Source organism: Nomascus leucogenys, chromosome 22a, assembly GCF_006542625.1.
Source record: "Nomascus leucogenys isolate Asia chromosome 22a, Asia_NLE_v1, whole genome shotgun sequence".
Taxonomy (NCBI): Eukaryota; Metazoa; Chordata; class Mammalia; order Primates; family Hylobatidae; genus Nomascus; species Nomascus leucogenys.
The window spans coordinates 90,513,705-90,752,768 of record NC_044402.1 but is presented as its reverse complement, the minus strand read 5'-3'; the positions used below and the strand labels follow the sequence as shown (position 1 = coordinate 90,752,768).

The window sequence follows — 239,064 nt, the reverse complement described above, 5'->3', positions numbered from 1 at the left end:
GCCGGTGGTTAGTCCATGAAGGTTCCACCCTCATGGATGGAATTAGCACCTTATAAAAGGGCTCAGGGGGCAAGTTCACTCCTTCCATCCCTTTCTGCCCTTCCCTCCCTTCTGCCATGTGAGGATGCAGCACTTGCCCCCTCCAGAAAATACAGCAACAAAACGCCATCTTGGAAGCAGAGAGCAGTCCTCACCAGACACCAAATGCTTGTACCTTAATCCTGGATTTCCCAGCCTCCAAAACTGTGAGAAATACATCTCTATTATTTACAAATTACCTGGTCTCAGGTGTTATAGGCAGCACAAACAAAGATAAGTCGCTATCTTTCCCTTTAAAATCAACAATATTTAGGAGGAGATACTTTTGATGTTCTGCAAATATGTTATTTCTCCTTAAATTTTTATTTATTATTTTTTGCATTCATCGATTGTTCTTGCCTGCAGCCGTCATTACTGTGGTATTCTAATTGAGATTTTCTATTTTCTTCATTCCTTTTATATTTGTTAATTGAAATTCTCTTATACAGAAAATTTTTTCCCTTTTCTCTCTTTATTTACTCATTCAATACTTGATATTTGTATGAAGTCATGAATACTTATTTTATTCCTTGACTTAAAATCTAATACTTTTATTTTCTTGCTTAAATTATTCCAGCTTTTGCCATGGTGACTCAGGTTGGTTCCTCTCCTTTTTGTTCTCTCAGGATGGAATTTGAGTCTAATTTATTAATTTCAGCAGAATTTTAAACATACAAAAAGGATAATTTTGCCATGGATTTCATCAAAATATCTTTGCAAATTAGTCTTCATATGACTTGCATTGTAAAACTGTTTTTAAATTTTTGGCAAAATACACATAACATAAAATTTATCATGTTAGCAATTTTTTTTTTCTCTTGAGACGGAGTCTCGTTCTGTCGCCCAGAGTGGAGTGCAGTGGCCCGATCTCGGCTCGCTGCAAGCTCCGCCTTCCAGGTTCACGCCATTCTCCTGCCTCTGCCTCCCCAGTAGCTGGGACTACAGGTGCCCGCCACCACGCCCAGCTAATTTTTTTATATTTTTAGTAGAGACGGGGTTTCACCACGTTAGCCAGAATGGTCTCGATCTCCTGACCTCTTGATCTGCCCGCCTCGGCCTCCCAAAGTGCTGGGATTACAGGCGTGAGCTGCCCGGCCAGGCCCATGTTAGCAATTTTTAAGGTATAGCTCAATAGCACTAAGTATATTCACAGTGTTGCACAAAAATCACCACTTTCCATCTCTAGAACCTCTTCATCTTCCCAGACTGAATCTCTGTGTTCATTAAACAGCAATTTCCTATTGCCTTGGCAACCACCATTCTACTTTGTCTCAAGATTACCTTAGGTACCTCATGTAAGTGGAATCACACAATATTTGTCCTTTTGTGTCTGGCTTATTTCACTCAACATGTCTTCAAGGCTCATCCATGCTGTAGCATGTGTCAGAGTTACTTTCTTTTTTAAGGCTGATAATATTCATTATATGTATACACCACATTTTGGTTTATGTCTGTGTCTTTTTTACATGCCTATTTATATATATATATATATATATATATATATATATTTTTTTTTTTTTTTTTTTTTTGAGACAGAGTCTCGCTGTCGCCCAGGCTGGAGTGCAGTGGCGTGATCTCGGCTCACTGCAGGCTCCGCCCCCCGGGGTTCACGCCATTCTCCTGCCTCAGCCTCCCGAGTAGCTGGGACTACAGGCGCCCGCCACCTCGCCGGGCTAATTTTTTGTATTTTTAGTAGAGACGGGGTTTCACTGTGTTAGCCAGGATGGTCTCGATCTCCTGACCTCGTGATCCGCCCGCCTCAGCCTCCCAAAGTGCTGGGATTACAGGCGTGAGCCACCGCCCCCGGCTATTTATTTATATTTTTAAGGAGCGTTGACATCACAAGATGCCCTGCAACAACACTGGAATCAATCGTGTCTCCAGAGAACCTTGGTTCTTTTTATTAGGAATGAACTAAATGTGCTCATTATAACTGAGGTATCACTGCTTCTAGATCCATTCAGCGGACAGAGGAGAAAATGTATGTATATACTAACTCATTTATACATACATATCAATATTTATTTCTGTACCTCCCTAACTATATATAATTAAAAATAAAGCAAAACATGAGTTCGTGCTAATACCTCCAACTCCAGTCCAGAATCATAGAGTTTATTCTTACATTCCCTCTTTGATTATTTGTAACTATTCGCTATCAGTGAGAAACCTGGCTTGCATTGTGTGCAGAATAAGTATTTGTTCAAACCTAGTATACACATCAAGTAGTTTCAGAGTTGTTCGCCAGTACCTCGGTGTGAAACAAATTTGCCAACTAGAGTACTGTGTTTTGGAATAAATTTTTTTTAGCTCTATAATATCCAATCAAAACACTGTTTTCCAAAGTTACTTAGATCAGCTCCTTTCTTAACCTTTCAATGTAGTCATTCATGTGTAATGTAATTGGATTCATCTGTAATGCAATTAGATTCATTTGCCAAAGTTCTGCATTTCATCTCCTACTTTTCATTTGCATACAATACAATTCAGTGATGCTGGCTGGTGTATTGTTCCATGGATTGTGAAAATGCACTGTCTTATATCCATCAGCACAGTAACATAAAAAGTGGTTCCATCGCCTCAAAAATTCCCTTGTGCTGTGCTCCTTTATAGTTAACCTGCCCCACCCTGCAACCATGTATTGGTACCCTGTTCCTATAGTTGGCCTTTTCCAGAATGTCATATACAGTTGATCCTCGAACAACGTGGCAATTAGGGGTGCCAGCTTCCTCCTCCCATGCAGCTGAAAAATCTGTGTATAACTTTTAGCTGCCCCAAAATGTAACTATTTGAGTACTTATTATATGCAAGGTGCTATGCTAGATGCCATAGAAACTATAGACATGTCTTATCCCTTCAAGAGTTCTCATATGATCAGGAAAACAAAACATAAACAGTTTAAAAGTGAAATACAGTTGACTTTTGAGCAACTCCGGGGTAAGGACACCAACCCCCACACAGTTACAAATCCACATGCAACTTTTGACCTCTGGAAAACTTAAATGCTAATAGCTACTGTTGATGGGAAGCCTTACTGATAACACTAACAATTGATTAACACGAATTTTGTATGTTATATGTATTATATATTGTATTCTTGTAATACAGTAAGCTAAGAAAAATGTTAAAATCATAAGTAACTGAAAATATATTTATTATTCATTAAGTGGAAGTGGATCATCGTAATGGTCTTTATCCTCATCATCTTCACGTTGTGTAGGCTAAGGAAGAGGAGGAAGAGGAGGGGTTGGTATGTTTTCTCAGGAGTGGCAGAGGGGGAGGAAAATCTGCATATAAGTGGACCCACACAGTTCAAACCTGTGTTGTTCAAGAGTCCACTATAAATAGAGTCATAGAAAATATAGCCTCTCAGGTCTGGCTTCTTTCACTTAGCAATATCTGTTTAAGGTTTATTAATATTGTATGAAACAGTAGTTTATTCCTTTTTATTGCTTGAGCAGTATTCCATTGTATATACAGAACAATTTTTTTTTATCCATTCACTGGTTGAAGGATATATGGGTTGTTTCCAGTTATTGGTTGTTGTTAAAATCTTTCTGTAAACATCTGCATACAGGTTTTGTGTGAACAAATGTTTCCAATTCACTTGAGCAAATACCTAAGAGTGGGACTGCTAGGGGCACATGATAAGTATATGTTTTAAGTTTGTAACAAACAGCCAGTTTTCAAGGTAGCTGTAATATTTTTCATTCCCACAAGCAATACATGGCAGTATCAGTTCCTCTGCATCTTTGCCAATACTTGTTGTTTGCAGTGTTTTGAGTTTAGTCTTTCTAATAGGTGTACAGTGGTATGTCACTGTGCTTTTAATTTGCCTTTCTGTAATGACTAAAGATGCTGAGCATCTTTACACGCACCATTTGACATGTATCTCTTCTTTAGTAAAGTGTCTGTTCAGATCATTTGCCCATTTTTTATGGTGGTGTTTATATTCTTATTGTTGAGTTTTGAAGGCTGTTTACATATTCTGGATACAAGTCCTCTACCAGGTATGTGATTTGAAGATGTTACTCCAAGTTCATTGCACATCTTTTCATTCTCTTTGGCAGAGCAAAGTTGTTTAATTATTATAAAGTCCAAATTAACAATTTTATTTTATGGGTTATAGTTTTGGTGTCATATATAAAAGGTCTTTGTCACATCAATAAAATTCGAGGCTGGTTCTTTGAAAAGATCAATAAAATTGTTAAGTGGCTAACCAGACTGGATAGGAGATAAAGAGAGAATATACAAATTACTAATACAAAAAAAAGGGAGAGAGGATATCATTACAGATCCTACTAAAAGGATAATAAGAAAATATGAACAATTTTAAGCTAATACATTTGTCAATTTAGATGTAACACACAAATTCTTTCAAAGACACAGACTGTCAAAACTACCTCAACAAGAAATAGATAACATAATAGAAATATGCACATATCTATTAAAGAAATTTAATATGCAGTTTAAAACTCTTCCACAAAGAAAACTCTAAGCCCAGATGACTTTATTAAATCCTATCAAACATTTAACTAATAAATAATACCACTTCTGCATAAATGCTTCCAGAAAATTATAGAAAAGGAAACTCTTCCCAACTTAATTTATGACGTTTATGAATTTAATGAATTTATGAATTCATTACCCTGATCCCAAAACCAGTCAAAGATAGTATAAGAAAACCCGTCAGGGCCAATAGTTCTCACATGGATGTAAAAATTCTTAATCAAATTATAGCAAAGTTGAATCCAGCAATATATTTAAAAGCATAACACATCATGATTCACTGGGTTTATCTCATGAATGGAAGCTTAAAAAATCAATGTAATTTTCCATATTAACAAAACAAAAAGATAATATCATATTATCATCTCGATACTATAGAACAAACATTTGATAAAAAGCCAGTGTCTCTTCAAAATTGAACTAGAGATTCTATTTAATGTGATGAGGCAAAAATAAATAGCATCTAGATGAGAAGGAGAAACTAAAACTTTATTCATAGATAATGTGTTTATGTGGCAAATCCTCAACAATCCACAAACAAGTTTGTAGAACAAATAGACCTAATAAGTGAGAGTATCAAGTTTGCAAGATACAGAATGCAGTTTAAAAATCAAGTGTACTTTTCTGTATAGACAAAAAACAACACGAATTTAAATTTGTAAAATATATTTTACATGGTATCAAAAATACCTGTACACTAAAAACTATAGTTGAAAGAAATTAAAGAAAACCTAAATAAATGGAAATGATTCATCATATTACCAGATTAGAAGCCTAAATGTTATTTAAAATGCCATTTCTTTTTTTTGTTTGTTTTTTGAGATAGAGTCTTGCTCTGTCAACCAGGCTGGAGTGCAGTGGCACAATCTCAGCTCACTGTAACCTCCGCCTCCCGGGTTCAAATGATTCTTCTGCCTCAGCCTCCTGAGTAGTTGGGACTACAGGCGCACGCCACCATGCCTGGCTAATTTTTGTATTTTTAGTAGAGACGGGGTTTCACCATATTGGCCAGGCTAGTCTCGAACTCCTGACCTCGTGATCCGCCCACCTCGGCCTCCCAAAGTACTGGGATTACAGGCTTGCCATTTCTTTTCCAATTTATAGATTGAACACAATCCCAATCAAAATCCCATCAAGCTTATTTGTAGAGATTGACAAGCTGATGCTAAAATGTACATAGAAATTCAAAGGGTCAGCTAGGTCGGGTGGCTTACACTTGTAATCCCAGCACTATAGGAGGCTGAGGCAGGAGGACTGCTGAAGTCCAGGAGTTTGAGACCAGCCTGGGCAACATAGGGAGACCCTGTCTCCACAAAAAAATTTAAAAATTAGCTGGGCATGGTAGCATGCACCTGTAGTTCCAGCTACTCTGGAAACTGAGGTAGGGAGATTGCTTGAACCTGGGAGGTTGAGGCTGCAGTGAGCTGTGATCGCTGTACTGCACTCCAGCTTGGGTGACAGAGTGAGATCCCGACAAAAAAAAGAAAAAAGGAATTCAAATGTTCTAGAACATTCAAAGAAACTTTGAAAAAGGTCAAAGTTGGAGGACATACACTGTCCAAATTCAAAACTTATTATAACCTACGGTAATCAAGATACTGTAATATTAGTATAAAGACAATCAAAGAGATCAATGGAATAGAACAGAGAGTCCAGATATCAGACTTATATATACATATATATGGTCAATTGGTTTTCAACAGAGCTACCAATGCAATTCAATAGAGAAAGATAATGTTTTCAACATAAGTGCTGGGGCAAATGGATATTCTTATTTAAAAAGTAAAGCTCAATTTTACGTCATGCCCTATATGAAAATTAACTGAGAGCTGGAGCAGTGACATGTGCCTGTAATCTCAGCTACTTGGGAGGCTGAGCTGGGAGGACTGCTTCAGCCCAGTAATTTGAGACCAGCCTGGGCAACATAGCAAGACCCCTGTCTAAAAAAAATGTGCAAAAAAAATTATAGACCTAAATATAATTGCTGAAACCATCAAATTCCCCGAAGAAAACACAGGGGAAAACTTGTTACCTTTGTCAAGCTTTCTTAAATAGGATATAAAAACACAAACTATGAAAAGAAAATAATCAATACATTGGACTTCATCCGCATTAAGAATGTTTGCTTTTCAAAATACAGTGTTATAAAAATGAAAAGGCAAGGCACAAAAAGGGAGAAATTAGTTTTAAACATATATCCAACAAATGACTTTTATGTAGAATATGTAAGAACTCTCACAACTCAACAGTAATAAGACAAACAACAAATTTTATTCTTTTGTTTAAAAATGAACAAAATTTTTTCAAATTCACATGAAGACGTATATGATTGTACATAGCAACTTTATTTGTAATAGCCAAAAACTGGAAACAAGCCAAATGTCCATCAACATGTGAATGGATAAGCAAATTGTATATTCATACAGTAGAATACTACTTAGCAATAAAAAGACACTTTACCAAAGAAAACATATTGATGGCAAATAAGCACATGAAAAGTTGTTCATTATCAGTGGTCATTAAAGCAGTATTTTAAATTGGGCACAATTTTGCCCCTACACCCCAGATACATTTGGCAGTGTCTGGAGACGTTTTTGATTGTCACAACTGGGGAGTGGGTACTTTTAAATGGCAAAAACTGCAATTACTTTTGCATCAGCCTAACAGCATGTAGTGAGTAGAAGCCAGAGATGCTGCTAAACTTCCTACAATGCACAGGACAGCCCCTCCCTATAAAGAATTGTTTGGTCCAAAATGTCAATAGTGATAAAGTTAAACCTACATTAGGGAAACATGTCAAAACCACAGTGAGATACCGGTACGTATGAAGAAGAATAGGTGAATAAAGAAATAGGTAAATAAAAAGCAGCATACCAAGTGATGAAGAGAATGTGGAACAAATGGAACCTCAGACAAAGCTGGTGATTCTACCACTTTGGAAAATAATTTGGCAGTTTCTTGAAAAGTTAATCATAAATCTACCCCACTATTCCACTCCCAGGTATATCCCCAAGATAAATGAAGACATATGTTCACATGAAGACATGTATGAATGTACATAGCACTTTATTGGTAATAGCCAAAAACTAGAAACAAGCCAAATGTCCACCGACATGTGAATGGATAAGCAAATTGTATATTTGTACAGAATAATACTCAGAAATAAAAAGAACAAACTACTGATGAGTGCATTAACAAATATACAAACACACGGAGATGAATATAAAAATAGTTATCATCAGTGAAAAAAGCCAGACACCACTACACCCCCAAAAAGAGTCCGGTATAATTCCATTTATAAAACTCTAGAAAATTCAAACTAAAATATAGGAACAGAAAACAGATCAGCAGTTCCCCAGGAATGGAGGTCGGGGTAGAGCAGGGAGGGGTAAGAGAGAAAAATTACGAAGGGGCATGAGGAAATTTTGGAGCATCATAGATATGTTCCTTACCTTGATTGTGGTGATCGTTTCAGGGGTAAAACTTACCAAATTGTATACTTTATGTGCAGTTTATGGTATGTCAGTTGTAATTCAGTACAGCTGGTGGGGGGCTTGACTCGTGTTTTGTTTGAGTAAAATCTTTCCATTTTCCCGTTGTCACTACTGACTGGATCATATCTTTTTTATAAGCCAAGCACAACTCCACCCATGCCAGGGGAGGAGGCTGACACCTACCTGTAGTCCCAGTGACTCGGGAGGCTGAGGTGGGAGGATTGCTTGAGCCCAGGAGTTTGAAGCTGCAGTGAGCCATGATCATGCCATTGCACTTCAGCCTGGGTGACAGCAAGATGCTGACTCTAAAAAAAAAAATCTCTGCCCAGTAGGAGTGCCACATGTTGAATGCTACCAAAGGACCCAAGATGTCATACAGCAAATTAGGAAATTTTCCTTCCTTGCTAGATAAAGTTACTGTTTATTTTTCATAACAAGCTCTCATTACTAAGGATAATCGGTGCATGTTAAGGAGCCAGAAAACTACCTACTTAAACTCATCCTCCACATTCTTCCAGAAATTCTAGCCAATGCAAAGAAAATAAAATACGGATTATACATGTTGGAAAGGAAGAAACAAAATTATTTGTGCTATTTGATTGTATACCTAGAACATTCAGGAGAACCAAACTGAAAAATTATTAAAATTAATAGATTTCTATAACACAACAAGGCACAAGATTAATATATGGAATTCAGTATTTCCTAAATATTATTCTAAAACAAACACTGTGGGTGTGGGATGGAGGGAAATGACACCATTTGGAATAACAAGAAAATCTTCACTATCTGGTCACTTTCTCTAGACATTTGCTAGTTTTTCTGTATGCCTCTCAAAGTGTTATATTGGCAATAAACTAAAATGTATTTATTATTATTTCTTTCTGGAGAACCTATTGCTGTGACATCCAGAGTGTCAGCATTTCCTATTGATTCAGCATAACACACTGGTTTCTTTTCCATTCAGGAAATCACATAAAACAATGTTCTATATGCCGTAAGCTATGGCTTGATTCATCTTACCATTTGGTTGTCTGGGAATTTACTGAGTTAATTCAAACTTAAATGATCCTTCTTAAAACTAGACATTTTGCTATGTGATAATAGACTTATGTAATTCAGGAGGAGCTGTGTAGGTAAAACAATATCTTAATAATTGCAGATTTAAGTTAACAATAAGGAAATAGATATTTGTATACTCACTGACTTGTACAAATAGCAAATAGAATTTGGGTGATTTTACTGCATGATATTTTAAAATATATCTCAACATAAAAGCCTTAAACAATTAAAAATGCTTTGATTACTTAAAACCAAACAGCATTTATTATTAAAAATATAACAGCTGTTCATGGTGAGACCATTAGTCTGAGGGCACTGAGTCCCCTCACTGTGCACAGATTACTCAACTTTTCTAGGTCTGAGAGGCTGTAATATAAAATGAATGAGCTGGAAATTGGTATCTGAAAGGTCTCTTCAGCTAAAAATTTTACTATTCTCCATAATCTGTATAAATCAAGTGTTTTCATCTTCTTGGTTTTAAAATATTTTGCAGTAAATAAAGTTTCCCTTCAAAGCAAAAAGCCCTGAGTGGTAAACATAAGTTTTGTGTTGTTGCTATTGTTGAAAATTTGACTGTAATAGCAACATTTTTCTGTATTAAAAATATTGATATAGCACATAGAGAATGTAAAAGGAACTATATTCCATCCTCACTCAGCTTGATTGAAAGTTGACACTCTACTAAGTTTAATGTTGCTGAAATCAAATAGAAATAAAGTTTCCATCCTTAAATACCAAGACATTTTTTTCAAAATTTATTTTTATTTTTATTTTTTTGAGACAGGGTCTTGCTCTGTCATCCAGCCTAGAGTGCAATGGCATGATCACGGCCACTGCTAACTACAGCCTCGACCTCCCAGGCTCAAGTGGTTTCTTTACCTCAGCCTCCTGAGTGCTGCGACCACAGGTGCATGCCACCACGCCTGGCTAATTTTTTTATTTTTTTGTAGAGATGGGGACTCCCTATGTTGCCCAGACTGGTCTTGAACTCCTGGGCTCAAGCAATCTTCCCACCTCGGCTTCCCAAAATGCTGGGATTACAGGGATAAGCCACTGTACCCGGCCCCAAGGCATCATTTTTTATCATTGATAATAAATAAGTAATGAAATATCAATAATTGAGCAATTATTCAGTTAATTATTAGGCACCCGAAGTTCTGGTACAGTCCTTATTGAAATGGAGTGATACAGAGCACAGAAAGAATAGGCCATGATATTAAGGAAATTGCAGTTTCATCAGAGAAATAAATAGATAAATAAATATGTTTAAAGCATATTCCAGGCTGCGTGGTGGCTCACGCCTGTAATTCCAGCACTTTGGGAGGCTGAGGCAGGCGGATCACAAGGTCAGGAGTTCGAGACCAGCCTGGCCAATATGGTGAAACCCCGTCTCTACTAAAAATACAAAAAAATTAGCCAGGCATGGTGGTGCATGCCTGTAATCCCAGCTACTCAGGAGGCTGAGGCAGGAGAATTGCTCGAACCAGGGAAGCAGAGGTTGCAGTGAGCCGAGATCGCGCCACTGCACTCCAGCCTGGGCAACAAGGTGAGACTCTGTCTCAAAAAATAAATAAATAAAAATAAAAATAAAAATAAAATAAAGCATATTCCAGGAATGTTTATTTGGGGGAAAGTACATATCAGTATTCAAGTAACTCCCCTTAAAATATTCTTGCATAATACCACATGTAATACTAGATATAGGAAACTCTCTCCAGTGTCTTAACATTCATGTCAAATAATTCGGGTCATATTCATTCATTCATTCGTTTATTAATTCAACTAATATTTACCAAGTATCTACTTTGTGATTTACACTGTTCTAAGTGCTGGGAACACAGCCATATATAAAATAGACAAGGTCTCTACTCTCATCAAGTTTATATTCCAGAGAATATATATAACTTGTAGCCCAAATGTTACTTTTTTCTAAATGAAATGTTGTATCAACTTTTATATCACTGTTTTCCCTAGTTATAAAAGTAATTCTTGCTTATTGCAAACAAACAACAACCATAATAGAGAAAATGAAGATACTTTTGTAGGCCCTCCCTTTAGCATAATTACTATGAATAGTTTGTTGTGTATACTTAGATTTTTAAAAATATTTTTTAAATTTACAAACTGGATCACTCTTCTATAAATTGCTTGTTTCACTTAGCAACACAGTACACCATGCATATCTTTTCATCCCAATGCATCTAGATCTAACTCCTCTTTCTTATTGGCTGTATAATATAGCATTATATTTAGACATTTTATTTCAACCATTCTTCTATCGATGATCATCAAGGTTATTTCCTGTTTCTTCATTATGATTAGTGCTCAGTATTTTGCTTAAAAAATCTTTGCCTAGCCCAAGACATTTGCAAATTCATATTGAGGGACTTAGAGACAGAGAAAGAGAACTCCTGCTTGCAGCTGCCTCACTGGCCTAGCGAGACAGAAATTGGAGTTTCGGTACTTTGAGCAGCCAACATCGAAGGGCTTCAGATCTCAAAGAAAAGAGGAGCATAGAGCACTGAGCTTGGTCCTCGGCCTGCAATTTCACTGCCTACCTGTTATTCTTTTAAATCGTTTTTTGTGGGGGATGGGGTCGAGCAGGAAGAAGGCCTTGAATGCCAAGCTAAAGCCTAGGAGCTAGCAGAAAAGTCACCAGAGTTATTAGGGAAATAAGGGCCTAAGAATCAGTTATAGAATGTTGGCATTGGAAGGGCCTCTTGTGACTATCTTACTAATGAAGAGACTGCAACACAGGGAGTTGTGCCCTACCTACAGTCATATATATACATATATACACATATATACACATATATATACACACACATATATACACATATATATGTATATATGTATATATATGTATATACACATATATCATCCACAGCAGCAGAACACCTAATGTAGGCTTCCTTAAATGACTGCCGATGCTCAAAGCCCTGCTGGCAGTGGGTGTGTGTGTCTTAGTATGTTTCTGCTGCTATAACAAAATACCTAACACCAGGTAATTTGCAAAAAAGAAAATTTATTTCTCACAGTTTTGGAGGCTGAGAATTTCAAGATCAAGGCACCAGTAGATTTGGTGTCTGCTGAGGGTGGTGCTCTGCTTCCAAGATGGTGCTTTGTTGCTACATCCTCACATGGAAGAAGATAGAAGGGCAAAAAGGCAAAAAGGGGCTACCTTGTTTCATTGAGCCCTTGACTTTTTTTTTTTTTTTTTGAGATGGAGTCTCGCTCTGTCGCCTAGGCTGGAGTGCAGTGGTGAGATCGTGGCTCACTGCAACCTCTGCCTCCCGGGTTCAAGCAATTCTCCTACCTCAGCCTCCCGAGTAGCTGGGATTACAGGAGCGTGCCACCACACCTGGCTAATTTTTGTATTTTTAGTAGATACGGGGTCTTACTAGGTTGGCCAAGCTAGTCTTGAACTGACCTCAAATGATCCACCCACTTTGGCCTCCCAAAGTGCTGGGATTACAGGCGTGAGCCACCGCACCTGGCTCCTTGACTCCTTTTCTGAGGGCACTAATCCCACTCATGAGGGCAGAGCTATCATAACTCCTTAAAACCTCTTAAAAACCCTGCCTCTTAATATTGTCACTTTGAGGTTTAAGTTCCAACATATGAATTTTGGAGGGACGCATACATTCAGACTGTAGCAATGTACTAGCGTGGGTCAGAGGCAAGGAGTGGTCTTGCCAAAGTGGTGATGTGGAAGTTGAAATGAAGAAAAAATGTTGGAAGTCAGGAAATGGGGAGAGAGCAGGGAGAAAGCCCCTACATGAGAACAGAACTTCAGAATTTTCCCTCAGGGAAGAATATAAAGGGGAGACCTATGATCAGAAAACCATAATACTTGAGTCTAACTGGGGGCCAGGGTGAGGGGGAGAGGGAAGATGATTACTTTGGGACCTGTTGTGTTCCATGGACTGGCAAGACATGGAGGTAGAAATGGCCAGTGGGCAGTTGGAAATGTGGGTTTGGAGTTGAAAAGAGACATTAGGGCTTCTTCCTATTCCAATTTATGCCTTCCTTCCTTTCTTCCTTTTATAAATTTGGGGATCAAATATATAGTCATAGTTGAAGCTACAGAAATAGATGGTATCTTTAGGTGAAAACGCATGAAGAATATATATATTTTTAAGTATACATATTAGGCCTGGCATGGTGACTCACGCCTGTAATCCCAGCACTTCGGGTGGCTGAGGCAGGTGGATCACCTGAAGTCAGGGGTTCAACACCAGCCTAGCCAACATGGCAAAACCCTATCTCTACTACAAATTATAAAAATTAGCCAGGTGTGTTAATGTGTACCTGTAATCCCAGCTACTCAGGAGGCTGAGGCATGAGAATCGCTTGAACCCGGGAGGCAGAGGCTGCAGTGAGCCGAGGTCACGCCACTGTACTCCAGCCTGGGCAACAGAGCGAGACACTGTCTCAAAAAATAAAAATAAAATAAAATAAAAGTATACATATTTGAATTTTACAGCTGGGAGTGGAGGCTCATGCCTGTAATCCCAGCACTTTGCGAGGCCGAGGCAGGCAGATTGCTTGAGCCAAGGAGTTCAAGACTAGCCTGGCCAACATGGCGAAATCTCATCTCTATAAAAAATATTTAAAAATTAGTGAGGCGTGGTGGCATGCACCTGTAGTCCCAGGTACTTGGGATGCTGAGGTGGGAGGATTGCTTGAGGCTGCAATGATTAGGTCACTGTTCTCCAGCCTGGGCGACAGAACAAGACACTGTCTCAAAAATAATTTTATACTTAAGAAATTTAACATAGGGTATCTGATTCATCATGAAAACTAGATGTCATGGCTGGAATCCCAGAAAAAAAGGTCATCTAGATTTTACTTAAATGTGTCTAATATCTGTAGGATTAACAGTAGTTAGAATGTGACTCACTGTGTGGCTGGACAGCTCAAATCCTTCAAAAGCTTCTTGAAGTTCAAACTTCTATTGAGTTCACACTTCTCTATAATGTTTCTCACTGACTGTAAAATACAACTATTTAAACTTTTTTCTACTTTGCATCATAAAATCATACAATTCAAGTAACACAGTGGACTTCACTAATTACATACAATTGGCCAACTAATTTCATCAGCACATAATTAGTTCTAAAGAAAGCAATAGAGTATTAAAACAACCTGATCTACCTTTTTTACATACTAGATTTTGAAAGACTGATACCATCTAGTGTTGGCAAGGATGTAAGTAATGAGCATTCTCAACCTCTGTTGATGAGAGGTTGTTTTGTTTTGCTGCTATGTTGTCCAGGCTGGTAACTCCTGGGTTCAAGAGATCCTCCTGCCTCAGCTTCCTAAAGTGCTGAGATTACAAGCATGAGTCACCACATCCAACTGATGAAGCGTTAATTGGTGTACCTTTTCTAGAGGGCCCTTTGTCAATAGGTACCCACATTTAAAATGTACATATTTGATCTAGCAATTTTACCTCTAAACATTTATCTTGGCCAGGCACAATGGCTCACGCCTGTAATCCCAGCACTTTGGGAAGCCAAGGCAGGCAGATCGTGGTCAAGAGTTTGAGACCAGACTGGCCAACACAGTGAAACTGTCTACTAAAAATACAAAAATTAGCTGGGCATGGTGGCAGTCACCTGTAATCGCAGCTACTTGGGAGGCTGAGGCAGGAGAATCACCTGAACCATGGAGGTGGAGGTTGCACTGAGCCAAGACTGTGCCACTGCACCCCAGCCTGGGCAACAGAGCAAGACTCCGTCTCAAAAAACAAAAACAAAAATAAAAACATGTATCTTAATGAAAGAGAGAATTGTTCAAGTATGTACATTATCAAGCATATTCATTGGCTCTTTATTTCTTGTAAACTTTTGAATTGATTTAATTATTCTTCTACACACAAGTCCTTTGTCAGATATGTATTACAAATATCTTCTGCCACTCTGTGGTTTGAATCTTTATGCTTTTACTCATAGAAGAAAAACAATTCTAGGAAAATTGACTAAAATGTTCTCAGTAGTTATGTTTGAACGTTGGATTTTTCTCCTCCTTTTTACTTCTCCATATTTTTCCAGTTTTTTAAGGATTATTTAATGACAATTTAAAACACAATAAAAGGAATGAGTTGGTTAAGGAAGATGGTTTATTTAAAATGGTGCAAGCTGGGCGCCGTGGCTCATGCCTGTAATCCCAGCACTTTGGGAGGCCAAAGTGGGTGGGTCACTTGAGATCAGGAGTTCGAGACCAGCCTGGCCAACATGGTGAAACCCCGTCTCTACTAAAAATACAAAAATTAACCAGATGTGGTGGTGCGCACCTGTAATTCCAGCTACACGGGAGGCTGAAGCAGGAGAGTCTCTTGAACCTGGGAGGCGGCAGTTGCAGTCAGCCAACAGAGATCACACCACTGCACTCTAGCGTGGGCAACAGAGCGAGATTTTATCTAAAAAAAAAAAAAAAAGGGTCGGGCATGGTGGCTCACACCTGTGTAGTCCTAGCATTTTGGGAGGCCGAGGCAGGCAGATCACGAGGTCAAGAGATCAAGACCATCCTGGCCAATACGGTGAAACCCCATCTCCACTAAAAATACACAAAAAATTAGCCGGGCGTGGTGGCACGTGCCTGTAGTCCCAGCTACTCGGGAGGCTGAGGCAGAGAATCACTTGAACCTGGGAGGCAGAGGTTGCAGTGAGTTGAGATCGCGCCACTGCATTCCAGCCTGGGTGACAGAGTGAGACTTTGTCTCAAAAAAAAAAAAAAGAATAAAAAAAAGTCAGGTGCAGTCTCACGCCTGTAATCCTTGCACTTTGGGAGGCCTATGTGGGTGGACTGCCTGAACTCAGGAGTTCGAGACCAGCCTGGTCAACATGGTGAGACCCAATCTCTACTAAAAATACAAAAAATTAGCCGGGCGTGGTAGCACTTGGCTATAGTCCCAGCTACTCGGGAGGCTGAGGCAGAGGAGAATCACTTGAACCCAGGAGGCAGAGATTGCAGTGAGCGGGGATCCTGCCACTGCATTCCAGCCTGGGCAACAAAGCCAGACTGTTTCAAAAACAAAAACAAAAAAACATGATGCAGTTAAAAAGTGACCCATTGAATAAGTTAGCCAAGACAAGATGTTTGCCACAATTTGCCTTTAATGTTACATCTGCACCTGCACAAATCTGCTAGAGACACCTGGTGGAGAGTGTTGATAGGTTTACAGCAAGTGTTAGAATGTGCTGAATCTGTTTGCTTACTTACAAGGTGAGAAATGTACTAATGCACATCCTGTTTCCATTATTAACTCAGCTTTCAAATAACTGGAAAGAGCCTTCAGATGGGGCAAGCCTAGCTTGCCAGTGGGCTGTGTTTGGGCCTCACTAGCAAATATGACAAAAATTTAGATAGAACAAAAGACAGTAAATTTAGAAGTAGAACTGGGACTGATTCGGGGCTGGCTACATAATTTGTGAGACCTAGTGTAAAATGAAAATGTGGGGCTCCTTGTTCAAAAAGTAGGGAGAAAAGCATCCTTAAAGGCACATAAAGGAAAAAGAGTTTTACTCTCTTCCATGGTCTCTCTCAACTTGACATGGTTTTTGGGTTTTGGGGGTTTTGTTGTTTTGTGTTTGTTTGTTTGTTGCTATTTGATATCATTATAGATAAAGAAAAATAACAATTTTAATGATTAGTCTGAACTTTAATATTCATGTTTACCTCATGCAATGCCAATTTTTCTTTTTTTCTCTCTCTCTTCTTGCTCTGTCGCCCGGGCTGGAGTGCAGTGGTGCCATGTTGACTCACTGCAACCTCTGCCTCCCAGGCTCAAGTGATCCTCCCACTTCAAACTTCTGAATAGCTGGGACTACAGGCATGTACCATCACGCCCAGCTAATTTTGTATTTTTAGTAAAGATGGGTTTTGCCATGTTGACCAGGCTGGTCTCCAACTCCTGACCGCAAGTGATCCGCCTGCCTCGCCCTCCCAAAGTGCTGGGGTTACAAGTATGAGCCACTGTGCCCAGCCCAATGCTAGTTTTAAATGCAGACCAGAGAGTATTTAACTCATATGTAGTATCACCAAAATTACATAAATCATTTTTCACAGTTCACACATGAATATATATTTTGTTCTTACCATAAGAGTGAAAACATTGCAGGAAACTAACTCAACTCTTTTTATTTCACTTCTTGATACCCCGGCATTCTACCAGCCCTCTCTACCTTCAGCTTACTGGCAAGGAAGAACTGAAAAGAAAAGGAACTATGGATGGTCCTATCTTTCCCTTTCCTTTTGTGCCATCATTTCAGTCTATGTGATTGGCTAATATAGGAAAATAGCACAAATAAGAAAGGACATGGGAGGTTTCCTTAGTTTTTCGTGCTTCTTAGAATGCCATTGCCTTGTTTTTGCATTGGAAGCAGGTTCTGGTTCTGGGAACTGTGAGCGCCCCCACTTGCTCAGTCATCAGCAATGTAATGCACTTACCATGCACTTGCTTTGAGTCTCATTGAAACCCCATACACCACAGGTCCACGGGAATTCTGTGCTCACAGGTGCTGTGAACACTATGTGACCAGAACTGCAAGAAGACAAAGCACACACATGTTGTACATTTCTCCTCCTATGTGGTATGGCTATAAGGAGATGATCAAAGTATGATTTCAGGAATCACATGGTTTATTGCCATACAAAGAGATTCTTTTTTTTTAATTCTCAAAGAGGGGGAAAATAACAAGAACAAATCTCACAGAGATTATACTCCACAGATGAGGTACATTATCCACATAATTAGTTCTAATTTCATCTCAAGTCCAATGATTACAGTTTAGTTGCTTAGAATGGAAGTAGCCCTCTGTGGATGTGAGGGAGATCCGAGACAACTTGCAAGATCCCTGGACACTAGCAAGTGGTGCCAGTGCCGTGTGGGCTGGCGAGGCTTTGAAAGCTAGCTTAAAGGCTGACAGAGATTTGCCCTGTTGCAGCCTGAGCTCTCAATCTGTCTGCCAAAATCTTGGGTTTATATGTGTTTTGGAGTCTAGTCGTTGAGGCCAATAACTCACATATGTGGTCTGAAAAAGTGTGATGTAACATTGTAACAGGGAAGGGGACTATGCCCCATGTTCTTATCACAGCAAAACATCTGTCACTTAATGCAGAAGGTGTTTGGAATATTTTCAGAGCTACGTAACACCTTCATTCATGCATATGCTCCATTGCCCCTCCATTAACTTACAAAACTTACAAATTTGAAGGTAAAATTTTTAAGAACTTCAACATGGCAATAGCAGAACCAAGCATGGCACATTTTTGAGGGTGGAGTTTGTGAGCCGGCGCAAGTCATAAACCCGTGAAGCCAGCCCAGGACTGGTTTGCCTTTTGCAAATGGGTAAAGGGAGAAAGCTCTTAATCCTGCATGTTCAAGGCTCCTTTAAGATGAGGAACTTTGAAAATACAGGCTAGAAAAGAAAAATCGTATTTAGAATTACAGGCATTTTGTTAGAGCCAGAACTTGGGCTAGCCTTGAGTATCAGATAGAAATAATAAATACATAAAACCTTTTTTGGCCGGGTGCGTTGCCCCACGCCTGTAATCCAAACACTTTGGGAGGCCAAGGCGGGTGGATCACCTGAGGTCAGAAGTTCAAGACCAGCCTGACCAACATGGTGAAACCCTCTCTCTACTAAAAATACAAAAATTAGCCAAGTGTGGTGGCGCATGCCTGTAATCCCAGCTACTCTGGAGGCTGAATTAGGAGAATCACTTGAACCCAGGAGGCGAAGGTTGCAGTGAGCCGAGATCGTGCCATTGCACTTCAGCCTGGGCAACAAGAGCGAAACTCCATCTGAAAAAACAAACAAACAAACAAAAAACCTTTTTTAAAGGTGTCCATGATCAAAACAGCAGCTCCATCAGACCAGTTTCAAAGGTCTATTTGCATGCATACCCAGGCTTTGAGTTCCCTGGCATTTTAGGAGGACATTTGCAGTTACTTAAGTTTGCTTTAGAAACATGTTTTTCAACCTAACTGCCAACCCAGATACAATTAGAGCTGCTCAGCATGAATGGTAAAAGCTACAACTTACTGTTTATGCTCTCTTTTTGCATTTAGCACTTAAAGAAAAACATAAAAAACAAAACTTGGAAATAGAAAGAAAAATGTAGAAAATGTTTGTTTCTTTCTTTCCCATTTGGGCAAACAGCAAATATGTGCCTCTGTGTTTTATCTTTTCTGCCATGGGATGGGCAGTGCTGTTTTTGGTACAGTAGGGGTGTTTAAAGGCTGATGAAAATAACAACATACTCCGGGCTGTGAATATGAGGCCAGGAGTCATGGCCAGTTTCTGTGGCCTGGGCTGAGTGAACAGACTCCTTAAGTGGAATAGCTCAGCAGAGTGCACACAGTAGAGATGTGACATAAGCTCGTCTGCATTCTGAGCACTCAACACACAGAGGCGGAAGGTGTGTTTGGAGAGGAGGGGTCAGCAGGCGTCCAGGCGAGTTGCCAGGGTCAAGATTCTCAGCGATTTCTCATAGGTCTCAGGAGAGGAATAACTGTACTTGCATTTCTCTTTTATTTCCATTATGCTTTTGTTGCTAGGAAGTTCCTTTTCCTTATCATCTTGATGAATGCACATATTTAGGGCACTTTTAATTCTTTGGGGGATGAAGTGGATAAATGCATCATAAGTAAATAAGTAAGTGTGGGTAAGAGTTGAAATTATCGGGCTATGAATGTCATGAGGCCTCAGTGATAACAAGGGAGTAATCAGAGGGTAAAAGCTGGGACAGCTCAGTTGTGGTAAGTGATAGAGATTGCTAGTTGTCCTCAAATGCCTGTTTCCCGGGTGCTAAAACTCCTAGTTTTTGGCTGCGTACATGGCTTCTCAGAATGGAAGCTTCCCTTGTAGCCACGTGAACTCATGTGACAAGGTTCTGGCCAATGGAATGAAAAATCTTTCACCCTTTTCTTGTTCTTTGTCTTTCCCTCTATCTTGCTGCCCAAAATGGAGATCCTGTTGTCACAGTCTGGAGATGGGAGAGCAGTGAGATGGAAGGAGCGTGAGTTCCTGAGGACTTTAGGATAGAGCCACCTTTCAGCTCTGGACGCACTTACCACTCCATTTCCCTTAAGCAAGGGAGAAATCACTTCTGTCTTACTTAGGCCATTGTTATTTTGTCATTTCTGCCTCTCCTAGATAAGCCTATTGGTTACTGATACAGAGTATTACTGCGGACTTATTCTTGCTGGACTTCCTCCAGACACAGGGCTCTCTTAGGGACCTTACATTGAGGTTCAATAGTCTGTTTTTCATACTGCAATCATTTTAACGCAGCAGAAAACCCTTTACGAAAATACTCATGCGTTGGCACTTCACAATCTTATGCCAGGAGCCTGTTACAAAGGGGTCAGGGGCCACAGCAAAAGATTGGCAACTGATACCCAGTACAATGATCTTCAGACTCTACTGAGTGTAGGACCCAATTCTTAGGAACAGTTGGGCTGAGTCAGAGATGATGCTAAGTAGAAGCAGATGGCTGGTGGAGTAACAGGTGAAAGGAAGTGCAGAAAATGTATTAAAGGCTGGGCGCGGTGGCTCACGCCTGTAATCCCAACACTCTAGGAGGCCGAGGTGAGTGGATCACGAGGTCAGGAGATGGAGACCATCCTGGCTAACACAGGTGAAACCCTGTCTCTACTAAAAATACAAAAAATTAGCCGGGTGTGGTGGCAGCGCCTGTAGTCCCAGGTACTCGGGAGGCTGAGACAGGAGAATGGCGTGAACCCGGGAGGCGGAGCTTGCAGTGAGCCAAGATCGCGTCACAGCGCTCCAGCCTGGGTGACAGAGCGACACTCCATCTCAAAAAAACAAACAAACCAAACAAAACCCTACAAATATATGATTCCATTTATCTGAGGTACCTAGAATAGTCAAATTCATAGAGACAGAAAGTAGAATGGCGGTTGCCGGTGCCTGGCAGGGGGATGGGGGAAATGGGGAGTTATGTAATCAGCATGGAGTGAGGCAGATGAAGAAGTTCTGGAGATGAATGATGTCACTGGTTGTACAAGAATGTGAATGCACTTAATGCTACTAAACTGTACACTTAGAAAGGGTTAAAGTGGTACATTTTAGGTTATGTATATGTTACCACAATTTTTTTAAGTGAAAAAATTGGCTGGGAGTGGTAGTTTATGCCTGTAATCCCAGCATTTTGGGAGGCCAAGATGGGAGAATCACTTGAGCCCAAGAATTCCAGAACAACCTGGGCTACATAGTAAGACCCTGTCTCTACAAAATATGTTTTTAAGTAAAAAAAAATTATCAAAGATGCTTAGAGATGAGCAAATCTGAATGATTTGGGTTTTATACTTTTCTTTAGCTGTGTGGTTTATTGAAAGACCAAAAAAAATAGTAAAATGGACATGAGTCAGGCACTAACAGACAAAAATTGAGCGTTTAAATCAGTGCTGTATAGAAATATAATGCAAGCCACATATGCAATTCTAAATTTTCTTGTAGCTATGTTCACAAAAGCACAAAGAAACAAGTAGAACTAATTGTGGCAATATATTTGATTTAACCCTACATACCCAAAATACCATTTCACATTGGAACCAATATAAAGGATTATGATATTCTTATTTTTAAATAAAATTTAAACATTATTTTAAAATAAAATCCAATGTGCATGTTCACAGCACATCTCAATTCAGACTAGCCACATTTCAAGTGCACGATAGCCACCTGAGGCTAGCGGCTACAATTTGGGCAGTGTAAGTCTAGAATACTTATAGATTAGATAATGATTCTCAGGATAATCGGCATAATCAGATCATAATCATTAGAATTTAAAGAACCATAGAACTAAACTGCCACATGCATGGCCTACCTCATGGTATATTAGTGTGATAAATTGATTTTTAAAAATCTGTCCTGGTGGAAAAAGAAAAAGCTACAAATTTCCCAGTTTAATGACACTCCTGCCTATATCCTAAGGGAAATAATATATTAACTCTGTCTTTTCATTATTTTGCCTACCTTGATATGGCTATTTAACCACATGATGAGTTTGTCCCAACACCTGTCCTACTAATTTACATCATTATGGTCATAGTTTGAGCTTGTTTGAAAGATTGAGGGTGATAAGCCATCTTGACATAGAGCTTCCTGCTTTTAGAAATACTTGACCCAAGGTGAGTGAATTTAAACATTGCGTCTCAGGCAACCCATTCTCAAATCCAGCTGGAAGGGCTGAGCTTTTGTTATAGGGAGAAATGGCCAGTTTCCTTGTATTCTAGCTATTGTAAGCTCTCATTCTTTCTCTGTTCCGTGAGAGTGGAAGAAAAGTGACTTAACCATTGTTTTCCCCTCTTACCTTTTTATAGGGCTGATAGCCAGGACTTGAATGTTAGCTTTGGTAATATGCCAATGCTTGTTCTGTCACAAAAGTCCATGGCTTACTTTCAACATTAAAGTGGTTGTTCGACATTGAGAATTTAACTGACCAACCGTAGGACTAATTCTCAGCATTATAGCAAAGGTTTCTGAAGTGTTTTGGAAATAATGGGTAGAAGTAAAGATGTAGTTGATACTGCATATTACTTCTTGTTCAGCTTCTGAGCCTAATTCCTTCCGTCCCCACTTATTTAACACTGACAATGTGCCTAGGCAATGGAGATACATGATATAGGAGAATCCCTGCCTTTGTGAAGCCAACATTCTAGAGGGAGAGACTGACAAAACAAATTGTAACTTCTATAAGGAGGCCGTGGGTACTATGGAGGGCAAAACAGGGAAGGAGATGGGATGTGCGGATGGGGTGGGGAAAGGTGGGTTGCAATAAGTGAAGATCATACTGATACAGTGACATTTGAGCAAAGTTTTGATGGAGATGAGGGAGGGAAATGTGCTGATATCTGGAGAAAGTTTTCCAGTTAGAACAGCAAGTGCAAAGGTCCTGAGGCAGAGGAAGCATGCTTGGCAAGTTCAGGGCACAGCAAGAAAGGCAGTGTGGCTGGAACAATGTGAACAATCTTAGCCTATTGGGCTGCTATAACAAAATGTCATGAACTGAGTGGCTTTTAAACAACAGAAATTAATTTCTCACAGTTCTCAAGGGTGGGAAGTCCCAGATCTAAGCAGATTCAGTGTCTGGTAAGGGCCTGCTTTCTGGATTACAGACTATACCTTCTTGCTGGCCCTGACATGGTGAAAGGGTCAAGGGGTCTCTCCCAGGCCCCTTTTATAAGGGCACTAATCTCAATCATAAGGGTTCTACCTTCATGACTGGATCACCTCCCAAAGGCCCTGTCTCCTAATACCATCACCCTGGGGGTTAGGATTTCAACATATGAATTTGATAGGGGAGGGATACAAATATTTAGACCATAGCAGAGAGTAAGAGCAGATGAGAAGGAAGGGTGGAAGGTGGGCCTTATAGGCTATATGAGGACTTTGGCTTTTTCCCTAAGAGAGCTGAGGAAACATTTGGAAGCATTTTTTGCCTTTCCTTTTTAAATTTATTTCTTTTTTATTTTAATAGGTTTAGGGACATAAGTGCAGTTGTGTTATTTAGATACATTGTGCAATGAAGTCTGGGCTTTTAATGTACCCATTACCCAAATAGTGCACATTGTACTCCATAGGTAGCATCTCATCCCTTATCTCCTTCCACACTCCTGCCTTTTTAAGTCTCCAATGTTGATTATTCCACTGTGTGTCCATGTGTACCCATTATTTAGCTCACATCTACATGTGAGAACCTGCAGTTTTGACTTCCTGTTTCTAAGTCATTTCATTTAGGATAATGGCCTCCAGGTCTATCCATGTTGCTGTAAGAAACATGATTTTTTTATGGCTGAGTAGTATTCTATATGTATATACCGCATTTTTAAAAAATCTATTCATCCATTGATGGACACTTATGTTGATTCCTTAACCTTGATATTGTGAAGAATGCTGTGATAAACATGAGTGCAAATGTCTTTTTGAGGTGATTATTTTGTTTTTCCGTTGGGTAGCCCAATAGTGGGATTGCTGGATCAAATGGTAATTCTACTTTTAGTTTTTTGAGAAATCTCTATACTCTTTTCCATGGAGGTTGTAAAAATTAATATTCCCATCATCAGTGTATAGGCATCCCTTTTTCTCCACATCCTCGCCAACATTAGTTTTTGTTTTTTTACTTTTTAATGATGGCCATTCTGACTGGTGTAAGATGGTATTTTATTGTGCTTTGGAGAATTTTGAACAGAAGAGGGACATGATCTGATCTGTGTTTGAAAAAGATCACTCTGGCTTCTGTCTTGAGAATGAACACTATGCAGGCAAGTTAGAAGTTTATTGCAATAATCCAGGTGATGCATAAAGAGGTGTGGAGCAGGGTGGGGTATAGGAGAGTGATGTGGAATGGCTGAATTCTGGATATATTTTTGAAAGTGGAGACCAGAGAGTTTCCTGAGTGATTGCATATAGGTTGTGAGAGCAAGAAAGGAGGGGATGTTGATTTGGATTCCCAAAGACTGTTCTTCTTGATGTGCAGTTGAGGCTCTCTTTGTACTACTCCGTGTATAAGTGACCTGGCAGACTAATCTCTCTATCCAACCTCCTATAAAACACAGACTGATGCAAAAGGCACTTGACTTCCATGGCCAAGAGGCTCCTATGTAGAACACCCCTCCATCACTACCTCCAGCTCCTGTTCCCATCAAATGAGTTGTCTGTGTACCAAGAATTGTTGACCGGGTGCAGTGGCAGCACTTTGGGAGGCCAAGGCGGGTGAATCACGAGGTCAGGAGTTCGAGACCAACCTGGACAACATGGTGAAACACTGTCTCTACTAAAAATACAAAAAATTAGCTGGGCATAGTGGCAGGCATCTGTAATCCCAGTTACTAGGGAGGCTGAGGCAGGAGAATTGCTTGAACCCGGGAGGTGCAGGTTGCAGTGAGCCAAAATCACGCCACTGCACTCCAGCCCAGGCAACAGAGTGAGATTCTAGCTCAAAAAAAAAAAAAAGTGTTTACTTCTTTCCACAACTCTATATTCCAATTTTATTTCTAATAATTAAGTTAATATAATGTAAAGTAATGGAGTGTGGGTTTGAAAACAAAGAATTGGAGGCTTTAGTAAGTGTGGGTAAAGGTGAACCAAAAAATTAGTTGGTAAGAAAACTGTGGCCGGGCGCAGTGGCTCATGCCTGTAATCCCAGCACTTTGGGAGGCCAAGGTGGATGGATCACCTGAGGTCAGGAGTTCGAGACCAGCCTGGCCAACATGGCAAAACCCTGTCTCTACTAAAAATACAAAAATTAGCTTGGCATGATGGTAGGTGCCTGTAATCTCAGTTACTCAGGAGGCTGAAGCAGGAGAATCACTTGAACCTGGGAGGCGGAGGTTGCAGTGAGCCAAGATCACGCCATTGCACTCAAGCCTGGGTGACAGAGCAAGACTCTGTCTCAGAAACAAACACCACTGTAAAAATAGAGGGAATATTTTTAAGTTCTTCCTCTACAGAAATTAAAACTAGAAATCATACTCACCTGGTTGTGGCTTCCTCAAGAGAAACAATGCAGACCCATCAGAAGCACATGCTTAAAGAAAGGGCTTTGGCTTTTCGGCAAAGATTGATGGTGAATTATATACATTATAGATGTCCACAGAATATAATGATTCCCTCTTCCATCCAGCTTTTTCCCCCTCCAATTGAGAAATTTGAGCCCCAGGAGTTCGAGACCAGCCTGGGAAGCATGGCAAAACCCCATCTCTACTAAAACACAAAAATTAGTCAGGCATGGTGGCATGCACCTATAGTCCCAGCTACTTAGGAGGCTGAGGTGGGAGGATTGCTTGAGCCCAGGAGGTCAGGGCTGCAGTGAGCCATGATCATTCCACTGCACTCCACCCTGGGTGACAGAGTGAGACCCTATCTCAAAAAAAAAAAAAAAAAAAAAGGGAAAAGAAATCAGTATGTTAAAGAGATACCTCCACTCCCATGCTCATTTTGACATTATTGACAATAGCCAAGATATGAAATCAACCAAGATATGAATGAATGGATAAAGAAAATGTGGTATTAATATGTATACACAATGGATACTATTCTGCCATAAAAAAGGAAATCTTGTCATTTGGATGACCCTGAAGGAGATTGTTAAGTAAAATAAGCCAGGCACAGAAAGACAAATACCACACGACCTCACTTACACATGGAAACTGAAAAAGTCAAACTCACAGAAGCAGAGAGTAGAATGGTGGTTATCAGGGGCTGGAGTGTTTGGGAGATGTTGGTCAAAGGATAGAAAATTTAAGTTACACAGGAAGAATAAGTTCAAAAGATCTATCCTATAACGTGGTGACTATAGTTAATAACAACGTATTGTTTACCTGAAAATTGCTAACAGATTTTGTGTTCTCACTACACACACATACAAAAATGTAAGGTAATGTTAGTTTGATTTAGCCCTCCTGCAATGTATACATATTTCAAAGCATCATATCATATGACATAAACATAATTTGTCAAAAATTTTTAAGTGTAAGGACATTAGAAAATAAGATTGTTATTTTCATGCATTTGTAAATAGAGGATCTGTACAAACATCCTTTGGCCCCCAGGGGGCGTAGGGCAGAATGAAGTCAGAGCCGAGGATTTGATCCCTGCAGTTGGCACTCTCTGGTTACCAGGGCTGCTACAGAGAATACAGAAAAAGTACTTTATGTCCACTTCAGAGAACTTTCACTGTGGGATGCTGGTAGACAAGGATTGTATATATCTAAAGTCCACCTCTGGATTTTGGTAAAGTGTAGTAAATATGCAAAAATTGCAGAAACCTCTACTCGTACCCTTCTGCTTCTATGTGTCTTTCTTTCTGTTTATCTGTGTCTTTCACTGTGTGTGTGTGTGTTTGTGTGCGTGCGTGTGTGTGCGTGTGCGTGTGTGTGTTTGTGTGCGTGCGTGTATCCCTGTCTCTCCCTCCCTGTTTCTGCAAAGGGGGGGCCCACAGTGTTCCAGGCTTTACTTCCTATAAGAAACACAAGAATACTGTTGAAAGTACATAAACTTGGCTAACTTATGCAAATTCAATTCTAAATGTTCTGCCAACAGGCTAAAATTGCAGATTTTTCCCTCTGAGAGGAAACAAAACTCAAGCAAATCCCTCCTGTATTCTCCCTCATATTTCAGAGAAATTTCTATTGCTTAGATGTTTAGCAGTTTTACTAATTGAATAGGATTTTTTGCTTGTTCATCGATTTTTTTTTTTTTGAGACAGTCTCACTTTGTCACTAGGCTGGAGTGCAGAGGCACAATCTCGGCTCACTGCAACCTATGCCTCCTGGGTTCAAGTGATTCTCCTGCCTCAGCCTCCTGAGTAGCTGGGACTACAGGCACACACCACCAATCCTACCTAATTTTTGTATTTTTAGTAGAGATGGGGTTTCACCATGTTGACCAGGATGGTCTTGATTTCTTGACCTCGTGATCCGCCCGCCTTGGCCTCCTCAAGTCCTGGGATTACAGGCGTGAGCCACTGGTCCTGGTAAATATTTTATTGAAATGTTTCAAGCAGCACTAACAGCACAATATTTACCGTAAGAATTTCATACACCAATATAATTGCTGCATGAATGTCATTTATTGAAATTAACATTATTATGAATACATAATGGAAAAATACTCCTCAAAAGAGGAAGGTGAATGTTAACCAGCAACAGGACAAAGCCATCCTCAAAAGATAGAGATAATCAGAAACAGTTTCACAGTTCAGTTTATACAGGTACACCAGGGTTAGAGTTCCTCTATGTCTGTGTCTCTGCAGGTGCCAGGTTTTGGACCAGGAGGCTCAGGAATGTCTCCAGCCGCTTCCTGGATCTGTATGCAATGAGTCCTCCCTTGTTGGCCCACCGATCCACCCCAGCAGCACCCTCATTTTCCACGTGGTACAGCAACTGTGGCAAATCAAGCCCTGTTTCTCGATTTCTTTCTAAGCATTCTTTCAAGTCTACTATTCCCCCACCCATGGCCCGCAGTATGGCATGAGCAGCACAGGAGTCCCACTTGAATGTGGTATCTTCTGAAAAGATGTAAATGTCAACGAGGCCTTGGACAACACATAGGCTCTTATAACCAGCCCCAGCTGCCCCGAATATGCGATCTCCACACACACGTGACAGTGCAGCTTTGATAGTCTCCTTTTCACTTGTACTAATGACGGCTGAAAAACTGGGGGAGAATGCTGCCTCAGTGCAGGTGTTTCCAATGTGTATTTCACTGTCGTTTCTTCTAGAGATGGTGAGCTGAAGTGAATGCATGTTGGTCCCCATGTAAGAAAGGCCCCAATAGCACTGTCCTTTCCACCTGTAGAAGAAAAATGTCAATTGGTGATGATTATCACATTTGTTTTTCACTACTCATGTCACTTTCAAACTTAATGATACGAAGAAATACACAATTCATCATAACATAGTGAATCTTAACACCTTTAAGCCTAGGAATAGATATCAGGTAGCTAGTTTATTTCCGAAAGCTACTTATATGCATGCAGCTGCCTGAGTTGTTGCAATTAGAAATGCTTTCAATTTTATGGCATTATCACCCCAATCTAGGACAACACTAAAACATTTATGGGGTTTCCAGCTTCCAGAACCATTGCAAAATTTCATTACAACTTTTAGTATTTAAAGTTTAATAGGGAAAAAGGAATAGATAAGTGGTATCTCTTTTTGATCTGCAAATATTGTAAAATCCATATAACAAGGTTTTCTTTGTTTGGTAACTCCTTTCATTCTCTTATTCACTAGTTTCATGTTGGCTTCCAACACAAAGAAAGATGGACTCAATGTTACTAGTTTTGGCAACCACAATAATTATAGCACCTTCCCTTTATCAATGCTTAACTTACTGTCTATGTTGTTACATATTTACAGATAAGGAAATAGGCTTAGAGAAAGTAAGTAGCTTGCTGAGGCCCATTCAGCTAGAAAGTGGTAGAATCTGCATTCAAACCCACAAAGTCTCACTCTGAATCTGTGCCATAAACTATTTTGTTGACCACCTCCATTTCTAGGCCATGATTATGTCTGAATATTGTTCCAATTCTTTTTAATTTCTTATTAACCTTTTAAAGATAGCAGAAATCCATTTTTAGTTTGGAAGATGGTGGGGGTAAGGGGAAAATATTAAAACTTAAGAGGTATAAACTTATGACTATTAAAGAGCAAATGATTGTTACTTGAAGCAGCTCAAGGTTCAATAAAAATATGTAATCCTATATAAGTGAAAAAATATGACCTATTTCAATAAAAAGCTGGAACTGCTTGTTCCACCTGGACTTTGCCATGCCCTGGAGTCAACCCCAAAGCACAGGCTATGGATCAGAGGCAGCTGGGTCCTGGCCGCTTTCTACGCTCTGTTTAAGAGTGCATGGAAGAGTGGAAGGGAGGAGGCAGAAAGGTAGTGTGAGTTGGGTTCTGATCCTGGCCATGCCTACCAATCTTTTCATTGGATAATTTTCACATTTTGTTTTGAACTTCTAAAATTATACCAAAGTTCAACTGGCTATACAGCGATGGCAGCTGTCTTATTCCCAATGTATTTGAAGGCAGTGTTACCACCACTCTACTTATCTGGTTTTGAGTGGATTCTAGAAACAGGGAACAGGATTACTATATTCCAAATGTAAAACTATGATTTTTCCAGGATAGTATTAATTTTAAAATTTCTACCAGTAGGCACTTGGCCTCAAATAAAATTATGCAAATCCAAGATTGAAAATAGAACTTTAATTCAAATATGCAGACTTTCAATGGCAACACTCCCATGTGTTAAGTCATGGGAATGTCATATAGTGATAATCCTAACAATAAGCAAAGCTGAGGTCATAAGTTCTAACAACCATAATATACCAAAAATATTTGCCTTTTACCTGAGGGTGTTTGGGTCTCGTGACACAAAAGGTTGATTGATGACTCCCATCAGGGGAACCCCTGTCTGTATGTCATAGACACCAATTAAAATGGTGACACACTGAAGTCCACAGGGGAAGATTCCCTGGTTGGATTTAATGTCAGCAGAACCTTTTATATACTGATAAGTTGAATCTGAAAAAGGAAGCAAATGTGTTTGGATTCAGATAAAGATTATTTAGAAGACTCTGTTCCATATGACTTCTCTCTTCTACTGACTTGGTAACCAATAATTTTTTACCTTTGAATGTCACTGTATTGAATTGCTATTTGGCCTCTTGTACTTTACTTTTAAATTGCTTGTGTTTCATTTTCCTGACTATGTGAGAACTCTTGAAGGGAGAGGATGTGTCTATAGTTCCTGTGGCATAGCAACTTGTATATAACAGGCATTCAAATATTTGTTACTTATCAAAAGCATTTAAAAAGTAATAACCAGAATAATTGGTGGGATTATTTTAGAAATACTACTAATCAGAGGACTAGTACAATGTGAGATGGAAAAGCCTCCTTCCAATGGGCGAAAAAAAAAAAAGACCTACTATTTGATAGCACAATAGGGTAACTATAATCAATAAGAACTTAACTGTACATTTTAAAATAAAGAGTGTAACTAGATTGTTTATTACGCAAAGGATAAATGCTCAAAGAGATGGATACCCCATTCTCTATGATGTGCTTATCTCACATTGTGTGCCTGTGTCAAAACATCTCACGTACCCCATTAATATATACACCTATTATGTACCCACAAAAATTTTAAAAAGAAAAAGAAAAAAAGAAAAGCCCCCTTCCAGTAATCGGTCACAGGTAAAATTATCTTTTACCATTATTATTTGGTCCCTCAAGTTAGAAGGAAGAAAAAGACAATGATGGTGGCACCAAAAAAAGAGAAATTAACGGTGCTCCTATGCAACAGAGGCAGAGAAACTAGGTTTCCTCTTAAGAGATGTACATGCCAGCAGCTGACTGCCGATGTCTAGGGAGCCAACACATGGCTAAGGGTGTGCCTGGCAAAAGATTCAAAGAGCTCGAAAACATAATCAATTCAGGAGATCTCTGTCCCTCAGAAACTATAACTGATGCCAATTTACCCTTAAATGATCAAAGATTTGGGGAAAGGTTTTTGGTTTCCATATATCATCCACTGGCTGAATGTGATATAATTATCTGAAGATTAAACCCATTTCAATATCATCCTGTGAAGGCACTTATAGGATGGGAAGGGCCCAGAGAGGAGTTTGCCTGCTCCTTGAATGGTCCTATTGTGTTGGGTGGGGAAGAAAAAAAAGGAAGGGGGAGCTTATTAAAATTATTACCTAGAACTTTGTATTAATAGCATCATTGAAGATAAAGGCTGGCTGGGTGTGGTGGGTCATGCCTGTAATCCTACCACTTTAGGAGGCCGAGGAGGGCAGATCGCTTGAACCCAGGAGTTCGAGACCAGCCTGGGCAACATGGTAAAAACCCCTTCTCTAAAAACAATATAAAAAATTAGCCTAGTGAGGTGGCATGCACCTGTGCCACCTACTTGGGTCCCAGCTACTTGGGAGGCTGAGATAGGAGGATCACTTGAGCTCAGGAGGACAAGGCTGCAGTGAGTGAGTTCTGACTGTGCCACTGCACTCCAGCCTGTGTGCAACATGAGACTCTCAAAAAAAAAAAAAATCGTTACATTTTGAAAGCAATGGATTATACATTATGGTTCTATCACAATCATGACCAAAAAAATGTAGAGCTTATGCAGGGCTCACAAACTGCTCATGCATCACATTCAGCTTTTTGCTTGACCTATACTTTTTTCTTGTTTAACTGAATTAGTAGCTAACGGTTAGAAACTGGGATATATCGCTGAAAACCTTGGATTTTGGTTTCTCTTTAAAAATCTGAAGAGCTGGCCTGTACTCCCATATGGCAACAATCTGCTAAAGCTAAGTGCTCTTTAAATGGCATGTGTCCTCAATTGGTCATAACCGCTCTCACTTCATTCTCTCATTTACTTACCAGTCTGGTCCCTGAAGTCTTTTGAAGATAAGTTAATTCATCTTTGCATGTGTGCCTGTATGTATGTGTGTGTGTATACACATACCTGTTATAGATATGTGTATATATACACACAGCTATAATATATATGTATATATACAGAACACACGACACATACACCTCAACTCTCATTGTTTAAAAATTTAAAATTTAAAACACTTCTAGGAGAGTTAAACTACACTCAATAATTTTTATTTTTCCAACCCCCCGCCCCCCCACAACCCCACCACCCAAAAGAAGATTGCAAATAAGAACAAACATACTCTCCTATACTTACCTATGGGGTCCACCCAAATTCCCAAAATGTCCTGTGGAACATTGATCTCTGTGGAATCCAGAGTTGGGTCAGTAAAGGCAACATCCTGATGAACAACCCTGGCTAGTGCTTCAGATGCCACCTTGTTACCATTGAGGACTTTGCTAAGAAGCTCTGCTGTTTCTTCCTCTGTTGAACACAACCTCATGGTAATCTTTTCCCCTAGGGTAAAGCCACACGATAAGCCATTACATTTCAAGAGTTTCAGTGGAGAAAGAACAGAGAGAGATAGAGAGAGCTAAAAAGTGAGAGAGACAGAGAGAGCGAGAGAGTGAGACAGAGAGCAAGAGACACAGCGAGACAGAGAGCGAAAGAGCAAGAGAGACAGAGCGAGAGAGACAGAGCAAGAGAGCCAGAGACAGAGAGATCGAGACAGAGAGAGACAGAGAGAGCGAGACAGAGAGAGAGAGACAGAGAGCAAGAGAGACAGAGAGCCAGGGAGAGTGAAAGAGACAGAGCGAAAGAGTGAGACAGAGAGCAAGAGAGAGAGAGAGTGAGAGAGCGAGACAGAGAGTGAGCAAGAGAGAGAGACAGAGCGAGACAGAGAGCAAGAGAGTGAAAGAGAGAGAGCAAGAGACACAGAGAGAGCAAGAGAGACAGAGAGCGAGAGAGACAGCAAAAGAGCGAGAGCGAGAGAGACAGCGAGACAGAGAGCAAGAGAGAGAGACAGAGAGAGCGAGAGAGACAGGAAGAGGGCGAGAGAGACAGAGTGAGAAAGACAGAGTGAAAGAGAGACAGAGAGCAAAAGAGTGAGACAGACAGCGAGCGAGACAGAGCGAGACAGAGAGCGAAAGAGAGAGACAGAGAGTGAGAGAGAGAGCAAGAGAGACAGAGTGTGAAATAGTGAGAGACAGAGCGAGAGAGACAGACAGCGAAAGAGACAGAGACAGAGTGAAAGAGACAGAGTGAACAAGAGAGACAGAGCGAGAGAGAGAGCAAGAGAGTGAGAGACAGAGCGAGAGACACAGAGAGAGAGCAAGAGAGATGGAGAGCAAGAGAGACAGAGTAAGAGAGACAGAGAGAGCGAGAGAGACAGGGAGAGAGTGAGAGCGAGAGAGACAGAGTGAGTGAGACCGAGAAGCGAGCGAGAGAGAGCAAGACAGAACGAGAGAGCGAGACAGAGAGCAAAAGAGTGAGACAGAGAGCGAGCAAGAGACAGTGACAGAGACAGAGCAAGACAGCGAGACAGAGAGTGAAAGAGACAGAGAGCGAGAGAGACAGAGCGAGAGATACAGAGAGTGAGAGAGAGCGAGAGAGACAGACAGCGAGAGAGACAGCGAGAGAGTGAGACAGAGATTGAGACAGAGAAAACGAGAGAGCAAGCAAGAGAGACAGAGAGGGAGTGAGCCAGCGAGAGAGTGAATCAAAAGCTGTGCGCTTAGATTAAGTGAGGGCAATATATCCATCCCAGCAGTTCCTAAGCCTGGCTGACTGCCAGAATCACCTGGTGGGGCTTCATCAAGTCAGATGCTCAGTGGCTACCCATGCACTTAAGCTGAATAGTAAGGGATGGGTTTCAGGGATCAAAAGACCTCCCTAGAAAAATGCCCATGTGGGCACAATTTTATATCCCAGTTAAGGGACACGTAGGCCAGTTAATAATTCCTGAATTCCTGATCATTAATCTTTTTAAAATTTGTCTTTTAACTTTTTATATACTTAAGTCACCCTGTGTCTGAATATGTTATTGAAAAGAATGGAGGTTTTTCAGCACACTGAAGTGCTTCTACTTCCTTATGTGATACTGCTTTTAACTTAAAATTGTTTATGCTAAGTAACATAAAATGGTAGATACTATAAATGTAGTAAAACTTTATGCCTCTAAATGGTATACATATAAATAGCTCTCCTCTGTGAAGCCCATTGAGAACCAGAACATAAGCAAAGCTGCTTCTTCAAATGAAACGATAAGTTACCAAGGCCAGGTGCTTTACCATCGCTTTAAACATGCTTCTCAGACCCTTGATTAATCTGGTTTCAGCCCTTGACAGAAGTGAGGGAAGAGGCTGGTAAAAAATAGGCAAGTTAATAGCAACAAGAAGTGACAGCAGTGGAGGAAAAAAAATCTTAAAAACTAAGAAAACATGGCACTTTGGAACATTTTAGATACTCCTAGCTATCTAGTAGCTATCTAGGTAGCTACTTCTACCCTTCTTATTCCAAGGACCAGCAGTGTCTATATCAGCTGGGAGCTTATTAGAAAGTCAGAACCTTAGGCTGAGCATGGTGGCTCATGCCTGTAATCCTAGCACTTTGGGAGGCTGAGGTAAGCAGATCACTTGAGGTCAGGAATTCGAGACCACCCTGGTCAACACAGTGAAACCCCTGTCTGTAATAAAAGTATAAAAAAATTAGCTAGGCATGGTGGCACATGTCTGTAATCCCAGCTACTTGGGAGGCTGAGGCAGGAGAATTGCTTGAATTTGGGAGGCGGAGGCTGCAGTGAGCCAAGATTGTCCCACTGCACTCCAGCCTGGGCAACAGAGGGAGACTCCATCTACCAAAAAAAAAAAAAAAAAAAAAAAAATCAGAACCTCAGATGCCACCCCAGACCTACTGAAATTTTTTTCTTTTCTTTTTTTTTTTTTTTTTTTGAGATGGAATCTTGCTCTGTTGCCCAGGCTGGAGTGCAGTGGTGCCATCTCTGCTCACTGCACGCTCCACCTCCCGGGTTCACGCCATTCTCCTGCCTCAGCCTCCCGAGTAGCTGGGACTACAGGCGCCCGCCACCACGCCTGGCTAATTTTTTTGTATTTTTTAAGTAGAGACAGGGTTTCACCATGTTAGTCAGGATGGACTCAATTTCCTGACCTCGTGATCCACCCGCCATGGACTCCCAAAGTGCTGGTATTACAGGCGTGAGCCACCGCGCCCAGCCGACCTACTGAATTTTAACAAGATCCTGAGGCGATTATGTGACCAGTAAAGTGTGGGAAGCACAATATACATCTATTACAGTAATGACTAAATCAGCAAGAAACAGTCAAATTTAGTTAAATTAACTTAATTCAAAGTAAATTAGACTGTTAAAGTTGGGGAATAATAAAGCTAATAATGGCTACTTACTGCACACCTACTCTGGGCTCAGTAAAACTTATGGGATCATTCAAAGGAACAAATTATACCACTCTTTTGCTTGAAATTTGCCAGAGACCTCCCATCCCACTGAGAGGGAAATCTAAATCCCCTCCTATGATCTGGTCTTGCCTGCAATATCATCATCACCATCCCTCCTCTTCCTCTCTCCACATTTCTCTGCCCTTTTAACAAACAGGAAAATGGATATGGCTATGCCTTTTGCCTCTATAATTCTAGATAAATGATGTATTAAAATAACTGTGAAGTAGTCAAGCGTAGATTTTTAAATGTAAGATTGCTTATAAGTCAGGCATAAGTGTTATTTTTAACCTTCAGAGGTTTAAAAGATTTCTTTCTCTTCTTACTAACATAGAACTAACTGCATCTTAATACGTGGTGCATGAAGGAGACTAAAAAATTTTTAGTTAATCTAGAAATTCATTTTTTCTTTGTAATTGTGTTTCTAGATATTTATTTGTCACATGATCAGTGTTTAATGTTCACTATTTTATTCTTCTACTATTAAACAAATCCAAACAAACTAAAAAAAAAAAAAATGTTTCTCTGAAAGAAATCAGATTATCTGAGGTCAGGAGTTTGAGACCAGCCTGGCCAACATGATGAAATCCCATCTCTAACTAAAAATACAAAAATTACCGGGCATGGTGGCACACGCTTGTAATCCCAGCCACTCGGGAGGACAAGGCAGGAGAATTGCTTGAATCCAGGAGGTGGAGGTTGCAGTGAACTGAGATTGTGCCACTGCACTCCAGCCTGGGCAACACAGCAACTCTGTCTCAAAAACAAACAAACAAACAAACAAAAACAAACCAAAAAACTTAGTACTAAAAGGAAGCTTTTAGTTAGTCCAAGTACTTCACAGAGGTTCTGAGACTTAGAGAAATGATGAGGTGATTTGCTCAAGATCACACAGTATTTCAGAGCCATGGCCGCCTCTGTATTTTTAGCCAAGGTCCATGGACTTCCCCCAAGAGTGCACAGATGGGTTTAAACCTAGGATCTGAAACTGTCTGCACAATTTTGTAGATGGGCATCTTTAGGGCATTGATAACTTACATTAGATTCCCAAAGGGCTATACAATTTTCCCAAAGCTTGAGTTATAAGTTACTTAGAGGCCACAGATTTATATCTAAAATGATACATGGACTTGCTAAATTATTCTAAGATACCACATCTCTCTACTTAAGTTAAATGGCATGATATTCTGAGGTAGAAATTGAATGAACCTTAACATTCAAATATATTATGTTGTTTACAGTAAGTGGCTTCCAAACATTTAGTTCATGGTATAAATTGGAGACTAGAATACCATATGATAATTAAATTACAAAGATACATTAAGATTCTTATACTTACCCAAGTCATTAGTAAACTCATTGGATTCTTCTCCAAAAATATTTTTTTCCAAGCCTGGAAACTGAATGATTCAGAGTATGACGAAAAACAAAACAAAAACCCACACATATGCTCAATTCTGAACAGATTTCAATTTTATATTTCAAATTAAATAGCACAATCAGAACTGAAATTCCAAAATTTCCAATTCTAGAAACCAATCCAAGTACAAAAAAATGAAGTCAACTTGGCTCAGTGCTTAATTTTCTAATATTTTTCTGCTCTTTTGCCCCCCTAGAAAGTCAAAAGCAGGTAGATGCCTGGTTCCCTTATGTCCTGTTTAGTTTGCAAAAGTACTTCTAGAAACTTCATCATTCTACTTAAGGGCCATAGAATTCGAGTATTTGCAAAGGACATGTTTTAACTATTGCTCTTAAACAGCATCCCAGTAGCTTATACAAGGCAATTTTGTTGATCAAGTATCTAAAAGCACTACTTGAGACTGGACAGAAGGAGTTAGAGGATAAAATTCGATTTTGTTTTCATTTTCAGGCATTTGTTTCCCAACTCTCAGATCATCATTCAGGCTAGGAAGGGGATATGAAAAAAGAGAAAGATTTTCTTGACCAATAATTTAAGTATCAATATATAGAGTGAATAAATGGAGTCAAGTAAGAATCTTCTGTCATCTCTGTATGATCACGAAGCTTTCTGATACATTTTGCTTCTGATCCTCTCTGTAGTAAAGATAATTTTTCTCAAAATATGTGCTAAATTTTGATGTTCTCAGGGAACAAAAGCAAGGACATGCTTCAAATATTTGAACTCGGTCATCTTCAGATGACCAATAGCTTTAATAATGCCCACAACCACTTATTATTCATATTATTTTGTGGGACAGTACAAATCAACAAGGGCTGGCAACCAGCCCATTCATCAAGGGCTGAAACTCAGTCTCCCAATCCTGCTTAAAGACCGGTTCTGAGATTACAAGACAAAAGGCTCATGAAATAAAGATATTTTATACAGCTAAAATGGAATATCATTCATTTTAGCTCACGAATAAACAACTGCCTAAACTTTTTATAATGCTTTGAGGCATTATAAAATTAATGGCATAAAAATTAATGTTGATATTTTTAATCCAGTTGCTCAACCATCCCTTGCACCCAACTATATTGATAAGTAAAAAACAAAAATAAACTTGCTTCATTTAGTTTATCGGAGCCAGATTTTATATGACATGAAAAAGTATAGTTTGTAGAGATTTCATGATGGCATTTAGTCTCTTCGCCTGTGGTCAAGATTTCACTTAAACGATTCTAAATGATTCTCAATATTTTGAAAATTTCATAGAAATTATTCCAATATTTTATAATGCTTTCTGCCATAAAGTTCTATTCTCCCAAATGTAATGGTTAGATTCTCATACAAAAGGCAATATAATATTGCAAAGAACACAGACTCTGGAGCCAGTCTGCCTGTGTTCAAAAACTGCCCTACCATTTACTTGATGTGCAACCTTAAGCAAGTTACTTAACCTCTCTGTGCCTCCCTTTTTTCACCCATTACATTGTAATAGTAGTTCTTACTTCATCAAATTGTTATAAGAGCTAAATAAGTTAATATATTTAAAGACTTTAGAATAGTGGCTGGCACATAGCATTTATAAGTGCTGCTAGTATTATTATTTCTACTTATTAATACGGTTTCTCTAGTCAGCTCCAGAAAGTTAGAGTCGCAATCATTGTTATGTTAACATATAAACATCTTTATATGTTTATAACAAAGAACAATATTTTTCTACTAGAATAAAGGAGACTTTAATTCTCCAGCTACAATCTCATAACTGATGAAACCATTAGATAAATGATGAGATCCATAAGGTAGGACTTAATATATCAAGTTAAAAAAAAAAACAGGTTACAAAGCAGTATGCTGTCATTTCTGTTGCAATACATTGTATGTGTCATGTACACAAATACACATAGAAGGAAAATGTTATAATATTTAGCAAAGCATAGCTGTGGTTTTCTCCAGTGGTGGGACTAAGAGGGTTCTTATTTTTGCTTATTTTCCAGAAAACATGTATTATATATTAAGAAGAAATTCATTAGTAAATGGAAGGTTCTATACTGAAGTGTTTATTTCTAGGTATTAGAATTGTGAGTGATTTTTATTTTCTTATTTGATTTTCTGTATTTTAAAGATTTCCTGCAATGACCATTTTATCAATACTGTAATCATGACAAGGAGGAAAAAAATCCAAGATGTTTACTTGAAATCAAGGTGCTAGTATACTGATAGGGGTGAGGAACAAAAGGCATGCTATTCTATGACGGGGAAAGCCACAGATGCAACTATTTTGCAGTTACGTTGGCTGTGACCTTTCTTACCTTGTTCTCCATATTCTGTTTTATAACTTCCTGTACCAGTACATCAGCCAGCGTCTTGAAGTCAACTGCAAACTTCTTGTTCTTTTCTCCCTCTTTCTTTTCTTCGATCAGCAGCTGGAAGAGGGCTTCCTGCTGCCTGCACGCCCGGGCAATATTAGCAGCCTTCTCAGAGACACAGAGCAGCTCCCGGAGGATATCTGACATTGCTGAACCTTGCTTTTCAGTTGCAGCTGCTGGTGGAATTGGCACCCACCCTCTGGGCCGTCAGCTGGAAAAATACAAGAATGCGAAAGAGAAAGCAGTTCAGAGAGTGATGTCAGGGTGCCTCTGGCACTACTAACAACCCATCTGGCAGTCAACCTGGTCAGCCTGGTGAATATCATATTCACATCCTCAGTGTGGAAGACTCTAGATATAAGCTAAAGTTTGAAGCTTATTGTTTTAAATCTTGAAAAAGAATTTACACTCTCAAAAATATGCCAAGAATTAAATTCTTAGTGACAGAAAAATCTCCGAATGAAAATCTAAATTCCTAGAGAGGCAGGCAGATGGACACACAAGCACAATGCTAAAGGCAAGCCAAATTCTTGTAATGACCTTAGAATGATCACATAGGCTTAGCAGCAGTATTGAAGTAGTGCTTTCTTTCACGCTGTGGGAAGAAGGGAGAAGAAATGGATGAGGACTTATGCTGTCAGTTCTAGGGCAACTTTTTTTTTTCTTTTTTTTTTTTTGAAACGGAGTCTTACTGTGTCACCCAGGCTAGAGTGCAGCTGCGCGATCTCTGCTCACTGCAAGCTCCACCTCCTGGGTTCACACCATTCTCCTGCCTCAGCCTCCGGAGTAGGTGGGACTATAGGCGCCTGCCACCATGCCCCGCTAATTGTTTGTATTTTTAGTAGAGACGGGGTTTCACCGTGTTATCCAGGGCAACTTTGTAAAGTACTAAGTACCAGACCAGCTAGCACCTTTTTTGTTGTTTTTGTTTTTGAGACAGCATCTCACTCTGTCACCCAGGCTGAAGTGCAGTGGTGTGAACACAGCTCATTGCAGCCTTGACCTCCCGGGCTCAAGTCATTTTCCCACCTCAGCCTCCTGAGTAGCTGGGACTACAGGTGCATGCCACCACGCCAGGCTAATCTTTGTATTTTTTGTGGAGATGGAGTTTTACCATGTTGGCCAGGCTAATCTCAAAGTCTTGGGCTCAAGTGATCCTCCTACCTCGGCCTCCCAAAGTGCTGGGACTACAGGTGTGAGCCACTGCGCCTGGCCTCAGACCAGCAAGCACTTTGTGTCCTGCAAGACTCTGAGGTCATTCTTAGGCTAGTAGCACAAGCCAACTCATTGCCAACTTTCTCACACCCTGTTAAAAAGAAGTCCCACTATCTATGCTGCTCCTTTACCCAGTAAACGGTTGAATAATGAGATGACACATGCAACTTGTTGAGACTTGAAAAGTCCTGGCTTCTAAGAGTGTTATGCTGTCGTACCTTGATTATATCTGTTGGGGCTTTCTTGCAATTAGGAGAGAAACAGTTCTCATTTTTAATAGTAGCTACCTCTTACTGGAAAAGCTTGAAAAATTCCTGTCTCATGAGAATTACTGTGAGTATTATCAACCCTGTTTTACAGTTAAGCTGAAGCATAGCAAGGTTAAGTCACTTCTTCAGGGTTACAGAAGGCTAAACTGCAAGGCTTGGCATTGCTCCTACACACAAGCCCAGGCTCTTTATTATCGTAATAGTTTCCTTCATTAAAAGAAATTCCCTTAATAGGCCAGGTATGGTGGCTCATGCCTGTAATCCTAGCATTTTGGAAGGCCGAGGTGGGTGGATCACCTGAGGTCAGGAGTTCAAAACCAGCCTGGCCAACATGGTGAATCTCTACTAAAAAAAATACAAAAATTAGCTGGACGTGGTGGCCCACACCTGTAGTCTCAGCTACTTGGGAGGCTGAGGAAGAGAATCGCTTGAACTTGGGAGGCAGAGGTTGCAGTGAGCCGAGATTACGCCACTGCGCTCCAGCCTGGGTGACAGAGCAAGACTCTGTCTCAAAAAAAAAAAAAAAAAAATTCCCTTAATGGACTCTGGGAGGCTGAGAATTAGTACAACTCTGAAGACATGGATGCAATGGGAGTAAGATGTAATTTGTAATAGTTGGTCTTAAACAATTTTGCTAAAAAATATGTTCTCTCCTTAAGATTATAGGTCAACCACTATGAGAAAATATGTTTAGTCTCAGTAGTAATAAAAGAAAAGGGCATAAAAGCAATGAGACATCCTCCTTCACTATTGTATATGTTTTAAAGTTTACATTCCCTCTTAGAGATGTGGTGAAACAGGTGCTGATGCTCTGCTAATGGGCATGCAAACAAGTTAGGTTTCCAGAGGGCAATTTGACAAAAATGTGTCAAGATCCCTATAGATGTCACTGCCTTTAGTCAGTAACTCCAGTTTTTCCTCAATTTGTGTTAAGGCAATCAGAGCTGAGTTAAAATATTTCCGCACAAGCAGGATTAATATTACAACAAGTTGAAAATAATCTTAAATATTGGTAAAATACTATACAATCGGTAAAATCATGTTTTTGAAGAATATTAATATGGAAATATGTTAATGCACTAATGTTAAGTGGAAAAACTACCTATGACCATATATAATTTGAGAGTATGTTATCCATTTGTGTTTATACACATACACAGAGAGAAAGAGCTTGAAAGGAAGATTAGTAGGTGATGTTTTAATGGTAGTTATGACTGAGTAATGGAATTATGGATGATTTTTTTATTATGCTTTTCTATAACTTTCAAATACTCTACAGTAAATATACAGTGCTTTTATAATAATAAATTACATTTTTTAATGTCTTGGGGAATTAAGTATGAAGGTATAAGAGTGTCTCAGCTCCTCGAGGCAAATGTCTAAATAAAATGAGACTGTGGTAATAATGCAAAAAGCTTTCAGGTGATAGAAAGGATCTACTGAAAACTCAAACAAAAGCACTTGCCTACTTAAATGCCTTTTATTTCAGGAACGAATGCTATGTAGGAAGATTTACTTTAGTTGACTCAAATCTAAACATTAGGAAAAACAGCTGCGTTAATAAAGCTGAGGCACGTTGCCTTAGAAATAATTGATGACATATATGACATATGCCACAAATCATAACTTATGTATAATATACAATCACAGATATGCATACGTATCTCAGTATAATACATGGCCACAAAAGGATACTTTCAGTAACCTTAATTTTTATTTCTTAGTAAATGTTCTGTGGTTATAAGGCAGAAGAATCAATGAATCAACAGTATCAAAATAGCTTTTTATCTTAACAGCAGCATGAAGATCTCAAGGAGTCCAATTTGAAAGCTTTCAAGATAAACAATATCAGCAGTGTTTCTTTTATTCAAGTGTTAAAATCAATTTTTTTTCTTAAAAGAAACTGTACTAACTACGCTGTTAAATAACCAAGAAACACTCCTTATAACACCCTAAGAACACTGGGCGAGCTACTCACCCTGGCTACAAGCTCCAGAAATCACCACCACTCCCTTCTTTCATGCAGAAAGCTCATCAGTTTAACCCTGGTGAGTTTCAGCACAAGTGCTGCAGTAATCTGGAGTTTGCCCTCTTTGGGCCCAACCTTTATTTCCTCAATAATGACCACTCTCACCTGACCTGGGCTGTTGCTGCTTAGCGAGCACAGCAACTTGACCAATGGGAAAGAACTACTGGCTAGTCACTGCAGTCCCGTAATGAACAGGTCTACAATTTTAGGAATTCCTCATTACACAATAATCAGGTTTTTCAGTTCCAAGGTTATCCCAGAGTTCACTCTTCGTTTTGGCCCTAGGCAACACTGTCATATTTTGTCAAGTTCCAGGTTGAACTGCCCAGTTTCAGATTGAAACCACTTTCTCCAGCCATGCTAATGAGCCCAGCATTTGTTGAGCTACTTCCCTTTCTCCAAGGCCCTGGCTCTCCATGTATCCTCAACTTAGTTCACACAGGCAGGCCAAAAACCTGAAGGGAGAATTGCACAATTCATCCTAACCTTGAATGGGTCAACTTGAAATAATTTGTCTATGGAGAAACTGAAGACTACATCTAATGCAGAATTTATTCTTCCATTTTATCAATACATTTTATTAAAACTCATGGAAATTATCTTTCAGATGATTTTTTAATTTTTTAATTTATTTTTTCAACTTTTATTCTAAGTTCAGGGGTACATGTGCAGGTTTGTTATATAACTAAACCCATGCCATGGGGTTTGTTGTACAGATTATTTCATCACTAATGGGTACTAGGCTTGATACCTGAGTGAAGTAGATGATTTTTTTTAAAGTAAGTTTACATACTCATTATTCACCTAAGACCGTTTTATTTCAACATTATACTTTAAATAAAAATTATTATAGACTTATGATTAGTAAGTTATGGCATTTACCATAATTTAATAGCCTTGACTATAGAAGAAATTCCTTTTGGTTAGTATTTCTCAGTGGATGTTCTGAGAGTTACCTGTATCAGAATTACCCAAGATGGCCTTCTAAAAAACAGATTGCTGGACTCTACCCCAGCTTAGTGAATCAGAATCTCTGGAGACAAGGCCTAGGAATCTGTATTTTTGTCAGCATCCTGTATAACTCTAAACACTGAGATTTAATAGCTCCAGTTCTCCAGGTTGCTTATTTTTCTTTACCTCTATGCTGGCAATTTTAGTGGCAGCTGGCACCTGCTGGCAGGTATCTTGGTGAAACAATGTAGGTACAATGGTTTTGCTATCTGTTATTCTTGTGCAGAGATAGGTTAAAATTGAAATAGCTAACATTTACTAGGTGCTTACTATATGCCAGGCATCCTTCTAGGCACTTTACATGTATTAACTCATTTAATTCTTAGGAAGTAGGTACTATTATCTCCATTTTACAGATGAAGAAACTGAGGCACAAGGAGATTGTTTACTGAATCACAGAGCTAGGAAGTTGTGGGACAAGATTCAAACCTAGGCAAGCTGGCAGAAGCCCATACTGTTGACCAGTACTCTAGCCAGTGAAATCTTTTCATCAATTGTTAACTATTAAAATAAGAGAAAATCAGTAATTGTTGGATAATAATCATAAGTACGTTAGTATTATAAGGTACGTTATATAGCAAAAAAAAAAAATGCACACACACACCCCTAGTTGATATCTGTCACTAGGTTTGATCATTATACGTCACTATCTGACTTTCCTTTTACTCTCAGAAAAACCTTTTCTCCAGCTGATCTTCAGCCTCTGTTAAGGACCCTTCTGGGTAGTAAAAGCTCATCTATTACGTTCCACTGATGTCTCCCTTAACTGTCATGGCATTGATGGCAGGGGGCATGCCCAATACCTAATTCTTCTGGTGTTAGTTTGTTAAGACTGGGTAGCTTAACAATAAAATTGTACTGTTTCACAGTTCTGGGGACTGGAAGTCCAAGAGCAAGGTGTCAGCAGGACTGGTTTCTCCTGAGGCTTTGCTCCTTGGCTCGCAGACGGCCCCTCTCACTGTGGCCTCACCTGGCCTTTCCACCGTGGGCGTTAATCTCTGGCATGTCTCCCTTTTCTTACAAGGACGTCAGTCAGACTGGATTAGGATCCGCCTGTATGACCTCACATAAACTTTAAAGGTCTTATCTGCAAGTACAGTCCCATTCTGAGGTACTGGGTGTTGTGGCTTCAACATGTGAATTTTGAAGGAACATAATTTAGCCCCTAACACCTCTCCTGAAAGAGAGGCCTTGGTTACCTTAGCAACCCAATCCATTAGCTGACACAATCTATTCCTTTGTCTTTTATTTCCTGGCCAAAAGGGAAAACGGGATAGTGTTTTCTTCCCCATTTATGTGGTCAATAAGAAACATCTGTGAGGCAGTCGGTCCCACTAAGAGCTATTCGCTTTAACAGCCAAGTAATTAACATTGCAGTGAGCACTGAACCTCTCATAAGCCTTGTTTTGTAACAATCTATTTCAAGTCACATTTCAGCAAAATGGGCTTAAAGAAGTTTCATTCCTCCCATCTCAAACCAAATGTGCACATCTATATGTTTAACATAAAATTGTGTCACAATGTCAGATAGAATTAGGGTCTCTTTTGCTTTTGTAGGATTGTCCAGCCCAGTTGGAGAACTACTAAAGGAACTGAAGTACATCAGAAGGAAAAAAGGTTCTTAAGACTTTTCTTGGAAACCCAAACCTCTCCACAAAGATAAATCTCGAATTTCCAGCCATTATCAGAACATCAGAGGTTTAAAAATCCTATCTGAATAATTTAGACATATTTCAGATGGGATAAACTATATAGTGGAAAATACACAGGCTTTCAAATCAGAAAGTCCTGGGTTCAAAACCTAACTCTGCCACTCACTAGCTGTGTGGCATCAGGTATTTTCTTACCCTCTCTGAGACTCTCTCTTTACCTTTAATATAAAGATTAATAGTTACCTTGCAGTGATGTTGTGAAGATCAAATGAGATATTTCTGGAAAAATATCACAGAGCACATAGCTTTACACATGTCGGATAATAAATGATAGCTATGACTATGAAATACAACCTCACAGAAACCACAGTCACATGTCTTAACTTGAGAAAGTAAGAGGTTGGCAAGTTTATATGGGTCACTGAAACCTTTTCTTAAAACTTACTACTCCATTAAATCCAAAGCCTGGGAACTACTTGTAATTCTCTGAGTAACCCAAATAAAGTTCCTTTATGTTGGCCAGATCTGATTGCTTCAGTTTCTGGGCATCTGGGTGGAAACTCTGGCTCCTAGAGGCTGAGACTACTCTGGTTTCATGGTAGACAATCTATGACTGGCTTGGGAGAGCCATTTTTCTGTCAAGGGAGATATTTTGTGAGGATTCTAGGGTCCAGAGTGCTCCTTCTCATGTGAAGAGCCTGGTTGTAGCAGAAGCTGGCTGTGCCCTTTTGTTGTCCACAGTGACAGAAGGGTGACGACATAGATAAGGGCCTGCCACAAAACAGAACTGCTCTCTAATCAATTGGCAAGGGAGTCAAAGCACTTCTGTTGACATTTCCCTCTTCCGGCAGATAATTCAACACTTTACAGAGTCCACATTTTTGCCCATTGCACATTGACTCCACCCCACCCCCACAGTTCACATCCTGAATTCTGTCTCTCACTCATCTTCTGAGGAATGGCAATTGGAAGCTATTGTGTGCTGGGCCTGCCTGACAGCTATTGCTGCTAGTGGAAAAGGCCAAGCTTCCATGAAATATCTGGGTGTTTTACAAGAAGGTGTTTCTCATGACCTTTTCCAAGGGGGTACAGCTGTCCAGGAGTCTGTGTAGGTGGCCACATGATGGCAGTAGCCAAGGTTCTATTCAGATCACATTGCTGTTGTAGGGGAAACATAGACTTGTTCCCACCTCTCCTTTGCTCCATACTTAAGGGCTGCCTTGGGGAGTAGTTTTAAAGATTGGAGGCTGTTTGTGCAGAAGGGACAGGGGAATGGAAGTGGGCCCACACTAAATATGGAGGGGTCTCGCTGTGTTGTGCTACTTGCTAATGGTAGCCTCCCCTGAGATTCCTGTGAGGCCAGAGGGAAACTGTACTACAAGCCTTACTAGAGATTTGCAATACTGCCTTTTAGCTCATTGGAAACTAAATTGTTTTCCCAGTGTATAAGCCATGTTCAACTTTCAGATATTTGACTGTCAAACATTTCTCAGGATCCAATAAATATTACAGTTTGGGACTGCCTGTACTTTCTGGGTCTTATTTCATGTTGAGCTGGGTGATGTTGCTGTCATTACCTCATGGGCTCTGATTAAGTTTAGCCTTTTAGTAGCTGATTTTGCACTATCCATTTGCTCTTCTGCTCTGGGAAGATTGTAAATTTGCACATGCTGCTCCCTCTGGTTGACACGCCCTTCTTCCTGCTTTCTCTACCTAATGCTCACTCCCCTTCTCAGAATCAGTTCAAGGGCAAGAAGCTTGAATAGGCACTTCATAAAAGAGGATATCCAAATGGCCAATAAACATACAGAAACACAGTCTACCATATTAGTCATCAGGAAGATGCAACTTAAAATCTCAACAGGGTGCCACTATGTATCCGATGGAATAGCTAAAATAAAAAAGACTGAAAATTTCAAGTTTTGCTAAGGGTATGGAGTAACAGAAACTCTTATGAACTGCGGGCATGAATGAAATTGGTATAATCATTTTGGAAAACTTTGTAATTTGTTGACTATAAGTATAATCTATGATCCAGCAATTTAATTTCCCTTGTAGATATTTACCCAACAAAATTCATGCAGGTATGGAGTAAAAGACACGTACTTGTGAGCAGCATTTGTATTTGTAATAATCTATTTGTAATAACCTAACATTGGTAATAACCCAAACAACCATCAACAGTAAAATGGAATAAACTGCAGCATATTCATGTAATGAAATGCTATACAGCAGTGAAAATGAATGAACTGCCACAATAGGCAACAACATGGATGCATCTCACAAAAATATGCTTTCACGTGAAAGAAGTCAGGCACAAAAGATATATGCTGTGACATTTAATTAAAGTTCAAAAACAGGCAAAACGAACCTATAGTGTTGGAAGTCACAATGGTGGTGTCCTTGAAGAAGAAGGCGGGGTTACTGATGGCAGCTCTGGTAATGTTCTGGATATGAGTGATGATTACATGGGTGGGTTGACTTTGTGTCACTTCATTAGGCTATCTGCTGAGATTCCTAATGTTTATGTGTATATTTCTAATTCAACAAAAAGGTTTGTTTTTTAAAAATGTATGTGTAAAAGGAGAATCATTTCAACTGTTGGCTCCTTCAGGAGACATTTCTGACTCCTCCTCCATCTTAGGCACCTGGGCCATGGGGGAATGGAGATGGGCCAAATCTCTATCCCAGCTTTCCAACACTGTATACATTGGTTTACTTGTCTATGCTCTGACAAGAGATTTAAATGCATTTGGTGTCTTAGGACTCGTAGTGCATAACTCAGAGGTGTTCAATAAATGTTGGCTGATGAATTTTCCCTTAGCTTTGTGAATACAGAATTCATCTTTGTCACACTGTTTATTGTACTTGGATTTTATCAGCATTAGGCGCACAGGCCCATATTTGTATAAAAGTCTACATATATTCTGTATTCATTTACGAGAACAAACCAAGGCTGTATCTGAATAACTAGCAACTGAACCACATTTTTGGAGCACCAAATCAGAATCTAAAATTATCCCCTTTCAGCTAGAGGTGACCTATCTGTGACAAGATTAATTTAATTAAATCACTCAAAATACTAAGTTTAATTTGGTTTTGTGAGAAAAGATATTAAATATGGTATATGTGAATCTTTTATTTAACCCTAACATTTCTCTCTCTTTCCTCCCTAGCCTTCAAACTTCAGTTCCACCTCAAATGATGAGGACATACACATCACTCTAAGCTGGTCAGTCTACACTTGCTCTATTGTGAGGCTACCAATGGACCACATTAGCCTACATTTTTGCTCACTGAAGCTGCTCAAAGCAATAGCTACAATGATGTCCCTTGTTCTCAAATGCTGTTCTGATAGCTTGTATATGGAAGCCTGTGCTAAAGCTGTGTTTTCCAAATCAGTTAAGATCAAGAAGTAAGACACATTAAAAATAGAGACTTTTAGAAAGGGGAATGTCAGCCAATTTTTATCCAACAATTTAATGAAACAACAGGTGCAACAGTCAGCTCTACCCTCACTGGTTACTTAAGAACAGAACACAGAGCCTTGTTCCACTAAGAGCCAACTTATATTGCCTTTTTGTAAAGTAAATTAAATGCTCGGAAAAAAATAGTTGATCTACATAATAAGTATTCTGTAGTAACGTAACAATTGTATAAAGGATGAATTTCGGATACTTCTCAGAACTCATCTGAAAATTGTGAGAAAGTATTCCATTTAGAAATACCTTAAAATTTGTCCAGGCATGGTGGCTCATGCCTATAATCCCAGCACTTTGGGAGGCTGAGGCAGGTGGATCACCTGAAGTCAGGAGTTCAAGGCCAGCCTGGCCAACATGGCAAAATCCCGTTTCTACTAAAAATACAAAAATTAGCCAGGTGTGGTGGCACATGCCTGTAATCCCAACTACTCAGGAGGCTGAGGCAGGAGAATCACTTGAGCCTGGGAGGCAGAGGTTGCAGTGAACCAAGATCACACCACTGCACTCCAGCCTGGGTGACAAAGTGAACTCTGTCTCAAAAACAAACAAACCAACAAAAACTTTAAAGTTTGACAGTGACCTTATTTTTTAAACTCCCTTTTCCATAGTTGGAAGTATTTTCACTAAAGAGAAACTTTGTTCATTTAGATATTTTTCTATCTGCTGTGTTCCAACTACAGTATATGCTTAAGTTTTTGTATGCTGAGATGTTTTTAGAACCCTGTTGTCACAAATGAAACCTGAAATCAGATAGTATGTAAATACAAGCAGATTCAATGTAACTATCTTAACTATCAGAAAGAATAAATTTTTTTTTTTTTTTTTTTTTTTTTGAGACAGAGTCTCACTCTGTCACCCAGGCTGGAGTGCAGTGGCGCGATCTCGGCTCACTGCAAGCTCTGCCTCCCGGGTTCACGCCATTCTCCTGCCTCAGCCTCTTGAGTAGCTGGGACTACAGGTGCCTGCCACCACGCCCGGCTAATTTTTTGTATTTTTAGAAGAGACGGGGTTTCACCGTGTTATCCAGGATGGTCTCGATCTCCTGACCTCATGATCCGCCTGCCTCAGCCTCCCAAAGTGCTGGGATTACAGGTGTGAGCCACAGCACCCGGCCCAGAAAGAATAAATTTTTTAAAAATACAAATTTGATGCATAATTCAAGGCAGAAAAAAAAGGTCAGATGTATGGTTCGAAGCAAGAATATTTTCCAATAGAATATTATTTATAATTTTGATCACTGCTAATCAGAATCTAGAATCTTATTAATTTATTTTTATTTTTCAGACAGGGTTTCACTTCCATCACCCAGGCTAGAGTGCAATGGTACAATATCGGCTCACTGCAACCTCCGCCTCCCAGGCTCTAGTGATTCTCCTGCCTCAACCTCCCAAGTGGCTGGGACTACAGGTGCATGCCACCACACCTGGCTAATTTTTATATTTTTAGTTGAGCTAGGTTTCACCATGTTGGCAAGGCTGGTCTCGAACTCCTGATCTCAGGTGATCTGCCCACCTTGGCCTTCCAAAGTGCTGGGATTACAGGCGTGAGCCACCACACCTGGCTTTAATCTTCACTCTATTTCGAATGTAACATTTTTCATTAATTAAGGAAGATTCCAAAGTCAATTTATCTTTCCTTTAGAACTCATGCCATACTAATTGGAGACACCAACTCCTTTAACACTTACTGTTTATTGTCTGGATGGGCCTGGATGGGCCTGCAGGGTGTGCGGTAGAAAGAGCCTTGCTTAGGATACAGGAGAGCTGATTCTTAGGCTCTGTTTTGCCAATCAGGTATATAAACTCGGCCACAAGATGTAAGCTCTGAAGGACTTGTTTTCCCCATTTTGTAAACATAAAAAAGGAAAAGAAAAGCGGGGGCAGAGAGGTTGGATTGGATGATTTCTATGATCCGTTCCAGTTCAAAACTTCTCTGTTTTTTATATCTACTTTCCATATAAACGAGATTGGGAAATATTATTCAGCCTTAAAAAGGAAGGAAATTCTGATACATGCTACAACATGGATGAAACTTGAAGACCTTATGGTACATGAATAAGCCAGACGGAAAAGGACAAATACTCTATGATTCCACTTGTATGAGGTACTCAGAATGTCAAATTCGTGGAGACAGAAAGTAGGATGGTGGTTACTAGGGCTGGGAAGAGAGGGTAGAGTCATCGTTTAATGGGTATAGATTTTGTTTGGGATGATGAAAAAGTTCTGGACGTGAACAGTGCTGATGGTTGCATAACAATGTGAATGTACTTAATGCCACTGAGCTGTAATTTGAAAACAGTTAAAATGGTAAATTTGATATTAGATATCTTTTACCAAAATTTTTTTTAAAGTTAAAAAAACAAAAAATTACAGGTTCAAAGAAATGCACATTTCAAAAGCTTTTGATGTTTATCATCTACATAATAAGGGCATAATAAATATTTGTTGACTTACATTTTTAAAAAACAAGTGGGGGTAGTGGTAGGAAAATTAGGTTTAAAGAAGGGCACTAGGCTATTTAAGTTGATTTCATACAGCAACCACACCGGTGTTTTGTTTTGCTTTGTTTTGTTTTTGAGACGGAGTCTCGCTCTGTTGCCCAGGCTGGAGTGCAGTGGCACAATCTTGACTCACTGCAACCTCCGCCTCCCAGGTTCAAGCAATTCTCCTGCCTTAGCCCCCCTAGTAGCTGGGATTACAGGCACACGCTACCATGCCTAGCTAATTTTTGCATTTTTAGTAGAGACCAGGTTTCGCCATGTTGGCCAGGCTGGTCTCGAACTCCTGACCTCAGGTGATCCACCCGCCTCAGCCTCCCAAAGTGCTGGGATTACAGGCGTGAGCCACCGCACCTGGCCTCCATCCTCATTTTAAGAGTTGCTGATAATGAAAAATTATGGCATCAATTTAAGTTATGCTTTCCTTAAGCAATGTTAAAAGAACAATTTTCTTTGGTCACTTGAATTTAACTCCTTTGATATGAATTATTATTCTCATTTGCATTGAGCAAAGCCTACCATTGTCACTTTAGAGGAAAAGGGCAAGTTTAAATATCTATTGGTAAAGTTGGCAAATATTTAAATTAATTTAAACATGGATAATTTAGTATATTTTAAATACTTAGTTGGTTAAAAATAAAAACAAATGAGCAAATAACACACACTCTCCATCCCCCCAAAAAAAAGGAGAAAGAAAAGGAATGTAAAGAGGAAGAAAGAAAAGGAAAATAAATTCTGACATTTTCCATTGTGGTAGCTCAACTTGTCAAATTATTTTATAGGTATTTAATATTCTATTTTGTTAATTTTTTTTATATATAATTGACCAAGTTTTAGGGCCAAATAATTTTTTTTTTCTTTTTTAAATGGGGTTGGGAGTCATTTTTTAAAAAGTTACAAATAAGGATCCAGGTGCGGTGGCTCACACCTGTAATCCCAGCACTTTGGGAGGCCAAGGCGGGTGGATCACGAGGTCAGGAGATCGAGACCATCCTGGCTAACACTGTGAAATCCCAGCTCTACTAAAAATACAAAAAATTAGCCTGGCATGGTAGTGGGCGCCTGTAATCCCAGCTACTTGGGAGGCTGAGACAGGAGAATCGCTTGAACCTGGGAGGCAGAGGTTGCAGTGAGCCGAGATCACACCACTGCACTCTAGCCTGGGCGACAGAGTGAGGCTCTGTCAAAAAAAACAAAAAAGCAACTAATAAGGTATTCAAATTTGCATGCCTGTCTTGCCTATATTTATTTAATCAGGCACATGGAAGAGGTAACAAATAAATCTATAATATGAAAGAAATCAGGCTGGGTGCAGCAGCTCACACCTGTAGTCCCAGCACTTTGGGAGGCTGAGGCAGGAGGATGTCATGAGCCCAGGAGTTTGAGACCAACCTGGGCAACATAGTGGGACCCCATCTCTACAATTTTAAAAATTAGCTGGGATGGTGGCACGTGCCTGTAGTCCCAGATACTCGGGAGGCTGGGGTGGGAGGATTCCTTGAGCCTGAGAGGTGGAGGCTGCATGAGCCGTGATCACACCACCATACGCCAGCCTGGATGACACAGTGTGACCTTTTCTCAAGGAAAAAAAAAAAAAAGAAAGAGAAATTATTAGGTACAATATTTTGCTGTGGATTACTAGTTACAGTAATCTGCATCAGTCATCCATTAATAAAATGCTCTTATCACATTCAAGTACTTGAATTAACATTACATACCACATAAAAAAGACTAAACATGCAAAAATATGTTTGCTAAATTTGATCAGCAGAAGCTTGACCAGAAAAAAATATAAAAGTTTCAGATTTCCTAAATGAGTGGCATCATCATATTAATAAAATCATAGTTTCCATATATGAACATTTTATGTACAGGAGTCCTAATAAGTTATATCAACTATTCATTCCAACAACAGTCATTTCCCACCTGCATTTCCCAAGCTCACCTTTTTTGTTGTTGTTGACTATTTTAAAATTTTTCTCATTTTTGTCTATTTGAAATATCTCCTTTCTCTTGGAAATTCTGATCCAGGAAGTCTCAAGTTGCAATCTGGGAATCTTTTAAACCACTATTATACTCTACCCACTCCCTCACTTGCCTACTACCTTGAGGAATTTTACAATCAGACAAATTTGAGAAACAGTACGCAACATCAATCACAGGAGATGGGAAGCAGAACTTTTATTTTTTAAATTTTAACTTAATTTTTCTTTTTTGAGATTAAGTCTCGCTTTGTCGCCCAGGCTGGAGTGCAGTGGCGCGATCTGGGCTCACTGCAACCTCTGATTCCTGGGTTCCAGGGATCCTCCTGCCTCAGCCTCCTGAGTAGCTGGGACTACAGGTGCTTGCTACCACGCCTGGCTAATTTTTGTATTTTTACTAGAGACGGGGTTTCACCATGTTCGCCAGGCTGGTCTCGAACTCCTAACCTCAAGTGATCCGCCCGCCTTGGCCTCCCAAAGTGCAGGGATAACAGGCGTGAGCCACCACTCCAGCCAGAGCCTTTATTTCTAAGCTCTCAGCCAAACACATTAACATAGTTTTATTAACTTCATTACAAGATTCAAAGTATTTTAACAAGAACATTCATAAGGACTCACATCTGGAAAAAGTGCTTATATACACCATCCTCACCTTTAAAAAATGGAGATAACATTTGTTTTCATTGATCACTTTATATAACATAATTATCTTTTAAGCAATTTCTGTATAACATGAAATAGAATGAGACATTTTCTAATTGTTATTAGAGACAGAATTAAAAAGTAAAATAAATATATAATAACCTTTATAACTTTTGTCTCACAGGCCTTCTATGTCAAACAAGAAGTTATCTTTTCATTTTTTTCAGGACTATAACAAGTAAAGCTATAATTTAAATCTATAATAAGTTATATCATTTTAAAGGGCATTAGTCAAAGCTGCAATTTCCAAGCAAGTAGTGGTTTAGTCCAAAAGCTTGAAAAGTGGTAGCTTACTCTACACAAAAAGTATAGTGTAACTCTATGTATTTGACATAATTCTCTTCATGACTAAGCTAACTTCAAAAGTAGTATAAAAATCCACAAAAACTTAAAGTAGGCTCTACATAAGAATGGAAACAAATATCTGTATTGAAAAAATGAACTCTTCCATTGCCTTAATCTTTTCCCTTATGTTCTCTATTTTAAAAGGTAAAAATGAGATCACTTAGCTAATTCACCAATCAAGAGTAGTTGAGTGGATTACTTTCATCCTCATACTATTATCAAGTTGAGCAGGGCTGATCCTTATCAACTTTTCTGGCTTCAAAGCTAGGAATCAGAGTAAAAGGGCTAGAAAATCTTTTACTCAACAGATGGGATCCACTGAAGTGGTCTGTCCATACTTTTAACCCACTGTTCTTTTAAAGTGAACACCATCATACAGTGGGCAAATGTCTGCTTATTCAACACTTCAAAAATAGCTTTAAAACGAGAAATCTCCAAAAAACAAGCCGTGGTTTCTTGTAAGTGTTTTTCATAGATGTACTAAAGTAAGCGTTTCCTTTCACACTCTTTGCGCCTAACCGTCTACATGATAGGGCCAAACCCAGGTTAAATATTTTTTTCCAGCTACCACTCTGGACACACCAACTAATTATGCACACCTCACAAAACCACCTTTCAAAATGCAGAGAATTAACAGCAAGGAAGTAAAGATTTTTCTAAATATAGTCCCATCATGTTTATTTCACACTCATCAAGTAGGTCACTGGAGGTAGCTGGCAGCTAGGGACACTCAGAAGCATCTCTCAAAGCCACGGCTGAGACCAAGGGGTCACTGACAGCTGCGCCATCTACCTGTTGCAGCTGGGCCACTGCTCTGGACAACTGTCAGATCAGCTTCTTCGTCCTACAAATGCTAATGATTGGATTTTTTTAAATCGTTGTTTGCCACCCTTTCTTCCCGTCCCCATCCCCTTCGGGCCGCTCGGGCAGGGCCAAGGGCGCCGCGGGACTCGCGAGCTCCCCTCCGCGCTGGCTGCCGCGGCGATGCCGGGCATGCCTGGCCGGGCCGGGCCGGGGGCGGCCTCGCTGCCAGGGCAGGGACCTCGCAGGCCGGCGCGCAGAGGCGAGGAACCCTCCCGGCGCCATGGACTCACCTACCCGCGGAGAGGCGACGGCGCGCGCCGCTCACCAGCCCGGGCCCCAGAGCCAAGGAGGAGGGGCAGCGGCGCGGGGACCCGGTGGTGGGTGGCGTAAGGAGGAAAACGTGTTACCTAAGCCGGGGATGCGGACAGAGCAGGAGGCAGCAGCCTTTCCCTCGAGAAACGGAAGCGGCGGGGAGCAGGAGGAGGAGGAGGAGGCGCGGCCCGGGCGCGAGGTTAGGCGAGGGGCGCTAGGCGTGCGGCCGCAGGCGCGGCCATAGGACGAGGGCTGGAGAGGACGGCGGAGGTCACGCGAGCGAAGGCGAAGCCCGGGCGACGCGCGGCCCCGCTCGGCTCGGCACCGGATCCGAGCTCGGCCTCAGCCAGGCCGCCGCCCCCGGCTTTCCCGCGGAACCGCGGCGTGGAAACGTGCGCTGCCGCCTCGGGGCTCCCGGGACGCGCGGGCCCCCCACGCCTGCCCGAGCCGGGCGTCCGCGACGTCACAAGTGGAGCGCGATGATTCAGAGGGAGGGCCAGGAAACGAAGGGCTCTGGGGTCAGCTTGGCCACGGCTGCTGTTTCCGTGTCACCGCCCACGAATTCACTTTTAAATCCTCCTCCATTCATCTGTACTCTCATAGGGGACTGCGGGTTTGACAGATGGGTTGGCAGCTGTGAAGATGGACTTCCTGCCAGTGGTATCCGGGTCCCACTGTTCTAATGGAAATGTCAGGTGTACTGGATGTTCCTCAAGCCACAGCAGTGTCTCTGGGCCTTGCCTCTTAAGGAGTGGGCCTCGGGCCACCTGGACAGGAAGCGCATCAAGGGTGGGGAACTCATCTCTCTCCAGCCTTTGGTGCTGTGATACTTAGTGTACCTTAAGGATGGTTTGGGTTTTGAACCCTAGGTAGGAATGGGTGTTGGTGGACGGGGTGGGGGTGGGGGAATAGAAACCTTAAAAGGGCAACACAAAGCTTTTGAATAGAAGAGGCCAAGCAGCCTCGCCCAGAAGCTGATGTTTGTGAATGCACTGGGCCTTCTAAAGCGGCGCTTCGCACACCTTTTCACTTCTTGGCACAGGTAGGAAAGGATGATATTACAAGGCTCAAAATGGGGGTAAACAGAAGAGGCTGCTCCTGCAGAAGGCGAATGGGCCCTTGCAGCTGGAGGGCTGAGAAGGGTTGGGAAGCTCTGCTTAAAGCTTTGTCTGGCACGTTTTCTTAGCTACATTTTTCCACACCAGCTGAGACTGCCTCACTGAGTTGTCAACACTTGGTCTTCTTCGGCAGTGAGGAACCACCAAAACAGGAGGCTGGGGCAATACTCAACTTGGCAAACTCCAGGAAATGGTGCTTAAAACGTTCGGCTGCTTGAATGGAATTCATGGTACTGCTCCCAGCCTGCTCCTGGGGTCTACCAACTTGAGAAAATTTCTCCCCGCATCTCCCCACCCTTCCCTGGCTTTCACTCACTAGCAAGTGGGCTGCTTCTACTTTCTTTCTCACATTCATTTCTTAGGTCGATTCTCAGAGCGGTTAGGGTTACTGTTTAATTAGCCTCATAATCACATCCGTGATGGCAAAATCAAGAAACAATTTAAAGATGATTCTTAAAAGTAAGGAGATAAATACTAGAGACATAGAAGGTGAAAGAATTTGCCTCTAGGAAGCAGGAATTTAAATTTGGGGAAGACAGGGTGGAGCAAGGGATTTGAATCTAGTCCATTTTTGTTTTCCTTTTTTTTTCTTTTTTTGAGATAGAATCTCACTCTGTCGCCCAGGCTGGAGTGCAGTGGCATGATCTTGGCTCACTGCAACCTCTGTCTCCTTGGTTCAAGCGATTCTCCCACCTCAGCCTCCCTAGTAACTGGGATTACAGGTGCCTGCCACTATGCCCAGCTAATTTTGTATTTTTTTTAGAGATGAGGTTTCCCCATGTTGGCCAGGCTGGTCTCGAACTCCTGACCTCAGGGGATCCGCCCATCTCAGCCTCCCAAAGTGCTAGGATTCCAGGCGTGAGCCACTGCACCTGGCGGAATCTAGTCCATTTTCCACTTTGCTACCACACATCTGGAGGGTTTCTTGCTTGCTTAAAAGCTTTCATTGGCTCCCGATCTCTGATAATATCAAGAGCAAGTTCCTGAGCAACTCATTCAAGACGCATCACCCCTCGCATCTGTCAACTCTGCCCCTTGAATGTTACACCTCATTTTACTACACCCCATCTAGTTTCCTGAATATGCGGATTTCATACATTTGCACCTTTATACATTTTATAAATGTATAAAGCTATTAAAAAATAGCTTTTGACTGGGAGAGCATTCTCCTGCTGCTATAATAATAGCTAATGACACTGTGCTAAGTACTTTCTGTGATTTATAACTGTTAATTCTTACATCAACCGTATGGTAAATGTTACTGTTATCTCCATTTTATAAACAAGAAAACTAAGACTTAAAGAGTTTAAGTGATTTGCTGAAATATGTAGTATGTGGTGAGGCTAAATTTGAACCCAGCAATCTGACTCCAGGACTAACATAATATTACCTATTCATCCTTCTAAAGTGTTTCCCAGACACTAAATTTGAACAGGATTAAAAGATTTAAATGTTTTTAAGTCTTAAAAGGGCAAGGAGAAAATACAAATGAATTGCTTTTAATCTCAAACTAAGCATGAAACAAAGGCTGAAATTACAAAGGAAAAGTGACAGATCTGACTGTTGAACTTTTAACTTCTTTTATCCAAAAAAAAACCCATAGAATAAAATTTAAAAACAAGTAAAAATTATAAAAAAATTTTGCAATATACATGAAAGATAAGCATAACATTCTTATTAAAGAGAACTTAGAAAAAATAGCCTATTAAAAATGAGCAAAATGCAAATTCGTTGTCATGAGAGAAAAATGTAAATGGCCAAACATTTTTAAGAGAAGTGAAAACTTAAAACGATAATGCACCATCAAATTGAGAATAAAATAATACTCAGAGCTAGTAATTTGGGCCAGTGACCCTTGGAGTAGGATGTGTGGCAATTAAAGAAATGCATACATTAACTGAGAAGGGTGTAAATTGGCTCAACAATTCTGGAGAGCAATTCGACAGAATGTAGTGAAAGCCTCAAAAATGTTCACACACTTTGACTTAAAAATTACATTCCTGGAAATTTATAATACAAACATTTTCTATAAAAGGTCAGATGGCAAATATTTTGTGCTTTGAAGACCACATATGTCTCTGTTGCTTTTCTTCTGTGTGTTTAAAAAAAAAAACAAAACTGCCCCCCTCCCCCCACCCTTGTTAGGCCGTTCTTGTATTCCTATAAAGAAATACCTGAGGCTGGTTAATTTATATGAAAAGAGGTTTAACTGGCTCATGGTTCTGCAGGCTGTACAGGAAGCGTAATGGCATCTGCTTCTGGGGGGGCCTCAGGAAGCTTCCAATCATGCTGGAAGGTGATAGGGAGCAGGTGTCTCACATGGTGAGAGCAGGAGCAAGAAGGAGTTGGCGGGGGGAGGAGCCACATAAACAATGAGATCCCTGTGAGCTCAGAGTGAGAGCACACTTATCACCAAGGATATGGCCCAAGCCATTCATGAGGGATCCGCCCCTATGATCCAAACACCTCCCACCAGGCTCCACCTCCAACACTGGAGATTATATCTCAACATGAAATCTGAATGGGGCATCCAAACTATATCACCCCCAAAATGTAAAATCTCATCACAGTACATTTGGTAATGGCCAAAAGAGAAACCAAACTAAATGTCCGAGCATAAAAATTAGTTACAACTAGATACACGGAGGCAAGTTTTTAAAAAGTGTTAAAATTTTAAAATGTTGCAGAGTGCTATCTATTGCATAAAATAGTATTTATGATTTATAAGTGGAAAATACAGTTTACAAAATAATATGGTGTGATCCCGAAAACAACATAATCATGTGTGTATAAATGCATAGAAAAAAATCTGGAAAGATATAAACATATTTATAGTGGTCTAGGGCAGGGGATGGAATTGTAGATAATTGCTTTTGTTTTATGTATATGTTTCCCATAATGAAATGTATTGTTTATATAATTAGCAAAAATATAAGAAACTTTGCTTGGGAGACAATAAAGCACCTCATTTGTTAATTTGGGAAAATCTTTTATTACAATCTGTGTAAGGAGTTGGTTGCTCTCTCTTCTGTACTCCCTGATTACATAATGGTCTTCTGAGCACTTTTATTTAATAGCAGAATGGTTAATATCATTATTTAGTTAAGGTTTCCTCTATTATCAAACATCTGAGTTCCCAGTACAGTAGTCTCCCCTCATCTGTGGTTTTGCTTCCAAGGTTTCAGTTATGATCAACCAAGATCTGAAAATATTAAATGAAAAATTCCAGAAATAAAACAATTCATAAGTTTTACATTGTGCACCATCCTGCTCTATCCTGCCCAGGCCATGGGTCATCCCTCTTGTTCAACGTGTCCACACTGTGTATGCTCCCCTGTTAATCACTTTGTAGTTGGCTTGGTTGTCAGACCTACTGTCAAGGTATTGCAGTACTTGTGTCCAAGTAACACTTATTTAACTTAATAATGGCCCCTAAACACAAGAGCAGTAATGTTGGCAATTTGGGTATGCCAAAGAAAAGTCATAAAGTGCTTCTTTTAAGTGAAAACGTGAAAGTTTTTGAATTAGTAAGGAAAGAAAAAAATCCATATGCCGAGGTCGCTAAGATCTATGATAAGAATGAATCTTCTACCTGTGAAATTGTGAAGGAAAAAGAAATTCATGTTAGTTTTGCTGTTGTACCTCAAACTGCAAAAGTTATGGCCACAGCGTATAACTTTTATTAAAATATATTTGTGTAACTGTTCTATCTTATTTTACCTTTCTGTTTTATTTTTAGAGACAAGGCTTCATTCCGTCAACCAGGCTGGAGTGCAATGGTGCAATAATAGCTCACTGCAGCCTCAAACTCTTTGGCTCAAGTGATCTTCCTGCCTCAGCCTCCCAAGTAGCTGGGACTGCAGGTGCGCATCACTACGCCCAGCTAATTTTTTTATTTTTTGTACAGATGGAGTCTGACTCTGTTGCCCAGGAACTCCTGGCCTCAAGTAATCCTCCCGCCTCGGTTTTCCAAAGAGCTGGGATTACAGGCAAGAGCCACTGTGCCTGGCTATTCTATTTTATTAGTAGTAATTGTTGTTGATCTCTTATTGTGCCTTATTTATATTAATAACTTAATCATAGGTATGTATAGGAAAAAACATTGTATATAAAGGGTTCAGTACTATCTGCAGTTTCAGATATCCATGAGGGGTCTTGAAACGTATCCCGCACAGGTAAGGGGGGACTTGTATTTCTCTGTTATAAATATGCTGGTTATTCTCCACTTGTTATCTTTTAGTGCCATCTTCTGCTCTTCTCTGCTAGACTCTGTGCCTCAAAAGGTGGAATTTTTCATAAACTGTTCCAGCTGGGGTCTCATGCCAGTTGGTTTTGACCAATGGGTAACACCATCAGTAAGTTGGAGGATGGAAAAGGAAAAAAGGTTAGGATATGTCTCACCACCTCTTTTCCTGCTTCTGGCTGGATTCTGATGCTGGCTTTGTCCCTCGAAGGCTTCTCCTGCAAGGCAGCCCTGCTCCACTGTGCCAGCCTTCACTGGGCTCTGCTAACATGATTCCCTCCCCTTATTTCTTCAGGCCTAGCTGTGCTAACTCCTGGGTACCTCCATGTTTCTCCTTGTTTCCTTTCATCCAACCCTAACCCTAACTTCTATAAATAGTTCCTGCAATAAAATCTCTTCAGCTGAAACATCTGAGTGGAAATTGGTTCCTGTTATGACAGACTAAATATATTAAAGGACACAGTTGATCGTCATAGAACACAAATCTTTTATCCTTATTGCAACAGGGCCTGGATATTTGCAGATTTTATATCCAAGCTTTGGACTATTTGCAAGGTAATTATAGAGTGATTTACACATTTCCTGAAACAGGGATTTAAATTAATGCTGTGAGGCTAGTGTTTGGGAATATAACACTCTGACTATTCTCCACTTCTCTGGTAGTTTTTGAGAAGTAATGCTCCATTGCATTTTATTGAAGAAATTATATATACAGTACAGTGGTGTCCACATTTTGGTGTTTTCAGTGGAATCTTTAAGAAAAAGTTCTTACATGTAATCTAACATACAAATTAGATAAATGTCAAATTGCTCTGGTTGAGGCAGCATTGGGGAAACCTTCTTCCTATCTTTGAAGCCGACTTTGGGATGCCTCTGCAGAACCCCAGGGCTCCTTGGAACACGGTGTGAAAACACAGATTTGGAAAATCCTAGAGCCTGGAAGATATACCCTTCCTAAGTATCAAGTGTCTGTTGTATCTCTTTAGGTTGGATTCCTAGAATTTCAGTCGACAATATGATTTTACCTATTCAAGACACTCCTCACTGTGAATGATGTGACCCATCTCATTACTGCATCTGTCACCACATACACAATGCCAAAAAACCTCTCCTGACTTCTCATCATACTTTTAATTGCATTTTCATTACTGAGAAAATGTTTTCCCACGTCTCTTGGCCATTGATACTTTCCCTTCTCCTCCACCACTTTCTACATTTTTTTAGTCATATTTTCATGTTTGACCATTTCTCGATTCATCAATACATAATAATTCCTTGTATGATGTTCTGATCATTATGCTAACGGTTTAATGAACAATACATTATGTCTGTGCTTTCATGATGTCCACAGAGTAGCAATATTGTAGTCTTATTATCTTGTTTAATCCAATTAACAATTGAATTAATCATTTGTCACAACCTTTTATCACATTTGTGGCAAATACTTTTTCTTAGTTTGCCTTCTAGTTTTACGTGTTTTTATTTACAAAATTTAAAAAGTTTTTACTTAGTCAAATCTTTGGATTTTTTTCTTGTTTATATGCCTAAGATCCTTTTAAACCAAAGATCAGATTAATATTCATTTATATTTCCTCCAATTTTTTTTTACTATTTACTATTTAAGTTATATTGAGCAAACTTTTTTCTCACTATTCTGTGATGATTGATGTATCATAAATTAACTTCTTTTATGCACTAGGCTGTATTTCTGGATCCTCTATTTAGTTTCATTCATCCTTCTTTGGATTACTATGTCAATGGCATAGCATTTTAATAACAATAGGGTAATTTCCTGCTCAAATTCACTTTTTCAAAATATTTTTAATATTTATACCTTGAGATGAAGTTTATTTACTCTTTTCAAGTGACTTGTTTGTGTTTATAAAAGTAATGCATTGCACTATTCACAATAGCAAAGACATGGAACCAACCCAAGTGTTCATCAATGATAGACTGGATACAGAAAATGTGGTACATATGCACCATGGAATACTATGCAGCCATAAAAAAGAATGAGATCATGAAGCTGGAAGCCATCATCCTCAGAAAACTAACACAGGAACAGAAAACCAAACACCTTATGTTCTCACTCATAAGTGGGAGTTGAACAATGAGATCACATGGACACAGAGAGGGGAACGACATACACCAGGACCTGTGGGAGAGGGGTTGAGAGGAGGGAGAGCATCAGAACAAATAGTTAATGCATGTGGGGCTTAAAACCCAGGTGATGGGTTGATAGGTGCAGCAAACCACCATGGCACACATATACCTATTTAGCAAACCTGCGCGTTCTGCACATGTATCCTGGAACTTAAAGTAAAAATAAATAAATATATAAAAGAGTAATGCATTATGAAGAAAAATTTGTGGAAAGTGAAAAATGTGAAAAAGTATAAAGAAGGAAATAAAACCTACTCTATGTACTACAGTTGTTAACATTTCAGGGTATAACTTTCCAGTCATCTCTCTGTGTGTATGTATGTATTGTTTTTGCAAATATTACCAAACATATTGTTTTATAAACTGTTGTCTAATCACCACATATGAGCACTTCATTGTCATGAAGTATTCCTTTGAAATACGTTTTTTAATGACACATTAGCCAAGGCCTCTAGAATAAGGAAAGGTGAATGGTAGCAATGTCAGTAGGCAACTCTCAACCTTTCTAGACTCAGTCATATCCTTTCCTCAGTCATGTCAATCACATCAAACTAGAATTGAAGTTACCAATTGTCACACGGATCAGCACTGTGGGCTTGCCATTGCTCCACCTCATAACTTGAAATCAGCTACTGGAAACTTGAAATTGGTATTGACTGTAGTTCACTGGACTATAATAAGTTTTGCAGGCCGGGTGTGGTGGCTCACACCTGTAATTGCAACACTTTGGGAGGCCAAGGCAGGTGGATCCCTTGAGGTTAGGAGTTCGAGACCAGCCTGGCCAACATGGTGAAACCCAATTTCTACAAAAAATACAAAAATGAGCCAGGCGTGGTGTTGTGTGCCTGTAGTCCCAGCTACTTGGGAGGCTGAGGTGGGAGAATCTCTTGAACCCAGGAGGCAGAGGTTGCAGTGAGCCGAAATTGTGCCACTGCACTCCAGCCTGGGCGACAGAGTGAGGCCCTGTCTCAAAAAAAAAAAAAAATGGTTTTACAGCACTTTTCACCTATATCTCTTTTGTTAGGCATATGTAAAAATGACTTGACCATAGGCCATTAGGTAGTTTAAAAATGTGGTTGACTCACAACAAGGACCAGACTTGAACTGAGAAGGTTGTAAGAGATTCCTAACTCCATGTTGCACAATCTTATTTTTGTGTTCCTTTTAAATCATTAACTAATATAAATCATTAATACCTGCCTTAGAAAAGATTGTATAATGAAAGCGAAGCACATTTATGATTCAGGGAAGGAATCCTTAACATTTGTGATAGAACATTTAAAACTCTGAGTGTTTTTAAGGTACGGTGCAAGGTTACTAACCTGTATAAACTAGTGGGAGTAGAATGTGGTCCTGAGTGATACAAGTAGCTAAGATATCAAGAGCAAAGGATAAATTTCTAGTGTATGTCATAGCAGATATACTTACAGTCATGAAGGCATGGGAATATAGGCATCTCTCTAAAAGCTTTCATTGGGCCTTGAGTTTTTAATCTTTATTTTATCACATTCTATCCACACACACATATGCATACACACACGAAGTGCATATATGTTAAACTTCATAAAATAGAAATTATCTTTTTTTTTCACTTACCTTTCCACAGAAGTGTTGTTTACTAAATTCCCAGATGTTAAATATAGTAAATGCAAAAGCCTTGGAGTTTAGGGATCCTTAGGATTCGAATTCCCCCATCTCAAGGGAATTAAAGGCTGACATCGAAGAGTAAAAAATTCAGGGAAGGATCATTGGACTGCCTTTCCCTGTGCTCCCTCTGGACATTCCTTCGTAAACTGCCAAGGCCAACCTCTGCTGATTAGATGTCAGTTCTCTGCCGTTTGGTACAAAGGTTATCCTCTGGAGCAAGCATATTATCAATGACTCATTTCCTCCCATTCTTAAACTTCCCTAGATATTTTCTTGTTTACTTTAGTTTTCCACAGACCATTCTAAAATCAACTTATTCTTGGATCCTCCCTGATACATTTTAGTTTGTAAAATCATTTTATTGCATACTTTGCTATGTTGAATATTTACATCCTGATTGCTTACCCCATTTTGTGTATTTTGCTTTCGAACAAGTTTGTCTACCTTTATTTTTTGAATATTTTGGCAGTCTATCTTTTGATATTTTGTGGCAAGTATGAGTATGTATTTAATTTCATAGGGAATAGTGCATTTAAAAGTCATTTAATTTCTTAAGCATTAAAAATTGAGCTTTAAGAGCCTTCTTTAAAATGTCCAATACACAGAATCAAATTCTTTTCCTAAACCGCACCCATTCTGTCTCCTCCACACCTGATATTACCAAATCATTCTGGTAAAAACTTAAGCCAACAAGAGACTGGAAAGGCAAGAGGAGACAAGAAGTAGATTTCTCATATGCTGATTATACTGTCTTATAAATTTGTTAAGTAATTTCCTTCTGTGATATAAGGTGTGTCATTTAGTTAACACTGTAGAGACATTTTAAATATATTTGGGAAAATGGGATTGTACTGTTACTCCTAACACCTCACAACTTAAAAACAATTTTAACTTCCAAATCCCTTCATATGTATTGAGTATTTGATCCTAAATGCTTTTCACAAGTCTTGTAATAGGATGTGCCAACAGTGAAATGTTTGCTTATTGTGATTAATCTAGAGTTTCCACAAATGAACTGTTATAAATGGAAAGAAAACACTGGAAAATCAGAAAGAACACACACAGTTATTTTTGAACTTAGTTCACATAGTTTCTTTCTTCATAACATTCCCCCACCCCCTACTCCCTCATACACATTTTTTCCTTCTTTTACTCTTTCCACAAGGTTATGAAGAAAGGTTAAATACAGTTGTCCCTTGATATCCATGGGGTACTTGGTTCCGGGATCTCCAACACTCCTCCCACTATGGATGCCAAAATCCGAGCAACCTAAAGTCCAGCAGCTGGCTCAGCAGAACCTGTGTGTCCGAAAATTCAGCCCTCCTTATAGGCGGGTTTCACATCCCTCAAATATTGTATTTTTGATCTGTGTTTGGTTGCAAAAACTCCACTTGTAAGTGGACCCACACAGTTCAAATCCGTGTTGTTCAAGGGTCAACCATATATTACTTGACATATGTGGTTAAACTTTATCTTGGAAATAGTAACAAATGCAGGTATTAGTTACTTCTGTGAGGATAAAGGAGTTAAATGAAAGTTGGAGACCCACTGCTTGATACCAACATGAGGAAAAGGAAGCTAATTCCCTGTTACCACTTACTTCACTGCATCTCTGGTCTCCCATTCTCCATTCGTTTAGATAGTCTTATCTACGGATGAGTACAGAGGTTTTGACTCTGGAGTCTAGGAGACGGTGTACAGCAGCAGCTGTCTAATTTGTTTTCAAACCTGGGGGAAAAAAGCTTTGATATTACCATTTATCATAAATCTTTCATCAGCTGAAAATTATTTCCTACCTCATTGACTTTGAATTTTTTTTTTTGAGACAGAGTCTTGCTGTGTGCCCAGGCTGGAGTGCAGTGGTGCAATCTCAGCTCACTGCAGCCTCCGCCTCCTGGGTTCAAGTGATTCTGCTGCCTCAGCCTCCTGAGTAGCTGGGACTACAGGCGCCTGCCACCAGACTCAGCTAATTTTTTTTTTTGCATTTTTAGTAGAGATGGGGTTTCACCGTGTTAGCTAGAATGGCCTCGATCTCCTGACCTCATAATCCGCCTGCCTTGGCCTCCCAAAGTGCTGGGATTACAGGCATGAGCCACCGCGCCCGGCAACTTTGAATCTTAGTAACACATATCAAACATTGCTGTCTTGCCTTCCACTGTCTTTGTGCTCTGAGTTTTTTGCTCCTAAATGTAGGCAGAAATTATACAAATTTAAATTAATTTTACCACTAGTATTGTGGGATGAGTCATTTTTCCTTTTTAATTTAGGAGTTTGAGGCAAGAGTTTCAAATGAGGGTTTCTGAACCTAGTAGGTGAATATCAGAAAACAGAATATCAATATTTACTATTTTCTTTTTCCTTACCTCCTTCTTTATCTGCCAAAGGAAAAGAGAATACAGTATTTAGAATAGTAGAAAGCCTCAGCCGCTAAAATACCAGGACAATATAAATGAGACTGTAAAGGACTCAACGTTTTCCCATATAAGTGGAAAAACATACCATTTCAACACTCATTTGCTTTTATTTCCCCTTCCTGAAAGAAATATCAAATATTGAGGAATCTAGGGTCCATCAGAGGGAAGTATATACATACTGTAACATACTGTAAAAAAATTATATACTACTTACGTAATTATTATTGCTATGTATACATACATGCAAGCAATTATAGGGAAACCCAGTGGAGCCTAATGGCCATAATTTTTACAGAAGATCTTCTTGATTACACTTCCCTGGGACTTGCTAATATCGGAGAATTGGGTTGCTTTTTATCTTTTAAAAAGTTTATTTACTTATTTTAGATTCAGGGGTACACGTGCAGATTTGTCACATGGATATATTACAAAACAGTAAGGTTTGGGCTTCTAGCATACCCATTACCCAAATAGTGAACATTGTAACTTATAGGTAAATTTTTTTTAACCTTCACCCCCATCTCAACCTCCCCCTTTTTGGAGTCCCCAGTGTCTATTATTTTCATCTTTATGTGCATGTGTACCCTTGGTGTAGTTCCCATCTATAAGTGAGAACATACTGTTTCTGAATTATTTCACATAGAATAATGGCCTCCAGCTCCATCCATGTTGCTGCAAAGGACATGATTTCATTCTTTTTTGTGGCTGCATAGTATTCCATGGTGTATATATACCACATTAAAAAAAATCCATTCATCCATTGATGAACACTTAGGTTGATTCCATGACTTTGCAATTGTGAATGTGCCATCATAAACATACAAGTGCCGGTGGCTTTTTGGTATAATGATTTCTTTCCTTTTGGGTAGATGTCTAATAGTGGGATGGCTGGGTTGAATGGTAGGTTATTTGAGAAATCTCTATACTATTTTCTATAGACGTTGTGCTCATTTACACTCCCCACTAATGGTGTATAAGGGCTCCCTTTTCTCCACATCCATGCTACCATCTGTTGTTTTATAATTTTTTAATAATAGCTATTCTTACTGGCATTTTTCATATGTTTGTTGGCTTCTTGTTTGTCTTTTTTTGAGAAATGTCTGTTCACGTCCTTTACCAACTTTTTTTTGTTGTTGTTGTTGGCAAGAGATTGCCCTGCTATGTCGTCCACTGTAGAGTGCAGAGTGCAGTGGTACAATCATAGCTCGCTGTAGCCTCAAATTCCTGAATTGCCCACTTTTTTATGGAATTTTTTTTGTTTTCTTCTTGTTGATTTGTTTGAGTTCCTTGTAGATTCTGGATATTAGTACTTTGTCAGAGGTATAATTTGCAAATAGTTTCTACAAGAGACTGAAAGGGCAAGAGGAGATAAGAAATAGATCTCTCATGGGGTGATTATACTGTCTTTTAATTTGTTAAATAATGTCCTTCTGTAATATAAGGTACCTCATTACTTAGGTAATACTGTGGGTTGTCAGTTTATTCTGCTGATTATTTCTTTTGCTGTGCAGAAGCTTTTTAGTTTAAGTCCCATTTGTCTATTTTTGTTTTCATTGCATTTGCTTTTGGGGTCTTAGTCATAAATTCTTTGCCTAGGCCAATGTCCAGAAGAATATTTCTTAGGTTTTCTTCTAGGACTTTTATAGTTTCAGGTCTTACGTTTAGGTCTTTAATCGAGCTTGAGTTAATTTTTGTATATGGTGAGAGATAAGGGTCCAGTTTCATTCTTCTGCATATGACTAGATAATTTTCCTAGCACCATTTAATGAATAGGGTGCCCTTTCCCCATGGTTTATTTTTGTCAGCTTTGTCAAAGATGAGCTGGTTGTAGGTATATGGCTTTATTTTGGGGTTCTCTATTCTGTTCCATTAATCTAAATGTGTCTTTTTGTACCAGTACTAAGCTGTTTTAGTTATTATAGCCTTATAGTATAATTTGAAGTAATGTAATGCCATGCCTTTGGCTTTGTTTTTGTTGCTTAGGGTTGTTTTGGTTATTTGGGCTCTTTTTTGGTTCCATGTCAACTTTAGGATAGTTTTTTTCTAATTCTGTGAAGAATGGCATTGGTAATTTGATAGGTGTTGTGTTGAATCTGCAGATTGCTTTGGGCAGGTTATTTTAAGGACATTGATTCTTTCAATCCATGAGCATGGGATTTTTTTCATCTGTTTGTGTTATATATAACATTTTTCATCAGTGTTTTGTAGTTTTCCTTGTAGAGATCTTTCACCTGGTTAGTTAAATATATTCTGGTATTCTATTTTTTTCTGTGGCTAATTATAAATGGGATTGAGTTTTTGCTTTAGTTCTCAGCTTGAAAATATTTGGTGTATAAAAATGATACTGATTTTTGTACATTGATTTTGTATCCTAAAACTTTACTGAAGTTGTTGATCAAGTCTATGAGTCTTTTTGGAGGAGTCTTTAGGATTTTCTAGGTATAAGATTATGTCATCAATGAACAGAGATAATTTGTTGGGATGTCCTTTATTTATTTCTCTTGCCTGATAGCTCTAGCTAGTAATTCCAGTACTATGTTGAATAGCAGTGGTGAGAGCGGACTTCCCTGTCTTGTTCTAGCTCTTAGCGGGAATGCTTTCTACTTTTCCTCATTCAGTATGAGTATCAGTTGGTTGTAGGTTTGACATATATGGCTTTTGTTTTTTTGAGGTATCTAGTTTGTTCAGAGTTTTTATCATAAAGTGATGTTGGTTTATATCAAACGCTTTTTCTGCATCTATTGAGATGATCAAATGGTTTTTGTTTTTAATTCTGTTGATGTGGTTAATCACATTTATTGATTTGAGAATGTTGAATCATCCTTGCATCCCTGGAATAAAGTCCACTTGATCATGATGAATTATCTTTTTTATGTGCTGTTCGGTTGGGTTTGCTAGTATTTTTGTTGAGGAGTTTGGCATCTATGTTCAACAGCGATATTGGCCTGTAGAGATTTATTTTTTTGTTGTGTTCTTGCCTGATTTAGGTATCGGGGTGATACCAGTTTCATAGAACATCATAGAATTTGTAAACCAACCTATCAAACTTAGTAGGACAGATCAATTTACTCATTTGGGAATGTTTTAATGCTAAATTTAAATATTTATTGCTAAAGTGAGGTCAAGACTATACATAAAGTGAATATTTTTAAATAATAAAGATAATTTGACATTGCATACTAGAAATATGTAAATTATGTTAAGTCTACAAATGGACATTGTACTATTTCTGTGCACCAAAGCTTGTGTTCTTGGAAAATACAGTACAAAGTCTTTATAATGTCAGTGTTATGTTGTGAATGTGTTACGCATGTATTTTTATTTCAATCATTAGAGACATATTTTAGTATGCCATATCTCAAGGTTGAAAAATGTATTAAGACTTTTTTTTCCAAGAAATTTCATTTGAAGGTATTAGCTTATTGAAAACATGGAAGCCTTTCAATCTTGTTTGATGTGGTATATTCACCATCTAGTGGCAACTCACTAGAAATCAAGTGCATGCAGTAAAGACAAAACTTGTCCAAAAGGTATTTTGGGAATTAGCCATAAGGAAAAATGTGGCAGATATGTGTAATGCTCCCTGATTTCCTTAAAAACCACTTTTATTTTTGTTACAAAACAACAGTCTAGTCTCAAGTGACACAATAGAAAATATAAATAATTATAGAGAAGAAGTGAGTCATTCGTATTTTCACCATCACCCAAAGATAACCACTGTTAACATTTTGGGTGTGCATTTCTCTAAAATGTTTCTGCACATATATACACAAATTTTTTGGTCTAACAGAACTATCTTTATTTAAAATTTTTCCAATTTTATAAATGCTCCTATCCTTATCAGCTGCTATTTGAATCAATACTCTGAGCATGGATACTGGTTGATGATCTGAGAAATAAGCCATAATTGCCTGCCAGACCCACATAATCTTGGAACCCATGAACATTCCCAGTAGGCAAATGGATGCTTAAACCCCATGGCCTCTTGATCCAAGTTGGTCCGTTCACAGCTCAAAAAATTTACACTGGGCTAATCAGATTGCTTTGCTGAGTTCAGAAAATGAGAAACAGATTAATCAATTAGAAAGTGTGATAGAAACAAAATAGAAATGTAAAAAATAACTATTTAAAAGCAATATTATGAGATGATGTCGTGAAGTAGAGTTGGAATCAGACAAGCGAAGGCAACTAAAAATCTCTTGGAAGTCAAATTAGTATGAAGGTACAGAAAACATATAGGGAGATCAGTTTTCTCTGGTCCACTGGCCCTGCTTCAAAGTGATACTGATAGAAGTCAAATCCGATTATGTAATCTTTCTGCTTAAATACCCTTAGACAGGCTTCATAGTCCCCAGAGACCTGACCCTTCCCTACCTCTATTGTGCCACTGTCAAAATGCTGGAGTCACCTATTATGCTTCATCTGTGCAGAGTTTCTCTATCTAAAACAGTTACCTTTCCTGGGAAGCTTTCTCTGATTCCAACATTATAACAGGTGGACCTACTATGTGCTTCCATGGCTCCATGTAACCTTCAGAGCCTAACACTAACACAGCACCTGGATCATAGTAGCCCCTCCATGATTAGACAAAGCACCAAATAGAAGCAGACATTCCGCGAGTTTGCATGAGGTTCCATGCGGCCAACAAGAAAGGGAGATAGAGAAGAAAGGGCCCCAGATGTGGCTCCCCTTCAAAAGACTTTCAGTTCCCAGTTTAACCTATGTGATCCTTTCAATATTTCCACCATAATGCATGGGTCCAATCCTGTTCTTTGGGTTGCACAAAATAATTAGCACAAGCATACAAAAATGCAAGAGTAATATTCAAAATACTGAAGAGCTATGGTACATTAAAGTGCCCTGGGGGTAAGTCTGTGTGTGCCAGCCTGCAGCAGGTAGTTTCAGCCCTGGAAGGAACAGCCTGATGGGCACCATGCATCCCTTCTGGTATGCAAGCACTATCACAAGGAGCGCCATCTCCGAAAGGTTCTGGGCCCGCTATGAACACATCGGGTGGAGTCTAGTGTAGTCAGCTATGGCCAGTCACCTGGCAGGTGCCAGGTTGGTTTCTTCATCAGTACCCTCTTGGGGATCCTTTGGGCCAAAGGAAATAGGTTGCCTGGCAGTGAGCAGTGGCTATTTACCAATCATTTTGGAAGTATTTCAATGTCTTAACAATCACATAGCCATACTGATGTTTATCTGATGAATACTAGCCTTGCAACAGGGCTGATTTAACTTGCTTTGGATACCAAGCAAAAAGGAAGGGAAAGGATCCAGAGGATTTCATTATTTAACTGCTGGTACCTCCAAAACCTTGGGATCCATAAGGATACTCATTCATGCCCATAGTGCATAGGAGGAAATGGTAAATCCCTTAAGTGCTATTGGGTTACAGCTGTCACAGTATCCCATACCACCATTTTGTGACTGATAAATTGAAATGAACACTGCTGTCTGGAGTCAGTGAATCAAGTTCTATTTTCCCCAGTTCTTGTCTGTAGTAGTTGGGCAATGCCCTACTTCTGGCCGTTAGATGTATGACCCAGGTCTCTCTGTTTGGGAAGACACCAGGGACTTCTTGCAGGTGGTCTACATTCTGTGCATCCATGCATCCCGCAGTTGGCCTTGGCCAAAGGGGTAACTCTGAGACTTCCATGCTTATGTCCTTGGGGTGGGGACCAATGAGCTCACTGTGGGTCAGAGAACCTTGCTCTGGCTTGGCAAGGAACATTGGCGTCAAACACACTCTTCACTCAAAAGACCATTTTGTAAATTTTTAGAAAAATCACAAATGCAAAGGAAGGAAAACGAGTGGGTTTCAGCACATTTCCAAGAGGCGTGAAAGGGGTAGAGGGCTGAGTCTTGAGATTTCCTACTCACCCCATGAGTGAGGAGGCAGGGTAGAGTTGACTAGGTAACACAGCCGGTTAGAGTTAGGAAAAGGCAAGATCTCAGAAGTCCTTCCATGAATGGGCTATTGGGACAATTAAAATAAGCATCTGGCATTTCATTCTTAGCATTCGCAGACAACCTTGATTGGTGGTAGAGCTTCAGGGAGAGGGGGACGGGACAGGGCTGGGTGTGCTGAGGGGCCTCAGTCCAACAAGAATGACTTTTTGGCAGGTTCTCCAGAGCCTTCATTGATTGCCAATCATTGATTTCCAACAAAGGAAAGCAGGAGGGAGTCACTTTTCTATCCTTCAGCCCTTGTGCTGGCTCCTGGATAATCTTTCACATGTTATGGGTACTTACATCAAGGAGCACTTGCATTTTGACAAATAAATTTTACAACTTTATTTGTTCCACATTAATGCCAGGTTTATACTGGTTAGAAGATAACAAAGTTATTTGTACACAACATTTCCTTCATAATTAGTATATCAAATTTGTAAGCCCTCTTACCATGTCCCAGCATTAGGTTTTTGAAAGATTCAGACAAAATATAAGATACAGTTCCTATCCTCAAGGAATGTACAATTTGAGAGAGAAAATTAGCATTAAATTACTACAAAAAATCATGTAAGAAGTAAGTCATAAGCCAACTGCAGTATGTGTGCCTGTAGTACCGGCTACTGGGAAGGCTGAAGTGGAAGGATCACTTGAGCCCAGGAATTTGAGTCCAGCATGGGCAACATAGTGAGACTTCATCTCAAAAGAGGGCGGTGGGGGAGGGGAGAGAGAGAGAAAGAGAGAGAGAGAGAGAAGTAATGAACTATGATTTAGAAGTGTAATTGAAATTCAGGTAGGAGAGCTCAGTAGAGGTTACAGTAAAATACTACTGCAGAAAGATAAGACTTGAGCCTTTAGGATGAATACATTTTAGAGGAGGATAAAAGAAGAATGGCTTTCCTGGTATAAGGAATTGCATGGGCTGAGGAGCAGTGGAAGAAAATCAACATTATATACTCAAGAGACATCCAGGAGAGATGCATGTGACAGGAATAAGAGCAGGTAAATGGTAAATAAGGTTGGATAGCTAAGGTGAAGCCTCATTTCTGTTGCCTCAAAAGTCAGTCAGTTTGAAGGGAATGTTCTAGACCACTGTTGTTTAATACAGATACAATGTGAGCTGCATATGTAATTTAACTTTTTTTTTTGAGATGAAGTTTTGCTCTTGTTGCCCAGGCTGGAGTGCAATGGTGCAATCTCGGCCACTGCAACCTCCGCCTTCCAGGCTCAAGAGATTCTCCTGCCTCAGCCCTGGGAGGAACAGCCTGTAGCTGGGATTACAGGCATGTGCCACCACGCCCAGCTAATTTTTGTATTTTTAGTAGAGACATGGTTTCACCATGTTGGCCAGGTTGGTCTCGAACTCCTGACCTCAGGTGATCCACCTGCTTCGGCCTCACAAAGTGCTGGGATTACAGGCGTGAGCCACTGCTCCTGGCTGTAATTTAATATTTTCTAGTAGCCCCATTGAAAAGGTAAAAAGACACAGGTAAAGTTAATTTAAATAATATATTTTTTCTAACCCAATACATCCAAAATACTGTTACTTTAACATGTAATCGATATAAAAATGTTAACACTACTTTAGTTTTTAAATGTAAATTTTTGAAAATTCAGTTCCTCAGTTATACTAGCCACATTTTACGTGCACAATAGTCAACTGTGTCTAGTTTTGGACAAGATAGCTATAGGCAATTGTGAGATTATTTAGCAGCTTAATAATACATCAAAACTTGTATCTTAGGAAAATTTATTTTCAGTAAAATGCAGAATGAATTGAACGGTGTGACGGTTGAGGGACAAGAGAGAAGTTAGATCTGGAATGAGTTACAGGTGGGTACTAGAATGGTAGCAGTGGAGGTGTTGAGAGGATAGAACAAATCTGAGAAATCTTTCAAACAAATAACTAGTGTGGCTCGATGACTGATTGGCAATGAGGAAAGAAAAAATGAAATCAAGTATGATAACCAGCCTCCAAACAGCCTGAAAGGATCCTTGCATCCGAGTATTCTCTTGTAAAATCTTCTATACTGTACCGGGGTTGGTCCGTGTGACCAATAAAATAAACAGTAGTGACAGTTATAAGGTACTGTGGCTTCTGTCTTGGTGGCTCTTTCTCTGGGCTCTTTCTCTCCAGAGGAAGCGAGCTGCCATACTGTGAGCAGCCCCATGGAGAGGCCCATGTGAAAGGACCTGTAACCTGCCAACAACCACATGAGTTTGGAAGCTGAGCATTCAGATGACTGCAATCCCAGCCAATGCTTTGCAGCCTCATGAGAGACCCTGAGCCAGAACCACCTGGCTAAGTCTCTCCCTGATTCCTGAGCCTTGGAATCTCTGAGAAACAATAAATGTTGGTTGCTTTAAGCTGCTAAATTTTAGGGGTAATTTGTAACAGATAGATAATTGAACAATAATAAAAAAAGACAATATCAAACACGAAGAAAAATATAACCCTATTTGGCCGGGTGTGGTGGCTCACGCCTATAATCCCAGCACTTTGGGAGGCCCAGGCAGGTGGATCACTTGAGATCGGGAGGTCGAGACCAGCCTGACCAACATGGAGAAACCCCGTTTCTACTAAAAATACAAAATTAGCCAGTAGTGGAGGTTTCAGTGAGCCAAGATCGTGCTATTACACTGCAGCCTGGGCAACAAAAGCGAAACTTTGTCTAAAAAAAAAAACCAAAAAACAAAGCAACAACAAAAAAACCCAATTTAAAAATGGGCAAGAAAATTGAAAGAAGATAATAAGCATATGAAAAAGTGCTCAACATCATTAGACACCAGGAAAATGAAAATTAAAACCACAAGGAGATAACACCACACACACCAGCATGACTAAAATTTAAAAGACTGATAATACAAAATGTGGCTGAGAATATGGAGCAACCAGAATTCTTTATTCAAAAATTAAGATACAATTTACATACCACACAATTCACCCATATGAAGTATATGATTCAGCCAACCGTCATCACTATCCATTTTAGAATATTTTCATTTCAGTGTGGTCCAACCATCACCACTATTCATTTTAGAATATTTTCATTACCAGAAAACCCTGTGCCCTTTAGCTGTCACTCTCCAATTCTCCTACCTCCTCTCCAACCTTAGGCAACCTCTAGTCTACTTTCTATCTGTACACATTTGCTTATTCTAGACACTCATGTAAATGGCATCATATAATATGTGGTCTATTGTGACTGGCTTCTTTCATTTAGCACAGTTTTTTCCATGTTTGCTCATGTTGTACCATGTATCGATACTTCATTTCTGTTTCTTGCCAAATAATACTTCATTGTACAGATATATAACTTTTGTTTTTGCCTATTCATCAGTTGATGGACATTTGGGTTATTTCCACTTCTTGGCAATTATGCTGCCATAAACATTATGTACAAGTTTTTGTGAGGACTATGTTTTCATTTATTTTGGGTATATACCTAGGTATGGAATTGTTGGGTCATATGGTCACTCTGTTTAGCCATTTGAGGAACTGCCAGACATTTTTCCAAGATAGCTGCACCATTGTACATTCTCACCAGTGGTGTCTGAGGATTCCAAATTCTCCTCACTAACACTTGTTTTTTAAAAAATTATGGTGGGTGTGAAGTCATTGTGGTTTTGATGTGCATTTCCCGGATGGCTAATAATGTTGAGCATCTTTTCATATGATTATTGATCATTCATATATCTTTTTTGGAGAGGTGTATAGTATATTCAAATCTCTTGTCCATTTTAAAATTCGGTTATTTAAATTGTGATAGTTCTCTACATATTCTAGATAGCCTTTTATCAAATATATCATTTATAAACATTATTCCTCATTCTGTGGATTGTATGCCACCAGAATTCTTGTCCAAAATGATACAAACTCTTGAAAAGGGTCTGGCTGTTTCACAGAAAACCAAACATTGATGTACCCTATAAACAAGACATTCTACTTATAGATATTTACCCAAGAGAAAAGGAAACATATGTCTACAAAAGATTTACACAAGAATGTTTACAGCAGCTTTATTCATAATAGCCCCAACTGGCAACATCCCAGGAATCTATCAGGAGGAGCATAGATGAGTACACTATGGGGTATTCATATAATGAAATACTACTCAGTAATAAAATGGAGGAACTACTGATACACATGACATGGACATTTTGCTAAGTGAAAAATGCTGTACACAAAAAGCGCACACTGTATGATTCCATTTTATATGAATTTTTAGAAAATGCAAAACTGATGGTAGAGAAAATCAGACTGGGTGCAGTATTTAATCCCAGCACTTTGGGAGATCGAGGCGGGGAGATCTCTTGAGCCCAGGAGTTGGAGGCCAGCCTGAGTAACATGGTAAGACCCTATCTCGCAAAAAAAATACAAAAATTAGCTGGGTGTGGTGGCATGTGCCTGTAGTCCCATCTACTCAGGAGGCTGAGGTGGGAGGATTGTTGAGCCCAGGGAGGTTGAAGCTGCAGTCAGCTATGATTGTGGCACTGTATTCTAGCCTGGGTGATAGAGTGAGACCCTGTCTCAAAACAAACAACAGTGGTTCTCAAGACAGAACAGTGGATGCTGCTGGGGCAGGGGTTGGGGTGGGGAAGGCAGGGGTAGGCAGAGAATGTCTGGAAAATCGTGACAGGAAACTTTTTGGGGTGATGACAATGGTTTATATCTCAGGAATTTTGGTTACACAAGTGTATACATTTGTCAAACTCAGTGAATGTACACTTAAGATTTGTGCATTTCATTGTACGTAAATTTTGTCTCAAAAGGGAAAATATGTAAACAAATATTTAACTCTAGATAATAAGACACATGCCATATTTTGGGAGAAGTAAAACGATGCCTGTAATTAACTTTGAAATGCATTTAAAAATAAGGTATTTGGGATAAGGAATAAAGCAAGATAAAATGTAAATCCAAGTAGAATCTATGTGGTGAGCACATAGGTGTTTGCTTTAAATTTTTATAATTTTGCTATATGTTTGAAAATCTTCAAAATAGAATGTTAAGATAATTTTTTTAAAAGGACTAAGGTTTCTAGAGCTGGAAGCCAGAAGACGATAGCATCATTAGAAGAAATAGAGAATTTAGGAATAGGAAGGACAGCTTGGTGGAAGGTGTGGCATAACTGACAGGTCTTGATACCTACGAGGTCCTAAGTAATTTATGCACATATTGTGTCCAGAATTGGTGGGTTCTTGGTCTCACTGACTTCAAGAATGAAGCCATGGACCCTCGCGGTGAGTGTTACAGTTCTTAAAGGCGGCCTGTCCAGAGTTTGTTCCTTCTGATGTTCGGATGTGTTCGGACTTTCTTTCTTCTGGTGGGTTCGTGGTCTCGCTGGCTCAGGAGTGAAGCTGCAGACCTTCGCGGTGAGTGTTACAGCTCATAAAAGCAGTGTGGACCCAAAGAGTGAGCAGTAGCAAGATTTATTGCAAACAGTGAAAGAACAAAGCTTCCACAGTGTGGAAGGGGACCCCAGCGGGTTGCCACTGCTGGCTCGGGCAGCCTGCTTTTATTCTCGTATCTTGCCCCACCCACGTCCTGCTGATTGGTAGAGCCCAGTGGTCTGTTTTGACAGGGCGCTGATTGGTGTGTTTACAATCCCTGAGCTAGACACAAAGGTTCTCCACATCCCCATCAGATCAGTTACATAAAGAGTATGGACACAAAGGTTCTCCAAGGCCCCACCGGAGTAGCTAGATACAGAGTGTCGATTGGTGCATTCACAATCCTTGAGCTAGACATAAAGGTTCTCCAAGGCCCCACCAGAGCAGCTAGACACAGAGTGTTGATTGGTGCACTCACAGACCTCAAGCTAAACACAGGGTGCTGATTGGTGTATTTACAATCTCTGAGCTAGACATAAAGGTTCTCCACATCTCCACCAGACTCAGGAGCCCAGCTGTCTTCACCCAGTGGATCCCACACTGGGGCTGCAGGTGGAGCTGCCTGCCAGTCCCGGTGCCATGCGCCCGCACTTCTCAGCCCTTGGGTGGTCGATGGGACTGGGCACAGTGGGGCAGGGGGCGGCGCTCGTCGGGGAGGCTCAGGCTGCACAGGAGCCCATGGAGGCGGGGGAAGGCTCAGGCATGGTGGGCTGCAGGTCCCGAGCCCTGTCCCGCGAGCTAAGGCCTGGTGAGAAATTGAGCGCCTGGTGAGAAATTGCCGATGGGCTGGCACTGCTGGGAGACCCAGTACACCCTCCGCAGCTGCTGGCCCAGGTGCTAAGCCCTTCATTGGCCGGGGCTGGCAGGGCCGGCCGGCTGCTCCAAGTGCGGGGCCTGCCAAGCCCACGCCCACCTGGAACTCCAGCTGGCTAGCAAGCGCCTCTCCCTCCACACCTCCCTGCAAGCTGAGGGAGCCGGCTCTGGCCTTGGCCAGCCCAGAAAGGGGCTCCCACAGTGCAGCGGTGGGCTGAAGAGCTCCTCAAGTGCCGCCGAAGTGGGAGCCCAGGCAGAGGAGGCGCCAAGAGCGAGCGAGGGCTGTGAGGACTGCCAGCACGCTATCACCTCTCAATATTTCTGTCTATATTTCAATGGATCTTCACAAACACCTCTAGTCTTTAATCATCAACACATCCATTTTCAGATGAGAAAATGGAGGTTCTGAAAAGCTATATAATTTGCTCAAGGTCATTAAACTATTAGTGTGCTAGGAGTAGGACTGATTACATAATTTGCAGGCCTAGTATAAAATGAAAATTTGTGGTTCCTTGTTAAAAAATTATTAATAGCACAGCATTAAAACAAGCACAGGGCCCTTCTAACGATTAGGCCTTGTGAGACTCAGGTTTCAAACACATGAAGCTAGGGCGGCAAGGATTTGAATCTCAGTCTGTCTAACAGGAAAGCCCATGCTTTTTCCAGTAAACCATGCTAGGTCAGATGACTGGTTCATTTCTGTGCGCAGTGAATGAGGCATGATGGTGATGTCAGATGGTGATGTCCTGTAGCCAGTTAAAAACCAAATTGCAGGTAAGGAGTTCCTTCTGTGATGTCTGTTGTCTGTCCTCTTCTCAGTGGGCATTTGGTTATTACATTTGACCTAGGTTAGCAACGTAATTTTTGATCAAAGTCTCAACAGTGTATCTCTTTAAATATCAAGATACTAAGAATAACTCCTTTCATGAGTCCTTTCTGAAATTTGTCACCGGATTTCTTCTTTGTGATAAATGTGTCAATACTTAATAGTGGCGATGAAATGTCTTCTGCTAGACATCTGGGTGGATCTGGAAGCCGAGCAACGTTTTCCTCAATTTAACCGTGGATCCTAGTAGTTGAGTTAAATGTTGGTTTCATTTAAGAGTAAGCTACTTTCTGAATGTAATTATGCTTTCACTGATAACAGCAACTTTTACTTTAGTTGGGAAGACATATCTATTATCTCTTAATCAGACAACTCTTGTCTGTCTTTGAGGAAAAGTGGGGGATCTGTAACTTTTCCCAAGAAAACTGAAAATGTCTCAATCCTAATATTAAAAGAATTCGGCTGTATTGGGTTAGGAATGAATAAACTACACCGATGTCCTTTATCAAATGTAATTCCTCTAGTTGATTCTCAAAGAATACTAAGTTTACGTTTTAATAAAAAATTACTAAAATTCCAGAAAAGTCTCACATCAGTCCCTGCTGGTCAAATTGTCAGGCCAAGCCTAGACAACAGGTTGCGCTTTGGGCTAAGACAGCCTCTAGAGGGCAATCTCCTTTCCTGCGAATCCGCCCTAGTCCGCTCTATCCTCCCTCTCCCCGCTCCGCCTCAGCTCGCTCTCCGCCTTCTCCCTGGCCCCGTGCCAGATCCCAGGCCCACCCCACATCGGTCCCATCTCCCTTCCTCTCCCTCAACTATTTCCTCCAGGCGTTGTTCTTGCCCCGCCCCTCCCCTCCCCGCCGCGTAGCGGAAACGGTCGCTCTGGCTTCCTGGAGGACTTGTTATCTGTGCCCGGCGGCGCAGGACGGCGGTGGGCGGGGCTCACGCGAGGCGCTGGAACGGTGCAGACGATTCTCGCTCCGCTGCTGTAGCTTCGGAGTGTTTGGCGATGCGGCAGCGGGAGGTGTGGAGGCTCATGTCGAGGTGAGTGAGAGGGAGCGAGCGACCAAGGGCAGGCAGCGGCACTCGCCACAGTCGGAAAAGGGCCGAGGGTGGAGACTGCTGGCCTCGAAGTTTCGAGTCGCGCTCAGGCGCAGCTGTGAGACCCCAACCTTGGCCCTCCCCAGGCCCCAGACCCCGTCCCTGTCTTTCCTTTCTTCCTCTAGCGTCTTCTTTGCAGCAGCACTTTGGTTTTCTGCCACTCTGGCTCTTAATTCAGGCTTGTCCCCCCCACGACTTTAATTCTTTTGGCCTCAGTTTCTTTCCTTTCTTCAAAGTTGGGTGCAGTTTGGGGACACGGAGGGATTTGACTTAGAGGAATTCTGCGGCATGTTTTGTGCAGCCGGCACACACAGGTGCTTTGCCAGTTGCTGCACCTCTCTGCCCGTGGTGTGATTTTATTCAGCTTTCTTGCATGGCTGCAGCGTCAGTATAGGCATTTGGAACTTTCAGGCTAGTGTTGAGGGACAATTTAACGTGGCATGGGGGAGCATGTTTGCAAACATTGTTTAACTTTTCGAAAGTACCCCTCACTGCGCTTTGAGCTCAGCCTAGGAAATCTGGTAGCCATCATCTTTAGGAAATTAGGCTGCATGCGTCTTAAACAGCCCGCTGCCTGGCCCTGTACTGTCATACCAGGTAGCAGCTGCGCCCACTTGAAGGGAGAACCATCCTTATTTTCTTAAAATAAGGACAACTTAAATTACTGGATTCTTTAAGCCTTAGAGTTTGCCTTCTGGGTTTCCTGAAAAGGGATGGAGGTGTTTCTTTGACTTAAGAAGAATAGTTTCAGGGGAAAGTATCTAGATGTCTAACACTGTATCCACAGACCTAATTCTCAGTAAATTTTTGTTATACATTGAAGAGTTGCTTGCTTTTCTGTTTGTTTTTTTAATACCTTAAAATTAGTTGTCCTTGCACCAGCTCATGGAGCGATTGAGTAAATACTAAGAAAATCAGTACGCGTAATCGTTACTGCCGCTTTTTCAGTGTTGTCAGCAAATAGAGAAACAAACTGGAAAGACATGTTTGTTAAAGTTAACTGACTTAGGAAAGGATCTGTCATTTGCACAATTCAGCTTGGCTTGATCAATCATTTGCACAATTTTTCCACTCCACGTTCCAAGATGCAGACTCTGTAGGTGAGGCCCGGACCATTTTGGGGGCTTTGATCTGAGATGCCTTTTTCCAGACTCAACCCTGGAGTGGGTATTATCCTAGAAAGCAGAGGCCAAGGTGGTCCAGTCCACAATAGCCTAACCCACAAGTGTATAAGGGAATAGGGTGCCACGGAAAGTGTTTCTGAGAGGAAAAAAGGCCTTGGGCCATGGTTGACAGTGTTGGGCAGCCCCACTTGAACTCTGGCCTCCCTTGGCTTCTTCGGTACTGGCCTACTTTTCTAATGCCACTCTCCACCGCCTTTCCTCTTACCCCAGTGCCAGTTTAGCTCTTGGACTTTTTTTTTTTTTTTTTGGTTCCCTAATCATCTCTCTTAGGGTAACTCAAATTTTTGTCTAACCTGACTTGCCCTGAGCTCTAGTGCTGGTCACAACCCTCGGAATGTCTGAGTTGCACCTCATATATAGATTTGCACTTAAGGGCTAGGCGCGGGAGCTCACGCCTGTAATCCCAGCACTTTGGGAGGCCGAGGCAGGCATATATCATCTGAGGTCAGGAGTTCAAGACCAGGCTGGCCGACATAGTGAAATCTCGTCTCTACTAAAAATACAAAAAAAATTAACCGGGCGTGGTGGCAGGGGCTTGTAATCCCAGCTACTTGGGAGGCTGAGGCAGGAGAATTGTTGGAACCTGGGAGGCAGAGGTTGCAGTGAGCCAAGATCGCACCACTGCACTACAGCCTGGGCGACAGAGTGAGACTCCATCTCAAAAAAAAAAAAAAAAAAAAAAAAAAAAGAAAAATAAATTTGCACATTAAGTATAACCCTTACTCTTTATCTCTCTTGGCACTATCATTCTTCTAGATTCTCAAAGTTACCGAAGTTCTCCCGCACTCCCAAACCTTAACCTCTTCCTGTGGATTCAAGTTTCAACAGTAGTCTCAAAGTTATCATTTTTTCCTCTTCCCAGTGAGAATTGTTTCTGTACAAGATTGCCAGGTTAATCTTGCTAAGGTTTTACTTCAGTGCCTGCCGTTATTCTCAGAAGCTCACAGAGGTGCCCTTCTGCTTATGCAATTAAATACAATTTTACCAGCCTGGATTTCACAGATTTGGCCCCGGTATATTCATGGATGAACAATTACCTACTGTTCTGTTCTACTTCCTGGGAAGCACAGTTCTAGGCATTTCTATTATCCTGTAGCCACTCTGGACTACTCGATGTTTCTACTGTTCCTTATGTAGGCCCTTGGAGTCTGAAAGGAGAGCAGATAGGAAACAAATAGTTAGACAAAAGTAATTTTTGATTACCAATTCTGGTAAGTGTCTTAAGGGACAAGTACAGTTATGAGAGCCAGATTTAGATAGGGAGAGGGAGTCAGGAAGCCTCATCAGAGAGGTTGCTCTTCGCTGGGTGTGGTGGTTTATGCCTGTAATCCTAGCACTTTGAGAGGCCAAGGTCGGAGTTCAAGACAATCCTGGGCAACATAGCAAGACCCCGTTTCTACAAAAAATAAGGAATGAAAAAACTAGCTGGGTATGGTGGCATATGCCTATCCTTCCAGCTTGGGAGGCTGAGGTGGGAGGATCACTTGAGCCTCAGAGTTCAAGTTTACAGTGAACTATGATTGTGCCACTGCCCTCCAGCCTGGGCAACATGGAAAAACCTAGTCTCTAAAAAATAGAGATAACAGGAAGAGGTTACTTTTTAAGTTGTTAATAGGCCTCATTGCCTTTTCCATCTGCTCTATACTCTGCTGAAGTACATTGTTTTGGTTCTTACTCTTTGCCTCTCTTCTAGTTCTACTTAGTTGTTTCTTAGTTGATGAAAGGCTCAATCTTTGATGCTCTGTTAGGTTGTTTTCTGTGTTAGGAATCATGAGCCTGAATGCAGAGGCCTTCTGAGAAGGAAGCATTGAAAGATGCTGGCTAGATGGCAGCGTGGGGGACTGGTGAGCTGGAGAGAGTGCTGTAGAGAGGAGGCAGCTTCTCAGCCCCAGGCATTGTTGCCCTTATAGAATATAGACCCAGGGTTTCCATTACTACTGATTTTTCTGGAAAAGCTGGAAAAACTGCATTTTTACGTGAAATCTCTTGATTTTTAAATGTTAGTAGTTTTTTCTTTTTTTCTTTTTCTTCTTTTTAATCCCTACCATTCCATCCAGATAATGTTAGTAGTTTTAAAACACTGCTGGGCTGGGCATGGTGACTCAAGCCTGTAATGCCAGCACTTTGGGCGGCTGAGGCTGGAGGATCACAGCCCATGAATTTGAGACCAGCCTGGGCAACATAGACTGTGTCTCTACAAAAAATTTAAAAATTAGCCAGGTGTGGTGGTGTGTGCCTGTAGTCTTAGCTGTTCAGGAGGCTTGAGTCCAGGAGCTTGAGGTTGCAGTGAGCCCGTGTATCATACCACTGCACTCCAGCCTGGGTGACAGAGTGAGACCCTGTCTCTAAAAATGAATAAATAAATAGAATACAGAAATAAAACGCTGTTGACCATTACTACAGTTGCAGTTGGCATCCTTCTGGCAATGAGTTTTCAACTGCAGCCTTCTCATTTATTCCTTACAGAAAGCTGAGAGATTCCAGTGCGTCAGTGATTGTACATGCATGTGGCGTAAGACATACCTTTAGTTCTAACTTTGCTTTCAAGTTCGAGTCTCTTTCTTCTGTTGACTATTTCTGCTTATGTCAGTACAAACTCAAATTCAAAATTGAATTTATATTTCATCCTGCAAACCAGCTAGCTTCTTTCCCTGTCTTTTCTATATTCTCCTAGTTGTCCTGGCTTGAAATCTTAAAGCCATTTCTGACATTCTTTTCCATTGAGTTTTACTTTATAAAAACTCTTAATAATATCACTCCCTTCTGTTTCCACAGCTGCTGTTCTTCATCACCCCATGCCTAAATTATTGGCCTCCTGGACTTGGTTTTCTGCTCTGTTCACACCTTGCCCACTTCTGGGATCATAATTTTCACCAAGCACTACTTTGTGATGTCTTCTTCTTGCTTAATCAGTTTCATGTAGTTGTTTAATTTTGTGAGGCCGTGTTTGTTTTATTGGATAATTGCAAAAAGTTCCTGAGTGATAAAGTTCTCATCTAAGACAGTTGTTTATTTAAACTTCACACATCATAACCACCTAGAGGGTTTGTTAAACACAGATTTCTGGGCCCCACAGTTTCTCATTCAGTAGGTCTGGGGTGGGGCAGAGAATTTCAGTTTCTAGTAAGTTTCCAGGGGATGTTGATGGTACTTGTCCAAGAACCATACTTTGAGAATAACTGTTCTAAAAGGCCAAGTTGACATCAGCTGAAGGAAATAAGCCTGATAAAGTTAATTAAGAAATTAGAAGTAGCATGCCGGGCACAGTGGCTCATGCATGTAATTTCAGCACTTTGGGAGGCTGAGGCGGGCGGATCAAGAGGTCAGGAGATGATGACCATGCTGGCTAACATGGTGAAACCCCGTCTCTACTAAAGATACAAAAAATTAGCCGGGCGTGGTGGCAGGCACCTGTAGTCCCAGCTACTCGGGAGGCTGAGGCAGGAGAATGGCGTGAACCCGGGAGGCAGAGCCTGCAGTGAGCTGAGATTGCACCACTGCACTCCAGCCTGGGCGACAGAGAGAGACTCAGGCTCAAAAAAAAAAAAGTAGCAGAGATGTGCATGCCCTCTTCCTCTCCACCAGATGGCAGTTTTGGAGCCAATAGAAAGGAAAGATCATAAATTCAGAATTACTTGGGAACACTGAATTCTCAATTACATTTTGAGGTATAAAAGCTAATATCAAATTTTAAATGACAGCTGAATTTGAATTAGAACGAATGGGCTGGGTGCAGTGGCTCATGCCTGTCATCCCAGCACTTTGGGAGGCCGAGGCGGGCGGATCACCTGAGGTTGGGAGTTCAAGACTAGCCTGGCCAACATGGAGAAACCTCGTCTCAACTAAAAATACAAAAATAAGCCGGGCGAGGTGACGCATGCCTGCAGTCCCAGCTACTCGGGAGGCTGAGGCAGGAGAATTGCTGTAACTTGGGAGGCAGAGGTTGCAGTGTACCGAGATTGTGCCACTGCACTCCAGCTTGGGTGACACAGCAAGAGTCCGTCTCAAAGCCAACCAACCAAATGAAGCAATATGATTATATAGTATTTGGCAAGGAATTTGGTTGTGTATATATATGTGTGTATATATATATATTTTTTTTTTTTGTAGTAATTGGTCCACAGATTTTTGTGACCTATAAATATTGTGTACAGTGGCTTTGTTTGATAGGTTTACATTAACCTCAAACTTTCTTTGAGTTAAATAAAATTCTGTCTTATATATAAAACTGGGACTTGGAGTTAGTCCTGCGTTCTCTTTGTTTACTTGTTAAAACACTGTAATTAGTACTTAAACTGTTACATAAGAGTTGGAAATCTGGCAACACCCTCTTGAACCTTGAACCTACGTTTGGTTACTGGCCTCATTAAGGAATACAGAATTATTCTGGATTTTTATACTTAAAATTTCCAAAAAGATAATATTGAGTCAAGTTGAAAACATTTTGGAAATGGTGTTTTAGGGTAGTGTAGTTCACACTTTAAAAGTAATTATGAAAACCTTATTTAGAAAGTATCCCTAAATAAGATACAATCTGTCACTTCAGTTTCATAATTATAAAGTGTTAGTGTTGATTTTTAATGACTCCATAGTTTGATTTAAGTGGTCTTGGGTGTGACCTGGGCTTTGGGATTTTTAGCAGTCTCCAGGTGATTTTTTTTTTTTTTTTTTGAGACAGAGTCTCACTCTTGTCGCCCAGCCTGGAATGCAGTGGCACAATCTCGGCTCACTGCAACCTCTGTGTTAGAAATACCAAAATTGTTAGATAATTGGTGCTGTGAAGAAAAGTCAGCATGGAGACAAAAGATTTATCAGCAAGGCCATTTTTGCTTTCTGCAGAAAGGGTGCTCAATTGCAGATGGAATGATGGCGAGAGCACACTTGACAAAGGAAAAGCAGACATATTTATCCTTTATGCATTTGGGTCGTCCTTACTGCTGTGTCCTGCATCCATTGGCTGGAGTGGGACCTCACACTCTTAAACTGATACCCAATATGCTAATAGCCTAAATAGGTAAGTGCAGGGAAGAACAAAGAAGTTGCTTACGAAAGGTTTAAAGAACCAATAACATTTTTAAGTAAGGAAGGGCCATAGGCTGTGAGCTGGAACATGTCTGTGAGCATGTCCAATAGTTATGTAGGATAGGGCTTAACAAAGAGTTATTAGCACAAAGCAAGGAGACATGAAGAAAGTTAGTCTTTAAAAGACATTATTATTTCTAACACTTATGATTTATTCTTTAACAAGAAGAAAAACTTTGAAGAGGAAACTTTTTACTTTCTACACTCTGCCTCCCAGGTTCAAGCTATTCTCCTGCCTCAGCCTCCTGAGTAGCTGGGATTACAGGCACCCGCCACCGTGCCTGGCTAGTTTTTGTACTTTTAGTAGAGATGGGGTTTTGCCTTGTTGGCCAGGCTGGTCTGGAACTCCTGACCTCAGGTGATCTGCCTGCCTTGGCCTCCCAAAGTGCTGGGATTACAGGCATGAGCCACCATGCCCAGCCGAGTCTCCAGGTGATTCTAATGTACAGACCAGTCTTGGAATCACTGGGCTACATTTTACTTGTGAGACAAATTCAAAAAATGCTAGTTCAGGAATGTGAACCATGACTGACTTAAACAAATACGTCGTTTCTCTCTTTTGTATAGTATTACTCAATTTGAATGTAATATAAAAAAAGTAATATAAATTCTGAAAGGCAAGTTGGATTACAAATATTTTTATAAATTCAGTCATCCAAGTTGTGGTTACAAGTGGTAACTGGTGATATTGCCTTTTGTGAAACCTCAGGCTGTTGGTCTTCTTATAAGCTCAGAGTTTCCTTGAAAAATTAACAGATTGTCAGTTTATCAGTTCCATTAGATAGTATATGTATCTGCACATGTGCACAGCCCTTATCAGGCTGCTGCAGCTACTGATTCTAGCTTTGACCTCTTTCCATAGATCTTAAATTTAGCTTCTTAAACAAAAAGCATGCATCTTAGTATATTCTAACTATAGTATTTTTATGTGCACATCTGTCATTACATTGTGGGTTTCTCAAGGGCAAGAGCTATGTCTTTTAGGAAATTTTTTAAAAAGCCCAAAGCGTAATGATACAACTTGATGAATTTTCACAAACCAAACATACTTAAATCACCAGCACCTGGATCAAGAACCAAGCATTCCAGAGGCGCTCCTCGTGCCTCTCTCAATCACTGCCCTTCCCGGTGTTGCCTTTTACTTTCTTATTATAATTTACATAAGGCACTTGAGTACACTGTTGTGAAGTTTATAGCTTAGTGAACTTGTACATATACCTGCAGTCCTGTAATCAGCATCAGGATAGAGACAATTTCCAACATTCCATGTTTGTTCATGCCCCTTCCCAGGTGCCCCCACCCTCACCATTCTCATGTCCATTATTAGTGGTCACTTTGGTCAAGCTGTGTCTCAGGCTTTGTATTTCTAGCCCAACAAGCACTTTTAAAACAGCAAACATAGAAGTGTGTTGTGTTTATTGTTTTGTAGCCTGCTCTCCTTTTGTGATTTGTCACTACTTTTCCATGTTAGTATTTTTAGTGGTTGTGTAATGGCTGTATTAATAGACACAGTCTTTTTTTTTTTATATTTTTTTTTATTATACTTTAGGTTTTAGGGTACACGTGCACAATGTGCAGGTTTGTTACATATGTATCCATGTGCCATGTTGATTTCCTGCACCCATTAACTCGTCATTTAGCATTAGGTATATCTCCTAATGCTGTCCCTCCCCCCCTCCCCCCACCCCACAACAGTCCCCGGAATGTGATGTTCCCCTTCCTGTGTCCATGAGTTCTCATTGTTCAATTCCCACCTATGAGTGAGAACATGCGGTGTTTGGTTTTTTGTCCTTGCGATAGTTTACTGAGAATGTTTTCCAGTTTCATCCATGTCCCTACAAAGGACACGAACTCATCATTTTTTATGGCTGCATAGTATTCCATGGTGTATATGTGCCACATTTTCTTAATCCAGTCTATTGTTGTTGGACATTTGGGTTGGTTCCAACTCTTTGCTATTGTGAATAGTGCCGCAACAAACATACGTGTGCATGTAGACACAGTCTTTAAAATAATGCTCTATTCTTAGACATTTACTTTGTTTTCAGTTTTTCCATCATGTAAATAATGTGAACATATTTATCAATCAAACTTTGGTCATATTTCGGAGATTTCCCTAGTGCACATGCTTGCGGAATTAGTGGATTGAAGGGTGTGAATCATTTTAAAGGCTGTGGATTTGTATTTCCAAACTGTTTACCAGAAAGGCAGTACCAATTTGTACCTCTACAGTGTCTGAGAATGCTGTTTGTACTGCATCTTTAACAAACCTTTTTTCTTAAGATTAATGACTTTATTTTTTAGAGTAGTTTTAAGTTGATGGAAAAAATGACCTGCAAATTTGAGCAGAAAAGTTTGACAAATAATAAGGACATGTATCAACCATTACAGTATCATACAGATTAGTTTCACTGCCCTAAACATCTCCTGTGTTTCAACTGTTCATCCCTCCCTCCGTCCCCCAAACCCCTGGCAACCATTGATCTTTCTACTGATTTCATAATTTTGCCCTTTTCAGAATATCATACAGTTGAAATCAGAGTATGTAGCCTTTTCAGACTGGCTTCTTTTGCTTAGTAGTATGTATGCATTTAAGTTTCGTCCAATTTTTTTTGTGGCATAATAGCCCATTTCTTTTTTTCATGGCTGAATAATATTTTATATGGTTGTATTGAAATTGGTTTGTCTTCCAACCATTGAAGAACATCTTGGTTACTTCCACATTTTGGCAGTTATGAATAAAGTTACCATAAAATTCATGTGCAAAGTGGCTGTACCATTTAATGTTCCTACCAGCAGTGAATGAGAGCTAAACCTTTTAAAACTTTTTGTTCTAATAATACCTTTTAGAAGAGGCTGAAACAAAAGGTGATATACTATTTGTCAACTGAGACATGACTACCCACATTACTGTTCTCATTGTATTCCACATTTGTTTCAGGTTTAATGCATTCAAAAGGACTAATACCATACTGCACCATTTGGTAAGTTTTGCGTTTGTTTTGCTGGCATTATTTGTATGTGTAACTTAAAATGTCATTGTTAGAGAAGTAGAGAAATACTGGTATGGCAGATTTCCTTGACCTTGGTACGTCATGGTTCTCAACTGTAGCATCAAGACATGGCACACATACCTTGTAGGAGGTGGCATAAGATTGTGGTTAAAACCATGGTTCTTACAAGTCAGAATGCCTGGGTTTAAATAATAGGTTCACTACTTAATCTTGGGTGGATTACTTGGTCTCTTACAGCTTCCCTTTTGATATATATAAAGTGAGAAGAATAATAGTATCTACCTTAGAGTGCTTATAAATGATAAATAAGATAATTGTATTAATCAGGGTTCTCTAGAAGGACAGAACTTATAGGACGTATGTATATATGAAAGGGAGTTTATTACGGAGAATTGACTCACATGATCACAAGATAAAGTCCCATGATAGGCCGTCCGCAAATTGAGGAGCAAGGAAGCCAGTGATGGATCAGTCTGAGTCCCAAAACCCCACAAGTTGGGAAGCTGACAGTGCAGCCTCCAGTCTGTGGCCAAAGGCCCAAGAGCCTCTGGCAAACCACTGGTATAAGTCCAAGAGTCCAAAAGCTGAAGAACTTGGAGGCTGATGTTTGAAGGCAGGAAGCATCCAGTGCCGGAGAAAGATGAAGGCTGGAAAACTCAGCAAGTCAAGTCCTTCCAACTTCTGCCTGCTTTTATCCTAGCCACTCTGGAAGCTGATTAGGTGGTGCCCACTCAGACTGAGGTTGGATCTGCCTCTCCCAGTCCACTGACTCAAATGTTAATCTCCTTTGGCAATACCTGCACAGACATACCCAGGAAAAATACTTTTCATCCTTCAGTCAGGTTGACACTCAATATTAACCATCACAATAATGCATTAAAAAATCTAGCATAGTCTTTGGGAGGCCGAGGTGGGTGGATCATGAGGTCAGGAGATCGAGACCATCCTGGTTAACATGGTGAAACCCCGTCTCTGCTAAAAAAATACAAAAATTAGCCGGGCATGGTGGCGGGCACCTGTAGTCCCAGCTACTCAGGAGGCTGAGGCAGGAGAATGGCGTGAACCCGGGAGGCAGAGCTTGCAGTGAGCCAAGATGCACTACTGTACTCCACCCTGGGCGACAGAGTGAGACTCTGTCTTAAAAAAAAAAAAAAATCTAGCATAGTGCATGGCATATGACAGTCGTCTTATACATGTTAGCTATTACTGTAATGGTACCCTTGCAAAGTTACATATCCAAAGTTTATCAGATTGTAAGGAAGAAATAAATTTTATTCACTTTTATATCTCTTATAGAGGCTGGCAAGTAAATTGCACATCAAAATAAAAAGTCATCTGATATCACTGTATTCTAGGTGGTATTGTAAGTACTTGTCATGTATTAGCTCAGTTAATTCTCACGATAGTCCTCTGGGGTACATACTACAGATCTCTTATTTGCAATTCTAAAACCTCAAAACCAAAAGTTTTTTGTTAGTTTGTGGTAAATGCATTGGCAAAATCTGACCTGGATGTACTTGAAGCTCTTTTAGTTTTTATCCTAACTAGCGTGAACACTTACGGTTTGCTGCATAAATATAAAAACCCTTTATTACTATGTAATCAAGTATTACAAGGACCTAGACTCCTCTTGGGATGTTTTATAAAGTATTTAGTATGTACTATTTTCCAAAATCTAGAAAATTTTAGGAATTAAAGGATTGTAGCCTTATCTCTATATAACAGGGCAGAAATTGAGGGACAGAGAGTCTAAGTAATATGCCCAAATGTCACACAGCTAGTAATTACGAGGTGTGATTTAAATCCTGGCTATCTGTCTTCATAGATTTACTTTGTACGCTCTATAGCCTCTGACAGAGTGGGCACTATGTAACTATTGCAACTGTGCCTCTGTTAAGCCTAAGTGGAGATGGGGATACGAAGCCTGGCATACCCTTCCTAACTGTGTTAGTCCATTTTCTGTTGCTTATAACAGAATACCTAAAACTGAGGAATTTGTAAAGAAAAGGAATTTATTTCTTATAGTTACGGAGGTTGAGAAGTCCAAGGTCAAGGTGCTGCATCTGGTGTGGGCCATTTTGCGGGTAGGACCTCTCTGTAGAGTCCTAAGGTGGTACAGGACATCATGTGGCAAGGAGGCTAAGCGTGCTAGCTCAGGTCTGCCTCTTCCTCTTATAAACCTATAGTCTTACTCCCATAATAACCCATTGGTTCATTAACTCATTAATCCATTAACCCATTAATTTATGAATGGGTTAATCCATTCATGTGAGCAGTACTGTCATGCCCAATCACCTCTTAAAGGACTCATCTCTTAGTATTGCCACATTGTGGATTAAATTTCAACAGGAGTTTTGGAGGGGGCAAATATTCGAACCATAGCACTACCCTTACTTATTTTATTCAGCTGTTATACATGGAGGTTGAGGAGTTTCCTAGAAAAAAAACTAGGAGCAGTGTCAGTGACTCAGACATAAGTACATAGGTGGAATGGGAAGACATGACAGAATCCAGATCATATGGGGACTATGGTGACATGGGGCAGAAGACACCCGGAAGGAAGTTAAAGACTCTCAGGGCCTGGGGGTTGAATAATTCTGAATCTCAGTGTTTGCTTTTATGAGTGCCTTGGGTAGAGAAGATGTATCCCAAGCAATTCTTCTGTGGCCTTTCTGAGAGAGAGAGAGACAGAGAGAGAGAGAGAGAGATCCTTTTTATTTCATGGTGGAGTGATGGAAGTATGCCATTGATGGCAGTATTGCAGGCAGAGTTATGAGAAGTGGACAGGATTATTTAGTGTTAATAGTGTGACATTCATGGTGACCTTTTCAAGATAGAAGGTAGGGAATAGAACCCAGAAGGGAGGACAAAATTCTGCATTTCTGCATATAAGGTTTGTCAAGCTAATGAAAGCCAGTGGAACCTGTCAGTGAGGCCTCATTTGTATCTGTAGACTAATTTGGACATATTCTTACTACGAAAATATTCAGGGAAATATTTTTTTTCTTCTTTCTCCATAATCTATTTTAAACTCTTTTTTGTTTGTTATTGAGACAAGGTCTTGCTGTGTTGCTCAGGCTGGAGTGTAGTGACACTAGCTTACTGTAGCCTCGAACTCCTAGGCGCAGGTGCTCCTCCTGCCTTAGCCTCCTGAGTAGCTAGGACTACAGGTATGGACCACCAACCCCAGCTAATTTTTAAATTTTTTGTAGAGATTTCTGTGCGGTTTCTGTGTTGCCCAGGCTGGCCTCGAACTCCTGGGCACAAATGATCTTCCTGCCTTGGCCCCTCAATGTGCTAGAATGATAGGTGTGAGCCACCATGCTGGCCTATTTTAAATTCTTAAACAGCATTTTAATTTAATGTGCAAAAGCTCATTTAATTTTGACCTGGATATGGAGAAAACTTCTATTTTCATTTTCTTTTTTTCCTTTTAGAGAGTAGTTCTATTCAGTATTGAGGGTATAGTGTTTGGAGTGCATAAAATGATACTGTCCATATCATTTTCGTGACAGCACACATGTTCTTATTATGTACGTCCAGATGGTGTCCTAGAATTATTAATAGCCCTTTTAATCCTATATCTGAATCTCTTCCTCCACATCTAGATTCCTAGTTCCCAAGAATATAGTAGATGATGGTGTTTTAGTCCATTTGAGCTGCTGTAACGAAACTGTAAACTGGGTAGCTTATAAAAAACAAAATTTATTTCTCATGGTTCTGGAGGCTGGGGAGTTCAAGATCAAGGGGCCAGCGGATTTGGTGTCTGGTGATGGCCAGCCTCCTGGTTCATAGCCTTGTTGGCCATCTTCTCTCTGTGTCCTCTTGTGGTAGAAGGGGTGAAGAAGCTCTCCAGGGTTTCTTTTATAAGGGTGTTAATCTCATTCATGAGGGCTGACATGACCTAATCACCTCTCAAAGGTCCTACCTCTTATGCCATCACCTTGGAGGTTAGGATTTCAACATAAAAATTTTGGAGGGATGCAAGCATTCACTCTGTAGTACTATACAAGCTAATAATTAGCTTGTTAATATTTCATGGATGCTGGCAGCAGACGTGACACTCTTGGATAAGAAAAAATAGAATTTTTTATGAGTGGCACAGTGAGCAACACTGAGCAAGGTTTCTCTTGCACAAGCCTCAGGGGAGTGATACAGAGGACCCATATGAGTGCCTGCATATGCAGTATATTGCATGACAGTACAACTGTCATGCAATTTGGGAAACCTTCTGGTTTTAGCAAGCTGTAAATAAGTCTGCATCTGTCCCAGAGGAAGACATTACCTTCTTCTTCATGGTGGCTCACAGTGAAGACCTTCTTCTTCATGGGTGTCTACAGCAAAAGACCTTCTTCGTGGTGGCTACCTTGAAAATGACCCAGGCAAGGAGTGGTCAGGCCCTTGGGTTCATGGCATACCTATTCATAGCACACCCAGCAGTAAAGTACAGAGAAATTCCAGTGCTCCTGCCAGATTGCATCCCTCAGCAGCTAAATTCCATTTCTTGACCTAGGTAGTGGTTACAAGAGTTTTACATTATAGTAATTGACTAAGTTCTATATTATACTTTGGGTGGTTGTCTGTGTGTGTGTTTTGTTTTACCATAGAAACATAGAAAAAAAAATAAGACAGCTTTATCTGTAGTAGTGACATGGGAAGATGACCATGGCAAGTTGCTGAATGAACAATGGGAGGTGCAGAATAAGGTACGGCATTCCATTTTTGCTAATAGTTTATGGAAAAGTGCCTGAGAAAGATAGACACTAAATCAGTAGTGTTGCAAACCAGGGCAACTTTGGTTTTCACCATTTTACCTGTGATTGCCTCCTTGAATTAAAAACAAAAAATCTTACTGAGATTGTGGGTTCAGCTGGATGTGGGAAATCTCTTTATTCTGCTTATTAAGAAAATGTTATATTTTATTACCTGACTTTATAGAAATAAGTTTTTAAGATAATTTTTTTAATTATTTTACAGTTTTAGATCTACGGAAAAGTTAAAAAGATAGTACAGAGTCCTTATGTACCTCTCACCCAGTTTCAGTTTCCCCTAATGCGATCCTACATTGCTATTATGGATTGAATTGTGTTCCCCAAAATTCATATGTTGGAGTCCTAGTCCCTAGTACCTCAGAATGTGACCTTACGGGAAACAGGGTTGTTGTATATGTAATTAAGGTCATAATTGAGTAGGGTGGGCCTCGATCCAATATGACTGGTATGCTTATAAAAGGGAAATTTGCAGATAGTCACGTACACAGGATAATGTCACGTGAAGATTGGAGTTATGCTGCCACAAGCCAGAGAACTATCCGAAGCCAGGAAAGAAGCCTAGGATAGTTCCTTCCCTGGCACCTTCAGCAGGAGCATTGCTCTGCTGACCCCTTGATTTCGGACTTGCAGCCTTCAGAACTGTGAGACAATAAGTTTGTGTTGTTCAGACTCAAAGTCATCTTGGACTCATCTTGCTCATTCTCATTTCCAATCAACTTCCAAGTTCTGTCAAACATTTCCTTAAAAGGATTCCCCCCTCCTTTTCTTTCTATTCCTACTGTTAATCCTCTGTACCTAATCACTCTTTAATCTCTTAACTGGTTCCTGTACAACCTCAACCACTGCATTTTGCCTGACATACTACTGCTAGCATATTATTTTTAAAATATATTTAAAAATTACATTGAAAAAGTTTTAGAGACTTCGTTTTGCCAATGGAATAAAGATTACACAAGACCACACAGTTAGAGAGACTTAAGGCTAGAACCTGGGATTTTTTGTGCTTCAGTTCCAACACTTCTTTTACTAAAGCGTACTGTGTCTTATAAATTCGAGCACAGGGATACATTTGTCTTATTTTCTCTCTAAATGCTTTAGTTCTTTATACTTTGTTTTAATCTATAAGTTGCTTCAGTTTCTTTTGGAGGTAGAAGAGATCATAAAACTTGGAAATCAAAACAAATGTTGGTTTAAAATGGTGGTTTAAAAAAAAAAAAAAAGTTTGTGTTGTTTAAGCTGTTTAATTTGCGGTACTTTGTTATGGCAGCCCTAGCAAATTGCCTACTATTCTTACTATGGTACACTTATCAAAACTAAGAACATTGGTTTTGTGGTTTGAATATTTGCCTGCTCCAAAACTCATTTTGAAATTTAATCCCCAGTGTGGATGTATTGAAAGATAAGGCCTTTGGGAGGTGATTGGGTCATGAGGCCTCTGTCCTCATGAAGGATTAATCCCTTACTTGATTAATGGGATTATGGGAGCGAGACTGGTGGCTTTATAAGTGAAGTAAGAGAGATCTGAGTTAGCATGCTTAGCTTCCTTGACATATGATGCCCTGTACCTCCTTGGGTCTCTGCGGAGTCCCCACCAGTAAGAAGGCCCTCACTAGATGTGTCCTTTTGACTTTGGACATCAGCCTCCATAACTGTAAGGAAAGGAATAAATTCCTTTTCTTTACAAATTACATAGTTTCAGGTATTCTGGTGTGAGCAACAGAAACTTAACTAAGACAATTTGTGTATTACCGTTAACTCCAGACTTTATTTGGATTTCACCATTTTTTAAATTAATATTCTGTTCCAGGAATCAATGACACGCATTTACTTGTCATGCTTTTTAGTCTCCTCTAGTCTGTGATAGTTTCTCAACTTATCTTTCCATATTTTTCATGCCCTTGACGATTTTAAGGAGTAGTGGTCAGGTAACCTGTAGAATACCATCTCATCTGGGCTTGTCTGTTATTTTTTTTCATAATTAGACTAGAGTTAAGGTTTTTGGCAAGAATATGACAGAGGAAAAGTGCCCTTCTAATCTCATCATGCCAGGGAGTATTTGTGGGTTTTGACAAATGCATCAGGGAGTACATGGTATCTACATGACATCATTGGTAATGCGAACTTTTATCACTTTGTGTAAGTACCATTTATTGTTTTCCATTGTAAAGTTACTATTTTTCCCTTTCATGCTCTGCTTATTGAAAGCAAGTCAGTAAGTCCAGCTCAAACTCAAAAGGTGAGGGGACAAAGCTGTCTCTCTTGGACGGGAGATAACTACGCATGTCATTTAGAATTCTGGGAGGAAGATTATCTTTTCTCTTCCATTTATTTTTTCTGTGTGGACTCATAGATATTTATTCTTTGGGCTGTCATCTAATATCAAATTATTGATTGCTTCATTGTTTCAGTTCTGGCCATCAGGAATGCCTTCATTTTGGCTTCTGTATTTCTTTCATATGACCCCATCCTTTTAATTTTTTTTTTTTTTTGAACATTTCCTTTCTGGTACTAGAAGTTATGCTCTGGACTCATTTCGTGTTTTCCCTATGTTAGTGCTGGAATCAGCCATTTCTCTAAGGCGCTCTGGTTGCCTTTATTGGAGAATTGCATTTGGAAATGAGGATCTAGACCCTGGGAGTGCTCTTTGCTTCTGGGTGTCATGGTTTTCTCTCAGAGGATAGAGCTAGGGTAGTGTATGTATGTGTAATAGAATACATATACCCTATGTACTTACTCATGTATTCATGCATATCTATAATTGTTTCTGTACTTTTTCTGTATATGTATATTAAACTAAACATGAGTTCATGGTGATGTCTTTAATCGAGTACCATAGGTCAGGGTTCATTTTGTCTTTCCCTTCTTGTTCTATCTGTAACTCTACTCCTGACAGTGACAACCAGGCTCCATTACTTACTAATTTAAACCTAGTATACATGCAAAGCAGTTGCAGAATTGTTACCTGCTCCCTGCTACCATGAAAAGCCATGTTGATAGAGTACAGTTCCTTTATCATCCATACAGTTTTCAGTCATTTCACTGATTTCCAAAGTTAGTTAGCTTCCTCATCACCACAGTCACTTCACTGAGGTTATGTCATAATGTGTAATTCAGTTCGATTCTGAGAAAGAAAAAATCCTGTTCCCCCCAACGACTAGACTCCCCTCTCAGCCAAGGGGACCCCAGAGAAAGCTTAAAAAATGAGTTCTTGGCCAAGATGGAATGGGAGCTTGGACACACCTTGTAATACCTCCTCCCTTGTTAGCCACCATTAGGCTTTCTTCCCTAAGAGTTAAACAGAGACCAGCTGAAATTTTCCCCTGCTGATTTCAAGCAACCACTTGACTGTTCCTTCTTTTTGCAATTTTGACCCAACAACTGACCAGCATTCCTTCCTAATAAAAGACCACTGATGATGGAGTGGTTCTGGCCAGTCTATGGAGGGAGGCTGCACCCAGTGGGCCTCCATTTCCTCTGCTTCGTCTTTTGATGTGTAGGGCCTAATTGTGATACGTTTAATTGTTAAGTCTCCACCTCAGAGTTAACATGGTGTGCATGTGCATACATGTTAGCTTACTATACATGCATGTGCCTCCTGTTCGTGAATATTCATAGCTTCTTCTGTAACCTGTTGAATATGTTTATGTAGCCAGCCAGTTCAGCATAAATTCCTGTTTCCCTCACTGGAAGTGCTTGCTCTTGGCTTCTGCCAGAGGCTGTGCTTCCCAGCCTGTGGGATGGTCAGCCTGCAGGCTGCAGCCGTTTATGAGAAGTAAAGCTCTCTTTTCCAAATTTATAAATCTCCTGATTCTTCAGTTGACAGTTCATTTGTCGTAGTCTGCATTCCATATTGGAATTCCCTGATATCCTGGGTAATTTTTTTTCCTTTTTAAAAGATAGCTCATGCTTTGGTTTGAATGTATGTGTCCGTCCAAAATTCGTATGTTGGAGCCTAATACCAAATGTGATGGTATTAAGAGGTGGGGCTTTTTGGGAAGTGATGATAAGTCATGAGCACCCCACCCTTATGGGATTAGTGCTCTTATAAAAGAGGTTGAAGGGTGTCAACTAGTCCTTTTTGCCCTTTTCCTTCCTTGTGCCATGTGTGGACCACAGAACTCATGCAAAATTTGGTCTCACCAGGCACTGAATCTTGAACTTGAACTTGCCTTGATCTTGATCTTGAACTTCCTAGCCTCTATAACTGTTAGAAATAAATTTCTGTTCTTTATAAATTACCCAGTTTAAGGCATTTTGCTGTAGCAGCAGGAATGGACTAAGGCAGTAGTATTTGTGATGTACATTTCTGTGGGTTTTGACAAATTTATAAATCATGTACCCACCACCCCAATACCATGTAGAGAAGTTCCATTCCCCTAAAATTTTCCATGCTGCCCCTTTGTAGTCAGGCACTTCTCCTTCCCCTAACTCCCTCTCCCTCCTCTGGGGATTGAGATTGACTGCCTTTTTAAATTTTCTTTTGTCCCCACTTCCTTTTCTTCAGCTATTGTTGACAAACACTAAGGTCCTTAGGCTATGGTCTTGAAGTGCTTCTCTTTTGAGATGAAGACTTTTATTTAGTAGGCCTCTATTTCCTTCCCCCACTGGAATGAGACTTCATCAGAGCCCTAGGGCTACAAGCTTGAAGGTTTTTCTTACCCTCCCTGCAGAGAAAGCCTTTTGTTCTGTATGGGAGATAAAGGGAAAGGACTTAGTAGTGACCTCTGTTTCCTTCCAGAGCCAGCACCTCTGGCTCCAGTCATCCTAGGAAAGCCTGGTTGGGTTCCAGGAGGAAAGATCAGCAAGAGAGTGGGAAATGTTAACTAAGATTAACATTTTAAGTTAATCTTTCTTATGGCTTATGCCCCTGGTAAGCAGGGGCGGCTGCTTCACTTCCAGTTCCAACATTCATGTAGATTTCTCTTTTGACTGACTTACATCCGTTCAGACAGACAAGTGTCTGATCTTTGACAAACCTGACTAACAGAAGCAATGACAAAAGGATTCCTTATTCAATAAATGGTGCTGGGATAACTGGCTAGCCAGATGCAGAGAATGGAAACCAGACCCCTTCCTTACACCATATACAAAAATTATCTCAAGATGAATTAAAGGCTTAAATGTAAAACCCAAAGCTGTAAAAACCCTGGAGGACAACCTAGGCAGTATCATTCTGGACATAGGAACAGGCAAAGATTTCATGACGAAGACACCAAAAACAATTACAACAAAAGCAAAAATTGACAAATGAGATCGAATTAAAGTAAAGAGCTTCTGGACAGCAAAAGAAACTGTCAACAAACATACAACCTACAGAATGGGAGAAAATGTTTGCAAACTATGCATCTGACAACGGTCCAATATCCAGCATCTATAAGAAACTTAAATTTATAAGAAAAAACAACCCCATTAAAAAATGGGCAAAGTACATGAAAAAACACTTTTCAGAAGAAGATACACACGCGGCCAACCACATATGAAAAAAAGCTCAGTATCACTGATCATTAGAGAAACGCAAAACAAAACCATGATGAGATACCATCTTACACCAGTAAGAATGGCTATTATTAAAAAGTCAAAAAATAACATGCTGGTGAGGTTGTGGGGAAAAGGGAACGCGTATACACTGTTGATGGGAGTGTAAATTAGTTTCACCATTGTGGAAAGCAGTGTTGCGATTTCCTCAAAGAGCTAAAAACAGAACTGTCATTCGAACCAGCAGTTCCATTACTGGGTGTATATCTAAAGGAATATAAATTGTACTACCATAAAGACACATGCACACATAGGTTCACTGCAGGACTATTCACAATAGCAAAGACATGGAATCAACCTAAATGCCCATCAGTAGCAGATTGGATAAAGAAAATGTGGTACATATACACCATAGAATACTATACAGCCATAAAAAAGAAGACTGTGTCCTCTGCAGGAACATGGAGGGACCTGGAGGCCATCATCCTTAGCAAACTAATGCAGGAACAGAAAACCAAATACCTCATGTTCTCACTTATAAGTGGGAGCTAAATGATGTGAACACATGGACACAAAGAGGAAAACAACAGACACTGGGGCTTACTTGAGGGTCGAGGATAGGAGGAGGGAGAGGAGCAGAAAAAAATAACTGTTGGGTTCTAGGTTTATGTGAAAGTCTGTTCAACAAACCCCCATGACATGAATTTAACTATATAACAAACCTGTGCATGTACCCCGAACCTAAAATAAAAGTTAAAAAAAAAAACCTTAACACTCTTTCCTAGCATTTAGAAAAATAAAATAAAAAAGCCATGTGTATCTATCTGTGAAAAAAAATGTCAGACTGTTCCAGGTTCTGTAAGTTTATCCTTCCCCAGTATGTTTGTTTACTTATACTCAAGAATATATCAGATGTGTGTGTGTGTGTATCAGACTTTGATCACTGTCAATATGATTACAAAATTTGCTAAAGTTTTTATTTGAATTTCTCTCTCTTTTTTTTTTGAGACGGAGTCTCGCTGTCTCCCAGGCTGGAGTGCAGTGGCACAGTCTCGGCTCACTGCAAGCTCCACCTCCTGGGTTCACACCATTCTCCTGCCTCAGCCTCCCGAGTAGCTGGGACTACAGGCGCCCGCCACCACGCCCGGCTAATTTTTTTTGTATATTTAGTAGAGACGGGGTTTCACTGTGTTAGCCAGGATGGTCTCGATCTCCTGACCTCGTGATCCGCCCGCCTCGGCCTCCCAAAGTGCTCGATTATAGGCGTGAGCCACCGCACCCGGCCTGAATTTCTCTTTAGAGAAACTCAGTGAGAAATTCAAATGCAATTGAAAAGACACAACTTTTTCTGTTGTCTAAGAATTGTTCCTGTAACTTTAAGTGAATATAAATTATTTCTATTTTTATCTGATAATTTTAACAAAAATTAACTCCAGTATTAAATATGCAACTTGATTTCATAAAGGAGAACTTAAACATTATATAAACATGTTGCTCAATGCAGTCAAAATATGTACTTCTAGGTTTTATTAGATTTTTGCTAATAAGTGTGCTGTTTAGTTTTAATTGGCATTCTTCAGTTAAAATTTTCCAATTTCAATTTTCAGTTTTACACTGCACACGTTTCCCATGCGAGGTTTTAAATGTTTCCTTTACACAAAGGAATGTGTTAAGAATGGCGGTGCCATCTTCAACAAACCTGACAAAAACAAGCAATGGGGAAAGGATTTCCTATTTAATAAATGGTCCTGGGAAAACTGGCTAGCCATATGCAGAAAACTGAAACTGGACTCCTTCCTTACATCTTATATGAAAATTAACTCAAGATGAATTAAAGACTTAAATGTAAAACCCAAAACAGTAAAAACCCTAGAAGAAAACTTAGGCAGTACCATTCAGGACATAGGCGTGGGCAAAGACTTCATGACTAAAACACCAAAAACAATTGCAACAAAAGCCAAAATTGACAAATGGGATCTAATCAAACTAAAGAGCTTCTGCACCACAGAAGAAACTATCATCAGAGTGAACATGAACAGGCAACCTACAGAATGGGAGAAAAATTTTGCAATCTACCCATCTGACAAAGGTCTAATATCCAGAATCTCCGAAGAACTTAAACAAATTTACAAGACAAAAAAAACCCTATCAAAAAGTGGGTGAAGGATAATGAACAGACTTCTTAAAAGGTGACATGTATGCAACCAACTAACATGAAGAAAAGCTCATCATTACTGGTCATTAGAGAAATGGAAATCAAAACCTCAGTGAGATACCATCTCATGCCAGTTAGCATGGCAATTATTAAAAAGTCAGGCAACAACAGATGCTGGTGAGGCTGCGGAGAAATAAGAATGCTTTTACGCTGCTGGTGGGAGTGTAAATTCAACCATTGTGGAAGACAGTGTGGCTATTCCTCAAGGATCTAGAACCAGAAATACTGTTTGACCCCACAATCCCATTTCTGGGTGTATACCCAAAGTATTATAAATCATTCTACTAGAAAGACACATGTACACATATGTTTATTGCAACACTATTTACAATAGCAAAGACTTGGAGCCAACCCAGATGCCCATCAATAATAGACTGGATAAAGAAAATGTGGCACATACACACCATGGAATACTATGCAGCCATCAAAAAGAATGAGCTTATGTCCTTTGCAGGGACATGGATAAAGCTGGAAACTATCATTCTCAGCAAACTAACAACAGGAACAGAAAACCAAACACCGTATGTTCTCACTCATAAGTGGGAGTTGAACATTGAGAACACACAGACACAGGGAGGGGAACATCACACACCGGGGCCTGTTGGGGGGTGGGGGGCAAGGGGAGGGAGAACTTTAGAACAAATACCTAATGCATGCAGGGCTTAAAACCTAGATGACAGTTTGATGGGTACAGCAAACCGCCATGGCACATGTATACCTATGTAACAAACCTGCACATTCAGCACATGTATCCCAGAACTTAAAAAAAGAATAGTGATGCCACGAGTCCTGATGGTTGGGTATAGCAGAGTCCTGGGAAATCACTGTATAGTTAAAACTGTGTTCCTTACAGGTGTTTTATTAGTTAATACTGCAAAATACATGAGCAGTGAGACCTGGTGATTAAGTTATATTGTGCAAGGCTTTAAGTCAGTGTGCAGGAAACTTCTTCACAATTATTAAGTCTGTCATAATCTGGCTGCAAACTGCTTACTCTGCCTACCCTCTCACCACTCATTTCCTCAGCCAGCGTTTGTTCCACTAATGTTTTAACATCTTAACATTTCCAAATAGTCATTGCTTATGGCTTAGCATGTGCTGTTTCCTTTGCCTGGAATTTTCGCCTCCCCTTTTTCTTGGGATACATCAAGCCCCAACTCAAATATCATCTTTATTTTCAAGTTGGCCATAGCTACAATAGTCAGAATTATTTGCCCTCTCTTATTCATCTTTGCTTTCTCAGTATGTAACATAGAGTTTGATATACAGTAGTAAATTAAAAGATTTAAGGGTATTTCAAAGTCCAAGAAATTCTAGCCTGGGCTCTATATAGTAAGTCAGCTTATTCAGTTAGCTCAGAAATAAAAATTTAGGTGTGTATGATTTGCTTTGGAATTGTTCGTCTACATAATCTAAATAACTTTAGAAACTTGTAAGATGTACCTAGTTATTCATTCCTTTAGTTACCATTAATATGCAAGATTTGCATTTGATATGTATGTTTTGATGTTCACTTGTGATAAAAACTTAAGAGATTTTGTCATAAAGTTATTCTTTGTTTATACAGAGAATGTCCAAGCACACAGATGCAGCAGAAGATGTGCTATTGGAAAAAAAAGGTTGTGCGGGAGTCATAACGCTAAACAGACCAAAGTTCCTCAATGCACTGACTCTTAATATGATTCGGCAGATTTATCCACAGCTAAAGGTTTGTAATTTTGTTACTGCAATTATATGGATTCTTTTCAAAGTATATCATAATAGGACATTTCTGGTATTTTCTCCCATAGAATCACATAATTCTCTGGGATCTGCATCTAAGTAAGCCCCATTGATTCTTGAGGTTTCAGTGCTTCCCCTGTGCAGTTATTCTTGAGCATCCCTGGTGATAGGGAGCTCACTGCCTCCTGAGACAGACTCTTTGACTTTTATATAGCACTGATTTGTTTGCAAGTTTCTTTTTGTGTTCTGTCACTCTGTTTCTCTGACCTTTAAACCAGTGATACTGGTTCTGCCTCTGAGAGGATGAGTGTAGAAATCTAATCTGCTTCCACCTGACGGCTTTTTCATTTGAAGACAGCTGCTTTTTTTTTTTTTTTTTTTTTTTTTTGAGACAGAGGAGTATCACTGTCACCCAGGCTGGAGTGCAGTGGTGCCATCTTGGCTCACTGCAAGTTCCACCTCCTGGGTTCATGCCATTCTCCTGTGTCAGCCTCCCGAGTAGCTGGGACTACAGGTGCCCGCCACCACACCCGGCTAATTTTTTGTGTTTTTAGTAGAGACGGCGTTTCACCGTGTTAGCCAGGATGGTCTCGATCTCCTGACTTTGTGATCCGCCTACCTCGGCCTCCCAAAGTGCTGGGATTACAGGCATGAGCCACCGCACCCGGCCAGACAGCTGCTTTTAAACTGCCTGCTTTTTCTCAGAGAAGGCCATAAACTTTCCTAAGTGAACAGCATGCAATAGTGGAAAAACAGGACTTAAAGTCAGACTGTCTGGTTTGAAACATGGATTTCTATTTATTAACTGTGTAGGCTGGGAAAGTTAATCTCTCCATACCTCAATCTCCTCAGCTCTGAAATGGGGATGATGATATGTAAAGATTAAGTGAATAGTATATGTAAGTACCTAATATAGTCTGCCATGTAGATGTTGAACAAATACTAGCTTTCCCCTGGCTACCAGTTCCTTAATTCTTCGTTTGATGAGTCTGTCTTCCATTCTTGTGTTTCTGTTTGAGATACCATTATAATATGTCCCAAAATGTGATACATAGAAATAAGCCAAATGTTGCAAATTAGAGTTGGACCAGAGTGGAAGAAATTAGAAATGTTCATGTTAGAATAACATCTCTATTAATGTAATTAATGTAGTCCAGTATTGCACGGACCTTTTGGACAATCACTTCTGTCCAGCTACATCTTCCTTGTGCATTACATGTTTATTCTCTAGTACAGGTTGAACATCTTTAATTCAAAATGCTACAAAATTGAAAAACTCTTTAAGCATCAACATGACGCCACAAGTGGAAAATTCCACACCTGGCCTCATGATTGCTCGCAGTCAAAACGCAAGTGCACAACACACTTTATTCAGGGTCCCTATGAGAAAAATTAATTACTTTCAGGCTATGTGTATAAGGTGTATATGAAACATAAAGGAATTCCCAATCCCCAAGATGTCGCATACTGTATATGCAAATATTCTAAAATCTGAAAAAGTCTGAAACACTTCTGGTCCCAAGCATTTCAGATAAGGGATAGTCAACCTGTATAGATTGATAGAACCCCTGTTAAGTTTTGTCTGTAGGTAACTAATTTTTCATTTCGTCCATTGTTCTGGACTTTGACATTTTCATCGGCTCTTGATTCTTTCATCCTACTTATTTGTTAGCTGTCTTTACCAATCCCAAATGACTTGGATTTTTTATCAATATTATAAGTGGTTTCACTCTGTTACTTACATATTAAGAGTAAGACAGAGAGCCCTGTATCAGCACAGTAGAAAGGTTATTGCTATATTTATCAGCAGTCTTTGAGTTGATTTGTTCTCCAAATTTATACATTTATGTAACATTATTATGCCCATATTTGTTCATCTTGGTATCAAAGTTATGGCAAAGATTTCAGGTGCCATCTTGAAATTTGGATCACGAAGTGTACTCATCTAGCAACATTTTTGAAATAGCCTCTACTTTATCTGGGAAAAGCAAATGAAGTTCATTCGGTGAGGAATGGGATGAGATTCATTTTTCTGGATATCCCTTACAGAAGAATATGTACTGTCACACACATATATATGAATATATGATTGCATATATGTGCATATGCATATAACTTTAATGAGTTTGTGTTTCTAATATGCTTATACCATCTTCTGTTATATTTGAATAGAAGTGGGAACAAGATCCTGAAACTTTCCTGATCATTATAAAGGGAGCTGGAGAAAAGGCTTTCTGTGCTGGGGGTGATATCAGAGGTAAAGACTTTTCCCTTTCACCTGAATGCTCTTCCCCCCGACTAGAACTGATCAAGTGTTGTCAAATTTTTGTAGTAATTTGTAATTTGCTTTACTTTTTAGAACTTGTTATTATAAAGTTAATACATTCTTAGGAAAAAGAAAAATTTAAAGACTTACTTTCTGCAGTTAGTATTAGCAAATGAGGAGAATAGCCGATTTTTTTTTCTCACTACACAAATACCCATTTGAAATTTAAATATGTTGTCTCTCTCCCTGAATCATCACAAACAAAATGTCCAGTTAGGGTATATGGGTCCACTTTATATTTTAGAAGAGCTGATATTAAGCAGTTCTGTTGGTCTTATAACCTATCTGGCCATGTTGACTTGCCATTCTTCAAATATGACATGCTCTCACATATTTCCATAACTTTTCCTATGCTTCCCCCTATTCACGATTCCAAAGCAACCATCTTCTATGTACTTATTTACAGCATTTATCCTGTTACGTTGTAAATATATTTTACATGTGTTTAAACATGCTGAGATAAAAAGAGAAACTCTCTTTATTTTTCATAATTGTTCAGGTCAGTCTGTCTATACACATTTAAATGTTAAAGACAGAAGAAATGTCTGTTCTCAGCATCAGTGTCATGTATTTATTATAATTGCTATAATTGTCCATATTATATATACAATATATTGAAACTTTTTACGTTTTGTATTTTGTTTCTTATGGAATTGGTAGTGTTCAGGGATGGTTTTTTTCTTTGTGTTTTAATTTTATATGTCTATTTGTTTGTTGTATTAAGACAACAATCTTTGGGCTTGTTCGCCAGACTTACTTAAACTATTACCTTAGTAATAGGAAAAAAGCTGGATTCAGGACATAATTTCAAACACTTATTAATGAATTTAAAAATTGCAGTTTAATGAAAACTTTGCTTAAACTGATCTGTTAACTGAATTGTTTTTGAATCTGTTGTTTTGCCTACAACATGCATTTTTTTTATTATTTTATTTATTTATTTATTTTTTTTGAGATGGAGTTTCGCTCTTGTTGCCCAGGCTGGAGTGCAGTCACACCATCTCTGCTCGCTACAACCTCTACCTCCCGGATTCAAGCAGTTCTCCTGCCTCAGCTTCCTGAGTAGCTGGGATTACAGGTGCCTGCCAACATGCCCTGCCAATTTTTGTATTTTTAGTAGAGACGGGGTTTCAACATGTTGGCCAGGCTGGTCTTGAACTCCTGACCTCAGGCAATCCACCTGCCTCAGCCTCCCAACAACATGCATATTTTTAAAATACTGTTTTTCAGCCTTGAATTAGCCTTTCAAGGCCTGTGATCTTGTCAGTTTACAGATGGGCAGAGCTTTATGTATTGAGTTTATTAGCTTCTTCTGACTGAGCTATTTCTGCATATAGGCCTAATTTTATATTGATGTTTGGAAATAACAGTTACAAATTGTAGAATTATTGTAGTTTACACATATAAAGCAGTGGATTCAAGTCCAGGAAATGTAGTTTCTTGAAAGATTATAGTACAAGACAATAAGTGGACACTCAAAATTTTCAAAAAATGATTGTGAAGGACATTTAATTTTAATTTAGATGGAACTAATTGATTAGAATAAAAATTAGATCAGAAAAAGATTTGAAGGAAATTTGAGAAGGTTTTTGAGGTAAAAGAGCTTCATTCCAAAGGCAATAAAACTTACATTCCTTTCCTTTTAGAATTGGTAAGCAGTGATAAGAGCTGAATAAAAGATGATAGACAAAGACAGTCATTTTTTGTTTGTTTAGGTATATATCAGTGAAACCTCAGAATGATAAAAGTAGATGTCAGATCTTTCTCTTAAAAACCAGTAAAAGGGTTGGATGCGGTGGCTCACGCCTGTAATCTTAGCACTTTGGGAGGCCAAGTTGGGAGGATTGCCTGAGCTCAGGAGTTCGAGACCAGCCTGGGCATTGTGGTGAAACCCCATCTCTACTAAAATACAAAAAAGAAAAATTAGCCGGGTGTGGTGGCATGCGCCTGTAGTCCCAGCTACTCGGGAGGCTGAGGCAGGAGAATTGCTTGAACCTGGCAGGTGGAGGTTGCAGTGAGCCGAGATCATGCCACTGCACTCTAGCCTGGCAACAGTGCAAGACTCCGTTTCAAAAACAAAACAAACATCCCAAAAAACCAGGAAAAGAAGTCAACATATGGAACATTTTGAAGGAAGAGCTAGCAGAATTCTAGAGTTAGGAGGCCCAAGCCAGCAGATCACCTGAAGTTGGGAGTTCGAGACCAGCCTGGCCAATATAGTGAAACCCCGTCTCTACTAAAAATGCAAAAATTAGCCGGGCATGGTGGCATATGCCTTTAATCCCAACTACTTGGGAGGCTGAGGCAAGAGAATCACTTGAACCTGGGAGGTGGAGGTTGCAGTGAGCCAAGATTGTGCCACTGCACTCCAGCCTGGGCAACAAAGCGAGATTCTGTCTCAAAACAAAAAACAAACAAGAGAATTCTAGAGTTAGTGTAAAAATTGGTAGACAATATTTTGTATGTAATACTTTCACATAAAAGAGGAAACATATCTATGTAATGTTTAGTTTGTGTTTTGATAGATAAATCTCATAGGACTTAAAGACAGGAAAGGCATATGAGTTGCAGTACATAGAAGAGGAAACTTTGATAGCAGTCTTGAGATTGACTGGAGGAGGAATATGGTAGGAGATGTGAACTCTGGGTAATAGAAGATTGCAATAGAAGTGAAACCGTTTGATAGAATATTCACTATTCAGTAGATATTTACTGAGCATTTGTTTTTTAAGCCACGCAGTGGTATGTTATAGCAATGTCTTTGAGAAGTTACATTTCTATTGGTGTTAATAAATAAGAATGTCAGTATATCATTTACCTGTCTAGCCTCACCTTTTCCCTTTGACCTTTAGTCTTTTAAAACTGTTTGATTCTTGATTTTACTCTTCTTTCTTGACTTTGAGGCTTTGTAGGGTACTGCTTCCCTTATGCAGAATTTTTCTTCCTGTCATTTTCTAGGAAATTCCTATTTACCTTTTCAAACTTGGCTTAGGGTTGCCTCTTCTAGGAAGCCTTCTTTTAATTAATTACACATCTCCTGCTCCCATTCTCACAGCACCCCAATCCTTATAGGACAAAGAATATGTTTTAGTATCAGTCTGAACTCCAGGACAGCCATCTTGTGTTGCTGTCTTTATTATCTGCAACACCTAAAACATTACTTGGTATGTAGCAGGTGCTCAGTAAATGTTTTATGGGGGAAATGAATGTGGCAGAAATATTTAAGGACACGGGATACGTTGCAGCACTATACACACAAATGTATAACACATTTTGTAATAAGATATATTACCAAAGGAAATGTATGTCTAGCAAATGTTAATTTAAGTGCTAGAGAAAATAAAAGAAAATGTAGTTTGTTGCAATGTATTTTTTTTTTTTTTTTGAAGAGACAGGGTGTCACTCGTCTCTCCAGGCCAGAGTACAGTGATGTGATCATGGCTCACTGTAGCCTCAATGTCCTAGGCTCAAGTGATCCTCCCGGCTCAGCCTCTTGAGCAGCTGGAACCTACAGGCACGTGGTACTGCAGCCAGCTAATTAAACATTTTTTGTTGAGACAGCGTCTCACTAGGCTGGTCTCAAACTCCTGGCCTCAAGGAATCCTCCCACCTGGTTTCTCAAAGTGCTGCGATTACAGGTTTGAGCCACCATGCCCAGCCTATAATTTCTAATCTAACATTTTGTAAGAAGCATGGAAAACAAGAATAGGAATTTTTGTCTTGAAGCTTTGACATTGGATTATGGATCTGTGACTGTAATATAATGTCTGTGGCAGGGGCAACTTCAAAACTTTAACAAGTCATTTTAGAGTACTCCCTTCCCCCCAGTATTTAATTATCATAATACTTTTGATCTAGTTGACAATGTTGACTATTAAATCATTTTTTTTGATTTGTAATCTTTCCTTCCTAGTGATCTCGGAAGCTGAAAAGGCAAAACAGAAGATAGCTCCAGTTTTCTTCAGAGAAGAATATATGCTGAACAATGCTGTTGGTATGTGTATTCTGCTCAGAGCTTTGGAAATGGAATAAAGAAATGAGGTGGACAGTATGTACTTTGTTAAAAATGTAATCAATAGGCATCCTTACTTAAACTTTTCATACCATGTGCCAGACATAAATAAAGTTGATTAAACTATTTTAAGTGCTTATTTCAGAACAGTTACCCTTTAATATCGGTAGGCTATACTTAACTGCTATTTGTTACAAAACCAATATGAGGCCACGCGCGGTGGCTCACGCCTGTAATCCCAGCAATTTGGGAGGCTGAGGTGGGTGGATCACCTGAGGTCAGGAGTTTGAGACCAGCCTGGCCAACATGGTGAAACCCCGTCTCTACTAAAAATACAAAAATCAGCTGGGTGCGGTGGCACATGCCTGTAATCCCAGCTACTTGGGAGGCTGAGGCAGGAGAATCGGCTTGAAACTGGGAGGTGGAGGTTGTGGTGATTCGAGATCGCACCACTGCACTTCAGCCTGGGCAACAAAGCGAGACTCTATCTCAAAAACAAAAATCAATATGAAAATATGGATTTCTGATCATGTGGTAGCTTTCTTGGGGGAAGAACTTGGGTTCCAGTTTTCTCTATAAAATGAAGTATAGTGTCATTTCCTAATTCTTGAAGAACTTGGGAATAAAAATTTCTTTATATTCAAGGTTCTAGGTTTCATTGGAGGTGAAGCAGTACTTTTATCAAGCATGTGTTTCAAAAGTTAAGATACAGGAAATAACATAATAAGTACTTGTGTACCCTCCAGCCCAGAATTAACAGACGTCAATATTTTGTTTTTGCTTGATGATTTACAATTTATTCAAAAGAAATATAATACTGCAAGTTTGGAAGTTACATTTCAGTCCATTTTTTTTGCTTTCCTCAGTGCCATTACTTTCCCCAGAAGCAACCATTTATCCCTCCTCAAAAACAACCATTGTCATTAATTTTTAGTATATTCTCCTAGACCATATTTGATATTTTTACTAAATATTTATGAACTAAAAGATTTTAAGTTAGAAGTTGATTGAATACATGATATTAAAGTATTTTGACATAGTTGGAAAAATACAGTTTTTGTCACATGCCGTTTAGACAAACATATTTATATATTGGCATAAAAACATGAATTAATATCTAGTAGATTAAACACATGGGGATATATATGTTTTTCTAAAAACATGAATTGATGAAAGTAATTACTAAGTGATGAAAAAAGAAGCTGTATAATAATTTAACATTAAAGTATTTAAAATAGTAAAACATGTTTATTTTATTATTTATTTATTTATTTTCTGAGACAGAGTCTTGCCCTGTCACCCAGGCTGGAGTGCAGTGGTGTGATCTTGGCTTACTGCAGCCTCTGTCTCCCAGGTTCAAGTGATTTTCCTGCCTCAGCCACCTGAGTAGCTGGGATTACAGGCATGTACCACCACACCCGGCTAATTTTTGTATTTTAAGTAGAGACAGGTTTCACCATGTTGGCCAGGCTGCTCTTGAACTCCTGACCCTAGGTGATCCACCTGAGTTGGCCTCCCAAAGTGCTGGGATTACAGGCGTGAGCCACCGCACCTGGTGTGGTGTATAAGTTTAAAGACAAAATAGAAATGCAGAGCATTGTATCATATTTTATACAGCAAAGTAGACAAATAGAGGCTGCTGTTTTTAAGCTTTCCAATTCCTTTTGTTTTTTAGCTTCTATTTTACGTTTGAACTAAAAGATTTTTACTTTGTGTTTAGAAATTTACATAAATACTATCTTACTGTGTAACCATTCCGTAAATTGTTTTTAACAACGTGGAATATAACTGTTCTGTGGTATCCAATATTATGATTATATCCCACATTAATTATCTGTTCTACATTAATGGATATTTTAGCTTCCAGTAGTTACTAACATAGATAGTTGTACTCTTATATGTGCTCCCTTATTTCCCATGTGCAAAGGTTTCTCCAGAAATAATATGCAGAATGGATAGATCATAGTGTTTATGCATCATTACTTTGTTTCCAAATTCTTTAAGATGCTTTTTCTACATGTCTTTTGTCTTGGCTGCTGTTGGACTTTGGATCTTCCATATGAATTTTAGAATTGTTTTATCTGGTTTCACAAAAGTTTCTACTGAGATTATGATTAAACTTAGAATGAATTATGGGTTAATTTGGAGGGAATTGATATCTTTGATATTGAGTCTTCCCAACTGTAATGTGGCATAGCTCTCCCTTTTTTAAAAAAAAAAAAAAAAAAAAAAAAAAAAGATAGGGTCTTGGTCTGTAGCCCAGGCTGAAGTGCAGTGGCATGATCACAGCTCACTGCAGCCTCAACCTCCTATGCTTAAGTGATCAAGTGTTCCTCCCACCTCAGCTTTCTGAGCAGCTGGGAGCACAGGTGCCTGCCACCACACCTGGCTGTATTTTTTTTTAAGAGAGGGGGTGTTGCTGTATTGCTCAGGCTGGTCTCATACTGCTGACCTCAAGCAATCCTCCCACCTTGGCCTCCCAAAGAGCTTAGATTACAGGTGTCAGCCACCACACTGGGCCCTGGCTTTTGTTTAAAATCGAAGGTTAAGTTGTTAAATGATAATGAATAGATAGGGTTGTGTTGGATTGACATTTAAAAATATGTATTTTATAAGCCACACATTTAGTAATCTTTGGTGTTTCTTGCTAAAATTTCCTAGGGAAAATCTTGAGTATATATAATGTGGTTTTTTTAGAAAAAGGGAATGTATTTTAAACACTGTAACTAAAATTACAGCTCTGTTTCTTTCAGGTTCTTGCCAGAAACCTTATGTTGCACTTATTCATGGAATTACAATGGGTGGGGTAAGTAGACTTTTTACTCTGATCATTGATGTGAGTGAGTTGTGTTAAAAATAAGTTGATAATTATTAAACAGTGGTGAGCTGATGAATGTAATATAATAGACCTCATTGAAACATAATTGTGTGGATTTTGGATCCTGACAGATTTGAGATATGATATTTGCTTATAGCACTTTTAGACTATCTGAGCCCAAAAGAATATTTTATGTTCTTAATTATGTTATATGGCCAGGCATGGTGCCTCACGTCTGTAATCAGCACTTTGGGTGGCCAAAGTGGGCGGATCACTTGAGGTCAGGAGTTTGAGACCAGCCTGGCCTACATGGCGAAACCCTGTCTCTATTAAAAATACAAAACTTAGCTGAGCATGGTGTTGCACACCTGTGATCTCAGCTACTTGGGGTTGAGGCACGATAATCGCTTGAACCCAGGAGGTGGAGCCTGCAGTGAGCTGAGATTGCACCACTGCACTCCAGCCTAGGTGACAAAGTGAGACTGTCTCAAAAAAAAAAAAAAAACACACACACACACAAAAAGTATATATACACACACACACACCCACGTTATATGCTATTTTAACTTTTTGAATTAGCAAGTTTTTTAAGCAGTGGAAACTGATTGTGTTTTTATCTTTTAATATATAGAGCCTTTTTTCTACTTAAAAATAAACTGATTCTTTTCAGGAGCTTCAGAAGAGAAACTAGAATGTTGAGGTTTTTTTTTTTTTTTTTTTTTTAATTCAGTATTAGAGATTTGGTTGCCTAAATTGTACCTACTACTCAAAATTTCACCTTAGTGGAAGTGTTTGGATTCTTTATTCAGTTCTGTATAACTGCATTTCTGTCAGTTGACAAATATTCTGCCTCTGTGCTATTACAGAGAAGTCTAAAATGTAACTGGCATTGATTAACTTGACCTGGAGTTAGAGAAAACATGAAATAATTAGAAAACAATTGGCAAATTGTATGGTACTGACAAAGATAGCCTTTAAAGAAGTGAGGGGTCAGAATGGGTCTTCATGGCGGGAAAGGGCTGCATGGAGAAGATGGTGAATTGAACTGAGCCTAGAAAGGTAGTGGAGGAGAGAAAAAGTAATGTCTTTTCCTCACCGATTGCAGGGGTCATGGCCAATATCCGTATAACAAAAGACAGATTAACAATAGAGAAGCATAACAAATTTATTTAATCAAAGTTTTACATGACATGAGAGCCTTCAGAAAAGAAGACCGAAAGACCCACAGATCCAGGAAAAACTGTGTTTTTGTGTGTAAGTTCAGTGAACAATGGACAGTCATATAGAAGTATGATTGGACAAAAACGGTATTATTCAATAGTAATAAATGGGGGAACTTAGGTAGGCTTGTTTGTTGAGATTCTTCTTGGCCTCTCTGTGTAACATTCCTTTCCTCCAGGTATAGGATGGGGCCCTTGTCACATGAGGGTTTAATGACTTTCAAGGCCGGGTGTCGTGGCTCATGCCTGTAATCCTAGCACTTTGGGAGGCTGAGGTGAGTGAATCGCTTGAGGCCAGGAGTTTGAGACCAGCTTGGGCAACATGGTGAAACCCCATCTCTACTAAAACTACAAAAATCAGTTGGGTGTGATGGTGCGCACCAGTAACCCCAGCTACTGGGACGGCTGAGGCATGAGAACTGCTTGAACCCGGGAGGTTGTAGTGAGCTGAGATCATGCCACCGCACTCCAGCCTGGGTGACAGAGTGAGACTGTCTCAAGAAACAAAACAAAACGAAAAAAAACAAAAAACAAGGCATACTTTCAGAAGAGGTAGGTTAGAGAACTTCTTTACAGCCAGCTGTCCCACAGAAAGGTGGGGGAAAGTCACAGTGGTCTCCAAGTGGCCATAGTTTGGGGTAGCATGTCCTGAGCCATGACAATAGGTAGGACGTAGGTAGGTAGGGCCCAGGTAGGTAGAGCCTAGGTAAGTAGGTAGTATGAGGCCAAAAGGTGGAAGTTTTGAAATTCCACCTGTTCAGTGTTTTAAGGAACTTAACTATTTGGAATACAGGAAGTTCCCCCCTTTGTTCTAGTAGAACCACCCTAAATAAGGACTGGGAATTGCTTAGATCTTGCACATCATTTTGGGAAGGGATTCTACTAGCAAGAGTGATCTGTATCTCTCTGCTTGGCAGAAACTGAGCGTGGGTTGGTTGTGCTTTAAACTAGGGAAAATGAAAGCTCTCTGAAAAAAATACTGCAGAATAAGAGGAAGGGAAAGAATCTGAAGCATTGAAGGAAGAGCTGCCCTGTGAATGTCAGTACTGGGGCTTGTATAGGTTGGTATAGTGTTTGTATATATTCCTCATAGGTAACAACCAAGAATATTTATTTCCAAAGAAAAGACTGCAGTGAAACAGACCAAGATAATGTTGTCTTGAATAGATGAAGTAAAGACGCTGCTGATTCTTCATACTGGTCTCTGTTTTCAGTATTTAAAGAACATAAATAAGTTTCAAATAAAGATATACTTTATATCAGCCTTTCTTAACCAGAATTCCACCAGAGGATTAAGTCTTAGTACCCTAAAATGTTCTTGGGTTTGCCTAGAGAATCAGTCTTGAGGCTGGGGCCTAGCAGTCTGTTTGAACAAGCCAAGGTCTCCGAGTAATTCTGAGTCATGTTATTTTGAGAACTAGGGCTCTAAGCCATCCCTTGAATATAATAAATTAGCTCCTATTTCTGTCTTGTGCTTCTCGAATGGTACTAGTTATGTACCATCCTTGGGAGAATTGAGAATATAATCACATCATTTGCATGATCTGTGGTTCACAGGAACCCCTGAGAAAGTTTGTTTTATACTATATTTTATCAGCTCCCTTAAAAATATTGTGTCTTCTCTTCCATCAGGTATGCCCAACCACATGCATCCTTAAAGACTGAAGTTCTACCCTTTTTTTTAATAGCCATAAATTGTATGGATTGAGCATCTCTTGTCTGAAATGCTTAGGACCAGGAGTGTTTTGGATTTTGGAATATTTACAATATGTTATAAATAAAGTTTCAGTGCCTCAAAAGAAATAGCACTCAAATATAACATTTTCTTTTTTAATTCTCATCAAGACAATGTACTTCTATAGAAGGGTGTGCCCTTACAGATGGAGCAATGGTGAGCATACACCTGGACAAGGGAGGGGAAGGAGTTCTTATTCCTGATGCACATGGCCCCTGCTGCTGTGTCATTCCCCTATTGGCTAGGGTTAGACCGCACAGGCTAAACTAATTCTGATTGGCTAATTTAAAGAGAGTGATGGGGTGAGTGGTTTGGCAGAAAAAATGGTTATGGCAGAGCATTAAATTGGAATGAGTCAGGGTGGAGCAGGTAATCAAAAAAGGTTGCTTTATGAGGAAGTTAAGTTTAAAAGTAGAAGGCAAAGAATGGAACATGCTGACATTGATTCTTTGAAGAGAAATTTAGAACTCATATCTAACAACTTAAATCTTAAATCTAAAAATCTGAAATCTGGAATGTTCCAAAATCTGAAACATTTGGAGCACCAACATCATACTCAAAGGAAATGCTCTTTGGAGCATTTCAGATTTCAGAGTTTTGGATTCAAGGTGCTCAACTTACACTACAATTAGATGTGATTTCTTCTTCCATTGAGCCAGTGCTTTCAGTCTGTACTCTGAATTTGGTGTTTGTACTTTATTGTTACTTTATATCTCATCTTCCCAATTGTATTAGATGGTCTGGAAAGGGCAAGGATTATCCTACCTTTTTTTCTTTTTTGGCCTTCCCATAACAACTAGGAATATACAGTTATAGAGAAATTTTTAAACAATTATACCCTAAATAATAAACATATAGCCTTTGAAAGGGTAAACAACAGGCTGGAAGTGAACAGTCTCTTTTTTTTTTTAGTAGTGGGGTTTTGTATTTATCTTGGTTTGGAATGCCACACTTTTCATGTCTGATTTACAAACTTCTGTGATTTTAGTATGGGTTGTCCCCACCAAAACCCATGTTGAGGCTTGTTTCCCAATGTGGTGGTGTTGGGAGGTGGTGCCTTTAAGAGGTGATTATGTTGTTAAAATGGATTAGTATCTTTCTTGCAAGACTGGGTTAGTTCTTATGGGAATGGTTAGTTTCTGCGAGAGCAGATTGTTGTAAAGTGAGGTTGCTTCCTATGTTTTGGGCTTTTTACATGTGCCTGGTACCTCTTCTATTTCTCTGCCATGTTTTCATATAACATAAGGCCCTCACTAGAAGCTGCCAGATGCAGCCTCTCAATCTTGAACTTTCCAGTTTGTAGAACCATCACCTAAATAAACCTGTTTTTAAATTTTGTTTTATAAGTTACCTAGTCTGTGTATCCTGTTACAGTAGCACAAAATGGACTGAGACAGAAAATTGATACTGAGAAGTGTTGCTAATAACAAATACCTGAAATTGTGGAAGTGGCTTTGGAATTGGGTAATGGATAGATACTTGAAAGAGTTTGGAGGAGCAGGATAGAAAAAAACCTGTATTGCTGTGAACGGAGCGTTAAGGGTGATTCTGGTGAGGGCTCAGAAGAAGACAAGGCTGGGGAAAATGTGGAACTTCTTAGAGATTATTTAAGTGGTCATGGGCAGAATGCTAATAGAAATATGGACCGTAATGGCCATTTTGATGAGGACCCAGATGAAAATGAGGAACAATATATTGGAGTAAAGAGCATCCTTGTAATAAAGTGACAAAGAACCTGGCTGGATGTGTCCATGTCTGAGGGCTTTATGGAATTCAGGATTTTAGAGCCGTGAATTAGAATGCCTGGAAGAAGATCTATCTAATCTGCAAAGCATTCAGGCTGCTGCATGGCTACTTTTAATAGCTTACATAAAGCTGTGAGAGGGAAAAAATAACTGAAGATGAAATTTGTAATCAAAAGGGAAAGAAAGCAGAAAGATTTGGAAAACTCTTAGCCTGGCCATGTAAATAAAGAGTGAAAAAACTTTTTGGGAGAGGAAACCAAGGTGTGGCACAGCAATTTTTGCTAAGGAGAGTAATACTTAATAGAAGGGAATATCAAGACAATGGGAGAAAGACCCTCAAGGCATTTCCGAGATCTTTGAGCCTCCCTTTCTCATCACAGGCCCAGAGCTCTAGCACAAATGATTTTGGGTGATGGACTTGGGCCTCCCCCTATAAGCTTACCGCCCCGGGCTGCTTTGGGCCTCTGCTCCCAGAATTCCAGCACAGTGCTCCTCAGTTGTCCCTGCCATGGCTCAAGTGCCCCAGGTGCAGCTTGACCTGCAGCTCCAGAAGATATAAGCCATAAGTCTTGGTGGCATCCATGTGGTGCTAATTCTGCAGGCTGTCAGAAAGCAGAGCTAGGAAGGCATGTGAGCCTCTACCTAGATTTCAAAGGATATATTAGACAGTCTGGTGTCCAGGCAGAGACTTGTTGCAGGGGTGGAGCCACCACAGAGAGCCCATTCTGGAGAATGCCAAGTGGAATTGTGAGGTCAGAGGTAGAGCTGCCCTTGAGATTCTAGAACTGTTGGCACCAGTTTGCAACTTCAACTGGAGAGAGCTGAAGTGTGGGGCTTGTTAGCAGTGGTGGATCCGTACAGGTCTGAAGCAACTTGATTCTTGCCTCCTTGAAGGAAAGAATTTGTCCAAGGGGCATAAGGCAGAGTGAGAGACCAAGGCAAGTTTTTGAGCAGGGGTGAGAGTTTATTAAAAAGTTTTAGAGCAGGAACAATAGGAAGTAAAGTATTGTTGGAAGAGGGCCAAGCAAGCAACTTGAGAGATTCAAGTGTTCTGTTTGGCCCTTGTCTTGGGGTTTTATACATTGGCCTGGTTCCGGGGTTTGAGTTTCTTCTGCCTTGATTTTTCCTTGGGGTGGGCCGTCTGCATGTGCAGTGGACTGCCAGCACTCGAGGGGCCATATGCTCAGTGTGTTTACTCAAGTTGTATGCATGCTCATTTGAGGCATTTCCCCCTTGCTAAGTTGAACATTTTTAGAGGAAGGTTATATACCAGTTAAACTCTGCAATTTTGCATCTAAATGCTTGGGCCCACTCGCCCAGCTCCTGAGATCTTAATGGTAAGCTGCTGATCACCAGCTTCAGGTGTTTTCTGTCTACTGGGAGACTGCGTTTCCCTGCTGCCAGCTGCGACCAGTTATTTTAGGGAGACAGTTTAACAACCACCTGACCATCACTTGATGGTCACCTGACATTTTGGGTGTAGGGGAGCTCTCTGCCCTGCTCATGTCTGCCTAGCTACCTACTCTTAACTGGTTGAGCCCAGAAAGCTCAAGGAGTAGGGTTGATACCTTGAGGGCCCACCTCCCCAACCCCATCCCAGTGTGCACAGGATTCAGACATGGAATGGAGACTACTCTTTAGCTTTAAGAGTTAATGTCTTCTTTTCCAGGGTTTAGACTTAATTGAGGCCTGTTACTCCTTTCTTTTGGCCTATTTCTGCCTTTTAGAATGGGAATGTTAGAAATCCTTGTTCCCTGGTGCCACAAAGAAATAGCACTTGAACATAAATTTAATTTTCTCAGCAAGGCCATTTTTACTTTCTGCAGAAAGTGTACACTTGCAGCAGTTTTGCTACAAGAGTACAGCGAACAAAGGAGACAGGGTCATTTATAACCTAACGCCACTGCTGTGTCTGGTTTCCATTGGCTGGAACCAGGACTTCACATTCTGTATTTGTCCCAATTGGATAGCAACTTAGAACTTTCTAAAAGAGGCAAAGGCAGAGGAGAACAAAGGAAGGAGGCAGTAACTTGTGGAATGCTGAGAAAGGTAAAAACACCTCCAAATATGGAAGAGGAACAGGCTATGACCTAATGCTTGCTTGGACCAGTATAAACATGCCAGGGCAAATATTTAGGCTAAATGTGGGAGCTAAGAACACAAAGTACATTGATTTCTTTATTACGGCCAGCAGATATCTAAGAATGTTAGCACAGGTCTTTGAATAAATTTTGCTTCTAAGAGAATTTACTATTTATTCCTAATTAGACAGGGAGGAAAGTCTCTTTGAAGAGGAACCTCTACTTTACTTTTTACAGGAATGTATACCCTATACCTGTCCTACCACTGTATCTTGGAAGTAGATAACTTGTTTTGATTTCACAGGCTTCACAGATGGGACTCTGGACTTTGGAATTTTGAGTTGGTGCTGAAACAAGTTAATACTTTGAGGATATGGAGCTGGAGTGAATGTATTTGTATGTGAGAAGGATATGAGTTTGGGAGGTCAGGGATGGAATGCTACGGTTTGAATATTTGTCCCCACCGAAACTCATGTTGAAACTTAATACTGAATGTAACAGTATTAAGAAGTGAGGCCTTCAAGAAGTGATGGGGGTCATGAGGGTGGAGTAGTTTGATCCATTCGTGGATTAATAGGTTATCGCAGGAAGAATGGTTTAATTACCATGGGAATGGGTCTGTTTTAAAAGCCAGTTTGGCATGCTTTTGCCCCCTCACAGATGATGCCTTGCCCTGCTGCTGGGCTCTGCAGAGAGTCCCCACCAGCAAGAAGGCCCTCAACAGATATGGCCCTTCAATCTTGGATTTCCCAATCTCCAGAAGAGCTGTAAGACATAGATTCCTTTTCTTTATAAATTACCCAGTCTCAGATACTCAGTTACAGCAACAGAAAACTTAAGACACCAGCATTTCTTAATATAAGATGTTTTATGAACTCTAGCTTCTGAAAATGTAATCTTGTAGATCATCGGCACTCAACCTTGTTTGCACTTTAGAATCATTTGGGAGTCTTTTTAAAATTCCAGTGCCTAGGCTTTCCTTATCTCCCATAATCATTAAATTGGATAGTGGATAGTGGAGTGAGACCTAGGCTTTTTTTTTTTTTTTTTTTGAGATGGAGTCTCGCTCTGTCGCCCAGGCTGGAGTGCAGTGGTGCTATGAGACCTAGGCATTTTTAAAGCTCCCTGGTGTTACCAATGTGAAGGTAAGTTTAAAAACTGCTGCTCTACAGGTTCTTGTGTGTGGTTGTGTCTCCTGTGACTTTTTTCTAAATCTCCCAAAGACTGTTTTTCACATTTTAGTTTGTGTCAGAATAACCTGGAGAGCTTGTTAAAAAGCAGATTCTAGGCCGGGCACGGCGGCTCATGCCTGTAATCCTAGTACTTTGGGAGGCCTAGGTGGGTGGATCACTTGAGGCCAGGAGTTCAAGACCAGCCTGGCCAACGTGGTGAAATCCTGTATCTACTAAAAATACAAAATTAGCTGGGTGTGGTGGCGGGGGCCTGTAATCCAGAGGCTGAGGCAGGAAAATTGCTTGAACCTGGGAGGTGGAGGTTGTAGTGAGCCAAGATTGTGCCATTGCACTTCAGCCTGGGCGACAGAGTGAGACTCCATCTTAAAAAAAAAAAAAAGGCAGATTCTTTCCCTGCCCCATTTCTAGTTTAGTCTGGAACGCGGCCCAAGAATTTGCATTTCTAACAAGTTCTCAGATAATGATGATTCTAGGGGGAGGGGAGTTCACTTTAGGAACAATTTTCATAAGGTGTTCAGACTACAGTTTGTTATTCAAAAAGCCCTTATTTTCAGAATTTTTAGAATTTTAGTATTACACATAATTGCTTAGTTAGGCTTAGTATATATACATTTTTAATCTGTTAAAAGAAAAACTTCATACAAATTTAACACTTTATCTGAGCAAAGAACAATTCATGAATCCGGCAGCATGCAGAACCAGAAGAGGTTGAGAGAGCTCCACCTTGCAGCATGAGCAGTGAGCTTCCATAGGCTGAATGTGGAAGCAAATTAGAGAAATTACCTGATTGGCTACCGCAAGGCATTTGCCTTATTTGGGCATGGTGTGATGCAGTGTTCACTCTGTATGGGTATGGTCTGATCAGTTGGCTGCCTATGATTGGCTGAAACTTGGCTGTTTGTTTCAAAACTGTACTCTTAAATTAGGTTTCAGTTTATTTCCATACTAAGGTTGCAATTTATTATGAAGTAACTCAAAGTGCAGAGAGACAGTCTCAGTTCAATGCCTTCTGCTTATTTAACATACCCTAGTACAGAAGTGTGAGAATAACGTGGAGCTAACAGGGCTTAAAAGGCATAGGAATAGTACTTGCTTGATTCTGGTCAATACATTTTTTCTTAAAATAATGTAAGAAATAATTTTGTTAAGAATTTCTACAGTCCAAAAGATGGCGCCATAGAGCTTGGTTCCCACTGCTTTCCTTTTGTTTTTGTTATAGGTTTTATTTTTTCCAGTATAGAAAATGACAGTTTTATTTTCTCTTGTTACCCACCATGAAGAGTAGCACAATATCTGTAAGATTTTAGAAATTCAAACATTTACTCAGTATTTTGAAATATAGTAAAATAAAAATGAATGTTACTGAGTGGTTCTCCACATGGTAGATCAGAATTATGTAAAATTATTCCAGTGTTTCTGAAAGAGAAATAATTTTTTTATGAATAGATATTTAAATGACTAAATTTATTCTGTTTCTGGGGAAGACAAATTTTTTATCTCTTTTGCTGTTTATATAAAACATCTGGGGTTGCATTTTCTTAAGTTAATAGGAGGGGACTTCAAAAAGTTTGTGGAAAAATGGAATTAATTAAGATAGAAATAAAAATAACTTTTCTTCTCAACATAAGCTCCGTCAAATTTAAGGTACTTCTTTTGTCAGCAGTGATACCAGTCATTTAGTCCATCTCTGAATAATTGAGGGTCCTGGGAATTTAACTATGCAAATGCAGTGTTTTTTGTATTGGTAACTGAAGAAAAATGGGTGCGATCTACAGATTTTTAAAGATTGGTGTGTTAGTCTGTTTGGGTTGCTATAAAATAATACCTGAGGCTGGGTAATTTATTTGGCTCACAGTTCTGCAGGGTGTGCAAGAACCATGGCACTAGCATCTGCTTCTGGTGAGGGCTTCAGGTAACTTCCAATTATAGCAGAAGGGGAAGGAGAGCTGGCATATCACATAGCGAGAGAGGGAGTGAGAAAGAGAAGGTGCCACATTCTTTTAAACAGCCAGCTTTTGTATGAACTGATAGAGCGAGAACTTACTCGTTACTGTGGGGATGTACCAAGCCATTCATGAGGGATCTGTCCCCATGACCCAAACACCTTCCATTTGGCCCCACCTCTAATGTTGGAGAATAAACTTCAACATGAGATTTGGAGGGGACAGATATCCAATCTATATCAATTAGGAAACACAAAGGAGTAAGAAGTAGCCAAATCAGGTCTATAAGGTGGATGCCTAATAATTTCCCATTGAAACTCTCAAAATTGCCCTTGTTTGATGAGCAGAATAAGTAGGGGCATTTACGTAGTGTATGAGGAGTCTCTGATGAAACTTTGGGCCTTTTTCTGCTAAAGCTTTGGCTAACTTTTTATGATAGTTCTTTGGCGCCCCAGAAAGTCAACCAGCAACCTGCCTTGAGCGTCCCAAAAAATTGTTCCAACCTTTGCTCTTGACCAGTCTGCTTGTGCTTTGACTGGACCACTTCTCTCTCGGTAGCCATTGTGGTTGTGCTTTATCTTCAGGATCATACTGGTAAAACCATGTTTCATCTCCTATTACAGTTCTTCAAAGAAATGCTTTAGGATCATGATCTCACTTATTTAAAATTTCCATTGAAAGCTCTGTTCTTGTCTGCAGCAGATCTGGATGCAATGGTTTTGGCACTCATCGGATGGAAAGTTTGCTCAGCTTTAATTTTTCAGTCAGAATTGTGTAAACTGAACCAATTATAAAAGAATTGTGGCATTGGCTATTGTTCATGCCGTTAACTATCAGTCATTTTCAATTAGGGCATGAACAAGATGAATTTTTTCCTCACAAATTGATGTGGATGGTCTGCCACTGTGGGCATCTTGAATATTGTCCCATGCCTTCTTAAAAAGAGTTATCTACTTGTAAACTGTTGATATCTTTGAGGCATTTTCCTCACAAACTTTTCACAACTCACCAGTGATTTTACTTTTCTTCCACACAAGCTTTACTGTAAATTTAATATTTGTTCTTGCTTCAATTTTAGCATAATTCATGTTGCTCTGATAGGGGCCCTTTCAGACTGCTGTCTTTTCCCTCTTAGGACCTCAAGCTAGATCCTGTTCTGGTATGTTATGACAAGTTAGTAAGAGTTGATTTTCATACAAAAAAAATTGAAGTTCATGCATAGTTTTTTCATAATAATGCATATTCCGTGAACTTTTTGAAGATTCATTGAATATAACAGAATTGCAGATTTGTTTAAAATTAAGTAGATATAGAACAGAGGACAATCCTTAAATTTTTGTTTTATACATGTAGTACCACTCCTATTTCCCTCCCCAACTGAATTGGATTTAAAGAACATTTTAGGTTCTTCTCTCCTTCTCTCTCTCCCTCCTAGTCTTCCTTTTTTTCCACCATCTTGCATTTTCAAATAGAAATGAAGTTGGCTCCCCAACCTAACTCAAAATATGGCACAGTATGGTATTGTTTTTGTGTTTCTCAAAGTGTTCTTAAGATGCTGCTAGTGAGAGGGTTTTGTGATTATAGGAGACCACAATATGCCACCCTAAATATGCCACTTTGGCATAAGGATTATTTTGAGCAGATTATTTTGAGAACCAGCAGATACAGGATCATCTCTGAAAACAGCACAAGTTACCTTTTTGTAAGAGAAATGTATACCTAGAAAGGAAATCTCTATTTGTAAGAGTGTCTCCCTTTCTGGGGAAGAAAAGGATGACCAAATTGCAAGAGACTCCTATCAACAGAGATACCAACATAAATCTGCAAAACAATCATTTCTCTTATTTACCATGCTTTTTGTGGTAACCTTCCTTCACATCCTTTCGAGTCGAAGTTGCTATGTAAGCTGGAGTTTTAGGCCCCCTCTTGGAGAGTTCTTATTTCTCCCTGGATAATCTCCTGTGTATACATGAGGTATATATGCTAATAAACTGTTTTTCTCTTGTTGGTCTGTCTTGTTACAGCAGTCCCAGCTAAGAACTCAGAAAGGTAAAGGGGAAATTCCCCCGCCACACACAATCAATAATAGAAAATCAAGTTTTAAAGTGTATTTTAGGAAGGGCATGTTGTCATGACTACAGAAGTGGGAGTTGGAATGGAATAAAAATAATGAGCATATACGTTACCCAAATGACTTTATTGCAGTACAGACTACCCACATGAAAGTTGACTAGTGCTCAGTTAAATGGGAACTACTGAATCAGATTATGTTTAGCCACTGATTAATGTCATTGAAGACATATTCTTATTTTCATAAAAAGAATGAACAGTGCTCAGAGATTGAATTATGTTAATATATTGCAAAGACTTGTTAGACATAATGGGTACCTTTTTTCAGTTTTAAAAGGTGTTCTGTTTCTTGCTATTAGTGACAGTTGAATAGAAGACATTTTAAACCATTTTTTAATTAAATAATAAAGTGCCAGGTTTTTCATAACAACATTTATTTTACTTAGTATGGAACCTGAGAGGCCGGGTGCAGTGGCATATGCCTGTAATCCCAGAGCTTTGGGAGGCCAGCGTGGGAGAGTCACTTGAGACCAGAAGTTCAAGTCCAGTCTAGGCAATATAGTGAGACTGTGTGTCTCCAAAAAATTAACCAGGCATGGTGGTGCATGCCTGTAGTCCCAGCTACTTGGGAGGTTGAGGCAGGAGGATTGTTTGAGTCTAGGAATTCAAGGCCGCAGTGAGCCATGATTGTGCCACTGCATCTGAGACCCTGCCGCAGGAAAAGAAAAAAAAAAGAATCTGAGAGTTTATGAAAGAAGAGATGAAATAATTTTATTAAGATTTTAGATAAACTTCTGAGTTCGGCTTCGTTTGGTATACTTCTTCCCACCCAACCTATGTCATTTAAATCTTTTTTTTTTAAAAAAACTGGCAGATATGAAAAGAGCTTTCTTTAAGAATGAAATATCAGTAACACAGCAGGAGCTGAGAGAGGAAAAATACAGGGAAATTTCCCTTGGATTTCTAAGTGTATAGGGTGTATGTTTATATGCATTCATTTTTATCTATATTGATGATTCAACTTTCTCCAAGTATGGATGGATATCTTGTTTTGATAGCGGTAGATTTCCTCTCATCCCCAGATGAGATTCTTTTAGATTTCCTTTCTGTCTTATTAGGGGAGAGTTAGGATTGCTTTTATTTATTTTTATTTTTATTTATTTTTGAGATGGAGTCTCGCTCTGTCACCCAGGCTGGAGTGCAGTGGTGTGATCTTGGCTCACTGCAACCTCCACCTCCTGGGTTCAAGCAATTCTCCTGCCTCAGCCTCCCGAGTAGCTGGGACTACAGGCACGTGCCACCACACCTGGCTAATTTTTGTATTTTTAATAGGTTGAGGTTTCACCATGTTGGTCAGGCTGGTCTCGAACTCCTGACCTCAAGTGATCCCCCTGCCTCGGCCTCCCAAAGTGCTGGGATTACTGGCATGAGCCACTGTGCCTGGCAGTAGGATTGCTTTGAGTTGCATAGTTTCTTATAGTAAATTTTCAAGGTCATTTAGTTTCTTAACGAGGTTGTTTTTTTTTTTTTTAAACAGGTAAGCATTGGGTTATATTGATTTTTCAAGATGTAATGGATTATCATCTAAGTGATGTTCCTCTGCTGCTTGGCAATGTACCACAGATGGTCTGTTTAATTGTATTTTACTACTTGTCTGTCTTACTAGATAGAGCCCTTGTTTTTTTACCTTCCTATACCCCATTTCCATCTACCCTTTAGCCCAGGGATATCTAAGTTGGAGAGTACTTTCATTTTCTTACCGAGAACTTTGACTTCACTACTTTCCGTCTCCCTGCCCCCCCATTAAGGTATTGCATTCTGGGAAATTTTTGACTTGCAGGAGTATAGATATTCTTGGCAACTTTGACAAACTTACAGATTCTGAGATCTATAGGGAGGTTTTTTTTTTTTCCCGTGGCCATTTCCTTTGGCCATATTGGTCAGGTTTTGGGTTCCTTTCATTTGTAATATGAAATCACCCTAGGTTCAAGGTCAAGTAGCAGGCACCTTTTGCCCTGTGCCTTTCTCATCTGGCCTTCTGCCCCGACCATGTTGGTTTGGATGATTTTTGGTCTAGAGGTTTCTGTTTGTTATTGAGGCATGAAAGTATTTCAGAGAAGAAAAGCGGAGGAGAGCTCTTTGCCCGTAAAACAAGCTCATTCCCCTAAGGATATATGGATATGTGAGCTTCAAAACTAACTAGAGGCTCATTATGACTTTAGCCAACATTTGAGCTTGTTCTCAACTATTTTACCCAAGCAGCAAAACTTACTGGATGTCTAGATGTGCTAGATACTGGTTGAGCTCTGGTGATAAAACAGTGAACAAAACAGACATGTTTTCCTTTCTCCTAGAGCTTACTATCCAAATAGGCAAATATGGGGTAGTCTGGAAATACATTAAACAATACTAGCCTTAATTGTGTGTATGTGTGAATAGTGTGGTGATGGGGGTAGTGTAGGGGAAAGCCTTTTGGAGGAAGTTATATTTAAGCTGAGGCTTAAGGAAGGAGGAATTAACCAGGGAAGAAAAGCTGAGAGTAGTAAAAGAATGCGATATGGTTGGTGCAGTTGTGTAAGGGTTTGATGCAGTGTTGAACGACAGTGTGTGGGTGAGAAGATAATAGCATATGTGAAAATGAGATAAGAGAGAATTCATATTTGAGCAAAGTTCAGTGTGCCTACATTTTATACTGTGGAGGAGATAGGGGTTAAATTCTGAGGCCATAGAGATAAGCAAGGAGCCACATCGGCTCTCTTATAGGACATGTTAAGTAGTTGATCTTCAGATCAATATGGAGAGCTAAGTAAGTGCTTTTTAGCAGGGGCAATGACTAGAACAGATTTGCATTTTAGAAAGATAACTCTGGTGGGAAGAATTGACTTTAGGAGGGTGGGATTAGAAGTAAAGTGATTATTTAGGAAGCTATTGCAGGGAATCGGGTGAGAGATTATGGTGATTAAAGGTAAGGTAGAGGCCAGACACGGTGGCTCACACCTGTAATCCCAGCACTTTGGGAGGCAGAGGCAGTGGATCACCTCAGGTCGGGAGTCTCAGACCAGCCTGGCCAACGTGGCAAAACCCCGTCTCTACTGAAAATACAAAAATTAGCTGGGCCCAGTGGCAGGCACCTGTAATCCCAGCTACCCGGGAGGCTGATGCAGGAGAATCGCTTGAAATCCAGGAGGTAGAGGTTGCAGTGAGCTGAGATCACGCCACTGCACTGTAGCCTGGATGACAGAGCAAGACTCCCTCTCAAAAAAAAAAAAAAAAAAAAAAAAGTAGGGTAGAGATAATGATGAAAGGGTAGATACTTAGATTTAAGAGGGAGATAGGGAGATTTTGGAGAACACTTGATGGGTTTTGATGATGCATTGTATGTGATGGATAAAGCAAGCAAGAATGACTTTCAGGTTTCTAGGCTGGGCCATGGAATAAATGGTGGCACTATTTACTGAGATTTGAGAAGAGTGGCTATGGAGTGGGCTGGGGAGAGTGAAGGGAGATGAGTTTAATTTTGAGCTGGACCTCCTAGAATGGTAAATAATAATACGTAAATAAGTTAAATATTTTCTCTCAATTATTTGTTGTTGAATATCATTTTTGTGTAAAAATAACATGAATTATACATACCCAACAGCAGGGTAAAAAAACCCTGTTTGGTGCTAATCTCTATGTCTCTATGTGTTAGTCCATTAAAATACATTATAATAAATATATTAATACATATTAAGATGCAGTATGAGCCCATTAATATGAGAAACATAGTAAAAAGTCTTTGTTTTTACTTTGCAGCCTGCTGTTCTGTTAATCTAATGCATGTGGTCCCAGAGATACATTAAGAAACTTATTTAATAGTCATAATAGTAACTTTTATGCCATAGTGAAAGCATGTGTGATGACAAATCTGCTTAAATTTCTAACAAAAGAAATTGAAATGGTGCTATTTCAAAGCACCATTTATCCTGAGTGATATCAATAGGCTATCACATACTCTCCAATACTGTGATGCAGTGTTTATTCTGGGCAGGAGCTTCCTCATTCTCTCTGGTTAGATTTAAATCCATGACTTTTTGTGTAAACATCAGTCACATCACCCCATTGTGTATCTTTCTGAGTTTGTTGTCTTCTTTACTGTGGTTATCAACTGTTTACTTTGGAATATTTACTTTTTGAGCACCAAGTTGAATTGTTTACATGTGCCTGTGTTTATGCGTTGAGGGATTAATCTTGCCATTAATATAAATCATGGGTGGTTAACTATGCCTTAAATAACCTTAAATATCTTTTTTTTAAAAGGTGTAATAACTAAATTTATTTTTACTAGTACATTTTTTTAAAAAATTTTATTTTACTTTAAATTCTGGGATACATGTGCAGAACGTGCAGGTATACATGTGCCATGATGATATGCTGCACCTGTCAACCCGTCATCTAGGTTTTAAGCCCCGCACGTATTAGGTATTTGTCCTAATTCTCTGTCTCCCCTTGCTCCCCACCTCCCAGCAGGCCCCGGTGTGTGATGTTCCCCTCCATGAGTCCATGTGTTCTCATTGTTCAACTCCCACTTATGAGTGAGAACATACGTTTGGTTTTCGGTACCTTTGTTAGTTTGCTGAGAATGATGGCTTCCAGCTTCATCCATGTCCCTGCAAAGGACATGAACTCATTTTTTTATGGCTGCATAGTATTCCATGGTGTGTATGTGCCACATTTTCTTTATCCAGTCTATCACTGATGGGCATCTGGGTTGGTTCCAACTCTTTGCTATTGTGAATAGTGCTGCAGTAAATGTATGTGTGCATGTGTCTTTATAGTAGAATGATTTATAATCCTTTGGGTATATACCCAGTAATGGGATTGCTGGGTCAAATGGGGTTTCTGGTTCTAGATCCTTGAGGAATCACCAAACTGTCTTCCACAGTGGTTGAACTAATTTACACTCCCACCAGCAGTGTAAAGCGTTCCCATTTTTCCACAGCCTTGCCAGCGTCTGTTGTTTCCTGACTTCTTAATAATCACCATTCTAACTGTGTGAGATGGTATCTCATTGTAGTTTTGATTTGTATTTCTCTAATGACCAGTTATGATGAGCTTTTTTTCATATGTTTGCTGGCTGCACAAATGTCTTGTTTTGAGAAGAGTCTGTTCCTATCCTTCACCCACTTTTTGATTTTTTTTTCTTGTAAATTTGTTTCAGTTCCTTGTAGATTCTGGATATTAGACCTTTGTCAGATGGATAGCTTGCAAAAATTTTCTCTCATTCCATAGGTTGCCTGTTCATGTTGATGACAGTTTCTTTTGCTGTGCAGAAGCTCTTTAGTTTGATTAGATCCCATTTGTCAATTTTGGCTTTTGTTGCCATGGCTTTTGGTGTTTTAGTCATAAAGTCTTTGCCCATGCCTATGTCCTGAATGGTATTGCCTAGGTTTTCTTCTAGGGTTTTTATGGTTTTAGGTCTTACGTTTAAGTCTTTAATCCATCTTAAGTTAATTTTTGTATAAGGTGTAAGGAGGGCGGTCCAGTTTCTGTTTTCTGCACATGGCTAACCAGTTTTCCCAGCACCATTTATTAAATAGGGAATCCTTTCCCCATTGCTTGTTTTTGTCAGGTTTGTCGAAAATTAGATGGTTTTAGATGTATGGTGTTATTTCTGAGGGCTCTGTCCTGTTCCGTTGGTCTATATACCTCTTTTGGTACCAGTACCATGCTGTTTTGGTAACTTTAAATATCTTTATAATTATCAGTCTTTGAAAATTAATATTGGTCTACTCTGGGCACGCTGCCTATGGGTTAGCCCTGCTCCACAAGGAGCAGTTAAAAAAAATTGCTTTTTGTCTAGAATAGTAATATCTGGAAATATGGGAGCGAGTGCTGATTCCTAGTTGCAGATTAACATATTTATATGTTTGAATGGATTTAATTGTCTTTTTAAAGTAATTATAATGAGATGTTCTTTTACAGCCAAAAACAGAGCTGTGTCAGCTTTTTTCTCCTATTGGAACAGTCTGAAAACTCATCTAGCTAGGTTTCTTAATTAAAAAGTAAAGTCTTAGGTTGCCTAAATTTTGCCTTTAGGGATGCCAAAAACTTAAATAGGAAGTCATTTTTACAGCGACAGAGTAGGAGTTTGACTACATTCACATACTTTTTCCATTTTTGTTCAAATGTTAGTTATGCCTGTCCATATTAACATTCTTTATAGTAGATTATATTACTATGTGAAGATGATTGTTTAATAATAATGCAGTTAAAAAAACGGAATGTCAGAGTACTTGGGACACCATAAATATAAGGCACAGAAGGGTTAAGATAGCATACCACACTAACTAAAGGAAAGTGGTATGACTTTTTAAATATCCAATGACGTACATTTTATGGCAAAAACTTTTATTTGAGGTAGGACATACCATAATTGTAGAATGGTTAGATAGTACATTTAAATTTTAATGTCCTGTGAGTCTGTATCTATTGTGCCTTTAGTTGTGGTCTTTTCTCATTTGTCTGATTATTTCTGATTTATTTCTAATTATTTAAAATGCAGGTATTTTTGAGTCCTAGGATGATATTCTCTCTCCAAAGAGGATGGACCTTGTTTCTGGTAGGTGTTCAGGCTAAGGTGTTCAGACTAGCAGTCCCAGATCATCTCAATCTAGTCAGGACTTCAGAGAAGTTGAAGTTGGACTTAATTCGAGGTCATCCTAGAATGATGGCTTGAATCTAGGCTGTCCTAGTTCCTGAGGTCCCCTTAGGGGCCCAACTTGGCAAGCCCTAAATTTCCATTTTTGCTTCTTTAGAAGATAAGGCTTAGGTCAATCTGTTTCAAACTTTTTTCAGCTTTTTACCATTTTAAGATCACTGATTATTGACTGTACTCAACTGCAGAAAGATACTTTGTAAATACTTGTCTAAAAGCCTTAGTTTATAACTAAATATGAAGCTGAATTACTTAATGAGTTCCATAGTGAACAATATGGCACTAGTACTAAAACGGAGAAGCTATAGGAACAAACCTTTGCCTATCTGAAATAACTCTACTGGTATGATATTTTCAAACATTTAAAAATGACTAATCTTGGCAGGGTGCGGTGACTCACGCCTGTAATCCCAGCACTTTGGGAGGCTGAGGTGGACGGATAACCTAAGGTCAGGTGTTCGAGACCAGCCTGACCAACATGGTGAAACTCCGTCTCTACTAAAAATACAAAAATTAACAGGGCGTGGTGGCATGCGCCTGTAATCCCAGCTACTCAGGAGGTTGAGGCAGGAGAATTGCTTGAACCCAGGAGGCGGAGGTTGCAGTGAGCCGATATTGTGCCACTGCACTGCATCCTGGGCAACAAAGCAAGACTCCGTCTCAAAAAATAAATTAATTAAAAATAAAAATGACTCATTTTGTGGCCAGGTGCAGTGGCTCACAGCTGTAATCCCAGCATTCTGGGAGGCCGAGGCAGGCGCATCACCTGAGGCGTGGAGTTTGAGACCAGCCTGGCCAACATGGTGAAATCCCATCTCTACTAAAAATACCAAAATTAGCTAGGTGTGGCAGTGCACATCTGTAGTCCCAGCTACTACAGAGGCCAAGGCAGGAGAATCACTTGAGCCCAGGAGACTGAAGTTGCAGTGAGTAAAGATCATGCCACTGCACTCCAGCCTGGGTGACAGGGTGAGACTCTGGCTCTAAATAAATAAATAAAAAAAAATGACTAATCTTGTAAACAAGTGGAAAGCTCTAAAAGGGGAAATAGATAAAACCACAATCATAAGAAATATTTGAACTTATTTCTTTCAATAACAGACAAAACAGAGACATACTGAGTACATATATTTTCATGCACATTTTATGTGCACGTACATGATTTGAATGAAAATTGTTTAATAAGCTTGACCTAATGAACATGCACTCAGTAACTGCAGAATTCATGTTCATTTCATGTGTGTATGAAACACTTGCCAAAATAGGCCATGGAGTTCGTCTTAATATATTTTAAAGGGTTAATCTTACAGAATATATTGTCTGTCCCCAGTGGAATTAAGGTTGCAATCTGTAATAGATAACAGGGAAATCCCAAATGTTTGGAACATGAGCAGTAACCTCATATGACATCACAATGAAATGATCAAAATACACACACACACACACACACACACACAAAGAAATTTAAAATCAATAAACAGTAAATATCAAAGCTGAAAATTATTTTTATAGACTATTAAAACTGATAAATCCTTAGTGATAAGTTGATAAAGATAAAAGCAAAGTATGTTACAAATACAGAAATGAAAAATAGCACATCTCTATAAAACCCATAGCCATTGAAAAGATTACAAGAGGACATTATGTACAACTTTATGGTCATATATTTCAAAATTTTGATGAAATGGACAAATTATCCATAACTGTTAAAGTAAATCTTTAAAAACCTTTTCACAAAGAAAATTTCAGTCCCAGGGGTTAGGGAGGGATTACTTAAATAATACACTAAATGTACCATAAGCAAAATGAACAAATTGTAACGTGTTAAGAATGAGAACTTCTATTCATTCCAAGACATCCTTGAAAGAGTGAAAAGGCCAAGCCACAGACTGAAAACGTATTTGGTATATGTCTGATAAGGGAATCCTGTTTAGAATATATAGAGAATTTCTACCAATTCAAAAATCCAGTAAAAAAAAAAAAAAAAGAGCAAAAGATTAGAACAGACGTTTCACAGCAAAAGATTAGAACAGACATTTTGCAAAGAGGATACCCAGATCGCTAATAAACCTGGAAAAGCTCTCAGCTGCGTTAATCATCAAGGATATGCAAATTAAAACTTCAGTGAAATACTAACATATAGTCATTAGAATGGCTAAAATGTGAAAGACCTCTTGAAGTGTTCGCGAGGAGGTAGAACAGCGAACTCATACACAGCTAGTGGAGTAGAAATTGGTACTACCACTTAGGGAAATTGTTTTGATATATTTTAAAGTTGAATGAGTCAGTACTTTTTTTTTTTTTTTTTTTTTTTTTTGAGACAGTCTTGCTCTGTCCTCCAGGCTGGAGTGCAGTGGCACAATCTCAACTCACTGCAACCTCCACCTCCCAGGTTCAAGCAATCCTCCTGCCTCAGCCTCCCGAGTAGCTAGGATTACAGGCACATGATACCATGCCCGGCTAATTTTTGTAGTTTTAGTAGAGACGGGGTTTCACCATGTTGGCCAGGCTAATCTCGAACTCCTGATCTCAGGTGACCCGCCCACCTTGGCCTCCCAAAGTGCTGGGATTACAGGCATGACGTGAGCCACTGTACCTGGCTGATTAATACTCTTTGACCTGACACTTTTACTCCCTGATATATATCTGACCAAAATGTGTGCACTTGCACCAAAACATGCAGAAGAATGGCCACTGAATTGTTATTTGCAATAGCCAAAAACTGGAGACAACCCAAATAGCCATTTATATTAGAATGGATTAACGAATTGTTTATTCATACAGTGCTATACAATGAAAAAGAACAAATTACTGCTATTTGCAAGAACATAAAATCTCACAAACATAATGTTGACTGAAAGAAGTAAGACAGTAATATATATTCTGTGATTCTGTTTATATCTAGATAAACCAGAAAAAACTCTAATCCTTTGTTAGAGGTCAAAATAGTAGCTACTTGAGGGATGGAGGGTGTAGTGACTGACAGGGTACATAGCACAATAGCACAATTTCTGATAGTTTTTATCTGGGTTTTTGTTACATGGTTGTGTTCATTTGGGGATAATTCATTGAAACTATATGCTTGCAAACTTACTATTTGTTACTGTTTGTGTACCTTTAAGTGGAGATTATACATCAAGAAAGTTTTTTAAAAAAAAAAAGAAAGCCCGTGTGGCTTACTGGAGGGGAAGTGAGAAAGTGGGGAATGGTAGACTATAAAATCAGGAAGGTAGAAGGGGACCAGATCATATGGGACCATATCAGCCATGATAATATTTTAGTGTGATGGGAAGTCACTGGAGACTTTTGGGCGGGAGAATGACGTGATATGTTTTACATTTTAATAAGCGTGCTTTGACTGGTATAGAGATGACAGATTGTGGCAAGAATAGAAGCAAGATACACCAGCCTGGGCAAGAGAGGATAAAGGCTTCAAGTAGGGTTTAATAGTGTAGATGGTGAAAAGTGGCCCAGTCCAGGATATATTTTTAAGTTAGAGCTCTCAGGATAGTTCATAGATTACACTGTGGGGTAGAAAGGAAAGAAGGTAATGCTGAGATGTTTGGCCTGAGCAGCTGGGTGAATTGTGGTGCTGTTTACTGAGATGAAGACAGAGAGAGGAGCACACTTAAGGAGAAATCAAGATATTTACTTTTGATGTGTGAAGGTTGAGATACTTATTAGACATTCAAGATGAGACGTTAAATAGCTGAGTAGGGAAATCAGGGATGGGGAAATAATTTATTAGTGTTTTAGGTGGTGCTTAAAATCCTAGGGCTGGAAGAGATCTCCTAGGGAATGCACGTAGACAGGACAGAGTACAGTGGGGTAGAGTGAAGTGGAGAAGAAGGATGACATCTAATTATTGTGGCAGGTCAACACTTTGATATCAGGGAGAAATGAAAGAGCAACTAATGAGTTAGATTTTAAAGCAGGAGTGTATGGTGCCTCAAAGCCCAGTAAAGCATTTCATAAAGTAGGAATGAGCAACTGTCAAATATTACTGAGCTATTTAGCTAATGTTCAGCTTGGTGAAAAATGAGATTTGACTACTGGGTTTGGTAGGTTTGGGGGAGAGATTTGAGGAGAGTTGGAATTGGAATAAAGTATTATATTTGGAGAATGAATCTGTATAAAATTAGCTAATACAATAAAACTTGAAGACTTTGGAGCCTTTTTAGTCTAGCAAAGGAGTATCAGCTAAGATTAATGGTCAAATAAAATGTAAAATCAAATTTCAGAAGTTAAGGGGGCTGCTTACAAGTAACCTATAATAGATTCTTTGATGTAAGATAGAAAAATTAGTTATGAATCTGCCATTAGGGTTTTACACCCCATTCGAAATGGTTCAGCATATTCCTAGTATCTTCAAGTGAAGTGGCTTGACTATTCTGAACCTTCGTCTTTATTGAAAGGCTTTAAAATTGGCTCTTAATGATTCTTATGTCAGCGGTCTCTTATTCTGATAGTTTTTCATTAATAACTTTTTACTCAAATCTTGATGTCTTTTCTTTAATTCACTATTATCAGCCAATGCTGAAATAAAACATACTATGTAATATAAGATAACGAATGGAATCAATGAATCAGTTACCCCGCATGGATCTGTAGCTTCTATGTGAAGTAATATGGGGCTTTTAAGTTTCTTTTTCCATAGAGTTCAGGAGGTGGAGAGGGCCCTCTGTAGAGAATTTGGTCTGTTAGGTTGTTCCTTTGTAAAGGAATGAAGATTCCAGAAGATGTGATGGGAATGGCTAGTCAGGGACAGCAGTGTTAGGAGGTTGTGTTGGTAGGAAAAACACAGAACAGTATTGCAGTGAATGTATACTGGGGGCCCAAAGACTTATGTTGTGTGATGCTGATGGCAGGATCTAGGTCTAGTTCTAACTGAAAATGTGGTGAAGAGACATTTTAATTGGAAAAAAAAGAGACTCACTCAAAAAGATCCACAAAAGAGAATGGGGCAGTTATTAGACAAGTTCAGGGACCTTAAGCATTGCTTATGTTCCTGAAAATTGGACTGCAGGTGTGGGCTTAAGGCAAATTTAAGTTGTGTGTTTATTTTTCTATCTCTGCTTCTTTTTATGTGTTTGTTTTGTCTTCTGTCTTGTACAGACTGCAGCATTCTCAGGGTTTTTTTCTTTTCTTTTTTTTTTTTTTCTCTACCACATATAAAACCAGCTTTTACTTGCCTATCATGTCATCTTTAGCTCAAATGTCAGATGACCTTTAAGCTTCACTGCCTGTCATCGACTGACAACTGTGCACTGTGTTTTAGTTTAAGTATCTAAGAGTAAGAACCTTATCTAATTCACCCCTGCCTCTTTGCTCCCCAGGCCTCTGAATTCTGGTTAGTCTCCATTGGCTGCCCTTGGGTCCATTGCCCATCCCTAGTTCAGCCTTTCCTGGGGAAAGGAAAAAAAGAGTCTCTGGGCAGAGCAGATTCCCTTAGAGAAAAAACAGTGATTGAGCAGGCAGTGGCTCTAGTTTTTCTTCTTACCTTAGAAGTTTTATGATTAATTGAAATTGTAAAAGCTTAAAATTTTGGAGGAATGGCATGAAGCCCCCATGGCTAGTGGAACGAGTGCGGGAAGAGTGATGGGAGATAAGGTCAAAGAGGTCGGCTAAGCCACGTGATATAGAGTCTTGCAGGCCATACAGTGTGAATTTTATGTATGTATAGTTGTATATATTGTTATATATAAAATATATATCAGATAAATATACACATTTGTTCAAATATAAGAAATACATAGGGAAAAAAATCGTAGGTTACTTACCAAATTGATAATAGCTATGTGTCTCTGTGGAGGAAGAGAATGACCAGACTAGGATGGGGGTGTGGTCAGACTTTATGTGTAAATGTTTAATAAAGGAGAATATAGTCATGTGCTGTTTGTGGAATTCAAAGTTAGTTGAAAGAGGTGGGGACAACCTGTCCCCTGAAGCAAGTTCCTGTGGAGTATAAAGATAATTTACTTGCTTTGTAATGTTTGTAAGTGCGTGAATTTGTTTGTTTTTTAACAATATGTTTAATTCCCCCCCGCCTCTTTTTTTGCCTTTTTTCTCTAGGGAGTTGGTCTCTCAGTCCATGGGCAATTTCGAGTGGCTACAGAAAAGTGTCTTTTTGCTATGCCAGAAACTGCAATAGGTAAACAACCAGAATTTTTTTTATAATTACTTTTAGCATCATCTTCTTTTGATATATTTCAGAGTTTACTGTTGTTGAAGGAATTGATGGAATCTTGTGTGAGATACAATAATGAAAGGATTTTAAAAAAGAAATTAAATAGGAAGATACTTTGAAGTCTATATTAGCTAGTGATTGTATCTGAAAACACAAAACTGAGAACATTAAAGGAGACATTAACACACTGTAAATAAAACATTAACACTGTAGATAAAATATCATTAAGGGAATATATTTTTGCCTATAGATCTGTGCAGTTTTGAGTTGTGATCAAAACTATCATATGACACTTTTGAGTTAATTTTTGTATATGGTGAGGGGTGTGGATCACCTATATAAGTCAAAGTTTATTTTGTATATGGAAATACAATCATTCCAGTACCAACTGTTGAAAGGGTATTGTTTTGCTACTGAATTGCCTGTGTAGCTTTGTTATAGTTGGTGCCAACACCGTGTTGTCTTGGTTAGTGTTGCTTTATAGTAAGTCTTAAAATCAGGTAGTGATAATGTTCCACCTTTGTTCTTTGTATCTTACCGAGTTGCTTTGGCTATATAGGTTCTTTGTATTTCCATATGTATTTTAGAGTTACTTGTCAATTTCAACAAAAAAGCCTGCAGATGAATTTAGAGAATTGACATCTTAACACTATCGAGTCTTTTCAGACCTGTGAGCAAGATATAATTCTTCATTTATGTAAGTGGTCTTTAATTTTTCTCAGCATGGATTTTTAGTTTTCAGTTTATAGGTCTTATCTTTTGTCATATTTATCCATAAGTATTTCATATTAATGATATTTCTGAAAAAACTTTCAGTTCTAATTGTTAGTTACCAGTCTAAAGAAATACAGTTGATTTTTGTATTTACCTTTATCATGCAGACTTACTAAACTCACTTATTAGTTTTAGTTGCTTTAGAATTGAATAGAATTTGATTCTACTTTACTGGAATTCCTAAAGAGACAATTATGTCATTTACAAGTAAGAGCAGTTTTACTTTTTCCTTTTCTTTTTCTAATCTGGATAGCTTTTCTTTCTTTCTCTTGCCCTATTGCATAGAATAGAACTTTCAATACAATGTTGAATAGAAGTGAGAGTGGACATTTTTTCCTTGTTCCTGATTTTAGGGGAAAGCATTGTCTTCTACTAATTAAGTTTGATGTTAAGGTATATATTTTTCATTTAAGGAACAAGACAATGATGGCTGCTCTCATCGTTTCTATTCAATACTGTATTGAAAGTCCTTTCCAGAGCAATTAGGCAAGAGAAAGAAATAAAAGGCATCCAAACAGGAAAAGCAGAGGTGAAACTGTCACTGCTGATGACATGCTCTTATATATATATGGAAAACTCCAACAGCTCCAACAAAAAACTGTTTGAACTAATAAATAAATACAGTAAAGCTGTAGGATATAAAATCAACACATAAAAATCAGCATTTCTATACACTAACAACAAACTATTTGAAAAATAAGAAAACAATTTCATTTACAAAAGCATCAAAAAGAATAAAATACTGAGAAATAAATTTAACCAAGTAGGTAAAATCTGTATGGCAAAACCACATCTCTACAAAAATAACAAAAGGTAGCTGAACGTTGTGGCATGTGCCTGTGGTTCCAGCTGCTCAGGAGGTGGAGATAAAAGGATGGGTTGAGCCCTGGAAGTAGAGGCTGCAGTGAGCTGAGATCATGCCACTGCACTGCAGCCTGGGCGATACAGCCAGACCATGTCAGTCAGACACACACACACACACACACACACACACACACACACACACACACACACATCTGTATACTGAAAACTACAAAACTTTGATGAAAAAAATTGAAGAAGACACAAATAAATAAAAAGATATTCCATGTTCATGGATTGGAAGAATATTTTTAAAATGTTCATACTACCCAAGGTGATCTACAGATTCAGTGTAATCCCTATCAAAATCCCAATGTCAGTTTTCAAAAAAATAGAAAAAACAATTCTAAAATTCATATGGAACCAAAAAAGACTGCAAATAGCCAAGATAATCTTAAGCAAAAAGAGCAAAGCTAGAGGCTTTGTACTGACTTCAAACACTATTGCAAAGCTTTAGTAATCAAAACAGCATAGTACTGGAATAAAAATGGATACATAGACCACTGGAAAAGAATAGCAAGCCCAGAGACAAATCCATATATTTGCAGTTAAGTGATTTTCAAGAAAGATGCCAAGAATACATAATGGTGAAAGGACAGTCTCTTCAATAAATGATGTCAGAAAAACTGGATATCCATATGCAGAAAAATGAAATTAGACCCATACCTCATATTATATTTTAGAAAAAAACCTCAGATGGATTAAAGATGTAGCCATAGAACCTGAAGCTGCAAAACCACTAGAAGAAAACATATGGGAAAATGACATGACATTAATCTGGTCAATAATTGTTTGGCTTTGACCCTAAAAGCTCAGGCAACAAAAACAAAAATATACAATTGCTGTTGTATATACAAGTGTTGTTGAATCCATCCAACATCCAGGCTACGCTGATGCAAGGGGTGGCTCCCAAGGTCTGTGCATAGACAAATAGAATTATATCATGTAAAACGCTTCTAGAAGCACAGCAAAGAAAACAATTAGCAGAGTGAAGAGGCAACCTATTCTAATCTCTGCTCATTGCCTAGTTCCCAAGTCACTTCTACATTTCCAGGTATCTTTATAGCAATGCCCTACTTCTCTGGTACTGGTTTTCTGTATTAGTCCATTCTCACATTGCTATAAAGAACTACCTGAGACTGGGTAATTTATGAAGAAAAGAGGTTTAATTGGCTCACAGTTCCACAGGCTGTATGGGAAGCATGACTGGGGAGGTCTCCAGAAATTTACAGTCATGGCCAAAGATGAAGGGGAAGCAAGTGCATCTTCACGTGGCTGGCAGGAGAGCGAAGGGAGAAGTACTGCACACTTTAAAACAACCAGATACCATGAGAACTCACTCATTATTATGAGAACAGCAAGGGGGAGATCTGCCGCCATGACCCAATCACCTTCCACCAGGCCCCTCATCCAACATTGGGGATTACAATTCAACATGAGATTTGAGTGGGGACACAGAGCCAAACCATATCAGGGCCTTTCAAGGAATTTGTCAATTTGTTACATAAAGTTGTTCATAATTGCTTTTTTGTATGTATCACCTGAAGTTCACATGTTGGAAACTTAATTCCCAACTCAGCAGTGTTGAGAGTTGGTACCACTAAGAGGTGAGTGGTTCATGAGGGCTCTTCCAGTTTTTGCAGGTTAGTTCCCGATACAGGGATGACTTCAGCCCCCTTTCCTTCTGCTCTCTTGTCCTATCTCACCCTTGCCTTTTGCCATGGGATGATGCACCAAGAAGGCCCTCGTGTGATGTTGGCACCATGATATTGGACTTCCCAGCCTCCAGAACTGTGAGAAATAATTTTTTTTTCTAAATTACCCCGGTCTGTGGTATTCTGTCATAGCAACACAAAATGCACTAAGACAATAATATTCCCGTATTATCTTTTTAATATCTGTAGACTCCTTAGTGATTTCTGCCTCTCTTATTCTTGATATTGGTCATTGTGTCTTCTCTTTTTTTTCCCCCTGATCAATCTAGTTAGAGGTTAATTAATTTTATTGATCTTAAACAGATTTTTGTTTTCATTTATTTTTCATTTTGCTGATTTCTGCTCCAGTATTCATTCCTCCTTTCTTCTGCTTATTTTAGATTTTGTTTGCTCTTCTTTCATTTCCTCAGGTGAAAGCTGAGTTCATGTGTATGAGATGTGGGTATGGAATTCGATTCTACTCTGGTTTTTAATTTCAGTAATTTAAAGATGTTACTACACTGTCATCTCATTTGATTTCCTACAGAAAGTCTTCCTTCTTCCTTATTTTTGTTCCTGTGTCTTTTTATTTTCTCTGGCTGCTCTTAAGATTTTCTCTTGATCACATGTTTCGAGCCATTTGATTATGATGTGCTTTGGTGCTCTTCATATTTCTAATGCTTGTGGTTATTGAGCTACTTAGGTTTATAACTTCTGTCAAATTTGGAAAATTTTCTGTCATTATTTCTACAAATACTTTTTTTCCACCCATTCCCTTTTCAGGAATTCTGGTCATACTTCTATAAGGCTCACTTATGCTTCATTCATTAAAAACTTTTTTTTCTCTCTTTCATTTTAGATAGTTTCTGTTCCTGTGTCCTTAAGTTCATTAATTTTCTCTTCTAGAAGATCTAGTCTGCCCTTAATCTCATCCAGGTATTTTTCAGCTTATACATTCATTTCAGTTTTCATCTCTAGAAGTATGATTTGGTTCTTTTTCTAAAAAGAAAAATTTTCTGTGTCTCTAACTTCTTGAATATATAGGTTATGTTTGTGATAACTGTGTTAATGTTTTTGTCTGCTAGTTCTAACATTTATGTCAGTTCTTATTTTTTTAAATCACCTCTTTATGGTTAGTATTTTCCTGCATCTTTAGATAGCTGGTAATTTTTTATTGAATTGTAGATATTGTAAACTTTACTTTGGGTGCTGGATATTTTTGTATTCTTTTAAGTATTTTTGAGATTTCTTCTGAGATGAATTTAAATTCCTGGGAAACATCTTAATATTTTCAAGTGTTACAAGATTTATTATTAATTTTTTTTTTTTGCAGAATTGGAGCAATGCTCCAACTAGGGCTAATTATTTCCCACTACTGGGGCAAGATCTTGCTCTGTGTTCTGCACAGTGCCCCATGACATCAATCATGAGTTTTTCTAGTCCAGGTGGTGGGGATCATGCTGTTTTTAGTCCTGCGTGGGTTCCCAGTACTGTTCTCTATAATCATTTTCTGTGATTCTTTCCTTAGTCTCATGTAGTGATCTTGTTAGGCGTTGTGTCCTCACCCAAATCTCATCTTGAATTGTAATCCCCATAATCCCCCGTGTCCAGGGAGAGATCTGGTAGGAGGTGATTGGATCATGGACGCAGTGTCTCCCTTGCTGTTCTCATTGACAGTGAGTTCTTACGAGAGCTGATGGTTTTATAAGGGGCTCTTCCCCCTTTGCTCCTCACTCTTTTTTCTCCTGCTGCCATGTGAGAAGGTCCAAGCTTGCTTTGCCTTCTGCCAATTAAGTTTCCTGAGGCCTCCTTAGCCATTTGGAACTATGAGTCAATTAAACCTCTTTCCTTTATAAATTACTCAGTCTTGGACAGTGTGAGAAGTGACTAATCATGTAGTTTCTTGACACACACACACACACACACACAGACACACACACACACATACACACTCTCTCTCTCTTTCTCTCTCCATTCCTAAGCTAAGTACTTAAAAGAGACACCCTGCAGATCTCCAGAGCTTTCTCTCTGTAGCTCTCTCTGCTCTGGTACTCTGTTCTGGGAATTCTAGCTGTTTTGGTTTCCCTAGACTTTTAGCTTCATCTTCTCAAATGAGGGACTATGCTGGGCCTGGGAACTCACTCAAGGCATGAAGTTGGAGCTGTTCTAGGATTCACCTTGCTTGTTTTCTGATATTCAGAGACCACGTTTCTTTATTGCTTGATGTTCAGTGTGTTGAAAACACTATTGATCCATATATTGTGTCTGTTTTTATAGTTGTTTCAGGTAGGGGGATAAGTCTGGTTCCTGTTACTCTATCTTGTCCAAAGTGTAAGTCTCCCAGATGGCTACTTTAAATTGGATGATTAAAGATGCTCTCAGAGGAGTTGTCCTTTAAGCTGAGAGTTGAATAACAAGAGTCAGCTACATGAAGAACTGAGAGCAGAATATTGTGGCATTGAGAAAAGTTAGCTCAAGACCCTTAGGTAAGAATGAACTTGGCCTGTTAAAGGAACCAAATGGAGGCCATCTGTGTCTGAATCGAGGGCAGGAGTGAGCTAACATGCTCTCAAAAGGGTACATGGGGGCCTCTAGTGAAGAGTTAAGATTTAAGCCTAAATATGGGAAGTTGTGGAAGAGTATAAAGCAGGCAATGACATAATCTAGTTTATATTTATATTTTAGTACTATGATTCTGGCTACTTTGAGGATAATGGATTGTAGGGGTAGCAGAGTAGAAGCAGTGAGATTGGATAGTAGGTTATTACATTAGTCTAGAGCTACACTGTCCAATACTGTATAGCCACTAGCCACAAGTGGCTTTTAAAATTTTAATATAAATTAATTAAATTTAAAGAAGACAAATTCAGTTGCTCAGTCACACCAGCTACATTTCAGGTGTTTAATAGCTACATATGGCTAGTGGCTATCTTATTGGACAGCAGAAATTATAGATTTCATCATTGTAGAAAGTTCTGTTGGACAGCACAGTCTGGAGAGATTTTGGCTTTGGAGTAGTTTGGAGGTATAGAGTTGAATAGAGTGAATAGATTTGAAACATGTTTTGGGCTTAACTGACTTGCCGGTATGATGAATCAGGAATAACTCTAAGGTATTTAGCTTGTGCTACTTGATGGATGAGGCTGATTAGGGAAGGAGCAGTGTAGTTGGAGGTTTGTGAAACAGTAGTTCTACTTTTGCCATGTTAAATGTAAGATACTTATTATCCGTGTGGTTCTGTTTAGGTGGCAGATCTAAGAGTTCGGTATTCATGGGAGAAGGCATGAGTGATTTCGCAGTGTATTAGACTTTTAGGGCTACATAACAAAATACCACAAACTTGGTGGCTTAAACAGCAGAAATTTTTTTTCTCACAGTTCTGGAGACTGAAAGGCTGAGATCAAGGTGTCAGCAGATGGTTCTATTGAGCCCTCTCTCTGTGGCTTATAGACTGCTGCCTTCTTGCTCTGTCCTCATATGGCCTTTTCTCTGTTCACATGCATCCCTGGTGTTTCTTCCTCCTCTTATAAGGACATCAGTCCTGTTGGATTAGGACCCCACCCTTATGACCTCACTTAACCTTAATTACCTCTTCAAAGGCCCTGCTTCCAAATGCAGTTACATCGAGGGTTAGGGCTTCAACACAGGACTTTTTGGAAGGACGCAATGCAGTCCATAGCAGGGAGTAATCAGCATATAGATATTATCTAAAGTCATAGGAGTTAAGGAAAATGTGTATATAGGAAAGAAGAGGTAGCCTAATGTGGAGCTTAGGCACAGTGAGCAAGAGGTCAAGCGGAGGAGGTGGTGTCTGTGAGGGAGACTGGAAAGAAGCAGAATTGGGGGAAGGGGAAAAAAAGAGAGAATGTGGTACCCTGGAAGAGAAGAATGTGTTGTCAGGATGGAGGGTTTTTCCACTTGGGCAGCATGCTGCTGAGGCTCTGGGACAGGAAGGAGTGTAGAATGTTAGGGAACTGAAAGAAGACCAGAGTGGCTGGAGTATAGGGAGTGAGTAGTAAGGGATGTAGTGGAAAAAGTGGTAAGGGGCCTTGAAGACTTTTATAAAGGTGTTTGTTTTAATCCAGGAGAAACAGGCAGCCATGGGAGGGTTTTAAGCAGTGGAATGCAAGACCCTTGTAAGGATTTGTGTTTTAAAAAGATCACTTTGGCTATTGTGTGGAGAACAGTTTAGAGGGGAAATCAGTAAGATGTGGTCACTGATGGGGATTAAGGGGATGGTGCGAGAAGATGTCAAGGCTGGATACTTGCACCCTTTATTGAGGTAGGTGATGCTGGAGGAAGATTGTGGGAATGGTGCGGGGAGGTTATGAGTTTAACTTGAGACCTAGCTAGTTTGAGATACTAAGAGATATTTCTGTTTACAGGAGCATGATGCTTTTTCTTTTAAGTCTAGAACCTTTTTGTAAAGTAGAACTGGAGAGAATTTTAGCGCTTGCATTTTTATCCCAACATAATTAAAGGAAACTTTAGAACAGATACATAAACTATAAAACTAGAGGGTCACAGTTGTTTAAGATCTTAAACACCCAAAGGAGTATGCTAGTAATTACTTGTATATATGCTATTTTCTTTATTTTATTATTATTATTGTTATTATTATTTGAGATGGGGTCTTGCTCTGTTGCCCAGGCTGGAGTGCAGTGGCATTATCTCAGCTCACTGCAACTTCTGCCTCCCGGGTTCAAGCGATTCTCCTGCCTCAGCCTCACCAGTAGCTGGGATTACAGGCATGCGCCACCATGCCCGGCTAATTTTTGTAATTTTAGTAGAGATGGGGTTTCACTATGTTGGTCAGGCTGGTCTTGAACTCCTGACCTCAGGTGATCTGCCTGTCTTGGCCTCCCAAAGTGCTGAGATTACAGGCGTGAGCCACCGCGCCCAGCCTTATATGCTATTTTCAGTTGTTACCCGTAGAGAATTTTTGAATACTGATGATTAAGAGAAGGGTAAATGCAAATGATTTTATTAGGTATAAACCTGTTCATTTAGTAGGACTCGTGGTTATTGCATCAATATTTAAACATCTTGAATATTAGATAATTGACTAAGGTTGGGACATGATTTAAATGATAATAATTTTGCCATAATAGGCCATAGGTTATGTATTTTTTTTTTCCTGTGCTGATTTGGAAATAGATTTTTTTGAAATTTTTACCTATTTTGGAGATTCTTCAAAAGTAAATCAGTGGTAAGAAAATTTAGGTAACATTGAGTACTTCTAATATACAAAATATTGTGTCATCAAATACTTTACTGACTTCTATAGAAATGAGACATGAAGGTTTTGAAAAATACCCAAGTTAGCACAGTTTATAGCAAGTCTTTTGTGATATTGATTGCAGTGTGTAGTACTTAGTTTAACAATATTTGTAATGTATATTCAAGCTCCAGAGAGAAATGGTTTGTGTGATCTACAGCAAAGAGGTTATGTTTATCTTTTTCATTTGAATCACCATTATCTCTTTTTGTTACATTTAATTACAGGACTGTTCCCTGATGTGGGTGGAGGTTATTTCTTGCCACGACTCCAAGGAAAACTTGGTTACTTCCTAGCATTAACAGGATTCAGACTAAAAGGAAGAGATGTGTACAGAGCAGGAATTGCTACACACTTTGTAGATTCTGAAAAGGTACTTTTTCGGATGTTTGCGTTTTGTATTGTTGGAGTAACACCACAAAATAGTGCGTGGGAAGGTACAATGGGTGGTTGAGATCCACAGACTTCTGGTGAAATCGTGGTGTGAATCCTGGACCTATTAGTTTATAGCTGTGTTACCTTGGAGAAAGTGCATAAGCTCTCTAATTCTGTTTCCTCATATGCAAACTGAAGATAACGATACCTGGATTCAGGGTTGGCACCTTCAGTGAGTATTTTTAAGTGAACAATTAGAGTCTCTTAAAAAAAAAGTCAGGCCTACCTTAAGAAAGTCTAATATGTACAAATCTAAATTTATATATAAAAAGATAGCCTTTTATTTTATGAGGACATTTTGAAGGCTTCTTTTGGTTATGAGTTTCCCTAGTGCATTGAAAGTAATTGCATTTGACTTTTCTAAAACACATCTGTTACAAGGAACACATGTTACTTATCTTTGCTTTTTTTTTTTTTTTAAAACAATGTGGCCAATTTTCTCAGCACAGGATAATGTAGTGGAAAAGAATATATAGATAGTTTGAGTTTAAGTCTTAACTGGAACTTAGCCTCTTTTGCCCCCCATTTTCCCGTCTGCAGAATGGAGATGACACTATTACGTAGTAGTTGAAACTCCTTGTGTTACCTGTGACGGAAGACCCAATTCAAGGTAGTTTTGCCTCAGAATTCTCAGCAAGAGACTTAGGATGTATTTTGCTTCACCTGGCTTGGTTCACTCTGACTGGACTGGCTTATCTCATTCCTGAACCGTATGAGTAGGTAGAATATACCAACTGGCCTATCTTAGGTACTATGCACACTCTATCCTTGGATCTGTGGGGTAAAGTCAGCTTTCAAGGAAGCACATGGTCATCAGATGAATAGCTGATCTTAAGGGAAGGGTGTTTTAGGATACGGCAAGGAAAGCTATAAAAATTAAATTAGAAAATTTATGTTACATGCTTAGCCCAGTAACTGACAAATAGTAAACACTCAAAATTTAACTATTATTAATACTTTTAATGCAGTTTTATATTTTTAAAGGTGACCAGATTTTTCATTGAGAGTCTCTTTTGTAAAGGATGGCCCTTTTTATCCTCATATCTATAACATTCTTCTGTTTTGGGTAAGGATGCCAGAGATTATACTGACAGTCGGACTATCATGTGAGTCCCCCCAAGGACTTTTTACAAATGATGATGATTTATTCTCACACGTCCTCTTTGGCCATTGAAGTAAAACAGCTGGATAGCATAAAAATGTACTGTTTGGTCACTAATAGAATTCTCTTCACAAACTTTATAAATTGGCTGTGGAAATTTTTATGTTGATGAGCTTTGGTCTTGTTTCTCACACTGTTACAGATTCTGTAAAATATATGAAGCATACAAAATTGAAGGTTGTCTCTGTACACTGTTATGAAGGCCTTCTATCATGTTTGGCCAAAGATTCAGATCTTTGTGTTGTGGGCATCCTCAGTCACATTGAGTAGTCTCATGCTTCCCTTGAGCTATAACAGGAAGGAAACATGGGCATGCGATTTTCCTGTCTGGAAGGGACACTCTTGATTACAGTGGAATTTAGGATAAGAGAGAGCTGATGCATAACCCCTTTCTTTGTCAATGTGTTCAATACTAGTATCTGCAATGAGTAGACAGACATTCTCAGGGATGTAGAGGATATGAAAAAGAGGAATATACTTTGGGGATGCGATTAGAAGTGGGTACGAAAGGTAAATAACCACCTCTCTCATCTGGCAGAGGTAAAGTATGGTAAGTGTAAAAACAATACAAAGAAAATACTCAAAGAATTGAAGGAAGAGCTTACCTGTAAGAAAGGACTAGAAGCCTTTTCATAAAGTTTGCAATACAGCCGGCCTTAAGGTGAGTATTATCGGGAAAAGGTATTGTCAGGTAAATGAAACATTTAATGAAATCACAGGGGCAAGAAAGCATTAGCTATGTTTTGGGAACAGTAAAAAGTCCTATTTGGCTCAGTGTAGGGTAGATTAAGTGAGGGATTAGATGGATAAATAAATGAAGCTATATTATAGTGTTGTGCATTGACTGTGGTAGCCACTAATCATTTGTGGCAATTTTGGTTAAAATTAATTAAAAATAAAATTTATATGTAGGTCTTTGGTTCCAAGTACTCAATAGGCTGAGAGAAACAAAGATAAAAGTCTCTATTTCTCCTCCTGAATTTCTTCCATCTTTATCCATTCCTTTGAAGGCTACATTTGCTGTGTGGGAATACCTGTTCATTCAACTTAAGTCAAAATTTCTTTCAGTGATTCACCTGAAGAGAGCCTCATAATTTAAAGTCAAGAATTCTAAAAAAGAAGATGAGATTTTTATAAAGCTTTCTATGTTTCTGTTGGATCTCAGATCTTTCCTTTTTTTCCCCCTCCCCTTTAGTTGGCCATGTTAGAGGAAGATTTGTTAGCCTTGAAATGTCCTTCAAAAGAAAATATTGCATCTGTCTTAGAAAATTACCATACAGAGGTAATCTTGTTAATATTCTAACCTCAGGTTTTAATTCATGGGGAGGGGAAGTGATTAAAAAACTGGCAGTTGGTGAATATTATAGTTTGTAAATATAAATAAATGTACTAAAGATTTATTTACTTTAAAGCGTGGTGGAAGAATCAGTGCTTCACAGTTGTTAGTATAGCCAGCTAATAAGATGACTTCTTTCCTGTGCAGCTGCATAGCTGTCTTCCCACTGCTGGTTAACTTCAGTGCATAGCCTTGTGATCATTCTTTGCAAGGGTTTTGGCATTTCTGTAAACGGTGTTCAATGTTAACACTATTTGTGGAGATGCAAACTCTTGACATTTATTTATATTTAATAAAGTATATTGCAGCATGTATTTTTAATTCCTTACTTACGTTGTCTGACTTGAATTTTCTTGTAAGAGCCAAGAATCTTTAAAAACACTCCATAACTTCTAGTTAAACATGATTGAATACATGCTGCCTCCTAAAACACCATTCAAAATTGTAATAAGTGAATAAAAAAAGGCATAAACCCACAAAGACAAGTAGAACAGAAGAGGAGACAGTGGCAGACATGAGATTTTAGTATTTTGGAAGCTTGAAATCAGCAGGATGAGTGCTGCTAATTTAAAACAAAGAACTCTGAAAGCCAATAAGAGGTCAGCTGATTCTTGCTGTAGACTCTTCTAAAGGGACCAGGTCCCTCTGAAGACTAGGGTGTAGAATGGGGCAGAAAAACAAGAGGATTTATTATAATTTTTTTTTTTTTTTTGAAGCAGAGTCTAGCTCTGTCACCTAGGCTGGAGGGTGATGGCACAATCTTGGCTCATGGCAACCTCTGCCTTCCAGGTTCAAGCGATTCTCGTGCCTTAGCCTCCTGAGTAGCTGGGATTACAGGTGTGCGCCACCATGCCCAGCTAATTTTTGTATTTTAGTAGAGACAGGGTTTCACCACGTTGGCCAGGCTGGTTTTGAACTTGTGACCTCAAATGATCCACCCTCCTCGGTTTCCCAAAGTGCTGGGATTACAGCCATGAGCACTGCACCTGGCCCCTCCACAAGTCTTCTTGTATAACTGAGAGTAGCTGTCTTCCAGTAGCCGGCAGAAGAGTAGAGACTTACTCCTTAGAGAAACCAAATCAGGCAGGTCTAGCTGACAGTAGAGATTGGTGAAGTACTGTACTGAAAAGAGGTGAGATATACTAAGTTGGAAGACCTCTGTCCCTTTACCCTAGTTGGCTTGCAGAACCGCTGCATCCCACCCCACTCCTAAGCAATACATTGGAAGAAAAAAAAACCCATAGACATTGAAATTCATGGACCCCTTAATAACATATCTTGCCTGATCATCTTATAATGTAACATATAATTGAGAATCCCATAACTTGCAATTGACATTAGACACAAAGCTTCCTAATTTTAGTGCTTTGCATAGAAAAACAAATATTCCTAGGCCAAAACAAACAACAAAGGCACTGGAAGGAAACAGTTAATGCAAGAAGAAGGAAACTTAAAAAGACAAATACCAATCTATAACTGTTAACTTAAGAGGAAAATATTTTACCTGTTAACAACAGATGTTATAAAGGTAATTCAAAGAATAATATAGGCATGCCTCAGAGAATCTGAATTTGGTTCCACACCATGGCAGTAAAGCTAGTCACATGAATGTTTTGGTTTTCCAGTGCTCATAAAAACTTTTACACTATACTGTAGTCTATTAAGTGTGCAGGAGCATCATTTCTAAACACAAGTATGTATCTTATTAATTTATAATTATAAAATAATTTAGCTAAAAATACTAATGATCATCTGAGCTTTCAGTGAGTCATAATTGTTTTGCCGCTGGAGGGCCTTGCCTAGATGTTGATGGCTACTGGCTGACCTTGGTAGTGGTTATGCCTGTAAGATTTTAAAAATGATAACAAAAGTTGGGAATAAACCCAGAACAGATTAAAATCTTTTCTAACAGAAAAGGATAATAAAATAGAAAAGGGAGAGAATGGAAAACTAGAGGTATTATTCCAAGAGGTCCAAAATCTAATCATTAGGAATTCATAAAAAGAAGATAGAGGGAAGGAAATATTTGGAGAAATAGTACCAAAAAAATTACCCAGAACTGAAGAACATGAGTACAGATTGGCAGGGCCACCAAGTACTTGGTGGAGAGAATATGAATACAGAGCATGTGAGGATTTCTCTTGTTTTTATCAGAGCATTTGATAGTCTTCTGTTGTCGGATTGAGTAAATACGGGATGAATTATGCTTTGCAGTGGTTGAAGGGGCTTATCGAAGAGTTCTACTAAATGTATAGGAGTTAGTTTGTAGGGAAGTCATCTTAGACTTATTCAGTATTTTTCTCAAGTGATTTGGTGACCACTGATAGCATTTTGATCAAGTTGATTTAGAACTAAGAAAAACAAGTTAAATTAGGAAAAATAATATGGATGAAAAAACAACCCTTAGAGTTTAGAGTGATCTGCTCAATAGTAACAATGTGAAATTTAATAAAGATAAGTGCAAATCTTGTGTTTTAACCCAAAGTACTAAATTCATAAGTACAGAATAGGAGAAACACAGCCTACAATGGCACAGGTTTAAAAAAAAAAAAAAAGTCTTATTTAATTGGAGCTTAGTGTGAATCAGCTGCAATCATAGGCCTATCTCAACACTAACTCAGAGTTAGTCCAATTAAGAAAAGTATATCCAAAGCAATCAAGGACCTGCAGAACCCTCTTATACTTTGCTACCATCTAGCCACACCTGCAGCTAAGATACGTGTCCCATACTTGAAGAATGACCTTGATAAACTGGAACTTGTCCATAAGAAGGACCTGGATCATGAGGGGACACAAAACTGTGTCATGTGGGAGGTGGTTAAGGTAAAAGAGATTAACTAGAACTATAAACATGCTAGCATTGGTTTTTGTTCCAGAATTAAAACAACAGAAACCTAATTATTCAGTTGTTCCAGCATTTGTGAACTCCTCCTTGAGAGGTGCTGTTTTCTCTCCCTGAAGGTCACAGCTGCAGGCATACCAGGTATATGGTGGGAATTTCTGGCTAGGATGGAAATTTGGGCAGGTTGACCTTTCAGGTCCCTTACATATTCACAGATTTATTTTAATGATAATGTGTCAAATGTAATAGTGGTTACATATATTTATACATGTAAATAAAAATGCTAGAACATTTTTGCCGTTGATACTTTTAAGAGCTAGTCCAGAGTTCTACATGCTGTCTGAATTTTGATCATATGGTGGTAGTTATTTATGAGACAGTTAGATGTAATTTGACTGGAAGTGACAAGTGACAGTCTTTCACAAAGTGTATCATTAAATATGAATTTTTAAGGATTAAAAAATTGTGTTCAAGTTTATTAAAAGATTTTTCTTTTCAAACAGTCTAAGATTGATCGAGACAAGTCTTTTATACTTGAGGAACACATGGACAAAATAAACAGGTACCTAACGAGAGATCTCAGTTATATATTCCTTTAGAGAGACTATGTTAAAATGAATTTGCTAATGTTATAATTACCATTTTAATTACATTGTGTTTGATAGTGCACTGAATTCTGAGATCAGACAGTATAGAGCTTTCTTTCTTTTTTTTTTTTTTTTTTTTTTTTTTGAGACAGAGTCTTACTCTGTCCCCCAGGCTGGAGTGCAGTGGTGCAATCTCAGCTCACTGCAACCTTCGCCTCCCAGATTCAAGCAATTCTTATGCTTCAGCCTCCTGAGTAGCTGGGACTACAGGCACCTGCTACCATGCCCGTCGAACTTTTCTATTTTCAGTGGAGACAGGGTTTCGCCATGTTGGCCAGGCTGGTCTCCAACTCCTGACCTAAGGTGATTCGCCCTCCTCACCCTCGCAAAGTGCTGCGATTACAGGCGTGATGCCTGGCCAGCATAGGGTTTTTTTTCACTTACCTTTGAAAGTAGCTTCTTTCCCTCTCTTTCTGGGTGAAATAAATTCATTATATTTAAGTAATCTACCATGAGAATTCATCTTAGTACAAAATACCTTTTTTTTTTTTAAAGTGGGGAAGAGCAGCTAGAAAATAATAATTGAATTAACTTTTATTTTTGTAAATTCATCTTCTCTGAAGATCTTACCAAGCTGAACAGCAAAAAGATTTTGTGCAGTGATTTGAATTTATATTAGTGCAAAATATCTTTTTTTTTAAGTGGAGAAGAGAAGCTAGAAAATAGTAATTGAATTAACTTTTACCTTTTTAAATTCATCTTCTCTGAAGGTCTTATCAAGCCGATCAGCCAAAAAGGTTTTGTGCAATGATTTGAGAGATTGACAGACTGGCTTTGGGAAACAAGAGGAGGAAGAGTATTAGAAAATAAGACAACCATCTCTACAATTTAGAAGCATCAATTTTTCATTGTTGAATATTTCTTTACATGGAAATATAACAGATGCAAAAATGCAAAAGAAAAAATAAAATTTAGATTTTATTTTATGTTAGTGAAGATAGACTGCAAATGCTTACTCAGGGAAGCAATGCTCTCTTTCTTTTCACGTCCTGTTAAAGAGGTTAGACAGTTCTTCATTATTGAAATAGAGGTGGGGGAAAGCCTATGTTCAGATTCATCAGTATGTTAGAAACAGGAAATCACTTACACATTGGTGAAATCACATTTCCTTTCTTTATAGTTGTTTTTCAGCCAATACTGTGGAAGAAATTATTGAAAACTTACAGCAAGATGGTTCATCTTTTGCCCTAGAGCAATTGAAGGTAATATTGGAATCCTTTCTGCCCTGAGTGAACATAGTGAAGTCCGGTGACAGGGAAGCCTCTCTAAGGGGGTATTAGTGCTCCATTGGTGGTGACATAGCCCATGCATTGTGTTTTCTTTTTTCCCAAATTTAGGTGAGCTTCAGAAATCAGTTCCACTAACCTTGACCTAAATCCAAGTGCCATGTCTACCTGCTGGTCGTTGAGGGCAAAGCCCATCTAGTTTTATGTCCTTTGAATGTAACAGAGGACTTTAGTAAGCATACTTCATTTCCAAATAGTCCGCCTTGTCCTATGGGGGAAGGTTTTAGGGACATTTTAATTAGAAGGGCTGGGTCACTGGAGAATAGTCACCTTATGATACATTGCAATTGGGACATTGATCTATAAATTCTACTTAATATGATCTTTCTAAACAGGAGGTTTAATTAAAAAGTGATCTTTTTTAAACAGGCAAGAGACTCCATCTCTTGCCATAGCTGAGTTTTATGTAGTGTTTCTGTGTTAGGTACACTTTGATCTTTTTGACACATAACTGTTAACAGCAGAAGAGCCATTTTTGTATAAATGTGTACATACCAGGTATTGACATTCGTGGACCTCTAGTATGATTATGAGACTTGGAGTATTTCAGACTTCTAGACAAAGGAAAGAAAAGGTATGTTTCCTTATACTTAAAAGGTGTTTTAGCTTGTCTTCATCTGATAGCATTTTTCTTTTCTATTTATAGATGTAATCATAGCATTTCAGTTGTCAGGAAACATATTGAGAAAAAATTTTGATAGTCTTACCTGTAAATGTGAAAACATTTCCTCCGTTGTCACTGTATTTTTTTTGTTTGTTTTCGTTTTCTTGAGACAGAATCCTGCCCTGTTGCCCAGGCTGGAGGACAGTGGTGCAATCACAACTCACTGCAGCCTCAGCCTCCCAGGCTCAAGCAATCCTCACACTTCAGCCTCCTGAGAAGCTAGGACTACGCATGTGTGCCACCACGGGTGGCTAATTTTTTGTATTTTTTTGTAGAGACAAGGTTTCACCATGTTGGCCAGGCTGGTCTTGACCTCCTGGGCTCAAGTGATTCACCCATCTCGGCTTCCCAAAGTGCTGGGATTACAGGCGTGAGCCACCACACCTGGCCTTTTACTGTATTCTTAAGGGGGAAATCCAAAGTTAATTTGTCCCATGGGATCTTATACAGTATTAGAATTTTGTTAACTTTCAAAGATAGGCATAAATTAGAGCAGGTAGACCAGCCATTTATTTCCCTAACTCACAAAAGTAGATTGTTATTATTAACAACTTCCAGGAATGTTTATATCAATAGCCATTTTATAATTCAAGGAATCTGACTTTAAGTTGGTGTATTAGGGTTCTCTAGAGGGAAAGAACTAATAGGAGATATGTATATAAAGGGGAGTTTATTAAGTATTCACCTGCACAATCACAAGGTCCCACAGTAGGCTGTCTATAAGCTTGAGGAGCAAGGAGGACCAGTCTGAGTCTCAAAACTGAAGAACTTAGGGTCTGATGTTCAAGGGCAGGAAGCATCCAGCATGGGAGAAAGATACAGGCTGGGAGGCTAGGCCAGTCTCTCCTTTTCACATTTTTCTGCCTGCTTTATATTCTCTGGCAGCTGATTAGTTTGTGCCCACCAGATTAAGGGTGGATCTGCCTTGCCCAGCCCACTGACTCAAATGTTAATCTCTTTTGGCAACACCCTCACAGACACATCCAGGATCAGTACTTGGTATCCTTCAATCCAGTCAAGTTGACGCTCAGTATTCACCATCACAAGTCCACCCCTTGTCAACTTGAACCCATACACATCTCCTGAGTCTTCAAATAAAGACAATAATAAGGTCATAACTGTGCCTAACATAATGCAACTATCCTTTGTACGACCAGAAACGCACCAATTCCCAACCCAAATACTATTACATAAAGTTAGCAGTACTTAAATGCCAATATGAAGTCAGTAAATCTTATGTCACATGATAAAGGAAAAGGAAATAAAGATATTTTCTTCGTACAATTATATACCTGCACAAACATGTTTTTAGCAAAAGATGGACGAAATACTTATGATAATCACAGTCTCCATTTCTGCAGCTGATCACATGGTTGTAGCTAGTATTGATGACTACCTCCTTCTACTACCCATTCTGTATTCCCTTTGTCTTCAGCAAGCACCTCACGTCAACAAAAAGAACACCCACACAAAAACCCCATTCAGAGGCCATCAGCATCAAAGCTCAAAGGTAGATAAACACACGAAGATGAGGAAAAGCCAGTGCAACAATGCTGAAAATTCCAAAAACCATAATGCCTCTTCTCCTCAAAATGATTACAACTCCTCTCCAGCAAGGGCACAAAACTGGACGGAAATGAGTTTGATGACAGAAGTAGGCTTCAGAAGGTGGGTAATAACAAACTCCTTTGAGCCGAAGGAGCATGGTCTAACCCAATGCAAGGAAGCTAAGAACATTGATAAAAGGTTACAGGAACTGCTGACTAGAATAACCAGTTGAGAGAACATAAATATTCTTGAAGAACAAGTATCAATAACCGAATCAATCAAGCAGAAGAAAGGATATCAGAGATTGAAGATCAACTTAAATAAAATGTGAAGACAAGATTAGAGAAATGAGAATGAAAAGGAATGAACAAAGCCTCCAAGAAATGTGGGACTATGTGAAAAGACCAAACCTAGGATTGATTGGTGTATCTGAAAGTGACGGGAGAATGGAGTCAAGTTAAAACACACTTCAGGATATCGTACAGGAGAACTTCCCCAACCTAGCAAGACAGGCCAACATTCAAATTCAGGAAATACAGAGAACACTGCAAGATACTCCTCGAGAAGAGCAACCCCAAGACACATAATCTTCAGATTCTCCAAAGTTGAAACAAAGGAAAAAATGTTAAGGGCAGCCAGAGAGAAAGGTCGGGTTACACACAAAGGGAAGCCCATCAGACTAACAGCAGATCCCTGTGCAGAAACCATGCAATCCAGAAGAGAGTGGGAGCCAATATTCAACATTCTTGAAGAAAAGAATTTTCAACCCAGAATTTCATATCCAGCCAAACTAAGCTTCATAAATGAAGGAGAAAGGAAATCCTTTCCAGATGAGCAAATGCTGAAGGATTTTGTCACTACCAGGCCTGTATTACAATAGCTCCTGAAGGAAGCACTAAATATGGAAAGACTGGTACCAGCCACTGCAAAAACATACCAAAATATAAAGACCAACAACACTATGAAGAAACTGCATCAACTAATGGACAAAATAACCAGCTAGCATCATGATGACATGATCAAATTCACATATAACAATATTAACCTTAAATGTAAATGGGCTAAATGCACCAATTAAAAGACACAGACTAGCAAATTGGATAAAGAGTCAAGACCCATCAGTGTGCTGTATTCAGGAGACCCATCTCACATGCAAAGACACATATAGGTTCAAAATAAAGGGATGGAGGAATATTTACCAAGCAAATGGAAAGCAAAAAAGCAGGGGTTGCAATCCTAGTCTCTGATAAAACAGACTTTAAACCAAAAGCAATCAAAAAAGACAAAGGCATTACATAATGGTAAAGGGATCAATGTAGCAAGAAAAGCTAACTATCCTAAATATATATGCACCAATACAGGAGCACCCAAATTCATAAAGCAAGTTTTTAGAGACCTTCAAAGAGGCTTAGACTCCCACACAATAATAGTGAGAGACTTTAAACACCCTACTTTCAATGTTAGATCAATGAGACAGAAAATTAACAAGGATATTCAGGACTTGAACTCAGCTCTGGACCAAGTGGGCCTAATAGACATCTATAGAACTCTCCACCCCAAATCAACATAATATACATTATTTTCAGTACCACATAGCACTTATTCTAAAATCAACCACATAATTGGAAGTAAAACACTCCTCAGCAAATGCAAAAGAATGGAAATCATAACAGTCTGTCAGACCACAGTACGATCAAATTAGAACTCAGGATTAAGAAACTCACTCAAAACCACATGATACATGGAAAGTGAACAACCTGCTCCTGAATGACTACTGGGTAAATAACGAAATTAAGGCAGAAATAAGTTATTTGAAACCAATGAGAACAAAGACAAAACGTACCAGAATCACAACACAGCTAAAGCAGTGTTTAGAGGGAAATTTATAGCACTGAATGCCCACATCAGAAAGTGGAAAAGATCTAAAATCGCCATCCTTACATCACAGTTAAAAGAACTAGAGAAACAAGAGCAAACAAATTCAAAAACTAGCAGAAGACAGGAAATAACAAAGCAGAACTTAAGGAGATAAAGACAGAAAAAAACCCTTCAAAAAAATCAATGAACCCAGGAGCTGGTTTTTGAAAAGGTTAACAAAATAGACCACTAGCCAGACTAATAAAGAAGAAAAGAGAGAAGACTCAAATAGACACAATAAAAAATGATAAAGGGGATATCACCACTGATCCCACAGAAATGCAAACTACCATCAGAGAATGCTGTAAACACCTCTCCACAAATAAACTAGAAAATCTAGAAGAAATGGATAAATTCCTGGACACATACACCTTCCCAGGACTAAACCAGGAAGAAGTTGAATCCTTAAATAGACCAATAACAAGTTCTGAAATAGAGGCAATAATTAATGGCCTACCAACCAAAAAAATCCCAGGACTAGACGGATTCACAGCCGAATTCTGCCAGAGGTACAAAGAGGAGCTAGTGCCATTCCTTCTGAAAATATTCCAAACAATACAAAAAGAGGGACTCCTCCCTAACTCATTTTATGAGGCCAGCCTCATCCTGATACCAAAACCTGGCAGAGATACAACAATAAAAAAAATATTTCAAGGCCGGGTGCGGTGGCTCACGCCTGTAATCCCAGCACTTTGGGAGGCCGAAGCGGGCAGATCACTCAAGGTCGAGAGTTGGAGACCAGCCTGGCTAGCATGGTGAAACCCTGTCTCTGTTAAAAATACAAAAATTAGCTGGGCGTGGTGGCACATGCCTATAATCCCAGCTACTCAGGAGGCTGAGGCAGGAGAATCACTTGAGCCCAGGAGGTGGAGGTTGCAGTGACCTGAGACCATACCATTGCACTCCAGCTTGGGCAACAGGAGGGAAACTCTGTCTCAAAACAAAACAAAACAAAACAAAAAAACTACAAACCACTGCTCACGGAAGTAAGAGAGGACACAAATGGATAAACATTCTATGCTTATGGATAGGAAGAATCAGTATCATGAAAATGGCCATACTGTCCAAAGTAATTTTTAGATTCAGTGCTATTCCCATCAAGCTACCATTGACTTTGTTCACAGATCTAGAAAAAACTACTTTAAATTTCATATGGAACCAAAATAGAACCCGTGTACTCAAGAGAATCCTAAGCAAAAAGAACAAAGTTGGAGGCATCATGCTACCTGACTTCAAATTATACCACAAGGCTAGAGTAACCAAAACAGCATGGTATAGTGGTACCAAAACAGATACATAGACCAATGGAACAGAACAGAGGCCTCAGAAATAACACCACACACCTACAACCATCTGATCTTTGACAAACCTGACAAAAACAAGCAATGGGGAAAGGATTCCGTATTTAATAAATGTTGTTGGGAAACTTGGCTAGCCATATGCAGAAAACTGAAACTGGACCCCTTCCTTACACTTTATACGAAAATTAATTCAAGATGGATTAAAGACTTAAACATAAGACCTAAAACCATAAAAACCCTGGAAGAGAACCTAGGCAATACCATTCAGGACATAGTCATGGGCAAAGACTTCATGACTAAACCACCAAAAGCAATTGCAACAAAAGCCAGAATTGAGAAATAGGATCTAATTAAACTAAAGAGCTTCTGTACAGCAAAAGAAATTCTCATCAGAGTGAACAGGCAGCTCACAGAATGGGAGAAAAATTTTGCAATCTACCCATCTAAAGGTCTAATATCCAGAATCTACAAGGTACTTAAATTTACAAGAAAAAAACCCCATCAAAAAGTGGGTGAAGGATGTGAACAGACACTTCTCAAAAGAAGACGTTTATGGCCGGGCGTGGTGGCTCACGCCTGTAATCCCAGCACTTTGGGGGGGCCGCAGCAGGCAGATCACGAGGTCAGGAGTTCAGGACCAGCCTGACTAATATGGTGAAACCATGTCTTTACTAAAAATACAAGAATTAGCCAGGCATGGTAGAGCAATATATAATCCCAGCTACTGTGGAGGCTGAGGCAGGAAAATTGCTTGAACCCAGGAGGCGGAGGTTGTAGTGAGCCAGGATCACCCTACTGCCCTCCAGCCTGGGTGACAAGAGCAAGACTCCATCTCAAAACAAACAAAAGAAGACATTTATGTGGCCAACAAACATGAAAAAAAGTTAATCATCACTGATCATTAGAGAAATGCAAATCAAAACCACAATGAGATAACTATCTCACCAGTTAGAATGGAGATCATTAAAAAGTCTGGAAACAACAGATACTGGTGAGGATGCAGAGAAATAAGAACGCTTTTACACTGTTGGTAGGAGTGTAAATTAGTTCAACCATTGTGGAAGACAATGTGGCGGTTCCTCAAGGATCTAGAACCAGAAATACCATTTGACCCAGCAATCCCTCACTGGGTATATACCCAAAGGATTATAAATCATTCTACTGTAAAGACACATGTACACGTATGTTTATTGCAGCACTATTCACAATAGCAAAGACTTGGAATCAACTCAAATGCCCATCAATGAGAGACTGGATAAAGAAAACGTGGCATATATATGCCATGGAATACTATGCAGCTGTAAAAAAAGAATGAGTTCATGTCCTTTGCAGGGACATGGATGAAACTGGAAACCATCATTCTCGGCAAACGAATACAAGAACAGAAAACCAAACACCGCATGTTCTTACTCATAAGTGGGAGTTGAACAGTGAGGACATATTGACACAGGAAGGGGAACATCACACACTGGGGCCCATCAGGGTAGGGGGCAAAGGGAGGGGGAGAGCATTAGGACAAATACCTAATATGCGAGGGGCATAAAACCTAGATGACGGGTTAATGGGTGCAGCAAACCACCATGGCACATGTATACCTATGTAACAAACCTGCACATTCTGCACACGTATATATAAATATATAAATGTGGGGCACCTAGAACTTACACATTGCAGCAAGAATGCAGTTTGGCAGTTTCTTATAAAGTTAAACATAAACTCACCAAGACCCAGCAGCCCCACTCTGCGAGATTTATCCAAGAAAGTGTAAACAGGAGTCCACACAAATGCTCGTATTTACATTGGAACTCTGTTCATAATAGCCAAAATCTAGAAACAGCTGAATGCATATTACTGAGTAAAGTTATTGTGATATATTTATATGATGGAATACTACTTCTCTCTAAGAAGGAATGAGCTGCTGCTACACACAACATGATAAATCTTGGAAGCAGTATGTCAACAAAAGATGGTGGATGCAAAGGACCACTCATTGTATGGCTTTATTTTTATGAAATTCTAGAAAAGATAAAAGTATTTGAATAGAAAACAGATCAGTTGCCGGGGGTAAGGAGAACTCTTTGGAGTGTTAGAAATGTTCTATATCTTGATTATGGGGCTAATTATACAACTGTATACACTTATCAAAACTCATAGAACTATGCACTTAAGCTAAGTGAATTTTATTATATGTAACTTTAACATCAGTAGAACTATTTAAAAAATAAAATGACATACTAGCAGTTTGGCCTATAGATGTATGCATTATATTTGCTGAATGTACCCATTATAGTATACCATTTATTGCTGTTAATAAGAGCAGTTTAATGCCAGTGTTGATGGATACATTGTGCTTTGGGGAAAGAGTAAGATAAAGAAGAAAATGCATCAGTTTATGTAGACAGAAGAGAAAACAGTTTTCTAGTTCACTGATGGGCCTTAGCAACCCTTAAATGCTATCACTGGCATTTAGGAAACATAAAATAGTAGTACTTGCATCTTTAGATAGTATCTTTTCATTTTATATAAATTGTTAATGCCTTTAAGAAATTACCAGAAAAGTCTTAAGATCAGGTTGCAAAAGGCAGTCTTCTTGCCCTGGCTCTAAGCCTTTTATTGTAGATACGAAAAAGAATATTAGTGTCATGTTTTGAAGGTCTGTTTTGGTCTTTATATAGTAATATGACATTTCAGATTGGTGAAAATATACTAAAAAATAGAAATATTTCTGTGAAACTGCACTCGTCAATGAAATAGACATTGACTTGTTCTTGTTTAAGTATTTGTATTTGTATCAGTTTATTGACAGTCGGAACACTTCTGGAAATGATTTATAGATACATGTTTATAAGGTTTAAGATGATTACGTAGAAAAATATTTACAATTCAAAGCAGAACATAACTCTTAAATATGTTTGATTTAAACTAGCTTAAAAAATTAAAGACTATTTAAAAGAGTATAATAGAGCTTTTGTCGCTTGGTTTCAATATAACAGATGATGTGACTTCTTATTAAAATACTTGTGAATTAAATTTTACCTTCAGCTTAGTTTCATTTAACCCTGAGGACAAATGCCAAGAGATATTTTCCATTTAAGCCTTACAACAACACAACACAGCTCCAGATCTTTAGTGGCAATATTGTAAAATACCTTAAAATGGCAGTTACTCCATGAAGGTCTGTGCACCTCTGTCTGCTTGTCTCTGTTCTGTTATGTCTTTTTCTCTCAACCTCTTACCTTTTGTTTATTGAGTGATATCTAGCACACACCATTAACTCCTGGAAGCTTGCTTAACCCTTATCTCCTGGCACCTATGACAAAGTATTTCACATGGTAGGTATAATGAATGAATGAATGGTGCCATAGCAGCCACTGAAGTATGAAAATGACAATCCAGTATCTGTTCTCAGGGAGTTTGCAATCTAGTGGAACACACATATAAACAATTACAATGCAGTGTGGCAAGTGCATCTAAAGTAGAGGCACAAATTATTATGGATGTCCATAAAACGATGGAAGGATTCTGAGAGGCCCCATGAGGGGGTGTAATCTGAGCAAAGTCTATGTGAGTAGCCAGGTGCCAAAGGGTATTCCAGAGAGAATACCACATACTTAGACAAATGTTTGGAAAGTGCAGAGCAAGGAACAAGGAGTAACATACCAGGAAATACGGCCAAAAAGATGACTGGGGGCAGATTGTAATGGTCCTTATGTTATACTTAACTGCTTGAATTCTGTGACTTTTTTCTGAGTATGCGTATTTTAAGAACTCAGGTTTTTAAAGTGTAACATACAGAAAAATACAGAAATCATATGTATACCTCAATATTTTTTCACACATGAACAAAAGAAATGTTGGAGGCTGAAAGATTGAGGGTCATGATCAACTCAGTATTCTACCACTGGAGGCTATATGAGTAAACAACAAACTGTTCTCATAAATGCAGAATGTTGGCAAAATGACAAACTGCGTATGCCACCCATAAGGAATGCTGAGGGCAGTCATGCCCCAAGTGCAATGTTTCTTGAGATTAGGTACATCTGAAACCTGTTAGTAATAATATGAACCTGTGATCAATTAAGCGGCTGACCAATCATTACCTCTTCCTCCTTGCTCTTGTTACCCAATAAATACGAAGCGCTGTAGAAGCTCAGGCACTGCCTTTGCTCACTAGAAGCAGGGAGCCCTCTTCTTCTTCCCCTGGCCCCTTCCATTAAAATACTTTTGTCTTAAGTTTTCATTTCTATGTTCATCCCCTTTCATTCAGTCTCGTAATGACAGTCTCAAGTAGTAACACTAGTAACTGTTGTAGTGAAGGTCTCAAGTAGTAATTGTGGCAGTCTGCCACAAAGAAACATTTACAGAGTGCCCCAGATGTCTTACTTGTGTGCCCTCCCACTCACTACCTCTTCTCCAGAATACATAAGCATTATACTGGCTTCTCACACCATACGTTTTGAGTTTTGTTTTGTTTTGTTTTGTTTTTTAGATAGAGTCTTGCTCTGTCACCCAGGCTGGAGTGCAATGGTGTGATCTTGGCTCACTGCAACCTCGACCTCCCGGGTTCAAGCAATTCTCCTGCCTCAGCCTCCCGAGTAACTGGGATTATAGGTGCCCGTCACCGTACCTGGCTAATTTTTGTATTTTTTAGTAGAGATGGGGTTTCACCATATTAGTCAGGCTGGTCTCGAACTCCTGACCTCAGTTGATCCATGTGCCTTGGCCTCCCAAAGTGCTGGGATTACAGGTGTGATTGTTTGAATTTTATATAAATGAAATTATATCATTTTGTGTCTAGTTTCTTTTGCTCAGCATTATATTTGTGAGATTCATCCAGATTGTACTTACATGACAGTAGTTTGTTCATTCTAAGATGCTCCATTGTTTGATGTATTGCATTTCACTTACTCATTTCTACTGTTGGACATTTGAAGTTATTTGCAGGATTTTACTGTTAGAAATAATTCTGCTATAAACAGTTTTGGCCTTGTGGTAACATAGACACACATTTCTATGGGTTATATACCCAGAAGTAGTGCTGTAAAATCATCAGGTAGGTGTATATTCATCTTCAGTAGTTACTGTTAAATAATTTTCTAATATAGTTGTATCAGTTTACATTCAAGTGCTAGTTGCTCTGCATTCTCACCAGCATTTTGTTGTTGTTGTTGTTGTTGTTGTTTTTGAGATGGAGTTTCACTCTTGTTGCCCAGGCTGGAGTGCAATGGCACAATCTCAGCTCACTCCAAGCTCCACCTCTCAGGTTTAAGCTATTCTCCTGCCTCAGCCTCCCAAGTATCTGGGATTACAGGCATGTGCTACCATTCCTGGCTAATTTTGCATTTTTAGTAGAGACGGGGTTTCACCATGTTGGCCAGGCTGGTCTCTAACTCCTGACCTCATGTGATCCACCTGCCTTGGCCTCCCAAAGTGCTGGGATTACAGGCATGACACACCATACCCAGCCCAACATTTGATATTGTCTTTTTCATTTTAGTCTTTCTGGGATATATAAAATAGCATGACATTATGGTTTTAATTTGCATTTCCATGATGATTAATGAAGTTGAGCACCATTTCATATATTTATTGTCCATGTGGGTAGTCTGTCTTATGAAGTTCTTGTTAAATGTTTATGATTAATTTGTAGGAATCCTCCTGGATATAAATCCTTTGTCTGATAATACGTATTGCATATATTGTCCTCTGTATTCATCTCTTTTCATGCTGCTGATAAAGACGTACCCCAGACCAGGCAATTTACAAAAGAAAGAGGTTTAATGGACTTATATTTCAGTGAGGCTGGGGAGGCCTCAAAATTATGGCAGAAGGCAAGGAGGAGCAAGTCATGTGGAAGAGAGAGCTTGTGCAGGGAAACACCTTTTTATAAAACCATCAGATCTTGTGAGACTTATTCACTATCATGAGAACAGCATGGGAAAGATCTGCCCCTGTGATTCAATTACCTTTCACTGGATCTCTCTCACAACACATGGGAATTTAAGATGTGATTTGGGTGGGGACCACAGCCAAACCATATCATCTTCTTTTATGTGACTTGCCTTTTCTCTCTCAGTGGTGTCATATGATGAACAGAAAATGTTAATTTTAATGTAATCTAGCTTATCCTTTTTTCCTTTATAGTTCTTTTATATCCTGTTTAAGAAATCACTGTTCCTTCAAGTTTTTGAGGAATAAAACATGTTACATATGAAGGCTTCAGGTTTCTCAACAATATTGGAAGCTAAAAGGCAATGGTTCATTGCCCTCTATGTCAAGGGTCCCGAAGATCACTCCTGAGTTTGGCAACCCACTAGAAGGACTCACAGGATTCAGCATATATATATTACTACGTTTTGTTTTTTGTTTTTTATTTTTGTTTGAGATGGAGTCTTGCTCTGTCGCCCAGGCTGGAGTGCAGTGGCATGATCTTGGCTCACTGCAAGCTCCGCCTCCCAGGTTCACACCATTCTCCTGCATAGCTGGGACTACAGGCGCCCGCCACCACACCTGGCTAATTTTTTGTATTTTTAGTAGAGATGGGTTTTCACCATGTTAGCCAGGATGGTCTCGATCTCTTGACCTCGTGATACACCTGCCTCGGCCTCCTAAAGTGCTGGGATTACAGGCGTGAGCCACCACGCCCGGCTTCTATTATTATGTTTTTTGTCATAAAAGTAATGGGAAAAACTATAATTGCTTCTGCACCAACGTATAGTTGTACTCTTGTAGCAAAAGAATACAAACCAGAATCAGCAAAGGGAAAAGCACAGATGGTGGAGACTGGAGGAAACCAGGTATAAGTGCCTAAGAGTCCTCTTCCAGTGGATACTTGCACCTCCAGCAACTAGTTGAGATCTTGTGAAGTACATTAGAGACTTGGTGCACAGGACTTTTATTGGGGACTGGTAGTGTAGGCACTCTGCTTAGCACATACCTCAATTCCAGACTCCTAAAAGGGAAGTAGGTGTTGAATCTTCTTTGTGGAAGACTTATGCTTGCATATATTTCATTGGATTTATCCCTAGATATTTGGTGTTTTTTGATGTATGTTTAAATGGTATCATTTTAAAATTTAATTTTCTATTTTTTGATATATAGAAATAAAATTGAAATTAAAATTTTGTTTCAGATGGAGTCTTGCTCTGTCGCCCAGGCTGGAGTGCAGTGGCACAGTCTCGGTTCACTGCAAACTCCACCTCCCAGGTTTAAAGGATTCTCCTGCCTCAGCCTCCCGAGTAGCTGGGATTACAGGCGCCCGCCACCATGCCCAGCTAATTTTTGTAGTTTTTAGTAGACTGGGTTTCACCATGTTGGTCAGGCTGGTCTTGAACTCTTGACCTCAGGTGATCCACATACCTTGGCCTCCCAAAGTGTTAGGATTACATGTGTAAGCCACCATGCTGGCCTGAAATTAAGTTTTATGTTTTGACCTTGTACCTAATTATTTTGCTAAACTCACTTATTTTTTAAGCGAGTTATTTATGGTTTGCAGATTAGTTTGAACTTTCATCATTTGTGTACATAATGTCATATTTCCTTCTTCCTTTATTCCTCCTTTTCCTTTTCTTCTCCCCTCCCTCTCTCCCTTCCTCCCTCCGTCTCATATACCCCCTTTATTTCCCCCTTCTTACCAGCTTCCTATACTGGCTAGCACTGCCAACAAAATGTTCAGTAGAGGTGATGGTAGCTATCTTTGTCTTATTCCCAGTCTTAAGGGGAAAGCTTTTAAGAACATTAAAAATGTTGAGTTTTGTAGGTTTTCTGTGGATATTCTTTATCAGTGTGAAGAAGTTCATTCTATGCCTAGTTGGTGAAGAGCTTTTTCAGTAATTACTGTTTTGAATGAGTGTTGGATTTTATCTGCTTATTTTGCTGCATCTATTGAGATGATCAATATGATCATTGAGATGATTTTTGCCCTTTATTAATGTAAATTATAGTAATTTTTGATGATCAAATGTTTTTAATTTTGAGGAAGTCTAATTTATCTTTGTTTTTCTCTTTTATGAGTATTGATTTCTGTGTCCTAAGAAAACTTTAGCTACTTGCAGAATATCTTCCTGTGCTTTCTTCTGGAAGATTTCTAGTTACTGCTTGTTTGTTTAGGTCTAGATCTATCTCACATTAATTTTTTGTGCATAGTGTAAAATATAGAAGTCCAGGTTAATTTTTTACCACGTTATTATATAATTGTTCCAGCACAGTTTGTTGAAAAGACTTCTTTCTTCCCCATTGGATTGCATTTGTGTCTTTTGTCAAAAATCAAATGACATTGTAGATAGATGGGAGTCTGTTTCTGGGACAGTGGCTTTTGAAAGAACTAATTTTGTATTTCTGGAAGAAGCCTTATTTTTTCATGATACGTGTTTCACATATTGTTGGATTTGATTTGCTAGTATGTTGTTTAGGATTTTTGCATTATGTTTATGAGAGATTGGTCTATAATTTTTCTTGTAATTGTCCTGTCAAGTTTTAGTAATAAGGTTATGCTAGACTCATACAACAAAGTAGGAAAGGTTTCCTGTTTTCCCTGTTCTTTGGAAAAGTTTATATAAATTTAAAATACAAATTTTATTAGTAAAGCCATCTGGTACTGAAGTTTCCTTTGTGAGAAGGTTTGTAATTATAGATTATATTTCTTTTTTTTTTTTTTTTTTTTTTTTTTTTTTGAGACGGAGTCTTGCTCTCTCGCCCAGGCTGGAGTGCAGCAGCGTGATCTTGGCTCACTGCAGCCTCCACCTCCTGGGTTCAAGCGATTCTTCTGCCTCAGCCTCCCGAGTATCTGGGAATATAGGCACGTGCCACCACACCCGGCTAATTTTTGTATTTTTAGTAGAGACGGGGTTTCACCATATTGGCCAGGCTGGTCTCGAACTCCTGATCTTGTGATCTGCCCGCCGTGGCCTTCCAAAGTGCTGGGATTACAGGCGTGAGCCAAGATTATATTTCTTTAATAAAGAATACATGACTTTTATTTGTCAGATTTATTGGAAATGTTGTTCATAATATCTTTTGATGTCTGTGGTACCTGTAATGATTCCTTTTTTACTACTTCTGTTTTTTTTTTTCTCTCTCTTCCACCCACCATCCCCATTTACTTTATTTTTCCATCTTTATATTTTCAGGCTCTTTGGTCAGAATTCTTAGTTGTAGAAAAGAGAGTTCACACCAGGTACTCTTAAGCAGAAAAAGTTTTATTAAGGGGCACAGACAGCTTACAAAAGCGTTGGGGGACCCAAACAGAAACTCTTTAATTTTACTGATTAGAATGGGGAGCTTACAACAGAGGCAACTATTAAAATGTGGAGAAGGTATTCAGAAGATTGTGAGCAGGCATATATGAGAGATTTCATTACAAGCTCTTTACAGTAACCAACCGTAATGCAGAATAGAAATTCATTATTTTGGGCTTTTGCTACCTGTCAATTTAACTGTTACGTTTTTACGGACTTGTTAAAAAAGTGATTGGATAGACTGTTTTAGATTTTCCTTAAAAAAAAACAAAAAACCCAGCCATATAAGATGCTTCTGATAGTAGTGTCTCTTAGTTTAGTTTTATTTCCTGTGCACTATTTGCCCTTGTAGAAAACATTGTTTCTGCTGAAAATGCTTTCAGGTAATGTATGTTTTGACCTGTTTTGCACTGATTTATTTCTCTTGTGCCTTGCAAGTGTTTAAAAAATTTGCAATTCATATTATTTCTGTAGTATAATATGAACAAATGCTTTATCCTCCCCTCTGTAATGTGGAAAGAACATTGAATATTACTTTATTGGTTACCGTCTGTGGCTTGCTTACACTTTTTTCTTGATGGTATTTTTAGCAGTTCAAAGGAAGTTTTTAGAAATAGTGAATTTGGTTTCTGAATTGAAGGATTAGAAAGTTTATCTCACAGCATGTTAGCAGATTGGAAATATGCTACAGCCTTTATTCAGAGGAGAGCAAAATTACACCCATGTATATCCTTCCTACACCTTTAAGCATTCCTTTGAGTTGGATAGGAGATAAGCCAATTTGTTTTCTTTAATTAGGCTCTTAATCCCTCATTTGCTGTTCATTGTCTCTACTCTGTACTTAATGGAAGTCAGTATCAGTTCTGTTTTTAATGCATTTTTTTAAAAGTAAGATGATCTAAATATACATGAATTCCAGACAGAGTTCTATATTAGGGTTCTCCATAGAAATAGAACCAATAGGAGATACATAGGAAATCTCAGGATATAGCCTCTACCTTTGCATACTCCATACAGTATACATGTCACACTGTACATTATTGGGTGTTCTGGGAGACTTTTGAAGGGAGCGGCAAAGGCAATATCCTGAGTTTTCCTTTTGTTAGAAATGTCCCATGTCTTGAAAAACTTGTCAAAAGAAGGGTTCTTTGGGGTGTTACCCAAAGGGCAGTGATTATAGTTCTGATAATGCTCTTTAAGTGCAAGAATCATGTCCTCTTTGTTATTGTCTCCCCTGTAGTGCATTGTAGGTGCTCAGCAATATTTTTGAATTGAAATGAGAATATGAATTGTTTGATAAAGGAGAAAAGAAGTTGTCTCTTTGACAATAGGAGACAACTGATTTTCCTTCCCCCTAATCTTTAAACAAATCTTTAAAGGATCAGATAAATGGGTTGAGCCACTGACCTGTGTTCCATAAGAAGTAGAAATGTGTTCACTAGGTTGTATGGGTACAAAATTATATCAGTACACATTTCTGGCATAGCTAAAGATCCAAGTCCCAATAATTTATCAAATTTTCTAGAACAGTCTGTGTTCTCTCTCTTTTTTTTTTTAAGTTATACTTTAAGTTCTAGGGTACATGTGCACAACGTGTAGCTTTGTTACTTATGTATATGTGCCATGTTGCTGTGCTGCACCCATTAACTCATCATTTACATTAGGTATATCTCCTAAAGCTATCCCTCCCCCCTCCCCCCACCCACAACAGGCCCCGGTGTGTGATGTTCCCCACCCTGTGTCCAAATGTTCTCATTGTTCAGTTCCCACCTATGAGTGAGAACATGTGGTGTTTGGTTTTCTGTCCTTGTGATAGTTTGCTCAGAATGATGATTTCCAGCTTCATCCATGTCCCTACAAAGGACATGAACTCATCGTTTTTTATGGCTGCATAGTATTCCATGGTGTATATGTGCCACATTTTCTTAATCCAGTCTATCATTGTCGGACATTTGGGTTGGTTCCAAGTCTTTGCTATTGTGATAGTGCCACAATAAACATGTGTGTGCATGTGTCTTTATGGCAGCATGATTTATACTCCTTTGGGTATATACTCAGTAATGGGATGGCTGGGTCAAATGGTATTTCTAGTTCTAGATCCTTGAGGAATTGCCACACTGTCTTCTAAAATGGTTGAACTAGTTTACAGTCCCACCAACAGTGTAAAAGTGTTCCTATTTCTCCACATCCTCTTCAGCACCTGTCGTTTCCTGACTTTTTAATGATCATCATTCTAACTGGTGTGAGTTGGTCTCTCATTGTGGTTTCGATTTACATTTCTCTAATGGCCAGAGAAGCATGATGAGCATTTTTTCAAGCATCTGTTGGCTGCATAAATGTCTTCTTTTGAGAAGTGTCTATTCATATCCTTTGCCCACTTTTTGATGGGGCTGTTTGATTGTTTTTCTTGTAAATTTGTTTAAGTTCTTTGGATATTCTGGATATTAGCCGTTTGTCAGATGGGTAGATTGTAAAAATTCTCTCCCATTCTGTAGGTTGCCTGTTCACTCTGATGGTATTTTCTTTTGCTGTTTAATTAGATACCATTTGTCAATTTTGGCTTTTGTTGCCATTGTTTTTGGTGATTTAGTCATGAAGTCCTTGCCCATGCCTATGGCCTGAATGGTATTGCCTAGGTTTTCTTCTAGGGTTTTTATGGTTTTAGGTCTAACATTGAAGTCTTTAATCCATCTTGAATTAATTTTTGTATAAGGTGTAAGGAAGGGATCCAGTTTCAGCTTTCTACATATGGCTAGCCAGTTTTCCCAGCACCATTTATTAAATAGGGAATCCTTTCCCCATTTCTTGTTTTTGTCAGGTTTGTCAAGGTTGTAGATGTGTGGTATTATTTCTGAGGGCTCTGTTCTGTTCCATTGGTTTATATCTCTGTTTTGGTACCAGTACCATGCTGTTTTGGTTACTGTAGCCTTGTAGTATAGTTTGAAGTCAGGTAGCGTGATGCCTCCAGCTTTGTTCTTTTGGCTTAGGATTGACTTGGCAATGTGGGCTCTTTTCTGGTTCCATATGAACTTTAAAGTAGTTTTTTCCAATTCTGTGAAGAAAGTCATTGGTAGCTTGATGGGGATGGCATTGAATCTATAAATTCACCTTGGTCAGTATGGCCATTTTCATGATATTGATTCTTCCCATCCATGAGCTTGGAATGTTCTTCCATTTGTTTGTGTCCTCTTTTATTTTGTTGAGCAGTGGTTTGTAGTTCTCCTTGAAGAGGTCCTTCACATCCCTTGTAAGTTGGATTCCTAGGTATTTTCTTCTCTTTGAAGCAATTGTGAATGGGAGTTCACTCATGATTTGGCTCTCTGTTTGTCTGTTAATGGTGTGTAGGAATGCGTGTGATTTTTGCACATTGATTTTTGTATCCAGAGACTTTGCTGAAGTTGCTTATCAGCTTGAGGAGATTTTGAGCTGAGATGATGGGGTTTTCTAAATACTCAATCATGTCATCTGCAAATAGGGACAATTTGACTTCCTCTTTTTTTAATTGAATACCCTTTATTTCTTTCTCCTGCCTGATTGCCCCGGCCAGAACTTCTAACACTATGTTGAATAGGAGTGGTGAGAGAGAGCATCCCTGTCTTGTGCCAGTTTTCAAAGGGAATGCTTCCATTCAGTATGATAATGGCTGTGGGTTTGTCATAAATAGCTCTGGTTATTTTGAGATCTGTCCCATCAATACCTAGTTTATTAAGAGTTTTTAGCATGAAGGGCTATTGAATTTTGTTGAAGCCCTTTTCTGCATCTGTTGAGATAATCATGTGGTTTTTGTCCTTGGTTCTGTTTATATGATGGATTACGTTTATTGATTTGTGTATGTTGAACCAGCCTTGCATTCCAGGGATGAAGCCCACTTGATCATGGTGGATAAGCTTTTTGATGTGCTGCTGGATTTGGTTTGCCAGTATTTTATTGAGGAATTTTGCATCTATGTTCATCAGGGATATTGGTCTAAAATTCCCTTTTTTTGTTGTGTCTATACCAGGCTTTGGTATCAGGATGCTGCTGGCCTCATAAAATGAGTTAGGGAGGATTCCCTCTTTTTCTGTTGATTGGAATCGTTTCAGAAGGAATGGTACCAGCTCCTCTTTGTACCTCTGGTAGAATTTGGCTGTGAATCCGTCTGGTCCTGGAGTTTTTTTGGTTGGTGGGCTATTAATTATTGCCTCAATTTCAGAGCCTGTTATTGTTCTATTCAGGGCTTTAACTTCTTCCTGGTTTAGTCTTGGGAGGGTATATGTGTCCAGCCCTTTCTTCTAGATTTTCTAGATTATTTGCATAGAGGTATTTATAGTATTCTCTGATGGTAGTTTGTATTTCTGTGGGATCGGTGGTAATATCCCCTTTATCATTTTTTATTGCATCTGTTTGATTCTTTAATCTTTTCTTCTTTATTAGTCTTGCTAGCGTTCTATCAATTTTGTTGATCTTTTCAAAAAACCAGGTCCTAGATTCATTGATTTTTTTGAAGTGTTTTTTTGTGTCTCTATCTCCTTCAGTTCTGCTCTCATCTTAGTTATTTCTTGCCTTCTGCTAGCTTTTGAATGTGTTTGTTCTTGCTTCTCTAGTTCTTTCAATTGTGATGTTAGGGTGTCAGTTTCAGATCTTTCCATCTTTTTCTTGTGGGCATTTAGTTCTATAAATTTCCCTCTACACACTGCTTTAAATGTGTCCCAGAGATTCTGGTATGTTGTGTCTTTGTTCTCACTGGTTTCAAAGAACATCTTTATTTCTGCCTTCGTTTAGTTATGTACCTAGTAGTCATTCAGGAGCAGGTTGTTCAGTTTCCAAGTTGTTGAGCGATTTTGAATGAGTTTTTTAATCCTGAGTTCTAGAGACTGTTATAATTTCTGTTCTTTTACATTTACTGAGGAGTGCAACTATGTGGTCAGTTTTGGAATAACTGTGATGTGCTGAGAAGAATATATATTCTGTTGATTTGGGGTAGAGAGTTCTGTAGATGTCTATTAGGTCCACTTGGTGCAGAGCTGAGTTCAGTTCCTGGATATCCTTGTTAACTTTCTGTCTCCTTGATCTGCCTAATGTTGACAGTGTGGTGTTAAAGTCTCCCATTCTTATTGTGTGGGAGTCGAGTCTCTTTGCAGGTCTCTAAGGACTTGCTGTATTAATCTGGGTGCTCCTATATTGGGTTCATATATATTTAGGATAGTTAGCTCTTCTTGTTGAATTGATCCCTTTGCCATTATGTAATGGCCTTCTTTGTCTCTTTTGATCTTTGTTGGTTTAAAGTCTGTTTTTTCAGAAACTAGGATTGCATCCCCTGTTTTTTTGTTGTTTTCCATTTGCTTGGTAGATCTTCCTCAATCCCTTTATTTTGAGCCTGTGTGTGTCTCTGCACATGAGATGGCTCTCCTGAATACAGCACACTGAAGAGTCTTGACTCTTTATCCAATTTGCTAAGCCCTGACCCCAGAGGTGGAGTCTACAGAGGCAGGCAGGCATCCTTGATCTGCGTTGGGTTCCCCACCCAGTTCGAGCTTCCCTGCTGCTTATGTACTCAAGCGTCAGCAATGGCAGAAGCCCCTTCCCCAGCCTTGCTGCCGCCTTGTAGTTTGATCTCAGACTGCTGTGCTGGCAGTGAATGAGGCTCTGTGGGCATGGGACCGTCCGAGCCAGGTGCGGGATATAATCTCCTGGTGTGCCGTTTGCTAAGACCATTGGAAAAGCACAGTATGATGGTGGGAGTGTCCCGATTTTCCAGGTACTGTCTGTCACGGTTTCCCTTGGCCTGGAAAGGGAATTCCCTGACCCCTTTTGCTTCTCGGGTGAGGCGATGCCCCACCCTGCTTTGGCTCACACTCTGTGGACTGCACCCACTGTCTGACAAGCCCCAGTGAGATGAACCCGGTACCTCAGTTGGAAATACAGAAATCATCCGTCTTCTGCGTCGCTCACTCTGGGAGCGAAGACTGAAGCTGTTCCTATTTGGCCATCTTCTGTGTTCTCTTTTTAACAATTGAAGGTATATTACATGAGCTCCTTTAGCTTTCTTCATCTTCCCTTCTTTGATTTTCTCTAACATGTCCCTCACTTCTTGCCAAGGGCAATAGCCCTTTCCATACTCTCGTTCTATCCTTTCCTGCCTCCTCTGAGAACTAATTATATTAATTTTCTCCCTCTTTCAGTTTCTTCAATTTTGCCTTCTTGGGTTATTGGCACATTTTCTTCTACCATTATTTTCAGAAAGCTTTTGTAAACAAATCAAAAAGCCTTTCCTTGACTCTGTTTTTCTTCACACCTACCATCCCGACTCAGCAATATTTATTGAGTGACTACCACTTATCAGGCATTGTTCTTGGAGCTAAGGAAATAGTGGTGAACAAAAAAGGAGTTACTTAGTAGGGCATGGTGGCATGCATGGTAGTACTATATACTCAGGAGGCTGAGGTGGGAGGATCCCTTGAGCCCTGGAGTTTGAGGCCAGCCTGGGCAACATAGCAAGACCCTGTCTCTTATTTTTTTTATTATACTGTAAGTTCTGGGTTACATGTGCAGAACATGCAGTTATATTACATAGGTATACACGTGCCCTGGTGGTTTGCTGCACCCATCAACCTGTCATGTACATTAGGTATTTCTCCTAATGTTATCCCTCCCCTAATCCCCAACTCCCGACAGGTCCCAGTATGTGATGTTCCCCTTCCTGTGGCCATGTGTTCTCGTTGTTCACCTCCCACTTATGAGTGAGAACATGTGATGTTTGGTTTTCTGATCTTATAATAGTTTGCTGAGAATGATGGTTTCCAGCTTCATCCATGTCCCTGCAAAAGACAGGAACTTATCCTTTTTTATGGCTGCATAGTATTCCATGGTATATATGTGCCACATTTTCTTAATCCAGTCTGTCATTGATGGACATTTGGGTTGGTTCCAGGTCTTTGCTATTTTGAATAGTGCCGCAGTAAACATACGTGTGCATGTGTCTTTCTCGTAGAATGATTTATAATCCTTTGGGTATATACCCAGTAATGGGATGGCTGGGTCAAATGGTATTTCTAGTTCTAGATCCTTGAAGAATCACCACACTGTCTTCCACAGTGGTTGAACTAGTTTACAGTCCCACCAACAGTGTAAAAGCGTTCCTATTTTTCTACAACCTCTCCAGGATCTGTTTTTTCCTGACTTTTTAATGATCACCATTCTGACTGGCATGAGATGGTATCTCATTGTGGTTTTGATTTGCATTTCTGTAATGACCAGTGATGATGAACATTTTTTCATATTCTTGTTGGCTGCATAAATGTCTTTTTTGAGATACTTCTAATTATTACCTGATGCAATGTTCTCTTCTTGGGTTTTTTTTTTTCCTCCTTTTTGACTTCTTCAGCCTTTGACATTCTTGAACCTTAGACAAATTCATATGGAAGCAGGAAATTTTCCCTGACACCTTCATGGGTGGTAACTGTAGCGCACAGGTGCTAGGACTAGCCGGCCATTTCTGTGCCAGCAGGGACAAACTCCATTCGCTTGGTCCTGCTACTTTCCACCCCTCATAGGAGGTGGGGAACGCAGGTGAGTGGGTGCAGAAGCTGGGGTGAGGGCTTTTGGGCACTGATGGGAGCAAAATTCTGTGCAGCCCCGCAGCAGTGTCTTCTAGGAGGTGCCTATGACCCCTGAAGCCCAGAAAGAGTGTTACAGTCAGTGCTTTTTTAGCTTTGCCGTCTGCTCATGGCTTATGTGTTAACAGCTCAGTGGAGGGTCAGTGTGCCAGACTTTTGCACCTGCACCTGAGTGAGTTCTTGTCCGACATCCAGGGGGAATGAGGTCTCATGAACATACTGGAGATGTTAAATGCAGGAGATTTTATTGTTGATGAAAGTGGCTCTCAAGGAAGGAGAGCTGAAAAGGGAACGGAGTGGGAAGATAATCTTCCCCTGGAGTCTGGCCATCCCTGGCCAGATTCCTTTCCAAAGCAATGCTGTCAAGCCATCCCTCTGAAGTCAAGCTGCCTCTCTCCAGTGTCCAACTGTAGTCTCCGTTGTCTTGCTACTTCTCCTCCTCTCTCTGCTGGGTGAGGTTTTTATGGGCACTGGATGGGGGCTGGGGCAGGCCAAGGGTGATTCTGGAAAAGACAGCATTCGAGCAGGAAAACAGGAATGTGTGTTCTCACTTTGGGCCATGGTTTCACGCTTGAGGGTGGGGCCCTTAACTGGGGGACCCACCCTCTTCCCAGAATTTCTGTGCCTCCTGTCCCTATCCGTATCAGAGCCAGGTTTCCTCATCTGTAAAATTTGTATGCTGCCATGCCCTTTCCCAAATTGTGATTAAACATGTTAAAGTATCCTCATGAAAGCTAAGGGAAATGTGTTTAATAAATATTTCTTCTCGTCCCTGTTTTGCCTGGTTTCATTGCACCATCATGCACTGCCATATCATGTTTATGAGGTTAGCAGTATTATTATCCCTGTTTTACAAATGAGGATACTATGGTCAGTCATCTAGAAGGTGGTGAAGCCTAGGATTCTAACCCAGCACTCTCTGACGGTACAATCCAAACCCAAAGACTCTGTGCTAAATTGCCAGCATACTAAGAGTTGTTAGAAACTGTAAGGATTCTTAATCAGAATTTTATGAAATCTCTGAACCAACGGAGCTTTTAAATAAGGTTTTCTTCCTATTTGTGTGTGTGTGTGTGTATGAAACAAGCACAGAAAAATGGGTCCTGTGCGGCCTTTCTTATAAAATTAATTGATAACCAACTGAGGAAATATAGCAAAAGATAGATTTCTGTGTTTTGAGAAATCGAAGTTACATACGAAGTGCCAAACCAAGAAATGGAAACCATAAGCAGTAAACCATAATGGTAGTGCTGAGGAACAATTGTGTGCTTGCACCTGGCAGCACTGTTAGGGAATTGGAGCTTCACTGACCTTGCAGATGAAGCCAGTAAGTGGTCATGTCACTCCCTTAAACACACTTTTTAGCATTGTCAATGAAGTTCTTCCAGGTTTCCACCTAAGGTAATAGATGGTATTGTTCCCTGCTAAAGAAAACTAGTGATTTTGTCAGCAAAATGGACTCAGTGTCTTCTGCTTGCCTACGGAAAGGGTGGGGCCTGTTAGCACAGTATGCAGACTGCCTTGGATGCCCTGCAACCAGAAAGGCCAGTGGAGTACACTGTAATCAGGGGCATTAAATGGGAGAATGTTCATAAAGCACCTAGGGCGAAGAATGAGTTCCCATGAAGAACCAGTTTTATCAATGCCCTTAATCATTTTTCTTTCCTTCTCATCTTTTCTCTTCAGCAGCACCGTGACTGTAGGTAGGATACTGATTTTCCTTGAACTTTTCCTGTACAGTAGTCATCTGTTTAAAGCTCTGGCAACTGCTATGTAAGATACTGTCCTATCCATTTACTCTGTTCCTTGAATCTGGTTGCCAGAATTAAGGATGCTACAAAGAACACAGAATGTTGAAGTAGGGAATTCTTGAACTCAGGTAAAGTCTAAACCTTTGAAATAGTCATTCAACTATAAACTTGAAAAGTATCTGTTGTGATTATAAAGGAAAGCACAGGCATCAGATGTACATAGCATGTAATGACCTCTTACAGCAGCTGTTGAAGTCACGATCATAGATATGTCTTGAAACTAGTGATAGCACCTTTAATTTCAAAAGGAGTGGCATAGCATTGTAGCCAACAAGTCAGGTCTGTAATTCTTATTTTATTAAATACTTAAATGGTATAGACAAGTGCTGTATGTAATCTTGAATTGTCTTCTCTCTTTCCAAAGTGAGTAGATTTATTTTTAGGTGAAGACTGTAGTTAAGACACTTCTCTGGAGTCACAGAGTAGGAAAGAGCTACTGTATTTCTACTCCTTCATCTTCTTTACATTGTGAAATAAAATGTCCTCTGTCCATCCAAACCCACAGAATGGACTCAGAGACCTGGACAATAGCAAAAGCGAGACTTTTAATGACAGTCTTGCAAGATTGAGTGTCTGGCGTGCAGGCACACCCAGCATGGTTTTAACAAGCAGTTTATCCCCTAGTGTGCAGGACCCTCCCCTGGTTCCTTATAGGCTGAGTACTGTAGGTCATATCACCTATTGATTGTTAGGCAGGGCTTTAGGTGTGTTTTTAGGGTTGTCTTGCTGCATTTTGTTGCAGCCCACAATGCACTGCAATCCTAGTTAGCTCAGAGGCTCTTCAAATTTGACTTATGACCTAAGTTGCTGGGCAGGCTGATAAGAACAAACAAAGTGAGCTATTTTGCGGACTAATAAACTTTTATTTTAGACTCAGATTCTTTGGTTCAGGTGAGAGAAACTAAGTGGTGGAGGAAGTGGGAGGCCAACAAGCAGGCATCAGCTATCCAAACAGGGGCCTAGTATATCCTGTTTTTTCTGTGGTTTGCTGACCTAAGCCGATTCAGGGCACTTTGTTTTGGAAATGGACCATGGTATACGTTATTTCCTTGAATTCTCTCCTTTTTTTCTTTCTACTCCTATTTGTCCCATTTCTGCATTTATTTTTTGTGTCCTTTAGTTCTTAAATTTATTAGGTACTCCTTTAGGGACTTCTGTTGAGTTAATATAAATGTTAGAATTAAAAGAATTTGTTAGATTTCTCCAACTTCAGTGGCCATGTGGATTCTTGGAGATCTTCTGGAATGCCAAGGTGAATGGAATGGCCAAGTGAACTAAGGCACAAGTCCCAGTCCAGTTGGACGGTTACAGGTTACGGAGGTTTCCTTTCCCATAATACCACCAGACATTAGCCTGGGGTATATGAAGAGCTGAGTAGTTGCCTTTGTTGGACTTACCAGTAACGTTTAGGATGTGGGTACAAGTTGAGAGTTTTCCCACAGGCTTACTGAACTCTGTCCCCTGGCTAGAGAGGCAAGAGGAGTGGTTTATACTCCCTGTGGAGAAAGAAGGGATTGCTCTAGGATTTGACCTTTGCAAGGTGGGAAAGAGCAATAATAAACTTTTGCAAGTCTCATTTCCCCATGCATCCCTGTCCTGGTATAGAGCCAACATGCAATGCATTCCTTTGGGATTGGTATCCTATTTTAGGGGAAACGGAACTACCAGTGCTTGAGGCCGCCCAGCAGAGCATGCGTAACTATTGCTTCTATTAAGAGCTAGTACTGAAAATTTGACCCATTCAACCCAGGCAGTTACATCCCCATATTTTTAATTTTTAAAGTTTGCCTTAAGTTAGTTGTCTTAAGGGTCATTTTCTGGTGGGTTAAAGGAAGTAGTAAGACCAGGAGTTCTAGTAATTCTGAGTGGGCTTGGGGTGGAATTGGTGATTTGCCTAAGAGCTAACCGTCCCACGGAATCCCTTCCTGAGATAATTATTCCTAATGTATACCTCCAGGGTTCCTGGACTAGAGTAGCTGGGTTGTTTATGGTAATTAATATAGGATTGCATTTTAAATTTTTACAGTTAGGTAGCATGGGGCCCTTATATTTTATTTTTTAAGGGTTGGTTTTCAGAAGAATGACTCAGCTGGCCTTGATATTGTGTGGTCCACCAGACCTGATTCCAGCTAGCACAGGGATTTTTTGAGAGGGCCCAATAACGGTCTGTTTTAGGACATAGATATTTGTCTGCTTGTGACAACTGCCTTTGGTTCCGTAAATTCCCACAAGGTTAAGACTTGGCAGGCATTAAATTTTATAGTTTGGGGAGTGGGGGTGGAGGTTTTAGTTATGTTAACTATTAGTTTGATTAGATATTTCCTACTTTCCACCCCTAGTACTGGGCCCTATCCAATACATAGGTTTCCTTTCACCCCTTGTGTTAAGATTAATCCTAACTGTATCTACCCCCAATGATGGAGCCTGCTTATAGCTTCCTTTTAGGTTTTCCTTAGAGTTAGCTTTAAGGGTTTCTTAGGTGATTTATACACTCCCTATTCACCCTTGTCCCTTTCTTTCAGGGGTTCTTTTACCTGTCTCTTGACCCGAGTGTAATGTGCTCACCCCGGTTCAGCTATTTGTATGGCTGTTTTAGTGATCAGGAGCACTTGATACGGACTTTCCCAGCTTGGGTGGAGCATGTCTTCTTTCCAGGTTTTAATTAGCACCGAGTTGCCAGCCTGGAAGTGGTGAACTGTGAACTCAAGAGTCAGGGTTCGAGTTAGAAGTTTTTTTAACCTAAGGGATGACAGGGTGGAGGACATGCCCAGTATATAATTTTTAAAAAATTGGTCTTTGATTTTCATAGTAGAAAGGTTAGTAGTTCTGCCTAAATATGGCCTTAACCCAGGAGGTCTCTTTCCAGTAGTCTGTTTTTTTGTTTTTTTTTTTAAGACAGAATCTCGCTCTGTCGCCCAGGCTGGAGTGCAGTATGTGATCTCAACTCACTGCAACCTCCATCTCCTGGGTTCAAGCTATTCTCCTGCCTCAGCCTCCCAAGTAGCTGGGATTACAGGCATGTGTCACCACACCCAGATGATTTTTGTAGTTTTAGTGGAGACAGGGTTTCAGCATGTTGGCCAGGCTGGTCTTGAACTCTTGACTTCAGGTGATGCACCTGCCTCAGCCTCAGAAAGTGCTGGGATTACAGGCTGGAGTTAGGTTAGGCACTTCCCCAGGGCCCACTGACCCCAGGAGGAACCTGGGGAGGCAAGGGACTGACCAGCTGGCTTCCCAGGGTGCCTTTGGTCGGGCCCTGCTGGGTCTGGCACTGGGCCAAGAGCTGCTGGTTTGAAGAGCTAGCAGCCTGTGGCACCTTTCCTGAGAGGCACTTTCATTAGCAAAAGCATCCCTGGCTGCACCCTCACTTCCTCTTTTTTTGCTTTGAAGACACCATTCCTCTCCCTGGCAGGCCGAGAGCTATACTGTTTGTATTCCACACCACCCCTGCTGGTGACCCAGCAAATGCAAAGGGTCTCTGGTTTGTCCCGCTGTGGGAGGGGACTTAGTGGCTTTTCCTCCTCCTCAGCTGCAGGGATCCTCCCCCAGCTCAGCCAGGCGCTGAGAAACAGAACTTTTATACATCCCACCTCAAAGCGTCTTGGCAGACTTCTCCCCAGCACGAGCCCTCTCTACTTCAGGGATTGCAAACTGGCATCCTCTTTTGCCTGTATTGGGTTTTTAAGTTTTTTGAACTGATAACCAGCATTTAAAAATCCCATTTTAGATAAAAAGAATTATGGCTTCTGACAAAGCAGACAATTTGGCATCACAGCTGAGCAGCTGTGGCCCCTTAACAGGGTGTGCCCTCTTCAGTTAGCCACAGTCCCCACACAGCCCTGCAGCCCTTCTTCTCATCATTTACTGGCCCTGTAGTCATTTGAGTTTACAACCCTCTGATCTAACTTATGTAGCCCCCCAGACCTTCTGCAGCCTTACTGACAGCTGCCCATGGTAGACTTACAGCCTCTCAGTAAAACAACAAAACCTTAATGGTCATTTCATCCATTTACCCTTCCATAATCTGAATCCTTTCTACCGCCTTCTGACAAACAGCCATCCATAGGCACCCCACTACTGCTGATCCTAAACTCTCCTCCACATCCCTTTCTCATTTGCATCGCCCAGTTCCCGGGCTCTGTCCCACCTCAGTGGCCACACTGCACCCTTTCCCTGCACCTCCTTGTTGCTTGAGCCTCTAGAACCTTCCCCTAGCCCTGCCGATCTCTCCACATCCTCTCACCTCCTCTTGTACTCTTTCTTCCTTTTACATTATTTCTCTCCCCAGTCTCACCTTCTGTGTCTCTTTGATCTTTGTCTTTTCCAGTCTCTCTCTTGTTCATTTTCTTCTTTTATCTCTCTCTCTCTCTCATCCCCTATTTCCTTTTTCCCTCAACTCAGTTTCTTCCTCTTTCTCTCTCTGGGCATGAACTGAGCCTTAACTGTGCCCTGGCTCCCCCGTGTCTGACAGACAGTTCTGACTCTTTTTCTCTGCGCACCAGCGCGCCTGCACAGTGTCTTACACTGCCTTCCCTGTCTCGGCTGCTTAGTCCAGTGGCTCCCACACACACAGCTGTGCACCGGGCTTTCCCTTGCCTTCAGAGTCAGCAGCTTAACTCTTTTTCTGGCCCTCTACATTTGCCCTTTCCTCCCCTTTATCTTTCTGATTTCCTTTCTTTTTATCTTTCCCCCTTTCTTCTTACAGAAACCTTCTGAGCTTCCCTTAGTAATTCCTTAATTGGTTTTTCATTCCATCCATTAACCTTCTGCAGTTTCTTAGTAATATCAGGCCAGCTTTTAGTCAGAAAATTAACCTTTAAAATTAAAGGCCTTGCCCTACTAGGTCCTCTGGATTTAATCCTGAATATTTTCTCATTTGATCCCTGAGCCTCTGCAGCTACACAGAGGGAGTCTCCTCTTTTTTTGTTGTTGAATCTCAAATGCTTTTGAGACATTTTATGTCCTAGGAGTGGACTTTTTAATCCTTTTAATTATTAGTTCCCTTAGGTCCTGCATTTGGGCCCGATCTCTTTATTGTTATCCCATCCAGGATCTGCATTTGGGAATTTCTGCTCAGTTGGCAGGACTTCTTGCCCGGGAGGATGCTGTCTTTCCCAAATGGTTATGGCTGCCCTTATAATTATTCCCCTCTCTTCCCCAGTAAACACAATATTCATGATTGACATCATCTCAGCCCAAGTATAAAAATTGGGTTCTAAAAATTGATCTACCTGCTAAACCGAGGGACTCTCTGCTAAGCCAAGGTTTGCTCTGCTAAACCGAGGGGATCTTCCAAGAATGGCTTCATTTCCTTTTTAAAATTCCTAACCTCAGTACTTGTTAGAGGCACATTCACAAACCCAACTCCTCCCTGTCCCATAGGGACTTCTCTAAGAGAGTACATATTAGATGTCTACTGTTCAGAAGAAATAGGGAAATTCTCAATATCCTTCTTACATTGTTCTAATTCTTTCCTCAAGTTTGGATAAGGATCTAAGGGAGCATTGGGTTTAGCTCCTTCATGATCCCCAGATTCCTCTTTCTCCGACCTTCCTGTTGCCCCCGATCTCCCTGTCCTCTACCTTGTGAGATGTTTGGGGGAGGGGCAAGCGTGTTGGGGTCCCAGGGCTTTTCACTGGGTGAGGGCTCTTTACTGTGCTCTTCCTCTTTAAGGGGGAACATGGGGTTAAATTACTAATCCAACAAAGAACATAACCCACATCCTCTTGTGAGGATGGATTTTATCATTCACATAGAGAATTAAAGCTTGGCACACCCAGTCCTCATCTGAGCCAAACTTAGGCCAAAAGACCGAAGGCTGACAAATGGGCTTTTTGGACCAGATAAAACAGCAATACTCTATCATCTTTTGCTTTTCCTTGTTCCTGGTTTGGGGATTATCCATTCAAACCTGCAACATTCTCCCCAATGGACTATCTGGGAGAATGTCAGAGGGAGTCTTTTTAGTTCGCTCTTTCCTTTGTTCTGTAGGCCTAGAATTCCTGTTTCCCATTTTCACTTAGTCTCTGTGTCTGAGGTTTTTGCTGTATACTCATCCCCCGTTACTGGAGGTTTCTTGCACACTCCAGGTTCTCTGAAAATGCCCCAACACCAAGGTAGTACTCATAGTCCAACTTTCCTACCTTGGATCATGCACGAGGTTGGCTGGTTGCCACGGTGCCTGCTTTTCTCCCTGTGTCACCTCCGCTGTCTCCTGAACAAGTCTCGGGTTTGTGGCTTCTGCAGGAAGCCAAGACATCCAGAGCAGGCCACATAAATCAAGTGGGGTGCGTCTCCCTTCTCGGCTGGAGTCTTAACTGCACACAGGCACAGAGATAGCCGTATGGGCCACCAGGTTGTGAGAAACAATTCACCCGTCCAAACCCGCAGAATGGACTCAGAGACCCGGACAGTAGCGAAAGTGAGACTTTAAATGACGGTCTTGCAAGATTGGGTGTCTGGTGTGCAGGCACACCCGGCACAGTTTTAACAAGCAACTTATCTCCTAGTGCACAGGTCCCTCCCCCGGTTCCTTATAGGCTGAGTACTACAGGGTCACAGTCGACTCAGACGTCACCTGTGAGTGTTAGCAGCTTTAGGCGGTTTTTTTTTTTAGGGTTGTCTTGCTGCATTTTGTTGCAGCCCACAATGCACTGCAATCCTAGTTAGTTCAGGGGCTCTTCAAGTATTTGACTTATGACCTAAGTAGCTGGGTGGGATGATAAGAACAGACAAAGTGAGCTATTTTGCAGACTAGTAAACTTTTATCTAGGCTAAACTTCTTTGGTTCGGGTGAGGGCAACTAAGTGGGGGAAAAGGGGACGAAGGGGGAGGCTGACAAGCAGGCATTGGCTATCCAAGCAGGGGCCTAGTATCCTGTTTCTTCTGGAGTTTGCTTACCTATGCCGATTCAAGGCACTTTGTCCCGGAAATGGACCTCTGTATGCGTTATTTCCTTCACTCCATGAGTATGATTGGTTTGTAAGGTGTGTATTGATTTTATTTAAGTGTAATTGCTGTTTGCTTAGCTAGTTGGCATAATTTATGCTAGGCAAACTACAAATATGTATTTATTAGTCACAGCTACAGAATTTATTCCACTTGTGGAATGATGTTTTGTTTTTGTAGCAGATTAGAAAACTTTTATTTGGTGCTTTGGCAGGATTAAACTAGGGTATAATCTTTTATGAGATTTTGGCATATTTTAATATTATTTACGTAGACACTGTGCTCATTTATTATAGACAATAAAGGAACTATTGGACTAACAGTAGTAAATTTTTTCCCCCAAAAGGTAATTAATAAAATGTCTCCAACATCTCTAAAGATCACACTAAAGCAACTCATGGAGGGGTCTTCAAAGACCTTGCAAGAAGTACTAACTATGGAGTATCGGCTAAGTCAAGCCTGTATGGTAAGAATTAAAAAAAAAAGAATGTCATTTTTTAGTTCTGAAAGTAACATATGTTTATTGTAGAACTTGTAAAATACAGTAAGTGCAAACAAGAAAATTAAAACCACCTGTAAATTTACTCTACAAAAACACAACGGGCCAGTTAGCTTTAGATGTGTGGAAGTATTGCTATCCAGAAAGTTATTAAGCCTTTATAAAATAGCAATTACATTTGTATGTCAGTGTAAAAAGCTCTCTAACCTCACCTTAGAGGAATTCAAAATAGAAATTAATGTCTTTCAGCGATGGTCTCTGTGACCTTGGGCAAGGCATGTAAACTCTGTAAATGTGAATTCCCTCATTGGTAAAATGAAGAGGATTATTTATAAGCAGATATATAGTAAATGCACAAATGGAAGTTATTAGTCTGTTACATGTTTAAAATAATGAGCATTATTAAAGTACCATTGTAAACATAAAGTGGACAGTAATCACATGGAATATTGATTTCATGAAACGTCTCATTTTTATATTTATTTATTCTTCCAGATGACAAACTCTTTAAAGGCAGAATCATCCTTTATGTTCAGAGGACCCTTAAGAAGCATCTTATTATTTAGACTAATATATAGACTAAAGGGAATATTTGGCTTAATAGCCAGAAAGGAGACATTCCTAATGACTTTAGTGTGATAGTTATTAAGATGTTCAATGTAGTTCATCTAGTTAGAAATAACTCTGTTAGCCATGTCTTAAAGTCACTCCTTGTGGGATGTAAATGGCAGCTGACGTCTATTTATTTTGTGCAGGTACTACGCGAGGCACTTTATATGCATTTGCTCCATTAAATCTTATGGTATCTCTAGAAGGATAGGTACTGTTATTGACTCCATTTTACAGATGAAGAAATTGTGACATAGTGGTGTAACCTGCCTAAGGTTGTGCAGCTATTAAGTGACAGAGATATGGCATATGAAACCAGGCAGTCTTACTCCAGTGCCTGCACTCTTGACCACTCTCCTGTATACCTCACACATTCCATGTTTTTCATTACACTTTTAGTGCACTGCCTAGATTGATTGATTCTTGCCTTCATTCTCTCAGCAAATATGTTAACTATGTCCCAGGCATAGTGTTAGCCTTATATTGTTGAATAAGAAGACACAGTCCTTTATTTTCATGGGTTTAGTCTACTGAGACTATAAAGAACAAGTAAACAAAATTTTGTACTTTGTATGTATTGCTAAACCGCAATACATTCCACTACATTCCACGCCATTCCACTCCACTCCACTCCACTCCACTAGATTGATTGATTCTTGCCTTCGTTCTCTCAGCAAATATGTTAACTGTGTCCCAGGCGCTGTGCTCAGTGTTAGCCTTATATTGTTGCTGAATATATTCAACACCTTGTTGAATATATTTCACACCTGGATCACTGCAGGAAATCTATATCTGGTCTCTAAACCGTTCTTGAACCTCTCCAACCCTATCTCCACACAGCAGCAACAATTTCCTTCTTAAAGCAAATTGAACCGAATTTTTTCAATTCGGTTCAATTGAAAACTGTTGTTGAATAAGAAGACACAGTCCTTTATTTTCATGGGTTTAGTCTACTGAGACTATAAAGAACAAGTAAACAAAATTTTGTACTTTGAAAGTATTGCTAAACCGCAATACATTCCACTACATTCCACGCCACTCTACTCCACTCCACTCCACTCCACCCCTTTCCACTCCACTCCACTCCACTCCATCCCACTCCACTCCACTCCACTCCATTCCATTCCATTTGTTTCTTTTGACAGAATTAATTAATCTTGTAAACAAGATTAATACATAAAATATATATTATATGATTATAAATATTAAGGAGAAAAAGGAAGCAGGATATGTGATACAGAGTAACAGGGGGATGAATTGTAGATGGGATGACCAGAGGAGGCCTCCTTGAGATGTTCTTTGAGTGAATTCCTGAAAGAAGTGAGGAAGTGAGCCATGCCATTATCTAGAGGAAGAGCATCCCAGGCAGAGGGAACTGTAAGAACAAAGCTGTGAGGCAGGAGCATGACTGCCTGTGCTAGGGACCACAGAGAGGCTGTGTGGAAGGGGGTGGGGGGCGGAGGTTGTGGTGACTGAGAGATGAGGCCAGAGGAAACACTGTAGAGAAAGGCTGTGCAGAGCATACAGAGCCTTGAAGGTCTCTCTAAGGACTTTGGCTGAGTAAAATGGGAAGCCACTAGATGATTATGAGGAGAGGAATGCCATGATCTTATACTTTAAAGAATTGATCACTCAGGCTGCTATGTTGAGCACTGAATAGATAAGATCATATATAAAGAAAATGAGAGTCCAGACCTGAGCCCTAAGGAACTCTAACATTTTGAGGTGTGGTAGAGAAAAAGCAGTAGGAAGGAAAAAAAGGATGGAGAGGGAGGAGGACCAGGAGAGTGTGGCGTCACAAAAGAGAGGAATGTTTCAGGGAGGAGGGTGTAATGGACAATGTTGAACGCTGTCAAAGTGTAGATGAGGTTAGAAGTGTCATTTGACCTTGGCGATGCTGACGTCATGGGTGGTTTTGGCAAGCCATTTTAGAGGAGTGGGGGCAGAAGTTAGAGTATAGTAAGTTGGAGAGGAAAAATGGGATGTGAAGAAGTGGAGAGAATATGTGTAGTTGAATACTCTTGAAAGTGAAATAGGATAGAAGCTGGGACTGTGGAATCAAATGAAGTTCCTTTTTTATTTTGTAAGATGGAAGGTACTAGAACATGTTTAAAAATGATTGGGAATGATCCCATAGAGAAAAAAGATTATGTTGATGATACTAATGGTAGTTAATATTTACTGAACACTTAGTGTCAGACACTGTGCTTGGATGTGGATTAAAATAATCCTAGAATGGATGTATAAATTACCTTTTCATGTAAAGAAACTAGGGTTGGAGAAATTACTAGTTCGAGGTCACATAGTTAATATGTAGCTATCAGGATGTGAACCTAGACATTTGAACTCAGCTATATTGCCTACATTGATGATTGTAGGAAAAGTGAATGACCACATCAAGCAAAGTCCGTCCTTGAGAAGGCAAGAGGGGATGTGAATTGGAATGCAAGGGAGGACTGGTCTTTGAAAAAGGGATGGTCCTTTCCTCCACGGCATTGAAAGGGAAGGCGGGTGCAGATGGCCACAGTTGCCTGCAGGTGTTTTAGTGGTGGGAGACAAGACTTCATATCTAAGAGCTTCTCGTATTTTTAAAGAAGTCAGAGGTTAAGTAATTGGCTGAGACTATAATAAGAGTGTGCTCTACGGGTAGAGGCTGAGAAGGCGGAAAACACTTTCAGTCATTTTCTTGGGGAGTCAGGAAGAGATCTTGGATTGTTTGGCAGTTTTCTGTGCCTGTTTGAGATTTTTGATCATGAATTTTAAATGAAACCAGTCACGGTTGTATGATTTTCTGCAGCAAGACTTAGCTGCTGAAGTGCAGGCAGGGGTACGTGGTAGGGTTTAGTTGGTGCCAGGATTTTGCTAGGATTGCAGAAAAGAAAAAAAGGTTTGAGGGAGATGATGGCATTTTGACAGGAAAGTGACCATATTAAAGGACTGGTGAAATTGGGCTGGATGAATAGCAAAGTGAAGCCAGGACAGATGGGGAGAAAGTCATAGGATCAGTGGACCTCAGTAAGATCAATGATTTGTAGCAGTGGAGATACTTGAGCAAATAAGATGAGGAGGTGGTGATCAGAGAGTGGCTCTCAGAGGTGGTTCAGTCTCTGAATGTCATGGTTCAGGTTGTGGCCATGGGAGTGGAAGGCTGAAGTGAATAGAGGAGAGAGAAGATAACCCAGAATAAGGACACTCAGAAATTATCTCCATTTAATCTCAATTTTCTTTCAGAGAGGTCATGACTTTCATGAAGGCGTTAGAGCTGGTAAGTGGCAAATGGGAACTTACCATTTTGGGGAAATGGGATTTGTGAGCATATGCTGTTAATTAAAGAAGATACAGATTATGCATCCCAACTCCTAAAATCCAAAATGTACCAAAATCTGAAACTTTTTGAGCACCAACATGACACTCAAATGTTCATTGGACCATAAGTATAATGCAAATATTCCAAAATCTGAAAAAAAAAAAATCAAACCTGAAACACTTCTGATCCCAAGCATTCCAGATAAAGAATACTCAACCCATAGTTGTTTTAGTAGTGAGAATTAAACTTTTATTAAGATTGCAAAATTGTGTATGTTTTTAAAGAATATGTTACCGTCTGGGATATGAAAAGATCAGTCTTTGAAACTGATAATTGTTTTAAAAATTCACATAACTTGGCCACTGTTCCCTAATTTATATATAAGGTAATCTTGCCCCTATAATCATGGACTGCCTCTGATAAGTACAGCATTGAGCTTGTAAACTCATCCTGCTGCCATCCTGCTGCTGTGGCCTTTGAAACATGCATTTATTCCCTTACAAAAAGCCCTCAAATCCCCTACCCTTTCTCCCTCTTTTGTGCTGGCCTGGCAAAATTGACCAGTGGTCTAACCCTACTTTCCACCTTCTTTGCCTGTACCTCAGCAGTTAAACATTGCTGGGGAAAAAGACCATATGATGTCATTAGTAACATCTGCAGATTGTCTTATTAATACTTTCCATTTTGCTTATAATCTCCAATGTCAGCGTATTTAGAAAAAGCAAGTGAAGTGCTTGAATTTTTTTTAGCAAACTTGCAACAATTCCTTTTTATGCGTAACTCTTATCCTTATAAAAAGCTGTTATTTATGTTGTATAAAATGAGTTGTTCCCTCTACATATCTAATGTTCCTGTTTTTATTAATTATTTTACTATAGTGCAGACTCTGGATATCCTTTTTTTTTTTTTTTTTTTTTTTTTGAGACAGTGTCTCGCACTGTCGCCCAGGCTGGAGTGCAGTGGTGCGATTTCGGCTTACTGCAACCTCCACCTCCCAGGTTCAAGTGATTCTCCTTCCTCAGCCTCCTGAGTAGCTGGGACTACCAGCCCATGCCACCATGCCTAGCTGATTTTTGTATTTTTAGTAGAAACAGGGTTTCACCATGTTGGCCAGGCTGGTCTTGAACTCCTGATATATGATCTGGCTGCCTCGGACTCCCAAAGTGCTGTGATTACAGGCGTGAGCCACCGTGCCCAGCCTGGATATACTTTTTTATCTGAATAAAAGGTTATGTTATGTTCTATGAGCTCTTAAGCTTTGATAAACAATCACTCTTCATAGAGTTCTCTTCATTTCTGACATGATACAATATCAGAAATGAGGACTTGATTGAAATCTTTTTAGTATTCAGCACATGTTCCTGATCAGAGGATATGGCAGTGTGTCTTGTAGAAACTAAGTAACATAGGCATTTTCCTCATGAATTCTCTGCAAATTCTTGCTGCATGTGGATTACAGCCTAGACCTCTGATTTTAGAGGACCTGTAAGCATGCAGGGTTATATTGTTAAAGTATTCATTATATGTTATAATAGCCCTTCTTTAAAAAGAAAGATACTGTTTTTAGATAAATACTGTTATTTTGAGGAAAAAAGGTTGAAACCAATCAGCATCAAAGTTCTGATTCATAAAGGAAGTGCTTATTATACGACTTTTTTTTTGTTTTGTTTTGTTTTTTGAGATGGAGTCTCGCTCTGTCGCCCAGGCTGGAATGCAGTGGCAAAATCTCGGCTCACTGCAAACTCTGCCTCCCGGGTTCACCCCATTGTCCTGCCTCAGCCTCCCGAGTAGCTGGGACTACAAGCGCCTGCCACCACGCTTGGCTAATTTTTTTGTGTTTTTAGTAGAGACGGGGTTTCACCGTGTTAGCCAGGATGGTCTCGATCTCCTGACCTGGTAATCCGCCCACCTCAGCCTCCCAAAATGCTGGGATTATAGGCCTGAGCCACCGCGCCTGGCCTATGCTACTTTTTAATGAAGAGAAAGTATATTGCCGCCTCTTTCAGAAAGTGGCGTCTGTTCTGAGATTGAAAACTGTTGTGTTCTTACATAGTCAAATGTTTGCTGCAGTTTGCTAATAATAAAAACATATTAGCAAGTTAAAGTAAGCAAATTTAACAGTTGTTAAAAATTCTTATTGTTAACATCTAGAACAAATCACTACTTTGTGGTTATAGAAGAAGAAAAAAAGACCATCTTAGTGGAGCTGGATACCCACTCAAACTCCATGTAGTGGCTATCTCAGGAGACTTGCAAAACCTGAGCTGCCTACATGGCACGAACTTATATCTATTCTAGTAAAAAAATTGTTAGCTTGAAATAAAATAACAAATTTGATTAATAGTCTCTTTCCTCTTGTCCTTCAGTGGGATCTCAAGGAGACAGGTAGTATTGACCAGAAGACTTACAGTGAAAGAGATTCTTGTGGAAAAAAATGTGCCAGGGTTGTTCTTTGTTTACACTGTCCATGGAATATAAAACATTCAAATAGTAGGGCTCAGAACATCAGTGTTTAGTATCGCCACTGATCTGATACCAGAATCTCATAGTAGGCAGTTAAATCTTAAAAACAAAACCTCCAGTATCTGCATTTAATTGTGTGTAAAAGCTTCCCTCCACCTACTCTTCTTCCTTGGTTCCCATACTGCTTCTTTAACTATTTTAGCCTTTAAATGCTAAATTAGGTTTTTCTAGTTCACTATAGTTTGCACATTTAAGTATTTCCATTCTTCACAAGAATTATGTGCATTTTAAGCATGGTTGAAATTTGCTGCCACAACCATAATTTTAAAATTTTGAGATCATCGTAGATTCATGCGGTTACAAGAAATAATATAGAGATCTTGCATACCTTCCACCTAGTCTCCCAAATGATAACGTGTGTATACTACAGTATACTGGACATTCCTCCCCCCCTTTTTTAGGAGAAGTTACAGATTGCCTCATAATCCTGTGGGGATACTATGTGGCTATGATGAGTGATGACTACACTGAAATAGGAGAACTAGACGGTTTCATGATAACCTGATTTTTTTAAATCCAGAGCTGTCTGAACTGGAGGATTCAGCAGAACAACAGTATCCACATTTAATTATGCATGAAGTCCCCTTTTCTCTACCTTAAGCAATTAATTTCCTCCCAAAATTCAATGTGGAGGAGGTTAGAAGGCACATCTGGTCCCTCTGCCCTCCCCTGCCTTTACTGGTTTTACCTGTTTTGTAATATGGAGGTTTCATTGGCAATTTTATTTCAAGAAGAAAAAAAGAATTCTAATGTTTAAACCACTGGATTAATTCAGTAGGCTTTATTAAAGCTAAGACATGAGGCTTAGGAAGTTAGAAAATATCCACCCCAGTCATCAAAAGTATATTGCTGTCCATCCCTGGAGATTTAATTTAAAAGAAAAATAGAACACATATAAAAACTTTGCAGGAAAAAAGTATGATAGAAAAATGTGCCTAGTATAAGAATTTCTGTCAATTCAGTAAGTAAAATCTAGCAATATTAGAAAAAAATAATGGTATTAACATTTGTATCTTCTCTTGACAGTTTTAATTGATAAAGACCAGAGTCCAAAATGGAAACCAGCAGATCTAAAAGAAGTTACTGAGGAAGACTTGAATAATCACTTTAAGTCTTTGGGAAGCAGTGATTTGAAATTTTGAGGTGACAGGCTTTTAAGGTATATTTTGTAGCATGGGTTGGCAATCTATATAGCATGTGGGCCAAATCCAGCCTGCTGCCTGTTTTTATATACCCTGTAAGCTAAGAATGGTTTCCGCATTTTTAAATGGTTGGGAAAAGAAATCAAAGACAATATTTCATGACGTGAAAATTATGAGTTCACAAATAAAGCTTTATTGGAACTAGCTATACTCATCTGTTTATATATTATCTGTGGCTGCTTTGAAATGAGTAGTTGCAATAGAGATGGTTAAAGCCTGCAAAGCCTAATTATTTACTGTCTTGTTTTTTTGTCAGAAAAAGTTTGTCAATCCTTGTTTTAGAAGATGGAAAAATGTGAAGATCTTTAGAGATTCTCGAGTGGTATATCTAATTGAAATGGGATCTTTGTTTGGCTTTTGGTAGTGGCTTGTATGTTGATGAAATAAACTTAGGTATAGAATATAAAAAATAAAGACCCTGAAAATTGTTTTGGATACTGTGTTAATGCCTCATAGAATTTTTGTTTTGGATACTGTGTTATGCCTAATAGAATTTTTGTTTTGGATACTGTGTTAATGCCTCATAGAATTTTCTCCAATGTGAGTGTGTTTTAAAGTAACTGAGTTACTGTAGCAGAAGAGCTCCTTTTATAAACATTAGAAACCTTGGGCAGAGAGAAAAGATTTTTATTAACGTCCGTCTTCAGTATTAACTCAGACTTGGTCCTCCCTAAAATAATCAGAATACCATCCCATGGTGAAACTGAAAGCATTATTGTCTTGTTATTTGTGGTATTTGTTAATCTGGTAGAATGAGAAATTAGGAAACTCCAATCTCTTAGAGACACTGTTTGTTTTTTTTATAATTTACATAAGACTTTTGTGTGATAATTATCCTTACAAACAAGGTTCAAGTCAGGAGAAAAAAATTAATTGAAAGCAAGAAGACTTGTTCAAAACATATTCAATAATTGATATTAATGAAATAAGTACTTTTTAAGGTATGAAAGAACTAAAAGGTATTCCAGACTCAGAACCTTAAAGTTCTAGGCAAGAATAATTTTTAAACTAAAGGTAAGTTTATAAATTAACAAAGTAAAGTAAACAAAATTTATGATTTTGTTTGTAATTTTTGTTTATAAACAAAATAAATTTTTTGTAACTTGTTATAGTTTCTCCTTCATCCCATACTTTTTAGAAACTAAGTGAACTTCAGGTTTGTAAGAACAAAAAGCCAACAGAACTGAAAAAGACATTAAAGATTATGTCCTGCGCCCTTCTCATAGATGAGGAAATGGCAGCCCAGAAGGTACTGCTTTATGTTTTCTCAGTTCTTAATCTGTTTTACGTGAAGCATTTTTCTTTCAAATAATTTAGTAACAGATCTGGCATAAAGATGCCATGATATTGGATACATTTACATTTATACTCTTAAAGGTCCTAAATTGGACCTGAATGATCCAAGAAATTATTTGTATAAATGGATTTTTGTTCTTTATATTTGTTAACAATGCAAAAAATCTTGTCTTTTATATTGTTAAAAAATTCAAAGTACACACTGTCAGAAAGCATTTGCTTCAGTTAAATAAGAACTCACACTAGTTAATTGCAACTGGACTTTTATTGTGCAGTTACAACAATAAATGTTTTCAGAAAAATATTTGGAAAAAATATACCACTTCATAGCTAAGTCTTACAGAGAAGAGGATTTGCTAATAAAACTTAAGTTTTGAAAATTAAGATGCAGGTAGTGCTTCTGAACTAACCCACAGCTCCAAGGAAGACATGTCCTATTTAGTCATTCAAATACAAGATGAGGGCATTGTGATTAAGCAAACAATATATTTGTTAGAACTTTGTTTTTAAATTACTGTTCCTTGACATTACTTATAAAGAGTCTCTAACTTTTGATTTCTAAAACTATGTAATACAAAAGTATAGTTTCCCCATTTGATAAAAGGCCAATGGTACTGAGTAGGATATATGCATTATCATGCTACTTCATTCAGTGTGTCTGTTTTTAATACTAATAAGGCAGTTTGACAGAAATTATTTCTTTGGGACTAAGGCGATTATCATTTTTTTTTCCCCTTCAAAATTGTGCTTTAACCACAGGCAGATTGCAAAGAACTGATAAGGCAACAAAAGTAGAGAATTTTAGGATCAAAGGCATGTAACTGAAAGGTAACAACAGTACATAAGCGACAACTGGGGAAGGCAGCAGTGAAACATATTTGTAGGGTTAAGTGAGTCATTGTAAATAAGGAATTTGCACATTTATTTTCTCTGATAACCTGCTTCCATGTTGCCACCTCGAGGCTCTTTGTTGGGCTGGTAGAAGCCCATTTGCCCTTACTCTGGATGTTCCAAATGTTTCCCTTTCCAGGAGCTAGTCAGTCTTTCAGTCATCTGTTTTATATGTCTCCTGCCTTCTCAGACAGTCCTTCTACTCTCTTTTATTGTTCATGAAAGACCTTCAAATTGAAGTAAAGCCCATATTTCAATATAAGGATATGAAAGAAGGCTAATATCCTGTCAGTGATATTCTCATCCATCTTGTCATGAGGGCCAACCTATACCATGATAACTATCACATGTAATGTAATGTAAATTTGTTTATTCATCTCTCTTATTCATTTATTCATCTTTTTTCATTTGTTTATTCATCTTTCTCCCATTTGCTCCTGTTTTATCCACTAGCTCACTGATTATGCAAGCCTTGTAGTTCATATATGTCATGGGTTAACATATAATACAGCATATATTTCAGACACAAGTTTTTCGGAAATATTGTACACAAGATATCGTACTGTATTAAAATGTGATTCAGGGACAAGGGAATGGTGCTTGGTGATAAAACTATACTGCCATAGTTGCTGAGGAAGGGCAGCAACAGAGATCAGACTTCTAGTTGATATGGATCTGGCAGGCATCTCTGTCACACCCCTGGGAAATAGTGGCCCAGGGCACAGAAGGAACCTGAAATTAAAATATTTAGATACAGCCAAAACTCACTTGTCTGTCCCTATGTATACTGAAAAATTTAGTGGGGCATGCTGCCTTACGTGGCTTTGTGTTTTCACCATTGTACTTATTTTATATACCTAATTGTACATTTTAAGCAGCAAATGACCCTTGCAGCAAAAATGTCTTGGTGTGAGATGCAAAATGAATGGAAAACAACCACACCTATGCTTTTGTCACTCAACCTAAACTACTCTTCATGACCTGGAAATGTTTTATACTAAATGTTTTATACTTACGGGAAACTTTCTGCCCTTAACCTTATAACTTCAGATCCTTGTATGAATGGGTTTGGTTGTTTTTCTATTATATAAATTGTAGATTACAAGTACAATGGGACAGTACAAATCCCAGGACTCGGTAAAATTAGAGTTGAATGATGACGTGTCCAAAGGCAACTAAAATATGGCATATTTCAAATAATGTTTTCCTTGCTCATGTAACTTGGAGAATTCACTCTATTTGATTGTGGGTTTCAAAGTATTAGTGTTAAAATTAGAGGTAGATTTTCTGCCTGCTTACAAGACAAATACATATTTGTCTCATTAAAGAGGTCATAAGCCTTTTTTTTTAACCTTTATATTTCAATACCAGTGGTGTATGGTGGATCTAACATACACAGGCTTAAATAATTTCCATTTAAACTCAATGTCTACCAAATCTTGTTGAAAAGATAATTCTAGAAACTCAAGTCTTAATTTTCCAACAAATTATGTCTTAATTTCTTCTTCCCCCTCCCAAATTTTCTGTTACCACTGATCTTCAAACAGTACTTAATCCTTTAAAACAAAAAGGTGTGTGTGTATGTGCTGTGACAGTAAAAATGAAAAAGAAAAAATAGCTTCCCTAAAAGGTAGCCAGGCTTATGGAAACAGTATAATAGGTGGCAATAAATGCCCTGTAGGCTTGTGTTACCACTAAAAAATAACAAAAACCCAGAAAACAAGTACTCTCCTCAAAGGACAGTTTTATCTTCCGTTTTGCAATACAACTGTAAATCTGCATGCATTATCTGGTCTATTTTAATGGCGACCGCCTCACTAGTCAAGAAAAAACTGGAAATAAATGCCCATATTCCAGCCCTCTGTACCTCTGAGACAGTTAAAGCTTAATACACAATTAAAACTGAAACTTACTACCTTGCAGACTAAGTTTCTGTTATTTTTAAGATTTACTGGATTGCTCTTTATAAAAGTTACCCATACTTGTTTTCTTATATAGTTATATCACTGGGCTTCTTAATTCAATGCAATAAACACTAATGTCATGGCTTCTATAAACTGTTATCTTTAAGATGGCTTTAGGCACAAAGTCTGAGTCGTCCAATAACAGCTGTAATTAGTTAGGGCCCTGAGGTCCAAGGTGGTAGTTGTACTTCTCATCTACAAAAATAAATATCTTATTAAAGACAGGGTTCATTTGTGTCAAGAAGTAGAGATCCTTGACAAACAAGACTTACTGTTAATCACTATGACTTGAGTGCCATTCCCTTGCCAAGAAATTGTAGAAAAGCCCTTTTCATGTCTGGACTTTTTTGGGTATAAATTAACAAAAATTGTTATTTTAAAGGACAACCTTTAAAATAACCATTGGAATTTGGGGCAGTTTTTATTCCTTAGCATTTTCTTTGGTGATGCCATTACTTAAGAAGAAGTGCTGTGACATTCAACTGATTATTGGGTGTCACAGGACCTCTGTTCAGCCTTTCAGATGACTAAAATCTAAGACTAAACAGAGAGAAATTGCTGTTAACATAGAAGTACTTGAAATGCATTTCATCCTAGTTGTTCTTATACTAGTGACATTATCGTAGACACATTTTTAAATCCAGATAGTTACTTGTACTTTTTCACACCAGTTTTTGCTTTTGTCGCATGTATTCAAACTAGCACCTCCACAGTCAAAGTGTCGTCATCCTACAGCCTCAAGGCCCCTCACTCTCAATGTATGGAATGTCATGGTACTTGATGTTATTGCATGCCCATTGCTGCAAGGCATCACACAAGATATCCTGAGACAGACGGTGTGCATATTCCAAGATCACAATATTGGTCCCTGGAGGTTCCTTCACTTCCTCTTTGACATTAACTGGAGAAGGCATCCTAGGTAGACATCTCTCTTCTGGCATAAAGGGTTCTTCACTCTCATGCTGCTTCTCACCTTCATATATGGTAGGAAATGGGAAAGTTTGCTTTGATTTCATGCAGCCCATGTTATGAAGAGCTGTTTATGGAGGAAGCAGTGGCAAAGACTACTTCAAGGCCATCTTTAGAAAACAGTGAAATTTGTCCACGTGATATTGACCAGTGCTTTCCCTCTCCAGGTCACTTCAGTAATCAGTGTTCCCTTTCACCACTCTTCACGTGTAGTGTTTACCTGTCAAGAGAAGGTAGGTTTCATTTTGAAGTTATAGAATGCAATATAGTGTATGATTGAGTGGCATGTAAAAATCCTTTCATCACTTTGGCACATGGAAGAAATCTGAGGTAAAAACAAACAGCTTTATCTTACCAGTAGAAGAAGAAGATAATCACTCAATAAAAATGGCAACTTGCAAAATAGGAAAACAGTTTTTTCAAGATCTTGCATATTTTATAAAACTGAAAACAATTCAATTTTTGCTAGCTTAGATTTATCTATACCAAGGGTTGGCAAACCATTGGGTCACATTCCAGCTACCTATTTTTGTACAGCCATGCTCACGTGTTTACATGTGTCCATGGCTGCATTCATACTACAACAGCAGAACTGAATAATTGTGACAGACCATGTGGCCCACAAAGCTTAAAATATTTACTGTCTGACCCTTTACAAAAAATGTTTGCTGAGTCCTGATCTATACTGTCAAGCAAAACAAGCACATCAAAATTTGTTCCTCCCCAAACCTCATGAACCTACATATCTTGGACTACTGTTAGAGTCTGGCTTTACACCCTGGTCACATATTTATAACTTAAAGAGTAGTAAACAATGTTTGCTTTACTCTAGTGCCACTTCTAAACAATATAGGTTACATATAGCAAAGCCACCTATTTTTCCTTCTGACTGTTCCCTGTGAAATTATACAGAAGCTCAGATTAAGGTTAAAGGTTTTTCCTCCTAAATGTCTCATTCCTACCCTTGTTTGATGTTTGGCCAATAAATAGATGACAATGCTTGTGATGTGCCTTCTAAGCCTCCCAAGTGTGTGTTATCACAGAATGAACTTCTCTTAAGGGACTTTTTTAAGGATAACTAAAACAATACAAGACAGCTTCATTTTAAAGAGGACTAAGCTGTAAGAAGCACAGGTAATCTCTATGAATGAGATTAATGGTCCCTGATTGTACCTTGGTTTTGGGACTAAAAACATAGCTCTAAAAATTCATAAAATCTGTTTCTGAAAACACTTTTTTTCCTTTTTTTTTTTTTTTTTTGAGACAGGGTCTTTCTTACTCTGTTACTCAGGCTGCAGTAAAGGATGCAATCATGGCTCACTGTAGCCTGGACCTCCTGGGTTCAAGTGATCCTTCCACCTCAGCCTACTGGGTAGCTGGCCTGCAGGCACAAGCCACCATGCCTAGCTAAGTTTTTGTAGAGACAGGGTTTTGCCATTTTGCCCAGGCTGGTCTTGAACTCCTGGGGTCAAGTGATGTGCCCACCTCAGCCTCCCAAAGTGCCTGGATTACTGGCGTGAGCCACTATGCCTGGCCTGAAACCACTGATCTTAAGGCAAAAGCTTGCGTGAATCTAATTCATTTTTTAATAGTTTGTAATTAAAGATGTACAGAGGAGGTGATGTTTGCCAGGTCTACCACCATATATTATTCTATAAATTCTACCCAGTTTCTCATAATACTATATCTGTTCCTACCCCTAATAAGAGTGATAGGAGGGTAAGAAAGGAAAGGCAGTCTTCTTTTAATTACCTTTAGTTCCGTATGCCCTGCTTCACGCTGCATACTTCAGAGATGTTAATTTTAAAACAGAAACAAGTTATGTGTGGTGTCTGTCTTGCTTACTAGCCTGAACTGAAGTGAACTGAAGATGGGGACTGTCTTGGTTGTTAATCATCAGCATGTTATGATTTTTCATAGTGTCTATTTTTTACTGTGAGGGATGGTTAAGGGAATTGGACATGGTTAACCTGAAAAAAATTACTTAGAGAACTCAGTGAGTGTCAGATAAATAAAAGGCTGTGAGTGGAACCATCAGCGGAACCATCAGAATATTCTGTGTTTTTTAAGACCTTTTGTTTTGCAAAAGCAGCTTTTTCTTACCCTAACAAAGTAGTGCCAGATTTGTGCATTTGCCAAAACCAGTTTTAAAACTGGACAAAATATATGTTGCCATTATTTTCAGGTGTAGAGCAACAAGCAACACTGGATTGTGATCCCTAAGAGAAGAAAAACACAAGATGTTAAATCCCACAGGTGGTCATTGTGGGATTCTACCTGGGGGTATCTTCCAGCATTACTATGGGAGTTGAGCCCCAGGGGAGTCAGAGAGTGGCAACTCTGATGGAACAGAGGTTAGGGTTACTAAAACAGCTGGAATTTATAAGATAGAATTCAAGATTGGGAAGAGAGGCAGAAATCTGCATGAAACTTGTCAAGGGTACTGAGATGTGCATGTCCAGGATAAGGATCTGCAAAGTGTTAGCAAACGATTACTTCCTCTAGGACTTAAGAGTTGAACAGTGACACCAGAAGTTATACAGTACTTAGAATCCTTGGAACTGCAGCCTGTGTGGAGCAATCTTCATTGAACACTTCTGTATTTAGTTACTACTCAAGAAATGCGACACCTTAGGAATCAGTAGTATACCCTAAACAAGGTTTGGCAAGTGTTTTCTTAAAGGGCTATGACTTACTTAGGCTTGTGAGCTAGGATGTTTGTGGCTTCTCCAAATTCATATATTGAAACCTAATCCCCAACGTGATGGTATTTGGAGGTGGGGCCTTTGGGTGATGATATTAGAGTATTAGTGCTCTCATAAAAGAGACCCCAGAGAGTTCCCTTGCCCCTACTGACATGTGAGGCCACAGTGAAAAGCTATGAACCACAAAACAGGCCTTCACAAGACACCATATATGCTCATGCCTTAAACTTGGACTTCTCAGCCTCCAGAACCATGAGAAATAAATCTGTGTTATTGATAAACACCCAGTCTTATAAATACTCCATACTAGTCTCTGGTATTTTTTTTATACCATCCTGAATGGACTAAGACACATAGGGTCTATGTTACAACTACTCAGCCCTGCTATTATAGCACAAAAGAAGCCAGATAATATATTAATATTAAACAAATGGGCATGGCTATATCCAATAAAGCTTCATTTACAAATATAGGCAGCCAGCCTATGGACCACATTTGACCAAGTTCAAACAGAAATAATCCCCTTTAACAAGAAATAAAACAATACCATTTAAAAGACGATAACATGAGCCAGATGCCTTACAAGGTATTATTCACAATGCCCACCATTCAATTAAAAAATTACTAGCCATACAAAGAAGCAGGAAAATCTGACCCACAATCAAGAAAAAACAAAAACAAAATGACCCAGCATTTCTTAATAGAAATTAATAATAGAACTTTAAGTATACCCAAGAAAATAAAGGAAAAAACTAGTGAAGAAAAAAACAATCTCAGAGAAATGGAAATTGTAAAATAAAAATGGAAAATCAATAACTGAAATGTACAAGATGTGAAATGAAAAATTCATTGTGTGGACTACTGAATGTTGGAAAAGATAGGATTAGTGAACTTGAACGTAAATCTATAGATGTGTCCAATCTGAAAAATGGAGGGAAAAGATTTAAAACATAGAGCAGCCACTAAAGAGATAATGCAAGTATGACTTATGAGGAAAGGAATTAGACACGTTTAACCCAGAAGAAGACAGGAAAGGAAGAACACTGGGGGTTGGGGAGGGACAATTAGAAAACCAACATATGAAAAAGCCTTCCATGTGAAAAATTACCTGAAAGAAAATGGACTAAAAATAACAATTGAAAGGCAGAGATGATCAGACTAGTTTAAAAATCCAAACCACACATAATATAGTCTTTTCAACAATGAGTGCTGGAACAACCAAATCATCCATATGCCAAAAAAAAAAGCTGGACACAGTTCTTAAACTCTTCACAAAATTAATTTGAAATGGATCATAAACCTAAATATAAAATAGGACTCCTAGAAGATAACATAGGACACAATCTAGATAACCTTGGGTTTGGCGACAACCTTTTAGATTCAGTGCCAAAGGTATGATGTGTTAAAGAAATAATTGATAAGTTGGGCTTCACTGAAAAACTGCTCTGTTAAAGACATGGTCAAGAAAATGAGAAGACAAGCCACAGACTGGGAGAAAATATTGTAAAAGCATATTTGATAAAAGATTGTTATCTAAAGTATACAAAGAACTTTTAAAAGTCAACAATACAAATATGAACAAGCTAATTGAAAAATGGACAAAAGATCTGGACAGACACCTCACCGAAGTCGTCTTACATATAGATGGCACATAAACGTATGGAAAAATGTTCAACATCATGTCATTCAGGAATTGTAAATTTAAACAGATAATGGCAAAAGCAACAGAATTCTCATTCACTGTTGGTGAGAATGCAAAATGGTACGGTTACCTTGGGAGGACAGTTTGGCAGTTTCTTACAAAATGAAACATATTCTTACTGTATGATCCAGCAGTTCTGCTTCTTGGTATTTACCCAATGAGTTGAACGCTTAAATCCTTGCAAAAATCTGCATATGGATGTCTGTAGCAGCTTTATTCATAACTTTGAAAACTTAGAAGCAAGCAAGATGTCCTTCTTGGTGAATGGGTAAACTGTGGTACATCTAAAAACAATGGAATATATTCAGCATTAAAAATAAATGAGTTAGGCTGGGCATAGTCACTCACGCCTACAATCCCAGCACTTTGGGTGGCTGAGGCGAGTATCACTTGAGCCCAGGAGTTCAAGACCAGCCTAGGCAACATAGCAAGACCTCGTCTCTACAAAAAAATTAAATACGAAAAAAATTAGCCAGGCATGGTGGTGCACACCTACAGTTTTAACTACTCAGGAAGCCAAGGTCGCTTGGCCCCAGGAGTTGGAATTGAAGGTTGTGGTAAGTTAAGATTGATTGCACCACTGCACTCCAGCCTGGGTGACTGAGCAAGACCCCATCTCAAAAAATAATCCAGCCATGGAAAGAAAAGGAGGAACCTCAAATGCTTATTACTAAGTTAAGCCAATCTGAAAGGGGTACATGCTGTATGATTACAACTATATGACATTCTAGAAATGTCAAGACTCTGGAGACAGTTAAAAGACCAGTGGTTGCCAAGGGTTATGGAAGAGGCTGAGATGAATAGGTGGAACAGACAATTTTTAAGGCAATGAAACTATTCTATATGATACTAATAATGGATTTCTGTCATACATTTGTCAAAAACCATAGGTTGTACAACACCAGGAATGAACCCTAAAATAAAGTGGATTTCAGGTGATTGCGATGTGTCTAGTGGGAGATGCTGTGTGTGTGTGTGTGTGTGTGTACACAGGATACGTGGGAACACTACTTCCTGCTCCATTTTTCTGTTTAACTGCTCTGAAAAACAGTCTATTATTTAAAAAAAATACACCCACTATATGCTATCTATAAAAGATACACAACTTAAAACTGACAAAGAAACCCACAAGCATAGCTGGAGACTTAAAACATTACTAGAATATTCAAAGAAAAAAATACGTGTTCTGAACAACATTATGCTCCAACTTGAGTTGATATTCACAGAACACTACACCTAACAACTATTAAATATTCTTATCAAGTGCATATGGAACATTCACCAAGATAGACTATTGATAGTCTCAGCAGATTTCAAAGGCTTAAAACATTACACAGTGTATTTTCTAACCACCCCAAATAGTAAAATATCTAGAAAAGCCTCATATATTTGGAAACTAAACATATTTCTAAATAACCCATGGGACAACGAAGAAAATCACAGGAGAAATTAAAATATATTTTCAACTTAAATGAAAGCCAAAACATCAAAAATTTGAAATGCATTAGTTAGCGCTTAGAAGGAAATTTATATACTTAAATGCTTAGAAAAGTTTAAATCAGTGATAAAAGCTTTCACCTTAAGCTAAAAAAAGAAAAGCAAATTAAACCCAAAATAAGTAGACAGAAATAGGTAAGAACAGAAATCAATGAAGCATACGATAGAGACAACAGAATGAATGCTGGTTCTTTAAAAAGATGTAATAGATATATCTCTATACAGACTAAGAAAAGTCACATATTAAGATGTGTAATGGGCATTATGACAGATCTATATACATTTAAAAGGCAAACAGGAATAATATAAACAATTTTATGCCAATATTAAATTACCAAAATTGGCACAAGAAAAAAATCTGATAGCCCTACATCAATTAAAGAAATTGTAAATCTTTCCAAAAAGAAACCTCCAGGCCCTAATGGCTACACTAGAGAACTCTTATCAAGTCCATTACGAGGAAGTAATACCAGTCTTATCCAAACTCTTCAGAAAAGAAAGAGGAAAGATTTCCCAAATCCTTCTATATGAGGCCAGTATTACCAAGAAGACAAAACTCCACAGGCCAATATCCCTCATGAACATAGACCCAGAAGTTGGCAAATTGAATCTAACGTGTAAAATGGATAAAACATGATGACTGAGTGGATTTATACCAGAAATTCAAGGATATTCCAAAGACAATAAATATAATTCACTATATTAACATAAAAAGAAAAATCAGATGATCACCTCAGTAGAAAGAGAAAAAAAGTTTGATAAAATACCATTTATTATTTTTAAAATCCCAGCAAAGTATTAATATGAAGGCCTTCCTCAAAAGTAATGTTAGTGGTGAAAGACAACACTTTTTCCCTATGACAGGAGCAAGGCAACAATAGTCATTCTCATGATTTCTGTTTGTTTGATATTTTACTGGAAGTCCCACCAAGTACGAGGAAGGGAAGACATACAAAGCATAAAGATTGAGAGAAAGAGAAAACTGCCATTATTTGCAGATGGCATAATTGTATGTAGAAAATTTTAAAGATTATATGCCCCCCCCCAAAAAAATTTACTGGAATAATTGTAGCAAGGTCTTAACATATAAAAGTGACATAAAAAGTAATTACTACAAACTTAGCAGAAGATGAAATTAATGCCATTTGCAATAGCATCAAAAATATGAACACTTAGGGATAAATTTAACAAGGCATATGAAGGAAAACTGCATTTTGTATTGTGTACGTTGTATGTGAAAAATACAAAATGTTACTGAGAAAAAGCAAAGAACCTAAATAAACAGATAAACGCTGTTCATGATCTGAAAGACAATATTCTTAGTCCTCCCCAAATTAATGTGTCTATTCGGCAAAATTCCAGCAGGCTTTTCTGTAGACATTGACAAATGGATTCTAAAAGTCCAGTCAAAATCCCAGCAGGATTTGTTTTACATATCTATATATATATACACACACACACACACACACACACACATTCTGAATTATACATGGAAACACAAACTAGAATGGCCAAAACAATTTTGAGAAGAACAATAATTTGGAGTACTCCTATTTAATGTTGAGAATGACTATAAAGTTACAGTAGTTAGTGCTGTATTGACAAAAGGCTAGACACAAACCTATGAAACAAGTCCAGAGATAACACTCATAAAAATATGGTAAATTGATACTTGACATGTCCAAAAACAATGAATGCAAAAAGGATAATCTTTTCAACAAATGGGATTGGAACAATTGGACATTCATATACCCTCACCCCACCAAAATCTACTTATACCTTATACTTTATAGAAAAATTAAAAGGATCATAGTTTTAAATGTAAGATGTAAAACTATAAAACAAGAAGACAAAATATTTGCGATCTTGGGTTAGGCAAAAAGTTCTTAGATGTGATACCAAAAGCATGAACCATGAAAGAAAAAAACTGGTAAACTAGACTGAATCAAAATGAAAAACATTTGCTCTGGAAAAAAGAACACAGTTAAACGATTGAAAAAAAAAAAACAGCAAATGTAAAAAATATTTGCAAGTCATCTAGCCAATAAATGACTTGAATCCAGAATATGTAAGTATCAAAACTAAATAGCAAGACAACAACCCAGTTTAGAAAACGAGATTTGAAAGATTTAGGCAGTTCACTTGGTACCACCTATAGATAGCAAATATAAGTACATGAAAGATGCTCAATATCATTAGCCATTAGGGAAATGCAAATTAAAACCATGATAAGAAACCACTATGTAGCTGTTAGAATGGGTAAAAATAATACCAAGTGCTGGTGCATATACAGAGCAACTGCACTCTCATACATTGCTGGTGGGAATGCAAAATGACATGGCCTCTCTGGAAAACAGTTCGGCAGTTTCTCACAAAGTTGGAATAACCATGTAGAAGACCCAGCAATCACACTCCTACAAATTTACCCTAGATACATGAAAATTTGTGTTCACATAAAAAATTGTATGCTGGCTGGGGACGGTGATGCATGCCTGTAACCCCAGTATTTTGGGAGGCCTTGGTGGGTGGATCACCTGAGGTCAGGAGTTTGAGACCAGCCTGGCCAAAATGGTGAAACTCTGTCTCTACTGAAAATATAAGAAAGTTAGCAGGGCATAGTGGTGTACACCTGTAGTCCCAGCTACTTGGGAGGCTGAGGCATGAGAATCACCTGAATCCAGGAGGCAGAGGCTGCAGTGAGCCGAGATCGCGCAACTGCACTTCAGCCTGGGTGACAGAGTGAGACTCCATCTCAAAAAATAAAGAAAAAAAATTGTATGCAAATGTCTGTCACAGCTTTATAATTGCCAAAAGTTGACAACAAAGATGTTGATATGCACCAATATGGATGACTCAAAGGCATGCTGATTGTACAAGCTAGTCTCAGAAGGTTACTTAATTTATATGACATTCTGGAAAAAGGCAAAACTGTAGGGACAGATGATAGATAAGTGGTTGATGGGGTTGGGGGTAGACTGTGACCAAAAGGGCAGCAGGAGGGACCTTTGTTGGAGTGATGTAACTATTCTTTATCCTGATTGTGGTGGTGGCTGTAACAAATCTAAACATGCATTAAAATTCATAGACTTGTTGACCAAAACGAAGTCAGCTTTACTGTATGTTAGTTAAAATTTTTAAAAAGGTATTTTTTTTTTTTTTGGCCGGGCGCGGTGGCTCACGCCTGTAATCCCAGCACTTTGGGAGGCCAAGGTGGGTGGATCACAAGGTCAGGAGATTGAGACCTTCCTGGCTAACACAGTGAAACCCCGTCTCTACTAAAAATACAAAAATTAGCCGGGTGTGGTGGCGGGTGCCTGTAGTCCCAGCTACTCGGGAGGCTGAGGCAAGAGAATGGCGTGAACCCGGGAGGCGGAGCTTGCAGTGAGCCGAGATTGTGCCACTGCACTCCAGCCTGGGCGACAGAGCAAGACTCCATCTCAAAAAAAAAAAAAAAAAGGTATTTTTTAAAACCACAATACAATTACCCACACTGAGATTGCTAAAATTTAAAACACCCCAGTGCTTAGTGCTGGTGAGGACATGGAACGTGTATATTTCTGGAAGGAATGTAAAATGGTACAACCATTTTAAAGAATTCTTTGGCTGTTTCTTAAAAAGTTAACCACGCACTTAACCTGTGAACCAGCCATTTCATCTCTAGATATTTATCTAAGACAAATGGAAACATAGGTTATTTTAAAAATCTTTATACCAATATCCATAGCTTCTTTATTCACAATAGTCAAAGCTGGAAACAACCCAAATGTCCATCAGTAGGCAAATCAAATGGATAAACAAATTAGGGATATCCTTAAAATGGAATATAACTTGACAATTAAAAAATGATGAACTATTGGTATGTCAAACCACATGGATGAATCTCAGACTGTTGAGCCAGATAAAAAAGATGGATCATATTTATATGAATTTCAAGATTGGACAATAGTGACCCTATGAATAGAAATCATAGTAGTGATTCCCTTTGGGTGGGAGGAAGTAAGGACTGTTTGGAAGAGGCCCTGAAATAACTTTTTAGGCTATTAAAAAATTCTTTATCTTAATTGGTATGTTAGTTACATGAGGTATATGTTAAAACATGTTAGATTGTACCTTTAACATCTGTTTACTGTATTTCACTGTAATTTTTACTTCAATAAGATATAAGAACAGTTTTTGAGAACATTCTGGGGCACCTAAATCCAGGGGACTGATGTATTTTATCTGAAGAAGACTGCCTATGGGCAGCATCCAGAGCGGACCAGCTCCCTGTGCTGGAGGACTCCAGTGTGAGGCCTGCTGCTTCCTTTCTACATCAGCCTGAAACCAGCCCAACTCAGTGGTCATAGTCTTCTGGGCCTACCGAAGAGCAAAAGCCTACTTCTAGTTCTTCCAGTTGCCAGTTCAAGGGCTTTATTTATCTGTCACTTCTTTGGGAACAGGTAGAGTGCTTTGATTTAGAACGATGGCAATAAATGAGAAACCAATTTGAAATTGGATGTGAGAGTCTTTTGTCCTTTATTGTGCTGTTCCTGAACTTGTAGCTAAGGAGGGTAGAGTAGGGAGAGGGATATAAAACCTCATCGAAGGAACTAGATTAGTAATACTTCATCCCCACCACACTTTAATTTGCACATATTTCTAGAGTATAGGACATCAAAAATACCTAGATACTAAAATGTTTATGCTGTTAACCTTCAGTTGGTTTAGCCATATCAAGGGTAGAAAACAACTGTTCTTCAGTTACTTATCACATCTGCTTACTAATTTGTTATGTTTATCATCTCTTCCCATCTAATAGATGAAACACGCAGATAGGTCTGGCTCTTCCACTTGCTGACCCAGAGTTCATATGGCAAATAAGAATGGAGCTGTCACTCCGAATTCCAGCTTCTTCTTGGAATAAAAGTGCTCCAACAGTACTTTATCCAGTCCAGCCTATGTTTTTAAGTGTTAACTTTCTCCCTTTCTTGAACTTATAGAACCTCTGTCCCAACTTTGAAGTTAATTCTTGCCGGTAAAGACCAAGATAGCTCCTTCCCAGGGTCTCTATTTCTTTCTTCTCATTGCCCCTGTCCTTGACATGATCTCTGGACTATCAGCAAGAATGTGATGGCCCAGATCTTCCCAGTCTCCCAAACAGGTCTCTGGGTACTACTACCCCAGGACTAGCTCTCAAATCTGGCCTTCAAGTCCTATGTTGGGAAAAAGGACACTGATATATTCATGTAATTAGGTAATCATCTGGTCCAGTAACTAGCTATCTAAAGGAATTGCTCATGGCGTGCTGAGAAGGTGCAGTTACCCTAATTGAATGGATTAGTAAACTGCCCCCACATATTTGTTAATCAGATTTTCGTGCTATAGTTTCCATCCCACAGAAGGCTCTTAAGATTTATCATGAATAAAAAAGCATGATCCTTAAAGTAAGAGCCAAGGGGGAAAAAAAAGTTCATGTGAAGCATCTACTGTTCATAGTAGCAGCTGTTTAAATACTTTTAAATACTTAAAAGGCAGTTACAATACAGTACTTTAAATACTTATAAGGCAATTACAGTATAAGCCTGCACACCATTGAAGAACAAACTTTGTATAATTTCAATCACTCCTAATAAGATAGTTGATTCATAAGGAGGAAATAAAGTTTCAACAATGTTAGCCATTAATGCAAGTCAGTGGTTAGGCAGCTATGATTAGCCTTAAGATAGCAGGTGTGATCAGCTGTCCTGAATTAATTTTTAGTCTGTTATTCATTTGTCAGGTTGGGAAGTGACTATGGTCATCAGTTGAAGGTGTGATACATTAAATGCTGCATACCAACCAGGAAATGTTTTGGCCTTGTCATTTTAACTGACTAGTTACAGAAATATAAAATGTTTAAAAAACACAGTTTCTCAAAAATATTTAAATCAATCTTTTATACCTTAGTTCTCAAGATACACAAAAGAACTATCAGAGCATCCCTTAACCATCCAACCAGTCTACATTGAGTGTCTACTATGTGTTTAGAACCTGTGCCCATAGAATGTAAGTGCTTCCAAAATTAACAAAATCAAAAGGAGAAAGAGAATATAATTTATTCAGGCTGTAAGTATTAAAATCTAACAGTGCCCTTCCACCCACCACTCCCTCTCCCTCTGTCCACTACCCCTCAAATCACAATGCACAGACACATACATACACATTACAGTCATACGTGAGGAAAGGAAAGCCCCTTTACGTGTTTCAGTGTTATTTGAAGCCTCAAAGCACAAAAAATATAGAATGAGCCCTGGCACTATCCTCAGGAAGAGATCTAGCAACAACTGGGCCTTCTGTTGGGTCCGTCAAAGAAAAAATGTGATTTACTGCAGCTACCCACCATTTTTTCTCCTAGAGCCAGGGTCTCAGTCCATCACCTGGGCTGGAGTACAGTGGCCAGTTGTGGCTCAGAGCAGCCTCGAACTCCTGGGTTCAAACTATCCTCTGGCTTCAGCCTCCTGAGTACCTGCGACTACAGGCACCTGCCACCATGCCCAGGTTATTTTTTATATTTTTTGTAGAGACAGCCATGTTGCCCAGGCTGGTTGTGAACTCCTGGCCTCAAGTGATCCTTCTGCCTTGGCCTCTCAAAGTGCTGGGATGATAGGTGTGAGCCACCATGCCTGGCTAGCCCATTCTTCACAGTTCATTTTGTAGCTGTGTTCCTCCATTCTGGGTGCAGTGTCATCAAAAGGAGTAAATTCCTTGGGAATATGCCAGTGGAAGGTATCACAAAAAGGCCATAATTTGGACATGAGTTGGACCCATACACAAAACCAGCAAAAAAAAAAAAAAAGTAACTTCTAAAATCTGCTCTGTAAACGAATAGGCTGCTAACTCTCCAGAAGTCCATCTTAAACACTAGATTAACAGGGATGGTTTATTTTACCATTGTCCCATTTTATGTCATATTCTTAAGCCTTTACACAGGTTTCTAAGATACCTTATATCTCAAGTTATTGCTTAAAATTGGTCTCACCCTGAATTAATGTAAATATATAATAAAAACCATGTTATGGTCTTTCAAAAAGTTTTATGCATATATATATATATAAAGTGTCTTTCAAATTTCAGTGTAGATGTGATTAATAAAAATACCAATTCATTAAAACATAACTCGAGATGGGCAGATCACCTGAGGTCAGGAGTTCAAGACCAGCCTGGCCAACATGGTGAAACGCCATCTCTACTAAAGATACAAAAATCAGCTGGGCATGGTGGCAGGTGCCTGTAATTCCAGCTACTCAGGAGGCCGAGGCACGAGAATCGCTTGAACCTGGGAGGCAGAGGTTGCAGTGAGCCATGGTCGTGCCACTGCACTCCAGCCTGGGCAATAGAGCGAGACTCAGTCTCAAAAAAAATAAAAAATAAGTTTATAAAAAATATATATAACTCAGTTCCTAGTAACATGTTTGTCATTATATGTTCTCTAATAATGGATACTAAGAATATACTTTCTTGTAGGGCTCCGTGAAAACTGGACAGTAAATGGAGGTCTTTGTACTGGGAGTATTGAGAATCATTCACTTGGACTATAAATCACAACAGGATCAAATGACATTGGTTAAACAGGCAAACAGAAATGGACACAATTTAAATGTAGTGTTCTTTGTCTTTCACCAAAAAGGAAAAGCTACAAAATACTGTAAATATGACTTTGGTCAGTATGAAGGTCACCGAAAGAACACTACTGCAGGGTCCTTAGAAACTGAGACGTCAGTTTCATCCTTAGGCACTTAGAGCACACACACTGTACAGCTGCTCACTGACAGGATGGGCTCAGGATGACTCCATGTGGTCACACTTGGGGCCAAAATTTCTCAATAGAGAGGTAGAGAAAATAACATTGTTAAGAAATGAGACAACGTTTGAGATTCTAATAAACCTGAATAAAGCGGTATGGTATGATTTTATCTGTGAACTGGGCTCCACCTCAGTCATCTAAAAATTGTGATTTTGGTCGGGCATGGTGGCTCTCGCCTGTAATCCCAGCGCTTTGGGAGGCCAAAGTGGGTGGATCACCTGAGGTCAGGAGTTCATGACCAGCCTGGCCAATATGGTGAAACCCCATCTCTACTAAAAATTAAAAAAAATCAGCCAGGTGTGGTGGCATACACCTGTAATCCCAGCTACTAGGGAGGCTGAGGCAGGAGAATCGTTTGAACCTGGGAGGCAGAAGTTGCAGTGAGCCGAGATCGCACCACTGCACTCCAGCCTGGGCGACAGAGCGAAGACTCCGTCTCAAAAAAATAAAAATTGTGAATCTATATGTAAAGCATCTAGAACTTCCCTTGGAACATGGAACATGTTCTGTGTTATTTCCATTCCTTATCTCTCCAGATTGTCTCCTAAAGCTACTAACATCTATTAAGTGTTCTATTATATCTCCAGATTATAATTGAGGAAAGAGAAGTATAATCTAAGAATGACAACAGTAATTTAGGATTTTGAACAATTAGATGATAGACTAACTGTTGAACAGGTGATAGATGTCTTAAGTCCAGGTATCAATACTTCATCTCATTTACCAGGTCCTCCGGGTAGAGGAAAAAAACCACACACATACACAAGCAGGTATTTCCCTAAGCCCTTCTGGGCTTCACTCTGGCTACCAGGTGGCTTCAATCTGGCCACTCCTATTTATGGCCATGAATGTTGACCTTCAATCTGCAGCAATTCCTCCAGCACCATAATATAAATCCTCACAGAAAAATGAAAACGAGCTCTGACCAACTAGTAAAGAAAACCTGATCTAGAACCTCTTCCCGCTTTATCATTTGGTTAAGTTGGTAGATAAGCCCCAAATTCTAACCACCTCCTCGAGTCACATTTCTTTTGCAAACTCCTGTGCATACGTGTGTTTAAATCTGTTCTATTTATGCCATTACTCTTTTATCAGTTTGATTCACAGGCCTTGGTCACAAACCTAAGAGGGTAGAGGAGAGCTTTTTTCCTCCCCTACAAATTCAATTTCTATTAGTCTTTATGTAGTAAAACCACTTCATTGTAGAACAAGTAGGAGGCATAAATTAATAAAATTGAGTGGTAAGTGCTATGCACTGAATTAAGTTCTAGGCAGCAGTATATGTAATTTTGAGCACTGAAAAGAATCATTACTCTGATATAGAGACATGGAAGAACATAATGTTCAAATTCACTAGGACTCTACGTCAGAGGACCAAGAAATTAAGAAAATTTTGCCATGTAAAGTTTCATAGTTCTTTCATAATCCATATACTCCACATCTTTACCTAAAGAGTTACTGTATGGTTCCTATTTTCTGTGGCCAACAGTACAGTGTCTCGGGGGAAAGAGAGGTACATTTAATGTAAACATTTTTTAAAGCCCTGTTTTTACCCAATGGACTTAATTTCTCACTAATACAAGGAAATTTCCTCTCCCATCAAGTGAGTCTCTTTGGCTCACCCATTCTCATTTCCTACTCCTAGTCCTCCTTTAAGTTGAAACACACCACCTCGCCTTTATCTCCACCCAGCACCCTTTCCCCTGTTCCTTACTTAAACCCAAGTGCTATCTTTGAGGATAGGGGAAGCCCCATCTCCTTCTTGCAGACTTCCCAGTCCTCCTCCCACCCTTCCTCAGAATTCTGTTCTTGAACTGAAGCCTAGTCTTTAATTTATAAATGCTGTCTCCCCAAATGAGATTAGATATTCCTCAAGGGCAGGAGTTATTTTTTTCTTTATTTTGTACAGAACAGTTCTCTACATCAAGGCGATTAATGAATGCCTACTAAAGTTTTCCTATTAACTATCCATGTGCCTGCAGTATGTTAGATGTTGGGAAGAAAACAGTGAAATTTACATAGTTCTGCCTCTTGCAGGCTGTTTACATGCAAAGGCTACAAACTTGCAGTAGTGTTTGGGCCAGTGTTTTGTTGGGCCAGTGCAGTGTTGAAACTGTTCCGAATTAGAATACTTCTAAGCTAGGCATTCACTCTTTAGGTCACATATCTGTTACTCCCTCCCATTCAGCTTCATTAATTTATGTTACCTTCAGCCCCTTGTGAAACACTCTTAATTTCACAAGTTTTAACTTACAAGGAATAAATTCATTCTTAAAATACAAGGCTCTTCCCATGTGAGATACTGATTAGAGTTATTTACTACTGCCAAAACTTCTAACGTTATAATACCATGAGTGGTTCTATTTCTCAACTACCGACTTAGTGCATGTTGTGCATAGTATACTTACTATATGGAAAGTATAGTAAGAAAGGCTGATTTTAAAATTCTCAAATCCAAGGATAGATGGCGTATTAACTAATGAGAAAGAAAACAAAACTGCTCAGCAACTGTTTTGCTCCCTTAAAAGCAAATGATTTTCAAGCTGGAAAGCATGGAAACCTCACTAAGAGAGAACTAAGGTGCAAGCAGAAGAGGTCACTTTAAAATAGTCCATGCCTTCACATTCTGGTGAATTGTATTCCAGGGTACCAAGAGAACCTGCAGATGTCAGCACAGAACTATTCTGACAACCTCTGTAAAAACATGGAGAAGAAGGGCAGTCTCAAGAGGCTAGAGATTCAAACAGAAGTTTTTTCCCCCCAGTGTTTTTATTTTTAATATTCAAAATTAAAGGAAAGAATTAGAATTCCTAGACTTTACAGACTAACAGTTTGACATCTATCTCTGGCAAAATTCAAAACTTAAACATTAAACAAGGAACAATGAGGGGTGGGGGAAAAGACGGGATTTCTAGGAACTAGCAATTTGCTAAGAATCATTCATTTTTAAACTAATGTTATTTACTTTTGTGGTAGATCAGGGAATATGCAAGATCTTTACTTTTCAGCAAGACATTTTTCTCATAATGTCCTTATGGAGAAGACTACTCTATGGACTAGAATAGTTTGATAAGAAAGGGCTGAGTCCAGCTAATTCATTAGTTCAAGCAAAATCTACTGAAGGCCAACTAGATTTCCAGCCATTATTGTACTTGGCGCTTTCAATACTTTGAATTTTAACAACCAGCTTGAAAGGCAGATGTTACCTCATTTTATTGATACTGAAAAGAAGTTTCTCATGGTCACAAAGCTAATAGGTATCAAGGCCAGACTCCAAAACCAGCCTCCAAAAATCCAAGACCATTCCTACTGTTTCACAGGTTTCTAGAGGTACCGTGGTCACAGCAAAAGGACTTGTCCTATCTATTATCAGTGACTTGAATGTCTGGTGAATAAACTCAGCAAATGTGTAGGTGACACAAAACTGAAAAGTAGAATTAACATGATGAATGACATAAGATTAAAACATCTATCTAACAAACTGCAAACCATACAGAGGCTTTAAGTAATACAAGCCAACAGAAAAAAGAAATTCAGATTCAAGAAATGCTTAACTGCATAATTAAAAAATTAATAAAGCCTACCTTTATTTTTGTCTCCTTTGCTTGACAGCAAAGCACATGGGGTATGGAGGTGAGGTTTTTAGTCAACTTCTGTGTATTTACTACAAATGCCAATTAAGCAATAGATGATTTCATTTGAAGATGGCAACTCATTGCACCCTGCACTGTTTGGATTAAACTGATTTATTGAAATCAATTTTGGGCTAAGGATCTTTAGCACAGGGAAGGGTCTTAGGTAAGGAAGGAAACATAAAAACTAGTATTTATTGAAGATAGCTAAGATTTACTGACTCCTAGGCACCTCTACTAAGTACTTTATTAATATTATTAATTTAATCCTCACAATAACCCTAGGGCTGTAGATAAAGTATATTATTCCCATTTGACAGATGAGAAACTGAGGCTCAGGGATCTGAAAGGCTGTCAAGCAAAGGAGACAAAAATATTATTCTGTATCACTTTAGACCTTTCATTTCTTAACTAGTTATTTTTGGGTCATGGACCCTTTTCAGACTCTGACTAAAGTTTTAGATGCTTTTTGCAGAAAAATCTTGTTTCTAAGTTCACAGTTGGAGCGCTATTGGCCAGGTAGGACTAATGAGAAACAGGTACTGCTTCCTAAGCGGTTGTCAGTTCAGCGTAAACAAGGCCTTGCTAACAACAGAAAAGGAGGAACCCCTCAAAATGTAATGAGCTCCCTGTCACTGAAGTGTTCAATCAAAATGTGGCTGGCCTGTCAGGAGTGCTATAGAGGAGATAATAAAATGGATTGGAGGTTGGTCTACAATTTTAAAGCATCCTTTTGTTACAACATTGTGTGGACCTAAATAAGTAATGCTTATAATTTTTGTTTAATGGCAAAACAAAATTAAAAACTGAAATTATTCTTCCAGACCATTCTGCTTGAAAGCAGATTGCCTAAATAATGTTATTTCCCATCTATTTATGATAGCCATGTTAGGTGCTTGAAAACAGCCTCATCCAAAGGGAAAAAGGAATAGCCAACTGTTGATCTTGGTTTGATTTATACTTTGTCATAATAAAAGTAGATTCCATATTCCTCCGAATTCTTATCTAAAAATTTCCCTGAGAGAGCTGCCACATACACTAGATCCTAAAAAGATGGTCTTTGATAAGAACATTTACTAGTTTACAATTTTATGTTAACCTAATTCCCTAAAGGATAGAGGAGGGGTTGGTGTCAGACCAGAGACATAAGCGAGACAACTCCAATCGTTCCGCTTTGCTTCTTTGACCCCTTAACTGATGGCTAAAGGATCTTACCCGTCTACTCCTCTTAATTTCTTATTTGCATCATTTCACCTCAATATTCAGCCTCCCACAGCTCCAAAGAGCACGAGAGCTAATACTTTGCTCATGATATGCCATTCAGAGCACAAGCCTGACAGCTTGGCATATCAATGCAATGTTCACGGGCAAATCTCTTACCTGAAAACCTTCAGTCACTCTTCAGGTAGGAAGCAGGGTGGAATTGCAACTCATAATGAGATATCTTTCACTGGGAAGCCCAGAACAAGATTGAAGGGGTAGGGGCTAACTCTTCTCCATTAGGGGGCGGAGATGTGAGGCTCTATCCACGGCAGCTGGCTGAGAAAGGTCTGGTTTAATTAAAGCCTCCTGTAACTCATGGGTTTCAGCCATTGAAAAATCTAAAAGGCACAGCTGACAAGCAAAGACCGACAGACACCCGCCCTTCACCAGTCACCCACCTCCCAGATGTTCACTTACACAACACATTGCCCGGCAGCTGCGCACCCATGGCACGTCCGGACAGCCGTGGGGCCCCGGAGGCAACCTGCGCTCAGGCCCGGGGCGGGTCTCCGAAGCTCCCGGAGCAGCGCCGCCGTGGGAGCGGGGCTTGCTGGCGTCTGGGCGGGCGGCAGCTCAGGCCCGGCAGGGGCAAAGTGCAGTCCAGCTTCCAGGGCAGCGGCGCCGCCTTCTCGCCGGCGCCCGGCTCAGCCAAGTGGCAGCATGTGTAGGACGGGGCGTCCTTCGGCAGCGCTCGGGCTCCCGGCCCCTCCTCCTGCCGTCGCCGCCGCGCCCGCCGCGCGCTCCTCGCGGGTTCGCGCCCCGCACCTGGCCCCCAGATGGCCGCCCAAGGGCGCTCGGCTCCAGGGCGCGCCCTCTGGGAGCGGCCCACGAATTTAGGGTGGCACAGGGTTGCTTCGATACTTCCTTAGGCGCAGGGTCCGAGGCAGGGGCGGGCGGAGCGGAGCTGGGCTGCCATCCGGTCGGTCTGGGCCACCGCCCTCACGCCCCCCGCAACTACCAAGCAGCTGCCGGCGCCGCTGCGGGAACAGACCCGCAAAGGTCAATGACAGCAGAAGCCAGCGAGGCATCGCAGAGGTCAATGAAAGTAAGAGCCAGCGAGGCATTTCGCTGGCCCTGCCCCTGGTCTCGGCCCCCTGAGCTGCGAACTCTCCAGAGCTCCGCCCTGGTGAGAGGGGGCGCTGCCCTCCAAGGCCTCTCCCCCCCGGGGCTTGCCTTAGGACAACAGGTGCTGGGTCGCGGCACTGAGCCCGCCTGCAGGGGGCCCCGCAGCCTGGCCGCGGCCTTCCCAGCTAAGGGTTCTGCGCTCGGGCCAGGCAGAGCTGCCAGACCTGCTTTGACCTGAAATCCCACTGTTGCAGAGCTAGGCCAGGGATTCCGCCCTTCCCACCTCGTTTGCACCATGAGTATGCAAAGCAAAAGTGTTGGAAGTACTTAAACATTTAAAGGACACATCCGTTTTATACTTTTCCACACAGAAATACTCAAGAACATTTTCCAAGCTTGTTTCTCTTTCAAACAAAGTATCTCTAAAGGCCATTTTCTCACTCTTTAAAGCATTGAATACCACTGCCTCAAAACATGGCCATTATTCAGTTACACTTCCCCGCACAATCCATGTGATGCCTGCATCTGCCCAGCATGATTTCTAGCAATAGTAAAAGTCCCAAGAGAACTACAAAGGAACCATTATTTTCCTTGTGTTCTACAACGGTTTAGTCAATGCGAAATTCATGCTTGAAGGGACCTTAGTGATAATTTTGACCCCACATTACAGATGAGGACACAGACGCCCAGAGTTCAGCAGTACAACGAAAGACAACGGAACTTAAAAAACTAACAATCTATAAACTGAGACTTAGCTCTTTGAAGGTACATTATAGTAAAAAATAAACCTAGATTGCAGAAGAGTTGAGAAGTTTAAGTTACACAAAAATCTAGCTCGGAATCTCAGATTTTAAATGAATCATTCTTATTTTTATCCAGGCTTAAATTAGCTAAGGTTATATACAAACACAGTGGCCCAGAAATATAATTTTTCTTCATGCTAGTATGATTAATGGGATTGGAGTTGGTACGTCCTGACAATCATAGAATGTGAGTATACCTATATTATTTGATTTGTTTGATAAGTATCAATTTTTTTTCTTTTTTTTGAGACAGAGTCTTGCTCTTGTCGCCCAGGCTGGAGTGCAATGGCGCGATCTTGGCTCACTGCAACCTCCGCCTCCCAGGTTCAAGCGATTCTCCTGCCTCAGCTCCTGAGTGGCTGAGATTACAAGTGCCTGCCACCAAGCCAGGCTAATTTTTGTATTTTTAGTAGAGACAGGGTTTCACCATGTTTGCCAGGCTGATCCCGAACTCCAGACCTCAGGTGATCCATCCGCCTTGGCTTCCCAAAGTGCTGGGATTACAGGTGTGAGCCACTGCGCCCAGCCAGTATCAATTTTAATGTATACAAATTGACTATACTTACGTAAAACAAATTATTCACTTCTACATATTTCAGGCACACCATGCTAAATAATTATGCTCAAATGCAAGGTTCCACTTTTAGGCCTAGTTCTTCACTCAAGTTATGTAATTTTCTTGTGCTCTTCCTTCCCCAGCTTTAAACTTCTATCAACCTAGTGCTGGAATCATCCTTAGGAGACCCCTGGGTTCCACAGTGAGGGGATGGCGTCAGTTCTTGATGTGATCTAGGCAGAGGAGACACTTAGAAATTTGTGTTTTTTACTTCCCAGTTACCAGGTCAGAAGGAAGGAAAAAGTAGGTGAGAAAGTCTCTGGCCTCCATCAGAAGAGAAACCCATGAACTTGCAAATTTCTTTCACTCAGTTTGAGAACAAATTGGACCAGCCTTTGGTCTATAAATGAAGCGGGCCATGAGGGAGCGAGGCCTACACACCGAGCTGAGCTGCTCCTGCCAGGCTGGAGCCTGACCCTTCCTTCGCCATCCCAGGGCTGCCCAAGCTGGTGGGGGAGACCCAGGTCAGGTCTGGCAGGGATGACTAAGGGAGGACCTAGCCCGTGGCCTCTGCCATCTGCCCGGCTGCCCTCATGGGTGTGCACTGGAGAGAGTGGAGCAGGAGTGACAAGCCTGGGGCTGGTGGGGAGACCGCACCGGCACCCTTCGGTGAGTGGCCCTCTCTGCTTTCCTCTCTGCGGTGCCTCCCTCAGGTCCAGGCCAGTATGAACAGGTCCTTGCAGGTTGGGCCTGGAAAAGAGCCTTGACTTCTCTCCTCAGGACTGCAGGCCATGCTTCTGGTCAAGATGGTGCCATGTAAGACTTGGAGGGAAGATGCGTCGAGGGAACTTGGCGCCCTCTGCCGCTGGGATTCGGGAAAGCTGGCTCTCCTCCCAGCCGCCCAGCCTAGAACTGGGAGTCAGGGCATAGCATTTCTGCCCCTCTGTCCTCACCTGGGCTTGAACAAGGATAGAAGCAACAGGAACCAAGAACTCCTCAAACTAGTAGTGGCAGAGACAAACTGCAGGATTTTGAAAGTGCTGACACAACTTTTTAAAAGCTGGGGAATGAAGTGAGAGGGGTGAGGAAGGACCCAGCGATGGCCTGAGGTAAATGTGGTTAGGGTGACGGGCTGTAGCGAGTGTTTAGTGGTTTTGTTTTCTCCAGAGTTCATAGAAGTAAAAGTCATAAAAACAGCAATGATAAAATCCTGGAATTTGAACACAGGCAATCTCACCCTAGGGTCCATGCTGATGACAGGAAACAAATACTGAGCTGGATTGAGGATTCCATGTTAAATAGTAAACTTGCAGTTAACAGAATCAAATCAAGGCACTCACATACTCTTTGCTCTGTAAATAACTCCCATTTCCATCCCCAGCCCCATAAAACTTCCACATCAGACAGACAGACCACAGAGGTATATAGCTGACTCCCTCCACTGGTTTCTCTACTTAAACGAGCACCTTTAACTTCCATTTTTGCCTCAGGCAGACCAGTCAGAGCTTGCACCTCTGGGAGAAGCAAGGGAGGTTATGCCGGCGAGGCAGAAGGGACCTCTTTTCTAAAAGTACTCTAAGCGGTGAGATGATGTGACCTTGTCAGGAAGGATCCGGGCCCTGGGATTCATTTGTCTGCCACTGGGGCTCTTACAAGCATATCAGAGAGTCAAATGTCTCAGTTGGTTTTCTGATAACGAAGTGGTGAGGACTGGAGAGGGAGATGGCATAGTTTGCGAGTGTTCATTCACATGGAGGCTAGAGAATTCATGTACGCTAGAGAGAGGTAACTCAAATCACAGAAAAGATTTATAAAGAATAGAAAATGACACTAACTCCCCACCTGCTCCCACCACCTCCACCCCTACCCCCGGAACTTATCTCAGGTTACAGAATAAGAAGCCAAAGCCAACTGAGTGGGTAGAGGAAAATTTAAATGCAAACAAGATAAACTTACTGAGGAGACAGAAAAAGAAATACCATTATGGGATATGAACCCTGATAGAATAGCACATAGGTATGACCATTGAGGAAACTCATTTTTAGATTCTACCTCTTCGTTTCTCATATAATAACAGTCCACTGGTCTAGGGAAAAGAAAAATCTTTTAGTGGTTATTGGAAAACATGGCTATTTCTTACATATATTTCTCACTGATCCAGGTTTTATGTGCTGGTTTTTGTGTGTTCAATCTAAAATGGTCTCTCCAAAACAGTGAACTTATCTTGTATTTGCCGAGATTTTATTTGGATTTGGCTGAGAGGCCCAGATATCTTCTCTGAGTAGGCAACAGACACATTTTCATGTCAGACCCTAATTAAGGTTTTAGGATACAAAGCTTTAAAAATTCAGAAGCAGAAATGGTGTATTGATTCTTTAACACTTTCTGTAACTCAAGACACCTAAAAATGTTTCTCGATGAAGAACTAGGAGTGGGTATGAAAATGATGTCTTGGCCAGATGCAGTGTCTCATGCCTGTAATCCCAGCACTTTGGGAGGCCAAGGCAGGCAGATCATGAGGTCAGGAGTTTGAGACCAGCCTGGCCAACATACTGAAACCCTGTCTCCACTAAAAATATGAAAAATTAGCCGGGCGTGGTGGCAGGCACCTGTAATCCCAGCTACTTGGGAGGCTGAGGCAGGAGAATCACTTGAACCTGGGAGGTGGAGGTTGCAGTAAGCCGAGATCATGCCATTGCACTCCAGCTCGGGTGACGGTGCGAGACTCCGTGTCAAAAAAAAAAGAAAATGTCTTATACTTTGCTCCTGAAACTTTTCCTGAACTCTTTTTTACTACTCCTAGTTGTTTCTATGCCCAAGCAGGCTTTAAAACCTTGTTGTGAACCTTAACGACACTGTGGGAAAGACCTCTTCTTGTTTACCATTTTCCCAGAATCAAATTGCAAATCATTAGATTACCTATATAGCCAAACAAGTGAAAATGTAAACCTACCAGCAGAGTTTCTGTTCTAGCCCATTCTGTGCTACTGTGACAGAATACCTAAGACTAGATAATTTATAAAGAACGGAAATGTGTTTTCTCACTGTTCTGGAGGATGTGAAGTCAAGATCATGGCACAAGCAGGTTTGGCAGGTTTTCTGGTGAGGGCTGGATCCTCCAGAGGTGGGAAACCCTAGCTAAATGCTGCAAGAAGCCTCGTTTAAAGGGGTCTTAATCCCATTGACAAGGGAACAGCTCCAAAGGCCTAATCACCTCTTAAAGGCCGTACCTCTTAATCCTATCACATCGGCAACATCTGAATTTTGGAGGGAACATTCAAACCATGGCAGTTTCCCATTATAATACTTTAATATATATCATGATATGTTTAAAAGCTCTTATGAATTAAATTTTCCAAATGGTACTGTAGGCCATTGTAGTCTTATTCATTATGTCACTGAAGTGAGAAGTGATTGACATTATCTTCCTTATGTGGAAGACAAAAATCAAATAGCCCCTCCAAGCTTCTCATTCCTGAAGAAAAAAATTCTTTAGTTTTTCTCACAGAATTTCCTTTACTCACATTTGTTAGGCTTCTCTAGACCCATTCTGGTTCTCCAAGTGTAACTAAATGTCTGGCAACCCAAACTAGGGAATAGTTCCAAATAAGAGTTTAATGCAGAGCATGAGACTATTGTGGAACAATATCTCCTGACCATGTAATTTCTAATCCAGTTCTGTTCATTATATTTACAACTATATAAGCTGTCAACTCTACCATCAGTCTATGTCTTCTCACTTGTTTGGTTCTTAAAGTTGTTCTGCATTCATTTTTGTGTTGAGTTTGGTCTTTAAGTTTACTGATGTGCATCTGTCAGTAAACAAGCTTCATGTTCCTATACAAGATCTGTCAAAAGATCTTTACGCTGAACTTAAATACATTTTGAAGTCTTTAAATCATCATTAATGGACACTATATTTCTATGGTATAAGTAGATTTAACAATCCCCAAAGAGGTAGACATGCCTGGAAATAAATAAGCATTTGATTTTGTTGTTATTGTTGTTGTCTTTTAAGGTTACCTATATTTGTTCTACCACCCCTACCCCCACCACCAAATTCTGAGCATCTTGAGGATAAGAACTATGTGCTCTATGTAATCTATGTATCTTATGTACTTATTTCCAGCACCTGACATATGGAAGGCATGAAATGTTTGTGGAGTTGAGCATGATTCTTTGCTTTGGTGCTTTATATAATTTCATCTCAGTTTAAACAGAGAACATTACTGCTTGGGCCGATGAATCCAAGCTTCTATAAGTCTTCACCTACATTTATTTTGATAACCATTTTTGGCATTAAGATGGGGCCAACTTTTATTTGCTTACAAATGTGAATATAAGACATTGTTAAAAATCAGATAAATATTGCAATAACCTTTGGTCCAAAATTTACTATTTCAAATTTCATATTATATTGCATGTTCTGTTTTTTTACTTACGGCATATGTGCCTTTCAATATGAGTCACTTTCCATTGTCTCACTGCCTTGGGTGTTAAAAACAGTCTGTCCCAATTTGATCAACATAGTTTAGCTTCTCCCTGGAATTGTGGACTTTCACATATTTATTAGCTCATGATTTTTAAATTAAATATTTGACTAATATACCTTGAAAGGGGGCACAGCCGCATAACTGAAGACATTAGAATATTTATCCTGAAGAAGTTAAGGGGAATGAGAAGAGAGATCTGAGGGGTATTCATATGGACAAGGGATTGTATTTAATCTACATTGCTCTGATGGTCAGTACTAGAACCAGCAGGAAGAAGTCATGGCAGTGTTGGAAGTAAATGCTCAGTGCCGCCAAGTGAAAATAGCACTCAGGCAAAAGTTTTCTCAGCAAGGCAATTTACTTCTATAGAAGGGTGTGTTTTGCGGTTGGAGCAATGGCGAGAGCACACCAGACAAGGGAGGGGAAGGGGGTCTTATTCCTAATGCAGCTAGTCCCTACTGCTATGTCTTTCCCCTATTGGCTAGGGTTGGACCACACGGTCTAAGCTAATTCTGACTGGGCTATTTTAAAGAGAGCAAAGGTAGGAGCCGGAGTGGCAGGGTAAGTAGTTTTGGCAGGAGGGATGGTTACAGAGCAGGTGACTAAGGATGACTAAGGACAGAGCAGGTGACTAAGGACAGAGCAGGTGATAGAGGCTAGGAGGGGGTTGTTTACTGAAACTAGGGGCAAAGAGATGTAAAGAACAAGAAAGTCAGACTTTAGGATGGAGAACAAAGAACAGGGAAGCTGACCATACTGACATATTGGTTCTTTGGAGAGGAACTCAGAACCCGTCGTACTTAACAATTTTCTCCATCTTGAATTTTAAAGGAAGTTAACAGGCTAAACTTTGAAGAGGAATTTACTGTATCCTACAGCAGGAAGTTCTGGATTTAATTAAGAGAGGACTGTCTATTGGTTATAACTTAGAAGACGATGGTCTGGTTTGTGAAATGGTGAGCTTCCCCTCCAACCAGAAGTCAGATGACCTATCTGGGAAGCTATGAGGGAGATTTTTACAAAGAAGAATAAAATTTCTCAAAGCCAAGATTCTATCATTTTAGGAGTTGTTTCACAATATAAATTCATGTGCACTTGGCATTTGAACTACATTCACCCCAGCACTACAGGCATTATCTTGATGTCTTACAGTGTATGCCCTCTATGAGGACCCAGTGAGTTCTGCTGTGGTCCTTGGCTAAGGAGGCAGTTTTCAATCTTTTGAACATTTTTTCTTAGAAAGCAAACCAACTGCCAAATGTTGAATGAATTGGTACTCACGAATTCCAGATAATTCAACATAAGAAACTATCTATGTATGAATATTTTATGGTTTGTGATATTTCACTTAACTGCTAACCTCATTGGATGTAGTGAAGGATTAACTCTAACTTAGAGATAATAGTTACTATTTATTGAGCATCTACTATGTGCTGAGAACCATAACAGCCCTTCACATGCCATCTCATTTTTATTTTATTTATTTATTTATTTGAGATGGAGTCTCTCTTTGTCACCCAGGCTGGAGTGCAGTGGCATGATCACGGCTCACTGCAATGTCTGCCTCCCGGGTCCAAGCGATTCTCCTGCATCAGCCTCTGGAGTAGCGGCGACTGCCCACCACCACACCCAGCTAATTTATTTGTATTTTTAGTTGGGACGGGGTTTCGCCATTTTGCGCAGGCTGGTTTCCAACTCCTGACCTCGGGTGATTGGCACGCCTCAGCCTCCCAAAGTGCTGGGATTACAGGCGTGAGCCACTGCACTTGGCCATGCCATGTCATCTAATCGTCACACTAGCATTGTGAGGTATGTATAATTTCTGTTTTAAATAGGAGAAAATGGAAAAAATAAGGTAACTGTTAATACGTGCTAGAACTTGAATTTGAACCCAGGCCTGAGTCCAAAGCCAGTGCTGCTTCTATTATTCTATGTTGCTTTCCAACATCTCAGGTGTCCTCAGAATGGCCTGCTAAATCTGGCCCTAGTTCTGGGCAGCAAACCTCCTATCTAATTCCTAATCCCTTAATTGTTATGAGCAGTATCCATTGTAAAGGCATGGAGATTTGAAAAAATGATAGGTTGTCAACAAAACTGGTGGACTTCTGATGGTAGAATATTTGGCTTGAATAGGGTAATAAAGTATTCAGAACAATGATATTTTCTAGGTTTTCTGTATTTCTGGACAAGGATCTATACCATGGATGTTATATTTCATATTACATTGGCAATTCTAACATAGAGCCAGCCGCAGAGATAAGATAGTTATAAAATAACTAAAGTAGAGCTATAAGCAAACAAACTAGTAAATGCATAATAGTGGGAAAGGACAGAAAATACTGTAAAATGCAAATAACAGGAGGTCAATGAAAAGTGGGTAAGTTTGGATCTGAACCATGAGACAATCCTACCATTTAAATTGTTGAAATAAGGGAATGAGTGCATATAGCCTATGTCAAAGAACAGGCGTGGCAATGAGCATGGAGCCGATCGAATACATACGGATGGGAAAAAATGAGTCTATGAGAGAATAACTAGCAAGGCATGTTCAACCTGCTGGTGCCAAGCTAGGGTGATTTGTTAAGATAAGTAATAGACACCCGTTGAAAATTCTTAAATTGTAAAAATGATGTAAAAAATTGTTCTTGAATAGATTTAGGGTAAATTTGGCAACTCTGAGCATGTGGGTAGAGATCAGTGGCATGAACCAATCATGCCACAGAAATCCAGATGAGAAAGTAAATTGACCTGGCCTACCAAAATGCCTGAGACAATAACAAAGAACTCAAAGAAAATGTTTTGTTTTCCCTAGCAAGTTATTTTCCCCCCATAAACTTAGTCTATTTGTGGGTATTCTTGCCACTAACTACCAAGATCTGAAGCTCTTAAAACTTAATGGAACCACTGTCCATTGAGTTCAAGTATTTTGAGTAATATGAAAGTTTTTCTGGCCAAAAAAAGAGAAAGAAATATCCACCAATTATATATTTATTGAGTAGAGTTGAAGAAAAATGGAATCACATCAGTGTTCAGTAAAGCAAGGTAAGGTTATTAGCTGAGACTGAGAGAACTAAGAATTTTAGAGAAAGGCTTGTATTTTTTTGAACTTATAAAAAAACTTTACAATGCAGATTGATTGTACTTGTAGTCAGAAAAAAAGTCCAATAAAATGATTTTCATTTTGAAAAGTTGAATAGAATAGTTTTGGAGTACCTCTAAGAAAACCATGATCATTTTAAGGGGTCGTTAGGTGGAAATTAGCTACTAGTGCAGTTTTCCCAACTCTTTTGGCTTCATTTTCAGGCCTTCCTTCACCTTCAGTAAAATATTTTAAATAGTATGAGAATTGCACTGTGTTTTTTTTTAATTTTTTCCTATTTTCCTTGCATTTTGTAATGAAGAATTGGAATTACTGTTACAAGAGGCAATTTATGGATACCCATGCTCTATATGAAAGGAGACAAGGTGCTTGTTTGATTGGCTTCCTAGAGGTCTTTCTAAGAACCCAAATATACTTCCTGGTTTTGAACTAAATTACCATCTCAATTTAACGGACTAGCCACCAATTAAAGACAGTTCCTTGGAACCCATCAGATAGTTATATTAAAATTTTATTTCCCAAGAGAGTGGTTAGCTCAATTCCAAACAGAGTTCAATTCTTGAGACATTGTTACTTTATCTGATCTAAGACTACCCAGTTTTTATGTACAAGGAAGTTCAATGTACACAGTCTCTTATCAACATTCTAGACTCCCAACCAGCCTGATTTAAGAACTGAGTTTGACTCTACACATTTAATTCATATAAAGTGATAAGAAAACAGTGAATCTAACCTCTTTACCAGAATACATCATCCCAATTTGAGACTACATGTGAACAATTAGGCTGCTGTCTCATTATATAAAGCTTCATAGGAATTTCTATGGTTAATATCAGTTATCTTCTCTTTTCCAAGAGCAAAATTAAAACCCATCAATATGACATAGTCCATCTTTGGGTCCTGGTTGGGGATGGGGGATGGGAGGCAGTGGGTGAGGAGACAGAAACATAAGGAAGCTAACATTGCTTGGATTGAATCCCCAACAGTAAAAACCTGAAACCATGAAAAACAGGTAATAATATATGCATATATAAAGATGAAGAAACAGTTCAGAGAGCTAAGTATGTCTCTTCCCAGTTCCAAAGTTGATGTTCCTGGCAATATGCCACTGATGGAGAAAACCTGTACCACATCTGATCATAATAAATAACTCAGCTAGGATTCAGCCTTGTAAGTCTATGATGGCCTAAGTGTTTGTGTTCCCCCATGCTCCCAAATTCGTATGTTGAAACCCTAATCACCAATGTGATCATATTTAGAGATGGGGCCTTTGGGAAGTAATTAGGTCATGAGGGTGAAGCCCTCAGGATGGAATTAGTGCCCCTATAAAAACAGAAACCAGAGAGCCTGCTTGCCCTGGCTCCTTGACAGCCCTCACCAGAACCCAATTGTGCCCATGATCTCGACTTCCCATCCTGCAGGACTGGGACATAAGTTTCTGTTGTTTAAGCCCACCCAGTCTGTGGTATTTTTGTTACATTAGTTTGGTGCAGAAGTAATTGCTGTTTTTGCCATTACTTTTAATGGCAAAAATACATTTGAACAGCTCCTATCTTCTTATGTTCTCATCTTCAAGGACAAACAAGTGTCTTGGCAGGCTTAATTTCAAAACAACCTGTACCCGTTTAAGGCTATTAATATTTCTCCCACGGAATCACATCTGATAAGTCTTGCCACTTAAAGCCATTTGTTCTACTCTTAAAGCATCCAGCTAATATGCTGTATCTTAAGCCCAAACCAGCTAAGCCTAATCAGTGTTACCACGTGGAGTCATGCTAACCCAAGTCCCCAAAGGCAAATGTGTATTACCTCACTGAGGGAGTACCTGATCATATTTCATAATGCTTAAACATCTTCTCCTAAAATGTGGTGGAATAGGAAATGCAAATATCCAACTTGGTTTCCCTGTTATTTGTTCATAAGAAGCCTGGCTACCTAATTCTCTAATGTCAAATTTTGGACCTTTTCTCTATCTTGTAAATCACAGCAAGTGTGAGTTACTCTGTTATCAGTGAAACTGAGAAGGTCAGGCCCTAATCTTCCATATCTTTATCAGAGTGCCTCATGCTCTTAGTGATATAGTCCCTCACATTCAGACCACCTCACCAGCTTGAGCTGCAGGATACAAGAGACTATACAGGAATGCTATATGATATGGTTTGGCTGTGACCCCACCCAAATCTCATCTTGAATTCTCATGTGTTGTGGAAGGGACTCGGTGGGAGGTAGTTGAATCACGGGGGCAGGTCTTTCCTGTACTGTTCTCCTGACAGTGAATAAGTCTCATGAGATCTGATGGTCTTGAAAAGGAAAGTTTCCCTGGACAAGCTCTCTTTTCTCTTGTCTGCTATCATGTGAGATATGCCTTTCACCTTCCACCATGATTGTGAGGCCTTCCCAGTCACATGGAACTGTAAGTCCAATAAACCTCATCCTTTTGTAAATTGCCCAATCTCACATATGTCTTTATCAGCAGCATGAAAATGGACTAATACAGTTAATTGGTACCAATAGAGTGGGGCACTGCTGAAAAGATACCTGAAAATGTGGAAGCAACTTTGGAACTAGGCAGAGTTTGGAACAGTTTGGAGGACTCAGAAGGAGACAGGAAAATGTGGGAAAGCTTGGAACTCCTAGAGAATTGTTGAATGGCTTGGACCCAAAATCCTGATAATGATATGGACAATGAAATCCAGGCTGAAGTTGTCTCAGATGGAGATGAGGAACTTGTTGGTAACTGGAGCAAAAGTGACTCTTGTTATGTTTTAGCAAAGAGACTGGTGGCATTTTGCCCCTGCCCTAGAGATCTATGGAACTTTGAACTTGAAAGAGATGATTTAGGATATCTGGTGGAAGAAGTTTCTAAGCAGCAAAGCATTCAAGAGGTGACTTGGGTGCTGTTATAGGCATTCAGTTTTATGAGGGAAGCAGAGCATAAAAGTTCAGAAAATTTGCAGCCTGACAATGCAATAGAAAAGAGAATTCCATTTTCTGAGGAGAAATTCAAGCCAGCTGCAGAAATTTGTATAAGTAATGAGGAGCCAAATGTTAATCCTCAAGACAACAGGGTGGGGAGGGCGGTGGGGGGGTGGGGTTGGAATGTCTCCAGGGCATGTCAGAGGTCCTCACAGCAGGCCCTCCCATCACAGGCCCAGAGGCCTAGGAGGAAAACATAGTTTTGTGGGGCAGGCCCAGGCTACCCATGCTGTGTGCATTCTAGAGACTTGGTGCCCTGCATTCCAGCCACTGCAGCCATGATTAAAAGGGGCTAAGGTACAGCTGGGGCTGTTGCTTCAGAGGGTGGAAGCCCCAAGCCTTGGCAGCTTCCACATCGTGTTGAGCCCATGGGTGCAAAGAAGTTAAGAATTGAGGTTTGAGAACCTCTGCCTAGATTTCAGAAGATATATAGAAACACCTGGATGTCCAGGCAGAAGTTTGCTGCAGGGGCAGGGCCCTCATGGAGAACCTCTGCTAGGGAAGTGTGGAAGGGAAATGTGGGGTTGGAGCCCTCACACAGAGTCCCTACTGGGGTACCACCTGGTGGAGCTGTGAGAAGAGGGCCACCGTCCTCCAGACACCATAATAGTAGATCCACTGACAGCTTGCACCGTGCACCTGGAAAAGCCACATACACTGAACGCCAGCTCATGAAAGCAGCCAGGAGGGAGGCTGTACCCTGCAAAGCCATGGGGGCGGAGCTGCCTAAGACCATGGGAACTCACTTCTTGCATTAGCATGACCTGGATGTGAGACATGGAGTCAAAGGAGTTCATTTTGGACCTTTAAGATTTGACTGCCCCGCTGGATTTTGGACTTGCATGGGGCCAGTAGCCCCTTTGTTTCAGCCAGTTTCTCCAATTTGGAACAGCTGTATTTACCCATTGCCTCTACCCTCATTGTATCTAGGAAGTAACTAACTTGCTTTTGATTTTACAAGCTCATAGGCAGAAGGGACTTGCCTTGTCTCAGATGAGACTATTGACTGTGGACTTCTGAATTAATGCTGAAATGAGTTAAGATTCCAGGGGACTGTTGGGAAGGCATGATTGGTTTTGAAATTTGAGAACATGAGATTTTGGAGGGGCCAGGGGCAGAATGATATGGTTTAGCTGTGTCTCTACCCAAATTTCATCTTGAATTCCCACGTGTTGTGGGAGGGACCTAGTGAGAGGTAATTGAAACATGGGGGCAGGTCTTTCCTGTGCTGTTCTCGTGGTAAGTCTCACAAGATCTGATGGTTTTAAAAAGGAGAGTTTCCCTACCCAAGCTCTCTTTTCTCTTTTCTGCCACCATGTGAGATGTGCCTTTCACCTTTCGCTATGATTGTGAGGCCTTCCCAGTCACATGCAACTGTAAGTCCAATAAACCTGTTTCTTTTGTAAATTGCCCTGTCTCGGGTATGTCTTTATCAGCAGTGTGAAAACAAACTAATACCCTATATTTTTCTTATATTTTGGATGGTATCCAAACTTGCTGAACTTTCAATAATTCTAATAGATCATCTATAATTTAAAAAGTTTCTATGTAGACAATGTTCCATCAAATAAATAATTGGTCTTTTGTTTCTAGTCCTCATGTTATTCATTTTTCTTTCTTTTTTCTTTTTTTGCTGGCTATAATTGAATAGCAGTAGCAATGGCAGAATTATTTTTGTTCCTGCTTTTAAAGGGAATATTTCCATGTTTTACTACAATGTTTGTTGTAGGGTTTGGCAGTTAAGAAAATCAGATCAAGGAAGTCCCATTCTATTCCTAGTTTTCTAAGATTTTTTTATGAATGGGTGATTTTTTAATGCTTTTTTCCATCTGTAGAGATAAGCAAATGGTTTCTCTACTTTGATCTGTTAATGTGATAACTTATATAGATTTTCAAATGCTAAACAATTTATTCATTTCTAGAATAAACCAAACTTGGTTGTAATTCTTTTTAATACATTGCAGGATTTGGTTTGCATATGTATTTTCTTATTTTTGTATTATGTTCATGAGTGATATTGGCCTATAGTTTTTAAACAGTTCTCCTGTATTGGTATTAATGTTATAATGGTTTTATAAAATGAGTTGGAAAGCACTCCATTTATTTTTGTCTTTGGAACAGGTTATATAAGATAGGAACAATCTGTTCTGCAAAAGTGTAGCAGACCTCAGCAAAAAAAAAAAAAAAAGAGTGGATTTTTTTTTTTTATTCCTTCACATATTCAAGTTTCACACTCGCCGGGTCAATTTTGGAAATCTTTATTTTTCCAGAAGATTTCCCATTTTCCCTAAGTTTTAAAGTCTATCAGCATTACATTGCTCATTTTATTCTCTCATATTTTAAATAACTGCTTTGCATATTTCTCTTTTTCACTTATAATATTAATTTCTTTGTTCACCAGTGCTTCTTATATTATATTCCTTTGATCTAGATTTAAGTTACTTCTGCAGTTAGTACATCATTTAGTAATCTTTCTGTCAAGATCTAAGTGGTAAACTCACTCTTTTTCTAAATACAACTTTCTTTGACATTCTTTCTGAAATATTTTAGCTGGCTAGGAATGTTGCCTTGGCTCTTTGAAGATATTATTCCATTCCTTCAATTCCTTTGTATGTAATCTTTATAGTTTCTTTAATATTCTTTCTTATATTTGGTGCTCTAAAGTTTTATGTGTAGGTATGGGTGTTTAATTATTCTGTTTGGAATTTGTTGAGTTCCTTAAATCTGAGGATTAATGTCTATCATCTAACATAAATACTGTTCAGCTATTATCTCTTTGACTATTGCCTCCCCTCATTCTCTCCTCCTGGAACTCCTCTCTGACATATGTTGGACCTTCCCATTCTACCTTCAATGTCTCTTAACTGCTCACATTTTCCATCTCTATATCTTTGTGCTGCATATTGAATAATTTCTGTAAATTGAAAGTTCTATAAATTGTCTTCAGCTATGTCTAATTCTCAACTTAGCTCATGCTTTGGGTTAATTTTTGTTACTGTATTTTTTTTTCATTTCTTGAAATTCTATTTGGTTTTAGTTTTTGTTTAGTTTTGTTTTGTATTGTTTTTGAGATGGAGTCTCGTTCTGTTGTCTAAGCTGGAGTACAGTGGCAAGATCTCAGCTCACTGCAACCTCTGCCTTCCGGGTTTAAGTGATCCTCCTGACTCAGCCTCCCGAGTATCTGGGAGTACAGGCGCCCACCACCATGCCCAGCTAATTTTTGTGTTTTTAGTAGAGATGGGGTTTCACCATGTTTGCCAGGCTAGTCTTGAACTCCTGACCTCAAGTGATCTACCTGCCTTGGCCTCCCAAAGTGCTAGGATTACAGGTGTGAGCCACCAGGCCTGGCCTCTATTTGGTTTAAAATTTTTAAATTTAACTCTAATGCTAATAATATAATCAGGGTTCTGGTTCTTATAAGATGAAGTAAATGCTTCTGGAATTCTTTTATACTGTAAATGAGAGGAAAACTTGGGACAACCACTTTCGGAAATGTTTAGTATTAACCCCCAAAGCTAATACATACCTATGATGTGACTTAGAAATGATCATTCTTAGATGTATAACCAACAAAAATCATGCACATGTACTCCAAGAGATAAGACTGTCCATAGCATCTGTATTTATAATAGCTCCCAAACTGGAAATGCCTGCTAGCATTAGAATATCTGGCAAATATTGTGCACTCAAGGAATGTAAGTTTTATTTTTATTTTTTTTAGCCTATGAAAGTTTTTCCATATTTTGTATATTCCAGAAATCTGCCTGAGAACTAATAGCATTCCTCTAAAATATTGGATTAAATATATTTGAAAATGACTAAATAAAATAATTCTTAACTGAAGCATTATTTAAAAATTATGGTAGATTGAATCACTGAAAAAAATTTATTTTCAAGTACCAATATTCTAAATAAATTATAAATAAATTTTATTTGCCTTTAATTAATTAATTTACTTATTTATTTATTTGAGACAGAGTCTGGCTCTGTCGCCCAGGCTGGAGTACAGTGACGCAATCATAGTTCACTGCAACCTCCACCCCACGGCTCAAGCAATCCTCCCACCTCAGCCGCCCCAGTAGCTGGGACTACATTGCCACCACGCATGGCTATTTTTTGTATTTTTAATAGAGACAGGGTTTCACCATGTTTCCTGGGCTGGTCTCAAATTTCTGAGCTCAAGTGATCCGCCCACCTCAGCTTCTCAAAGTGCTGGGATAACAGGCATGAGCCAACATATCTGACCGATTTGCCTTTAAGAGACATACGCTGTAATAAAGCCTTTTCTTCCTATTGAATTGCAGGACTAAGTTTTTCAAATAGATGTCTTGTAAGGAGACAAAACAATTTTTAAATGTATTTTTTCACTATAAATCACCAATTAACCTATTCTGTCTCACAGTTAAAGGTAAGAAAAAAAACCCTGAAGTTACCAAGTTCACTAAACTGTCTCCACCAGTCAGTCTCATTCAGTAGCTGTGAGCCCAATATATGGTTTCTGTGTAGATCACAGTGCCTTGCTTTTCAGTGCTTCTCATGCTCCCTTTCTAAATGAAGGCTGAAAAAGATTTAATAGATGCAATCTTAATCCTAAAATAACTGGTTTAAAAACTTATACAATGCAAACATATGAGTACACGGAACTTAGTATAATGTTATTGGTTAAAATTCGTGCATATTCTTTCTGGAAAATGGGGAAATGAGTCATTGAGCTCGTAACAAAGGGCCTAGTTATACTAAGTCATTGATTTAGATCTTTCTCCTGTCTTCCTACTGCATTTTCTGTACGTATCCATAACAATAAATAATTATAATAAATTGTTTGTATTTAGTATCCTCACTCAAATGGCAGAAATGATGTCTTTTAAGTATTTCCAGTTCCTAGTTGAGTGCCTGGTAATCAGTGGGAACTCAAGATATGTCTGTGAAATAGATGAAAACTAAAGGAAATTATAAATATATTAGGAAGTACTATGAATTTCAGGCTAAGACCTCAGATTTGTAAATCACAGAGCAAGACTCAGTTTTATAGGACTTGATATCTCCTGGATGACCTAATAAAAATCTAATTTCTAAAACTATAAAGTTAAGAAACACATCGGTTGCATAATGCTTACATCAAGATGATCCAATAATCTGGCGAGGTCAGTCCTGAAACAGGCTTACTCATATTTAATATAATGCACCTCACTTGCTTTTTAACAGTATTTGCTTATATAAGAACTTTTATTCTTTTCTTTTGGGTGGAATATGAAAAATAGATTTACTCTCAAATATCTAGACAAATATATAATTTCTCAGCTTTAAATTTACCTTCTTTTTTTTCCAGGCAAGAAATATTCTCATTAAAATATCTCCCAAAAAAAATTGCTTCCATGTACTCAAAGTCTTAAATAAGAAAACTCCAAAGGAATCCTCTGATATGTCCATCAGAGCTTAAGTTTGAACTGTATTTATTATTGTTAAACCTTAAATAAGGCTCTTAAATAAGCGGCTTACTATTTTCCTGGTATTTTATTAAGTAAACATGGGAATATTATCATTCCAGTTTTACTGATGGAGAACACAAAAGAAATAAATCCTTATTGCCTTACCTCAATAGTCATAAATGTAGTAGCAGAGATTACAGTAGAATTTGCTTCTCTCTTTCGTGAGAAGCATGGTATTGTTTTTGTGGCACTATTAGCAATTCTACTTTTTTTCCAAAGCTTCTTTTCATTGACTTCTAATTACAAGTTCTCTTTTGTATATATTCAGCATTATTTTGGGTCTTGTTTTCCTTCAAAAGATTTTAACTGTGTTTTTCCCCACCTTAGACTACTATTACCTAGAGTGGCTGGGGAGAAGAATATTCTGCTTAAACAGAAAGTTATAAAATTAATATGTGTATAAGCAATTTAAAATATTACTGTATTACAATTTTTAAATTACTCATATTTATAAAGATAATAACTTCTCTATTTCCTATAAGCTATCCTAATTAATCTTGCTTATAAATCTTCTACTCTACCAGATAGTTATAAAGAAGGTAAGGGTAAAATTATGAGAAGAAAACATGTTTGCTCGCATAATCATCTTAATCCAGAGGTATCCTCCGGATTTAAATGTCACGTCCTTTGCACCAGAAAGGAGCATCCTAGGTCACAATTACTTTGAGGAAACTTGATTAATAGAGATGTCAATTATAAACTAGGTGAAATGTCTACCAAAAATAAACACCTTGATTTTGGCATAGTTGATCTGAAGCCATTTTCTTTTTTCTAGCAGTGATTAAAGAATAGAACCAGTAGTCTCTAAGTCACTCCTAGTTCCAGATAATAAACTCATATCATCTGAATATGGGTGTTTTCTTTTTCGTGGCTGAGAGGGAAAAAAATGAATGCAACTTGTTTATCCAAAAGTAAGTCCAGAACACATTCCTATTTAATGAACTGGCAAATATTTCTTATCCAACAAGAGAATACTTCTGCTGCTCAGTTCTTGCTTCTGCATAAGCGTCTGTAACGGGGGATCAATACTGAGCTACTGCATTTTGTCTTATAACTGATTTCTAAGCCAGGAGTCAAAGGCTGTCGAAAGGTCAACAAAAATAAAAAAGAAGGATATTTTGTGTTGAGTCTAAGCGATCTCTCTATAAGATGACATGACAATAGTAAATAATGGAATAGTTATACCTAGAGTCTACTTACTTGCTACTTGTTGAGAATGTAGGCCTGAGAAGCTGGGATGTATTGTTTATGGAAAATAAATTTGGTATAATTTTAGATGCCTATTAATAGGCATGCTACTTGATAGGGTAAAAAAATGCCTTTTAAAAGCTGGTATAAACTACATTCTGAGTTCAGGCCTACTGGACCATCCATGTAGGACTGATTAAGGCAAATAAAGTGACAAATTAATATGTCACTGCAGGAAGTGACACATTGGTAATTTCTGGAGGCAAGAATTTCCTAGCATGAGGTCTTTCTTCAAGCACCAGCACAAAGACCTTACTGCAATTCATGGAAGCCTCTTTCCACTATGTATATTTTAGAAAAAAAAGTTTAATTTAATGATGTCTAATAATCCAGAGACCTGTGTTGAAACTCTGGTCTTGGCCCTAAAAAACTGGGGAGCTTTAAAAAATATTTCAGTCTCTTAGAGAGAGTTTGCTTATCTATAAATCAAGGATTTTCTAATGAATCATCTAAGACCAAATATAAAGTTACACTTAGCGTTCTTCATCTGTAAGTACTCGATTAGATTTCATTTAAAGCAAGTATGACTAGACTTTCATGTAAATGTAAATAAGAAAATGTCACTGTTATATTATGAATTAAAAGTTACTTATCCACGCAATTCTTATACTTTGTCTTGGAATCTTTCAAACATTTATTATCCTGCATACTGAAATCCTTTTATAGTTAATATTTAGTATCTGTCTTTAATTTTTCAAAGTTTCTTCTTTTTTTAAAAAAAATCACAAATTAAGAAAGAGAGCTAATTACCTAAAACATTTTGCCTTAACATCACTTTCCTGAATCAGTGTAGGTCAAAAGTCTAGTCATACTTTCATTAAATGGGAAAGAAGTATATCCCAATATTCCAATTTGTTTCCCATTCCAAAAGCTAAAACATGAGTTTCATTTAGTCATGTTTTATAAACCTCATGGGAGAAAATTTATTTTAAAGCCTACCCTTTTAGCACAGATAAGCTATGCAATTTTCATAAGAACTATAAACAAAAGGCCAAAAGACTAATATTTGGGTTTGGCATTTTGAGGTAGGGATCACTAAAGAGAAACACGGACGAATATTACTATAACCACGGTTAAAAAAAAATCTTATGCTAAGCCTAGTGCCATCCAGACAGGTAGGAAAATTAGATAGGAGTAGAGTTTGGGGGTATTAGAACAATGTCCAATAGCTGCCCATAAAATGACCACATTATTCACCGATTCTGAGACCATTAAATATGTAGTTGTTTGCAAAGCAACTTAATTTAAGAAATAGAAAGAAAAGATCAAAATAACCTAAGATTGAAAGTCACATCAAAACTAGATCCATGAAAACCTCAGCTAGGTCCTGA

The 239,064-nt window shown here is 39.4% G+C and overlaps 3 protein-coding genes across 9 annotated transcripts; 1 reads left to right on the top strand and 2 right to left on the bottom strand.

The window, feature by feature from the left end:
* Positions 1 to 27,648: 27,648 nt before the first annotated feature.
* Positions 27,649 to 56,206, bottom strand: INPP1 (inositol polyphosphate-1-phosphatase). 5 transcript variants are annotated; one of them, XM_030802360.1, is made up of 6 exons: positions 55,604 to 56,206; positions 39,269 to 39,536; positions 36,894 to 36,954; positions 32,399 to 32,599; positions 30,039 to 30,213; positions 27,649 to 28,471 (listed from the first exon to the last, which is right to left on the bottom strand). In XM_030802360.1, the coding sequence occupies exons 2-6, from the start codon at positions 39,470 to 39,472 to the stop codon at positions 27,913 to 27,915; spliced, it is 1,200 nt and encodes a 399-aa protein (XP_030658220.1). In that variant the 5' UTR covers positions 39,473 to 39,536; positions 55,604 to 56,206; the 3' UTR covers positions 27,649 to 27,912. The 5 variants fall into 5 exon arrangements, with proteins under 5 accessions (XP_030658220.1, XP_003253899.1, XP_030658222.1 ...); XM_003253851.2 differs by having other exon boundaries at positions 55,721 to 56,206; XM_030802362.1 differs by having other exon boundaries at positions 55,608 to 55,740.
* A 24,894-nt stretch (positions 56,207 to 81,100) lies between these two features.
* On the top strand, positions 81,101 to 195,508 carry HIBCH (3-hydroxyisobutyryl-CoA hydrolase). 2 transcript variants are annotated; one of them, XM_030802359.1, is made up of 15 exons: positions 81,101 to 81,239; positions 90,504 to 90,546; positions 104,606 to 104,746; positions 106,933 to 107,017; positions 111,000 to 111,080; positions 113,852 to 113,904; positions 138,673 to 138,751; positions 147,622 to 147,767; positions 150,187 to 150,273; positions 153,673 to 153,731; positions 154,937 to 155,018; positions 186,469 to 186,588; positions 190,462 to 190,495; positions 194,087 to 194,203; positions 194,519 to 195,508. In XM_030802359.1, the coding sequence occupies exons 1-14, from the start codon at positions 81,205 to 81,207 to the stop codon at positions 194,200 to 194,202; spliced, it is 1,161 nt and encodes a 386-aa protein (XP_030658219.1). In that variant the 5' UTR covers positions 81,101 to 81,204; the 3' UTR covers position 194,203; positions 194,519 to 195,508. The 2 variants fall into 2 exon arrangements, with proteins under 2 accessions (XP_030658219.1, XP_003253903.1); XM_003253855.3 differs by having other exon boundaries at positions 194,087 to 194,697.
* A 296-nt stretch (positions 195,509 to 195,804) lies between these two features.
* Positions 195,805 to 218,689, bottom strand: C22AH2orf88 (chromosome 22a C2orf88 homolog). 2 transcript variants are annotated; one of them, XM_003253857.4, is made up of 2 exons: positions 218,402 to 218,689; positions 195,805 to 199,602 (listed from the first exon to the last, which is right to left on the bottom strand). In XM_003253857.4, the coding sequence occupies exon 2, from the start codon at positions 199,436 to 199,438 to the stop codon at positions 199,151 to 199,153; it is 288 nt and encodes a 95-aa protein (XP_003253905.1). In that variant the 5' UTR covers positions 199,439 to 199,602; positions 218,402 to 218,689; the 3' UTR covers positions 195,805 to 199,150. The 2 variants fall into 2 exon arrangements, with proteins under 2 accessions (XP_003253905.1, XP_030658218.1); XM_030802358.1 differs by lacking the exon at positions 218,402 to 218,689 and adding an exon at positions 203,860 to 203,890.
* Positions 218,690 to 239,064: the final 20,375 nt, after the last annotated feature.

What these genes read in the sequence shown, in the direction of transcription:
- INPP1 (XM_030802360.1), bottom strand. Translation starts at nt 39,472, where the DNA reads ATGTCAGATATCCTCCGGGAGCTGCTCTGTGTCTCTGAGAAGGCTGCT. An exon ending in TGAGTTTACTAATGACTTGG is followed by an intron (nt 32,600 to 36,893) that starts GTAAGTATAAGA and finishes GCTTTACCCTAG; the next exon opens with GGGAAAAGATTACCATGAGG. An exon ending in AATTTGGGTGGACCCCATAG is followed by an intron (nt 30,214 to 32,398) that starts GTAAGTATAGGA and finishes TTCCTTTTTCAG; the next exon opens with ATTCAACTTATCAGTATATA.
- HIBCH (XM_030802359.1), top strand. Translation starts at nt 81,205, where the DNA reads ATGCGGCAGCGGGAGGTGTGGAGGCTCATGTCGAG. An exon ending in TGCTGGGGGTGATATCAGAG is followed by an intron (nt 107,018 to 110,999) that starts GTAAAGACTTTT and finishes TTTCCTTCCTAG; the next exon opens with TGATCTCGGAAGCTGAAAAG. An exon ending in TATGCTGAACAATGCTGTTG is followed by an intron (nt 111,081 to 113,851) that starts GTATGTGTATTC and finishes TGTTTCTTTCAG; the next exon opens with GTTCTTGCCAGAAACCTTAT.
- C22AH2orf88 (XM_003253857.4), bottom strand. Translation starts at nt 199,438, where the DNA reads ATGGGCTGCATGAAATCAAAGCAAACTTTCCCATTTCCTACCATATAT.